Below are 243,793 nucleotides of genomic sequence, written 5' to 3'. Positions count from 1 at the left end.
GGGAGAGGTCATTATCCCAGAGCTGACTAAATTGTGCTGTTTAGTCTGTAAAGCAATTAGGTCTGTGGAATGTAATGTGATACTTTAGGCTGGCTGGACTTTGTGGCCCTTGTCAATCTGTCAGTTATCCATGGGCACCAGCACTGAGCTTTTTGGGCCAGTACCTTGCTCTCCCTGACCCAAACAGATGCTCCAAAATAGACCAGTTTCCTCTTAGGAGTTGGGTAGCTGGGTGTACAAAGGGCCTGGATTTGGATCCTAAGGACTTGGGTTCAAATTTCAGCTTTGCTTCCTTCTTGGTGTTTAATCTGAAGGAGGGCCAGTCGCTGCAGCTTTCCTGAGCGAGTCTCAGTGGCATTAAGTGGGCCTCGTCTTCTCCAACAGACTTAACAGAATTATGCAGGGTTGGCATGGGCCTGGCATGTGGTTAGAGTGCTGTGTGTTCTCCTGAGTCATCCAGATCTCTCCCTGTGCATTGTGGCTCTCTGCTACTTGGTTGGCAGCAACCACGTTCAAAATATCTGCCATTGTTTCTATCTGCTTCTTGAGAATACTGGCTGGCCTGAAGACCTCCATGGATATCTCTTCCCTACCATTTCTATAGGTCTCTTCTCTTGCCTATTCTATACCACAGTATCCTGGCTGTTTCCTACATACCACTTAGCTATGGTTTTCCTTTTACTTGCTTAATTCTTATCTGTCTTCCCCACCTGATTGTAAACCTCGTAAGAGTGTGAACATAGTTGCTTTAGTCACACTATGCCCTATCGCCTAGCATAGTACCTGGTATATAGTAACTACTCAGTAAATATTTTGTAGCATGAATGGATGAAAAATAATACATGCCCAATAGGCAGACAATGGGCAGGTTGAGACAGATGCTCTCCTCTTTGCTGGCCTGATAAAGGCTCAAGGTCAGAATCACGTCCTTGGAAGGTCTGACAGGGCAGCCTCATTCCTGGGTACGCCTGGTTGCATTCTCACCTCCTTTATACCATGCACAGACTTGGACTCTCTACCTCTGGACTTCTTTTACATGAACAAAAAATAATCTTCTATTTCATTTATGCTGCTGTTATTTTGGATTTTCTGCTTTAAGCGGCCAAAATTTATTTAGGTGATACACCAGGGACTATTTTCAAGGGCAGCTCCACTGGGCTAGAGGCTGCTTTGGAAGAGCAAATAAAATAATGAGGGGGCCTTTGTGTACTTGTGAGGAGTGGGGGAGGTTTCACCAGAATCTTGGGTGTGTTTGGGGCAGGAAGGAGTCTCTTTTCCCTAGTGAAAGATAAAGCACTGGGAAGACTCTTCCTACACTGCACACTGAGGCAAGCCTACTTTGCTCTGTATTGACTCCGGCGCACATTTGTTTTAAATTATTCTCTAATTGCTTAAGTGTTTGTGGTGTCTTTGCTCTTAACTTGGGGGCCTGGGGAGTGGAGGGAGGGAATCTCATTGTCCCCATCCTGTTAACCCTAGGGTGGAGACCCTCATGGAAATTCCCCTTACTGGGCCTAGTGTGAGGGCAGTTGGTCAGAAAGCCAAGACCCCTGGATGTGGGGAATGGAATGACCACTGGACATCCCTTCTAATCCTTCAAATTCCAAATCCTAACTTGGTGCTGTGTTGGGAAATCTGGCTGTTTTTCTTTTGTGGCAATGCTAACATATACCTAATTAGTCTGTTTGTCTTAATATCCACCCACTCTTCAAAGGGAAAAGAAAATAGCTGGGGCTTAAAATAGTTCAGTTGTATATGTGGGAGCCATTGCCAGAGCTGTAATAAATACCAAAAACCTCTTTTTGGTCTCTGCTGGACTTGTTTCTGGGGCAAAAAGCTGCAGGGACCTGGATGATGCTCTCTCTGATGGGATCATGGGTGGGCTCTTTCGCTGCAGGGAGGGACACACATCTCACAGTGCTTAGGAGTCGCCACACTGTCACAGACTGTCATAGGTGGGAGAGACAAGGAAATCATAGAGATCAGTCCTACTGTTTACACCTGGGATTACAGAGGCCCAGAGATGGAGAATGACTTGCTCAAGATCTTATAGCTTGGAATGGCAGAGCACTAACTTGAATGTATCTGAGGTTCACTCCTCTTTCTTCATACCTAAAGTCACAGGCATATAGAATCCAACCTCCACATTTAATGGGCAGCCCTCCCATGAGCCTCACCTGTGATCTCTTCTTACCCAAATCCAGTGACTTCTAAATTCTATTCATCTGTAAGAACAGCTAGTCATTTGTTAAACCCTCACTCTGTGCCTCGGTTCTGTGCTTCACATATATGGTTCATCTTATCCTCACAACAACCTCATAAGGTTACATTAGATAACTATTATCACTATTAATAGTTATAACTTGTGGATAACTATTATTATCCCCTCTGAAGCTTGGAGAGGTGGTTACAAGTAACTTGTCCGAACTCACACATCTTGAAGTGATGGGTCTAGGTATTCTTGCAGTCTAACCCCAGAGTCCCTAGTCTTAACTCCTGTACTACACAGCCTTCTAGACTTTTAGTATCTTAGTTTTTCTGTGCAAGGAATCCAGTACTACTCACCAAACATCAAAAGACATGTCCCTGGAGTTCTTTGGTGAAGATAGAGTCACATGGACCTGTTCATAGTTTCTGGTCTGCTCTGCTTGGTGGCCATACTTGTGGCCCATGTTTAATGCATATAACTTACTTAACTTTTTTAAAACTCATACTTGCATGGTTTTAAATGGGACCCAAAATGAGAGAGGGCATTTCAACAGATCCAGGCTGCTGTTAAAGCTGCTTTGCCACGTGGGCTGTATGACCCAGCACATCCAAAGGTGCCTGAAATATCTGTGGCAGATTGGGATGCTTATGTGAAGCCTGTGGCAGACCTTAATTGGTGAATCACAGTGAAGATCATCAGCATTTTGAGCAGATATGTCATCTTATATGGATAACTAGTTTTCTCTGAGGAACAGATTTGGCTTGCTCCTGGGCCCTAGTCGAGGTTAAACACACTTAACTATGGGCCAACAAGTTACCGTGTGACTTCAGAGGCTCATTATGAACTGGGTGTTAGCTGTCTGATATGTTAAACCATCAAGCTGGGCATGCATGCACCATTCCATCATCAAATGGAAGTGTTATACATAAAATTGGGTTCAGACAAGTCTTAAAGCACAAGTAAGGTGCATGTTGCATGAACAAGTAGCCAAGATGCCATGGCCCATACTCCTGTTGAGGGTCAGCTTCATGTGCTTGCAACCTGGGTGTTCTCACAGGGCCCATATTCAGATTGGCCTCACATTTGGCTTAATGTTCTGCTGTCACTGTCTTAACATTCTTTTTTTTTTAATTTTTTTTTTAACGTTTATTTTTGAGACAGAGAGAGACAGAGCATGAACGGGGGAGGGGCAGAGAGAGAGGGAGACACAGAATCGGAAGCAGGCTCCAGGCTCTGAGCCATCAGCCCAGAGCCCGAAGCGGGGCTCAAACTCACGGACCGCGAGAACTTGACCTGAGCTGAAGTCGGACGCTCAACCGACTAAGCCACCCAGGCGCCCCTGTCTTAACATTCTTAATAACTTTTGAAAAAGGGGCTTTTCATATTCATTTTGTTCTGGGCTCCACAAGTTGTGTAGCCAGTCCTGTTCCTGCCACATTGCTTCCTCCCTCTTAACATGCATCTATAATTTCATGGGGGAGTTTTCAATGACCAGTTGACTAAAGAAGAAAAAAATTTGAGTTTGGTTTATGTATGATTCTTGCAAGATGCTGATATTACCTGAAGATAGATGGCTGCAAAACTATAGCCCTATTCCAGAGTGTCCCTGAAGTACAATGATGAACAAATATCGTTTCAGTGGACAGATCATTCATCTTTTCTAGAAGAAGAGATTACCAAAGGTTAGGATCTACACTGATTCATGCAGAGTGGATAATGGTTTGGTAAATGGTCAGGGACTTGGAAAACTGATGACAAGGAGGCCTGGAAAAGAGGTATACAGATATACTTACACATAATATAAAGATATTTGTATCTCTGCCCACCAAAGAATAACCTCAGCAAGAGGAGAAACTTAATAATCTGACAGACAAGATGACTCATTCTAGAGATCAGGCAGCCTCTTTCCCCAGTCACCTTTCCCTGACCAATTGGTTTATGAACAACATGGCCATGTGGCAGGAATAGAGGTTGTACATGGGCTCAGCAACATAGACTTCCCTTTACCAAGGCTAATTTGGCTATAGCCACTGCCGAGTGCCTAATATGCCAATAGTAGAAACTAACAGCGAGCACTTGATAGTACACCATTTCTTATGGGGAAACAACCAACCACTTGATGGTAGGTCAAATATAATAGATTGTTTCCATCATGGAAGGAGGCAGTGCTTTGTTCTTGCTGGAGTAAATACTTTCCTTGGACATAGAGTTGCCTTTCATGCTCACAGTGCTTCTGCCAAACCACTCCACATGGAATTACAGAGTGCCTTATTCACGATCATGGTATTCAATACAGTATTGCTTCTGACCAAGGAAATCATTTCACAGCCAATGAGGTATAGTGATGGGCTTGTGCTCATGGAGTTTCCTGATCTTACCCTGTTCTACATCAGCCTGAAGCAGCTGACCTGATAGAATAATGAAATGTTCTTTTTAAGACATAGTTATGGCACCATCTGGGTGGCAATACCCTTCAGAGCTGGGGCAATGTCCTATAGGATGAGGCATATGATCTAAATCAGTGACTAACATATAGTTGACCCTTGGACAACACAAGGATTCACCTAGGGGTACTGACCCCCACATGTTTGAAAATCTGATCTTTGAATTCTGCTAGACTTAACTGCTAGTAGCCTACTGTTAACTGGAAGCCTTACTGAAAACATAAATAGTTGATTAACCCATATTTCATATATTATATGCATTGTGTACTGTATTCTTACAATAAAGTAAGCTAGAGAAAAGGTTATAAGAAAATCACAAGGAAGAGAAAAATACATATACCGTAATTCACTGTATTTATTGAAGTGGACCAGTGCAATTCAAACTAGGTTGACCAAGGGTCAACTGTATAGTGCTTTTTATTTCATAGTCAGGATTCATGGGTTCTTGAATCAAGAAATGTGTTCTCTAACTATTACCACTAGCGATCTCACTAGTGAAGCTTTTGCTTTTGGTTCCTGAATATTTAGGCTCTTGTCTGCAGGTCTTTGTTTCCAAAAGAAATAGACATCCACCACAGCAATTATTCCATTAAATTGGAAGTTGGGACTGCCTCCTGACCTCTTTAAGTTCTTCATGCTAGGAAATCAACAGGCAAACAAGAACTACTGTGACAGCATAGGTGATTTACCTTATCAAGGGGAAATTTGCTGCTACTACACAATGAGGGTGAGGAGGAACACGCTCATAATGTCTGGAATGCAGGAGATCCCCTGGGGCATGTCTTAGTTCTCCAATGTCCTATGACAAAAATCAATGGTAAAATACAGCAACCTAATACAGGTTGGACTGCTAGTGGTCCAGAACCTTTAAGGATAAAGATTGGGTCACTCCCATTAGGTAAGAAATCTTGACTACCCGCAAATGCTTATTGGGGGCAAAGGGAATATTGAATGGGTAGTAGAAGAAGGTAGTTATACGGACCAGCTACAATCACATGATCAGTTGCAGAAATGGGGACTATAATACAGAAGTTCACTCTTATCTGTGATTTTGCTTTCCACAGTTTCAGTTGCCCACAGTCAACTGCCATCTAGAAGCAGATGATTCTATTGATGTATCATGAGAAGGCCAATAGTAGCCTAACACTGCATCACAGCGCCTATGTCACTCACCTCACTTCATCTCATCATACAGGCATTTTATCATTGCACATCATCACAAGAAGGGTAGGTGCAGTATAATAAGATATTTTGAGAAAGAGAGAGACCACATTCATAAAACCTTTACTACAGTGTGCTGTTGTGATTGCTCTATTTTATTAATGTTCAGTAAGATGCTCATATCTCACTGTGCCTAATTTATACATAACTTTATTATAGGTATGTATGTAGCGGAAAAGACATGGCATATATAGAATTTGGTACCATCTGAGGTTTCAGGCATTCACTGGTGGTCTTGGAACACATCCCCTATGGATAAAAGCAGACCACTGTAGTTATGAATATGTCTTCCTTATTTTTCCATGAATATATTAACCTATTTTCTCCCTTTCTTTCCCTCTCCCATTTATTTGCCTCTAACATAAGATGAGTTAACAGTGTTTAGCTTGCTATTTTAGTATTCAGCTTCTAAGATAGCCCCAGATGAATTTGACTCAGCTACAAGAGAAATGAACATCACCTGAAGGCAAGTAAAATAACTTCATATCTTCTTTTATAGAGAAAGTTACTGTGTTTTTGGTGGTTCTTAAAATAGTTGCACCATGAGGCGAAGTATTATCTTGTTATTGTCTTTATTTGGATGTTAAATGTGATTGAAAAAATAGGTATGGATGCCAAGTTGTCATGGGGTAGACTTTAAGGGCATTGTATTATGTCAATTTAACTAAGCTGAAATTATATTTCACAGAATTCTTTTCTCTGCATAGTTCCAGGGTAGGGTTGGCCACAAGAGAAATGTGCATACAATTTGAAAGGTAGAAGTTAAACTATGGTCATTTTCTTATATTCTGAAGGCTGTTGTAGGGCAGATGGTATTGCAACTCAAGTACCTTGTGATTGATATGCTGGCTTATGTTGTTGGTGAGAAGTAGAAGTGGGGCACATAGTTCTACCAGCTCCTACTGGATCCCTTCCTCCCTTCTCTTAATCCTGAGCTGGGCACATGTGAAGCTGTGTGGTAAAGGTGCCCCTAATCCTGCAGGCTGTTTGGGTCACTGAGAACAGAGGAGGTGAAATACAGACATGGTTCTAGTCTGATCTTCCAAGTTCCAGCTGAACCTTAGTTTTTCCATTTCACATCCATCTTCCCTTTATAACTTCTAGCTCTGCTGACTTTGGGCCCAACACAAGATATAGAAATAACAGCCTTAAACAGGCTGAAATACTGTCCTCCACTCTAGGTATCATTCCCATAATAAATCTCTTATTCTGTATCACTCTTCGTGGTTCATCTTCTCTGAGTGAACCCTGACTGATACACCTAGAATAAGAAGTCCTCTTTCAAATCCTTTTATATTCATTGTCTACTTAATCTTACGGCATCCTCTTGAGGTAGCTATTACTATTGTCATTTTGAAGATAAGAACTTTGAAATCAGAGAGATTAAGAAATATTCCTGAAGTCACATAGCTATTACACAGCCAAGCCAGGACTCCGAATCAGGCCTAATAGATTCTGAGTCCAAAATTCTTCTGTCTCCCACACACTTTGAATCTATAATTTTGAATATAACTTTGAATATATAATCATATATATATATATATATGAATTTGTGTTCTGTCACTCTGTCTCTGATCCTTGTGTCACCAGAGAAGAAACTAAAAATTAGTTTTCATGAAGGTGATCATGAAATCAACTTTACTTTTGTCTCCTGCTACCATTTCACACCTGCAGCTTGGAGGGTTTCCTTTCCCAGCCTCCATGTAAAATCTCAGGCCCAATGACTTTTTCTCTTCACTAGTAGACAATAGAACATTCTACAAACATGTTAGGGGGTAAAACATAGTCTTGTTTTAAAATACCCAATCCTGTATATTAATTGGCAATTCTTATTTATATTTAGAGTAAGACTCTTTTCTCTGACCCCCCCCCCCCATGCCCATCTCCTTCCAGATAAAATTGGCTGCAGTCTAACTGCCTACCTTTGAAGAAAGAATGTGGTTAGCATCCTTCTCTCTTTCTTGTCTGACTCTTCCCTGGCTCATACTCCCGTTAGGATTGGAGCTGGGAGGAGAGAAGAGAGACAGGAAAGTCATTTTTTAAACAGTTTTGCATATCATAGTTTATAAACCATAAAATTAATCTGTTGTAAGTGTGCAACTCAATGATTTTTAGTATATTTGTAGAGATATGCCACCATGTCTACGTTACTCCAAAAACTGTTCTCCACCCACATGCCGTTAAGCCTCATTTCTTTTTTCAGTCCAAGGGAACCACTGATCTGCTTTCTGTTTTTATAAATTTGCCTTTTCTGGATATTTCCTATAAATGGAATAATACACTATGTACTATTTTGTATCTGGATTCTTTCATTTATCATTGATTTTTTGATATTCATCCATATTGTGATACGAATCAGAGATATGTTCCTTTTTATTGCCAAATAGTATTCTATTGTATGGATATATCATGCTCTTTACTCATTCACCAGTTGATGAACATTTGGACTATTTTCAGTTTGGGGCTATTATGAACAATGCTGTTATGAACATTCACATGCATGTCTTTGTGTGGATATTTCTTTTTATCCTATTGGGTTTGCTTCTAGAAAAGGAATTTTTGAGTCTAACGGTAAATTTATATTTAAGTTTATAAGAAACATTCAGACTGTCTTCCAAAGAGGCTGCACCATTTTCCATTCCTATCAGCAATGTCTGATGATTCCAGTCTCTTCACATCCTCGCCAACACTTAGTGTTGTCTTTTTCTTTTGCTTTTAAGTTTTTTTTATTTTAATACTATTATAGTTAACATACAGTGTTATATTAGTTTTGAGTGTATGATATAGTATGTTGTCTTTTTGATTCTAGCCACTCTAGTGGATGTATAGAGGTATCTCACTGTGGTTTTAATTCTCATTTCCCTAATGACCAATGATATTGAGTGTCTCTTCATGTACTTATTAGCTACATATGTAACTCCTCTCCTAAAATATCTGTTCAAATATTTTGTCCATTTTAAAATTGGGTTGTTAGTCTTTTTCTTATTGAATAAAATTTACTTATATTTTTAGATATATGTCCTTTATCAGATACATGATTTGCAAGTAACTTCTCCATATATGGCTTGTCTTTTCATTCCCATGGTGTCTTTTGAAATGCAAAACTTTAAACTTTTGATCAAGTCCAGTTTGTCACTTTTTTTCTCTGATGGATTATACTTCTAGTGTCATATTTAAGTACGCTTTTCTAAATCCAAGGTCACAAAGGTCTTCTCCTATTTTTATTTTAAGAAGTTCTGTAGTTTTAGTTCTCTCACTTAAGTCTGCAATTTGAGTTAAAATTTTTTATGTATATCTCCAATTGCTTGACACTATTTGTTGAAAAAAAAATCCTTTCCCATTGAATTGTAGTTTTATTTTTGGACCTTCAATTCTGTCCCATTGATCTATAATATAGACTGTATGTAGATTCTATATGCCCATTCTTATGCCAACACTACGCTGTCTTGATTATTGTAAATTTCTAATAAATTTTGAGGTCAGGTAATGTAAATCCTCCAACTTTGTTCTTCATTTTCAATTTTCCTCTGGTTCTGGTGCCTTGCATTTTATATGAATTTTAAGATAAGCTTGCCAATTTTTTTTCTTTGCCAAAAACAAGCCCCCAAACTTTGGTAAGATTTTGATAGGGGTGCATTGAATCTATACATCAGTTTGGAGAGAAATGTCATTCAATAATACCGAGTCTTCCAATCCATAAACACTTAGGAGGAGCACAGGAGTGCCCTCTAATCTGTGGTTTCACTTTCCATGATTTCAGTTACCGTGGTCAATGGCAGATAATCCTCCTTCTAACATATTGTCAGAAGGTCAATAGTACCCTGACGTTATGTCATGATGCCTACGTCATTCACCTAACTTTGTTTCATCATAGATATTTTATCACCTCACCTTAGCATAAGAAGGGTGCGTATAGTACAGCCAATATTTTGAGAGAGAAACTACATGCACATAACTTTTATTACAGTAAACGGTTATACTTGTTCTATTTCATTATTAGTTGTTAATCTCTTACTATGCTTAATTTAGAAATTAGATATGTATGTTTAGGAAAAAACATAGTATATAGAGGGTTCAGTACTATTCGTGTTTTCAGGCATCCACTGGGCATCTTGGAACATATCCCTGAAGATAAGGGGGGTAGTACTGTGTGTTGTTTGATTCCCAAATATTTGGGAATTTCCCAGATTTCTTTTTGTTGATGTTTCATTATGTAATTCCTCTGTGGTCAGATATCATACTTGGTATGATTTCAATCCTTTCAAATGTATTGAAATTTATTATGCCCAGTTTATGGTCTTTGCTGTAGAAAGTTCCAGATATGCTCAACAGAAATACTATTAGAGTGGAACATGCTTCATAATGATAAAATTGTCACCCAATGGTTGCAGATTAGCAAGCATACTTGAAATATTCTTCCGGAAAGACCATACGCTAGGCCATAAAATAAGTCTCAATCAATTAAAAAAGATTGAAATTGCACAAAGCATGGTGTTTGACCACAAAGGAATTAAATTATAGTATCAGACAAAGTAGACTTTAAGACACATACACACATGTACATGCACATACATACAGATACGAATTATATCCAAGTTGGTTGATAGAGTTGTTCAAGTCTTCTGTATCCTTGCTGATTTACTGTCTAGTGTTTTGATCACTATTATAATTGAATTTTCTACTTCTTCCTTCAATTTTGTCACTTTTTACTTTATGACTTATGAGGTTCTGTTATTTTTATATCTTCCTGATATAGTGACTGTTTTATCATTAAGAAATATTCTTTGTGGGCGCCTGGGTGGCGCAGTCGGTTAAGCGTCCAACTTCAGCCAGGTCACAATCTCGCAGTCCGTGAGTTTGAGCCCCTCGTTGGGCTCTGGGCTGATGGCTCAGAGCCTGGAGCCTGTTTCCGATTCTGTGTCTCCCTCTCTCTCTGCCCCTCCCCCGTTCATGCTCTGTCTCTCTCTGTCCCAAAAATAAATACACGTTGAAAAAAAAAATTAAAAAAAAAAAGAAATATTCTTTGTTTATAACACTATTTCTGATTTTGAAGTATATGTTGCCTGACATCAATATTGTCACTCCAGATTTTTGTGGATGCTGTTTACACAGTATATTGTTTTTCTAACCTTTTACTTTCAACCTGTTTGTGTCTTTGACTCTAAGGTCTTTTCTTGCTGACAGCATATATTCGATTCTACATGTTCATTCACTATTAATGTGCTTATTTTTATGGTTGGATTTACATTTACCATTTGCTATTTTTTTCCTGTGTTTCCCGTTCCTCCTTGCCAGCTTTTTGTCTGTGTTAAATAAGTTTTTAAGGAGTATCATTTTAATTTCTTTTTACTTTAACTATGCTTGGGGATTATTTTTCCTAATTTTGAAGAACAGTTTTGCTGGATTTAGAATTTATTCATGAAGAATAAGAATATTTTTCTTTCCTCTGTTTAAATGTCATTTAACTGTCTTCCGGCCTCCACTGTTTCAGATGAGAAGTCAGCCATTGTCTTATTGCTACTCCTTATATGTAATGAATATTTTTTCCCCACTTCCTTCAAGATTTTCTCTTTGTCTTGGCTTTGAAGCATTTGACTGTGCTATGTCTAGGTGTGAATTTCTTTGTGTTTATTCAACTTAGATTTTTGAACTTCTTGGATCAGTAGCTTAAGTAGATCAGCAGATTTTCATTAGATTTTGCAACATTTATGCCACCATATATTTAATTAGGGGGGGGTCTGATTCTATCTCTTCTCTCCTGGAACTTCTATTATATGAATATTGGCACAGTTGATGTTTGAGACTTTGTTGGTTTTTCTTCATTTGTTCTCTCTGTTCTTCAGATTGGTAATTTCTATTCCTCTATCCTCAAGTTCACTGATTCTTTCTTCTACCATCTTGGATCTGTTACTGAGCCTTTCAGTGGATTTTTCATTTTAGCTGTATTTTTCAACTTGAGATTTTCATTTGGTTCTTTTTAAAACCATAATATCTATGGTTTTATAGGGACTGAAAATCCCTATTTGTGCATTCATTGTTGTCATTCTTTCTTTTAATTCTTTAAAGATTGCTTTCTTCAGTTCTTTAGATGTGTTTAGAATAGCTGTTTTTAAGTCTTTGCTAAATCCAGCATTTGAAGACACTCAAATGGTTTCTATTGACTGCTTTTATTTCTTGCATATGGGCTAAACTTTACTGTTTCTTTGTGTGCTTTGTAAGATTTTTTTTGTTGAAAATTAGACATTTCATTTTATTTTTTAAAGGTTTGTTTATTTCTGAGAGAGAGAGAGAGAGCTTAAGCAGGGGAGGGGCAGACAGGAGGGGAGGGGGGGCAGAGGATTCAAAATGGGCTCTGGGCTGAAGCAGAGATTCGGGGCTCAAACTCACCAACCATATCATGACCTGAGCCAAAGTCGGATGCTCAACTGTCTGAGCCACCCAGGTGCCCCCAATGTTAGACATTTTAGACAGCCTTTTGTAGCAACTTTGGTTTCTTATCCTCACCCCCTGCACTAAGTTTGCTGTGGCTGTTTTGCATGTTTGTTTTGTAACTTGCCTTGGCTAAATCTGTGAAGCCTGCAGTATACGGACACTGATGTCTTGGCTCAGTTTTGTTTTGAATATTCTTACTTCTATTTATAAAATGGGCATCCCAAATGTTACCCTTGTGTCTTCCTAGTGGTCAGTCAGTGATTTCACACAGCTTCAAGCCAGAACACCAAAGATTCCCATTATTTTTACCCAAAGTTTATCAGTCTTTAAAGTATAAACACCTCTCAGATTGTCATATGCCTTTGGTTGATTTCAGGAGTGCTGAACTAGTTGTTTTTGTCAATTTAATCCAGATTTCTAGTTGCTTTGGGGGAATATGGTATGCTGATCTCCTTCCTCAGCCATGGTTGGAAGTTCCTCCTTTCACAGAGAAGTTTTTACTTGACTGGTATAGTTGTCAAATGGCTTTGCATATATCACATTCTTTTTCCTGTGAGCCCTTGGGTGGGTTCTTCAGAGATTACTCATTGGGGGTCCTGCAACTCCTACGATAGGGTTGTGAATTTTCTTCCTTGATCTGTTTCTCCCCCACTTAGTTTGGTTTTCCAATGGTCCACTCCACATCAACTCTTGATTGTGGCCCCATAATTCTTCCAGGTAGTCCTCTTTGATAAGATCTAAAAAGGCTCCTGGCTCACTTTCTCTCCCATGTGGACCACATATGGTCCTCAGGAAACATCTATTAATCCACGTTCTAGCAAGCTCAGAGAGTGCCAGCCTTCCCAATAAAGCAACTGCTCTTCTTTGATCCACCACGAAATCAATTCATCATCTGTCTCTTGCTTTCTAGATTTCCAGGCTGGAGTCCAACATTGTCCACAATTTCTAGATTTGGGAAGCACTTAGTGAAGTCCTTGAATCATCACCCTCAAGCTATTCTCATCATGGGGTAAAGGGAAGGAATTCTGGTACAGGTCTCTCAAAGAAATCATCCTCAGAACATTCTTTCTCTACTTCCACACTTCCAATGCTTTTTATAGGAAGGGATTTTTAGAGGCATAAAACCAGTACTCAGATATTTCCTTTCAAAAATCTGCTTCTTACTCTGAAACATTATTTTAGAATTTCTTATCTATTGTATCTTGCTGCCTCATTAAAAATTCCAATTCAGCATCCTATTACACTTGTGTTTATTTTTACAGATTTCTTATGGTCCCCTTCAGACTAAACAGTGTTTCTTAAAAGTTATGGAATGTTCATAGATGTTATGTGAAAAATGGGTCCTATGAGGAAATTACTTTGGGGAATACTGTGCTAAGCAAAGAAAAGCAGATTTTTCTGCAGGCCTTCTCAGAACCTTCAATATGCAAATATGCATTGCATACATAATATCTAGTTTTTATCAGACTTTTCTGACCATGAGGAACTCTCCCCCTACCTTTTTGGCAAGCCATTTAAAGGGATTAGCATTCTGTAGAACATATTTTGGAAATATTGGCCTGGAAGATACCCGTAAAAAGGGAAGGTAATTTTTCCTTCATCCAGAGAACTCCCCTAAGGCAGGAAGTGCATTATTGCCTTTTACCTCCTCCTAACCACAACAATTCGGAAAGTTTCATGTGCTTTTATTTTTTAAATAAATGTATTATTTTTTAATGACTGTAGAACTTGATTGTATGGTTTTTCTACTAGACCAAATTCCTTAATGATAGGAATCCCATCTTGTTCACCTTTGCATCTCCAAGGCTTACCACAGCGCTTGGCACCTAACGGGAATGAAAGAGCAAACAGCATTAGAGGAGGATTTCTCCTCCCCCTCCTCCCCTTCCTCCTCCTCCTCTCTTCTTTTCTTCTTCCTTCTTCTCCTTCTCCTTCTTCCTCCCCTCCTCCTTCTCCTCCTCCTCTTTCTTCTCCTTTTCTTTCTTCCTCTCCTCCATCTTCTTCCCTTCCTCCTCCTCCTTTTTCCTCTTCTTTAATGTATATTTATTTTTGAGAGAGACAGAGACAGAGCACAAGCCGGGGAAGGGTAGAGAGAGACAGAGACACAGAATCGGAAGCAGGCTCCAGGCTCTGAGCTGTCAGCACAGATCCTGACGCGGGGCTTGAACTCCCAAACTGCGAGATCATGACCTGAGCTGAAGTCGGACACCCAACCAACTGAGCCACACGGGTGTCCCTCCTTTTCTTTAAAGAAAGTAAGAAAGTCTTCTCACCAGAGTCCCAAACCACATATATACACCGACTGGGCATTTATGACACTCCCCCAGAGTGTGAAAATCTGTGCTTGTGCATATTTACAGGAGAATTCATTAAGTGTGCAAATGTCCTGTACTCTTTCCAAGGGCAACCCAGGTGGGTTTTATCTTTCTATCTGTGTGTGTGTGTGTGTGTGTGTGTGAGAGAGAGAGAGAGAGAGAGAGAGAGAGAGAGAGAGAGTGAGAGAGAGAGAGGTTGTGCGCACACAACTGAAAAGACGAGTTACTGAGAACTTTCCAAAAGAAATGAATGGGATAAAACAGATTGCCAAGTTACTGAGTGGTAATTAAGAACAGATTCCTAACATCATCACTTTGCCATTTTTAAGATATTTTCCTTTAAAAGACAAGACCACCGAATGATGAAACATGTCATGCTTCTCCTGAAGTCACAAGTTCCTGCTCAGTTGAATACACACATATACACCAGCCCGGAGTCACACATGCTTGAAGACTGTAAGCAGTCTCAAATTATTTTTCAATGGAGAAAAGTGTGTGTGTGTGTGTGACCCATTCTCACCCTCAGTAGACATCAGTTGGGAAGATTCCTTTCTCTCACATTTCAAAATACAACTTTACTCTGAAGCTAACTGACACGCTTGGCCCTGAGTGTTATTTTTCACAGGGTTTTGAGCTACTGAAAATGGGACTAGAATGGGAGTTTGTATGCAGTCGTGAGTGTGCAAATATTCTGACTCCAGAAAGAACACGAGAAGCTGTGGCTAGTAGCGAGCGTGGCCTTTCCCAACTTGCGGACCTTAGGCTCTGATCATACCGTGTCTTGGGAGGGTGGGAAGGAATCTCACCCCCTTTCCCACCCACTCGAGCACTGTGCACACTGTGTGATAGTCCATCCTCTATCTGGCCAGGTGCGGTGCCTCACTGGCCCTGCTGGGGGGCCACATACCAGATTAGACACACGCGTGGCCTGCCTCGCCGTGGGGGTGGAGGGCCGCCGCCACGATATCCCGGGATTGTGTGTCTTGTGGTTAAACACTTAGGGTTTTGACGTAGGCAAGGCAGCAGAGCCGACCCTCGAAGCCACTGCAAACAACCTGAGAAGGCTTCTCAAAAAATGTAGTCCTGCGCCTCGGAAGGAGACGGCTTTTGTGGGGCAATTTTCCAATCGCTGCCTATTTGGTGTGGTCATGTCTGATCCAGGGGAAGTTTCTTAACTCTGGGCAAAGAGGCTTGCAGAGGACTGGATGCCAGGAACCTGGTGAATTGTACATTACTGTTAAGTGCATTGTCGGTATTAACTAACGGAGAAGCCGTGTGTCTGTCTGTGTTGGTGGTGCCAGGGGAGGAGACGGGAAGGGACGAAGCGGAGGAAAAGAACAATGGCCATCTGTAAGGTACAGACATTCTGTAATTTGGTTCTCACTCTGCACCATGAGGTTGATACTCCTGTTAAACTGTATTTTTCAGAGAAGATGTTCTTACTCAGCTGTAAAAGCCAGAACTGGGATTAGAAACCAGGTTTTTCTGATACCATATTTGGAGGCCTTTCTACTATACCACAGTGAGGACCTAAGTAAGCCATCTTTGAGCAGTGTGTGCACTATTCATCGTTTCCAGGAAGAAACTGTGGTAGCTCTGGACTTTTTCTGTCTTTAGTTGTATGGTTGGAAGTTATGTCTTGACAACAGGAGGCCAGGAGGCCTGTTCTAAACAATGAAGATTGCATCTCTTATTATCAGTAAGAGAAGCAGGATGGGGCCTATGATCAAAATGCCTGAGGGGTGACATGTCCCTGCTGAACTGGGTCCAGTTTAGAACAAGCTTCTTCTGCCTTCTGGGCACGAACAGTACCCTTGGTACAGAGTCTGGCACTTTGCTGAGCAGAACCTGGGGGTCCGTGGAGTGATTCTGACGAGGGCTTACACGGTGGGATGAGAGAAACCTTTTTTCCTTAATTTGACCATTTCAACAGTGATCTGGGATGGAATAATCTTCATCCTATGTTATTTATTTTTATTTATTTTTGAGAGACAGAGAGAGAGAGAAAGAGACCGCAAGTGTGTGAATAGAGGAGGGGCAAATGGAGAGAAAGAGAGAATCCCAAGGAGGCTCCATGCTCAGAGCAGAGCCCAACAGAGGGCTCGATCCCATGATCATGACCTGAGCTGAGATCAAGAGTCAGACGCTCGACCAACTGAGCCGCCCAGGTGCCCCTACATCCCCTGCTATTGAAGAGAAACATTGTACTAGGGTTCTCCAGAGAAACAAAACCCTCAGGATTTGTGTGTGTGTGTGTGCACACATGTGTGTGTAGGTAGAGAGATACATTTATTTTAAGGAGTTGGCTCATGCAATTGTGGAGGGTTGATAAGTACGAAATCTGATGTGGGGTAGGCTGACAGGCTGGAGACCCAGGGAAGAGTTGCAGTTCAAGTCTGAAGGCCATTTGCTGACAGAATCCTGGAGACCAATCTTTGTTCTATTAAGCCTTCTACTGATTGGATAAGGCCCACCCACATCATGGAGGTTCTCCAATTTAACTGCCAATCTCACCCTAAAATATCATTATAGAACACCTGGAATAATGGCTGACCAAATATCTGGGCACTGGGCTGAGACAAGTTGACAAATAAAATTAACTGTCACAAACACTAAGCTTCAGAAATGCTGAGATCACACAGCACTGAGAAGCAAGGCTGGGGATTTTACTAAGGTCTCTGATTCTAACGAGTTCTCTTCATGATTCTATAGCCCGTGTCAGTAAATCAGGGAAAGGGGTATGTTATACACGGAGAGCCTCATCTCGATTAGATGGTGTATTCACGGGATTCTCATTCAGTCTCCAAAAGGTCTTCAGTGAGTGCTGCCGAGGTCCATGCAGTATAGACCAGGAACTGTACCCCTCGGGAGTGAGCAAGGAGAGACCTTTGTGAAGCCTGCTTCTCCCCATGAATAGGCTGAGCCTTGGAAGTACATGGTCGACTGGAAGCCAGGACAAACTTGGTGAACTATTTGGGGATCTCTCAGTGAAGAAGCAGGCTTTTCTAGATGAGCAGTGTGCTACACAGAGTCTCACTGTGTGATCAGGGGACATGTCTGGAACACGCCAATGACTGACAGATGGAGAGGGAGCCTCCTCCCCAGCAGTCTTGAGAATAGGAGGCGCCTCCCTACATTAGAACCTGTGGGTTGGAGGAAGGGATGTAGAGGGTAAATCACATGACCTGGAAAGGCCTCTCCCACTTTATGGATTCTTCAGGGCTCACTGGCCTCAAAAACATCTTGTTAGCAGTGAAATCCACAGGTTTCCATGAGCTTCTCCTGCTTCCTTTCCCAACGGAACCTGAAAAGCTTACCTGGGCAGGGATGGACTCCCTTCTCACAGACCTGGAATATTCCCTTGCACAGCCTCACTTCCCTTGTTCCTATCCCTTTCATGCTCCCCACACACCACCCCTAAGTCTCTGGCCCTTTCCTACCTCATCTTTAATTCTTTCCTTTCTCTCTCTTTGCCTGGAATGAGTTCATGAGGATATTGTAAATGGAGTTAATTCTAAAAGGAGTTAATGAGGATATTCTATTTCTCATTAGGTCTGCCATTGCATTTCTGTTTGGACTGATGCTGCTAATTTCTTTTTTTTTCTTTTAATGTTTATTCATTTTTGAGAGACAGAGACAGAGCATGAGTAGGGGAGGGGAAGAGAGAGAACGAGACATAGAATTCAAAGCAGGCTCCAGGCTCTGAGCTGTAAGCACAGAGCCAAACGTGGGGCTTGAACCCATGAACTGTGAGATCATGGCCTGAGCTGAAGTCAGACGCTTAACCGACTAAGCCACCCAAATGCCCCTGGATGTTGCTAATTTCTATAAATTACACCATAACTTCTTATGACCATGGACAATTAGATTAGCCTGTGGCATGATTTTCAAAGGAGAATAGTCACATCCTATTTCCCGATAACTAGAAATGAGTCAGTCATGAAATTCTCTTATGCCTTAGTAACTTTCCTGCATCTTTTATTTAAACAATAATAATTAAAAATACATACCATTTATTTAAGGATTGCCACATGCTGGGCAATATAGACAATAAAGAGTTGGAAAAGTGGGATTAAAGTTGAGAGGAAGTGGCGGTTGGCATATACATTTGGTTGTAGAGACAATGGTTGACTTTCCCCAAGAGCTTGTGGTGGAATTCGCGAGAGAAGATGAACTCAAAGGACAGTCCATGACTCTCAGGAGGACAGCCACTGACAGATTCCCTGGGAGCATCAACATGTAGGTGAAGGAAGAACCAAGAAGAGAAACCACACAAGGAGGTTGTAGTGATGGGAAGATGTCCCTGAGAAAGGGGAGCTTCAAGAAAGGGGTGGTGTAAGCATTTTAAAGGATGTGAGAATGAAGAGAGACAAGACCGATTCATACAAAAGGTCACTGACCTTAGAAAGAGCAATTGCAGGGATTCAGGACAGGATGTCAGAGGGTAGCTGGAAGGTCATGCGGATCCCGGGAGACAGAAGACTGGACTTAATTCCCAATTGGACTGCGGCACATTCCGGTTCCAGAATTTATTTGCAAACTGCTTCATCTTGGTTGAAGTAACTAGAATTCACATCCGTTTAGTAGGAATAAAGATTCTTCACTGGATTTTTTTTTTTGTTGTTGTGTTATTAAAAATGTTGCAGAAAATCCACAGAATTGGAGTCAGAGGAACTAGGGTAGCATTCAAGGTAACTTATTTGCTGACTGTGTGATCTTGGGCAGGATATTTACCAAATCTGGCTTCTCTTATATACAGAAAAGGGAAGTTATAGTGATAGCTCCCAAAATTGTGAGGTTCAGAGGAGATATATGCGAATAGGCTTTGAAAACTATAAAGAATTATGCCAACACGAAGTATCACATTAAAAATAATCATGATACCTATAATTTAATGCTCAGGAATTGTCCCAACATTATATCATATCTTGGTGAATTGATTGGGAGTGTGTCGAGTAAGGTTATATTTGGCTGTAAACAACAGAAGACTCAAACAATCATCTAAACACATAGAAATTTATTTTTCTCACCTAAAAAGAAGTCAGGGGAACTCCTATCTTTCTGCTCCATCCTCCTCAAGTGAGTGACTTCTGTTCTCAAGGTTATAGGATGGCTGCTGTCTCTCCAGGCATCATATCCATGTTCCAAAAGAGCAAAAGTGGCAGAAAGAGGAATAGGGAGTGCCAAGGGGTTGAGGGGGCATGCCATCCTGAATCTGACCTTCTCTTAAAGAGTTTTCATGGAAGCTGACCCTTGTCTTCTGCATGCCAGCCTCACTGGCCAGAACCGGGTTTCTTAGCTATCCCTAGCACCAGGGAGCCTGGAGCAGTGAATATCGTAGACTTCAGTTTCCTGAGTTCCTTAGTGTAGACTCCTTAGAGAAGGGGTCCGTCACTGGCTTTTGGAAGCCGATTTTTAATGTCTACTACAGAGCAGGATTCATCCTGCCAGTGGAGCCTTGATGGGAGGAAGGGGATGGAGGGAGGTGGCAGTGAGCTATTATGCTCAGGAGGGCAAACTGACAGTGACCAAACAGCAGGGCTGTGGGCCCTCTGTGGCTTGGACCAAAACATTTTGGCTGTCCCCCACCAAGAGGCCCAGGCCCAAGACTTGGCTCCTTCTGGCAATCAGCCCTAACCAGCTCCTGCCAAAGGGGTAAACACATTCCAACTCCTTGAATCCCTGCTGCACGGTAACTGTGGTTAAGACACCCCCCCCCCCACCTCTACCCCATCTGGGCTAATGGAAAGTTCACTAAAGTTGTGTTTTTTTAGTGATGCTTTGCGGTTATCCGTGCTCCTTTCCGTTTAAGGGGAGTTGGATACCTACACATTTATGTTATCGAACTGCATGAGCAATTACGTTTATTCTCCAATCCTCGGGAATCACGAAGGATAAAGCATTAGACCTCTTTTTCTCCACTCTTGAAAGATGGCCCTTAAGCCAAGCCATTTCCCTAAGCCCCTTTAGCTAGGTGGAGGGACAGACGATCGCTGGTTCCGGGTCTTAAACGCTTAGAAAACTGCATGGGTCATCATCTGGTGTGGGCACCATCAGCCTGCACACTCCTGGGATTGTGGGGGGTGTCAGAGATGGAATGCTCACCCTGAGGATGGTGCCAATCATGGAAGAGACCGTTGCTCTTGACTGAGGCAATTTCCAGTCCCAGTCACAGAGGTGGATCACAATCACATTGAAGAAAAAAAAATTAAAAGCAATTTTTTAAAAGCATGAATAAGAGCTATTGTAAACGGCTCAAACTCTCTATATAAGCAGTAAAGTAAGATGAATTGACTGGCACTGAGTTGGAAAAGCTATACAGAGGCAGGGAGTGTGGAACGTAATTTAATAAAAATAAACTTTTTTTTTTTTTTTTTTTTTTTTAATACGTACACACTCCCAAAGAAGAAATGGAAAAGTTGTTAGGGTGTGGACCAGGGCTTCTAATTAGCTGTACTGGTCTGCCTGATTTATCTCTATCCTGGCCCTAGCACCTTCCTGGGACTCCTTCTCCCACGGGAGCACACTTTGGGGAACAGAGGCATCCCCCAGCACCTGACCCCGCGGCCGGCTCAGACCAGGTCTTCCAGCCCCTTCCCCAGGGGAGGAGCGGGCAGAAACCCCCCCGCTGCCCAGGTCGCCACTCTGGCCTCCTTGACCCTTACTTGTTTCCCAAACAGAGGGAGCCCTGGGAAGGCTTCTTGCCAAAGTTGGAAACAGCTACCCTCATTGTCTGCCTCGCCCTGCCGGCCGCGCTCGCCCTGCCTCCCTCCCCTCCTCTCTGTCTGAAAGTGTGAAAATTACAAATCCCAAGGAACTGCAATCAGAACTCTACCTAGGGAACGTTCAGAGTATCCTTGCCATAAATATCCCGCTCCAAGACGCCTGACGTCAGAGCGGGGCGGGCGGGGGCGCGGGCCGGCCGGGCGGGGAGCCGCGCCGCCCGCTCTCGGAGCCCGGGGGCGCCCAGAGGAGCCGGGGCGAGCGGCGGCCGGCGGCGGCGGCGGCGGCGGCTTCGGGGCTGCGGGGAGCGGCGGCCGCGCCATGGGGTCCTCGGAGTAAGTGCGCGGCCCTGCCTCTGCTCCGCTTCGCGCCGGGCCGGGCGGGGCGGCGGGGCGCTTTCTGCCGGCACCTCCACGCTTCTCCCCCCCTTTGCTTTCTCTGCACCGCCGAGAGGGGACTGCAAAGGCGGCCCCTCCGCGGGCTGCCTGTTGTGTTTCTGCAAAGTGTTTGCGGGAGCCAGCGGCCCTCGAGGGGGCTCCCGGGGCCTGTGTGCGTGTCTGTGTGTGTACGGGGCGTGATTTGCGTGTGTGTCTGTCTGTCGGTCTTGGCACATCTGGACGCAGGAAGTGTCTTTGGAAAACTTTTTTTTTTTTTAAAGAAATGCTTTTTTTGTGTGTGGCTTTGAAATCGGATTCCTTGTTGTCACAAGTGGACCAAGGAACGTTAGCCGGTACCCCCCAAACTGACAACTTTGTGGTGGTGGCTCTTCCCGGGGCTCAGCCTTGTGCCTTTATTCGGGTGATTTAACTCTTCCCAAGCCCCAGCTCCCATTTGCAAACTTGGCCTCTGGCCAGCAGGCAGGGCAGGGGGAGAGGGAGGTTCTTGCTCTCAGCCGCAGTGGGGAACCTTGGGCGAGAGAAGGAGCATCCCAGAAAGGGGGTCCTGACTCCAGGGACCTCGGCACCTGTGGCGGCCGCCCAGCCTCCTGCTGTGGCCCTGACATCAGGCAATGAGACTTTGACTTAACCGAGGAAGGCAGGATCCGGTCTGGAGGCAGGTAATTAATTGTAAGGAGGATGAGGAGGAGGCGGCGGTGGGGCCAGGACACTGCGGTTCTGGGTCGGGTCCTGCCCCGGGAGAGGGATGGATGCATCTGTCACATGTGCCCAAGGTGAGGGACGCGCCTGGTTCTCGGGGAGCGAGCGCCGCGGTGCCCCAAACAAGATGCAAGCTCCTAACATAAAGAGACATGTCTGAACCGTGGGGTGGAGGAAGGGGGGTGGTGGGGGAGAGGGAGAGAGATTTTTATCAAAATTGAACACAGATTGCTGAGGTCTGGGCTTGATTTAACTCTTCTCTCTCTGCCTTGGCTACTTTTCCACAGCTCTGTGGTGGATTTGCAAAGTTCCTGGGAAGGTAGGAAGGCAGATTACGCCTCTCCAGGGAACACTCCCTGGAGGGCTTTCCTTGAAGTCTACAGGGCAAAGAAAGCAACTTCCCATCTTTGGAAAGTTTAGTTTAGTGCTTCTCCCTCTTCCGGGTTTGGTGTCAGTTTCTTGGATTTCTCTGAAAAGTGGGCTACTGGAGGGGATGGATTTTCCCTAGGAAGTAGAGGGAGATTGTGCTCTCAGATAGGAGGCTGGGGTGCAGGCTGTGTGGGTCCACCAGCCCTGAATGGCCCACTGCATATCACTGGATGTCAGTGTTGAGTCCAAGAACCAGTGACCACAATGAGAGACTTTTCAGTTCTGCCCTAGCCTGGTCTCTGGTTTTATATTTTGCAACAGAGCCAGCCTACAACGTTTGGGTGGGAGGAAGGTTGCTGGACCCTCCCTGTGTCCTAGGAAAAAAAAAATGAGAGAAAGTACAGGACAGGGAGGAAATCTAGATGTAAAAACGGACCCGCAGGAAGTTTGAGATTTGGGGTGGATTTTAGAAATTACACAAATTGACCCTTAGGGAAGCAGACAGCAGTGTCGGAAATAGACTCGTTTTCGCTTCAGGAGTTATGTCTTTGCCTTCAATGTGATGAAGAAGAAGGAAACCATCCCAAGGGCCGTGTAAACAAAAGTGCACGTAAACGGGTAGCTGGGTACCGAGGCATGCACGTGCAGGCTCATGTTTATTCGTTTGTCACTGTGCGGGGATGGTCCTGGCCTCTGCCGTGACAGCACACACAGCCCATTTCTCCTCTGTGCTGGGAGCTGCATCCGACTCCCGGTGGTTCTTCCTTTACAAAAAACAACTAGGCTATTATGGTCTTGCTGCCCGCTAGTTGCACGCTCACTCCTGAGTTTTCAGAACTGTTCCTCCACATCCTGGGATGCTGAGTGAATACTCGTGCCCCCATCAGGACAAGAAGAGGAGAGAAACTTGTCCTGGGCGTTAGTTAGAACTCTGAAAAAAGTCAGGAGTTCAGGAAGCGGGAGGCGGAGAGGGCAGGACCAGTAGGGAGGCCTGTGAATGTGTTTTCTTTTGGTGAGTGTGGGGGAGGTGGAAAGCCTACTGCTTTCTGTGGGAACATGTTCTCTCCCGGGTCTGCTTTCCCAACCCCCCGCCCCCGGAGTTTTTGAAACTAAACAGGTTAGACTCTGCCCCTTCCTGAAGAGCCTGGGATCCAGGGGTAAAGGCAAGGGCATGCCTACCTGCAGGTGGCTGGGAGGCAGCAAAATCATTAATGAGGCACAGGCTTCTTTGATTTTAGTGGAGCCAGTGGAAGTACCAATTTTAAACATCGCCACTCATTCCCAATATTTGCAAATAGAAGGCTGGAGACCCAGGGGCAGGGGGGACCCAGAGGAGACAGACTCTCAGAAATACTCTTCTCCCATCAGAAGACTCCTTCAGGCCAGTCGAGGGCTTTCAACTCTTTCATCGCGTGGGGTTTCTCTGGAGCGTTGGTGGGATTCTAACCTTTCTGGGATTGCTGTGGGAGACATTTCAACAACTTCAGACCCAGGTCGAATTCCCAGGCCACTGATCTCCCTGCTTCTTCTGTCAGCTCCAGCTTCTGGCCTGCTCTTGGGTCGTCTCTGAGATGAGAATATTTAGAGAGGATGCATTCTCAGGCTCCCCTGAAGGTCTGAAGGGCAAACACACCTGGCAGGAAGAACAACTTGGGCTTTGATAGCAGAGGAGGTCTCCACAGCCAGAGCCTCTGTGTTTGGGGATCCTGTGCCCTTTGGCGCTGGACTTGAGGTATACCCCGGCAAGATGGAAAGAGTGCAGACCTCAGAGAAAATTGCCCTGGGAGAGAATTAGGAACCTGGCATATAGGTTACTTTTTACTTCTGCGTTTTAGCTTCCTCATCTGTAAAAGGAGGATAATTACCCCTCAAGGTTATTACAAAAATGATATTTATGGAAAAGAACTAAGAACAGAGCTAGTGATGTTGTAGATCCTTGATAAAGGGGATAGCATAATTTTATCTCTTCATTTTTCAGCCATCGGGAGTCTAGGTTTTGGGGAAAGGACCTTTCCCCAGCTCTGGCCACCTGTTTTCCATTATTGAGGGCCAGTGGGTGGCAGTCCTAGGGCCCAGGTTACCCGTATTTCTGCCCTCTAGAGAAGGTGACCAGTAGAGTGAGCATGCGTGAGCATGTGGGAGAAGGTAGCAGGCATCCTGAGTATCTGGTCTGGAAACCACTTCTGTGGTGGAGATCTCTCAGGAGGGAGAAGGTTGTATGTGTGTGGCGGGGGCGGGGCAGGAAGCTCGAGAACCAGGTGAGTCTTGTAGAACCAGCCTGAGGTCGGAGGTTGATTAAGCAGCCAACTCCGATGGGTTGTAAAGTATGGACGTTCAGCTATCCGTAAGCATCTCTGGGGCATATGGGGTGGGGCGGCTGCCCCCGGTTGATACACTGTCTTGGGGAGTTGGCTAGTCCATCGGACAGTACTGGAGAGGGCAGCTGCAGGTTCTCATGGCCCATCGCAGAGCTTCTAAGTTATCCTTCAAGTTGACATTTAAGATGTTGAAGATCACATTTGTTTCTGTTTTGTTCAAGCTCTCTCTTTAACTGTGGCCTGGGATGACTTTTCAGAGGCTTAGCCAGTGGCCAACTTCTCTTGAGATGGCCCAGATCGGGGGATCAGTGAATTCCTCGCTCCTGGCAGTATCTGTTTCTCCAGCTCCCTTCTCACATTTTTTGGTTTGTTTGTTTTTTGTTTCATTATGAGGTTATAAAACTGCACTGTCAAGATGCTGTGCAGAGGGAGATTGCTTTTTCTTTGGATTTGTATGTGTCGTTATGCCAGTAATGTGCAAGGTTTATCAGACTATGGGTGTTAACAGGTGTCGTGGGGTTCTTTCTGGGTCTCCTGTCCACAGAAAAAAAAAAAAGCAGAGCAAAGGGAAAAAAAAAACCTAGAAAAAATAAACTTTAGGCAATTTTCTATCTCTGAGTCCTGGCCAGAGGGGAGCTGAGTTATTTGTAGGATGCCTCGACATGCGGTGGAAGGAGCTTCTGAATCAAGTAGACCCAGGTTTGAGTTCTGGAATCCTCAGGTTCCAAGCGATGCATTGTTTCTGATCCTTTTTCATCTGTCAAATGAAAACAATGACTCTTTTTACTTCCCAGGGTTGTACTGAACATGAAATATATATGGGAAAGATCTAGCCAAGTGCTCGGAGCTTAGCAAAATGTTAGTGCCTTCTCCCTGTCTGGTTCTAAGCTTAAGAAAGTGCATGGCTTTGGACATTTGTCCATGAGTCAAAGCAAATAAGCTACTTATTCAGGGCTTAACATCAGTGCTCAAAGGTCAGCTATCTCAGCCTGGAGATGGAGACCTTTAATACAAAAGTGAGGCGGCACAGATCAGTGTTCCCCATGTCAAACAAATAGCCCCATGTGATCCTCTCCTGGAAGAAAGGAAAGGCCACCAGCTCACTGACCCATGAACCCGGGCTATTAGCGAACCCTCCATACAGCTTGTTTTAGAAATCCCAAACGCTGTCTTGGTTCAAAGAATCAAAGTCAAAACTGGGGAGAGAAGTCGTTGAGGCAGTACCTACCATTAAAACGGAATAATAATGACATGGTAACAATAGTACCTTACATTTATGTAACGGCCTACAGTTTGAAAGGCATGTGGCCTCATTTCATCCTTAGAATAATCCTATGAGATTGGCCTGCACCCTGTTTTACAGCTCAGAATCTGAGAGCTTAAAGGACTCCCCCTCTTTCACACCTTAAGTGAGTGGAAGAAACGGGAAGGCAATAGCTGCCTAAGCAGTTCTGTTGCATCCCTGGCTGCACCTTAGAATCACCTGGGAAGCTTGTAAACATGTCAAAACCTGGGCCCACCCCAAGCCAATTAAATTAGAATCTCTGGGGACTGGGGCCCAGGCATTGACAGTTTTGTAAGCTCCCCAAGTGATCCAAAGTGTGAGTGAGAGAGCCTAAGGTTTAAGGAAAGAGTGAAGGGTCCCAAGGTTAATATTCAGGGTAGCAGGCATGGGTGAACCCCCCCTCCACACACACACACACAGCCAACTCTTTGCTTAGATTACACTTCATGAGGGCAGGCACTTGTGTGGTGTTCCCTGTATCCCCCTAACCTGGGGTCGTGCCGGGTACAAGGTAGACACTCAGTAATTGTTGGCTAATTGAATGAAAGAATGAACAAACTACTGTAGATTAGGAGCCAGGAGTTTCAACAGCCAAATCCAGACTGCTGGCCTTGTTTTATAAGTAAAGTTTTATTGGAATGCAGCCATGACATTTGTTTATGTATTCTCTCTGGCTGCTGTCATGCTAAAAGGGCAAGAGTTGAATGTTGTGAAAGAGACTGTATGGCTTAAAAATATTTACTGTCTGGCCCTTTAACAGAAGAAGTTTGATGGCTCCTGCTCTGAATCTCAGACATGAACAGAGAGTATATCTTAGGGAGGGACATGATGGCATGGTGGTCCAGAATGTGGGTTCTAGAATCAGACAAGCCCGTGCTTGCATCCTGGTGCGGCCCCCTTACCTGTTGTAATACCTTGCATATTATTTACCTCTCTGAGTCTGTTTTCTCACCTGAAAAAGGCGGATGATAATAAATAATACGGCCCTCGCAGGATGGTTGAGAGGATCGTCAGCCCCTGGCCTCGTGGAAGCACTCAACAAATGTTAGCTCTCGCTGTAATGGTTGTAGTTTCTGGCAATTAACCAAATGAAAGGAAACGAACTAGATTAAAGTCAAAATCCGAAGCCAGTATTACAGGCAGAGTAAGGGATGTGGTAGGCAAAGATAATGAGCTGGGGTGATGAAGAAAAACTGGTTTCGGAGGTAACGGGTGTCCTTTTAAGATGGCACAGGTCAGGCCAGGCCCCCCAGGTGTGTTAGTGCGATGCTCCTGAATGTCTGGCTGCTGTGTCGACCAGCAAGTCCCATCATTCCTCCAGGGGATAATTTAGGTTTTATTGCACTTAACCTGGTCTCACAAGCATATCCTACCTCTGTATCCTTGTTCATAGTTCTGTCTACCTGAAAGGACCTTCCTCAGTCCTTGTCTTCCTGGTCCACTTGTCCTGCCAGGCTTGCTCAGGTGTCTGCTTCCCCCTGTGATGCCGTTTGCAAGGCTTTCCCCGCCTGCCCCAATCACTCCTTCTTCCTCACTCCCACAAACATGGCGCACAGCTCTGTCATAACATTTAACACATTGCATTAGCAGGCAAGGAAGAACTGAGTCTCCTTCATGCCTTCTACATGTTTGGAGCTCATAAAAGTCAAATTGCCTTGTTGAATCCACACCTGGTAGCCCAACAATGTCAATTAGACCCTTGGTTCAACTCCGTGATTTCTGAATTAACTCTTGAGGAAAGAGTAGGGCTTTGCCCAGGTACTAATGGGATTGCAAGAACAAATCCCCATAGTCAACCATATAGAACCACCCAGTTTATAGACTATGTGGACCCTTTGTGGACCATCTGTGTACTCTCTGTTGGTTCTTGCCCTCTGGAACACCTCTCCTGAGGAGTAGCCAGGGACAGGGAAAGATGAGAGAAACATAAAACCAAGCCTTTGGCTTCTTGTCGGCAGATGTGGTGAAAAGTTGGGTTTTGGCTTCTCTGGGCTTTCCATGTATATGTGCCAAGATAATTGGGAGTTGGCTTGCTATGGTCAGCATTGCCATTTGACTACAGAACATGTTGCATAATTTTTATAGATTTTAGTGGCAGATTTATTTTGATGGCAGATGCATATTGTGTGTGGAAGAATATTAAGATAAAGTTCTCTTCTAATGATTAAGGGGAGGGCGCAGAAAAATCTCGGCCTTTTGATCAACCCCTAGTGGACAACTAGGAGCTGCCCTGATGGAGGTGAGGGGGAAGAGAAAATGAAATAATACTTTTATATGGGACCCCACTATGCACATGACACGATGCTGATAATTTTAAAAAGCATATTCTTTGATTTTTCCAAATTATGAATAATTTTTACTTAAACAAGTGAATGGGAATCATCTAGAAATACAAAAAGACAAGTGGAAAGTGAATACCCCCTCTCCACACCCTCGCAATTAATGTCGATAGCCTAGGATTATATTTGTCTTTTCCCTTGTTCATACAAATACCTGCAGGTGTGTATTCAGGCATAGCGGCTGTTGTTTGAATGTTTTTCATGAAACTGAGTCTAACTGCACATTACTCTGCAGCATACTTTTCTTCCCCTTGAGCATCTATCAAGGTTATCCCTGCAATGCATCAAACTTCTTTTTATTTTGTCTGATTTCTTTAGGCCGAGACACCCACGGCTCTATATATTTGAGATCATGCCATTCTTGTGGGGTTATTTATTTTAACATCAGTCAGTTATTAAACATGGTTTCATCCTGATGATCACCAGTTTGGGTCCTTGCGTCTGACATATCAAGCATCCATCACCCAGGAAAGCTGCATTCTGGCACTCAGGCTGAGTGATTGATGTACATAGCCCTGGCGACCATCTGGGATATGAGTGCACGTTTTGTGTGGGCCTCGTTTGTCCCCTGGGAAAGCTGTTGGGCATCAGGCCCTGTGGCCGACCCCCCCCCCCACCTTCTCATCAGTTTAGCCTTCCCTGCTTGGTTCTCCTCCATCACTGCCCATGCAGGAAGGCAGTAGAAAATGTCAAAGACTGATCCATTAGATGGGAGAACCGTCCCGATGGAACAAATCAGGCAGTGTAATTTAATGGTCAGGCGTGAAGACTCTACACTCAGATCACCTGGGGCCAAATCTCTGAGTAGCGGGCATATACTGTGCCACCCTGACCCTCGCTCTGGCCTGACCCCAGTGGCAGGTGGCGCTGGCAGTGGTCAGCCCACTGAAGAGAGTTGCCCTGCCTATCATCACTCCTGCCCACACTCCTCTCTTGGGTCACCTGCATCCAATGATTGATGGGCGTGATGAAGGCCTGGCCCCTGTAGACCAATGTGGGAAGATTCTAAAGGGCATCCCAGCTTCAGGGCTCCACATGGGGTTGACTGAGGTTGCGTGGTGAGATGATGACCTCAAGAGCCCTTCCAGAGAACCCCCTGCCTGCTCCAGAAATACTGACTACTTCATATGAACTTGTTTTGGAGCAGCCCATTCTTTTTTCTTTTTTCTTTTCTCTTTCTTTTTTGTATTTTTGTATTTTGCATTTTTTAACGTAAATCCAAGTTAGTTAACATCTAGCGTAATAATGATTTAAGGACTAGAATTTAGTGATTCATCCCCTACATATAACACCCAGTGCTCAACCCAACAAGCATCCTCCTTAATGCCCTTCACCCATTTAGCCCACCCCCCACCCAACACTCCTCCAGTAACCCTCACTTTGTTCTCTGTATTTAAGGGTCTCTTATGGTTTGCCTCCCTCTCTGTTTTTATATTATTTTTGCTTCCCTTCCCTTATGATCATCTGTTTTGTATCTTAAATTCCACATTGGAGCAGTCCATTATTTTCTAGTCCATTATTTCTAGAATATGACACAGTGCATTCTTTTCTTGTGCTCTATTCTGTGTGTTTTCTAGGTGAGACCCAACTAGGTTTCCTTACAAATAAGGTGGTGTCCTAACTGGATAGACTGAGCAAATGTTTTAATTTTTACTGCCAAATTTTCATTTGCCCCTGCCTCCCCATGCTAGGCTGATGGGTGTAGGTGTATCTGTGTAGAAGCTCAACCAGATGGCTTTGTTGCCATCCTGTCTGGAGATGGGGGGCACTAGACAAGTTGACCTTTGGGAATTCCTTTGCATCTTGCCAGTGTTTCTGTAATACTGAGGGGTGCAGTCTCAAGAACCCTGCTGGTCCACTGGGAGGCTGCCTTCCTGCCCCCATATCACATAGGTATTCGCGTCATGCCAGCATGGGTCTCTGCCAGATCTGATTTGCCCTTAGGGAGTGTTTGTTTCTTTCTGCTTTGTCCTAAGCATGGGGGCAACCTTTGGTGCTGTGTTGAATATTCAGCCTTTCGGGTCACAGATACTGATGGCCTGCCCGCGTGCCAAAGCAAAGCTTGCCTGTGTGATGGATGCACCGTGTGCCAGACTCAGGGACCTAGACTCACGGCTCAATGTCTGACCACATTCCTGGAGGGCAGTGTCAACCCTCCCTCACTTCCTCCCAGACACCGCGTTCCCCAGCCTCAAGGTCCCAGGACCAGGTGGCAAGGGAAGGGAGTAAACTCCATGTCAGCAGGAAAATGGGTCAGTATTACCACACCGCCAAAGGTGGCTTTGAAGTTAGCTTGAAGCAAACTCAGAGTTTCTGTGGACTTGGGGCAGTAGTAGGGCCAGGCCATTTTAACCCTTCTTTTCTTTTTAATCTCTGTCAACATATTTATCAGTCTGTCACCTGTCATGTGGCACTGGGCTAGGAGCTGCCCAGAGTTAGGAACTGCCTTTTCTAGACACACAGATGATGATTCCCCATCACTGCTGCCCTGAATGGGTCATGTTATTGATGTCTGTGCCTGTCTAAGTGAAAGCTGGGGCTACCAGAGCTGATAGACCGGATTTATGGGCACAGCCCCTGGGTTCAGATTCATGTTCCAGTTCATGCTAGCTGTGATGCCGTGCATGAGTTACTTTACCTCTCTGGGCCTCAGTTTCCTCATCTGTAAAATAGGTTGTGATAAAGATAAAGTTCATGCATGATTTGGTAAAGAAAAAAAAAAAAAAGAAAGAAGAAAAGAAGCCATGACACCAGGGCTGACTCATAGGGAACACTAAGAAATGTTAGCGATGATGATGATGGAGGACAGCCACCAAGTCTCATTAGCCCTGTTCACCCAGCACCCTGCACGGTGCCCGGCACAGAGCTGTAGGGTTGGGGGGAGCCACACTTATATTATTAAGTAAAATATCTGACTGGCTTTGCTCAGTGTGCTACTTAGTCTGATCTAGTCTGTACCACAAAAAGAAATACATTTTACATTTTAAAGTTTTTAAAACTTTTTGTTGAAGTTCAACATGACTGAAAAATGCAGTTTATACGTATGTAGCCCAATGGATTTTCACCCACTAAGCATACCTGTGTAGCAAGTATCCAGTTCAAGAAATAGCATATTCTTTTTTTAAAAAATTTTTTAGTGTTTATTTATTTTTGAGAGAGACAGAGAGAGAGCATGAGAGGCAGAGGGGCAGAGAGAGAGACACACACAGAATCCGAAGCAGGATCCAGGCTCTGAGCTGTCAGCACAGAGCCCGACGTGGGGCTCGAACTCATGGAGTGGAAGATCATGACCTGAGCCGAAGTCAGCGGCTTAACCAACTGAGCCACCCAGATGCCCCAAGAAACAGAATATTCTAAAGCCCCTGCCTCCCAACTGTCTCTGGGCTAAGAAGCCCCCATGCCTCCTTCTGGCTACTCCCCTTCCATAATCCTGACTTCCAATGCAGTTGATTAGTTTTGCCTGTTCTTCTTTTTTTTAATGTTTATTTTTGAGAAAGACAGAGAGTATGAGCAGGGGAGGGGCAGAGAGAGAGGGAGACACAGAATCCGAAGCAGGCTGCAGTCTCTGAGCTGTCAGCACAGAGCCCGACGCGGGGCTCGAACGCACAAACCATGAGATCATGACCTGAGCTGAAGTCGGACGCTCAACCGACTGAGCCTCCCAGGCGCCCCTTGTTTTGCCTGTTCTTGAACGTCCTATAAATGCAATCATACGGTGTGTACTCATTGGGGTCTGGCTCTTTTTGCTCAGCGCAGTGTTGTTGTGTAGACCACTCATTGTCACTGTCGTGTAGCATTCCGTTATGTGACCGTCACACACTTGATGCATCCACCCTTCTGTTGATGGGCATATATGGCTGGTTGCCAAGTTTGAGGCGATTAGCGGACAGTGTCACTGTGAGCATTTGTGCACTTGTCCTTGGGTCAACCCATGAGTGCATTCCCGTTGGTACGTCCGGGGAGTGGAGATGCTGGATCCCAGGGAATGCGTGTGGTCAGCTTCAGGAGGTACCGTCAGTTTTACGAAGTGGTTGTGCCATGTTTTCCATGTTCTGTAAAGAGGAAGAAGCAGTTCCAACTTGGTAAGGCCGGGGCCTGAGGCCCAGTCATTTACTGGGGTTCCTGAGGTGTTCATTTTATCCGTGCCCTTTATGTCCGAGAGCTCACGTGTTCCAGAAAGTCTGCTGCAGGCAGGTGCGTCCTGTATACGAGGCACTGTGCTGGGTTTTTTCACTCATTCTACTTCCTGCAATAGTCCCATGAGATGAGATGAGTGCTGTTACCCTCTCTTATAGATGAGGAAACTGAGGCTCGGAGGGGTGGAGTGGCTTGTCTAAGATCACACAGGAAGAAATTTTCAGAGCCAGGATATAAGACACATGTTCTTGGACTTAAGGTTCCTACGTTTTGGGATCTGATGGTGAATAGTTTGGGCTTCAGTGTGAACACTGGACAGAGACATGGGCACCGATGCAGGGCCTGTCACCCTTGAGCCTGGGCCAGTTGCAGGGTGGTGGCTGTGAGGAGACACTCTGTAACAAAGGAGCAGAAAGAAGCCAACTCAATGACCTTGAGAAGCCAAATTGTTTTCCTGCCCAGGGGCTGTTGGAAAAGGTCATAAATTTCCTGGAAGGCAAGGACGACCATGTAATTTACTGTCTAAACCAGGGCCTGTTCAAGAGTGAAAGGGTCACTGGAGGGGACACTGGGGAGGCAGGCATCCATTGGCACTGTCTGGGTAAATGTCCCGGGTCAACTGGGACATAGGATCACCCTCTGGGAACCTGAGTGGGCATTGCTCTCCTGATCAGTGGGGCCTACAGGTTCTCTTTAACTCTTTCAGAACACTGTGTGTCTGGAGATTGCCCCCATGCGATGTGCTTCTAGTCTCCTCTGTTGATGCTAAAACAGCGCCTGGCTTTCTTCCCTTCTGCATACCATTCCTTGCTCAGACTAGGCTCTGACAAGGTGAATTTTTTCACAGATCTAGTTACTGCTGAGATGCATGTGGTAACAGACTAGAAACTCCCAGAAGGCTAAGGCTGTGCTTTAGTCACTGCGGTATTTGTGGCACCTAGCTGGGTGACGGGCACAGAGTTAGCACCCAGGGAATACTTATATCATTACTCCATGTGCTCATTCATTCTTTCATTCATTCACAGTTCATGGAACATCTTTTTAAAAAAATCTTTGTTTATTTTGAGAGTGGGGAGGGGCAGAGGGAGAGAGAGAGACACAGAGAGAGAGAGAGAGAGAGAGAGAGAGAATCCCAAGGCTCAGCATGGAGCCTGATGTGGGGCGGGATCTCACGACTGTGAGATCATGACCTGAGCCGAAATCCAGAGTCCGATGCTTAACCGACGGAGCCACCCAGGTGCCCTCTTCCCTCTTTTTTTTTGATCTGACCCCTAGTCCACTGAAGTTAGTTGTGTGTACGGATGTGCATACAGGCAAAGAAGAAAAATAAAAGATACCAACTTAATGAGTAGCAAAAGATGTTGTGTTGTGGGGAGTCTAGGTTTGAATGTCTAATCTATTCTGATAGCATCCACTAATTAGCAGAACTTCCTTAGAGAAGGGATTTAGCAATTTGGCCTTTCTGAGCCTGGGGTTTTCATCATGTGTGAAATGAAAATGCCAGTAATACCTGTGGCACAGGAGTGAAGGGGGTCTGTGGCATAGGGGATACGAGAAGTACAAAGCGCCTGGTGACTCATAGTTATCAGTGGTGGCGGTGGCTCAACAATCATCTGAGAAGCGCTGGTGTAAGTCACCGCGTGCTGAGGGGGTGCTGTGAGCAAGGTTCGCTCGCCGCCGGGGCCTCCGTCTTTTCAAGTGAGGCAGACGGTGCGTGTATGGCAAGCCCATGTGACCTGGAGCTTTCGTTAATAAACAAGGATGGGATCAGCAAATTCTTCAAGGCCTTGGGGATTTGATGTGGGTGTCAGAGATAAGGACGCAAAGGGTAATTAATTTCTCATGAAGTGCACAGCTGCATTTTCACCAAGAACAACAGTGAGAAGCACTGACGCGCTTATGTACGTCTAGCCAGGAGTGGCTTTGGTGTAGCCTAGTGGCTCCTAGTGTAGATTCTGGGGTCAAATTGCTAGCGTCCAAATTTAAATTCCACCACTTCCAGAACTATATCCTCCCTGAGACTCAGCTTCCTCAAAACTGAGTAAAACGGGGACAGTCATAGTATTTACCCCAAAGAAGGACAAAATTAGTACTCGTAAGGTACTTAGAATAGTTCCTGGAACACGGTGTGTACTCTGCCCCTCTTTATTATTGCTGTTTGCCAGATAATTTGCTTTCCATGGGAATACTAGGCACAGTGTGGTACCAATGCAGTCACAGAGGAGGCGGGATTGTTTTGAGGTGGGGGACGTCAGGGAAGGCTTCATGGAGAAGAAGCATCCCAAGGTATTTTCTAGAGTTCTGTGCTCTGAGCAAGAGGGCTTATTTCCATGTTTACTCTGGTCTTCGGGCTTGGAAAAGATTTAGTGTGGAAGAAACGCTTTCCCTTAAGAAACATAATCAAATGCCTTCTGAAACTTTGAAGTTGAATAAGATACAGTCCCTGCCCTCCTGCATTTCCAAACTACTTCATCCGTCCTTGTGCCAGGGACAGGAGGTATTAAGAGGAGTCCTCAACGTACTAACAGTGTTGTCAAGGAAAGATCCAGAAGTGAAGAGTACTATTCCATGACATCAATGCTATGAGAGGGAGGTGTTCAAAGTGGATTAACTCAGATTCCATTTAAGAGTGTTTGGGAATGTCAGGAAGTTGTGAAATCTCCTTCCAGGCCTCTGTTATTAGAGGAGTGATTTGATCTGTTGGGATGGTAAGTACATGGTACTTCCTGCAGCAGAAAGATGGACCGATGGTTCCTCTGGTTCCTTCAGTTCGTTTGTGGTGTCCACCTGGTGTGCCTCTTAGGGGCGAAGGGCACCGTGAAAGCATGCTAAACTTTTCCTGGACAACGTTGACAAGGTCTAAAAAGATGTGTTCTCCAACTTGCCCAGGGATTTCTGGAGTTCTGCTTCATGTGCTTTATCTCTGAAGTTAGGGCTCATTTGAAAAATCCCGGCCTCAAAGCCAGTATGCAAAAGGCAGTCTTCCCTCTGCCTACATCCACAGCTCCTCCTGCCTCTCCCGAGATTTCCAATGAGGAAGTGATGAACTTCAACTTGTTCAAACTTTTATAAATTAAAAGAAAATCTTCTTTGGTTTTTCAAAGCATGCAAGTGTAGTTCTAACAGTACAGTGATGCTATAGAATAATGAGCATAGGAAAAGATGTTCAACCTTGCCGGGAATCAAAGGCCTACCATATACTGAAATCACAGGGAGACATCATTTCACACTTACCAGATCCCCCCCTCCTCCAAATTACACTCTTCGTGTTGGATGTAGAACCAGAGATAACACCCATTCACTAATGGTGGGGGTTACGTTGTTGTGTATACTTTGGAGAGCAATTAGGTACTGTCTAGTAAAATTAAAGATGTACTTGCCCTATGACCCAGAAGTTTCATTCTTAGGTAAATCTAGAGGAAGTCTAATACCTATGAAAAGGAGCTGTGTTCGGGAATATTCTCTACAGCATGGGTTTTTTTTTTTTTAAGTTCTTAGTTTATTAATCCTCTCATGAAAAATCTGCACAATCACAGATAGTTCCTGCAGCCTCTTTACTCCTTCTGTTGTCCAATCTCCAGCTCACTTCTTTTTGCCAGCACCAACATTAGCTTTTGCGGTTCCCCTGACTTTCTTCATTCAGTTCTTGCATTCCTTTCACTTTTTTCTTGACGTCTTTTTCTTCTCAGACAGGCCATGTCTTGCAAGTCTATGTTTGGGTTCATTTTTCTTTGCATCATCCAAGGAATCATAAATCATGCCAAAGCCAGTTGTCTTGCCACCTCCAAAATGGGTTCTGAATCCAGATACAAAGATGACATCTGGTGTGGTCTTGTGCATTTTGGCTAGTTTTCCCCGAATTTCTGTCTTAGGTACTGTTGCCTTTCCGGGGTGAAGAACATCGATGACCATCTGTTTCCGCTGAAGTAGTCGGTTGGTCATGAACTTCCTGGTCTGGATAGTTACTGTGTCATTCATGATGGCGGTCGAGCTTTAGGCAGCCAGGGAGGAAGAGAACACAGCATGGTTTTTAAGAGTTAGAAAGCAACCCAAACTTCTGTCAACCAACTCTTTAGAGTTTGATATGTACATGTAATGGAATACTATGCATTACAGTGAGAAGATGAACGGATGTGCTAGTGACATATAATATTGAGTGGAAGTAATGTTGAATGCAAAGGCAAACTACGGAAGGATGTCATTCATATTGAATTTAATATCATACAAAATAATCTTTTACTTACAAATATTTACATGTATAATTAGGTATAAAAACATGTTTGGTGGGGTGCCTGGGTGGCTCAGTAGGTTAAATGTCCCACTCTTGATTTCCACTTTGATCATGATCTCATGGTTTCTGGGATTGAGACCCGTGTTGGGCTCTGTGCTGACAGCGTAGAGCCTGCTTGGGATATTCTCATTCTCTCTCTCTCTCTCTCTCTCTCTCTGCCCCTGCCCCACTCATGCTCTCTCTTACTCTCAAAATAAATAAATAAACATTAAAAAAAACCCACATGTTTGGAATAACCAGTAAATTCAGAAAAGTGGCTCCCTCCAGGGAAGTCAGACAGGAAGACCAGGGAGGGGTAAGAAGGGGCTCCATTTTTATGTGGAATATTTTCTCTCTTATACTGATAATGGCTACACGAATGTTTATTACTATCTATATCTTTAGATAGCTAAAATATTTTTTAATTAAAAGGGTTAATTTTTTAAAATGGGCACAGACTCCTACCCTGTCTCCTCTGCCTGTTGGCAAATAGACACGTTGAAGAGAGAATAGGAGGGTGCTTCCTGTTTGCTCCAGGTTCTTCTGGGAAATTTTACGTAGACGTGATCATCTTCAAAGGGGCTGTTCTCCGGACATCTACCCTGGGCCCTGTGGTAATCCCTGGTTTTGAGTTACAGATCATGACCTATTTTTTTTTTTCTGATATGTGGCTTTGTTGGGATCATATTTTGATATATTAGTAAAATGCAAAATGGGGTCATGCTAAAAGAAACCAAACATCAACTCTCTGGCTGATTTTCCATATAGAAAATCGCTAGAGCCTTCTCTCATCCCACCCCTTCCTCGAGAGTTCCTGGGATTTCTTACATGTGCTGGCAAGTGGCCACAACTGTCATCCTGACATCCTTGTGATAAGGACATGGGACCAACAGTCTCTAGTATTTCTCATTGCCCCAGGGTGAAAGGATCTGTCTCTCCCATCATAGCTGCCTGGTTTCGGTGAAATTTGCCATCCCTCTGATTTTGGTTAAATACAGCCACTGCTCTGTTCCTCTTGCAAACATCCTTCCCCAAAGTGGGAAAGTGCCCACCGCCAGGAATTGCCTCCCTTTCTTTTACTGGACAATGAAGCCACACTGGCCTCTTCTCTGGGTGCTTATTGAAACCCAGTTGATTCAGCTCTTTTATGTGCCTTGCTCTTTGTTCCAGCCCCCTCTCCCTTGGAATCTGGTCCGAGCCCAATCCAAGTGACACAGACTGTGCTGGCCTTGAGTGCCCTGTCCCGTATTGTGCAGCCCTCTGTCCTTGCCCAGGTTCATGAACCTCGGTGCTCAGTTCTGCAACAGTGAGCCCCTCATCTGGCTGCTGTGGTGCTTGCTATGGACCTAAGGCTGGGGATGGCTTTCTTCCCTGCCTCTTGTTTATTTATACATCGTATAATTCACCTTAATTAAAAGGAAGAAAATCACACAAAATTGGGACTCTTGGGAGCAAGTCCTGGGTAGATGGTGGCTCTGAGAATGTACATGGGAGTCTGTATCAGTCGGGCTCTGGGCAGGAAACAGTTGGCACTCCCAAATTGGTTTAATTGATATGAATGTAATGAGAGGACTATCTTCAGAGAGAGAAGGTCCTAGAGGAGATGATGAGACACCCAGGGATGAGCAACAGCAGGAAGATGTTAACAGTCCTGTGCCTGACGGGGCCAGGGGGAGAAATGTGTTATCAGAGCCCTGTGCCAGCTGAAGCTCAAGGGTTAGGGCCCCTTGACAGTTGTGGCCCTAGAGGAGCACCACCACTGACAGCAGAAAGGGAATACTGGGATAAGCACCCAAGGTCTCCCTCCTTCCACCCTCCAGTCCCCTGCAGTTGCTGTCCGCGGGTCAAATCCCACTGAGCACTGAAGCCCAGGAATCTGGGTGATGCATTCTGGAGAGGTTGGCCCCCTGGGCAGGAGCATGGCAGAGAAGGACAGGGAGTGGAGGTCAAGGGGAAAACCGAGAAGAGACAGAGCTTTGGATGTGTCGTGGGCATTCTTGTGTAACTAGACAGACCAGGAATGATGGGGAGTCCCCTGTGATCCAAGTTTTGGGGCAGTTTGGGCTGTTTTTGGACTGGTCGACTCCAGGAGGCTTATGTGGGTAAGCCAGGAAAGGGGTCTGGGAGGAAAGGAACTGATATTTGTGGTTATGGATCAGGTATTTTATTCTGTGCTGTAAAAAGGATGATGTTTTGAATGAGGCTTGAGGATTGGCTATTTATCATGTTCCAAATACTTTCCAGTCCAGAGAATGGAAGATGTGATTGAGCTTGGTGGTCTCAGGTGGCAGGCTGGGGACTTGAGACCTGGTGTGAACCCAATCCATACGACACACGATACTGGTCTTAAGCACCCTGACGGATACGCATGTGGAACCGAGGATGCACTTAGCTGGAGCTAACCATCCCAGAGTTTGCCTCTTGGTTCCGCCTCCACCTGCGCCATTCATTACCCTCACCCTCAGGCTCACTTGAGTACATCTTACCTCCCATGAAGTCCGTGATAAATGTCAGAGAGGCAGCTTTGACTGGGTGGCCCAGCATGGTGGAGACATGGTCTCAAAATTCTGTGGCAAAGTACAGAGAAAGGAGAAAAGAACATATCCGAGCCCATGGGGGTACAGGGCCTGCCCTTGAGAATTCCCAGTCCGGTCTGTCAATCAGGATGTATGCACCCAAGTCACAGGGACACCTGCAGAAGTATCATGCAGAAGTTCGCAGTATATAAACAAAATGTGTACTTGGCAGAGGAAGGTGGAGGAACTGGAGTCATTGAAGTTGGTGGGCTTTGGGGGTCGAGAGTCTCTGTTCTGTCGGGTAGTAGCTGAGTGACTCCAGATAAACATTTGATATCTCTTGAGAGGCTTTAGGTTTTTCATCTGCAAAGTAGGCAAACTAAAGGTGTTTTTCTCAGTAGGCAATTGTGACGGTTGCATGGGAGCATCCATGTGAAATACGGTGCCTGGTGTGTAATGCTCAATAAATGCTGGCTGTCTCAACATCATTTATTATTATTATTATTATTATTATTATTATTATTATTATTATTCCTGGAGGCAAGTGCTAATCCCTGCTTGGAAAGAGGAATGAGTACTCAAAATTCTAAAAGACTTGTCCTCTCCTTGAGTCTTTTAGTTTATCTATTTCATTGCCCTTTTCCAACCAACTCCACAGGCCTCAATTCTTTGATGAGCACTTATGTCCCATGGAGGGTGAACGCCAAGGCCACTGTGGGGCTGACCATCTACTTGGTCCCCTCCAGGTGGGGAATCATGAAATGTTCAGAAGGAAGGAAATCAGAAGAAGTCATGCAGTCGAGCATTTCCCAAATTGCATTTGACAAAACACCAGATTCTCACACAGTGGCCCTAGGGAGAGAAGTTCTGTGATTCAAGAAATGCAAGCAGTGTTCCTGCATTGTCCCTGCCCTCGCCCACACAGGACCATGCATTCAGAGAAGCAGTGCAGCCAGAAGACAGGTTTCCCATTGTTTAAACTAGTAGTCTCTCAATTTATTTATCTGGAGAAGACTTTTTCCCTGGGATACCCCATAGAACCGGTGTTTTGAAGCATGTATCAGTTAGAATTTGTGTTCAACTACATGGGATAGAAAGCTGACTTAAGTGACTCCATCACTTATTTTTTTTTATACGAGTCCAGCATAGTCCAGAGTTGGCAGAGTGACACCACAGTGTCATCACAGACCCAGGCTCCCTCTATCTCTCTACATCAGCCTTCTTTCGAATGAGACTTTTGTCTTTGTGCTCGTTGCCTCATGGTTATGAGATGGCTGCCTTGCTTCTAGCTTCACATCTGCATTCCAGGCAGGAAGAAAGAGAAAGACAAAGTACAAAAAGTGCATGCGAGCGAATGCCAAGCTCTCTTTAACAAGCTTTTCTGAAAGCTCCCTCCAGAAACTGGCCAAAACTCTGTGAAGTAGTGACCTCAAGCTGCAATGGAGTCTGGGGGGAGCTGAACAATTTTTAATTGGGAATGCTGCTGCCTCAAAAAAAAGCAGGGACCTACTAGTATGGGAGAAGGCGAGAAGAGGTATTAGGTGGGAAGTTCACATTGTGTGCTGCATTGGTCACACCTTTGCTCTCTCTTCCGTAGGATGATTCTTAAAAGCATCCCAAGCAAAAGAAAATAAAACCAGCCAACCACATCAACCTTTGCAATCAATAGAAAATATGACTTCTAAGCAGCAAGGCCCTTGGGCTCACAGACCCTATATAGAAGATGCTGTTGGTGTCCTTCACAGGTCCCCCAGCTGCTGTGGGAGCTCAGCTAATGGCTTGCACCTATGTGGGTTGCCCTTGACTTACTGAACCCCTTTGTGCAGTGGTTCCTACACGAGGAGTTACACCCTGCTTGCCCTGCGCTTCCCCCGAATTCTGTGGCCAATGACTACCAGGGAGAAAGGTACAAAAACCCCATGCCCTCGCCCCCAGGTTGGGGGGGGTCAATGTGGCAGTGGGGTTCCCCTGCAGAGCTCCCCATAGGACAGAGATGAAGCTAGATCTCTCCAAAAACCACATTCGTGCCAGGTCATTCCTCTGCCCTCTTCTCTTTTCCTCCTTCCATTCCTGGTTTCTCCTAAGACCACAGCTTCAATATATGACATACATTACAAGTCTGTCTCAGGCCCTGCTTTTAGGAAACCCTACGCAAGGTGTCCTGGGTCAAGCAGGGTGCTCTTTACTTCCTTCTAAGCAATTCTACCTAACACCCTTTCCCTCAGTCCTGTTTGTGGCTTTGACTTGGTCTTGGGGTTGTGGGGACAGCTCCATGTTCTACTCTGGTGTTGGCTGTTGGATAACTTCCTTCCAAGCCCTGTCGGATATATTTGGGGAGGCCTCAGTGCAAGACACTTAGCAAGGGGGAGTCTAATACTGCATCTTCCCAAGACAGATCGTCTTAGAAACATTGATTTGTGTTCTTGAGCCCATGAACTGTTGGAAGGGACTTGTGTGTGTGTGTGTGTGTGTGTGTGTGTGTGTGTGTGTGTGTGATTTTCCATCTTGTGGCAATGGCAGCCGGGTATTTATAGCTGGATCTACGGGCCATTCTCACGTGGCTAAAGAAAATTAAAACCTCATGTGGATTTTGTTTTGTTTTCCCCCTCTGCCTTTGCCATTGCAGACTCTCCAGTTCTTAAACCCTTGTTGTTGTAACTAGAGCCGCACTGAGCATCGCTCTGATGGTGAGGTTATGTAAATTTACTGTTTCAGGCAAAAATGCCTGTTCTCCAGTCAGTTAGGCCACAGGGTCCGAGGGGGGTTCTTTTGGGGAGAACTTGTGGGGACACTAAATGGCAGCCCTACCCATCACCGCTCTCTCTAGAAAGTCTCCCCAGATTAACCCTGTGGAATGTGGATTCCTTAGATCACCTCATGATCCCTCTGCATATATGAGTTCCTTTGAAAGAAAATTATTTTCTTTCCCCCTTGTTTTTCTGTATTCTTAAGTCTTTTATGTCTGTGTTTTGCCTTCTCAGTTAGACCGAGAACACCCTGGGGGCCTGGTCTGTTTGCCCAGGTTACTGGAGCTCTTGGCAGGGGGTGTGTGGGGAGGTGAGGGTAGGGGGGCAGGAACCCAGGCCACTGTGTTCTTCAGGACGCCTTAAGAACTCATGGAGTTCTCTAGACAGCAAGGTTGGGGTGGTTTGCCCAGTCTTTACTGAGGGGCCAGCGTGCTTCCTGACCGCTTCAAGTTGAGGAGACAAGGGTCGCAGGCCTCCTGTGGACCCTCTACCATTTCATTCTGGTGATCTAGAACACACACATTCACACAGCTAGGGTGTGGAGTAGGGTGGCATGGCCCAAACCTGGCACAACACATGAAGACTCCTGAGGAGCGTGTGAAGGAAGGAACTTAAGTTTAGCTGCCATTATTCCAGGGAGCTATGCCTTCTCACTGCCTGGCCATCCCCAGGGCAGCCAGCCCACTACACAAAGAGCTTTATGAACGTCTACTCTTTAAACTCATAAAATGATACCTACCATTTACTGAAGGCCCACTGTATGGGCCAGGCACTGGGCTCAGCACTTGCACACTTCAGCACAACCCTGTCTCACGGTAGACCTGCAAAGTGGCTGTTACCACATTTTACGGAAGAGAAAAACCAAGGTTCTGAGAGTTTAGGCGCCTTGCCTGAAGTCACATAGCTAGTCAAAAGCACAGAGGGTATTCCAAATAAGGTGTGCCTGAACCTAAGACCCAGGCTGTCTGTACTGCATCCCGATAGGTCGCAACCACCCCCCTCTGTGATGAACTGAGCAACCAACTACCTGACTTCCATTGTGGTATAGCTCATTGAGTTATAGAAATACTGTTCTGTGTCCCGCACGGCCAGCTTGTCTGTGTCAGCCTTCTAGTCACAGAATAGGAGGTGACTTCTGATTTGGGTGTCAGTGGGTAGCTTCGGGAGTGGCTGCAGTGTGGATACTGTGGTCCTATATCTCAGTCCCGCGTCCTCCTCTCAGCTGCAAACACACCCACACCCTCTTTCCCTGCCTCACTCCTTCTCCCCATGCCTGTGAGTTCTAGAGGGTTTCCAAACCTAGGGTAGAGCCAGCAATTCATTAGTCTTTGTCCGGATTCCAAGAATCCCAAATATACAAGAATTCCTCATTGAGAAGTCCAGCATTCTTGGGGAAAGTGTGTGTCACCAAGAGAGAGCAAGGCTCCTCACATTGAGAAATGGGATCCTAGTCCAGTCCGGGGAAGTAAGTTTGGGTTTCAGAGCCAGATGGAAGCTGATTGGCTGTGACACCCCCCTCCCAGCTCCCTACCTCCGCCCCCCACAAGCCACAACTGAGGGAATTGCCTTCCTGGTTCATCTGAGGGCACTAACCGGATGACATGTTCCTCCAGATACAGAAGGAACGCAGAGGCAGATGGGGGTGTGTGAGTATGTGAATGTGTGTGTGCACACAAGTGTGTGTGCGTGCACGTGTATATCCAGTTCTCCTCACCTGCAGGTTTCTTCCTGTGTTGTTCCTCATGGGATAAACCACTTGCTTCATGAAGAACCTTCTAGTGAGCTTGTTGGGGCTGGGAGTGGATCCCAGGACAGGGAATGGCAGGCAGTAAGCCCACTACTCTTCCACGGGAGGAAACATCTCCTTCCACTTTGGGAAAGCTCCATTGACCAGAGGTTCTTGGGCCACTGCGTAGGAAATCTGGTCAAGAATATTGAGCAAGAACCCTCTCAAGTGCAAATTGACAGGCTAGAAATAGAAGATGAGAGCCAAGAGGCAGCATGTGAGCAGAGGGGACAGAATAGCTGTGGAGTGAGTTATAATTAAGAAAAATTTTGGAAGGATATGAAGGTAAAAAACAAAGCAACTTTCCCTCTTTGATTATAAAAGCAATGCAAGTTCATTACAGAAAATGTAGAAAATACGTAAAGCAGGAAAACAAAAATAAAATTAGCCTCTAAATCCATCACTAGAAGGCTGAAAACCTCCTGGAAATGTCTGCCCCTCCACCCTTGTCCCCCAGTTTCCCACCTTGTCACAAACCACACTTGGGGAACTTGCCTTCTAGTTGAGTTAGCATGTTGGTAATTCACGTGTCAGTCTTTCCTCTCTGCGTACAGCTTCAAAGCAAAGTTGAGTCCATATTGTGTGTGCGGACGTTAGGCAGTTTGGTATTTTTATTTTGTCCCCTTTCCTTAGTGTTACCAACTTTGTAAATGAAAGAAGTGTTGAGCGAGACGTTAGACACGGTTTGATAGCAAGCTCAGAAGACGGGGAAGGGCCCTGAAACACCAGATGGTGCTCACTGGGATGGGAGATCTTTTAAACAACGGACGGTGAGGGGGCTCCGAAGTTCAACCTCCCAGCTCCTGCAGGAGCAATGAGCAGCCCAGAGCACGTCTACCTTTGACTGTGGCTGGATTCCCTGGCCACTGATAGAGCTCTAATTGAGGTTTGGTGTAGAGCAAACACTGTAACAAGCATGTTACATACAATCGGTGTTTGCGACTCTGAATTTTAGGTTATTAGTTGCTCTGTTTTACAGATTTGGAAACTAAGGCTTAGAATGGTTAAGAACCTTAAGGAGTGTCCATACCACACAGCCTTACAGCTAGAATTTGAACTTGTTCATCTTTCTTCTAACCCCTGTTCTGCACGGCTTCCCATTCCATGAAAGAGGGTGTCTGCTGGTTACAATTTGCTGCTCAGACTTAATGGATGGACTCACCAAACAACAAAGGGGGCACCCTCCCAGCAGTTATGGGGAACACAGGTAATTGAAATTGATCGAGTTTCCCCTAGGGAGGGACTTCAGATGCTTGAGCCCTGCTTTCTGGAGTGCTTATCAAATCAATAATCCTACTGTTCCTTCTTCTCTCCTCTTGGCTCTTCCTCCAGGAAGTCTTACAGGTTGAAATCTACTTGACACTCACTCTTCCCTTCCCGCCATTCTCTTCAGTAGTAGCCTTCTCCAATTCACAGCTATATTGTGACCAGGCGCCGCGTTGTCTTTGAGATGCAGCCTCAATTAGCCAAATCCAGCCTCCGCAAGTGGAGGAAGCCCCATATCCTTCCAAGGGAACAGAGGTTCTCAAGGAGGGGTTCTTGGGCCAGCAGAATCAGCATCACCTGGAACTTGTTAGGAATGCAAATCCTTGGGCCAGGTAAATCAAACGCTGGGAGGTGTAGCACAGCTGTTGGTGTTTTACCAAGATTGCCAGATGATCCTGGCCACACTCAAGTCTGAGAACCGCTGGTCTAGAGATTCCAAAGTGAGAGGTCGAGGCTCATACATTTCCTGTCACTTCCAGTTCGGAGTCCCTATTCCCATCTAATTAGTTACGATTATTAGCTACTGCGGGTCACAAGCAGAGCACCCCAGAAGTGAAGAGCACGGAATCTGGAGCCAGACCACTTGCTTCTGAGTTCCGTCTCTACTGCTGTTTCGTGGTGCATCTCTGAGTGAGTGGCTTAAATTCCCTGCGCCTCAGACTTCTTACCCCTAATGTGGGGTAACAGCAGTGTCCCCCATTGGGCAGCTGTGGGCATCTGGTGAGACTGCATGTCACGTACTCCCAACACTGCCTGGCACATAGTAGGCCTGAAGCAGATGTTAACTAGACCAACGGCATTCACACCACAACACAAACAATATGAAATTGAAGATTGGACAGCCCTTGTTCTGAAAGAGGTTGATTGCTTGGCCAGAAGTCCTGCTGTTTGACCTTCCTTCTCTCTTCCCTCTTGGTGCTCACAGCAACTCACCCTGTCTGTGATGCTGACTAGTTCAGCTGTCTTTATTCTCCAGCCTCACCCCTAATCTTTGCTCCTTATCTCACTTTGCAGATGTCAGGACAACTTCTAAATAATGGAGCTGCTACTCCAGGAGAGTAGCAGAGGAGGGGAGAGATAGCGTGGAAGTTACTTCCCTACCAGTGTGCACTGTGCTACCTTTCAGATTGCTTCTGTGGTACAGTCAATTTTGGTTTATATATGTATATGAATGTAGATATGGATATGAATATGTATATGTATATCGTCTTTTCCCCACATTGGAGTATTTCACTCTGAAGCATTTCTTTCTCTCTTTGTTCAAAACCTTCACACCCTAATAACGAGGGACTTAGTCTGGGCCAGGGTTTGTCAACCTTCGTATTAGCCTGAGTAATTCTTTGTTGGGGGTGGGGGGCTGTCCTGGGCATTATAGGATATTGAGTAGCACACCTGGTCTCCACCCATTTGATGCCAGTAGTATTGCCTGGTCGTGACAACCAAAAAGCTCTCCGGACGTTGCCAAATGTCCCTGTAAACTGTCCCAGTGGAGAGCCACTGGAATAAGTTAAATTCTTCCTATACTAGTTTAAGTTTGTTATATCTTATTGTGTCCTAGAATTTATCTCTGTAGTGTATTTAAGGTTAGGAAACTGGGTTTATTCATTGAGAAGAAAGATGCAGGGTCCCAGGAGCCTCTAGGTCACCCTTGATTCCTAAGGAGAATCACCAGCACTCTGTAATGGCATTTCCTCAAAGGTTCCACACTTAACTCACCTGCATTGAGCCAAGGACATCCCCCTCCCTTCTAATACCTTCTCTAATGCACTTGACTCTCCCCGTACAGCAGGAAACCTCACAGGAACCAGGGGATGGCCTTTGGGTTTTGGCTTATAAATACTCATGGTCTCATTTTTCTTACTGAGAAAAGGTTTTTTTGTTTTTGTTTTTTTTTTTAATCGTGTTTAACATTCTTGTTGCTGTAGTGGAAACTTTTGTTCCTTGGAGAATTTCCCATTCCAGGCCCAGGGTCAGATTCCTCAGCGGAACTCTGAACATTTTCTAGGGAAGTTTCTTTCACCAGTGAGATTGTACCTTTGATGCGTTTATACAACTGTGTTTGGATTGTGTGGTAAGACGTCCCAGGATCCCAAGATAGACTAAAGGAAGCAGGGGAGGAGCCATGTGTTCTGGGACTCAGTGGCCAGCCAGGATCAAAATCCTTTTATGGTTCCATTACTTTTTGGGATTTCTTTCCTCACACACCAGAACCTCAGATCTAAGACAAACAGCCAGTGCTTCAGTCAGTATAAGTTAAATTATGCTGTGGTAACACATAGTTCCCAAGTTTCAGCGACTTAAAACAAGAGAGGTTTATTTGTTACTCATGCTACTGTTTGTTGTGGGTTAATGCAGACCTCTACTCATTATAGTCACTCGGGAACCCAGGCTGGCAGAACAGGCACCTCATTAAATGTTGATCACAGTGCCAACCAGAAAGGGGGTTGTGTCCTGCCAATTCAATGTTCTAGACCACTAATTACACTTCTATTAGGGTTCTCCCGAGACAGAACCAACAGGATATATGTATGTATGTATGTATGTATGTATTATCGATCTATCTATCATCTGTCTAGTTATCTATCTACCTACCTGCTTATCCATCTTCTATCTTTCTACTTATCTATCTGCCTGCCTGTCTACCTACCTACCTACTTATCTATCTATCTACCTACCTACCTACCCACCTACCTACGTATTTATCTATCTATCCATCTATCTACTTACCTATCTACTTTGTCTGTCTGTCTGTCTGTCTGTCTATCTACCTATCTATCTATCTATCCATCCATCCATCCATCCATCCATCCATCCATCCAATCTAACCTATTTACCTATCTATCCACCTATCTACTTATCATCTATCTTTCTACTTACCATCTGTCTATCCATCTGTCTACTTATCTATCTACTTATCTGTTCTATCTACTTACCTATCTACCTGTCTATCTATTCTATCTGCTTTATCTGTCTGTCTAGATTTGTTTTAAGGAATTAGCTCATTTGGTTGTGGGACTGGCAAGTCCAAAATCTGCAGGGCAGCCCTGCAGGCTGGAGACCCAAGGAAGAGTAGATGTTGCAGCTCAAGTTCAAAGTCAGTCTGGAGGCAGAATTTCCTCTTCCTTGGGGATGCAAGTCTTTTCTTTAAGGCTTTCAAATGATTAGATGCATCCCACCCACATGATGGTGGGTAATCTGCTTTACCCCAAGTCTACTAATTTAAATGTTTATGTCATCTAAAAAATACCTTCACAGTGAAATCAAGTTTGACCAAATATCTGATACCATGGTCTAACCAACTTGACACATAAAATTAACCATCACGATACTCAGCTTCTACTTGCAGCTCACGGGCCAAAATTAGACCTGTGGCTCCACTCAAGTACAAGTGGCCAGGAAGTACAATCTGTTTTGTGCCTGGAGTGAGGGGTGGGGACCAGTGGTATTTGACTGAGTACCAATAGCTGTCACAACTGTAAACAGTGTTACCTGCGGATGAAATAAAGCATCATTCGTGGTATCCCTACTTCAGTGCATTCTGCTAAGTCAATGCAGAAATAGTTTTAGACTTAGACCCAGATGCCCCCTTTGCTCATAAGGGAGGTTATGGAGATGGGTGGGTTAAGACATGGCCTGGTGTCCAGAGGTACTAAATTTTAAGATGGTTACTGAACACTTTCCTCTGTGTTTTCTTTATTAAGTGTTTTCTGTGTGTGCCGTTGCATCCAAGAATCATTTGTGTGGTGTGTGCTTGAAGAACATCCTGCAAAATAATTTGGCCTCTGTGGCTTCCTTTTAGTACGAAGTTGTGTTTTCCTTGGTTGGATCAGAAAGGGCTCAGATGTCAGCCCTCACTTTGCCACCATCTCTCTCTGTGCCTCTGACAAGTCCCTCCCCAGTCTGTGCCCGATTTTCCTGGCTGTCTGGAAGGGGGTTGGGCAAGGGGATCTCTAAGTTTCCTTCTGGCTCTGACATTCTGTGCACACCCTCTCCCAGGGATCCCAGTTGGTGGACTGGCTACGTGGCTGGGTACAGGAGGGCTGCATGACAGAGTTTTTTTCCATAAAACTGTCAAGATCATTCTTGGTTCTCACTTGAAGCTATGGCCTCATTAGTGCCCTGGCCATGCTGCGTTCACTCACCTGGAGAGAATGCATGGTACACACCAGCTGGGAAGCATCATCTCCAGGCCCATGGCCCTCTGGTGTCCCCCTGCCTGGCTGGTGGGGGAGCCTAGGACAAGGAGATGTTGGGATGGAGTACTGGTAAGCTTGCAGAGGGCAGGGCCAGGAGATGGATACAGTCTGGCTGAGCTGAAAGTGAGGCTGAGGGGCCAGGCCAGCCCCTCAAGGCTATCCGGGCAAACCTAACCTCCAAAAGGCAGAGTGTCAAGGACCTCAAGCACTGCACGCTTCCTTCAGTGACCACATTTGACACTTCTAATACCCATCCCAACCAGTTGTTTTGAAGCCAAATGAAATATGTTGGAGGAAGTACCTGGGAAACTGTACATGCCCTTCAAACAAAACAATTATTATTATCATGTACTGCCTTATTCCACAGATATTTTAGAGCTAGGTTCTAGGGAAAGAAAAGTGAACAAAGACACTAACTTAGTTGAATACAGCGTGGTGCCAGCTCTAATAGCATGTTCCGCAGGAGCAAAGCTTGTGAGAGCTCAGAGGAAGATGCAGTCAGTTCTGCTTGTGGGGGTGGAAGGCTCCATAGGAGCGGTGACAAGTGAGCTGGGTCTTGAAGGGTGTCAAAGACTTTACGGGAAAATGAAAAGGAAGTGCTAATCAGAAGGCATTGCATGAGCAAGTCTCAGAGTACTGGATAGGCTTCGGGAAAGCCCTAGAATTCTGGCCTGGCTGCTGGGTGGGGTGGGTGGGACAAAGTGAGGGGAAGCTGAAGAGGGGTGGGGGGGGGTTGGTGATCAAATGAGGAAAGGTCTGGAATAACATGTGAGGTGTTGGTTCTTAACTGAGTTTTGTAAATTACCAGGTTTGAAGAAAAAAAAAAAAACCACTTTTTATTTTTAGTTTCGGCTGAAAGAAAAAGCTATTGCTTTAATCATATCAAAAACCAGCCTATAGATTTGTAATGGGCAAAACTGAACTTCGATTTACTCACGGCATTGCTGCATCATCCTGTTAATTTTGCTGTTCTCCTTTCTTCTAGAATCCATGTAGAATACTTAAGTCATCCTGCTCTATAGAGTCTTGGTCATTTGAAATATTTGAGCAGGAGGTAGGAGGTGGAATCTTTGTTTTCTGTTTATAAAAGGAATAGCTGCTTTCAGAAAGTGTGGAAAATAAAGAAACCCATAAAGGCAAGAACAAGCACAGTGATACCACCCTCCAGACAAATTTGAGGTTACTGTTTGGGTAATTCCTTCCAGGGAGCATTGAGAAGGCAGACACCTTGTCTTTCATGATGCCGTTTCTGTGGCATGAACCTGACTCTGGCAGGGGCTCCACCTGCAATTGATTTTTGTAGTGGTGCTCCCATAGTTCCTTCTAGAGAAAGCTTGGTGATTGAGTGCTAGTAGAACCACTTAAGTTCAAAGCCTGATGTTTCCATTCATTACCTGTGAGACCTCAGTGACTTAGTCTCTCTAGGTCCCGGTTTCCTCCGGGGAAATGGGAGGAATGTAAATGGGAACGATATGTAAATGTAAATGGGACCGGTAACAATACCTACATCCTAAAGTTTGGGGACCAGAGTTCCTTTGGGCAAAGCACTTAGGCAAATGCCTTGCACATAGTGACTATTATTTGTTATTGGTTATTACACTGTTCTATGGGTGAGTTCAGCCCTGAGGGAGGACCTTTTGGGGGGAAGCCTTACCCTGGAGAAGGGTCCTTCTGCCTCGGTGTCCCACACATCAGGAGAGGGGACAAGACTGTCAAGTCGTCAGGATTATGCAAGCACCAAGCCAGGATCCTGGTGCTTGTTCACAGCTTTTCCCTGGAGAAAGCTGGCTGGTCCTTGCTCACTCCTTCCTGTCTAGCTTTTCCCTACAGGCTCTCAGGGGCAGGCTGTCCCTTTAAGAAAGGCAGCCACAAACTATGGGGCCCTGCCTCCCCTTCTGGGTGCCTTGCTGGGCTGCAGCTGGGACCCTCCTGGGTTGGATTTGAGTGCTGGACCCTCTGGAGGAGGGAGACTGCTTTGAATCAAGTGCACATCCCCCAGGAATCCATGCCGGAGAAAGGACTCTCTGTCATCAGCCCCCCATTGTGGCCCCTGCCTCCCACCCCCCAGCCCTGGCTCTGGGACATACAAGAATCATTCTTAAGGACTGAGCTCAGGATCCCTAAAAAGAAAGTTGGAAAAATAGCTGGATAAACTTGGTAAGTGAAAGAAACCCACGTTTCATCCTCCTTGTCTTTGCGGACTGCTGATTTGGGGTTGAGTTTGGTGATTGTTGCCGGATGGAATCTGATGGGCAAATGTGGGAAGGAGGAGGCAGAAGTGGGGCTGGGATTCCTGGTGGGTAGTGAGTCTTGGGTGGGGGATGGCCTCCAGCCTCTCCTCCCACTGTTTGTCACCCTTGAGGTGAGGAACTGAGGGTTGACATCTAGAAGTATCTGGAGCCTGGTCCGGAGAGGGGTGGGTTGGGGTAGTGAAGATCAGGAAGGGGCTGATGTCAGACTTCTCTCTCATTTGGGGAAAACAAAGCGTGGCCAGCCAAGGCTGTATGCAAAGATGCCTGAGGCCAAATGGTACTTGCAGCCTGAGGGTGAATGGAGTGAGTGACCCTGGGATTCTATCTCAGCAGGAGACTCAGGCCAATTCCTCTTCCTCCTGGGCTGAGGGGACACACCAGGCCCTGGGCTTGTTCTCCAGGCCCCAAAGAGGTCTGTGTTGGCCCCTTGGACTGGGGCAGCTGTTGTGAGCAGCAGCAGGCAGTGCCGTAGTGGGAGGAGGCAGGTCTGCCAAGGGCAGGGAAGAATGGAGGCCTGTTGTTCTGGAGCCTGGGAACACCACCCTGGGGGGAGGCTCATGCGGCCCCGGGCTTAGTGCAAGAAGGAATGTGAGGAGAGGTCTGTGCAGCGGGCAGAATGGGTCTGAACTGGCACCCCACCTCTGCAGAGCAAATGACGCCCCTGCCTCGGCATGGGCACAGGTGAGCTCCCTGGCCTTGAATATCAGGTGCAGTTTGGCAAACTGGGGTCTGTGCCCAAGGGTGGCCTCCCAGGGAAGAGGCAGGATATAGTAGCAGCCTCAGTCCCCACACTTCCCCGGGGCCATGAGTGAGTTCTGGATGCCAGAAGCTCTCTGCTGAAGTCTGCTCCAACGGCTCCTTCCTGCTCCCCGGCTTGTGCCAGGCTCTAACTGGGGGGTTATTGATACAAAAATGGAATGACGGAATTGGGAGCCTGTGAGGATCGGGAAAGATGTTTTAAATATGGGATTAAAGCCGCTTTTGAAAAGTAACAAAAACGGTTGCCATTTATTCTGTATCTTGAATGTGCCAATCACTGTGCCAAGGGCTTTATGGGGACCATCTTGTGTAGTTCTTGCTGTAATATTTTGAGTCGTGGACATAGGCATACCTCATTTTATTGCCCCTTGCAGATAATTGCATTTTTCTTTTTTAACAAATGGAAGGTTTGTGGCAATCCTGCGCAGAGCAGATCTATCGGTGCCATTTTCCCAGCAGCATTTGTTCGCTTCGTGTCTCTGTGTCACGTTTGAAAAAATTTCACATTTAATTGTCAACAATGCTTCAGACTTTTATGATTATGTTTGTCATGGTGATCTGCAGGCGGTTATTATGATTCCCTGAAAGCTCAGGTGATGGGTGGCAGTTTTTAGCAATAAAATATTTTTTAATTAAGGTGTGTACATTGTTTTTTTAGACATAATGCTATGGTACATTTAATGGACTACAGTGTAGTGTAAACATAGCTTTCATAGGCGCTGGGAAACCAAGAAACTCATTTGACTCGCTGTATTGTGGTATTTGCTTTGCTGCAGTGGTCTGGTACCCAACCTGCAATACTCTGAGGTATGCCTGTAATTTGGGAGATTTTTACAAATGAGGAAACCAAGGCTCAGCGAGGTGCAGGACCTTGCCTGAGGACACAGGGCTGTAAACTGTGGAACCAGGACTTGAACGTCTTGATTCGATTCAATTCATTCATTCACTCCATTCATTCATTCATTCATTCATTCATTCATTCATGTGTTTTGCTCAACCAGGTTGAGCTAATTGCCTCCTATTTGCCAATTCTTCTGGTGGGACATAAGACTGGGAAAGGTGCCGGCCAACATCACTGCACAACCTGGGTCCTCAACCCCTGCAGAGTCTTTCAGATGGGCCCAGAGACCCTTGACAGGAGAGTGTTGAGAACACTATTTGAGAAACTTCTTGTTCTTAAGAATGGTTCCCTTCTGTTTCCATTTGAATGATAACCTAAAAGCTGAATGCATTCATTCTGAATTGTCTGAATGGCTATCCCATAACCTACGGCTGGCCTGAGAGTTTAGTCCTGAGTTTATGTTTCTGTGCAAGTTGGCACGAAGCAGTTTCCTCAAATGATAGTGTTTAACTTTTAATGCTTTGTTTCTGAAGCTGGGCTCTGCATGGTGAGCTTGGAAGGCCCAAAGTACCAAAGATGAAGAAAGGCTACATTGATCTAGAGTGAAAAGGAAGAGGTGCGGGGGGGGGGGGGGTGACCCAGGAGGAGATGGTTCAGCCATCCCCCTCTCTTCCGGGCAGAGTGAGCCAGACTCCGCCACAGGCAGAGCAGAGTAGGGGTGCCAATCTTCCAGCCCCCCGATGTACAGGATCATTGAGGGCCCAGTGCAGAGACTCAGGATGTGCAAGTCAGGAAAGAGGAAAGACCCTGAATTAGGAGCTGGGACCCCCACTTCCAACACAGTGTCTCTGACCCGAAGCTCAAGGATGCTCCTCTGTCAGCCTCTGCAGATGGGACAAGCGCTAAGGCTGAGAAGGGTGAGTGTGGTGCCTCCTGGGGCCACCATGTGATCTCCTCTCACAGAGGGGTGTTCTCTGGTCTTTGCAGAATTTCAGACCTTTCCCAGGGTCCAGCTGTTAGGTGAGAAAGCTGAAGCAGGGTCCCTGTGACTCAGGGCTTGCTACCCCGACAGCCCATAGGCACACGCCGCTGGCCTGGTGCCTTGGCTCCTGGACGGGGCTGGGTGACAAGCACACTCTGAGGATCACACGTCCCACCAATGCAGGTAGCTGGGGACAAGAGACCCAGGGACCAGGCCTCTTCTTCTTCCATTTCCTCTTCCTCCTACTGCTGAGGTTTGGGGTCTTGCTGTGAGGCAGCCTGCGGTCACACCTACTTTGGATGAGTGACACCACTGTGTATCTTTACTCTCTTGGACCCTGAGCGGCCATCCGTCTTCCTTTCTCTGGAACTCTCTGCCCTGTCATTCTTCTGCATTAGGAGTCGTCAAACATTTTCTGTGAAGGTGCCGAGAGCAAATATTTTGGCTTTGGGGGCCACACGGTCTCTGTTGCAATCACTTAAGCACCAAAGCAGCCTTGGACAATGTATAAATGTGTGGGTGTGCCAAAGAAACCACAGTTACAAAAACTGGCAGTGGGCTAGATTAGGCCACCCCTGCCCCAGATGGAGTTCGTTCCTGCTGAAAAACATTTGCTGGTTCCCCATGTCCTGCCATGTTCCCCCTGACATGATGGGCCTGCCCTGTTCTTCATCTCCAGGGGCATCTTCTGCAGAGTCCTTCTGGTGCCCCCAGAAGCCCCATTCTCTAGCCATCCTGCCCTGCCTGCCCTTCCTCAACATGCTCTCTCTTTATGCCTCCCAGCCTTTCCCCGTGGGTCCCCTCCGCCTCCCTCCACCTCCCCCCTTCATGCATCCTATTGATCCTTAGACTTTGACTCCTTGCGTGGATCAGGTGCTTCTCCTTGTGTCCGGCCATGACCTTCCACCCCCAGCCCTCTACAATATGAGGAGTTGCCCTTCTTTTCTGTGACCCTGTCACTTTGTACTTGCCCTGCTAGAGACCCTCCCTGTGCTACACTTTAGCAATTTGTTCCTGCCTTATCTCTTCAAGGGCAGGAATCAGTAGGACTTGGCTATCTTCACCAGTCCCAGCTCCGTGCTGGCCAGGCAGGCGGCAAGCACTCAGGACACAGCACTGGCATAAACCCCGTGACCTCTCCTTTCTTCCCCCAGAGAGCCTCTGCCTCAGCAGGTGGCTTTTTTGGGGTTTAGCTGAGCCATTTTGGGAAATCAAGATCTCTTCATGAGTTGGACACTGAAGCCGCCTGTAGCTAAATCCGTCACTGGCCCTGAAATCCGATCCTGCTCGTTCCCTGTGCCCCACGATCGGGTGGCCCAGTTTGTTTTGACATCCTGTGCGGGGCATGAGGGGAGATGTGAGGGATCCAGATTTCAAAGCAAGAATTTTCTCCAGCAGCCGCTGAAGGCCAGGCTCCTGCCAGCGCCCGGGCTCCCGTGTTAGCATTTTCAGTTAATTAAGAAAACAAGCCCCAAATCCCTGACAGAGGTGGTTCTGCAGATTCAGGACAGAGGGTTCATGTCCGCACGCAGGAGAGGCCTCCCAGCTCCTGCAGGCAGGATGAGCTGGAAGAGAGGAACGCGTGAGCCAGAGAGGACCCGCTGAGGCCTTCTCAGCAAGAGAAGGTGCCACGGAAGGCGGGTCATGGGGAGCCAGCTCCAGGCAGGGCCCAGACGCACATTTCTCCTACTAGGGCGTTTTCCGAACGGTTGGACTATGGAGGCAGGCCAGCTGGGCGAGAGTAGGAGAGGAAGATAAAAGAAACTGGGATTTGCCAGTCTTTTTCTCCAGAACCAGGTTATTCCACTGCCTGGCCGGTAGGGGGCAGTGGCGAGAGGGGGCCTGGGCATGGCTTCGCGTGGAGCCCAGGTGGCTGACCTGCCAAGGGGAAGTTCTGGTCAGGGATGCTGCTTACCCACGCAGAGCCTCGGTGTGAATTTAAAACGGGCGTTGTTCCTTAGGGGGGGCTGTAGAAGCAGCCAGTTTTCCTCTCCCCTGTCACACTGAGTGTGGCGTCAGCAGATGCTGGACCTACACCAACACCCAGCCCTGACATGGGTGTCATTTGGCATGTGTGGCTGGACTTGGGCCTCTGGGAGTTGCAGGAACATGGGTGCACATAGCGTTGGTGCCGAGTGTCCAGCTGGCACGTTCTCTGACAGGTGTGCGTGCCCCGCAGCCGGGGTGGGTCTGTGCACCCCTTTCATCTCACAGCCGAGCACCATATTCAGCAGTCACGGCCCTTCTTGGGCAGAATGCGGTGAGAGAGAGACCTGGTCTTGCTCTACGGCCACTGAATGGTCCAGGGCAAGTTATTTCTCTTTGCGAACCTCCGGTTTCTAATGGGCTCACATTTTATGTGTGTCCCGAAGGCCTGAGTGTGTTGGCGAATATTGGAGGTGTATACCAGACCTGGCTCAAGGCACCTGGTTTCCTTCCCCCATCAGACATGTGTCTTGATGCAGCTTCTGCCTGCTGGCCAGGTGTCTGGTCAGCAGTGGGAGGAGGTGGTTGTAGGGCCAGCCCTCGGTATCTGGTTATAACTTAGCCAAATAACCAACAGTTGGCACACATGTTTTTTGACTTTTGAGAGCCTTCGTCTTGTGCCCTTGGGAGTTTCTGGGCTCCCTGCCTTCTGTAAGTCATGGCTTCATAACTTACAAGACAGGCCCCGTTCTGTGACAAGTTAGGACCATGTCGGAAAAGCAGGTGCCTCCAAGGGTGAGCATCTCAGTGGAGAGATATCATTTGCGGGGTTGGGGGGAGTTTCAAATCTCTCCGTCTCTTTTTGCATTTCCAACAGAATCCTCAAGTTGTAGAGCTGACATGGCCGATAGCTCTTCCTTCCGGGAGGACATCCAGAAATACCACCCGATCCTCCTAAAATTCCCAAATCCCTGGACACCAGCAGGTTTGTTTGTTTGTTTGTTTGTTTGTTTTTGCCACGGCTGCTGATTTTTCTCACTGGGTCTCAGGAAAGAGCCTACTGATGGCAGGTAGATAGTGATTTTGTCCACACACTCAGTTTCTTAGACCTTCTACTTGGCAGATCAGAACCTTTCTGACTGACGGTTGGAAGCACCTTCTCTTTTTCAAACAGCATTTCTAAGTATTCTCCAGGCATCAGATGGAAAATCTGAGGCAAAGACCAGAAGTTGTGAATTTGTTTCTGGAGTATTAGGGAACATCATCCAAAAACAGAGGTGGTTTAGCCTGAGCCTTTGCAAAACTCACAATATTTAGGGAAATCTTCACTAATGAATCTTAGCTAAGAGTTTTTGGAGGTTTTGTTTTGTTTTAATCACATTTTTTGTAGTTGTCGTTTCTGTCAATACTGCCTTCAGGAGAAAGCACTTACGGGAAACCAAGAACGAAAGCAGGGTGTGTCTGCTGCTGTTCTCTCGCGGGAAAGGAGAGTCTGTGCCGAGAATTTGGGGTTGGGGTTCTAGACGTGGTCTGTCGTCAGTTTGTCCTGGGGCAAGTGGCCTTGCTTCTTGAACCTCAGTTTTCTCCTCTGTAAAATGGTCACGATAAGGATAGCCAGCCCCCACTGCCGGTATCCTGTGCCTCCCAAGAGCAGTGTGGGAGTCCCCTATGGGGCATGTCAGAGGAAGTTGGAGCGGAGTTCGTTCACACACAGACAGCAGGAGTGACATCCCAAGATGGAAGGGTATGGCCATTCTGGAGCAGAGTGGGGTAATCTTCCCCAGAGTCCTATTTTTGCATCTGAGCTTATGGAGTAGCGCACGATTGCTCTGGGGAACAGTGGCCCTGCACCTTGGCTGTCTGCGTGGGGGTCTGTCGAGACACCCCTGTGCCTGATGGCATGTGGGGGTTGCACCTGGGCTGCCCAGCTGCCTCCGTCTCTGTGTGAAGCGTGCTTCCCCTTAACCTCCTTGGTCTGAAAATGGATTCTTTTGATGGACCGAAGGGAAATTTGGAAAATCCTGGTCAATTGCAGAATCCAAGGAGGCTGGTCCCCTTCATGACCAAGCTCTGAACCACATCTGTGCACCCCACCTCTCACAGCCTACGTTTAAGCTCTTGCCCTCCCTCTGCCTGAAGAATGGTACCTGGGGAAAACCTAGTCCTCCTTCAAGACTCAGTTCAAGCACCACCACTTCTGTCATCTCTCTAGCCCCTCTTTCCCCCAGTTTCAGGGAGGTGAGATTCTCCCTCATTGATGGCCCCGAAGACCCACCCCGGATGTAGCATGTAGCACAGTGTTTGAAAACCACTGTTCTCCTTGTCTTTCATTAAACTATGAGCTTCCAGAATGCAGGGACTCAGACAAGGCCCATTGTGCATTCCTAGTTCCAGAGACTGGGTCTAGCGCATAGTAGGCCCTCATTAAGTATTGTCTGAGTGAAAACTGAGGGGAACCTGGGCTCTCTGCAGTCTCCTGCTGAGAAGGAAACAAGAGTGGCTGGTGTTTGGGCAGTTGGCCCAGGGGCCAGCTCCGTGGTAGTATCTGAACCGAGCGCTCTAATCGGTGCCTCCTGTGTGTATGCCTTCCGTGGCAGGGCTGGGGCACAGTGTGTGCATGGGCCAGCAGTGTGCCCATGGCTGGCTGTGGTAGCAGCACCGTGTTTCTCTGCAGAGACCCAGGTGTGGACATTGCTGCCAACTTCCTCTTCTTTCTGGCCTTTGTCCTCATTGGCATGCGATTCTCATCGCCGTGCCCAGGGCTTTTGGAAGGAGTGTGACCTTGTGGGGAAGCTGGTGCCACTTTGGGGGACAGACAGACCTCACTGTCTGTGCCTGGGAAAGACACCTGTGTTGGAGGCTGAGAAGATACCTTAGAGAGTTGTAACATGTGAGAAATTGGGCAAGAGAATTTTCGTGAATGCCAGTGAGATCAGAAGGGAGCATGTGTTCTTTGGGGTCAATAGTGACCTTCCCTTCGGGGAGTTCATATGCTCACTGGAATATTCACATGTGTCCATCATTATTCTAAGTCCTGAGCATGCAGACTGACCATGTCCCTGCCCTTGGAGGGCTTACTTTCTTTTTTTTTTTTTTTTTAATTTTTTTTATGTTTATTTATTTTTTTGAGAGAGACAGAGTGTGAGTGGGGGAGGGGCAGAGAGAGAGAGGAAGACACAGAATCCGAAGTAGGCTCCAGGCTCCGAGCTGTCAGCACAGAGCCTGATGTGGGGCTCAAACTCACGGACTGTGAGATCATGACCTGAGCTGAAGTCAGACGCTTAACTGACTGAGCCACCCAGGTGCCCCGGAGGGCTTACTTTCTAATGAAAATCCCTGAAGACTGACACGATGGGAGTTAAGGCCACCGTCACCCTGGAGACAGCAATCTCCAGGTGAGGGATATCATTTCTCCATTCTTCGGCGCCTGCACTCTCCCCCCAGATGTTGTATTGTCCACAGTGGTATCGCCCTTCCCGGATTCCTGGCTCTGCCTCCTTCCCCAGCCTGTGTTACAGACCCCTCACCTATACGCCCACTGTGCCCTGTGCAGCAATTGCCCAGCACGCTGTCCCTCCCTGACCTTCTCACCAGTTTTCCCCTCTTCCCCGACTGAGAGTAGTTTTAATGAGTGTTTTATTCACCACCACATGCCTACGGCGTGCGGTGCCTGGCTCAGAGTGGAGGTTCTGTACATAACTGTGGAATGAATGAATCCACAGGACAGACACTGGGTCTCACTTACTCATCTTCGCCATCCATGCTAGGCTTGGGTGTCTATCTGTTTTCATCTCTTTCTGGGTCAGTCGTCAGCGGGATGGATGCTAGGGGAAATTGCTGGAAAGCTGGGGAGTTGTGAGAAATTGGAGAAGGAGGAGGAAACTCCTGCTTGGAATCTGCTCTTGACTGTGTCCCCTCTGTGACTTGGCCGCAGGAGGCTCATTTGCCTTTGAACACATTCCCTCCCGCAGGCTGGGAAGGCAGGTGGGCTTCAGGGCTCACAGAGCTGGGCTCTAAATCCCACACCCTCCTTGTGCTGAGGCCAGCGTCTTCCTCCTCGTGTGTGTGGGGACAGGGCAGTGCTGAGGGACAGAGCTGCCCCTACAGCCCTCGGGTTCAGTCAGCACAGCTGGGCCGGCCAGAGAGCAGGCCGCCCGGGAATGGCTGGGAGGCAAGTCCAGGCCTCGGGCCCACCTCCCCCAAGGCCAGGATGTGGCGTGGGACCCAGGCGGGTGGAGGTTCCCACCGCTCGGCTCCTGCGCTCTCTCCCAAATGCTGCAGGCCTAGGCAGTGCCTCTCAGCAGGAGGGGGTGGGGAGAGACTCCAGCTGCCTGGGTCGAGACCCCATATCAGGACCAGGGCAGCCCTGCAGGCACCCACCTCTGACATTTATCCTCTACCTGGACAACTGCCAGTGGTCCTGCGGTCCAGCCTTGCCTTGCGTGGGGGATGGGAAGAGAGTCTGGAATTAACCATTGCAGGCCCTGCCTGAGTCATGCCAAGCCTGGTACGCCCATCCATCCATCGTGTACTGAGGGTTGGAATGGGCTTGTTCACAAACGGTATCGGATTTAATCCTGACATCAATTTGGGGATAGAGGCACAAACCCCATTTTCCAGATGAGTAAACTGAGGCATGTGGCGTTCCATAATCTGCCTAAGGTTGTAAGTTAGTGAAGTTTCGTAGGAATTCATTCTTCATTACAAAGGCCCTCTGTGTGCTAGGGAGTGATTCTAGGCCCTGTGGATACAGCATTGAGTGATGGACAAAGACATCTCAAGGAGAGAGAGAATGCAAAAGTGGATAGTGTCTCATATGGCAGTAAGTCCATGTGGAAAATGGGAGGGAGAGGGGTTGTTTAACATGGTCGTGGAAAATCTCGTTGAGAAAGTGTACAATTGTTAATGTCCATGCCGGGCTTGCTAGGCATGCCCTCGTCACCATATACAAGCCCACTATTTAACCCCCTCCCCCACCCAGTTAACCTTATGTGGCGGATTGCTCTGATTCCCATTCTCAGATGGGGACACTGAGGCACAGGGAGGTAAAGTCACTTGCCAGAGAGGACAGCGGATGGAAGCGGTGCTAGGATCTGTGCTCAGGCAGCCAAACTCCCCAGCTCTGGTTCATAACCATGGCCAGGGAGCCAGTAGGGAGGGCAGGAGCCCAGCAGCCCCCACCTCACAGGCCAGGCAGATGCAGAGGAGCGGACAGGATGAGTTAGCAGCAAACCTGGGTGAAAGGGGAGGCTTTAGAAGCTAAAATTAGAAGCCAAGTTTAGAAGCTAAAATTCTAGCATCTCAACCCCATCCTCTCCCTGAGGTCTTTGCTGCTTCTCAGAAAGGAGTCTCCGGGCCAGGGTTCTTGAGCTAGCACTCAGCGAGATAAAATGTAGCCCCTTGAAGAATTCATTAATAAGAACGGGACAGGGTAAATACTGTGGTAAGGGGTCAAGCCCAAAGGCTGCCCCTCACCCTTCTCCTCCCCTCCCTGCCCCTCGCCTCCAGCCAGCCACCCTCAGCCCTCCTAGGAATCAGCTCCGAAAGAAGTGGGGCTGTTTTTGCTCTAGTCTCCCTCCGTGTCAATCTGAGAGCAGCTTATTTTGTTAACAATGATGAGGATGATAACAGCTAATGTTTACTGAAGCCTTATAGAAATAGGAAGTGAAAATATATCCAACTCCCATGTGCGGGAAAAAACAATTATGTCCTGAATTCGTAACTTGCAAGACAAATCTTAGCTTGATAAATAAAGGTGCTTCAGCCTGTTCTGATACGAGACAATGGCTCCTGATTCAGTGAAGTCCCAATTCAGGCTCCCTGTGAGGGTGTCTTCCCGTGGGGACCTTGGGGCCACAGGGTCCCTGTGATATCCACTGACTTGTTCTGTGTTCCCTCGACTTCTGGAGCCCCTGTGCTAAAATCCACTGAAGGGGCCATGTCTGGTCTTGTCCCAGGGCTTTTGAAGGGAAACCTGGCACCCGCTGCTTTGGTTTGAGGAAGCTTTGGCTTCCTCAGGCCCCTTGGCTCTCCTGGGACACCCACCTGTCCCTGGAGGATTCCGGTGTCCAGCTGTTGTCTGGATGCGAGGACTGTAAATGGGTGGGCCTGAGGGCAGCCCTTGGTGCTTGCTAACCTTCCTGCGGCAGAGCCATGTTTCTCTGAGCCCCGCTGAAGGTGGGGCTTCTCCAAGGGACATGGCATTTCCCTGTTCTGGAATTCTCTAAGTCATTGGGTCATTTCTTTTTTTTTTTTTAATTTTGAGTGAGAGAAAGAGAGCATGAGTGGGGAGGGGCAGAGAGAGAGAGAGAGAGGGAGAAGGAGAGGGAGAGGGAGAGGGAGAGGGAGAGGGAGAGAGAGAGAGAGAGAGAGAGAGAGAATCCCAAGCAGGCTCAGTGCTGTCAGCGCAGAGCCTAATGCAGGGCTTGAACTCACAAACCATGAGATCATGACCTGAGCTGAAACCAAGAATCTGGATGCTTAACTGACTTGAGCCTCCCAGGCATCCATAATTGGGTCATTTCTAATGATGTCTCCCTCCTCAGCCCCCAGGTGGGGAAGGGAGTGAAATCCTGGCCATTTACTTCATTTCCCTCCTAGTCCTAGAAAGGCTTTTTCTTTATTCCTGACTGGAGAAAATAGCGTTACCTCTTTGCGGCCGTTCCTAACTCTGTTGACCTTTGTGTTCCGGGGGTGGGGGTGGGGGGGTCCTCGGTGTTATTTGCCTGGGGAAAATAATGTCATGGCTTTGTTCTGATATTAGAAGGTTCGAGAGAAAGGAAAGGGAAAAAAAATGAAACACTTGGATTTCCCAGGGGCAAAATATATTACAAGATATTTTAAATATTTTCCTTGTACAATACCCTGTATCAGACATACAGTATTATTCCTGAATTATCAGTTACTCCTCATGACTCCATGATGGGGTATGCCCTGTCATATTTTCTTTGTACAGACGAGAAAGGTGAGGCTCAAAGAAGGTAACTTTCCCAAGGTCCTATAGTGAGTCAGAGGCAGAGCCAAGTTCAGAAGCTAAACTTCTAGAGTCTCAACCCCATCCTCTCCCTGAGGTCTTTGCTTCTTCTCAGAAAGGAGTCTCGGGGCCAGGATTCTTGAGCTAGCACTCAGCGAAATAAAATGTAGCCCCTTGAAGAATTCATCAAATCTCCAGAGAAAGCGGGGTTGGCTTCAGTTGGTTCAACCAGGCATAAATATCAGGGCAGACTGCTCATGGCAGAGGAAATCTCAGGTCACATTAGCAAGGGCTAGTAGGGTTTCCAGCTCTCCCCAGCTCCTGTGCACGTGAAAACCTGCATCTTTCTCTTCGCCTTCAGTCTTGACCTGAACAATGATTTTCACGAGCTGTTTGGATGAGCGTGCCGGATGAAAGCATAGTGTGACAACCTCGTCCCCACCCTGCTTCCCGAGGCCCTTGACTCGCAGCTAGGTGCCTTCTTCCGCCTTCTTCGCAGAGCCCGGTGCAGCTCTGTCTCTCTGCTCTCCAGTCTGCTGAAGCCCTGCCCTCTTTGGGGTGCCAGGAGCTATTTTTTCAGCTACCAAGGAGTGGTGGTGCTGCATTTGAAAACTCTACTCTGGCCTTCGTTTGTGGTGGAGTCGAAAGGCCAAGGCGGGTATCTGGGCACCAGCTAAAAATAGCCAGGGGAAATAGCTTCTCGCTTTATAAATTTAGCTTTTATTACATAAGTAGTTATTGGTATTATAACGTTAACTCTAAATAAAAGTAGGGGAAAAAATCCACCTACAGTCACACCACATGCACATGGATTCATTTTTCCAAAAGCCCCAATGTCCTGGGCATTCTGAGATGGAGGGGCAAGGGAGGGAAAGGAGCAAGTCAGCAGGAAGTGATTAAGGTGACCTGGAATGGCAGGCACTAAGCCAACGCACAGGCTCCACTTCAGACTTACTGCTTCTCTTCATTGCCTTCTCCAGGAAGCCTCCCCTGGTATCCTCCTTGTCAACGACTGGGACATATGAGATGCCGCTTTCTGCTCACATCACGATGTCTGGCTTGTGTGTCCCATATTGTATTATGATTATCTGGTTAAGTGCCTGGCTCTCCCGCTAGACTCGGATCTCCAGGATTTAGCAGGAATATCTTATTCTTCTCTGTATCTCCAGTGCCTGGGAGATCCAAGCAAGTCAAAGTTAAGATGCCAAATAGAGAGGGGCTCCTGGGTGGCTCAGTTGGTTAAACTTCTGACCTCGGCTCAGGTCATGGTCTTGCAGTTTGTGGGTTCGGATCCTGCATCGGGCTCTGTGTTGACAGCTCAATGCCTGGAGCCTGCTTTGGATTCTGTGTCTCTCTCTCTCTCTGCCTCTCCCCTACTTGTGCTCTGTCTCTGTCTCTCAAAAATAAATGTAAAAAAAAATTTTTTTTAAAAAGATGTCCGATAGAGGGGTCAAGACAGTCACTGAAGAAGACGTGCGTGCTGATGCTCAAATTCTAAAATCTGCAGAATGGCAAGCGACATGGAACCAACGGAGTGTGTTACCTGCGTCTGATATGGACATGTTTTCTTTGGTGTGTTTTGTGCGTGTGCGAGGGAGAGAGAGAAGGAAGATCTGGTGTATCCCACCAGTGGCTGTGAGGTCTCTTCTCACATTAGAAGAGGGGGTTAAAGAGCATGAGCCAGAACTTGAAGAGCATGACAAGGGGCCTCGTGTTCTCCTTTGCACAGTATGAGCTCCAGATCCTCTGCTTCTTCCTTAGCCCACAGGGGGGGTCAGGGGCTGTGCCTTCTTCATGCTGCAAACCCTGCTGTCTGGCACAGTGCCTAGGCACGGAGTAGGTATGTGGTGAAGGCTCGCGGGATGGATGGATGGGTGTGCACATGGGGGGAGAAACTCTTGTAATCAAGGGAAGTTCAGTTCAGGGAGATGAGCACTGAGTCCAGTTAGGAAACAGGGAAGGGGCCTGGGTTGGCAGAGACAGCAGCTTTGTCGTTGGATGAGGGGAAGCGGGCCGTTGGTGTCCCTGTTGGTTTGGATACTTCTAACCAGATGCTGACTCGGAATGGCCATCTCGTGGGAGAGAGGAGGACCAGGGGGGCTGTGGGAAGTCATGCAAAGACACAGGCATAGAGAGAGCATTTTCCCCCTTTAATTTTGCTTCTTTTTTTCCAGCACAAGAATTGGACACATTGCTCAGATTCCTTGAGTCCCTAGGGCAGGGGTGGGGGTGCCTTGAGGGGGGGCAGTTCTAACAAATGAGCCCGGACAGAGGCATGTGGAATATGGCCCAGAGAGAAGGGGGGCGGGCAGAGTGAGTTGTGAACTTGGGGAGGAGGAAGTTCTATTTTGGGTGCCTTTGAATCCCAGCCCCTCTCTCAGCCAGATCTGCAACAGACCCCCACCCTCTGCCACTTGTGTGCACTGGCTTATGCTCTGTTTCTGGCTCCCCTCCCTGCCTCCTTTAAGGCTTGGCTCATTCTCTCCTTGGTGTTCTGCCTCTGGGTATTCTTGCCTGAATCCAAAACCTCTTCCCAGTCTTTTCAAAGGAGCCATCCCTAGCTAGCAATATCTACAAATGATAATTAACATAGTTTATCCCCATTCCTCTTGTGTGCCACGCACCGCACTAGGAGCTTCGTGTGTCCCCGTCCAGGTCATCCGAAACACATGAGTCATTCCTCCTGTGATCTGGATTTGACAAAGAAGCTGAGCCTCAGAGAGGGTGAGTGAGCCAGGCAAGGTTATCCTGCTAGTAGGTCGCAAAGCCGTGGCTAGAAACCAAATTGGCCTGTCTTCTCTTCCCACGGCTACCCAGCCCTCCCTCTGAATCAGAAACTCTGGGGGTGGGGCTCAGTGAGCCGCATTTCAACAAGCCCCCCACCCAGGAGACTCTAGGACTGCTGCTTTCGCCGATCTGGCTCCAAGCTGGCTGACAACCCACAAGTCCACCAATATTTGGAGAGAGCTGGTCCATTCGCGGCCATTCCTCATCCTTACAAGTCTGTCTGCTGGCTCTGGCCCTGGGGCGAGGTGTTCCTGAGCGCTTGTTTCCCTGCTTGTGAGATAGGAACACTCCAACCCTTAGGGAGGACATCCCTGCCATCCCGTTTTCAGGAGAGGATCTCCCAAGGGTGGTTACTTGATACTGATGGCACCTTAGCATCACTTGGGGAACTTGGACAAAACATCAGTCAGTGTCTGGCTCCCTCCCCAGACCAGGCCAGTGTCGCTGGGGGTGGGGCGAGGCCATGAGTGGCTCTAACATGCGTGGGGAGAAGGTGGGGGACAGCCCAGGCTGTTCACTCTCAGGCCTCATCCTCTCCATCACTTCCTCAAGGGAAGAGGCGAGGCATCTCTAAGCAGTAATTCTAGGAGAAGTAATGAGCTGGGCCTGCCAATACTTCCTCCCCTTTCTGGGATCTGTTGCCTGCAGGGTGGCTGCTTCCGGCCAGTTCTGGGAGATGAGGTCAGGAGCCCACTCCTGTGGGAGGTCCACAGTCACCCTCCTAGGCTGGTGATTAGACACGTGGACGGGCCTCACTGAATGGAATATGAAGCAGTCCGTTTGGCCAGAGACATAAAGCCACGCACTTGGACAGCTTTATCAGAGCGGGGCTGATATTGTGACCTCCATCTGTCAGCTTCATGCATCAGTTCCTCAAATGGTCCTGAGCTCGAGCAGGTCGAGGCAGGTTTTCCCCGACACCATGTGCTTGACAGAGTTAGTATTGAATTTAATGAGCTGGCATGAACAAGCCAGCCGGTTAGTTAGTGGTCAGTAAACATTTGTCGCATCTGCATGAACGCCAAGGCCCCCTCTGATCACCACTACACCTCCCTGGGGTCTGACCCCCCAGCCTCAAACCACCTCCACCACCAAGCCCTTGGTATCTGACAGTTAACTCCTTAAACCCTACTTTACTGGAAACAGTGCCACTCGCTCTTAGTAGGGGTTTGCCAAGGATCTAGCTGTAGTTGAGAGAAGAGCAAATGATTTAGAATTGGCTCCGCCTTTTTATGAACAAGCTCCCAGGTAATGCTGATTGTGCTGGGCTAGGGACACTTTCTGAGATCACCTGACTTAAATGAAAACAAAAGGCAGGTGAACTCTGGCTTTAGGGATTGCCCCGGGGCAGTTGGCTGAGGGGGGGAGAGAGAGTACTTGACCTGGATGTGGTCCAGTGCTTTGCAAGTCTGGCTGCAAATTTGAATCACCTGAGACTATGAACTCCTGCTATTTGCAACAACGTGGATGGAACTAGAGGGTATTATGCTAAGCGAAATAAGTCAGAGAAAGAGATCATCTGATTTTACTCATGTGGAATTTGAGAAACTCAACAGATGAACATGGGGGCAGGGAAGAAAAATAATATCAAAACAGAGAGAGAGGCAAACTCTTAAATACAGAGAACAAATTGAGGGTTGCTGGAGGGAGGTAAGTGGGGGGATGGGTTAAACAGGTGATGGGCAGTAAGGAGGGCACTTTTAGGGATGAGCACTGGGTGTTATATGTAAGAGATGAATCACTGGGTTCTACTCTTGAAGCCAAGACTGTATGTTATGTTATGTTATGTTATGTTATGTTATGTTATGTTATGTTATGTTAACTGTATATTAACTGTATGTTAACTAACTTGAACTAAAAACAAAAAAGAATCACCTGCTGAAACTTAACAACTACCAGAGCCCAATAGGCTCAATACTGGCCCAGGTTTCCCAGGACGGAGAGGTCCCCTGCGATGTGGGACTTTCAGTACTAAAACAGGACAATCTCGGGCAAACCCAGAAGAGCAGCTCACCCTGCTGTCTCCCCCACACTCACCCGGTGATTCTGTTTTCGTTGGTTCTCGCTGGGATTCAGGCATCGACATTTTCCACTGTGCCCTGCACTTCTGCTGTGCGGTGAGGTGTGAGATCCTGAAGGACTTGATCGGGAAAGACGGGGTGAATTGTGAAGAAGCATTTCACAGTGTTCTGTGAAATGAGGGAGCACTGGTTAAAGGCAGAGGGGACAGGATGGAAGGAGGGGATACCCAGAAAGTGCAGTTCCAGGGGGAGGTGGATAAGGGGCCTCCATTACTGGGCCCTGAGGGACGGACGAGGTGCCCTGCTGGGTCCGTAAAGCCGCTTTGGTGAAGAGAATTGGGGCAGAGTTTGCAGGGATGTCCGAGTCAAAGAAAGGTGGTTTAGCAATGGAGAGTCCACACAGAGACTGCTCCCAGGGCTTGTAGCTGGTGGCAGCGCGGCCTGGCTTCTGTAGCCTGAAGTCCTGGAGCCAGGGCCTGGACTCCCTTGGAGGAAACATCCCCTTTCTCCAAGCGCAGAGAGGAAAGCTGTCTCTTACACGGTTTATGCGAGATGCCTTTCGCTTGCAGGAAAGAGGGGAGAAAATAGACCCAAACAGAGATGGAGATGTCCTGTGTTTTGTCTGGGAATGCCGGGATCTGACTGAACTGTGCAGGTTTATAAAGGAGCATGCCTTTGCCTCTCGCTGAATGTCACTTGAGACACCTCTTGAGGGTGTCTGGCCAAGGTCTGGATGCCTTTGACCTCCAGTGGATTCCAGAAGAGAAAAGGTCTAAGTACCTACGTTTTTTGGGTTTGCCATAAAGAGTTACTTCTGGGCGATTAATAACTTTCACCTCTTTTTTCTACCCCACCTCCACCCACTGCCATCAGATGTCTTTTGATCGGGAAGTGAGCTTGCAGTATGCGAGACACTGTGCCATGAACCACTCCTCTGGGTCAGAGTCTAGAGAAAGAAAAAAGTGCATTGGTGTGAAAAATATAAATTAATGCAAGAAATGAAATAGCATGGGGTGCCACAAAGTGGTCTCTGATGAAGTGTCCTGTAGACAGAGCGGACAGAGTGCTCAGAGTGTATTTTGGAGAATTCAGGTGGGTTGGGATGGTCAGGAAGGCCGCCCGGGGAAGGTAGGATCTGCAGAGGGGTAGAGGGAGGGAGAGGAAGCAGAGGTGGGCATGGGGGAAATAATGTGAGCCCAAAGGTGGAACAAGCAGAGTGGGTCTTCACTGTATTTCAAAGATAACACAGTGTCTCGAGTTTGGTATTTATCCAGTCGCAGGATCAACCGTCTTTGCGTATGTGTAATGTAATAGCACACTGATATGTTTTATGATAGGGCCAAGAATTCAGGAAATACTACAATGTATTTAAATTCTGCTGCTCTTATCAAGTTCCTGCTGTGCGTGCTGAAGGAGCCCCATGAGGGGACTTGGGGGTACAAGCGGAAATGTCCGTGTCCTCTGGGAATTTCAATCCCACGAGCAATGTGCATTTAGGGAGGAGGAAGACAATGAGGTTGGAAACCAGGGGACGTGGTGGAGTGGAGGGGTGAGGTGGGATACAGAGGAGAGATGGGGCGGAAAGCAGTCTAGCAGTTACTGAGTTGCCCATCAAGGCCATTTGGGCAGGAAGCCACCCCAGATTAAAGTAACTTGTCTCTGTTCCGTCCTGACCATTCAGGGACTGTGGGTAACATTTTTGGAAACATGCAGGGAGTGGCTGGCTGGGCTGCTCTTCCTGGGAAAGACTCCCTGAGCTGGCTGCCCTAGAAGACGGGCAGGACCAGCTGCATGATTTGCGGGACCCTGTGCAAAATGGAAAAGCAAGGCTCCTTGTTCAAAAATTAGGAAAGATTCAGGACAACGACAGGAGAGCCTTAAGGCAAGCAGAGCTGAGAGTGCCCAGCTCACATGCCCAAGAGGCTGGTCCAGAGGAGGGAACAGCCCGGACCTCTCTGTGACTCTGTGTGTGTGGTAAGATGATGGGCTGGGTTGCTGTCTGTGGCTGGGGTCAAGCTTTCTCTGTACTAGTGCTGGGTTCTCCCCTAAGAGTGGCATGGGTGATGGGGGAAGGGACGGGGTACCACAGGAGGCTGCCATGGCTGTGGGGCACTGACCATTTTACACGATGCTGCCATTGACACCCTGCCATCTCTATGCAGCGGGAAGGCTATGTCTGAGCTTTAGAATTGACCAAACTGAGACTCACATGTTTTATGAACACGGTATTAACTTGGGCAACTTGCTTACATTCTCTAAGCCTTAACTTCCCTATATATAAAAATTCAGATCATAAAATCACAAATGGATGTTAAAGTTTGAGCCCAGCCCAGTTTATAGTAAACGTTAGTATCCTTTCTAGAAATGTATCGAGTATCTATCTTGTAAAAGTGTGGAGCACGCAGTGGTTTGGGGACACATTTCAGATAGCAGAGGGAGAGGGAGTGTATGCCCTATTATAATATATCCCCAGAGAAAACCCAGTTATATCTGCTGGGCACGCATGTATACACAGAGGAACACACACACACGTACACGTGTACACACACATCTGGAGCTGAATTGAAACTGGGTTGGAATGAGGTGGTTTGTATAATAGGAGAGAGCCCCCGTTTGGGTATCCTCCCCTCTTGGCTTTGAACCTCGGCATCCTCCTCAGTCAAAAATCGTGATCTCACTGAGTTGTCTTGAGATTAAATGAGATGATGAATGGGAATGTCCCGTCTCTGGTCCATGGCAGGTGCGAGCATCTTTTGAATGGGTCTCTCCTGCTGGGCCATAAGGTGGTGCTGAAGACAAGACACAGAATTCCCCACAGTAACATTTCCTGACTATTAAGCTCAGGTAGCTCCTTACAAACTATGGGGGCTGATTTTCAGTGACATTCCTGTTTCCTCTGCTTATGTACTTTGGGAGGCGAACTGGGTCTTCTCTCTGCTGAGACTTGAAAGTCAGTAGAATCCTGTGTATTTGCCGACACATATACACACACCAGAAATACACATACACAGATAAAGACACACTATACATATCACACATAACCATCCCACACATCTACCTCTGCATCACAGAGTCAAACCCTCTCACGCATTCATTTCATCTCTTTCTTCTTCGGTCAGTTCTGAGTCTTTCCTATACCTGTTTGTGTAGCGTACAAGGTCAGGTACCCCCCCCCCCCAACTTCCTATCCTGCCCAATTCACATCCCTCCTTATGCCTTGTCCTGAAAACTCCTTGTCATAGCCACTGTTCTCAGCCCCCCTCCCCATCTCTTCTGCCTCTGACAAATTCCAGGACTGTAACCCAGGCTTAGAGAGCCCTATTTTTATCTACCCAGAAGCCCTGGGCTGCTGTCACCCCAGCCCTACCCCCAGAGACTTCCAGATGGAACCAGGTTTGTGACTGTTTATGTTTCACTGGGCTTCCAACCCCCTCCTTACTCTGCTCCTGGCAGCCTCTTAGCTTCTCCCACTTTCGTGGGCTGAGCTCTGAACCTTAGCCACCACTATGAGGAGTCTGGAGCCTGGAGAGGAGGAGGGAATGGAGTTTGAGGGCCTGTGATGTGCTCAGTGCTGTGCTGGCCACCTGATAATGTGCTCACAGTAGCCCTGGGAGGTGGGCTTGGTCATCTGTGTGCCCACAAAGGAAATGAGGCTCTTAGATACTAAATAACCTAGCCACAGGCTAATAAAAACATGTATTCTTTCAGTGTACCAGGAACCTGCCTCCTGGAAGATGAGGCCAGATCAGCTGATTCTTGCCAGGTTTGGGCCCTGGGCCCAGGTAGGAGGGGTAATTCCTTATTCCCATTCCCTACTTCTCAGGTTTTTCCTGGAATCTCTATAGTATTATAATATAATGTAATGTAGGTAATATTATTTATAATATTGGTAACCTTCTAGAGAGTAACCAGCTGCAGTGGCCAGAGTGGCCACTCTCTAATGGCCTTGACGGTTTGATAGTGTGAGGCTATAAATAGACCTGTTTTGTTTTTTTGCTACATTATCGAAGTATAATTGATGTGCAATAAACCATATGTAATTAAGGTACTTAGCTTGATACATTTTAACATAGGTATACACCTCTGAATCCCTACCCCAATCAAGATTGTGAACATGTCCATTATCCCCAAAGTTCCCTTATGTCCTTTCAAAATCCACCCCCTCCCTGCCTACCCTCCCCTGCTTCCACAGGCAACCACCCACCTGGATTTAATCACTATAGGTTAGTTTCATTTTCTCAAGCTTCAGATAAACAGAATTGTGCCATACTAATCATTTTTGCCTCTGGAGTTTTTTTTCTTTAGCATAATTATTTTGAGCTCTGTCCACATGTAGCATGTATTGATAGTTCATTCCTTTTTATTGCTGAATAGTATTCTACTCTGTGGATAACTATACAATTAGATTATTGATTCACCTGTTGATGGGCGTTTGGGTTGCCTCTAGTTTGGAGCTACTCCAGATCAAGCTTCTGTGAACATTCAGGAATAGGACTCTGTATGGGCATGTGCTGGCATTTCTCTTGGATAAATACCTAGGATTGGAACAACCAGATCATACGGAGGTGTGTGTTTGACTTTCTAAGCAATGGCCAAACTGTTTTCCATATTGGAGATGCCATTTTGTGTTCCCAGAGCAGTGCGGGAAGGTTCCATTTCTTCCAGGTCCTCACTGGCATGTAGGATGTAGATCTAATTTCAAGGCTTGGCCGGTATGGAATTTGCGAGCCCCACCAAATGGCCAAACCAAACAATTAAAGCAGGTGGCTCTCCACTGGGACTGGGGACTCTGAGGGATGCTGAACTGAGGGATGCAGAATCACGTGCTCCTAGAGAAATGAGTCAAAAACTGCAGGATGCTGAGAACGGGGAGAAATGAGGGGTCAGCGCTGGTCCCATCATGAGACTGTGTGGGGTTGGACCAGGTCTGGAGCATGGGGTTTGGGAATGAAACCCACGCACCCGAGGCATTTTGGAAAAGTGGTGGCAAGAATTGGTAACAGGATAGGGCATTCAGAATGGAAGAAAAAAGAGCAGTGGAAAGAGACCCTGAGCTTTGGGGACCTAGCTGTGTGAGGGCAGGAGCTGCGCCTGTTCAGTTAGTTGCCTCTATGTCCCCAGCATCAAGAGCAGTGCCAGGCACAGAGGGAGTGCTAACAACAGTGGTGGTTGAATGAATGAGCAAATGAGTGAATGATGAACTAATGGGAGCCCAGGGGATAGGATCCAGTCAACCCGCATCATTTAGCACTTCATGTAGTCTATGGCACAGAGCCTAGTGTCAGGGGCGGGAGAAGCTCTGGAGAGCCTGTGGTTCGCCCTGCTCATTTACCGAGAAGGTTCAAAGAAATTATACTCTCTTGTCCCAGGTAGCCTGCAAAGGTAGAGATGGGATTCAATCCTAAGCCTCCTCATTTGTAGCCTAAAGTTCATCTTCTTTTAAAAATAACATTGGGGCTCCTGCATAGCTCAGTCGGTTAAGTGTTTGACTCTTGGTTTTGGCTCAGGTCATGTTCTCACAGTTCGTGGGTTTGAGCCCCGGGCTCTGCACTGACAGCTGAAAACCTGCTTGGGATTCTTCTCTCCCTCTCTCTCTGCCCCTCCCCTGCGTGTGTTTTCTCCACACACCCCCCCCCCAAATAAATAAACTTTAAAAACACCCTTATTTTTTTCTGATGAAAATAATAAATGCTTGTAATGGGAAATTTGGAAAAATCTAGAAAAGTAAGAAAAATGACCCCAAACTCCAACACAAATAAAATTACTTTAGCCTGCCGTGTGTGTGTGTGTGTGTGTGTGTGTGTATGTGTGCGCGTGCGTGCGTGCTCTTGTGTTTATATATGTTTAATCAATACCTTACATTTTAGTATTTTGGGTGTTTTGGGTCTTTTATGATATTGTGAACCCTGGGATTGACGTCTGGTCCTGGATCTTGGATGGCTGATTATTCCCAGTGCTTATTGTAATATATAGGATGTGCCCGCTAGACCGTGTGTATGAACAGGGTGGAAGAGGACCCCCATTGGGATGGAGCTCCACAAACGTTCCTCACACCCAAACATTTGTACTTCCGTCCTAACCATGTCCACACTTCATTATGTTTATTGGCTTGATTCTTTCCCTTCCGCCACCAAACCGAGCTCTTGTTTTCTATGGTATTTTTCCAGCCCTTAGTGTGGTACTTAGGTGCGCCACAAGCATCTGTTAGAATGAAGGAACAGGTAAAATGGTATAAACAAGAGTGAGGGGCAGGTGAGGGGTCACCTGGGCCTACGTTTCAACCACATTTGCCATCGAGGGGTCTGCTCAGTTCCCCTTCTCCCCTCCCCCAGTCGGTGTCCCCCTGCCACCTGCCCTGGAGAGACGGAATGTGCCTGTGGTCCAGGATTTATGTCCAGCGAAGAAGCCCTGAGGCACAGGCAGGGCCTTTCCTGGTGTGAATGCAGGAGTCTGAGAGGGCCTAGCAGGATGGGAAGGAGGGCACCACGTCTGAGGAAGGCTCTGCCCGGGGTCCAGAGTGTGACCGTGTGCCCAGCCCAGCTGGGGCTCCGGGGCTGGTGGCCCCTACGGCACCTGGGATTCTGCCCTCATGAGTGACAGAATGCTTCTGTCCTGGGGACCCAGGAGAAGAGGAGCAGGAGGAGTGGTCAGCAAGGGCGCTTCCCCCCAGCCCTGGGCTGCCCAGAAGGGTGTGTGCTCTTAGCACGTTGGGCTGCTCTGGAGTGCAGGGGAAGAAGCCATAGGCCGTTTGCCGGGCACCCTTTCAGTAAAGACAGCGTCATCTGTGTTCTGTGTGACCTGGGGGAGGGGCTTGGCTTCCCGGAAGCGGGAGGGGGTGAGGCGCCCCATGTCACGTGTAGGGTGGTTTCCCTTTGGCGCGGAGCCCCAGACCTCTGGCTCTAATGGGTAGCAGAGACTTGGGTGTTGAAATTCCTTCTTCTCTTTTACTTCACAGCTGTTGCCCAAAGAGCTCCCCGCCACTCCCACTCGATCTCTGCCCAAGCCCTTGTTTTCTGTGCCCAGTACATGTGTTGCCAAAGCCCCCTTGCCGGCTCACACACGTGCTGGCGTGCACACCCCTCCGTGACATCTCTGGCATCCATCTCCCTCGTCTCCATTCTTGGGAGTTCAGGGCCTCATTAACTCTTACTCGGAGAGCTGCTGCCTAGATCTCACCTCTTCTTTCCCTGTCCCCTGTCATTCCCTCCACCATCAGGGCCACCAGAATTGCCTGTCTAAATCCCAGCTCCGATCCAAATCTCATCTCAGACTCTCCTCACTATAAGCCAGCCACCTATCCTTCAGCGGATTCCTCTTCTTTAACCTGGCATTCAAAACCTTCCTTTATCTGGCCCCAATCTTGTTTCCCACTGCACCTCTTTAAGTCCTATATTTCGGCCTGGTAATTATAGTTAACCTTGAAACAACATGCGTCAGAACTGTGCAGGTCTGTTTATAGGTGGATGTTTTTCAATAAATATGTTGGAGGGGCACCTGGGTGGCTCAGTCGGTGAAGTGAGGGACTTCCGCTCAGGTCATGATCTCGCAGTTAGTGAGTTCGAGCCCTGCATCGGGCTCTGTGCTGACAGCTCAGGGCCTGGAGGCTGCTTCAGATTCTGTGTCGCCCTCGCTCTCTGCCCCTCCGCCCGCTCACACTCTGTCACTCTGTCTCAAAAATAAATAACATATATATATGTACATATACGTATGTATATGTGTATACACATATATATGTATGTATGTACATTTATGTATGTGTGTGTATATATGTATATATACATATATAAGTATGTACGTATGTATATATACATATATATGTACATGTACATATGTATATATACATTTATATATGTATGTGTGTATACATGGAAATGTTTTGGAGATTTGCAGCAATTTGAAAATAAACGCACATGAACTACATAGTTCACGTATGGAAGTATTGAAAAAATTAAAAAGGTATGTCACAAAGGCACAAAAGTTTTGTAGACGCTAGTCTATTTTATCATATGCTACCATGAAATGTAGCAAATGTATCATAAAAAGTTAAAATTTCTCAAAGCTTGCACCAGCACAGACCATACATTGTGCCATTCGCAATTGAGAGAGAAGTAAACAAACATAAAGATGCCATATTAAATCACAAGTGCCTCACATTCACTGTAGCATGTGTTGTGCTGCTGTGATCGTTTCCGAGCCATCTCTTGTTGCTGTTGGGGTGAGGTCCAGTGTTGTATCCGCTTCGAACGCCCTGTGACACTAATCATCTCCGCGTGAACAGTTTGCCTCTTCAGTAAATTGTGAACAGCAGGAAAAAGTGATCTTGTGGTTCTCACTATTAGTGATTAGGTTCTGGGGAGCCAAAAGTTCTACGTGGATTTTCTACTGGCGGGGGGGTGGTCTATGTCCCTAACACCTGTGTTGTTCAAATGTCTGCTTCTCAAAGGTACTTCTCTTCGCCTCTTGCTCACCTTGGGGTATTTCTGGACACCAGGTCCTCACTCTGGTACACCTTTCGTTGTGAAGGATTTCTTGGACGCCCGTGACATGTGCCAAGCAACATCTTTCCTCCCTCCAACACTCAGCTTCAGTGCTACTTCCTGTGGTGAATATTGCAGATTACCCCAGCTGCAAGTCACTTTTCCCTCCCTCCTGTCCCAGGGCCGGCACCTTCTCCCCTCCCGTGTATCCTGGGTGCTTAAGCACGAGCCTGTTTATGCCTGTACCTTCCCAGCAAGACTGTAAGTGCTGTGAGGCTAGGATTTGATGCTTGGTTCATCTAAAACACCCAGAAAATTGCTTTATCCGTGACAGTTGCTCAGGGCATAGATGGACGAATAAATGAATGCATGCTTGACTGTGACGTTAGGAGAGCTATTATCTCCTTGGCTTCTACCCCCAGGGACACAAAGAAACCTATGTTCTCTTTATCATTTCTCAAAATGAGAAAAAGCTGATTGGAAATTCCGCAACTGCCCCACAACACCCCCAAGTCAGAGAAATGTCCCTTTGGGGAATTTTCAGTTTCACTTTCCCAGAAAGACCCCTCTTTCCCCCTTCCCCTTCCCCTTTTCCCCTGTGTCTGTATCTGCCACCCCTCAGCCTGGGGCTAAGACAATTTACTTTTGCTTTCTTTGCCTTTCCCAGAGCAGAGGGGGAAACGGTAATTTAGGAGGCTGCTAAAAATAGCTCCCCCAGTCCTGGAAAGAGAGCTTGCTTATTTTTGAAAGTGCTCCCCGCCCCCTCCCCAGCCTTGCCTGAGGCTCACACTATAAGTCAGACTGTTCTGTGAGCTGTCCTGAGGCTGGCAGGAAAGTCGCAGGACTGGGGCCCCTTCAGTCCTATAGCCCCGAGCACTGTCTGAGAGATGGACCAGCAGAGGAGTGGGGAGATGAGGGGTCTTCATGGTCTCCATTTTCTGTCCTAATCAGATGGGTCTCACTCCCAGCAGCCTCTCAGGGAGCACCGCGCGGGGACATTGTACCAGAAGCGGGGTCTGGAGACCTGGGTTAAGTCCTAGGCTTGGTGCTTTTCATCTTTCCAAGCCTCAGATTTCCTCATCTATATGGGAGGTGGTGGTGGTGGTGGTGATATTTACCTTGCAGGGGTGTGGTGAAAATCCGAGGTAAACCTTGAACATGGTAGGTCCTCAATAGATGATGACTCTAACTTTGTCATGATTAGAATCACTGGATTTAGAACGCAGCCCTCTGTGTTAATGGGCAAGGCAGCGGGACATGTGATAAGCCTGTACCATCCACTAACTTGAACCGTGTGAAATTGATGATTTTGTAGATGACATAATTGAATGCTGTCACTTGTACACGATTCAGCCTGGTAACACAGAAATCAAATTTTCTGTCAAGGACCAGGTGGTAAATATTTTTGGCTTTGTGGGTCACAGGGTCTCAGTTTCGTACACAACATTTAAATGAATGGGTGTAGCTGTGTTCCAGTAAAACCATTATTTACAAAAAATGGGCTGAATTTGGCCCCTGTAATATTTGCCAACTCCTGTAATAATGTGTCAGACTCATTCTTACACAGAGTAAACTTTTTTGATTCATGCAATCAGTATTCAGCCATCTTCCTAATTATAGCAGCAACTTCTCTGTAGAGTTATTGATGGTGGTTATTATTACTAGACCCTGTTCTTTTTTTTTAAAGTTTGTTTGTTTGTTTGTTTAGGGAGAAAGAGAGGCAAGGGGCAGAGAGAGAGGGAGAGAGAAGAATCCTAAGCAGGTTCCACGCTCCACGCTGGGCCCGATGTGGGGCTTGATCTCACTATTGTGAGATCATGACCTGAGCCAAAATCAAGAGTCAGACACTTAATGGACTGAGCCACCCAGGCACCCCTACTAGACCCTGTTCTAAAATTTTACAGATTTTACTAATTTAATCCTTGTGACAGCCCTCTGCTGTTATTGTTGCCTCATTTTATGGATGAGGAGACTGAGGCTCAGAGAGGGTAAGTAACTTGTGTGAAGTCCCAGAATTAGAGTAGATAGTAACGGAACAAACCCAACTGAGTGTGTAGGGTCAAGTCCGGTGTCAGTAGTTCAGGCGGCTTCAGGTTGGAAGCGGGTGTAGATAGGGTTATCAGGGACTCCAAGCCTGTTTGCTGCCCACAGAGTATGAGGGGATGGTCTTCAGAGCCTTAAAGTGGCAGCAGGCATGCTAGAGGTGGGCATTGAGGAGATGGGTGGGCAGAGGGCCTGAGATGGAAAAGCACAGACTCTTCTTTGGGGAGCGAGGCCCTGGGTCATGGCCCTGTGTCTGGGGCCGTTTCCTAGGTGACCCCTAGTGACACGTGAAGGGTCAGTGTATAGGGAGGAATCTCTGGCCGTGGAGCAGGAAATTGTTTACATTCCTTATGTTCCATGCAGCATCTCTGGGGAGTTCTGGGCCCCATTCCCAGACCTGGGCCCCAGGGGACTTGGTAGAGAAAGGAGGGCAAAGGGGCCGGCTCCCCAGGATGCCTGAGCTCTGCCATCAGACCAAGGCGTTGTATACCTTGTTGATTCCCTTTGCCTGTTAATTTAGCCACTAATTAATATACCACTGGTCAGGACTCTGGCCTCATGCACACCAGGTTTTCTCCTTATGCTGATCCCCTTGCCTGGATAGCCTTTCCTGACCTCTTGTACCTTTCCTTACTTCTCTCACCTCCTTCAATACTGGCTCAGTGTCACCTCCTGGAAGCCTTTTCTGACTTTCATTTCACACCTCAGGCTATGCTAGGTCCCCCTTCCTAGAGCTGCCAAAGTACCTGTCTCCCTAACCCTTCTGGCTTCCCCACCAAAAGGGCACCTCCTCAAGGGAAGGGACCATGCCTTATTTGCTCTTGTGTCCTCACCACCAAGGTGACCCCCAGTGTCCAGCATGGCTTCCAGGGGCTAGAAAGTAGTTAAAAGCATGTTGTTTGACTGTGACATTGCTGTCCTCAAAGGCATGCCTCTTCCTCTACAAGACGTGACCCTTGGGCAAGTTGCCTGTATTTTGGGAGTCTTAATGTGATCATCAGTAAGAAGGGACAGTGATGTGATTGGAGGGGTAGGGCAAATAAATGAGTTAAAGCAGAAAGTTGCCAGCAGAGTGACTGGCTCTTAGGAAGCATTTTGGAAGTGGCCATACCATATCCTTGCCCTGTGCCCCCCATGCGGAGAGGGAAGGGAAAGGGATAGGAGAAGGCAGTTTGAACATTCCAAAGCCACAGCATTGGCCCCAAGGGCTAAAGGTGGGGTTTATGACTCAGCTTTGCTTCTGCAACAAGAGAACTGAGCTTGGGGTCCGTATTTAGTTGTGAGTTCCAGCTCTGCCTCTTAGCAGCAAGGGGCATCATTGACAAACCATGTAACAGCTGTTAAGATTGTTATAAACCTCAGTGTTATTATCTGTAAAGGGGATAATAATAATGACCTCACAAAGTCCTTGTGAGGCTGACATGAGATTGCAGAGCTATGAAAACACTTGGCTCAGCTCCCAGGGAATGCTTGATCATGAATTATGGAGTCTGAATCTATAGAACGCTTGAGAAAGCTCTGAGCAGGGCTCAACTTAGGGTGTTCCTTGGGCATACAGTGTATGGCTCAGTGGTTTACAGCTTTTGAGTCACGCAGTCATGGGTTTGAATCCTAGCTATGCTACCAACCAGCTGTGTGTCCATAGGCAAGTTACTTAACCTTTCTGAACCACAGTTTGTTTTTTTTTAGTAACTTCGTTAAAATGATGCCGCCTCTGGGGCGCCTGGGTGGCTCAGTCGGTTAAGCGTCCGACTTCGGCTCAGGTCATGATCTCATGGTCCGTGAGTTCGAGCCCCGCGTCGGGCTCTGTGCTGACAGCTCAGAGCCTGGAGCCTGCTTCAGATTCTGTGTCTCCCTCTTTCTCTGACCCTCCCCCGTTCATGCTCTGTCTCCCTCTGTCTCAAAAATAAATAAACATTAAAAAAAAATTTAAAATGATGCCGCCTATCTCAGAGAGTTGTTATGGGGATGAAATGTGGCTAGAGCCTGGTCTCTCAAGTATTAATATTATTCTGCCTTTACTTATGACTTAGGAACAAGCACTGTTTGATGTAGGGCTTTTGAAGTCCTAGTTAGTATAAAAACTGGTGTATATAGAGGGCCATGGTTTGGGGCTAAGGACTAGGGTTTCCATCTTTGCAAACCAAAGGGGAGTGCTGCACTCAAGTGATAGGAAGTACTTCTTGGCTTGGGGTGAAATGTGGGAGGAAAACTGAGCACAGATGAGGAGAGTCCTTGGGAAATCTTTGGGAACAGAATGGAGCTAAATAGTATGGCTGACCAGGCCCTTGGATTTTCAGTCAGATCCTGCCATTGCACAGAGAGGAAATCAAGTCTCAGAGATGCTAATACCATGGCCTTTTGACCCATACCTGCAGAGGTGTGATTAGTCTCCTGAGTTAGTTATGTTTTCTCCACTATGTGGAAGGATAGGACAATAAGGAGGAGGCAGAGAATGGGAACTAGGAGCCAGAGGGCTGTTAAGAGACCCATGAGGGGTGCCTTACAGGAGGGCTAGTTCATCATGCTCTGATGGTTTGCTCTTTTAGGCCAGTCGGTCTGTGTTTAGGGACCCAGAGGCATGGGAAGACCTTGATTCCACAGGGAGTAGAGGAGGGGGCAAGGAGACAGGATGTGGAGGGTGTGGAGGTGTTGGTGTTGGACGAATTTCCATGGAGAGAAAGGTGGGTAGTGGTAGGGCAGGTTAAATCCCTCTGCCAGAGTTCAAGTCCATTGGGTTCTGTTCTGTTCTCGTTTCTCCTTTTTCCATATTCTTCAATTGTCCTCTGAGATGGGTACCTCCGTTGCTCTTTGTGAAGTGATCTTGCAGAAAAGAACACTCTGGCCCCCTTCACCTTTCCATTCCCTGCCCAGGCTCAGGGATGAGAGTTTTCCTGTCCAACTAGAGCTATTTTAGAGTATGGAAAAGCCCAGCTCCTCTGGTCCAGACTGCCTAGTGGCCAAAGGCAGTGCTGGGTGGGTTCTTAAATCACGCTGGGCAGATTCCTACAATGCCAGGCGTTGGTGGTCCTGGCTGTGGCTGAATAGGGCTTGTGGTTGCAGGCTCTGGGCAGGGCAAGTGTTGCCTTGCTGGCAACAATGATAATGAAGCCACAGCAGCAGTGCTGGCCTTCTTAGAGAGTGCCCAGTGTGGTCCAGGCATTGTATCTACATCACTGCATTGTCTCTTCACCAAAACCCATTGAGGAAGGTGCTGTGATTATCTTGGTGTTACAGAACCTGAGCTCTGAGAGAGTAAGATCTTATGAAACATGCTTAGGATCATCCAGCTGGGAAGGCAAAGCCAAGAGTCAAATCCCAGTCATGTCACTTGGAAGATTGCTGGAGTGAAGGAAACCTTAGAGTGGGGGAGGGGGGCGAGATGGGGGCAGTGGGAGGTGGGGGATCAGATGGAAGCCTCAGGACTTCCGTAACCCTCTTTTGGCAAAGACATCTTCGGGACTGGAGCTACTTCTAAATGCAGCTGCAGACATTGGTCTTCTCTGGTGGAGAGAAGTTATCTGGGAGCTGGGGCAAGATGGGGAAAGGGGCCGCTGATGTGGGAAGATGAGCTCTGTAGACCGCAGGTTGACCGCTGGTATCTTGGGTTTCAATCCGAGTTCTGTCTCTAGCTGTGTGACCTCAGATAAGACATTTCCTCTTTTTTTTTCTTTTTTAAAATTAATGTTTATTTACTTTTGAGAGAGAGAAAGAGAGACAGAGTGTGAACAGGGGAGGGGCAGAGAGAGGGAGACACAGAATCCAAAGCAGGCTCCAGGCTCTGAGCTGTCAGCACAGAGCCCGATGTGGGGCTCAGACTCATGAATCATGAGATTGTGACCTGAGCCAAAGCCAGATGCTTAACCAACTGAGCCACCCAGGCAACCTAAGACATTTACTTTTTTGACCTCAGTTTTCTGATCTGTACTGGAAAGCTTCATGCATTTCAGCTGAGAGCCTCTGGTTTTAGTCTTGGATGTTCAAGTGGGGACCTGACAGACCTAAGGGGGGGTCATTGGGAGGAGGGCATCCTCAGGAGTATCAGCATAGTATCAGCATCCTCAGGAGTATCAGCATAGTATCAAACAGGCTGCCCCTTAAAAGGGCAAATATGTAGGACTTCCCGGTGCTCACCCCCTTCTCTGTGGGGACAGTACTTCCTGTTTGGAAGGTCATTGTCTCCATCTCCCATCTTCCTCCTGAGGCCATGCTACCTCACTCTCCATACTCAGGGAAACTGTTAAAATATGTATAATGACAAGTATGGCATGACACTGACCAATCAGAGCAGTCATGGCTGTAGATAGCTGGTGTGAGACTATAAAGGGTGTGCCAACTGTATGCCAATCCTGCCCCTACTCCTGATTGTTTCTGTGAAAGTCTGGCTCAGGAGCTGAAGAGCAAAGATAGATAAAGAGGGAGACTCAGGAGCAAACAGTTGAGGAGGTGAAGTCAGGAAGCGAGTTCACAGGTTTCCTAAACATCAGCCTATCCCTCCCTCAAACCCCATCATGCCATCCCCTCAGCCTCACTGTGGCCTCTGGGAATGTCCTTCTCATGCTTTGTGCCCTGAAAGAACAGCTTTTCCACCACCTGCAGCTGCATATTGGAGGCTGATGAAACAAAGGGGACCTGGTCTGTATTCTGCAGCATTATATCAAGCTTGACAGTGGTCAGGTGATCCCCCGGGTGGTTGACCCCAATCTGCCTGCAGAATTGGTGCTTTACTAAGCCTGACAGTCAGAGATCAGGACTTGGTCTTATCCAGTCTTGAGTACTGTCTGCCAAGTCCCATGGAAAACCCCAAAGCCTCCTTTCCTCTTCTGTTTTTCTCAGATGCCAGCTGATTTTGGGTCTTTGCCATCACGTACTATTATTGCTGAGTTATCCCACTGGCTTATTCCCCTATCCCTAGCCTCAGGACTGTCCCCTTATTCCCTATAAGGGTTCCTGATTGCTTATCAACTGCTAGGAGTCAGAGATTTCAATTTATAGTTCTTGGCTATTGATGAGGTCCTGTCTTTTCTATGAGGATAGGCCATTTCCCAACTGACCAAGAAATATTTATTGAGCACCACCGAGTGCAAGGCATTTTATTAGCTATAGAAATGGGGTTATCAAAAGGCAGGAAGCGTGTCCCCTGCCCTTAAGGAGTCTTCACTATAACTGTGGAGAGCCAGTATGTAAACACAGAAAAGATAACCAGTAATACAAGGTAACCTCAGTGTGTTATTTGAGGCTCTCCTGGGTCTGTTGAAAAGCCTGTCACAAAGTTTACAAAGAAAGATAAAACAGCTGGTAAAAAGTTCTAGAATGACAATTAAAATACATCATGATTTACAGGCGAGGCTTGATCAGATTAGGCTGTTACTAGCTGGATTGTTAGGGTTTAGAAAATAAAGCAATGTTCTCCAGAATTTACCTTGGGTTCACTACAAACAAGTTATGACACATTTATCTTTTTTCTGATAAGGTTCTAGAACTTCATTCTAAGGAATGCCTTAGATTTGGCATATCTTGAGTTCCACAAGACCTTAGGAAAAATCTCGTATGGTATCTTTATAGAAAAGAGGGCTAGATAAGATATGGGTTCATGGATTCCGAGCTGGTTGAAGGACTGTCCTCTAAGAGTGTTGATGACTAGTTCTTTGGCATTCCCAGCTGAGGTAGGTCTGTCTACATATTTGTTGTGATCAACATTTTTAGTAGTGGTATGGGTAAAGACCATGAGGATATTCTGATCATTCTGTTGATGACCAAATTGAGGAGAAACAGCTTAATGTCAAGACCCAAAACTATCTTGACCTCTTGTAGGTATGTACTCCAAAGCACTGAAAGCAGGGACATAAACAGATATTTGTACACTCATGTTCACGGTGGCATTGTTCATAATAACCCAGAGGGGTAAGCAACCCACATGTCCATTGACAGGTAAATAAATCAAATGTGGTCTATACATACAGAGGAATGATATTCAGCCTTAAAAAGAAAGCACATTCTGACACATGCTATAGCATGTATGTACCTTGAAGCCATTATTCTAAGTGAAATAAGCCAGTCACAAAAGGACAAATTCTGCATGATTCTACTACTATGGTTCTACTTATACTGCTACTTAGAGTAGTCACATTCATAGAGACAGAAAGTAAAGTGGTGGTCGCAAGGGTCTTGGGGGAGAGGGAAATGAGAAGTTCATGGGGTACAAACTTTCTGTTTTGCAAGATGAAAAATGCATGGAGATGGATGGTGGAGATGGTTGCACAACAATGTGAATGAATGCATTTAATACCACTGAATTGTACACATAAAAATGGTTAAAATGATAAACTTTGTGTTATGTATATTTTGTAAACAAATCCTGCCCCCAGACCTGTAATAACAATAGGAAAAAAGGCAGACTCCTTTTTATATTAAAAAAAAAAAGATATACAAATACTGGATGAGAACATGGCTGGACAGCAGTGTGGTGGGTAAGCTCTCCTGAACCCATCCACGTTATCTGAAAGCGTGTTGAGGAACCAGTAGTGGTCAAGGGTGGTTTTAACCCTTTTGGGAACCCTACGTGCAGCTAGTTGGGCTTAATCTATCTGGAAGCTATATGGCATCAATGACTAGGGCCAGTGTTTCTCCTCAAGCTGGGGCGCCTATGAACTAGGCTTTCCCAGTGGCAGGGTAAAGACTTAACCCTTTCTGTTACAAACACCGCTCCACTGTTGGTTGTTTATAAGTTTGGGTTTCTGGCCAAAGTGGTGTCTTCTATTCTTGGTTGGTATGGAAAACAGATCTGGCCAGATTTCCTTCAGTATCGGCTGAACACCATTCTGATGATCAGCCCTGTTTCCTTACTCCCTGAGTCCTCCAGGTTACCTCTCCTTCTGGATAGATGGATGAACCCATGCCCTGTTGATATTTCACATTTATTAAAACATGACTGGGTACAACAGACTGGGCAGAAAACCCCACAAGTCTCTTAAGCCTTCTATCCCCTACTCCCCAGGAGCCATGCCATATAATTAGCTTTCTTTCTCCCTTGCCAGCCTTCTTGAACCTTTCCCTCCCCACTGGATGAAACCTTTAAACCAGGAATCTGAACACCTTAAAATGAATCTAGTGAGTGAATGAGCTCTGCTAAAAATGGCTCTGCCAAAGGACAGGGAATAGGATACCCATCTGCACAATCACATAGAGGGCAGAATTCGTGTTCTGTGATTACAGCCCTCCTCTGTTCTCTGGGGGCACGGAAGGAGAATCTGAAAGTGTTTGTGGCAGAAAACACTGGAGACCATGATGGGGAGGAAATGCCTCCAGGTGGAAGGAGCTGGAGGGAACAGAAAGAAGCTCTGAGAGAAGGGAGGAAGGCTTGGTTATTGGGTTGAGGGCTTCTAACAGTTGGGCAAAGAAGTTGTGGTGGCACAGCGATCACTGTCCCTGCCTACCTGGCTGCTGTTACCTGACCACTTTGTGGTGTCTGTTCTCCTACCCAGATCACGATGAGGACCTAGGGCATCTGCCTGCTGACTATACCCCTGGCCTGTAGTGACAATGGCCCCCCGCAAGAGGAGTCGCCATGGCCTGGGCTTCTTGTGCTGCTTTGGGGGCAGCGGCCTCCCTGAGATCAACCTCCGGGACAACCACCCTCTGCAGTACATGGAGTTCTCAAGTCCTATCCCGAACCCAGAGGAGCTTAACGTCCGCTTTGCAGAGCTGGTGGTCAGTGAGGGGACAGGGAAGGGAGGGTGTTTACAATGGAGAGGGGCACTCTGGAGCGGACAGAGGGTGGGGGCCCATGTGCTGGGATCTCTAACTATGAAACTCTGCTTGGGGTTGGGGTGGGCCCCCTAGGACACCTCAGCTAGGGAGAAACGAGTCACTGCCTAGTGTGGATACCGTGAACTATGTCCCTGGAAGAATGGACCCACCTCGTATCTCCAAGGGATTCTAGACCTCATGGTACAGCAGTTAGGCTACCATGAAAGGAGCAGGTCCAGGGTTTTGTGAAATAAGGCAGTGAGGAGCTTCAAAGAATACCAGAACACTTGACACCTTTCTCTCTCTTGGTCTCTGAAACTTCCCTGAGATCCTTTCAACTCAGATACAGGAACAAGGGACAGAGTGGGATAAAGCAGGGGATCCCCCTCAAAGCAGGGGATGGTTGACTAGAAATATGAAGTTAGTGATGCCTATCTTGCACCCGGTTCAGACCTGGTTCAGGGCTAGGTGATTCTAACCCATGTCTGGCCTATGGCAGGTGGAGGCTCTGTCTTTCACACTAGTGGTAGCTCTTTCTGACTCTGTGGTACCCGTTCAGACTAGAGCCGCAGTACACCTTTGGGTGAACCACTCACAAAGTGGGTTTGCGAAAATTTATATTCTGACCTCAAAGAGACAGAACAGGAAAAGAAGCATGATTCCTCTTCTTGGAGGTCCAGTGGTGAGATAAAGCCAAGGAGATGCCAAGATCAGGGATGCAGGAGCCATGTCCAAGACTCAGGCCTGAACCCTGTCAGAGAGCAATAAACACATGCTCATCTACCATTAGCTCTTGGTCATTCATTCTTGTGGTTGGCCAGTAGTCAAGCCAGTAGAGAAACAATGCTATGTTATTTGAAGTGGGATTTCATAATTGGATTTGATAATAGGTGTATCTGATTAAGGCAATCTAGGTCTTCAAATAACTGTACCACTATAAGATAAGAATATGCAGGTTACACGAAAAAGTTATCCACCCTCCTCATCAGATCAGAGTCAAGGAAACTCATTGTTGTCCTCATGTATGGCTTTCCTCAGGATGGAGCATAGATGGGAAAGAACAAAGCATTTACTAGAATAGAATGACATTTGGAATCTGATCAGTGTTAGTACTACTAAGATCTGTTTTTGCTTTTGTTTTTATTTTTTTAACTCAGAATACTGCTGACACCAAATGTGTGGGTTTTCCACACCAGGCAATTCCCTAACTCATTGTGGACACCAACTGGTGTCTACAACTTAACTCCATGCTGACGCTAACTACCCAGAGTTAACACAGACCTCACAGATGAAGGGCTCAGATCCACCAGACAGCCCCCCACCCAGACACCAGTTACAATTAATAGATCCCCGTGTTACCCACACTTCTGAGGGACTTGGCTATAAGTTGGAAGTTCCCATGATGCTCTCCTCAGGTTCTATAATTTGCTAGAAGGGCTCACAAAATGCAGGGAAACACTTCACTTACTACTACCAGTTGATTATAAAGGATATTATGAAGAATACAGATGAATAGCCAGATGGAGGGGGTATATCAGGTAAGGCCCAGAAGGGTAAGGAGGGTAAGGCTCCTGTCTGGAGCACAGGTGCATCTGTCTTTGTAGAGTTTGAGTGCACTATCCCTCCAGCATGCGAATGTGGTCACCAGCCCAGAGGCCCTCTGAGCCTCATCATTTAGAAGCTTTAATGGTGGTTTCGTCATGTAGGTCTGATAGGTTTCTAACTTTGCCTTCAGTCTCCCTTCTCTCTCCAGAGTTTGAGAAGTGGGGCCGAAAATTATAGGTTTCTAATCAAGGCTTGATCTTTCTGGTGACCATCCCCTTGAAGGTCTTTAGGGTCCCATCAAGAGTTGCTCCACTAGAAAAACAGAGGTCCCTGCCACCCAGGAAATTCCAAGGGATTTAGGAGTTCTGTGTTAGGAACAAAAGATGCTCATATCAGTTGTATCACTCATAAAATTCCAAGGGGATTTGGGAACTTTATGCTATGAACTGGAACAAAGATAAATATATTTCTTACATTATCACAGCAGGGGCATTTTCCTGAACAGAGCACATGAATTTTGAAAGAAGGATGGGATGAGAGATGTTCATTTCTTTGGCCCTTTTATTCAGCAAGTATTTATTGAGCATCTTCAGCGGGCAGGACTCCTTACAAAGTACTTTGACAAAAGCAAAGATGAGTCATCCAAGTCTTGTCTGCAAGGAGGCTAGCATCAGCAACAAACTGAGCAAACTAGCGTTGAACCAGTTTTGAGTGCTGAGCTAGCATTGAGACTAGCATTGAGCAAACAAATGAAAAATGTTCCTTGAGAGCCTGCTGTGTGCTGGGCCCTATGAAGGCCCCAAGGATTTAGTGATGAACCAGCAGGTACAGTCCCTGCCTCCAAAAAAAATGGGGAAGACTGATCTTGAATAGTAATGGCAAGTGTGGTGAGTGTTTAGAAGGGGAATGTTCATGGGCCCACGGCAATGTCTAGTAGGGAGTTTAATTCTCAACAGGGGGTCACGATGGTCCCCTGAAGCAATGACAGTTACACTGAGATCTGAAAGCAGAGTGATGGCTAGAGAAGTGAATGGGGGTTGCAGAGCAATGACAGAGGGTCATCCCCAACAGAAGAAGCAGCATATGTGAGAATCTCCAGTCAGAAAGGAGCTTGGTCCTTATAACAGGATTCTGAATAACAGGATTTCAGATTCAATCCTAAAGGTGTTAGAAAGCCACTGAGGCAAGATGGCCTTCTAAAAGACCAGAGTACTCTGTTGAGGAAAGGTTATATGGGCAGACCATTAGGAGGGCATTGATGCAACTCAAGCTAGGGAGAATGGTGGTTTAGACTAAAGTGTCATCAGTGAGGATAAAGAGCTATTTCGGAGGAAATATAATAGCACTTGTTGGGCTTGGGGAGTGAGTAGGAATCAGGGAACACCCAAGTTTCTGACATGAGGAACTGGGTGGATGTTGGGGCCCTGTAAAGGACAGGAGATGCCAGAGGAAACTCAAGTTTAGGGGACTGAGATGATGAACTCTGTGCATCAATTTTCCACATCTGTAAAATGGGTTGGTGTAAGTTAATGAGTAAACATTAAGCACTTAGAACAGTGCGTGACATGTAGTGACACTACATAAATGCATGAGGTGCTTGAGGGACATCAAAATAGGCACAGGAGGCAGTTGGGTCCCAGGGGCTGGAGCTCAGGAGACTAGTGGACTGTTTAAGAGAGTTTAGGGTAGTAACAGTCCTTGGGAATGACTGAGAAGTCATCACCTGGGGAAGCATATAGGAAGGAGACCCCAGGATCCAGGATGGTACCCTGAGGGAATTCAACGTTTGATGGCAGGAGAGAAGACAAGTCGTCAAGGGAGCCCAAGACGAACATAGAGCAAAGCAGGAGGGATTGCCAAAGAGTGTGGCTGTCATTGCAGAAACCAGGGGAGATTCAATAAGGAATGAATGGTCTGTAGTCAGTCATAGGCTATCTGGGCTGAGCCAGATCGCCAAGAAATATCCATTGATTTAATTACAGAGACCACTGGCGAAAGAAGACAGGTGTATAAATAACTAGAATCCAAGGCTGAATGTAACTGTTCTGAAGTTCAGGAAGGGAGAGGTGGTCTTACCTGGGAATGGCCATGAAAGGATCGCTGGAAGAGGCTGACCATGAGCCTGGGTAGATTAGACCAGGTCCATGGGGTGGGTGGTCACTGTGTAAGCAAAAGAAGAAATGCAGTTTACACTGGGACGTGTAAGGTGCACATATCTTTACTTTTTCTTTGATTTCTGATTCTGACCATCGAAAGGAAATTCACCGGAAACTTTAAGCAGGACTCTGGGAATCTTGACGGATGTTACTGGGATATGTCGAGAATAATTCTAGGGAAGAACCTTTGTTTAGCATTAGATCTGCCAGAGTCTTTAGTTCCAAAGGCAGGTGAACTGATGGACATTGTCTCAAATTATCTTTGCATGTGCTGCCCAAGATGGCAGCCACTGGTCACTTGGGGCTGCTACGTACTTGAGATGTGGCTGGTCTGAACTGAGAGGATCTAGAATAATGAAATACACACCAGATTTTGATAACTTAGATACTTTATGTTCTTTTTTTTTTTCAAACTCACTGATCATTTTCTATTAATTACATGTTGAAATGATTATATTTTAGATATTTTGGATTAAATGAATTATAATTAAAATTTAACTTCACCTTTTATTTCTTTATCTTTACTGTGACTAGAAAATTTAAAAAATACATGTGGCTCACATTATAATTCTATTGCACAGTTCTGATCTATAGAAAGGAAAGTCTTCAATTGTCTCCCTTGAATAAAAGTATAGGGAAAAGAGATTTTTGATATTTTAGACTCTCATACCTTCTTAGATATTACTTTCACTATTTATCATTTTTGAAAGTATAAAGATTATTAATAGTGTGCTTTATTGTCTTAATGCAAGAATTGCTTTTGATTAAAAAAAAAAACCTCACAATAATTGAGTTGAAAAGCACACTATGTTCCCCATGGACCATTAACTGTTTCTTTGATGAGCTTTGGCATAGCTCATGAATCACAGGAGAAAAATCTTCAATAAGAGAGCTTTTTAGAGGCCCTCTAGCACAACCAAATCTATGGTGTCCTTCTGAAGTACCTATAGAATTGGATGGCATCACCCAAATTTGATGACATCAGAAACTACCCAATTCTACTTCTCAAAAAGTGTGGGCTAGCCTGGCAGAGCTCCCAGCCTTATGTGGGTGGACGGGCTGCCTCCGATAGGCACATGACCACAGGAAGCAGATCAGTGCCTCCCTGGCCATGGCAAAGTCTTACTGCCAGGAGAATTGGTCAGCTTCTTGTCGTCACCAGCTCTCCTCAGCCTGTGCTGGGACCATGCTGAAGTTTGGAGAGCCAGAGAATTTCTGGGGGAGAAACTCAAAGGCCTGAGAGACTTGCAGGATGGGGGCAAAACCCAGACATGTAGACTGACTGCTTTCTTTGTCAGGCTTTGACTTATGATGTTGACAAGTTTAAGAAGGACAAGAGAAGGAAGACCAGAGACCTGGGGCAAGAGGGTTAGGAGCAAGCAGAGCAATGCAGAAAGGAGATGGCAGGGAGCAGGGGGCCTGGAGGAGGAGGACATATTTGTAGAGACAAGTGGGAGTGGACAGGAAGTAAGGGAAGCATGGATAGAAGCAGCCCAGCCTTGGTTGGGTGCAAGGGAATGGGAATGGGGTAGGGCTATAATTCTAGCAGAAGAATTGCCCTATCATACTTTTGCTGTTCTCTGGAGGAAGGTAGTAGGCTGAGGGATAGGTTTGGGGGGAATTGTGATTTCCTGTAGCACTGAATATTCTAATGTCAGCCATCTCAGACCTCTCTCTTGTCTTTTCAGGATGAATTGGATCTCACAGACAAAAACCGGGAGGCTGTGTTCGCACTGCCTCCGGAGAAGAAATGGCAGATCTACTGCAGCAAGAAGAAGGTGCCATGGCTGACCCCTTCCGCTGCCACCTCAGGGTCCCCAGCACGGGGCAGCTCTTGCCCCCATGCTTTGCTCGCTCATTCAACAGATATTATACCCTGGCACCATTCTAGGTGTTGGAGGAACAACCATGAATAAATCAGGATGAAAAATTCCCTGCTCTCATGGAGCTTACACTCCGGGAAATGGGATTCTGTTTTTCAAAAACCCTTGATGCAGGTGTCTACTGGGTTCCAGGAGTGGGGCTGGGTCAAGGAGATGACAGTCTCAGAGATGACAGTATCACTCCCTTCCCATGCCCGCTTGGAGGGCGTGCTGCCTTGTGACATACCCGAGGGACACTTTGTTGTAAGGACTGAGTTGGAGGTGAGGGTGGCCTCTTCTGGATCTTTGCCCCCCCCACCCTGTCCCAGGCTCAGCCTCACAGGGTCACACATCAGTCCCCATTCTCCCCTACCCTCTCCTTGCTCTCTTCTCCTTCACTAAAAGATGCCATTGGTCTCCTGAGTAAGGAGTGCCAGGCTCCAGTCTGGCTTCTTTAGCTCTTATCTCCTCCCCTCTGCTTCCCAGCAGTGGTGCTTTTTTCTCTCTTGGTCTTCCTCCATTTCTCTCTCTTGCTCATCTCTTTCTTTCTCTATCCCTCTTGCCCCCTTTCTATTTTAGTCTTTTTCTTTCATTCTGTTTTTCTTGGCCCATCTTCTTCATCTCCCCTCCACCCTCCCATTTTTCAGACTTGCAGTTGTTCCTTTGATGTCAGAGTATAGGAATTTGGGAGTTAGGACCCAGTTATTCCTGTGCCTGAAGCACAGACCTGCTCCCTCCTGGGAGAAAACAGGCAGGTCTAGGGCAGTTCTGAGCTATTGCCCCTTCGTGTTCCCTGAGCCCATTTGTTCATGGCTCTTATCCTCTTGCCCACGATATTTGTCCCATCTGAGGCTCCATGACCTTATAAAATTGGAGGAATTAGAATGCTACACCATCCTGGAATTGAAAGGAGGTCAGAAACAATTCAGTCTAGTCCTTTCTTCTGCATATGAAGAAAGGACAGCCTAGGGAGGCTGCGTATGAAGAAGGGACAGCCTAGGGAGGCAGTGGACTTGCCCAAAGGTCCCAGCCAGTTATGGCCAGTGGTTGCACCATTGCTAAAATCCAGACTGGCTAGAGTCCAAGAGCCTGTGGCAAGATGTAGAGGCTGTGCACACAGCAGTCTAGTATACTTGATGCACATTTATTAGGCACCTGGATAATACCATATGCTGTGTCCAGGAATCTCATTGTGAGAAAGAAGGTCTTAAAACTCAAGTCATGGGAGGGAAGGAGGGATGGAGGAGAAAATTAACTTCAGGAGTAGCTAATCATGTCTGGTGCTTCTCCACTCTCCAAATTGATTTACCATGAAGTTCCTGTCAGTTGATCTCTTACACAACTAGAATAAAAAAAAAAAATACCGAAATGTAAGGACCTCTTGTTCTACCTTCCAAACCAAATTACAAGTAATCTTCCCCCACACTTTCACACGCCCCTGAAGTGACACTTCCTCTGTCTGTAATACCCTCCCCACCTGCCCTAGGTTTAGTAATCTTTAATAACTCTGTCCTTTTAGAGTCCCCTTCATGAGCCTTCTGTGTTAGATGTCCCCAACCTGGGTTTCCACGACCCACTATAGACAGTTCTACCATAGAGCATTTATCACTCTGCCTCTGGCACTAGACTGACGAATGGAGGGCAGGGACTGACATTTGCTCAGCACTTTAAGGGCTCAGTACAGTGATTGGCATGTAGTAGGTGTTCATTTAATGCATATGGAAGGGTTACATGATGAGCTGGCAAAAGCAAGAAAGTATGTTTTTATGGTACATTTGTTTTTGTTTCTGTGATCCCCTCCCCAAGGTCAGAAGATGGAATTTGGGGGCTTCAGGCATGAAGAGTTAACACATAGCCATGTGAAGTCACAAAGACCAAATCAAGGCAGCTTTCTCACTGGTCTGTAACTTGGATTTTATGAGAGAAAATTGTAAAGCCTGAGTAGATGTAGCTGAGGATGCAGGGTATAGTCCAGGTCAGCTGGCAGACAGGTGGTATATCAGAGAGGTTTTGGAGGAGGAGGTAAGTTTTGGTGCAGATTTGAAAGCAGGAAATTAGCAGAAGGCAGGTGAGGGGGAACGTCCAAATGGGATGGGGATAGGAAGGAGCAGGGTGTGTGTAATGCCCAGAAGCAGATTCTTTGGATAGAGGAGAGGGCTAGATTTTCAATGAGCATTAATATTTATTTAGCTTTCATTGTTCTTGCCCATCCTTGGGGAGAAGTTGAGGCTTTCCCTTGGAACCTGAGGGCTGGGCCAAAGGCCTCTGCCCTGGGTTCTGCCTCACAGCTACACTGACCCTTCCTGAGTCTCTCCCAAATCCAGGGCCTTGGAAACCTCTTTCCTTCTTTTCCTAAACTTGCTATTTACTTAGCACCTACCATGTGCCAGGCACTGCACCAAATGCTTTGTATCTGTGCTTCTCCAATGATCTCAGAGAAAGACCAAGTTTTTAAATTTCCAAACTGTCACAAACCAATACTTTTGTAAAATACAGTAAGAATGATCTTATTAGAACAGTAAAATTTGAAAACCCAGATGTACAAGCTATAAGCACAGATTTTTCTTCGGTTCAACAGACATAAAATTGTATTTTATTAAAAAGAGATAGGGGCACATGGGTGGCTCAGTTGGTTAAGCGTCCGACTTCAGCTCAGGTCATGATCTCATGGTTTATGAGTTTGAGCCTCACGTTGGGCTCTGTGCTGACAGCTCAGAACCTGGAGCCTGCTTTGGATTCTGTGTCTCCCTCTTTCTCTGCCCCTCCCCTGCTCATGCTCTGTCTCTCAAAAATAAATAAATGTTAAAAAAATAAAAAGATCAAATTTAAAAAGAGAACCAATATAAGAAAAAAAGAATGTATTTTTAATTATGTATATGTATATAATACATATGTAATACATATGTAATATATGTATGTAATACACATACACACACACACACACACACACACACATAGTGTTCATTGAAAGTATATACACCTGTGTGGTTTATGCCCATGTCTTTGGCTGGTCACTCCATTCAGTGTTCATTATCTGCACTCTACCAAGGAAGAAATGGAAGCCTGGAGAGATTTTGTAACTTCCTCAAACTTCTCTGCATCTAGGTGGCACTGAAAAATGAATCTGCTGACAGGGAATGAAACTCAGGAACTCAGGCCATGGGCCTGTCTTGCCAGTTGGTCAGACAGTCTTTCTTCTTGTTCCAGGAACAGGAGGACCCCAACAAGCTGGCGACCAGCTGGCCTGACTATTACATCGACCGCATCAACTCCATGGCTGCGGTGAGTAATGGCTCCTCCCTTGCCCTGGACTCCTCCTGGAAAAGCTATGGCGGAGAGTGATCTTCCCAGTTTTCTCCCTGCACTTCACACCCCACTCACTGAGGATCAGCAGCTTTCCAGTTATTCCTGAGATTTTATCATAATCCCTCCCTCTCTTGTGTGACTCTAGAGTCCCCCAACCATTTAAACACCCATTAACCAGGGTGCCAGGATGGCTCAGTCGGTTAAGTGTATGACTCTTGGTTTCAGCTCAGGTCATGATCTCATGGTTTGTGAGATCGAGCCCCACATCAGGCTCTGTGCTGAGAGCACAGAGCCTGCTTGGGATTCTCTCTCTCTCCCCCTCCCTGCTCGCTCTCTCTCTCTCTCTCTCTCTCTCTCTCTCTCACAACACACAATACACACTCTCCCCCTCTCACTCTCTCTCTCTTCTCTCAAAAAAAAACATTAAACAAAAACATCTATTAACCATTTGTATTTCACACAGTCTTGGGAAACAAGCTGAGCCAATAATTCTCCTTATCTCACAGATGAGGAAAGTGAAGTCTAGGACTGTAGCTTGGCTCTTCTCAGAGTCTGGTGTTCTTAGTGAACGAACCATTCCTGGAGGCCCTGCCCTTCCTGAGGCGAGGGTGGCTCCTGTGTCACACCTGGGTGTGGGGGAGTGGGGTGGTTCAGGGAGCTGGGGCTCAGGCAGCCCAGCAGGACCTCTGCCCCCTTCCACCTGCCTCAGATGCAGAGTCTGTACGCTTTTGATGAGGAGGAGACAGAGATGAGGAACCAAGTTGTGGAAGACCTGAAGACGGCTCTCCGGACACAGCCCATGAGGTGACCCATTGTGTTTCCTCTTCCTACTTCCTTTGGTGGTTCCCTTCCCTTGGTGGTTCCCCTCAATTTCCTGAAGCTTCATCCAATGCTCTGCTCCCAACTCAGTCCCCTTACAGGCTCCACCCCTGGGCATCGCCTAGAGTTCCTCCCACTCAGCTGTACTTGCAACCTCCCACTCTTCCTCCCTCTGAGGAGCTGGGAAGCTGCCAGAGGATGGGCATGTGGGGAGCCAGGGCAAAGAGCATGTGAATGTGGCATAAACCTTAGGTCCTGAAGAGCTATCTGAGCAGAAACTTAGGGCAGGTGCTTTTTTGTCTTGGAAAAACAGAATGGGACATAGGGTGGTGGCCTTATGGACAAGGTGTAGAAGAAAGAGCTCTGCGCATGAGTGCCCCAACCTAGGGGGAGATGCGGTGTCTGTGGACAAGAATCCGCCATGTAGAGGAGGTGTGATACAGCCCAGGAAAAGGGAATGATTTCTCAAATGCTAAGAAGAAGGACCCTTTCCCTTTCCAGGACCACACTGTGTAAAGGTCCAAAGTGGGCAAAGAGCCATAGATTCTCTTTGTGCCTGGGAGCTGGCTTGCACCTGCTTGTGGGAGCTGACTGTTAAATTTTCAGCAGTTTTGCAAGCTGTTTGTTAAACGTAACTATAGTTAGAATATAACATATAAACTTACAACTAAATAAATAATGTCAAAAACAAAAGTAATTAAGTACTTGAAACTTATTACTCTGTAATTACCCAGAGATCTTACTACAGTTTAGTTTTATGTATGCTCTTTACTCTTGTATATACTCTTGAGTTTATACCCATTGTATAAGCATGGTTCTGGAAATACTGTTGACCCTGAACAAGGCAGGTATTAGGGGCGCTGACTCCCACACAGTCAAAAATCCACATATAACTTTTGACTCTCACCAAACTCAACTACTAACAGTCTACCATTGACCAGCAGCCTTACCAATAACATAAACAGTTGATCAACACATATTTATAAGTTATATGTATTATATACAGTATTCTTATAATAAGGTAAGCTAGAGAGAAGAAAATATTAAGAAAATCTTAAGGAAAATACATTTATAGTATTGTACTGTGTTTGTTGAAAAAAATTCCCATAGAAGTGGACCTATACTGTTCAAACCCGTGTTATTCAAGGGCCAACAGTACAATAAACATCTCTTGGAAGGCAGGCATCTCTTTCCAACTTCCCAACTCCACATTCAAAGATGTCACATAGATATCTTTGAAATCAGCTATGTTAGCAGTATTTATACCATGGAAATTGGAAAACACTACAATCGGGCCTTTCTTCCTTTCTTCAGAGAGCCAGGTGTTAAATGTTTACCAGTGGGTCTGCCTGAGTGAGTGAGTGAGTGAGTGAGTGAGTGAGTGAATGAGTGAGTGGTCTGGGCTGAGCTTCCTACTTCCGGAGCCTGAAACTAAAGCCTCAGGAGAATGGGAATGCCTTAATCTTTCTGGCTGCTCAGGTGTGGGTGGGAGGCTGGTATGGGAAGGGGACGCAGGAAGGATGAGGACATGGGGAAGGAGAGGGGTTGAGAGAAGGCTTCCAGGTTTGTCTTCCACTTCAATTTATTTTTCTTTCCTTTAATAAAATTCTGATTAAGTTACACACAGTCATGGTGGAAATTCCGTGGTATACAGAAAACATATAATAGAAACAAATATACCCATTTTAACAACTTATTTTGAGAGTATATTCTATTTTGTAGGCATATCTATATAATAATATGGAAGTACAACAAATACACTTGGGATCAAACATATTAATTAGATAAAACGTCTCCCTCAGTTCCATTTATGACCTTTCCTTAGATCATTATTCTTCCACTAAATCAAGTGTTCAAAGCCTCTTGTGTATGTGTGCGTGTGCACACGTGTGCCATGAATGGCTCTGGCACTGGATGAAACCTAATGACTGCTTATCAGAATGATGTTTTTAAATAATAAAGTAGATAAAAATAGATAAGATTAAAAATAAACCTATTAAATGGAAACACAGTTAACCAAATATTAAACATTTGTGAGGTAGCAATATATGTGCTGCTTTATGCCTTCAAGAGCAAGAACTAGCAGCTACCATAATTTCGAAGTGCTGATACTTATAACAATTATAATTTGATATGAAAATAGCCGATTTCTTTGAGTGACAAAGTCACAGATTCTGATAATACCACAGTGTATTGCCTACATTCATCAGCAAAGGAAATGGTACCTTTCAGGTAGAGGTTACCAAAAATAAAAGTCTAACTTTTTTTTTTTCTCCATCCAAGTTTATAGACCCCTGCATGTTAGCCATAGACCCCTTAGGAGGACACAGACTCCAGGTTAAGAACCCCTGAACTAAATGGTTTTTAATGCTTTCTGTTACGGTTCAAGATAACTTAGCTATTTTCTTAAGGATCTCTTGAAGAGCACCTTTCTTAGCCTCGGTCCTGTGACTCAGTGACTCTGATGCATCCCCCACCTGCCCCCATCTGGAAGTCCTCTTTGTCTTCTGACTGTATTTGTGTTAATTCCCATCCTCACTGGAGATGAATTTTCAGGTTTAACAGCCATGATAATTACAGTGATAATTACTACGGTCATTCCCTTCCCGTATACCCCATCGTAGCTATGCAACTGTCAGTTAATGACCTGCAAATTCATGGTATTTAAGGTGCAAATAAGGCATGAGTCTGCTGTGAGGGTGATAGGATTTCAGTGCTTTAGGAAAACTCTATAAATGAACCAAGTGGCTACTGTAGGTAGGACACTGTGGTTGCAGGTAACAGGGTAACTACTGGCAAATGTTACAGAATAATATGCAAATTCAGGATATCGGTTGTGCTGATGGCTCTGGCCTGGACAGGTTTGTGACACGCTTCATTGAACTGGAGGGTTTGACTTGTCTGCTGAATTTCCTCCGGAGCATGGATCACGCTACTTGTGAAAGTCGCATCCACACCTCCCTCATCGGTTGCATCAAGGCTCTGATGAACAACTCCCAGGGGAGGGCACATGTGCTGGCGCAGCCGGAGGCCATCAGCACCATTGCACAGAGCCTGCGCACAGAGAACAGCAAGACCAAGGTGGCTGTGCTGGAGATCCTGGGTGCTGTGTGCTTGGTGCCCGGAGGCCACAAGAAGGTGCTTCAGGCCATGCTACACTACCAGGTGTATGCAGCTGAGCGGACACGCTTTCAGGTGAGGGCCCTAGTGGGGGCTTCCTTAGAAAGACTTAAGGGCCCTTAGTAGATACAGGTTTGGCTGAGAAAATGGACTCCTCACTGGACTGTGGGTTCTTTGAGGCTGGACTATTGGTCTGTGGCTCTACATCTCTGAGCCCCGTGCCTGGCTAATCATAAGGGCTCATCAAAGTTGAACCGAATGCAGTTGCAGGGGCTAAGATTTTAGGTCCTCTGCCTGGGCCAGTGCTTACTGTGGGCACCCCAGGAAGAGTGCTAGAAGCTCATGCCATGCTTTTTTCTTCTCCCTGGCCTGCCCCAGAAAACTAATGAGATAGTAAGTATAAAGTGTCTTATGTAGACTAAGTATCAACAGATCTGAAATGTCACTGTAGTACAAACTCCATGGTTTATCTACCAGTATAGGCTATTTGTTTATTCTGTCATCAAACATTTTTAAGCACCTACTTTGTGCAGAAATTGGGCCCTGACCTTTTGCAGAAGATGCCGAAGATGTAAAAGGCAGTGTCCGTGCTGTCACGAAGCTGGGAAGGAAGATTTATGAACCATAAACAGCTAGAGCTGTAAACAGCTGTAAAGTGCCAAGGCAGCACTTCGGCACTGCCCCCACAATATAAACTAAGCCACGGAGGTGAGTAGAGAGGAGGCAAGGCAGAACTGAGACAGAGGTATGGAGAGGCAAAGGATGGTTCTTGGAAAAGCTGAGCTTTTGGGAAAGTCCGAGGTAAGCTGGATAGATGGGGTAGAGAGAGTGTAGGGGATATGCTAGGCAGCTAGAATGGCGGGGGCGCACATGCAGAGGCAGGACTTGTAAGATCCTGAGCCTGCCTTTCCTCTTCGGTTCTGCCTTTCCATCCAGACACTGCTGAATGAGCTAGACCGAAGTTTGGGCCGGTACCGGGATGAAGTGAATCTGAAAACAGCCATCATGTCCTTCATCAACGCTGTCCTCAATGCTGGAGCTGGAGAGGTGAGGCATCTCTTGCCCTTACTGTTTGTGGACTTTCTGGATCCCGGGGTAGTATGTGCAAGTGCCTCCTGGAGAAGTGGCAGAGAAAAGGGGCCAAGACCGCTGGTTGGTGTGGTTTCTACTATCAGCATTGTCTTCAGATTATCTTTATCAACTCTTGCCTCCTTCACTTGGAGCTGAGAAAGAATAGCTTGTCATGCACCTTACTGTCATGAGGGGTTCTTGGGGAGATTCTTACATGGGTAACATCATGCATTACGTGTAGTCTGGACAAACCTCAAGCTTGGCTGGCTGATGCTGGCTTCTCATTTATGGAAGGAGGGCAAGTGTTGGCTCTTCTTTCTAGAGCTTTCTAAAGACCTACTTCTGGACTCATTTCCGAGTTGGCTTGTCATGCCCTCTGGCACCTTCTTTTAGGGGGTATGGCTCCTGATTTTCCTTCCTTTGGGGTCAGAATGGGATTCTCAGGCCATAAAAACAGCAATAGTTGAAGAAGACCTTGAAAAGCAGGTGAACTCCCCAAATGCTAAGGGGATCAGATACACCGATCAAAGTCAGTTTGTTGAAGGACAAAAAGGGGCAATTTAATGATCTCTACTTTTCCCTCTTTTTTGCTAGCATGCTTTTCTTGCATCCAGTCCTGATGAGCTGAGTTAGGTGAGGTGGGTTGGGGGAATAATCTGTCCCTAAGATGCTGATATCACCTTGGTCAATACTAGCTATTATGACTAACATTTGTTCTGATTAGTTGGTGACCATACTTCGTTAGGTAATTTTTAATGAATATCACCCCTGTAGGTAAGTAGTATCATTCCCATTTTAAAGATGAGGAAACTAAGGCTCTCCCAAAGTGACAAAACTAGTGAGTGTCAGAGCAGGGATTTAAACCAAGATTTATCTGATGTCAAAGTTTATATTCTACATCACTGTACAGTGATGCTCTTTGATGCCAAAGGCTGAGAAAGTTGGTAAGAGACTTACAGAAGTGAAGCAGGAAAGCTAATGGGAGTAAATAACAAGGTCAAAGGTGTCTCCTCCCGCCCTTTCTTGAAACTCTGGGACTAGAAGTAGTTCCAGATGGGTTGTTGCAGGTGGTGTGGAATGATGACTGGAGTAGTGATGAGGGGGCCACTGGGGACTTTTGTGGAAGAGACACAAGCTGATGAGTCTGTTCCTCCCTTGGGGACCCCCAGGATAATCTGGAGTTCCGCCTACATCTACGGTACGAGTTCCTGATGCTGGGAATCCAGCCTGTGATTGACAAACTCCGGCAGCACGAGAATGCCATCCTGGACAAGTAAGGCTCAGCCACCTGTCCCCACTGCAGATGTATGGGAACAGTACCTCAGTTGGGGATGATCAGGACTTTCAAGGAGGCTGACCTTCCCACTGGAGACCACCTGCCATACCCAGTATCAATGCAGAATCAGCTCTGTGGTGGGGGGCGGGGGGAGGAGGTGGACAGCAATCCCACCTCCTTGTCCCAGATCCTACCTGTGTCCCTGCCTCCTCTCTTTGCTGACCCTCTTCCTCAGCTCTGATGTTATAGGCAGGTGAACCCAGTAGTCCTCAACCATGGCAGTACCTCCCTCCCAGGGGGCATTTGGAAACGTGGGGGTGTTCTTTGGTTTTAAGACTGGCTGGTTGGGAGATGCTAACTGGTATTGGCTGTTGGAAACCAGGAGTGCTAAACATCCTGTAGAGCACTCCTGCTTAGCAAGGAAATGCCCCAGCCCAAATAAAAGTCCAGATAAAGGTCCTTGTTGATGAAAGGGTGCAATTAAATTCCTGTATGTTCCCAGTGAACTCTGTCCCCTCTGGTTCTGTCCCATTGATATAGACTATTTTGTTGTCCTGGGTCTTAAGGGAAACAGGATAGATCCTTTTGAATTGGAGTTAGGGAGTGGTTGAGGTAGAAAATGAGAGAGTTTGGCTTTGAGAGCTCATGGGGACAGTATGAGAACACTGGTGATGGCAGGGCAGTGGTCCTTGACTAGGGGCAATTTTACTCCCAGAGGACATTTGGCTATGCCTGGAGACATTTTTGAAGGTGAGGGCTGCTACTGGCGTCTAGGGGGTAGAGATCAGAAATGCTGTTGAACCTTCTACATCTCACAAATAAGCTTCCCACAACCAAGGGTAATCTAGCCACAGATGTCAATAGTGTCCAAACTGAGCAAGATTGATCCTAGGGTAATGGGACCCTGGGCTGGCCTCCCTGAGGAAGGGACATGGGATTCTATTAAAGAGGAGAGTGTTGGCCTACAGAAAGGTGGCTTCTGTCTGGTTTTTCCTTGTCCTCACTGAATGAAGCTTTCAGATTTACTTGGTTGGGGGCTCAATGGGACTTAACCCTCAACCACGAATGTCATGGAGGTAATATCTAGTCTCTCTATCCCCCCATCCTATCTAGGCATTTAGACTTCTTCGAGATGGTCCGGAATGAGGATGACTTGGAACTAGCCAGGAGGTTTGACATGGTGAGGAGCCTGAAGGGATGGGGTGACTGCAGGGTGGGGGGTCCCAGATGACCCCACAAGCATCTTCTCTGGATCCTGTGCTGTGATAGGTCCAGTGTTGGCTGGCTTCCCTGGTGAGTGGCCCCCATGGCTAAGTCCTACTTCTGGAGCCCAGCAGTGTGTTGGCTCTGTGGGGCCTCACCTGGTAGGGCATCTCCCCTGCTGGGAGATCGCAATCCCCAAAGGAAAGAGAGCCAGTTCCTACGCATGATTAGTCTCAAATGCCTCTCCTGGGCTTTTCTCCCTGCCTTCCAGCAACTTCCCTGAGTCACCTTTCCCCATCACTAACCAGATCATGCTTCACCAACCAAACTGACTTTTTATTTAGGCCTCAGTAATCCTGAAAATACACAGTTTGGCTGCTTAAATAATGTATTAGAAAAGCTCTCCCCAAATAGAAACCTACTTCTGGTGGTGCTGCAGTCACCAGGCCCCATCCCGTTATATTGTCACAAAAGCCCTGATTCACAGATAAGCAGACTGAGATTAGCTTGCCTGCTGCCACACAGTGAGAGAGTAGATCTTGGATCTGAACCCCAGTTGTATGCAGCTATTCTACATGGTTCTTGAGTTGTGTATGCCCATTTCTCTTAGTTTAACTAATAGTTCTCAGCCAGGAGTGACTTTGCTCCCTCCTCCCCCTGTGGACATTGGCAACGTCTGGAGACATTTTTCGTTATCGCGACTGGTGTGAGGTGGATGCCACTGGCATTTGATAGGTTTTGGCCAAGAATGTTGCAGAACAGCCTACAGGGAACAGGACAGCTCCCTACAACAAAGAATGATCCAGTTCAAGATGCCAATAGTGCTGACGTTGAGAAATCCTGCTTCATATAATTAGGACATCTTCCTCCTTTTCTCTGAATCTCTCTCTCTCTCTCTTTAATATTTATTTATTTTTGAGAAAGAGAGAGAGAGAGAGAGCAGGAGTGAGCAGAGAGAGAGGGAGACACAGAATCTGAAGCAGGCTCCAGGCTCTGAGCTGTCAGCACAGAGTCTGACACAGGGCTCGAACTCACAAACCATGAGATCGTGACCTGAGCCAAAGTGGGACACTTAACCAACTGAGACACCCAGGTACCCCAGTCCCTCGATTTTTTTTAAGTTTATTTATTTTTGAGAGAGGGGAGCGGGGTGGGGGGACAATCCCAAGTAGGCTCCATGCTACCAGCACAGAGTCTGACAGGGGGCTTGAACCCATGAACCGTGAGATCATGACTTGAGCCAAAATCAAGAGTTGGACACCTGAGCCACCCAGGCACCTCTCTATGCGTCTCTTTTTAAGCCTAGGCCAGAAGCAGGAGAAGGAGCATTGTCCTGGGGAATGGGGTGCAGTGGATAGAAGCAGGGTTTTCTCCCCTCTTCTGCTGCTTGCCCCCTCCCCATTCACTGTTCCCTCCACTCCCTCAGGTCCACATCGACACCAAGAGTGCTTCTCAAATGTTCGAGCTGATCCACAAGAAGCTAAAGCACACGGAGGCCTATCCCTGCTTGCTGTCTGTCCTGCACCACTGCCTGCAGATGCCCTGTGAGTAGCCCACACTTGCCACTTCCTCAGCCGGCCTGAGCCTTGGCCGGAGATAGGTTGAGACAGGGTGTCAGGACCTCCTTGGCTTGGTGAGTCTGCCTGGGTCTCCCTCCGCACATGCCCCTGGGAGGCTTGGCCACAGGACTCAGGCCCTTTCTCTTGCCTCCCTCTTTGAGGTCAGGACATCCTCTGTCACCCAGGGGAGATGCTGGGGTCTTGGCCCTGAGCAATGCTAACGTCCTGGTCTAGCAAGCAGTAGCTTGATCGTTGCAAAATCAAATAGCTCTGGCTGTTAGCTAATGGCAGGTGAGCGGTCAGTCCTTTTGGGGAGCTCCAAAAAAGAAGTTTTGTGGTTGGGGGAGTAACACAGATGTACACTGAGCATGCCTGTTTTCAGGGTTTTATCAGCTCCTCCATCTAGGCATTGTGAGCTCCACTTTATCACACTTGTCCCTGCTTCTCTTTACAAATATCAAATGTCAGCATCTAAGCTTAGCAGATGCTAAGCTCTTAAGATCCAGGGGTGCACAGTGACTTAATAAATCACACACAATCACTAATAGCCACCCCAGCATGAAATTTGAAATGAGCTATAACTGTACCATTTGGTATTTAAGCTCTTCACAAAATTGAATATTTGGAAGGCTAGCATGGCCAAACTTCATGATCTAGGCTGACTCTCCAGTGCTGATGATGCTGGCATTGGTATTCATGGTGATGGTGGCAATAACTACAGCTTACTATGTGCTACCTCTGGGCCATGTGTGATGCGAGGTTCTCTGGCACAGTGTCTCTAAGCCTCAAAATGATTTAAGGAGTGTACATTATTATATCCGATCCACGGTGTATGAACTTGAGGCTGGGTGAGTCTGTACATATGACAGAATTTTTGTTTCTTTGGGGTCATGGCTTTAGATGAAACATGTTCTACTTCTCTGAGCCAGTGACCTGGCTTTACCCTGCTTTCCTGGGTGAAAGACCAATATAAAACTATACCACTTTGCAATTCCTGTGGCAGTGAAGTGATGGAAAGGAAAATGGCCACAGTGGCCTAGACCAGGGAGCTATCCATTGTCCAAAGCTCAGTCGAGAGATCTTTGTGGAAGACATAGGAAGTCCCTGAGAAACCCAACTTCTCACGAGTTTTTGTGTGTGGTGTTCCATGGGCAATGCAGGGGGTCTCTTTTGCCTCCAAATGGGGCTTTGCAGACATGACCTTCTAACTCGTAAGCTTGTGGTTTGACTTTGAGGTCAGGATCATGCTGGTTGATCTCCCTTGGTGGTCAGTTGAGACAAAGTACTTGGGCTCAAGAACTGAGGAAGAGAGGCTTGTGGCTAGCGCATGAAAAGAAAGGCCATGTCCCACCAGATCATGACGACAGGGGATGGGAGTGGGGCCCTGTGAGATCAGGCACCACGTGCAAGCCTTTGCCTTCATAGTTCCGGGTCACCTTCACCAAGAAATCTGCCTGGATTCCATTAGCACTGTTCCAACCCACTCTGTCTCTCAGTGCATGCCTGTAATTAGTTTCCATTCATCTTTCACTGTAGAACAACAGCACAGATAATCCTAAAACCTTTTCTTTTTTTAAATTTCCCTGGAGACTTCATTATTTAGCAGGTAATATTTTGGAGCAGATTTACTTTCTGAAAGGTGCTTTTTTTAGATAATGTAAAAGGCAATTTGCATTCCCAAGGCATAGGCTACTCAGGGTACCTACAGGGAAGGAAGGCAGCCAGGTAGCACTTCAGGGAGTAGAAAAATATGTCTAGAGCATTGACACTTTTATAGTCAGTTGCAGATCATCAAGAAACGACCAGATTTGTGAGTCTCCATCATCAGCATCAGCAGCATCAGTGCCTCCCCCATCAGACTGGGAGCTTGCCAAGGGAGGGAGAGGGCATGCCTCACCAGCCCGGGCCCAGGCAGTGACTCTGGGGCCTGGCCTCAGGGGAGCTCCCAGGCTCAGTAAAGATATGACGCCTATTGTTCCTCAGACAAGCGGAATGGTGGCTACTTCCAGCAGTGGCAGCTCCTGGACCGCATCCTTCAGCAGATTGTACTCCAGGATGAGAGGGGTGTGGACCCTGACCTGGCTCCCTTGGAGAACTTCAACGTCAAGAACATCGTCAACATGTGAGCAGTGACCAGCTCCTACCTGTCTTCCTCCTCCTTCCCCATCTCTTTCCTGCTTGGAGTCTCACCAGTGAAACCTCTACTCCCTCTCTCAAACCACATACCTCCAAATGCTCCTTAAGCAGCATTGTCCAACAGAACTCTCTGAGATAATGGAAATGTTCTATATCTGCACTGTCCAAACATGGCCACTGAGCACTTGCCATGTGGATAGTGTGGCTGAGGAACTGAATTAAAATTTTTATTTCACTTTAATTAAATTCAGATAGCCATATGACATGGTTAGACTATCACATTGAATAGCACAGATTTATAAGGGGTGTGCTCGACTTTTAATGATCCATTGCATGGAGTGGATAGAGGAAGAATTTAAACATATCAACTATGGGGCGCCTGGGTGGCTCAGTCAGTTAAGCGTCCAGCTTCGGCTCAGGTCATGATCTCATGGCTTGTGGGTTTGAATCCCACGTTGGGCTCTGCGCTGACAGCGTGGAGCTTGAAGCCTGCCTCAGATTCTGTGTCTTCTTCTCTGCTTGCCCATCCCCCACTTGTACTCTGTGTCTGTCTCTGTCTTTCAAAAATTAATAAACATTAAAAATGTTTAATAAACAACCATATTAACTATGGTCTATGGGCTAACTCCAATCCTCCTGCTTCCTTCAGTATGACCCATGAGCTAAGAATGGTTTTTACATTTTAAAAGAGTTTTTAAAAACAAACAAGAATATGTGACAGAGACTGTACCTGGTATACAAAACCTAAAATATTTATTCTGATCCTTTAGAGAAAGTTTGCTGACCACTAAGAGCATGGCAATTTAACTAAGGCTATTGGACAAGAATGTCAGAGCCTAAGGTCATCTGGCTTATCTTTGGCGCTGTGTATAGATAAACACAGAGAACCAAGTTTAAAGTCACATCAATTAATAACAGATGTGACGTTAACACAGTTTTTTAATTTTAAACTTTTACTTTCTTTTTTCAAGTGTTTATTTTAATTTCCAGTTAACCTGCAGTGTAATATTCGTTTCAGGTGTGCAATGTAGTGATTCAACACTTCCATACATCACCTGGTGCTTCTCATGACAGGTGAGACAGGTGAGGAGTGACAGGTGCACTCCTTAATCCCCATCACCTGTTTCACACATTCGCCCACCCATCTCCCCTCTGGTAACCATCAGTTTGTACTCTATAGTTAAGAGTCTCTCTTAACTCTCTGTTTTACCTTTTGCTCATTTGCTTTGTTTTTTAAATTTCATATATGAGTGAAATCATCTGGTATTTGTCTTTCTCTGACTTATTTCCTTAGCATGATACTGTCTACCTCCATCCATGTCATTGCAAATGGGAAGATTTCATTCATTTTATGGCTAAGTTGTACAATGGAATATGTGTGTGCATACATATACGTATATATCTCACATCTTTATCCGTTCATCAATCGATGGACCTGGGCTGCTTCTATATCTTGGCTACTGTAGATAATGCTGCTGTAAATGAAAGTCTGAGCCAGTTGCCCTTTAAAGAGATAAACCGGCTCTCAAGGATTCATTATATCACATTCCAAGGCCAGGTGGAAAATGATTTTTGAACTATTCGTGCTACTGTTTTCTTTTGTACAAGTAGTTGGATATTGATGTGGTTAATCCTACCTGGTATGCTGGACAAATGCAACTAGCAAAGTAATCAAAATGTAGCTTTATTCTTATTTTTGTTTTTGTTTTCTATTAATTCTTTACACTATTTAGTGGGGGAAGCTTTTCCTCTGCCAGAGGATGAAAATGCCTCAGCTCCAACAAAGTTTTTGCTTCTTCTTGGGCAGTAGAAGTCCTAAGATCATTTTAAGCCACCAATATAGTCTCCAATCTGCACCTAGAAGAACTGGTCCCAGATGTGAAGAACCATGTGAATTCTAGATTTGATTTAGCCTTTAGCCTTAAACCTCTCTCTTCCTCTCTCTTCCTTCCAGCTGGGGCTGGAAGCTGCAGTGGAAAGGATATGTGTGATGATTGACTTTCTTTCTCTGTTTCTCTTCTAATAACCCTTTCCACACACCACTTTTCTGTTAGCTAACTAGTTTCTAACCCCTATAAGGCAGTGTGGGGGCAGGAAGCAGAAAGGCACAAGGTCTTTCTTGATCAGGTAACTAAGTGAACAGGCTTTCTATTCTCTGGCCTTAGAACATGGGTAAAGACATGAATTATTTCTGGATCTTCTACTTCTTTGCTGCATGCCTCTCACTATAAAACCCTGGTCACTGGCCATTTAAGGTTTTTTGTTTCTTTCTTTTTGCCCCCTGGGGCTGGTTGGTACCATCCCTTCAGTCACCTCCTGATTCACTGGCAATCCAATGCACAATGGCACAGTGTTGAAGTATCCAATTTTCTGCTATATGGACATCTTGGACAGGACTTAAAATGACATCAGCCCAGTTTCCCCATGATGCTCACATCTGGTCCTTGAGGAACCCTCATGCAATCTCTGTACCAAAAAACTCTAGGAGTGCTGGCTGGTCCCAGCACAGCACCACTCTCCTGGTTAATGTTTCCTCATTCTTTGGACCTGCCTGGCACCAAGTCATACCCAAGTCTACCATACCTCCCTCCCAATGTCAGGGAATGTGAGCCCAAACTCTCTGAGTGGGTCCAAAAAAGCCACCGGATGGTGGTGAAGGAGGTAGCACCCCCAAGAAAGACAGCAATGGCTTTCTCCAAAGACATCTCTTCACAAATTATGTCCCTTTTCATACTCTGCCCCCTCTTAGATCTTGATCTGGTGAAGAAAGCCAAGATTCATGATTTTCATATTTTCAGAGTTACAAAAAAAAATGATTATTGGTATCTCACTTTGGGATTTCACCTCTACTACACTTTGGTGTCCAGGTAATAGCTTTAACCCCCGTTACAAGAATTTGACATGAGTGAGGAGCATCTGTGATTTCGATACATCCCTCTTCGCCCTCAGCATATACATCCTGTGTTGCTGGGATGGGCAATTTCTCTTGTTCTTACACATTGGTCTTTGGAAGTCTGGAGCATGGTAAGGCTAACATTTTTATCTATCTCAGTGCAAAAAAATTATTTTTACAAAGAGATACAAGTCATTAGAAAACTAAAGGAAGCCTGAGATTTAGTCCCAGTTCTACCATTAGTCAAGCTATTGTCTTCATATCTGGTCTCAAGAGCTTCAACTGTATCATGAAGTGGTTGAATCATAAGTTATCTAAGGGGCCTTTCAGTTTTCACAATCCATGGAGAGACACATGAGAACTGGGAAAGCTGGGGACCTGGAGAAACATCTGGAGATTCAAAATCCTAGCTTCCTTGATGTGGCTGGACAGACTGGAGATCAGGGAACCAGTGTGGGGAATAGGAAGATGGTATGTCTTCTGGGAACTTGTGAGCCAACAGTCAATAGACCCTTCCCTGTACTCCCCACCAGGCTCATCAATGAGAATGAAGTGAAACAGTGGCGAGATCAGGCAGAAAAGTTCCGGAAAGGTAAGGGGCTCTGCCTAAAGCCACTGCACGCTCCACTGAAACTCTTCCCTGACCAGCCCAGGAGCTGTTAGAGGCAGACACACACATATGCATATTCTCTCTTCCATTTCCTCTCTGGTTCCACCCCCATCCCAGAACACATGGAGCTGGTGAGCAGGCTGGAGAGAAAGGAGCGAGAATGTGAGACAAAGACGTTGGAGAAGGAAGAGATGATGCGGACACTGAACAAGATGAAGGACAAACTGGCCCGAGAGTCCCAGGAGCTGCGCCAGGCTCGAGGACAAGTGGCAGAGCTGGTGGCCCAACTCAGTGAAATCTCAGTATGTAGACATTCTCCTCTCCTTTTACATATTGAGCTGAGGCCTTTAGGATGTTGTGGGAAGAGCAGGTGTGAGGAAGGGCCAAGGATCCCATGATGAAGAAGTGAGAGGAGGACCCTGGGTCAGGACAGAGTAGATCTCTGAGGCTATAAGGGTGGCTACTTTTGCGTTAATTAGAAAAAAAAATGCTTTATCCCCTGGGTGAAAAGAGCATTTCCCCTTTCCTTGTCCCAGGAAGTAGAACGCATAGTGCAGGTACTATTTTGCCCCCACCCCCAACCCGTGCAGCTGGATGCCCCTGTGCAGGCAATAGCCTACACAACTGTATGCATTATTCTTGCTGTTGCATTGTGATAACTATGACTTTTTCCAGTGTCATGTATATGTGTTTTACCTATGTGTGTGTCTGTATTTGTGATGTGTGTGTTGGCTGTTTGGGTCACAGAGAGGAAATGGGGGAGGGCAAAATGTGTGTGGGAGGTGAGAGCAGGATTGGGGTCTCCTATAGATGAAGAATAAGGAGAGGAATAGTGTGGCGGTGACCTGAAAGGCATCATTGCTGATGAATTTGTCCTTTTTATTTTTCTGTTTCCCCACAGACAGGACCTGTATCTTCCCCACCACCCCCTGGGGGTCCACTTACCTTGTCTTCCTCGATGACAACCAGTGACCTGCCTCCACCCCCGCCCCCTCTACCTTTTGCCTGCTGCCCCCCACCGCCACCACCACCTCTTCCACCTGGTGGGCCTCCCACTCCCCCTGGTGCCCCACCTTGCTTCAGCATGGGCCTGCCTCTTCCTCCGGACCCCTGCCCCAGCAGTGATATCCCACTCAGGAAGAAGTGTGTCCCCCAACCTTCTCATCCACTGAAGTCCTTCAACTGGGTCAAGCTTAATGAGGTAAACAACAAAGAAGAGATCAGTAGGCCCATTCTCCCATGGCCAATGCCAGTCAGCCCCATGGATTGCCTTCCCGTTGTTTGTAGATCCCCTGTCCTGGGTTCATTTTTTTGGTGGGGATAAGGGGGTAGTGGATGCAGAAGATGGGATTGCTGATGGCAGTCAGCTTACCATCCACTGGAAAGAACATCTACACTGGTATGAGGAGGCATGAATGTGCTAAGGCTCAGGTTGGTAAAGCCATCTACAGATGGAATTTGTGTGTGCTGAGGCTTAATGGAGTGATATAGATACCAGAGCATGGTCCAACCAGGGTCGCTTTCTAGACAACACAATGGCTGGGCTAGAGTTTTAAGGATAGGGTCTATTTGAGGAAAAGGGTGGAAAGATCTTGGGCGAAGGTCTAGAGATGGTAAAGATCAGGGCAGTGTGTTCAAAGGACTGAAACTGTGAGGCCATGGCAGGGGAAGTGATAGCTCCCTTGCCATGAACAGTTTGATGTCAAGATGTAGCCATTTTGGCATCCTCCTGGGGGAAGGTAAACATACTGAGTACTTTTCTAGACTTCTAAGTAGTGAGAGACCCTCATGAATATTATCCACCAATAATCACCAATCCCAGATCATGTGTGGGAGTTGATTCCTCTGTTGGACTCACATGAGCATGGAGGAGAGGTGCCCTGGTTGCATTAGACAGTTAGTAATTTAAGGCCAGTTCCAGCCTGGGTCAAGCCCTGCCTCTGGTTCTATACTAAGTGCTATTAAGAGGACCTGTGGCTTTGTCCATGAGGTGTAACTGGGCTCAGTTAGCCTGACTTATATGCATACTTCGGCAGCAGCCATGCAGACATCATTTTAGAGCTGGGACAAGTGTATGCCCTCTAGCCTTGTTGTCTCAGCCTTTTGGTCTAACTCTTGGAGAATTCATAACTGTACCTTCCTATGCAAGCTTAAATGAGCTCAGATGGAGACTCAAGTGGGAAGAGATGTGAGATTGTGAAGTAGGTGGCCAGCTATTTGTTAGCTGACTCTCCTAACGGTAGACCAGCTAGCCAGTCAGTCTGAGGACTGCTTTGTGTAAAGCTTTTTGCAGGGGGCTATGATGGATAATAATAAAAGGTGAGACAAAACACTGCCCTATAAGAGCTTTGGACCTGGAAAAGTAGGAATTTTGTTTAAAGAAACACCTAGAGATCCCAGAGAGGGATTGAAGGGGAGGTTCTAACCTCTAAACCAAGTGTGGCTCTAACTAACTGCGACCGGTGTAAATCACTCACTTTGTACCTCAGTTTTGCTTGTCTGTGAGATTTCTAGGATTCCTTTTACCTCTGGTTTTATAATGGAGGTGGAAAGACAAAGCATGAATATAGCCCATTCATAGTCTCCTGGGCCTCTGATAACATCTCCAGTCTAAGCTGGTAAAATTTTAGAGACACCTGTTAGAGTTTTGAAGTCACATGGTTGACGTTTGTGACAACTGTACCGCACAGCTGTGCCCTGTGGGCACTTCTCCATGGTCATGAGGCAGACAAACAGCTCTGAAGAACCAAAGGCCATACACAGGTTGTGTGGAAATGTTCAGTGTTCATGAACAGAAATAATATATATACTTTTTGGGGGGTAAAAAAAATATTTTTTTTTGTTGTTTCCTGTACTTAGAATTATAATTTGAAGGTTTTTTTTTTTTTTTTTTGGCTTCCTTAAAAAAAAAACCTTTTAAATGTTTTAACTGAAGTATAGTTGACACACAATATTACATTAGTTTCAGGTGTCCAATGTAGTGGTTTGACAACTCTGTCCATTATGCTATGGTATGATATATCTATTTTCAATGTTCTCAGGAACCTCCGTACTGGTTCCCACAGTGGCTGTACCAGTTTGCATTCCCACCAACAGTGCAAGAGGGTTCCTTTTTCTCTGCATCCTCACCAGCGCTTGCTTCTTCTTGTCTTTCTGATTCTAACCATTCTGGCAGGTGTGAGGTGATATCTCATTGTAGTTTTGATTTGTGTTTCCCTGATGATCAGTGGGTTTGAGCATCTTTCCATGTGTCTGTTGACCATCTACAGGTCTTCTTTGGAAAAATGTCCATTCAGGTCCTCTGCCCATTTTTTATTTGTATTACTTGCGGAGTTTTTTTTGGTGTTGAGTTGTATAGGTTCTTTATATAGTTTAGATATTAACCCTTTATTGAATGTATCATTTGCAAATTATCTTTTCCCATTCTTTAGGTTCCCTTTTGGTATAATTTTAAGATTTTAGATAAGATTTTATAAGATTATAAATATCTTATAAATAAGATAATTATAAGAGTTTAAAAAGGTAATGAAAAGTTGATTAGGCACCTCAGCCATTAAGGAAGACAGACAAGGCAACTAATATTTTTGCAACATTTTCATCAAGTAGAGCTTTGCACTTAGGATTTTCTCTGGGGTCCAATAATAATAAAGTCTATATAAATTCCTCAGGGGCCCCAAGTAGTCCAGAGTTTTATTCCTAGACTGGAAAGTACAAGTCGGATGGAATAAGGAATAGAAAGGATTTGCAGGAGTTGTCAACATTTCTCAGCAGGGGTGACTGGAGGGGCATTGAACAGTATCTGTGAACCTATTATCCCAGTTCCAAGCTTTTAATCATGTGACCAGGAGTTATTTCATCATTTTGGCTTCAGGTTCCTAATCTGTAAAATGGGAGTAATTATGACATTTATATCAAAGGACTGTTATGAGGATCAATTGATATATAAAGTACTTGGAACAGTGACTGACACATAGAAATTCATAATAATAAAAATAATCTTAGGTTATGAGTGGCACTACCATGCATGCTTTAAGTGTGTTATCTCACTTAATCCTTACTTCAACTCAGTCAGCAAGCATCATTGAGACTGTGCTTCCTTTTATGTGAAATAAAAAGAGGATAGTACCCCTCTACTTTCCAACACTCCTGCATAGTGGTGAGGCTGGGAGTGCAAGCTGGCTTGGTCTGTCTGACCCCAGATGCTCAGTGAGAGAAACACCCTGGAAAGTGTTTTGGAGAAAGATTTCCCTGGCATATAAAGGATGTCTCTAGAAGGGCAGAAGCCCCAGGAACCTAGACTGGAAATGATGAGGTCTTGGCCACAGTGATGCAAAAATTAAAGTCAGGCATTATTCTACACAGTGGGCACATCAGGGCGACTTGGTAAAATGCAGCATGTAGAGAATACTAGGAATTGAGGGACCTCTGTCTGGCTCCAGAGCTCAGCTACCCCTCCATGATGAGCTGCATATGGAGATGGGATGGCATGTGGCAAGAAAGGTGGGAGAGCTGGGTGCTTAGCCTGTTCTCTTAGGGGAAGCTCTTTCCGGGGTTGACCATCCAGCTCTCTCATTCCAGCTGGTTCTTCTTGCCATGGCCTCACCAGGAATAAAGATCAATGGCAAGTTTTACCTGTGTGGGCTTTCCCATGGAGCCCACCCACCTCTACACCAGGCCTAGATTCAGCTGGGGAACCAGTTAGAGGTTTCCCTTCCTTGCTTTCTTGGTTCAATTTCCCCTCCCATCTTCTCTCTGCCTCCCATCTACCCCATTCTGGGGGCCTGGCTCCTTTCCCCAGTCCCCTTCCCTTACCCCACGCATGCTCCTGTGCACGCACACGTGTACACACACACACACACACACACACACACACACACGCAGTGGTTGTTTCTGCCATGAAAAGAATGTGTCTGTGTTGGGTTTGGCCAGTTGCCTGTATCCCTTGCTGCTCCGAGCTTCCCAGCCCGGCATTCCACAAGAGGGTCCCTGGCCTTAGGAAGGCCACAGGAATGTCCCCACCCCCCTGCTCTGGCCTAGCCTCCCCTTTCTAGAGTTTAAGAAAATAAAAGTGAGTGAAAGGTATGTTTCTCTCTCTAAGCCTTGCTGAGGGGGAGATGGAGGGAGGAGGCAGCAGTGGCCTTAGAAAGGTTCCCCAGCTGCCTTCCAGGCAGAGGAAGGTGGGAGATTCCATTTTAAAGGACAGCAAAGCTCGGGATGAGGCGAAGATCCCTGGGAGGACAGAGTCAGAGCACCCTGGGAGGGGCTGTGCTCTCTGCCCTCTGAGCCATTGTCAGGGTGCTATGAGACCACTGGGGCCCTCTCATCTTGGCTGATGGGGCCTCCCCCCAGGGAAGGGATTCAATGCCAGGGTTCTACACAGAATTGGGACATTTCCTAGGTGGAGAGACCTTGGAATGTAAACCCTTGGATGCATTCCAACTGTGAGGGATAGACCACTTTCCTGGGTCTGACCAACAGGAAGTTGTGGCAGAGTCTTGCTGGCCTGAACAGTCGCTATAGGGGCCAGGATGTCTCAGGCTTTGGCATTTGTCCACTTCCTGGGAATCTGGGAAAGTGGGAAGAAGACCCCTGGGAGAGAAAATGACCATCTCAGTTACGAGAAATATAGTGGGCACTGAGGATTTGAGGATCTCAAATATGTGTGGGCACTATTCCGTCCAGTGACTCCAGCCGACACTGACCTTTAGGGAGTGTGTCCTGAGAACACGGGTTTAGTTTGGTTTTTCTGGAAAGAGTTTCATACCCTCTTTCATATTTGCCCACCCATCACTCCACTCCGTTTGATTTCTGGAACATACTTACATGTGGTCCCACAAGAAAAGGAGGATGAGGGGGTTGGCTCTGGCCTCTGCTTTGGAGCAGAGTATTTAAGATTTGGGGGAAGATGAATCAACCCCCTTCTGAAGGCCCGAAAGCCTGGCTATTGTATTTTGTGCAGCTGGGAACAGGGAGGGTTAGGGAGACATTGGACCTCTTCATAATGAAGGAGTTGAGTCAACCACTGGGTCTTCTCCCTGTGCTGAATCTTAGGAACGTGTCCCTGGCACCGTATGGAATGAGGTTGATGACATGCGGGTATTTCGGATTCTGGATCTAGAGGACTTTGAAAAAATGTTTTCAGCTTATCAGAGGCACCAGGTAAGACCCTGCCCTGCCCCCTCAGCTGCTTGGGTCTAACCTTCCAGTCTTGACTTCACCTATGCCTCTTGAACCCAACCCTCGACCCCTCCTCTCTCCCTCCCTTCCTCTCATGTATACTGAATGATTTTACTCCTGATTAGGTACCATTCTTTGCTGGGGGACATGGATCCGAATTAGAGGTGTGAAGTCCAGCAGGGAGAAGCATCCCATTGTATTACAGTTCTGACACACAGTTGCGTGTATTTACACATCAAGTGCTGGAATCGTATTTTGTCCGTTTCTCTCTTTCATCTTGGAGCACTGGAGATGGAGTCACAGGCCCTGACCACTTTTGACCCCTGTTCTTTCTTTGGCCCCAGGATCTAGACACTATACGTAGCAGGCATGATAACTTTCAAATCATTTTCTCCACCGTACTCTCCCAACACCCACCCCCACGAGTCAGTTAGCCACGGGTGTCAGTGTTTCAAGGAAGATGGAGCTTCTCCAGGTCACATTAGGGGGTTAGGGTGGGTCTGGGCAGGGTTGGAGGAGCCCTGCAGACACTGCTTACAGATGGCTGGTCAGTCAGCCTGCTCTTCTAGCAGCAGTAAGAGGGTGGGAGGGTGGATGAATGCAGAGCATCCCTGAAGCAGTGCCAGTTCTCAGACCTCATCCTCACAGGAATGTGAGTCAGGAGGTGTGTCTGGGCCCAGGAATCTGCACTGTAGCTGGCACATCTGGGGGCCCTTCCCCCAAGCCCAGTTTGGATATTCCCAGCCTCAAGGCTTTAGAGTGTGTTCTCTCTGGCCTCCCTTCGAAGGTTGTTGCCTCTCTGTGCTGTGCCACTTTCTCCTGTCTCCTCTGCTGAGCCCAGGGTGCCAGCCCTGAGGACACCCCAGGTGCCAGCGAGTGGGATCTGTGCCCTCCTGGGCCCTGGGGAGCAGCTGCATGTTGTGGCCGGGCTCCCCAGTGCTTTCTGCCAAGTTCAGACCTGTGGACAACCCTTCCTGAGGGCACAGAAGACTCCTCTTAGGGGCCTAGCCAAAGGGATGGAGTAGGGGTGGGGCTCTGGCCTTGACTTGGGGTTCTGGAAAAACCACATAGTTGGTATTTAATTTAAATGTACATGCTCAAGGCATCTGATTCTTTACCCTAATTCCAGGCAGGATTTTTAGCCCCTACCCATATCAGGCTGGCATGGCCTCAGGCAGCAGCTGTGGCTTAGCAGGAGGGGGAAGGGGTTCTTCTGAGCACGTGTGGATTGGTGCTCCTGAGTGGAACAGAGGGAGCATGTGCAAGGGGTGTATCAGGCATGGTCAATCACACAACTCCCCCTAACTGGAGAGTTTTCCTGGTGTCCAGGATTCCATCCTGGCCCATCCGGTTTCCAGGGCCCCTGAGGTCAGGCTAGGATGGGGACCAGTGGGGAGAGAGAGAGATTATGGGAATTAGAAACAACCTGCGTCTGGGGCCTCCCAGTTTGGTGACTGGAGAAGAGTTGTCTTCTGTTTCTTCTCTGAATTCCCTATTTCAGGACTGACCTCACCCAGAGGTTGCCCAGACTTGGGGTGAATTGTCACTTGGTGGTTGCCCAGACTTGGGGTGAATTCACAGCAGCAGAGCTGGAGAGATCCCAGAGGATGCATGGCCCTGGTCCCTAGTGGCCTCCTTTCCCTGTCTTGGGGTCCAGGATGCATGGGCTTGTTGGGGAAGGAGGTCCTATGAGCTGTGGGGTCTTCCCTCTGTGTCTTATTCAGGTCCTGAATTAGTGACTTAAACTCCATCAGGGTCAGTAAGGGAGAACCGGGTGTGGGCCATGTCCCCTCAGCTCCCTTAGAGATCAAAAGACAGACAAAGGGCAAGAGGCAAAATTCAGGGACACCTGCTTTCCTCTGCCTCAATGAATACAACTTTCACATGTTTTTGGCCCCTTCTGGTTGTATCTCCTCTCCTGTTTAGAAAGATGAAGTCATCCAGCAGTGGAGGAATGCTTTCTGCCCTCTGGGCAATGTCCCAGCGGAGGAGAGGAAAAAATAGCAGCCAAGGCCTGGGTTGGGGAGCTTGAGAGCTTGGCCTGGCCCGACTAGGGAGTGGTGGTGTCACTGGGCCCAGGGCAGGCAGAAGACCTGCTCCCCACTTTGTGGCTTCTCTGTGAGTGCATGTCTGCTAGAATCACCTCCTGTCCACAGCTATTTGCCAGTCTCTATCTCCAGCCATATGGGTCGCCTTGGGATTGGGAGGACGGAGTGGATGCTGAGGGGTTCCCATGTCTCTCCTACTGTCCCTGGGTCCCTGAACCTCTTGGCTAACATTGTGCATGTTTAATTCTCTGTTGGCTGTGGCTGCTACCTGCCTAGGAGCTGATAACTAATCCTCAGCAGGTGAGTCACTCTTGGGGCTCTGGACACTCTAACTTCTAACCACTGTCCTGGGCTGCTGGCCTGTACTGGCCCAAACAGAGGGCTTATTCATTCTACCTTCTGCCTTTATTACCCATCCCAACAGGGAAACACGGGAAAGGGCCCCCAAAGAGAAAGCAGAAATGTAGGGGAGGGAAGTAATTCAAGCAGATTCCTACCAGCAATGGAGGTGAATGTCTACTGTAGTAAGGAGAAAACTTCCAGGTCTATTGTATTACCCACCTGGCCCAAGGCGAGGCTATCCTGAAGACTGCACAGGCTGGGCACTGTACAATCCCAAAGCCACAATTCACAAAGATAAAGATGTGAGTGGGGGCCCTTGGAATTATACAACATGAAGCATGTGTTTGGAACAACCTCCCAGAATAAGAACTAGTTTCCTATCTACGTCACCAAGGGCCCAAGAGAAGGAAGGGAATCTGTTTTGGGGGGAGTCTGCCTGCTGGAACTCCAGTGAAGAGAATTCTTCATGGGATTCTGCCTCAGTTTCCCCACTTCTGAACTCGAAACATCCTCTACTCTGGGCACACTGGGCTGTGCTTGAAGTCTTCAGGAGTCTAGGAACTGTGGCCTGTTGGGAACTTGGAACCAGCTTCTCATCATAAGCTTGGGGAAACTGTCTGGGTGGGGTGGTAGAGTAGGGCTGATTCTCTGGGATGCTGTGGATCATATCACATTGCCCAAAGCTGTAGGGGTCCGTCTGGGCTCTAGTTTGCCAGAGAGGGCAATCTTTAAAAAGGAGGGGGGTCTTCATTGCCCCCAACCCATTCTAACCCATGGTAAAGTCCCAGTCTACTTGATTATTAACTACCCTTGTCTCTCTCTCCTGTCTTTTTCTTTCCGTTTTTCTTCCCTTCACACCAGGAGTATCCCCTGGTTGGTGTGGGAGTGGTTCCCGGGGGTGGGCAAGGCAAGGATTGGGGAACATACATACCTCAACCTTTCTACTTGGCTTGTCGGTTTCAGAAAGAGCTGGGCTCCACAGAGGACATCTACCTGGCCTCCCGCAAAGTCAAAGAGTTGTCGGTCATTGACGGCCGGCGGGCACAGAACTGCATCATCCTTCTCTCTAAGTATGTGCTTGCATAGCCTGTTCAGCCCTTGGTGGGAGGGATGAGACCCCAGAAGGCAGGGCCTTGAGAGGGCTAGAGCAAAAGCCGACAGTGGAACTGAATGCCTGGGGACAGGAGCGACAGAGGAATGGTGTGACAGCAGTCTCTGTGCTCCCCTTGCCCCCCGCAGTCCCCTGGGAATGGTAGGGGACCACTGATCTAGAACCCTCCCTGGGAGGGTTCTAGGGAGCCTTTGGGAGCTCATGTTCTGCAGCAGTGTGGGGCTCTGAAGACAGGAAACTGTCCCTGGTCAGCATCTGGCAGCAGAGTTGCTCTAAGCCCATGGAGGGCCCCGCTGGGCTTAGGCCACAGAGCAGCATGATCTCAGCCCCCAAGCATTTCCCGTGGCTACAGAACAAACAAGGCAGTATCTGCACTAACAGCACAGCTTCTGTGCGGGGCCTCCTGCCTGAGCCAGGGTCAGAGGGCAATGCCTCCCATACTATTCTTAGCCCTGCCCCAGCCATCTCTAGGGCATCCATCCCCCTTTCTTCTCATAGACCCCAGGCCTCAGTTTCTCCCTCTTGATGGTGGAGGAGAGTTCTCTATCCCCAGGATTCCCAATGGTATGCATCTGGAAGGATAGGGAAGGGCTCTGTGTGTGTGTGTGTGTGTGTGTGTGTGTGTGTGTGGAGGGGGGTGGCTTGTCCCTCACCCAGACAGCAAGACGTATGGGAGCAGCTGTGTGGGAGCTGAGGCGCTGTCAGAAGACTGAGGGCTCTTCTGTCTTCCGACACTGAAGGAAGCAGGAAACAGCCCCCTTTGTGGCTTGCTGATATTCCCATCCTCCCATGGAGATGCACTAGATATTTTAGGAAGGAGAAGGATCAGAAACCTTTTTTTCCTGTCTCTCTGTCTACACTAAAGATGGCCCTTTTACTCCCAAATGTCCCTATCACTTATGACAGACACTGAAGCAAGACTCAAGTCTATGCTTTGACTAAAACATACCATTATTGAGTTTATAGAGTGAACCATATCAGTTTAGTTAGAGAAGACTTTGCAAAGGTGGTAAAGAGGGAGCACTGTGGAATATACTCCCATGTTGACATGAGGGAGAGAGAGCAGGAGAGGAGAAGGGCTGGGGTCTCCCCTGAGCAGAGGGGCCCGGCCAGGCTTCTCAAGGGGCAGGGTTTCCCTTCAGGCTGAAGCTTTCTAACGAAGAGATCCGGCAGGCCATCTTGAAGATGGACGAGCAGGAGGACCTCGCAAAGGACATGCTGGAGCAGGTGAGGCCTCTAGTGGGGAGGGGATGGGAGCTGAAACTAGGGGGCAGCTGGCCCCCAGAGAGGCCAACACTTTTAGTTAAAGGGGAAATCAGGCTGGAGGACGGAGGATTGGGGGGAGGTTTATAGACACTCCCTAGACCAGCCTTTCTGAGAGGAGGCCAGGAAAGGCAGCATCTTTTCTAGCGGATTGAGGCCCTGAAAGGAGATATGAGGTATGATCCCCCCTGGGCCCAAGACAAAGTCAGAGTGACCTATAGTCATATCTTCCCCAAATCTCTTCTACCTCAATTTATTGGGTCCTTCAAAAGAAACCTAGAAAGCACCAAACAAAACCACCATCAGTTGGACCTCATTAGAATGAAGAACTCTGTTCATCAAAAGGCACCATTGCTAGAGGGAAAAGACAAGCCAGACCTTAGAAAACATTTGCTTTATGGACATCTAGCAAAGATCTCATATTCAGAATAAAGAACGCTACCGATCAGTGAGAAAATGACAAACAGCTCCACTTGAAAATGAGCAGAAGACTTGAACAGGTACTTCAATGAAAGAGAATTTCTGAGTGGCTCAACAGTTGTAGGCATCCAAGAAATACAGTAAACCACAGTGAGGCAGCACCACACCCCCCTACTGGAATAGCTAAAATTGAAAAGATACTGACAATGCCAAATGTTGACAAGGATGTGAAGCGACTGGGATTCCCACTGGCTACAATAATTTGGGGAACAATTTGGCAGTCCACGCAAAGGCTAAATCTATCCTACTGCCCAGCAATCCTGTGGCTAGATGCAGAGAAATGAGTGCAAACATTGACTCTACGAGATAGACGCAAGAATATTTATAACACTTTTATTCATGAAACCCCCAAACTGTCTACAATCCAACTGTCCATCAATGAGAAATTGCATAAATATACTGTGGTATATTCCTACAATAGAATACCGTCCAACACGTATAAAAAGCAAACTACCAATACTTACAGCATGGATGAGTCTCAGACATTGTGTTATGCAAATGAAGCCAGACACCAAAGAAAACACATAGCATGAGTCCATTTATACGAAGTTCAAGACTAGGTAAATGTAATCTAAGGTGATAGAATTCAGTTGAGAGGCTATAAGGTGGAGGTGTGGCTTACTGAAGTGATACGAAAGAACTTTCTGGGGGATGGAAATCTTCTGTATCTTAATCTAGATGGGAGTTCAGTGGGTGATTTTGTCAAAATTCATTGAACTGAACATTTAAGATAGATGCATTTTATGTAAATTATACCTCAATAAACTTGGGTTTAAAAGAAAAAAATCATTGAGCTGTGTACTTAAGAATAGTGTACTTTATATAAATTATATCTCAGTTTTAAAAAGTGAAAAAAGAAAAGTCTAGAGCTGGGTGTCCTGTGGTCCCCTTTGGGCAGATGAAGCGTAAACCTACCATATGAAGATGCCTCTCTCTTTTAAGGACCCCTCCCCATCTTGAGCCTGGGCAGTGTATGGGCATCCATGCATAGCACCCTCATATTAGTTTCTCAGCAGTTTCCTGTGTGACCTCCATCTGCTCTTTGCAGCTCCTCAAGTTCATCCCAGAGAAGAGCGACATTGACCTCCTCGAGGAGCACAAGCATGAGATCGAGCGGATGGCCCGGGCTGACCGCTTCCTCTATGAAATGAGCAGGTCAGGGCAGTGGGCATGGAGGGGGGGCGCTGGGGGTGCACAGGCAAAAGAGGGTCTGGATCTAGCTCCTGGAGCTGGAGGGGCTGCCTCACGATGTGGCTCGCCCCATCCACAGGATCGACCACTACCAGCAGCGACTACAGGCCCTGTTCTTCAAAAAGAAGTTCCAGGAGCGTCTGGCTGAGGCCAAACCCAAAGTGGAAGGTATGTTTGAGGGCATGGGAAGGCCTAGAGTGGAGAGGCATCTGGGAGGGCCAATGGGCAGGAATCCGTGAACTGGGACTGAGGAAAACTTCCTCATTTTCAATCTGCCCCTCCCCCCCACCAAAAAAACCCAAAGCCAAGGACAAAATTTAAAACTACGGTTACTGTAAATATATGCACTTGTTTATATCAGCACATGTGCCAGACATGTGACACATTTCCTGTGCCTCAGCCTGCAAACTCTCCAAGGTGAGGGATCTGTTGATATCTGCGCCAGCTGGGCCAGAAATGCTGACCAGATGATAATAGCAAGCACCTAGAACAGGGCCTGGCATGTATTGAGCTCATCAGTCTTTACCCTCCTCGAGAGCTACTAGGTTCATAGAAGACCTCTGGCATATTATTTTAAGCGTGCCCCGTTCAGAAAAGTAGGAAACTGGTTGGGTAATCCTTGGAGGCATCTAGGTTTTCTAGGTTAGGGAATCCCCCCTACACAGGCCTTTTCCAGATGGGCACTTTGTAATTCAATGGGAACCATGTAGCATGCACCGCATGAAACATTCCTTGTGGATGGCTTCATTGGTCCTCACAATCACTATAGGTGCATCCATTCTCTCATGTCTAAAATGGGGACATGCTGCCTGAGGCCATGTTACCAGTGAGTGGTGGAGCCAGGATTGGAACACAGATGTTCTTCAGAATTCATCTTCACTCTTGTTGGGTAGTACTTCACAGACAATGGCAGAGGATTGTGGTGGGGAGGAGGGGGGACGGGGAGGGGCAGAGAGTTTGGGGAAAAAGTCAGGATGGCCCATGCAGACCCACCAGTGGAGAAGCAGGTGAGGCTGTGAGGCCTACCTGGGGGAAGGACAGGACAGCAGAGTGGAACAGGAGAGCCTAAGTCCAGGATGCTGAGGGGGGGTGGGGCAGGCTGGGGCAGAGCAGAGAGAGCATGGGCCCCCTCTGCTGGACACCAAGGCTGGCAAGCATTCCCCTGATGATGCCGAGTCCAGAGAATGGCCTTTCCTGGAGCTGCGTCAGGGATGTTTGGGGGTGGGGGTAGGTGGGTGTGACAGAGCTAGAGGCATAGACCTTCTGCAATCTGCCCCCTACCATACACACACACACACACACACACACACACACACACACGTGTGCATGCACACACACAAGGGAACTGCAGGCTGGCTGTAATCATAAATAATCATTCTGAGGGAGAAGGATTGAGATCAGCAGTGATTCTGTAGGTCTAAGGTCTGGCAGTCCCTCCTGCCCTGGTGATGAGTAAATCCTTACCTTCAGACTGCCTTCTTTGTCCTGCTGCAGACTGCCTTTGGGGCATGAGGCACAGATAAGGGAATCAGTCCAAGACCTATACTCAACCATTTGTGTGTCTTGGGTCAGTGGAGCAAATGTGAGCAATTACCGTTTGGACTTGTGGAACCAGAGTTATTTAGCCACTGGGTAGGGTTAATCTCAGATAATCTCAGAGCCCACTCCTAAGAGTTAGTCACTGAATGCTCAGGAGAGTCTCCCTTTAATATTAAGCCAAGCTGAGTAAGACATGTTTTGGATGGCAAAACCTGCTGGCAAAGGTAATAATCGCTCTGCGATAGCAATGGCTGCTATTCTAGAATGGTCTGGAGGTCTCTTCCCTGAGAGTTGGGAAGAGGTGGCTGAAGTTGTAGCTTACAGAATCAGGTCAGTGGCTTCACTAGGAGTGGAGACAAGAGGATTGTGCAGGAGTTGGGATTCATATTTTTCCTTCCAGTTCTAGGAAGTATTCCTGGAAAAGCTAAGATTTGGCCAATCCCAGCTGGTGATGAGCTATTGACACCCTACCCACCACTTCCCAACAAGGCCTCTGGGTCAATTTGCCAAAAGCCAATTCACCAAATTTGACAGATTTACCAATTCTTCTATGAATATATTCATGAAACATACTTTTCTTGAATGTATTCTTATGAATATGTTCATTGCTGAATATACCAAAGTTACCGATTCTCATTTTGAATACATTTACTGAATATAGTCAAGATGAATATGGTTTCAAATGTAAACATTCTTATGAATATAGTCACGAGTATATTATTCTTATGAATATATCTAAAATGTCTGCATTGCAATGGATGTTTCCTCATTTACACTGATTTTCTTTGAACTCTTGTCAATTTCTGTTTTGCCAACATTTTAGCATTTTTAGAATTCCTTTGCAAATTTCTCAAATAGTGTATCAGCCCTAGGAAAACTATCCCAACCAATATAAATTGCTAAAAACTTTTATAAGTAGTTTTTTAAAGTAAACTTTTAATTCAAATATGGATACAGAAAAGTACACAAATCATAAGAGTCCGACTTGATGAATTATCATAAAATGAAGTAACCTGTGAAATCAACATCTGTGTTGAGAAATGGAATGGTGCCAGCCCCAAACAGCCCTCCCTTATGTTGCCTTCCCAAACATTACCCCCTGCAACCATTACGCTGTCTTCTCTAAAGGTTTTATCTTTCTTAACTTTAGGTGGATGGTATAATATAATGTGAATAATTTTATGCTGGTCTCTTTTGCTCAGCACTGTGGTTGTAAGTTACTCTGTTGTTACATGTAGCAGTGAGTTATTCATTTTCAGTGCTGCATTTTATTCCATTGTATGAATATCATAATTTGTTTAACCAATCTATTTGTTAAGAATTAAAAAAAAACACAAACTAGAAACCACTCTAATACCCATCAAGAGTAATGCTGCTATTAGGTCATAGAATATGAACATGTTCAAAGGTAGAAGCTACTGACAAACCTTAGTATTCACTTTTATAGTTTTTTTTTTCAATTTAAAGTTATACTTTTGTTGCTAACTTCATGATATGTGTGCACATATAGTTGACACACGTTACATTAGTTTCAGATGTACAATAGAGGTGGGACAAGTGTAGCTACACTGTGTAATGCTATTATACCATTGGCTATATACACTATGCTGTACATTTTGTCTCCACGATTTATTCCATTACAGGAAGCCTGTATCTACCATTTCCCTTCACCCACTTTGCTAACCCCTTACCCTTCTCCCTTCTGGCAGCCATCAGTTCTCTGTATTTATGGGTCTGTGTCTGGTTTTTGTGTATTTTTTAGATTCTACATATAAGTAAAATCACATGGTATTTGTCTTTCTCTAACTTATTTCACTTAGCATAATACCTTTAGGTCCATCCATGTTGTCACAAATGCTAAGATCTCATTCTTTTTTTATGGCTGAATAATATTCCATTGTGTGTATCTTCTTTCTTTGTTGGTGTTTTGAGAATTTTCCCCAGCTTTATTGAGGTATGATTAACAAAAATTGTATATATTTAAAGTGTACAAGTGTATATACTTAAGATTCACAATTGTATATATTTTTATTTTTTAAATTCCAGTATAATTAACATACAGTATTATATTAAGTTTTAGGTGTACAGTATAGGGATTCAATAATTCTATAATTATGTACATTCATAATGCTCATTATAATAAGTATACTATTAATCCCCTTTACCTATTTCACCCATTCCCCCACCCACCTTTTGTTCTTTATATTTAAGAGGGTTTTTTTTTTTTTTTGGTCTCTTTTTTTCCTTTGTTGTATGGTACTGACACATAAACAGACACGTAGATCAATGGAACAGAATAGAGAGCCCAGAAATAAATCTATACTTGTATGGTCAATTAACCTACACAAGGGGGGCAAGAATATACAATGGGGAAAAGATAATCTCTTCAACAAATGGTGCTGGAAAAACTGGACAGCTACATGCAAAAGAATGAAACTTAGCCACTTTCTTACACCATACACAAAAATAAACTCAAAATATATTAAAGACTTAAATGTGAAACCTGACACCATAAAAGTCCTAGAAGAAAACTTAGGCAGTAATGTCTTTGACATCAATCTTAGCAACATTTTTCTGCATAGATCTCCTTGGACAAGGGGATCAAAAGCAAAAATAAACCTTGGGACTACACCAAAATAAAAAGCTTTTGCACAACCATATCTTCTTTATCCATTCAGCCATCAGTGGAAACAAGTTGCTTCCATATCTTGGCTGTTGTAAATAATGTTGCAGTAAACATAGGGGTGCAGATATCTTTTTGAATTCATGTTTCATTTTCTTTGGGTAAATACACAGCAGTGGAATTATTGGATCATGTGGTGTTTCTATTTTTAGTTTTTGAAGGACCTCCATACTGTTTTCCGCAGTGGCTGCACCAATTTCCATTCTATCAACAGTGCACAAGAGTTCCTTTTTTTTTCCAGCTCCTCATCAACACTGCTATCTCTTGTGTTTTTGACTCTAGCCACTCTGAGAGGTGTGAGGTTATCCCTCACTGTGGTTTTGATTTGCATTTCCCTGATGATCAGTGATGTTAAGCATGTTTTTCATGTGTCTGTTAGCTATCTGTATGTTTTCTTTGGAAAAATGTCTAGTCAGCTCCTCTGCCCATTTTTAAATTAGATTGTTTGGGTTTTGTTGGTGTTGAGTTATGTAAGTTCTTTATGTATTTTGGATATTAACCCCTTATCAGATCATTTGCAAATATCTTCTCCCATTCAGTAGGTTGCCCAGTTGTTTTATTGGTTTCTTTTGCTGTGCAAAAGCTTTTTATTTTGGTGTTGTCCCAGTAGTTTATTTTTGCTTTTGTTTCCCTGGCCTGAGGAGACATATGTAGAGAAAAATGTTGCTAAGGTCAATGTCAAAGAGATTACTGCCCATGTTTTCTTCTAGGAGTTTTATGGTTTCAGGTCTCATATTTAGGTCTTTAATCCATTTTGAGTTTATTTTTGTGTATGGTGTAAGGAAGTCATCCAGCTTCTCCAGAACCATTTATTGAAGAACTTTTCTTCTCCCCATTGTAAATTCTTGCCTCCTTTGTCATTGATTAATTGACTATATAATGGTCATCTATTAATGGCATCTTTAATGGCCATCTATAAACTATGTGCCAGTACCATTGATTACTACAGTTTTAGAGTATATTTTGAAATCTGGGGATCTGATATTTCCATCTATGTTCTTCTCAAGATTGTTTTGGCTATTTGGGGTCTTTTGTGGTTCCATTCAAATTTTAGGGTTATTCATTCTAGTTCTGTGAAACATGCTGATGGTATTTTCATAGGGGCAATCTGTATATTGCTTTGGGTAGTATGGAAATTTTAATAATTTTAATTCTTCTAATCCTTGAGTGTGGGATATCTTCCCATTGATTTTATTTTCAATTTCTTTCATCGGTGTTTTCTAATTTTCAGAGTTTATTAAGTTTATTCCTCGGTATTTTATTCTTTTTGGTACAATTATAAATGGAATTATTTTCTTAATTTCTCTTTCTGCTTCATTGTTAGTGTATAGAAAAGCAACCAACTTCTGTGTATTTTGTATTCTGAGCCTTTACTGAATTCATTTACTCTAATAGAATTTTATTGTAGTCTTTAGGGTTTCTCTGTATAGTGTCATGTCATCTGCAAGTAGTGACAGTTTAACTTCTTATCAATTTGGTTACCTCTTCTTTCTTGTCTGATTGCAGTGATTAGGACTTCCACTACTATGTTGAATAAAAGTATTGAGAGTGGACATCCTTGTCTGTTCTTGATCTTAAAGGAAAAACTTTGTTTTTCACCGAGTATGATGATAGTTGTGGGTTTTTCGTATTTATTGTGTTCAGGCATGTTCCCTCTAAATCTGCTTGGTTGAGAGTTTTATCAAGAACAGATGTTGAATTTTGTCAAATGCTTTTTCTGCATCTATTGAAATGGTCCTATAATTTTTATCCTTTCTCTTGCTGATGTGAGGTATCATGTTGATTTGCAAATATTGAACCATCCTTGCATCCCTGAAATTAATCCCACTTGATTGCATTCAATGATACATTAAAAAAATCATCACAGTTTGCTAATATTTTGTTGAGCAGTTTTGCATCTATGTTCATCAGGGATATTGGCCTGTAGGTTTTGGGTTGTTTATTCTGTAGTGTCTTTGGTTTTGGTATCAGAATAATTCTGTCTTCATAGAATGTATTTGGAAGCTTTCCTCCCTATTCTACTTTATGAAGTAACTTGAGAATAGGTATTAACCCTTTTTTAAATGGTTAGTAGAATTCATCTGTAAATCTATCTGCTCCTGGGCTTTTGTTTGTTGAGGAGTTTTTGGATTATTTATGCAGTTTTATTAGTAGTAGTTGGTCTATTTGTATTTTCTGTTTCTTTCTGATTCAATTTTGAAAGATTGTATGTTTCCAGGGATTTATCCCTTTATTTTAGGTTGTCCATTTTTCTTGGCACATAGTTTTTCATAGTAGTCTCATATGCCTTTGTATTTCTGTAGCGACTGTTGTCTCTTCTCTTTCCTTTCTGATTTTATTCACTTTTGCCTCCTTTTTTTTTTTTTTTTTGACGAATATGGCTAAAGGCTTATTGTCTATCTTTTCAAATAACCAGCTCTTGATTTCATTGATTTTTTCCATTGTTTCTTTTAGGCTCGATTTCATTTATTTCTACTTTGACTTTCAATTCCTTCCTTCTATTCACCTTTGGCTTTTTTTCCCCACTAGTTCTTTAGGTATAATGTTAGATTGAGATTTTTCTTATTTCTTGAGGTAGACCTGTATTGCTATAAATTTCCCTCTTTGGACTGCTTTTGCTGAGTCCCAAAGATTTTGGATGATTGTGTTTTCATTTTCACTTGTTTCTATTTTTTTAATGTCATCTCATTTTGTATTGATCTACTGGCTGTTTGGTACATGTTGTTGGCCTTCACATGTTTATGTTTTTTCCAGTTTTTTTCCTTGTGATTGATTTCTAGTTTCATACCATTGTGTTCATAAAAGATGCATGGTATGATTTCAGTCTTTCTGAGTTTGAGACTGTTTTGTGGCCTAACATGTGTTCTGTCCTGGAGACTTTTGCACTGTATCATGTGCACTTGTAAAGTGTATTCTGTTGTTTTTGGATAGAATATTCTGTATATATCTGTCAATATTTATGATGTATCATTGAAAGACACGGTTTCCTTATTGATTTTCTGCCTCACTTACCTATTCATTGATGTAAGTGGGATGTTAAAGTCCCTTGCTATTATTGTATTACTATCAATTTCTCCCCCTTATGTCTGTTGATATTTGCTATGTGTGTTTAGGTGATCCAATGTTGGGTACATAGATATTTGCAATTGTTATATCATCTTGTTGGATTGATCCCTTTATCATTATGTAAAGCCTTTGTCTCTTGTTGCAGTCTTTGTTTTTTAAGGTCATTTCGTCTAAGTATTGCTACCCTGTTTTTTTTCCTTCTATCTGCATGGACTATCTTTTTTTTTTATCTTTTCAATTTTAGTCTGTACGTGTCTTAAGGTCTAAAGTGAATCTTTTATAGGTAGCATATAGATGAGCCTTTTTTTTAAATCCATCATGCCACTCTATGTCTTTTGATTGGAGCATTTAGACCATTAGCAATTAAAGTAATTGTTGATAGGTATGTACTTATTGCCATTTTGTTCATTGTTTTCTGGTTGTTTTTGTAGTTCTTCTCTGTTTCTTTCTTCTATTGCTCTCATTCCTTGTGATCGGTGACTTTCTTTAGTGTTATGCTTGGCTTTATCTTTATTTTTTGTGTTATCTGTTAAAGGTTTTGGGTTTATAGTTACTATGGGGTTCACATATAACATCCTAAGTATATGGATTTCTATATTAAATTAATGTTCACTTAAGTTTGAACACATTCTAAAAGAACTTTTTTTGCTCCACCCTCCACATTTTATGTATATAGTGTCATATTTTACATCTTTTAGTCATAATTTTTTTTTTTTTTACTTCTAATTAAAGCCTTTTCTTTTCTACTTAAAGAAGTCCCTTTAACATTTCTTCTAAGAATGGTTTAGTGGTGATGAACTCTTTTACCTTTTGTTTGCCTGGGAAACTCTTATCTCTCCCTCAATCCTGAGTGATGGTCTTGCTGGGTAAAGTATTCTTAGTTGTAGATTTTTTTCCTTTCAGCACTTTGAATATATCCTGCCATTCTCTTCTGGCCTGCAAAGTTGCTGCTGAAAAATCATCTGACAGTCTTATGGCAGGGGGTTCCCATGTATGTAATTTTCCTTTTTTCTTGGTGCTTTTAAAATTCTCTATCTTTAATTTTTGACATTTTAGTTATTATATGTTATGGTGTAGACCTCCATGGGTTCATCTTATTTGGAACTCTCTGTGCTTCCTGAACCTGGATGTCTGTTTCCTTCTCCAGATTAGGGAAGTTTTCAACTATTATGTCTTCAAGTAAGTTTTGTGCACCCCTTTTTTCTTTTTCTGAGACCCCTATATATGAACATTTGTTCACTTTATGCTATGCAAAAGATCCCTTAACCTGCCCTCATTTAAAAGCTTTTTCTTTTTGCTGTTCAGCTTGGGTGTTTTCCATTACTCCGTATTCCAAATTGTTCTGTTCCTCTTCACCTGCTAATATGTTTATTCCCACTAGTGTAGATATATTCTTCAACTCTGATTTTTTTCATATTTTCTCTTTGTTGTCGTTCTTACTGAGTACTTCCACTCTTCATTCCAGTCTGGTGAGCAACTTTATGATCATTACCTTAAACGCTTCACCAGGCATATTGCTTATCTCCATTTCATTTGGTTCTTTTTCTGAGTTGTTTTGTTTTGTTTGGAGCATATTCCTCTGTCTCCCCATTTTGCTTGACTTTCAGTCTTTATTTCTATGAATAGGCAGAAAAGATACTTCTCTTAAACTTGAAGGAATGGTCTTATGGTCATTCCTTGTGTAGGCTATGCATGTCTGGTGACTTTGGCTGGCTGGAGCTGTGGCTGATATGGGCTGAGTATCCCAGGGTGCTCTATACTAGGGTTGCCCTGGTGGGATGGCTAGGCCTGAAGCGGGAGCGGGCCCAGGTGGTGTCCAGGACACAGAAAGTGTCCTGGAAGGAAGCTGAAGTGGGTACAAGCTGGGAGGTCCTGGGGAATCTCCACAGCTTCTTTTTTACAATTACTTATTTTTAACTGCTTTTGAGGATTTCTGCAGACTTTTAGTCAGATGGTTCTCATTTTATCTCCATAGCAGCATCTTTAGGAATGTTCAGTTTGGCATAAGCTGAAGATCATGTGATGGTTTGGTGTTCCTGTCACCACATTTAATAATCAAAAAGCATATTCCATAACTAGTGGCCAACATTTCAGTGTAGGATTCGTATCCCAGTTTTGCACATCTGCCATAAGTGCATAATAGCTGAGGGTGGGCTAGAGCATCCACATTGGAATGAAATACTGAAGTTTTGGTTACTGTTAACCTTAGTTTGTATTTCTAGGAAATGTATCTTTTAAGGAATTGGGGAGAAATTGTTAAAATGCCTAAAAGTTGGAAAAAATTTCAAATGATATTCAACAAGATGTTAAGTAAACTATTAAATCAAAGACACCACCAACTACAAAGCATGTAGAACAAAAATATGGGAATATTATTGGTGACATGTTATAATTTGACAGGGATCCCCCCACCCCCAAAAAACCTCCAGCATTTCAAAAGCGGCAGAAACAGTCCCATAATATGTAAAATGCTGAAATTTAAAAGTTTAATCACTAAGTTTAAAAAAGTAAAAGTATTATATTCTTATGTGTAACCATATAAAGAATATATTACTAATCTTTAAACATATACAAGAAAAGATAGTCTTAAATATATTAAGAGTTAGCACATTCTGAGAATGGGCTATTTGTTGAAGTCGCTTTTGGCAAATTTACCTGCTTCCCTTGGAAGTGGGCAGGTGGGGAGTAGATCAATCTGTTGTGGTATGGGTATAGCCTCTGCCCCTCTGAGAGTTGAAGACTGGACTTTGTGGTGGCATCATCCTGTGTTTCAAGGGGGCTGCCTAGTCTCTGCAGGACTCTGACCTGTCCCTCCTCCCCCAGCCATCCTGCTGGCCTCCCGGGAGCTGATCCGCAGCAAGCGTCTAATGCGGATGCTAGAGGTCGTCCTGGCCATTGGCAACTTCATGAACAAAGGGCAGCGTGGGGGTGCCTATGGGTTCCGGGTGGCCAGCCTCAACAAGATTGCAGACACCAAGTCCAGCATTGACAGGTGGGACTCTATCTGCTTCCTTATCTTCCATCTCACCACTTTGGCCTTTCTCCATCTCCTCCTCCCATTTCCAACCCAAATTCCTTGCCTTTTGTCCCTGACCTCCCCGCCCCCCCCCCCTCCCCTGGCCCCATCTAGTTTCCTCCTGGCGCTCATTCCTTTACCCCTGATCTTTTATCCACAGAAACATCTCTCTGCTCCATTACCTGATCATGATCCTGGAGAAGCACTTCCCGGACATCCTGAACATGCCCTCAGAGCTACAGCATCTTCCAGAAGCCGCCAAAGTCAAGTGAGGGGCCCTCCCAAGGCTTCTTTCTCCCTGTGATCATAACACTCTTATCTAAATTTCCTTTCATTGCTGCTCTGGGCTGACTAGGAATGGGCAGTGTCTCAGGGTCTTCTTTTAGGAGAACCAAATGAAGACTGGCTACTTGCTCTCAAATCCTTATTTCAGAGATGCTCCTAGGAAACACAGTGGGGAAGTGAGCCTGGGATGGGATGAATACCAATAATGGAAGTATTATTAAGCCAGTTACCCCTGGGGCAATTGGAGCTTAATCCCTCCAGAGAAGTCTAGGAGACAGAATAGGATACTTATTCTACTTATCCCACCCCAAATGGTGAGGGAGCTAGGATATTATACCCCATCTCCTGTCAGTCACTGGCTGATGGTCTCTGGGCAGGTCATAACTCTGGCCACATGTATAGGAAGAGGGAGCTCCGGTCCCCAGAGAAAGCACTCACATCATTGGAAGTCAGGATTGTACACTACAAATGGATGGTTCAAGGGGATATGGATGTGGCACCAATGTTATCTGATATAGGCAAGAAGTCAGACCTGAACAGCCATAGACTGACAGGAGTATCTCAACAGAAGCAGAAATGCAGTGAAAAATGACTAATATGCATCAAATGCTTGCTGCATGCAAGATACCATGTTAAGAGCTTATAAATATTAGCTGGTGGTGTTAAAAATAATTCAAGCCAGAGGCCATGTGTTGGAAACCTTCTAATTTCAGCATAGCATTTCTGATCTGGAAGGATCTTTAGAACATAAGTTTTGACCACTGTTATTTTGTAGAAGCACAGACAGAGCACAGAGGGGAGGTGGTTTGTCAGGGCCACATGTTAGTGGCCAAAGCAGGGCCTGGAGCATGGGTCTACTGATTCCAAGGCCATCATGCTTTGCACTGCTATCTCTCTGACCCATCCTCAGCTCTTCTTCCTTCCTGTGTCTCCCTACAGCCTGGCAGAGTTGGAGAAGGAGGTGGGTAACCTCAGGAGGGGCCTCAGAGCGGTTGAGGTGGTAAGTACATCATCTATGCCTGCCTGGGTTTGAGGGGGTATTTTCAGAGGCAGATCTGCACTGGCTGCCTGTGTCTGTGCTGGAGGCTGTACCTTGTGCCAGTTCCCAGGCAGGAACTTTGGGACACGAAATGCACCAGAGCCTACTGTCTGGGGGTTTACTGCCTGGGGGGGGGGGGGTCCATCATTTGATCAAGTAATAGGTAGCAAAAGAGCTAGCCCTCAGGAAAGGATGACTGATGACTTAAATTTAGACTCTCAAAGAGGGACATCAGACTAGCCATATCACGCCCAGCATATCTATTGGGCAGTGGAGTAGAAAGAACCATAAGTAGGCACTTGCTTAAGTCTGATTCAAGTGGATGTGAAAGAGTATCTGTATCCCTGGGAAGCCAATTAGGGACAGTAGCACATAGTGTGACACCAGGCACAGCAGTCCCTGCCTTCTGTCTCTTCTCCCTTGGCCAGTAGAGGACACAGGGCCTGCATTCTTTTCTGGAGACTCAGGTGTCTAATCATCACCATTCATGCTCTGATGGCTTCTCAGATGATATCATCTCTGGCCCTAGGCTAGGCTGGCCTCATATGGCAATGTCCCCAGTCCTATGTCTTCCACATTTGGGAACTGGAGACCCTATCTTTACTGGGGGAAGGGGTAGTAGGCAGATAAGGGGAGAATGAGCTTAGAGAACGAGAAAGAACTTTTCATTGCTGCTATGGTGGGGACAGGGGGCGATTTCCAATTCATAGCCCTTGATAGTGCTACTCAAAGCATGGCCCATAACCAGCAGCATTCACATCAGCTAGAAGATTTAGAAACACATCTCATACTTGAATCTGCACATGCATCATCTGAGAGTCTTGTTAAAATTCAGATTCTGATTCCATAGGTCTAGGGTAGAGCCTGAGAGTCTGTATTCCTTCAAATTTCTCAGGTGATGGTGCTACTAGTCCCAGACCACATTGGGTAGCAAGGATCTAGAGAAACAAAGATGGCAGTAGTGCATGAGGGAGAACTCTCACAACCTTTGCCACCCTTAGAATTGTGAGACTCGGGGTGTTCCCTCTTCCAAAGGCAGGACCCAGTGGTCTCGTGATTGGAAGAAGGATGGGAGATGTGGTGACCCCCAGAATTCTTGACTTTTATGCTGGCACTTCTCTAACGAGCACTTCACTCTCCCTCTTCAGGAGCTAGAATATCAGAAGCGTCAGGCACGGGAACCAAATGACAAGTTTGTTCCAGTCATGAGTGACTTCATCACGGTCTCCAGCTTTAGTTTCTCAGAGCTGGAAGACCAGCTCAATGAGGCCAGGGACAAGGTAAGTGTGCCCGAAGCCCCAGTCTGACTCCCACCCCACCCCCACTTCTTACCCATTCCTACCACCCATGGCACAGAAGGGACAAACCCAGAGTCAAGAGTTTTCAGGAAAAATAATTTCCTCACTCCTGTAAGAAAAGCAATAGCATCTTTGTTGCAAAGATGATCCATTCAGCAGGTATGGATACCATCTTGTTTTACATGATTTGTCTCATGACCTACCATATGGGCTTGTGGAAAGGTCATTAGCCCATCAGACAAGCATGTACACTGACGTCCAGAGAGGTTAAGGAACTTGTCCAAGGTTTCCCAGCAGTAATGCACAAAGCTGGGTTAGAATCCTAACTCCAGAGCTCAGCTTTGGTCATAGTTGCTATGCCTCTTCCCGGCTTCTCACACTAACATCCACATGGACCCTATCTATGAAGGGTCCTGTTAATAGTGGGCCCTCACTCAGGAGGTCTGGGATGGGCCTGAGATGCCCATGCTGGCCCATGGAGCATACTCTGGTTTGAATTAGAGATGGTAGCTGTCAATAAATATCAGAATCAGTGCCTGATACACATAATTACAGTTAATGCTTTATACCTATTAACTCGCCTCCCCCTCACATTATGAAGTAGGGTCTATTGTCCCCATTTTATACATGAGGAAACTGGGACACAAAGGGGTTAAATTAGCCCAGTAACTCTATGATCTCTGAGGTCCTTTTGAGTTCTGACCAGGCAATTTGTGACCTTAAGAGGTACTTCCCAAGATCTGCAGCTCCTGATCTCATACCTACACCATAAGAGACCCAGTGGTGGCTCTGGGCAGGTGTCAGCCAGCCTGGATCCCCCACCACCCCATGGTGTCAGCCTCAGGCTTTTCCTTCAGCCTTGTCCCTGCCCTGATGATAGAGGGTGTCTCCCCGGGCTGTAGCCCTGCTCCTCTGTGTCAAACGTCCCCAGCCTTGGGCTGGGCTCCGCTCTGGCCTCTGGTGGGAACCCAGCTTACCACGTGGGCTGAGCCCACCGTGCTTGGGAGAGACTCTCACCACCCCTTCTCCCCCTGACAGTTCTCCAAGGCTCTGATGCACTTTGGGGAGCAGGACAGCAAGATGCAGCCGGACGAATTCTTTGGAATCTTTGACACCTTCCTGCAGGCCTTCTCCGAGGCCCGGCAGGACCTGGAGACCATGCGGAGGAGGAAAGAGGAGGAGGAGCGGCGCGCGCGCATGGAAGCCATGGTGAGAGGGCTGGGCTGAGTGGGGTGCTGCTGGGGAGGGCAGAGGGAGGGAGGGAGGTGTCAGGAGGGGGCCGGTGAGGTGCACAGCCACCTGTTTGACGGCCCCTCGCTCTTCCTCATCCTCCAGCTGAAGGAGCAGAGGGAGCGGGAGCGGTGGCAGCGGCAGCGGAAGGTCCACGCGGGCAGCACGCTGGAGGAAGGAGGCGAGTTTGACGACCTGGTGTCCGCCCTGCGCTCGGGAGAAGTTTTTGACAAGGACTTATGCAAGCTCAAGCGCAGCCGCAAGCGGTCGGGGAGCCAGGCCCCGGAAGTCACCCGGGAACGGGCGATCAGCAGGCTAAATTATTGACCCGGGGGACTGGCCACCGCAGGAGGCGGGAGACAGGGATGGACCAAGGGGCTGAGGGCATGCGGCCGTGATCCTTAAACAATTTGGTGCTCGGTTTGAACGAGCCCTGGGCTGGGTCCTGGGGTGGGGGCGGTGTGTGTGGCAGGACCAGGTGTCCTCGCACTTACCTGAAGGGGCTCCTCTCCTGTTCCATTATTCTTTCTGCATCCCGGCCCCCAGGGTCCCTCTGAGGTGGACCTGGACATCCCTGGCAGGCCGGCCTGAAGGAGCCTTGCCCCCCTGTCCCCCAGCAAGGGCACCCACGTGTTGGCACACAAGTGTTCTAGATCTAGACTGGACAGATCCATGGGCCTTGTCCAGATGTCATGTGAGGTAGGGAGTTAATGGACGGGGGGTGCCCTGAGAGCCAGAGTGAGAGAATGCAGGCCCCCATTCCCCAAGGGGAGGCTTCATGGAATCTTGATCTGGGGGAAAACTTTCCTCTTGGATGGAAAAGGAAGAGGCATTATGTAATCTACCTAGGTATGTTTCAGAAAAAGTGTGGGGAGTGTGATGCAGGGACCAAGTCCTCAGGACACAGAGTAGCAGTGCCTGTTGTCTACATCACAAGTCCTTTGGCCCCTCTCTTGCATGTCTTAAGTCTCTCTCCCTTCCTTCCTACTGCAACCTCCATCCTATCTACTAATCCTGAATCTCAGAACCTTTGGGTTCCCATGACTATGGCTATCAGATGCTTGATGAATCTGGTAAGGGAAGGGGTTCAAGAAAGATCCCGTTCATCACCACGCCTCGTGCCTTGGGCATAGGGACCCTGGAACAAAACTCTCCTCACACCTCCTCTGCACAACCCAACCATTGTCTTGAAGTGAAGTGGGACCACACATGGTGTTGGCTGGGAATTCTGATAGCCTCTCACTAGAGGGCAGCACTTGAACACCAAGCTCCACTCTAGTGCTCCCTGGTCTACCACTTAACTGTTCATCAGATCCCAAACTCTTTGTCTAATGTCTGCCTCAGGGCAGAAGCCATGGTGACCCCCACCCCCACCCCGCCCCCACTCCTCTGACCTGTGAAAGACCACTCCAAACCATGTATAGCTGGCTAAGGCTGGCCCTGGGGTGTCTTGTTTCTGAGAAGGTCCGCAGGGCCAGAGCTGCCCTCTGCATTTACCTGTGAGCTCCGAAGCATTCAGACTGGGAGCCAGAGCAGGCAGAGGAAGCTAGGGAGATGGGATATGGAGGAGAAAGGCCAACTTCTCTGGGGGTGTGCTGCCTGAACGAGCCAAGTTTGGAAGGCTGGGTACCAGAGATGCTGGATGGGACCAACCTCTCAATTTAGTTCTTCAGCCTGACTTCAGAGGTCCATACTGGTCCTCCCATCCACTTCCGCCTTCCATTCTGTCCATCTTGAGCTGTCCTGGAGGTGGGGGGCAATTGCTGTGTCGAAACAAAACTTCTGACTTCTAAAAGAAGGGAGGAGAGATCAGCCCCATCAAGGCTTTTATTTCCCATACATTTCTTCCTCCTAGAGTTGAGAGCCTCTGAGACCCTCCATCAACCAGCTCCTTGCCTTTCTGTCTTCCTGCCCTTCCCTTTGTTCTCACCTTCCAACCTACTCCTCCAGCTCAGGGTTATTGCCTGGTGGGCTAGGCCCACTCTTCAGCTGCTTATCTTAGTTTTTCCCTACATCAGATTCCTGTGGCAGGGCCAGAGTAGCTGTCGGCAGGGGGAAGAAACATAGGGTTGGTGAGCCCAGCATGTGTGTTGGTTTGAGGGGAAGGGATCTGAGCAAATGCAAGCCTGGCCAGGACAGACCGGAAGAGGCCATCCTGGAGTCCAGGTGAAGGCAAGATGAAGGCTTCCAGGAAGAGCAGCTGCAGAGGGCTTTGCTAAACCCATCTGTATACCCGGCAGCCCCCCGCCACAAGCAGCTGGCCTTGGCATGATGGGAAGGTTGTGGGCACAGTCTCTGAAGGTCCTCTCCCAAACTGGGCTGAGATCAACCTACCCTGCAGGAACAGGGAACAAGGGAGGGCTCCACTTCTATCCAACAGCATGTCCACATTGTGGCATTCCCACTCACCATGGAAGACTGGATACACACCAGGAAAGACAATACAGGAGCGGTTCAAGACATTGGAGCCACAGAAAAGCACACTTTGGTTTAACTGTTTACAGAGGACACATACCTTGTTCTAGGGCTCAGGCTTCTCACCCCAAAAGAATTTTCCTTCTCTATTTATTATTTTCTAGCTCTGGCCAGTAGAGTAGCCAGATCTCCAACAGTGCCTTGGACCACAGACCATCATAGTTGACTCAGCAAGAAGGGGCTGGTGCCCCATGGAGACGGTTGAGTTGGTCCTTGATATGCTCAACGTTTACGCCTATTTGTTCCTTGGTCTTTCCCCAGTGTCCTTCTCACCCCTTCTGCCACCTTCAGGTACACTTCTCCAGCTGTCTAATTTTGTGTCCAATATAAAATTCAGTTAACCGAATGCAACCTGTCCCCTTCTCAGCAGTAGCACCGGCTCTTCCTCCCCGGTGAGGGAGGTCAGGTGTGCTTAGGGCAGCAGGAGGAAAAAATTCTCCAGGTGGATGGGAAAGGGTCTGGTCCAGGCTCTCCCCACCCCCATCCCATTTTTACCAACTGGGGCACCATGACTGTTCCTCCAGCCTCTACCAAGGATGCCTCCAAGCCATGGCTGCTTTCACCAAGCCGTCTCAGACGAGCGAGGCTAATGTACAAAATCAGCATCCTTTTTACCTGCACCATTTTTATAAGAATATATTGTAATACTAAAAAATATTAAATCCATACCATCCCCATCCAGGCTGCCTTGACACTTGGGCCTTCTTCCGGTGCGGGGACGTGAGGTGTGCGGGAGAGCAGTCGTAGCCAGCGGGGTGTTGGAACCGGCGCGAATCAGCTCTGAGAGCACCAACTGTTATATTTTCAAAAGTTTGGCAAGTCAGTTCACATTGTACGGTAGCTTGAGATCAGCCACGGTCTTTGGCTTTTTCTCTTCCCAAGAGCTGGTTGTCAAACATTCGCCAGCACACCTGAGTGTAGGGTAGAGGGGAGGCAGGCGGGCTGGGGGGCACTGAAGACAGACCCAAAGATGCCTATCTGCATAGGCGAACCCAGCCAACAGTGTTTGGGAATGTGCATACCAGGAACCACGAAGTGTACCCCCTTGATCTCAAATAGCTGGCAAAGCCAGCGATGTGCTTTGGACCACCCCCACCCCACCTGACACTCACCGCAGGGTGTGCAGCTCATGCCGCCCACTCCACTCCTACCTTCTCTCACAGGGAAGACAGAGGCTATACAGAGAACGTGCCCCTTTGGCTTTTCTAACATCCCTCCTGCTCCTCTTCCCTGCTGCCCGGGGTGGGCTTTGGGACAGGGCTGAGGGGTGGGCATGGATTCCTAACAGCTGGGTACCCCCTGCACAGATACTCATTCTCGCACCTCCAAAGTTGGCATCGTGGCTTTATTTTGTGCGCTGTGAGGGTGAAGGCAATCTTCAACTCTCTTCTTTCCCTGATATGTTCCAGAATAAAGGGGTGTGGGTGGTGGGTGGAACAGCAGTGTGCAGGGCCAGGTGTGGGATGTGTGCTCGGTCAGGAGTCCTCAGGGCTGCTACCCGTGTGGGTCCTGTTCTAGGGGGAAGGGGCCCAGGAAAGGGAGCTGGCAGGTCAAGTGCAATTGTTAAGCCCAAACCCTGCAAGTTTGATGGGACAAAGACTGGGGTAAAAGGAGGTGCTAACTGGCCCTTTCAGAGGGGTGACAGGCAAGAAAGGGTGGGGCTGTGGCTCCACAAACTCTGGAAGGCAGAGCCGCTTTGGAGGAGCTATGGAACATTCTTAATGCAAACTGCACTTTTCCCTCCTCAAAGCGGGTTCCCTCTACTTCGTGAGCCCTTATTCTCTCCCCAAGGAAGGAGAAGAAGGGAAAACCCAAAATGAGAAGCGGAAGTCATGGACGGGACTGTCTGAACCTAGATGTGTTATCTGGGGACTATTTCAGATGACGTGATTTTTCTGTTCGTTGGCACTGCTCGTGGTGACCCCCTCCCACGACTGTAGTGTCCAGGAAGGCTGACGGGCCTGCTGGTTTCCTCTCTGAACGTAGAAAACCTTGCAGGTCACTACCCATCATGTAGCAGTAGAGGGGGTAGGCTGACCTCGAGTTCCTACTGGTGAAGGTCAACAGCGACAGGGTTGCAGGATTTGCCCAGAACTGCATCCCATCTCGACCTGGCTGGGCCCGGGGAGGAGGGGCAAGAGCTCTCTAAGTCCGATGGAAGTCCCCCCGCTGCCCCCCAGTCTTGCTAATAAGCTTGATTTCTCCCAACACAATGTCTCTGCTGACAGCCTTACACATGTCGTACAGGGTGAGGGCGGCCACAGCAGCCGCGGTCAAGGCTTCCATCTCCACCCCAGTGGGGCCCCGAGCCCGGCAAGACGCCTGGATCCCCACGGCATGGCGTGTGCTGTCCAGCTCCAGTTGTACCTCGACGTGGCTCAGGGCCACGTGGTGGCACAGAGGAATCAGCTGACTGGTCTGCTTGGCGGCCTGGACTCCGGCCAGCTGGGCCACCACCAGGGCATCTCCCTTCTTTAGCTGGTTCTTCTGGACAAGCTTGAAAGCCACGGGCCCCAGAAGGACCACAGCCGAGGCCACAGCCACCCGCTCCGTGTCCGGCTTCCCACCCACATCTACCATAGCTGCCCGTCCTTCTGCGTCCACATGGGTTAGTTGGTCCGAGGTTGGCGGGGGTCCTGAGGGGGTGGCAGGAGCCCGGGACACTGCACTAAGGCACTTGGGGTTGGTATCTGAGTCTAGGCGGGAACTGCAGTGTCTCTGAGGGGGGCCGGACCCCAGCCACCGCTGGGCAAGGAGAGAGGTCCGGGGGCCCTGGCATCCTTTCCACAAAGTCGCCATCTGGTTGGAGAAACTCACTCTGTGTCCTATACCCTGAACACGAAAGGGGTCCTGGGAGGAAATGCTTGGAATGGCTGGTGGGGAATCTTGGAGCATCAAAAGTAACTCTGGAAGGCAAGAAGGAAAGAGAAGAGAGACTAAGTCCAGAAGGGAAATTTTCTTTTCCCACCTCTTCTCCCAAACCCTGCCCTGCCCCACCTTGAGTTCTCACTTCCACACTGGGAGAGAGGGGTGAAGAGCAAAGAGCACAGTGAGAAAAGGGAAAGTGGGAGGTACGCAGACAGAGGATCCTGGAATATAGGTCTGCAGCCCCTCTCAGCAGGCAGCATGCAGGGTGCAGCCCTCCCCAAAGTCTACAGGCCCACGGTGGTGGTGTGGGCATTCCTGGGCTCCCTTCCACACCAACACTTCCTCATCGCTCAAGTTCTGTTCTGAAACACAAAGTCATGGGGTGCCTGGGTGGCTCAGTTGGTTAAGCATCTGACTCTTGATTTTGGCTCAGGTCATGATCCCAGGGTTGTGGGATTGAGCCCCACATTCCCACATCAGGCTCTGCACTAAGCATAGAGCCTGATTAACATATATTCTCTCTCTCTCTCCTTCTACCCCTCTCCCCCATTCATACTCTAAAAAAAACAAAACAAACAAACAAAAAACACCTAAGATCTGAAGACTACAGCCTATCACATGACCTCTCCATGTCCCTGCATTTTCTAAAAACTACAGCAAGGTTTCAGCCTGAATTACCAACCACAGTTACTCTCATCTTTCCATTCTCTATGAAGAGTTGATAGTAATTATAGAGTTTACACAGGCAAGATACCAAGGGAAATATTTTATCTATTTAAACAATGTCTTTTAAGCCCCCTCAAGGACACCGGAAGTACCCACAAAGTGACAGGGTAATCCAAGTGGTGCCAAGGGCCCTGGGAGCCTTGCAGGCTCTTGTGACAAAGCGTGGTCCAGGGAAGAACTCCAGCCCCGACCTCCCAAATCCAAATCTGAAATGACAAGATCCCCAAGTGGTTCGTGTGCATGAAAGTCAGAGGCCCTATTCTAGGCAACTCTTGGTTTTGTAGAAACCAGACCAGCTTATTTCTCCATGTCCTTGAGAGGAATAATACATTTTATGAAGCAAATGGGCCTCCCAACTTCCAGCTTCCCATCATGTTCTGGGCCCCCACCTTGCCAATGCCCTAGGGAGGCCACCAAGGCATCCCCCACTCCTTGCCATCAAGGTGGTCACCATGGGTCAAAGCCCAACTGTACAACTATGATGCTGGCAGTGACGAAAGAAGAGAGATGGTCAAGTTCTCTTCCCAGTGGAGCACTTTGGCGAGCTGCCCTTCTTTGAGTGGCTGGTAGGGGAGGTCGTCCTTGGGCTGTCTCTGGGCCCTCCAGCCTGCCTTCCTCTGGGCCCCTGCACTCATTCGGCTCCAATCTCTGGAGAAAAGAATCCCTTCCCTTAGTTCTCACTGCTTCCTCTTGCCTAGCAGTACGATTCAGAAGCCCAGGTCTGGCTGTGGCCAAGGGGGCAAGGCCTCCCCTGATCTCGGCTGGGCATTTGCCAGAGGGGTAGCAGCCTCTCTAAAGCTCCTCACAGACCAGCCAGAGAACACATATGACTTTATAAAAACTGGAACTGTCTTGTGCACACAAGTTTCCAGGAGTTAAGGAATTAGGCAGTTGAGATCCTGCTTGCCCCCTCCCTGAAAAGATCAATAGCATTCTTAGCTTGCTGCCTCAAGATCTTCCCAGGTGCCTGTGATGGTATCTAGCTGGGGGATTCTAGAGCCAAGGACAAGGTCTCTGTCTTAGCCAGGAGCTCCATTTTGGGGGGACAAATAACTTAGTGATCATAAGTCTAGAGGACCCCCGCCCCAATTTCTGGTGAGACAATGATGATCTCTGTGGCATGTAGAGGGAGTGGGAGCAATGGATGAGGAAGAGAAGACCCAGTAAAGCTTGAGGGGTGAGAAAAGATGGAGGTCGAACAGGAGAAAAACAAGGATGAGAACATCAGGATGAAATGCAGGACCTGGGGGTGCCTTCTGTATGGCAGGGGCCCCACCCCACAGGATCCCCCAGTGACAAGGGTGAGCGGTTACGTACTGATGGGTCACCCACCGATGAGGATCATGGGCCGGTTCTTCATCTGGGCAATACTGAACATGCCTGGGGTAAGGGAAAGATGGGGAGGGAGAGGAGAGCAGCAAAGGGGGAGGGGAAGGGCGGGGAAAGGAGAGTTCACTGAAACCGAAAGTGGACATAGTGGTAGGACACCCCGGGGTCATGCACTCACCTAGGCACACCTTGACAAACAGCCCCCGCTGTACGCTGCAAGGTCACCCATGACAGAGCCAGAGTAGTCTGTGGATGCCGGACCCCGCCCTCCAGAGAGGTACAGTGACACCCCTCTTCCCCCTTGCCCAATAAGACGGCCCAAGAGAATTCAGGGTAGGGTCTCCTCTGCTGCACAGGCTCTGCTGTGCCAGTGCCCCCGAGGGAGGGGAACCATCACCACACCCCCAGTCTACAGGTGCCACAGGAGGGACTGGAGGCCAGGACAGCACAGAGTCCCACCGGCTCCCTGCCAAGCTCTGCTCTGTCCTCTCAGCCCCTGTCCTGGCCCACTCAGCAGCCAGCCTGGCCTTCTCTGTGCCCACCCCTCACCTGCATGCTGCCGCTTCTTCCTGCCCACAGCGGCCCCGATGATTTGCAGCAACTCTTCCTCGGAGGCCCCCACCCGCAGGTGATCCCGTAGAGACACCTCCGAGTTCCCGAAGAGGCAGACCTGTGGGCAGTCACCATGGGGGTAAGAGAACATGCCTCCCTGGTCCTGGGGCCTCAGCCCCCATCCCTAGAGTCCCCCATGGGCCGAGCGTCAGCACCCAGGCCTCCTGTGGCTGGGTCATACTCCAGGCAGGACTTCCTGCAATGAAGGACAGAAGGTGCTGGATGGTGAAGTCAGAGAGGCTGGAAGGGCAGGAAGTCAGATACCCCAAGGCCTGTACCTGATTGACGGCCATGTTACCTTCAGCTTGTAGAGCGTACTATAAAAAATTAAACAGTGACCAGAGATGGCACACAAAAATGTGACCCAATGTGACCCATACCTTCTCCTGAGATGTTCCATACAATAGCCTCTTTGTTGCCTTGAGAATGGATGCCAATTAGCTAGAGAAGAGTCCTGCCAGTTACCCTGGACGTGGCATGCACATCCCATTTCACCCCTGTCCCTTCCTGGTCCCCATAGTCACAGACACTACCTGCCTGCCCCTGTGCCCACTCCAGGTTGTGATCCTGACTGATGGCTGAATAGCACGGGCCTGGCGGACGTGGCATCCTGAGCCCATTCAGACTCGTTACTCCCCAGCTCCTGAGGGAGGCTGGGTGCTCTGGGGGCTCGGGATGGACGAGGCAGTCCCACAAAGTGAGACGCCTACCACCCTCCCACAAAACCATATCAAGCGCCTACTGCGTGCCGGCTCTGTAGAAAGTGGCACCGTGGACACTGAGGAATGTCCAAGAAGCCTCAGAGGGCGCTGGAGAAGATACAAACAAATTCTAAGTGTAAGGTGCACCCAATTCACCGGGCTGTTCTCATTTCCCACCCCTCGGTCCCCCCACCAGGCCTCAGGTTCCACTCTCTGAAACCATGAGGCCCCCACGGACTCCACCTTCTGGGCTGCCCTCCAGCTGGCTTCTACCTGGGTTGGCCCGTGGGACACTGGAAAGACTGGGCACTTCTTCCCGGCTCTACCATGTCGGGCAGTGACTGCTCCCCTCCACCAGGCCGCAGCTCTGCCTGGGCCCCCATGACACGGCTTCCTCCCCGGGGTGGGAGCAGCTGTTTGCTGACATCTCTGCCAAGCCCCCCTCACCCTGAACCAGGAATAGCCTCTCCATTACATTCTCTTCAGAACCGCACCTCCCATCTCCGGCAGGGGCCCTGACTATACAGATGCAGGTCCATACTTGATGGCCATTCCACATCTCCAGCCCAGAAAAAGAAAAACCCTAACTTTTGAACAAGCACTGGATGGTCCCTTTAGGATGTCAAACTCAGTGCACCTAAACCGCTCTCACCCTCCTCCCCAGTGCTAACCAGGTCCCACAGCCAACCTGGCCCCTGGACGCCCTCCTCTTGGCTCTCCGCGTGTGTTAGCAAGTTCCTTCATTCTCCCTTCCTGTGCTCACCTCATACTCTTACCTACACCGAGAGTGAAGCAGCCATCTGACTAGTCTCCCTATTTCCAAGTTCAACCAGCGGGTGATTCTTCCTCAAACATGAATGGGAGTCATGTCCCCCCTTGTCCAGAACCTGCACGGCACCCCACTGTCAACAGAACACACACTGCACCTCTTTCCCCGGGCATTTGAGCCCTCTACCGTGCAGTGTCTCTCTTCCTGGCATGAATCTGCCCCTGCCATGTTAGCATGAACCCCGGACAAGTGTTCTCCCTTGCCCTCACTTCATCCTTCAAGGCTCACCAGCGTCCATAAGGTGCCTCCTCAAGGTCCACCACCCTATGGCCTGTGTGGCCGCTCATTTGACAAAGAATTACACATTGCCACACATCAGCTCTTTGTTTGCTCTGAGACTTTACCTCTAAAGAGAATGGGTATGTCTATGCCTCTCTGACATTCCCCAGGGCTGAAGGCACAGATGTACTGACTGGATATGAGTAACAGATGATGGTTTCGGAGCTGAGCCCCGGGCCCAGAAAGGGGCCAGTCAGGGTGGGGGGCCGGGGCCCAGTGCACACTGACTCTTCACCTCTCCCCCGTCCACCCCGGTAACACAGAGTCCTGGAAAGTGTCTCCCAATCAACCCAAAGCTACTTTGGGGACCCTAGGAAGCAAGGTCATGAGTTCACTTTCACCTTCTGCCTCCAGGAGCCCCCCCACCATATCTTACACTATTTCCCCAACCACCCCTCGTGCCCTGCTAGTCTCCTCTCCAAATGGGGGCACCAGTGGGAAGCGATATTCACCACACAGAAGTGGCAAGGGGCTCTCGTGGGGGAGGGGGACACTTACCTTGAGGTTCCCGTCTGCTGTGATTCGCAGCCGGTTGCAGGTTCCACAGAAATGCTCAGACATGGACGTGATGAAGCTGACCTGGCCTCGGAAACCAGGGACTTTAAAGGCCTGGGGTGAGGAGGGAAAGAAGGGCAGAGGAGGGCCAGGTCTCACTCCCTGACACCAGAGCCCCCACTCCACAGCCCTCTCCGGAGGTGCCCCAGGAAAGGAGTACCCAAGGCCCCCAGCGGGCAGAAGACTCTGACAGGACAGACGACCCATGAGCTCTTTGCTTGCACCAGGCCTGCCTGAGAGCACACTGCTATGGATTTAGAGGCCTGTGGGCAGCATGGCCAGAGCCCCTCTCTACCACATTACTGGCATGCGGCCTGAGACAAGGTACTGTGGCCACCCCATGCCCAGCCTGCTGCTTTGTCCATGAGGAGGGAGGAGGCTAGGAGGTAATGCCTCCCGCTACGCGGTACCACCCCCACTGCTGCATTCTGACCTGAGGGCTAGCTCTCCCTCCCTACCCTGCCCCACCCTCCTGCCCCCAACCTTGGCTGTGCTGGATTCCTCCTCGGGCAGCTTCTCCAGCTCTGGCCACTGCTGCCGGAGGGTGTCCAGCATCTCCTTGTAGCTGACCATCTTCTTGAAGTTCCACTTGTTGCCTGTATTGGGGTTGGAAGCCATGGAGTCACAGGGTTGTGGGGACCCGGGGTCTTCAGGTCCTTCCTTCCACATCATCCGGGAATTAGTTCTGCCTCTTGGGTGGGAGGTCAGGAGGCCCTGCCTAAAACAGGTGGGTCAAATCAAACCCACCCTTGACTTTGTGATATCTCCGATGCCTCCATCATAGCCCTAGCCCTGGCACCTGCCCAGGCCCCACCCCATCATCCCTGGAGAAATTCCTACACACAGAGCAGGACCCGGGATCAGCAGCACCCACATGGCCGACCAGATCTTGGCCATCCCACTCAACCCTTGCCAGGGTCATCAGTATCCCCCTCCCCCATCTCTCAGCATGGAGCTGGTCCAGCTCTGCCCCCCAGGCCCAACCTCCTCCTCCCTCCTCCTCCCTCCCCACCACAGGTCACTGACCATCGAAGGGCATGTACTCTATGAAGCGCACGTCCAGGGGGAGGCCCTCGGTCAAGGCCACAAAGTCCAGGAGCTCATCCTCATTTAGGCCTCGCATCACCACACAGTTCACCTGGCCAGGGACAAGGGGACCACAGGGCTGTTTCCCCTGCATTCCATCTCAGGGATGACCTTTGGGGGTCTGGCATCTGCCCAGGCTCTCCACTGGGGGGGCCCATTCCTTGTCTCCCCACCCCAGGCCTCAAGTTGGGAATTCCAAGGGGGTCACTGGCTTTTTCCCCTCCCTTGTAGGGGGTCAGGGACAGGCTGGATGCAGCGGGCAAGGAAGTGGTGGGGGACACAGGATAGCTGCACTGGCCACGCCAGAGAGCTGCTAGGGGCCCAGATGCTGGCAGTGGAAGGCCAAGCCAGGGTAGAGGGGCAGATGTCAGAGGTCAAGAGCAGCAGTGGACCCTCACCTTCACAGGACTGTAGCCCAGCTCGATGGCCTTGTGGATGCCCTCCATGACTTTGTGGAAACCTGCAAGGAGGGAGAGAAGGATCCAGGAACTTTCTCCCTCTCGCCTGCCCCCCTTACACCCATGGGGAAGCACCAGAGCTATAAGGAGCCTCAGGGACCACCGAGCCAGGGACCACATAGTAAATGTTTTAGGATCCGAGGCTGAGAGATAAAATTGAGGATATTCTTAGGTATAGCTATAAAGACAGTATTGACTAATACAGTCCGACAGCTGAGCACAATTTTTTGTAACACAGCTCGACAAATATAATGGAGAAATAGAAGTCGTTTTGCTGGGATAATATTTTGCTTAACTGGGGGGGTTCACAGTTCATGTTCCCTATCATTAAGTCGATTACAAACATTATCTGTAAAATCCACTCTTGGCTCCCAGGCTATAAAACAAACAAGCAGGGGGCTGGATTTGGCTGGTGAGCTGTAGTGTGCCAACCCTGATCTAGGTGACCCCTCTCATTGTCTAGATGGGGAAACTGAGGCCCTAAGAGGAGGCAGTGCCCTAAGAGGAGACAGGCCTCACACTGCAGGCTGCAGAATGCAGGTCTCCGGACTCCCTTGTCAGTGTCAGTCTCCCTTGACAGACAACAGTCTGTCCATTCATTCACTGTGTGTATTCTTGCTGAGCACCCACCACACGCAGACGCTGTGCCAGGGCCGGTGAGCGATTGCTGGGCGTGTAGCCTGTGATCCCAGGCTGGCTTCTCCTCCCTGCCCAGCTCACTCGTGCCCCCACACATTTGAGCGCCTACTGCATGCTGGCCCCTCCCCTGCCCAGCCAGGTGATGTGATTCACAGCTGGGCTATCACCCTGGGGAAGGGTAGCCTGGTGATGACCTCCACGGTTTCCCTGCAGCATTTCTGGATGGCCCAGTGAGGGAGGGAATAGGGAAGAAAGTACAACTTCCATACAAAATGCCATTACGATAATCTAGAAGTTTCTTCTGTAAAGCACTGTAGCTCCAAAAGGAGGTGGTGGACACGGGAGTATGAATGGGAAGGCAGATCTGATGTCAGGATCTACTGTCTCCGATCCTCATCCTGGGAAAGGAGATCAGGCGGCAGGGGATACATAGATGTCGGGAAAACCCACAAATACACTTTCCACTTTCCCACCTCAGAGCTCTTGCAGGTTCCCGACTGAGGTTCCCCTTCAGAGTAAGCTCCCTTGATCCAACTCCTCCCCCCCACCTGCCCCCTATTCCTCAAGGCCCAGAGTAAAGGCCTCCTCCATGGAGCCCTCCAGGTCTTCCCTGCTAGGAATTTCCTCTCCTCCTCTGGTAACAATTTAATCGACTCCACAAGACAAGCAAAGGTAGTCTAGTGGCATCACACATTTTGGTCCTTAGCGGCCTGTGAGGCACAGCAATGTCCTGTGTGTCTCAGTCCCCTCCACAGCACCTGAGCAGCTCTTTACAGAGGGCAAGGACTCCACGAGCACTTCCTCAGCAGATGGATGGTGTAAACAGGGAGTCAGGTGCAGCAGGGGAAAGAGAGGGCGGGGCTAGGAGCTGGAAGCTGTTTCCAGAGAAGGGGAAGGACAGCTGTGTCTCTGACTGTGCAGAGAAGTCTCAGTTACGTGCCACCCTCTCAAATCAAACGGCATCCGACGCTGGGTACCTCCCATCCCAAACTGAAGCCCATGGCCCAAGAGACATCGGGTGTCGGCCTAATGCGACCTGGGGCACAGGACTGCTCTACCTCCTCTGCCCTCCCTGATGAAGTCTGGTGGGGGGTGGAGGAGGGACATGGGTGCGCTTCTGCAGGACCCCCACCTGGAAGTGCTGGCCTTGACTCTGGCGTCCCAGGGCAGCTGCTTCTACCCTGGGCTGTCCCACATCTTCCCTCGAGCTCATCACAAGGTAACCAACTTGTCCCGGTCTACCAGGGACTATCTTGGTTTTAAAAATGGAAAGGCCTCACACTAGCAACCTTCTTAGTCCTAGGCAAACTGAAGACAGGGCAGGGGGGAGATGGGTCACCACAGATCCTAACACCTGATCCCCCAAATTTCCCAAGGGTGCGGCTACAGAGACAGAGGACATTTGGTAAGGGTAGGGGATGAAGAATAAAGGAGCAACCAGGCCCCTTGCCTGGCACCAGCCACAGTTCCTCAGCTATGTGGGCCCTGGGAAGGTTACCCTCAACTGCAAACCACACCTGCTCACCTTTCCTGCGGACGATGAACTCAAACTTGGCTGGCACCAGGGTATCCAGGCTGATGTTGATGGCACTGAGCCCAGCTTTCTGAAGTTGAGGCAGCAGCCGGGCAAGGTTGATACCATTGGTGGTGATGCCAATGGTCCTCAGCCCTTCCAGCCGGTGGAGCTGAGCTGCAGAGAGAACGGGAGGGGGCATCAGCCCCCTCATTCCTGGTGAGGCTGGGCAAAAGCCTGGAAGAAGAAACTCTGGGTCCAAATAAGATGGATGGAAAAGGGGTTCGCTGCACTCCTCTATTAACTAGGCTTAGCTTAATAAGAAACAAAAATTAAAACCTTTACAAAAATAACCAAAAGATTAAACACTGAGTGTTCACTCTGCTAGAGGCTCTGCTGAGGACTTGGCATGCCTTAGCTCATTGAAGCCCCACAACAAGGATGATCCCCATTTAACAGATAATCTCTCTAAGCCTCTCTTTCCTTAAGAAAATTGCTCAAAGTCACACAGCTAGTAAGAGCAGTGAAGATTCAAATCCCTGTGTACTTGACTCAAAGACTATGTGAGTTAACCAACTTACAGGTCCTAACGCTCTCGATAAGAGAAACAAAGAAGTGTTTGGATGATGTGTTAAACTGCCTCTTCCATTCCACCCAAAATCCCTAGAAATAATAGAAGGATGAAAAAGAGTCCACAATAACACTGGAAGGCAAGAAAGAATGCTTTTAATGGTCCAGAGAAGTGGAGAAATACTGAAAGACAGAAAGCAGATGAGATTACATGGATTGAGGAAACCACAGCCCCAAGCATATATAGAAGGTTCTGTACAAAGTAGGAGGGGGATTGGGTACCCCAAGCTCAGCACTCACCTACACAGGGAGCAGGAAGGTCACTGGGCATGTCAAGGAGGTGGCCGGTCTAGGGAACTGTATTTGCATGAGCTGGATAAGCTTTCTCCTTCCATCCCTGTGTGCAAGGGGGAGGCTGCAGCTTTTACCCCAAGGCTAGAGTACTGAGGCTAGCTGAAGGGGGTGGGGGCAACCAGCATAAATAGAAACAGCATTGACAGCCAGGTCAACAGAAGCCTTGAGCACCGGGATGAGTACCGAGCCAAGAGTCAGCACACATTTAAGGAGAATGCTGCAAAAGAAAGATGAATTTTACAAATAGAAGGATGAAAGAGGAAGGAAAAATGACAGAGATAACAGAGAATGATTCTTTAAAAAAAATCAAAGTTAGATGAACACAGACGCAAAAAGCCCTCAATAAAATATTACCGAACCACACTCGACAATATATCAAAAGGATTATACATCAATGATCACCTGAAATTCATTCCAGGGATGCAAGGATGGTTCAACATTCACAAAATCTATATGATACAGACCACCAAAACAAAATGAAAGATAAAAATCATATGGCTATCTCAACAGATGCAGGAAAAACATCTGGCAAAATTCAACATCCATTCATGACAAAAAGTCTTTTAAAAAAGTGGGTACAGAAGGAACATTCCTTAACATAATAGAAGCCATACAACAAGCCTACAACTCACATCTTAGTCAATGGTGAAAAGCTAAAAGCTTTTCATCTAAGAACAGGAACAAGGCAAGGATATCTGTTCCTGCCACTTTTATTCAACATGGTATTAGAAGTCTTAGCCAGACCTTAGTGGGGACGGGGGAGGGGAGAGAGAGAAGGCATCAGATTAGAAGGGAAAAAGTAAAACTGTCACTATTTGCAGATGACATATTTTATATGTAGAAAACCACAAAGAATCTACTAAAAAACCGTTAGAATAAACAAATTCAGTATAGTTACAAGATACAAAATCAATATATTAGAGATGTGTTGCATTTCTATATAGTAATAACAAAGACAGTAATAAAAGAAATTGAATAAGAGACAAATAAATGGAAAGACAGTGTTCAATTAATGTTGTTAAAATGTTCATACTACCCAAAGCAATCTATAGATTCAGTGTAATCTCTATCAAAATTCCAACAGCATTTTTCACAGAAATAGAACAATCCTAAAATATGTATAGAACCACAAAAGGCTCTAAACAGACAAAGCAATCTTGAGAAAAAAAGAGCAAAGTTGAAGGCATCATACTCCCTGATTTCAAACTATCTTACAAAGCTATGGTAATCAAAACACTATGATACTGGATAAAAACAGACACATAGATCAATGGAACTGAATAGAGAGCCCATAAGTAAACCCAAGCACACATGGCCAATTAATTTATGACAAAGGAGCCAAGAATATACGGGCAGTCTTTTCAATAAATGGTATTGGGAAAATTGGACAGCCACATGCAAAAGAATGAAAATGGATCACTATCTTACACCATGCACAAAAATTAACTCAAAATGGGTTAAAGACTTGATCTAAAACTACAAAACACCTAGAAGAAAACAGAGGTGGTAAGCTTCTTGACATAAATACTGGTGATGGTTTTTTAGAGCTGACACCAAAAGCAAAGGCAAAACTAAACATTTAAGTAGGAAAACATCAAACTAAAAAGCTTTTGCACCAAACAAACAAACAAGACTTTTGCACTAAAAGGTAAACCATCAACAAAATAAAAAGGCAACATCCTGAATGGGAGAAGATATCTGTAAATCATATAAAGAACTTATACAACTTGACAGCAAAAACCCAACAATCCAATTAAAAAATGGGCAGATGGGGGCAGCTGGGTGGCTCAGTCACTTAAGTGTCAGACTTCACCTCAGGTCATGATCTCGTGGTCTGGGAGTTCAAGCCCCACATTGGGCTCCTCGCTGGTGTGGAGCTTGCTTGGGATTCTCTCTCTCTCCCTCTGTCTCTACCCCTCCCCCACTCTCTCACTCTCTCTCAAATAAACTTTAAAAACATTGAATAAAAAATGGGCAGAGGATCTGAACAGATATATTTCCAAAAAAGATATACAAGATGGCCAACAGGTATATATCAACATCACTAATCATCAGGGAAATGCAAATCAAAACCACAGTGAGATATCACACCACACCTTTTAGAATGCCTATGATCAAAATGACAAAAAATAACAAGTGTTGGTGAGGATGTAGAGAAAAGAGAACCCTTGTACAATATTGGTGGAGATGTAAATATATATAGCCACTTTCCTCAAGTGGTACACTTTCCTCATAAACTTAAAATTAGGACTACCATATGATTCAACAATTCCACTTCTGGGCATTTATCTGGAAAAAAAAAAAAAAAACCCACACCAAAACACTAACTTCAAAAGACAGATGCATCTCCATTGTTCACTGCAACATTATTTACAAAATCCAAGACATGGAAACAACTGAAGTGTCCACCGATGATGAATGGTTAAAAAGTAATGTGGTGTATATATACAATGGAATATTATTTAGCCATAAAAAAGCAAGTCTTACCATCTGTAACAACATGGATAGACCTTGAAGGCATTATGCTACATGGAATAAGTCAAATAGAGAAAGACAAATACCATATGATCTCACTTATGTGTGGAATCTAAAACAACAGAAAACGAAATTTACAGATGAAGAAAACAGACTGATGGTTGCCAGAGGTGAGGGATAGGGAGTGAGCAAAATGGGCGATGGTGGTCAAAAGGTACACACATCAATTATAAAATAAATAAGTCATGGGGGTGGCATGCACAGCATGGTCACTATAGTTAATAATACCATATTGTAGGGGCGCCTGGGTGGTTCAGTTGGTTAAGCCTCCGACTTCGGCTCAGGTCATGATCTCGCGGTTTGTGGGTTCAAGCCCCGCATCAGGCTCTGTGCTGACAGCTCGGAGCCTGGAGCCTGCTTCAGATTCTGTGTCTCCCTCTCTGCCCCTACCCCACTTATGCTCTGTCTCTGTCTCTCAAAAATAAACATTAAAAAAAATAATAATAATACCATATTGTATATATGAAACTTGCTAAGACAGATCACAAAGGTTCTCATAACAAGGAAAATAATTATAATTATGTGTAGTGATGGATGTTAACCAGATTTATTGTGGTATTCATATTATAATACATACAAATTTTGTATAATTGTGTTATACACCTGAAACTAACAAGATTATATGTGAATTATATGTAAAAAAAAAAAAAAAATCAGAGTTAGTATCTTCAGGGACATAAACATTACATCCCGAAAACAAGAAAAAGAATTAATTAGAACTCCTGAAAAAAAAAAAAGTATAGTTACAGAAAGAAACTAGATGGCAAAATGGAATGGACACCTAGGAAGAGTAAAGACTGAATTGAGTAAAAGAGTTCTCCAAGAATTGTATACAAAATAACAAAGGAATGGGACTTATAAAAAAACAAAACAAAACAAAAAACAAAAAAAAACCCAACCACCTTCTTACATTTAAATCTAGAGAACCGATACTGTGTAAAAAATGTCTACAGTAGTTGTCTTTGATCAGGAGGATTATGGGTGATTTTTATATTCACTTATCTAGAGGTAAAATTTCAAACTACCTGAATGCATGAATCTTGGTGAATAATCTGCTCAGCTCTACATGAGTGCAGAAAGCAGAAGTAAATTGCCCAAGTGAAGCTGTATTGAGAAAAAGGTAACAGAAAATCACAAAATTAACACCCAGCTTAGGTAGGGATGTTGATGATGTGAGACTATCATTATATAACTTTTCTGGAGATGAGCTCTGTATCTGGGGATAAGAAGTATGTGGAACTTTATAAAGCCTGTGACCTGAAATTTCCCTTTTAAGAATTTAACCCATGGAGGGGTGCCTGGGTGCCTCAGTCATACAAGCAGCCAACTCTTGGTTTCAGCGCAGGTCATAATCTCATGGTTTGTGAGACTGAGCCCTGCACTGGGCTCCATGCTGACAGCGCTGAGCCTGCTTGGGATACTCTCTCCCCCTCTCTCTGCCCCTCCTCTGCCCAGGCACACATGCGCGTGCTCTCTTTCTCTCTCTCAAAATAAATAAAACTTAAAAAATAAAAAAAAGAATTTAACCTAAGTAAATAATTAAGGACATGAATAATATTTTATCTACAAGAATGTTTATTAGAGAGCAACACATAATAAAGAAAAGAGGGAAATCATTCAGATAGTCAACAACAGAAAACTGGCTAAATTATGCTTTGTCTGGATGGTGGAGTATTATGCAACCAAAAATGACTGTAAAATAATATGATACGGATGTTGGGAAATATACTAAGGTTATATTAAGTCAAGGTTGAAAATAGTAGTCAGAAACTAGATACAAAGAAAAAAACAGGTCACCAAACCAAAATGGTGACACTTGCTGCAAATGGGCAGTAATGATATTCCTTCTGCTTCTTTGAAATAAACATGTATTATTCTCGTAACAAGAAAATAAAAGTTTAATTTTCACACTTTTCCAAACAACAACTTTTATTTTTAATCATGGGCAACCCCACTCACATGAAGGTGGGAGGTTTCTGGCAGGGGGAATTCTCTCTACCACTCAGTCACTTCCAGCTTCCCGACTGGAAGAAGGGACTTGACACTAGCCCTTGGCCCAGTTGGAGAAAGACACACTTTCCTTATCCCTCTGGCAACAGCTCAGCCAATGAGAAGCCATTACACCTAACTCCCTGTTTACTCCAATGGACTCTTCCTTTATAGCAGCCTTCCTGACTTACCCTTTTCTCCATAAAAAGCTTACCTCTCCCTTTTGTTCTCCAGACTGGCCTCCGGTTTGCCACAGCTTGTCTGTCCCAGATTGCAATTCTCTTTTATTCCTGAATAAACCCATTTCTGCTGGTAAAATAACTTGGTCGTTTTTATTTTCAAGGTTAACAAAACAGCTTTACTGTGGGAAAGTAAAACATGGAAATTTAGCAGTAGTTGTTGGCTCCCTCCACCAAATCAACTCTGAAGAAACAAAGAATCCAGAACCTTATGAAATGAAAATCTCAAGGAACAACACTGGAAGAAGCAGAGTTCTTTTGAACTGGTGTTGGGAGGGAGTTTGTAGCCTGGGGTTGAAGGCGACTGGCAGAGAAGGTGAGCAGTTAAAGGGAAACAAGGTAGTTCAAGCTCGAATCTTGCCCTCATCCACTGATGTCTCAGAACAATCATCGTTTGTCCCCTTACTGAAGAAATCAGTAACCCCAGAGCACTAGCTGGGGAATCCACCATAGCCCTGCTGGAAGAGGGGTTGAAGACAACAGCCTTAGACATTCATTCCTCCATCCACCCCCTCCAAAGCCCCAGAACTGGTGGGTTAAAATCAAAGGTAACTGCCTCCTTTCAAATCTTCTTGTCCCTCATGGTTTGAAGGTGAAGACCTGTAAGGTTGCCATATTACATAATGGTAGGAGGTGCCATTCTCTGCATAATCTAAATGAATACAACCTCCTGGAGTTGTGTGGTATACAACTCATGCATGGCGAGGCTGGGTGTTTGGTGGGAAGGTTATAAACATGAGTGAACAACTGTGATATTATCAGCTCGTGAGCCCCCAGGGCCTATCAAAGACTAAGATCTGGCCTTAAATCCTTTCCTAGTAAACAGTCCCATACAGAAGAGCTAATATCCTCAGGGGAACAAATTTACCAGCTAAATTAAGGAGACCCTTTGAGGAAGGGTCTTGAGGAAGACAACTAGAGCTCCCTGCCCGCCCCGCCCCACCAAAAAACCCCAAAAATAAAAAACCCGGTAAAATATATACCAAGAGAAGGAAAATGATTAAAACAGACCAATGTAAGATAAACATGATAAATACAGTAAAATAAATAACGAAGGATATTAAAAACATGAAAGAAAAATTTTCATTATAAAAAAGAACAAGGGGTAAGACATAGGTAGTAAGTAAAAGCATAAAACACAAGAAAGAAGACATATAGTAACATGGTTAAGTTAGAAGATAAGATTTAGGGCTCTCCCAGGAAAAAGAGGAAGAGACTAAGAAATCAAAATGTAATTTAAAAACTGTGGAGGCTCTAAGTAGAAGGGGCAACATCCAGATAAGAGGTCTCAGGAAAAAAATTAAACTGGCGAGAAGGAACTATCTGAAGAAATAATGGAGAGAATTTTTCCCAAATTTAAAACAAATGGCTTCATACTGAAAGGGCAATTTCACTGAATGTCAACAGGACAAAGGAGGAAAAGTCTATCCTGGGGATATTACAGTAAAATTTAAGAAAATCAGCAGCAAAGCAAACACTCTAATAACTTCCAGAGAGAAAGAATGTATCATCTACCAACAGCAAGAACCAGACTGATACCAGCTTTTTTCCAACAGCAAACTGGCCATAAGCAGACAATGTAGGGACATTTTTAACAGAATTAAGGAATGGACCTTGAATTTAAAGTTTTATATGCATTCAAATAACATTAAAACTACCATTCTACTACTTTAAAACATTATAAAAACGGGGTGCCTGGGTGGCACAGTCGGTTAAGCGTCCGACTTCAGCCAGGTCACGATCTCGCGGTCCGTGAGTTCGAGCCCCGCGTCAGGCTCTGGGCTGATGGCTCAGAGCCTGGAGCCTGTTTCCGATTCTGTGTCTCCCTCTCTCTCTGCCCCTCCCCTGTTCATGCTCTGTCTCTCTCTGTCCCAAAAATAAATAAACGTTGAAAAAAAAAATTAAAAAAAAAAACAACAAAAAAAACAAAACAAAAAAACATTATAAAAACTACCTGCCAGATTTAATTAGATTCACCATTAGGCACACATCAAACAACTTTTAGAATACTCAAAATGAGAAAAAAACTCAGGAGATGCAACAAGAATTATGAGAATACGGGGTGATCAAATACCTTGGTGAAGTTTGTTGTTATCTTAAAAGACAGGGAGTGCTTACAAGAGACACAGAGGGGCAGAATAGTTCTAGTAACCCAGAAATACAATGCTAGAAAATACTAACAATACAGAGCACCTGGGAGGGTCAGTCAGTTAAACATCCAACTTCAGCTCAGGTCATGGTCTCTTGATTCGTGGGTTCGAGCCCCGTGTCAGGTTCTGTGCTGACAGCTCAGAGTCTGGAACCTGATTCAGATTCTGTGTCTCCCTCTCTCTCTCTGTAATCCCCTTACGCTCTGTATCTCTCATTCTCAAAAATAAACAAACAAACAAAAAACCCAATAATGGTGGGGGGAGGGTTGAGAAAATCAAGGGCCTACAAGTATGCTCAAGTTCTTGTCTCTTGTTAGAAGAAGGAGGGACCATTTATTTAAAAAGCCAACAGAGAGGAAAAGGAAAAATAAGAAGTAGGACAAAGGATTACAGAAACAAGTGCAAATATTTCAATAATTAAAATAAAGATACCTAGAATAAACTCAGTAAAGTCAGACTGTCAAATTTGATGAGAAAGAAAAGTTAACAGCTATGTGCTGTTATAACAGACATATCTAAAGTATAAGAACATAAAAAGATTTAAAATAAAAAGCTGCAACCAGATACAATGGTCTTACTAAAGCCAAAAGCAAGCTGTTATAATTTTAGTTAAAATAAAATACATAGAGCTTAAAGACCCCAAGTATCATTATGGAGAGAGCCACTACATAGTGATAAGAGATCCAATTTATGAGGAAGATGTAACAATTCTGATCACATATGAACCTAATAAAATCACCTCAGCTATATATAAAATAAAATAAAAAAATAGGACCTCTGGGAGAAATTAACAAATCTACCCACTTATTTATTATTGGCAGGCCAAACAGATAGAAAGCCAGCAAATGGAGATAACCAAAGGTTTGAAGAAGAAAATTAACAAGCTGGATCCAATGAACAAATATAAATGTCTCCATCCAATAATTAAATAACCATTCTCTGCAAGCACACATAGAACATTTATAAAAACTGCCAATATACTAGGTCATAAAGCATGCTTCAATAAATTTTAAAGAATAATTATCATGTAGTTAAGATTCTCTGACCACTATATAACTAAATTATAATAAAATATGAATGCAAAATCCTTATATTTAGAAATTAAAAACAATACATAAATATTTCATAGATAAAACAAAGCAAAATGAAAATTAACAAATACTTATTATAACTAAATTTATGAAAGCAATAAGCTACACCAGGATGGAAGCAGAATAAAATACAGTAAGATTCAACAAATCCAAAAGTCAGTTTCTTGAAGACACAATTGACAAACTTCTGGCGAGATTTAGCAAGGAAAAAAGTTGATGATGTAGAAATAAAACACAGTAAGATTTAAAATAAAATAAAACTTCATGGGGTGCCTGTGTGGCACAGTCGGTTAAGCGTCCGACTTCAGCCAGGTCACGATCTCGCGGTCCGTGAATTCGAGACCTGCATCAGGCTCTGGCCTGATGGCTCAGAGCCTGGAGCCTGTTTCCGATTCTGTGTCTCCTCTCTCCTCCCCCCGTTCATGCTCTGTCTCTCTCTGTCCCAAAAATAAATAAACGTTGAAAAAAAATTAAAAAAAAAATAATAAAAATAAAATAAAATAAAATAAAACTTCAAATAAAATGGATTAAAAAGAAAATATTACTGACAATTTCAAAGCAATAAATTTAAAATCAGAAATAACGACAAATGTCTTAAAAAAAAAAAAAAGAACTATCAAAACTGACTCTAAAAGAAGTCAAGATTTTGAATAGTGCAATAACACAAAGGAACTGAAGATTCAGTGAAAAATCTCTGTGCAAAGAATGTACCAGGCACAATTTTTCAGGTGAGATCTATCAAATTTTCAAAGAAGTTATTACCACAGATTAACACAAACTCGCGCACATGAAAGAATAAGAGGGAACACTATGTGCTACAGTCAAATGTGCCCTGCCTCACTCAAATTCACATGTTGAATCCTAATGCTCAATATTAGAAGGTGTATCCTTTGGGAAGTGATTAGGTCTTGAGGGTGGAGGGATTTGTGCTCTGATAAAAGAGATCCCTCAGAGCTACTTCTGTTATGTGAAGATACAATGAGAAGTCTGTGACCCAGAAGAGAGACCTCACCTGACCATGCTGGCACCTTGATCTTGGATTTTCAGCCTACACAACTGTGAAATGTTTGTTGTTTATAAGCTACCTAACCTATTGTTAGAGCAGCCTGAATGGACTAATACACTACCCAACTCATTCTTTGAAATTGGTATCACAATCAGTTAAGGCAGGCACAAGGATGGCAAATTACATGCCCATTTCACTCATGACTATAAATGCAAAAGGTTAAAATATTAATAAACTGAACCTAACAGTAGATAAAAGCATAGTGTACCATGACGATGTTGGGTGTATTACAGGATTAATGTAAGAAAAGCCATATTGTCATTCAGAGTAATAGCATTCAAAAAAAAAAATCATAAATCATCCTAACATACATAAAAAAGTATATAACTTAAATCTAACAAAAAAACTTTAGTAAGGAAACTTCATTACTTGATAAAGCTACTTGTGAAAAAAATTATAAGAAATATTCTAAATGGAGAAACATCAGGAACATTATCCTATTAGTACTACTATTCCAAATTATACTTGAGGTTTTAGATATTGCAATAGAACAAGAAAAGGAAATTAAAGGCAATAGATAAGTAAAAAAAAAAAATTCCCTTAGTTGCAGATGATATGGTTGCTAGCATAGAAAAATCTAAAGAATCTAAACATATTCTCCTAATCAGTGCTATAATATATCAAAAACAATTAGAAAATGTAATTAAAAAAATGACACTATCACTAAGGAGCCTAGCATACAACAAAATTAATTCTGTTGGTTAAAATAAAAGACTTTAGTGAAAGGACTACTTGCAAAGATATGGGTAGAATTAAGGGCTCCAACAATGAATAACACAGCAACATAGCACTCAGACTAGCACCACTGGGGAGCCATTACCATGCATAGGGCCAAAGGCAAATGGAGAGAAAATTAAGTTAGGTATCCAACTAAGTCACCATGGAGGAGAGGATGCTCTGGGGGGAGGGGGGGGGGCTTAGTCCTGGAGGGAATTCAGTTGCTGTCAAAAACCCAGTGCAGAAACCCAACAGGCAAGAGACCCTGGGTGACCCTAAGGGTCAGCCACCTAGAGCACAGAGAAGAGAAAAGAAAGGAGATGGCTGTGGGAAGATGGGAATATGAATAAAAGTGATGTCAATTCTCCCCAATTTGATATATAAATTTAATGAGATTAAAATCCCAACAGATACACAAACAAGGAGCCCTATGAAAAGAAAATTATAAACATAATTCCATTTATAATATCAAAAAGGATAAAAAAAAAAACCCCAAACTTAGGAATTAACCAAGGAGGGAAAGACTTGTACAATGACAACTATAAAACATTGCTGAAAGAAATGAAAGATAAATGGAAACACATCATGGATTGGGAGATATAATACTGTTAACATGACACTACCCAAAGAAATCTATACACGCAATGCACTCTCTATCAAAATCCAACGACATGTTTTGTAGAAATAGAAAACCCCACCCTAAAATTCACATGGAATCTCAGGGAATCCCAAATAGCCAAACAATTTTGAAAAAGAGGAACAAATGGAGGATTCACACTTGTTTGAATTCACACCTGGTTTCAAAACCTAATATTATGACGCTACAGTAATCAAAACATGGTGTTATTGGCATAGACATATACACCAATGGAAGAGTCCAGAAATAAACCCCTGCATATATGGCCAAATGATTTTAAGGGTGCCTAGACCATTTAATAGGGGAGAGGCAGTCTTTTCAGCAAATGGTGCTAAGAAAATTGGATATTTATACGCAAAAGAATGAAGTTGGACACTTACCAAATACCATGTACAAAAATTAACTTGAAATGGCTTAAGGACCTAAATATAAGCCCTAAAACAATAAAACTTTTAGAAAAAATCATAGCATAAAAGATTTGTGACACTGGATTTGGCATTGGTTTCTTGGATATGACACCAAAGGCATGGGCAACAAAAGAAAAATAGACAAACTGGACGTCGGAAACATTTAAAAATTTTGTGCATCAAAAGATACTATCTACAGAGTAAAAAGGCAAGCCACATAATGGGATAAAATGTTTCTAAATCGCATATCTGATAAAGGGTTAATATCCAGAATATTAGAGGATTCCTATAGTTTATTAACAATAAAACAACCCAATTCAAAAATGGGTAAAGGATTTGAATAGACATTTCTTCAAGGCAGATATATGAATGGCCAATAAGCACCCGAAAAGATGCTCAACATCACTAATCCTCAGGGAAATGCAAAGCAAAATCACAATGATATGACCTCACACACATTAGGATGGCTACTATCAAAAAAACAAAAACAAAAAACCAGAAACAAGTGTTGGAGGGGATATGGAGAAAGTAGAACCCTGTACACCACTGGTGGGAATGTGAAATGGTATCGCTTCTGTGGAAAACAGTATGGGGATTCCCCCCAAAATTAAAAATATAATTACCAGGATGCCTGGGTGGCTCAGTTGGTTGAGTTTCTGACTCTTGGTTTCAGTTCAGATCATGATCTCGCGATTCATGGAATCGAGCCCCATGTGAGGCTCTGCGCTGACAGGGCAGAGCCTGCTTGGGATTCTCTCTCCTGCTGTCTTTGCCCCTCCCTCTGCACACACTCACGCTCTCTCTCTCTCTTAAAATAAATAAATACAAACATTAAAAAATATAGAATTACCATATGACCCAGCAATTCCACTTCCACTATCTTATTAAAAGCAGAGTTTCAAAGAGAGATTTCTACACCCACGTTCATAGCAGCATTATGGTGGAAACAAACCAAGTTGACCAATGAATGGACTACCAAAACATGGTATATAACATATGTGAAATATTATTCAACTTTAAAAAGAAATTCTGCAGGGTGCCTGGGTAGCTCAGTCAATTGAACATCCGACTCTTGGTTTTGGCTCAGGTCATGATCTCAGGGTTGTGGGATCGAGCCCCACATCGGGCTCCATGTTGAGCGTGGAGCCTGCTTAAGATTCTCTCCCCGCCCCCCGCCCCTCTCCCAACTCACTCATTCTCTAAAATAAAAAGAAATTCTGCAAGATGCTATAACATGGATGAACCTTGAGGGGCGTTATGCTAAATGAAATAAGCCAGACACACAAAAAGACAAATATGGCATGATCCCACTTAAATGAAGTTCTTAGGGTAGCCCGGATCATAAAGACAAAGTAAAATGGTGGTTGCCAAGGGCTGAGAGGAGTGGAGAAGAGAGAGTTATTGTTTAATGGATACCAAGTTTCAGACTTACAAGATGAAAAGAGTTCTGGAGATGAATGGTGGGGATGGTGCAGAACAGTGTGAATGTACTTAATGCCATTGAACTGTCCACTTAAAAATGGTTATGATAATACATTTTATGTTATGTGTATTTTCACACACAAAAAAAGGAAAAAAAAAATCCCAACAGAATTCTCCATGGAATTCGCTAAGCTGATTCTAAAATTTCCACGGACAGAAGCATAGCTGAAGCACTGCTGCAGAAAAAAAAAAAAAGAAAAAAAAAAAGAAAAAAAAAAAAAGAACTTTCTCTACCAGATAATGGATGTATTAAGAAGCTACCAGGATTAAGACTGTATGATATTGGCATAAAGGTAGAGATCCTAACCAACAGAACAGCACCCAAAACACACCAGGACGCACATGCTAGATTTCTAGAGGAAGCAGAGGCTTCAACAAAAAAGAACTAGAGAGAATGGTTATCACATGGGAAAAAAATGAAATTGGTTTCCCAAAAATCAACCACAGATGAACTTAGGACTTAAATGCAAAAGACAAAACTTCAACTGTTTTAGTGGAAACAAAGGTATAATTTTTCTGACCTTGGTCAAGGTGTTTTATTAAAAAGACCTAAAAAAAGCGCTAACCATAAAGGACAAAACTGATCCATTTATGAACGCCGATTGATCAACAGAATTGTCACACAAAAAATGTTGTTTATTTTTTCAAGCTGGAAGAAGACATTTGCAACATATGTAATGAACTTTTACCAAACCAATATGAAAACAAACAACCAGACAGAAATATGGGCAGAAGACAAGATGTGGTATTACACAAAAGATATTTTTGGCTGAAAAACATATGAAGAGATGCCTGACCTCATTCTTAAACAGGGAAATACAAACGGAGACCAAATAAAATACCATTTCATCCTCATTCAACTGGCAAAAATCCAGAATAGGCACACTGAGTGCTGAGGAGGATGTGGTTCAAAAGGCTCTCTTAGGTCGAGAGGAAACTGGCATATAATTACTTTGAAAGGTAAGAACAAATTGCTTTCCAAAGTTAACCATTTACCCATTCTAAAAGGCTGCAATCCCACTCCTACAGGAAATACATACCGGGACGCGTGAACGAGAATAAAAATATTTAAAGTAGCACTGTTTAGAACACCAAAACCCTGGAGACAGCCCAAATGCTTACTAACCGGATAAAGTGTGCTATATTCACACAATGGAACAGCAGAGAATAGGAACAAACTGCAACTCAGGATGATGTGTATGAAGTGTGGTTTGCACTGAAAGAGTGTGACCTGAAAGACATGATCTGCAGGATCCTTATAAAGTCCAAAAACACTGTATCTCATTTAGGTGGGATGTCTGGTGGCTCAGCTGGATGAGCGTCTGACTCTTGCTTTGGGCTCAGGTCATGATCTTGAGGTTCGTGATCAAGCCCTGTGTCAGGCTGTGTGGAGCCTGCTTGAGATTCTTCCTCTCTCTCTGCCCCTCCCCTGCTCATGCACTCATTCTCTCTCTCTCTCTCCTAAATAACTAAACAAACTGAAAACAAAATGAGATAGGGAATGATAGATACAAAAATCCCCAACCTTCGCTTTGACATGGTAGCTGCTGGCCACGTGTGGCTATTTCAACTACCTAAAGTGTAATAAAGTTACCAATTCAGTTTCTGAGTCACAAGAGCTTCACGCCAAGGGCCCAAGGCTCCGTGTGAGTACGAGCTACCGCATCACACAACTCTGATTGATATATAACACTTGCATCGTCTGGAGAAGTTCTGTTGGGCAGTACTGCTCACAACAGCTCAGCTGCGAAGAAAGCGTGCGGAACTCGTTCCCACACAAGCCGGGTGGGAGAAGTACCCGGCAGTCCGGGGCTGGCACCGGGGGATCACGGCAATCGCAAATGGGGAGCCGGAGCGGGCTGGGCGGTCTCCCCATGGGGAGTTCTGCAGCACCAGTTCTGCAGGGGTCCGAAGTGGTCAGGACAGCAGCAGGCTCTGACAAACCCGTGACCACTGTCACTCTGCGCCCCTTGATATTCTCGCCTGGTAGCGTGGGGACAAGTGTTGGTGAGCAACCCTGCTCTGATTGCTATTCCCTCCCCTCCCGCAGCCCTGCTTCCCCACCAGCACCCAGTGCTCTGAGGAAGTACCTCTGGGGAAGACCGAAGGAGCTTGGCTGAGAGATGTCAAAGTGTTACCAAGTGCAGCACAAGAGCAATCCGAGGCCTTGCAGCTGCCATATTTTGGAGCACTGTGGGGGGTAAGGAGAGAGCTGTCTTTCCCCGGCCACCCATACCCTTGGGGGTGGGAGGTAAATCCTCCTCAGCAGGGCACTGCAGCCAGGGCCTTGTCCTACCTAGCGTCCATGTGCTGATCAACTCTTACCCACCCCATGCAGGACCAATAACCACGGGCCATTATAGCAGGAAAGACCCCTGAAGTGGTCATTGCACAGATAAGGACACTGAGGCCCAGGGTGGGGAAGGAATCTGCATGAGTTCACAAGGCTGGGCAGTGGCAGAGTGGGAGCAGGGCTTTCAACTTTCCTGGCTTCCATTCTTCCCTCCGCGCAGGTCAGCGGTTTCCATGGAAGGACCTGTGTCCCCATGTCTGTACTCAGTCATCCCTCTCCAACCCGCAGGGATCCCCACCCCCTCTGCTCTCCCACAGGCCCTGGCACGGAACACAGGGGTTTAAGATGGAACCCGTGCCAGAGGGCAGATGATGTGGCCCGAATGAGGGGGCTGGGCCTGGCAGTCAGCTGGGTTCAGCAGGTTCAGTCCTTTCCTGGAACCCAGTCTGTTTTCAGCTCTGAGGAGCCACCTGGAACAGGGGGTCAGCTCCCCTGGGCCAGCTCATCCAGCAGAGGAATGATGGCAGGATCCCAGGTCACGCGACCAGTACAGGCTGAAGTCAACTGGCCATGGGGAAGGAGGGAAGAAAAGGCTGACAGGGGCACCTCCTTTGGGCTTCCACAACTCCTGGGCTCCCCTTGCTCTGTCCTTCTCGGAGAGTTGGCCCCAGTGGCTGTTTCCACCAACGGGTTGTGGGTCCTCAGTGGCAGGGCCTGCAGTTCATTCACCTTTGTGCCCCCAGCACAGTATCGGGCACATAAGGCTCCAGAGAACAGTCACTGAACCAGTGAATAAGGCAGAGAACGGAGGCCTGGGAGACCCGATCCAGAGCAGCAAGAGTGGGGGTGTGGCAATCAAGAACACAGAACCTTATTTTCCTCTGATTTGGTCATCTAGAAGCACATAAGCAAAGATCTCTCTCTGCCTGATGCCGGGGCTTAGAAGTAGCACATGGCAAGAGGGCCTCCAGTGTGACCCCTTTCAGAGTACTTGCCACGCGCTGGGCATTTCCTGCTCACTTCCTCCTCAGGTCAACCTCATCCCCGCCTGGAGGCTTCGAATGGATTTTACAAGCTGCCCAAAGCTATGCTGCTAGTAAGAGGCACAGCCAACACTTACACGCAGGTATGTCCTACTTCAGAGATCATACTCCAAACCAATAAGCGCTGGCCAGCACCAGCTACATGTCAGGCACGTTCCCAGGTGCTAGGCATAAAACCTGCCTCAGTTCCCTGAGAGGTCTCATGTCGGTTAAAGGGAGGGCGAGCCAATACAAAGGAGACATAAACAGACAACGAAGTAACATAACACTGGATGAGACAAATGCTGAGAAGAAAAAATAAGGTAGGATGAGGGGATCGAGTAGGTGTTGCCACACTTTTGCTGCAAAAGGCGTGACAGTAAATATTTCTGGCTTTGCTGGCCACCTGGTCTTCTGTAGCACCTATTCAACTCTGCAAAAGCAGCCCTGGGAGATATGTAAATGAGAAGCTATGTCCCAATAAAACTTTATTAACAAACAGTGAATTTATGATTTCATGTAATTTCCATGTGTCACAAAACGCTATTCTGCTTTTGACTTTTTTTCAAGCACTCAAATATAAAACCCCACTCTCAGCCTGCAGGCCATACATAAACAGGCGGTAGCCCAGATTAGGCCTGTGGGCTCTAGCTTACTGACTTCTGGGACAGAGGGTAGCTGGGGTGTGTATGTGGGGTCATACTTTAGAGACAGTGGTCAAGGAGTCCTCTCCAAGGAGATCCCATGTGAGCAGAGACATGAATGAGGCAAGCAGTGAACGCTGTGCTCCCAAAAAAAGAGCAAGGGCAAAGGCCCAGAGGTGGGAATAGAGGCCAAGGGGTGAGCAAGAAGTCTCAGAGGTCAGCCGGAGCCAGACCACATGGGCCTCAGGGCCCTGGTGAGGACTTCAGTCGAAATGTGACAGCAAGTCACTGGGTTCTGGCACTTACCCACTTGGTAACACTGAGCAAATACTGGACTTCTGTGCCTCATTATCTAAGAAAATAGGAATCATAAAGGTAGCCATCTCAGAAGGTGGTAGGGTTAAGTGAGCATTATGCTTTGAACGGATGTCAGCTGCCGATTATGAATACTGAAGTCCAGCAAGATGAGGCAAGCATTGCAAGAAGTGGTCACAGCTTTGGAAAAACTCACCCACAATGTCCACCACATCCGGCCGAATGAGCGGCTCTCCCCCAGTAAGCCGGATCTTGTCTACGCCTTCTTTCACAAAGAGCCGGGCAAGGGTCAGGATCTCCTCTGTGGTCAGCAGGTCAGCCTTGGGGGTCAGTGGGACGCCCTCCTCAGGCATGCAGTACTGACCTGAGGGGAACGGAGGGGATGTGGAGGTAGGATGTGACCACAGAGGTTGGGCCCACGGTGCCTCCAGACCCCCCACTCCATGACCAGGCCAGAAGTCACTCCTGGATGGTGAGGAGCAACCTTGCCAAATATGAGCTAGTACAGACCCTACAGACTCTCTCTGGGCCTCATGTTTCTTATCTGTAACATGTCAACACCCCCTCTTCCCTCAGAGGAGAAGCTGAGGGTATGGATTAAAGAGGATGAAGCAGGCAGAGAGCAGAGCCCGGCCTGAAGTGGGGGACAACAAGATGACGATTCTCTCAGTGCGTGAGGTGGCTGGGCAGGGTCTGCCTGGAAGGCCAGGGCCCTGGGCCCATTCCTTCTGGTGCTGTTCACCCTCTTTCATTTCATCTGGTTGGGCAGTTACCCCTTCACGTTTGGGTCACGAGGTGAAACAGGCTGGGAGGTACTCTCTGACCTGTTAGAAGTCACTCTCCTCTACAGTGACAGGCATTCACATATCCAGCTTATCTATTTCAGGTTATCAGCCCCATTACACAGGTTGGAAAACTGAGGTACTACTTGTTCAGGGTGAGGTAGCAGGGTCAGGTAAGGGTGCATCATCCCCCATCAGCTCCTGTGGGAGTTTTGTCAAGGATTGGGTCAAGAGCTGTCACAGAATCATTTAGTCAAATTAGTGAAGGGTCCAGAATTGGTCTTTTAAGATAGAACAGAACAGGTAAAGAATATCAGAACATCAGGACTGCATGCAGTGAGTATTGTTTGGTTAAACGCTTACTATACATGTATACACATGTATTTATTGGGCCATGAAATAAAAACATTGGTATTGGGAGCTACCATGGAAAGCAGGAGGGGGGAGAGAGGGAGGGAAGGACAAACAAACTTTGGAAGTCCCCCCAGCAGTGGCCACACCCCCAGAGCACTCCGCAAACTATTATGAAATGAATACTCTGTGTATCCGCCTGGCCCCAGACAACTTCTGTCATGGGACTGGGGTGTCTCTATAGCTGGCAGTGCTGGCCATGGGCACTGCTGTGTACTTCACGTGTTTATGGTGTTCAGGAGCCCCACGCCTGCCCCTGGCCACGTCCTGAACTTCAGGAACATGTGAAACAGGAGGGAAGGGGAAAGAGTCCTGAAGAGTGAGATTTAGGTCCAATCTCAATTATAATTCTGTTCTCAAGTCCAGTCCCAAATAGAAGCCAGCTCCCAGGATCATAAAACTCAACCTTGACCCGACCCCCATCTTGTCCCACAACCCCACCTGGCAAGCAGGGAAGGTGGGTGGGCAGAGAGGCTGGTAAGAGGAATGGGGAGGGTTGAGGAGGATTCTTGGGCCTGGGGAGAGTTCAGAAGCTGCCTCAGCAGGGGACAGGAGCCCAGGAAGATGACTTACATCTGAGGTTGCACTTCTCGGTGAGGGAGATTCGCAGGTAGCTGTGTTGCCGGCCGAAGCTGTCAGTGAGGAAGGCGGAGAAGGGGGCCGCGTGCTCTCTCAGGAACTGTCTCCGTCTGGACAGCTCCTGCAATGCCCGACCAGAGGAAATGTGGGCCTCTGACCGGGCTAGGGGAGAGGGGAGAGGGGAGAGGAGAGCCTGCCTGGGGACAGAAGCCCCCCCTCCCATCAGCCATTCCCTCCCCCACCCTCATCTCTGACATCTGTGTGGGTCCTGCAGTCCTGGGGGCGTGGGGTTTCTCCCCCTCACTCACAGATTGGGAAACAGGCCTGCAGGGAAGGACCTGTCCCCCAGGCTCCAACTCAGCCCTAGGGCACGGGAACTCTATAGGGACAAAACTGCCCTGCCCCCTTTCTCTCCCTGTCACCACCTTACAGCCCATGCCCTCCTTCAAAGGAGGCCCGTCCAGGAACAAACATCCCCAGTATTTCCTGGACAAGCCAGCGGGAGAGAATGAGCCACTCAGTATCCGGCAACTATGCCAACTGGCAAGCATGTCCAGAACGGAGGAGAAGAGGTGGGGAACCAGGAGGGATGGTGGCCTGGGCTGCTGCCACTGCACCGCCTGGGACATGGGGAGCCACTTCTGCAACCCAGACCTCCTATTCCTTACCTCTGCAATGGGAGACAGAAGGAGCTCAAAGCAAACTCATTAACTCTGAGGGGTGGGTGTCACACGAGTTGCTTCTCCATAACCACTCCCCTGTCGGCTGGGCTCCCTGGGGCCTTGCCACTGCCCAGGAGGGCCCAACAGGCCAAGCCACCGGGAGCAGCTGAGGACTACACACAGCTGGAGAGGGGAGGTCTCCCCTCATGCAGAAGGCTTTTGGGGCAAAGACAGCACAACCAAGGAGGCCTGCAGAAGCAATGAGGCCACCAGCCTCTAGGAAGGCACAATGGAGGGGCTGGGATGATCACCCACTAACCCCCTGCAGAGATTACTCCAGTCTTCATCCTCTACCCCACCCACTGCTGGGAGGAACCACTATGCACCCACTGGCTCGGAACTAAGAGGGAGGAGATTGCTAGATGCTCCCTGCAAGGCCCAAATCCTCCTGGAGAGAGAAAGGAGGCAGCCAACCTCACTCTTTTCCCAAGCCTGATTTGGTCTTATCTCCTGCGTTGAAAGCACAACCCTAGGTCATGACAGATGCTGAGGAGATAGCTGCTCCATAGAAGGAACATTTACAAATGATCTCAAAGTGTCCAAAGAACTCTCTCTGCTCAATTCCCACACCTACCCCCACAAGGGATTACTACAACTGAAGTTGGGATGGAGTTCAAGAACAGCATTGGCAGGCCCAGGATTCAAATCCAGGTCGTTTGAGTCCAAGTTCTCAATTCTTCCCTCTGACTGCAAAGGGCGAATCTGGGAAGGCACACAGGACAGTGCACAGGGTGGGGAAAAGTCCTTTCTTTAGAATCTTTACAACAAGGAAATCGTGACCCTGGTGGTTGTTCATGAGGTCTATGGACAGGGATCTGCACTGGGGAGCAAGCACCACTGGTTTCTGGGCCAGGTGTGACCTGACACCCTGAGAAAGCTCCCTAACTTCTCCAAGCCTGTTTTCCCAGTTGTAAAATAAGAACACAGCTATGTGCTCAGGTAAGCGAAGGGAGGGGGGTCAGGTAGCTGACAGATAAATGCCTAGGATTATCACGATCTTGTAACCTAAGACAGCAGAAGGTCTCAGGCCCCCCTGAGGCCCAGGGTAACCATTCGCCTGCACCCAGCAAGAAGGAACATTTACTTCAGTGACCTTCTGGGCCCTGGCTGGCACATTAGAACCACCTGGCAGCTTAAGAAAAAACTTCCACTGGAGACCAACTGAATTTGGATCTCTGAGCACTTGTTTTTAGTCTCTCTAGGTGGTTCTAACATATAGCCAGGGTCAAGGGCCACCAATTCAGGAGATAGAAGGTCAAGGACCACTGACTCACATACTTACACCTGAGTGAAAGTATGCGAGCGTGCTTCCAGGACATTCCTGGGTCTGTAAAAGTGACCTCACTCTGCCCACCCCAAGGCCAGTGTCTCTGCCCCCACCCCCCCGCCGCCCATCCTCCAAGAAACCCTGCTCATGGTCCCATGACAAGCAAGCAATAGTCACTTCTCTGAACTGCTGTTTGCTACAATCCTAACAAGACTTCCTACCTTCCTATTCACCTACTCACTTCCTACTCACCTGCCTTTCCACCAGTAGCCTTGGGGGTGGAGCAGAGGCCACTACAAAGTCAAGAGCCCCAGAGGCCTTGAGTCCAAGAGATCAGATGCCTGGAAGTCTGGCACCCAATTCTTCATCAACAGCTATTTGCAATTCAGAAATCTGTTCGTCAGCCCAGAAGCCACCCCCTCCCTAGTCACCCTCACCCTAATCTTAACATATTGGGGGTTGGTGGCTGGGTGAGGAAAGGAATTGGGAAGCAAGTGAGAGGACCAAGGAGCGTGACTCAGCGGAAACTGGGGAGCAAGCAGAGTCAAGGAGCAGTGGAGGATGGAATCAGGCACTCTGTTGTGGCCCTGGGAGGGGCAGCCAGATTTCACTGCTGAGACCTGGGGTGACTTTATCTAGATTCATTCAGACTCTGTACTGCCAGTACCAACCTCCCTCCCCACCCCCCCCACTCTGCCCCCCACAGTCTCTCACCCAGCCAGGCTTGCAAACTCTTCTTTGATGTTAACAAGCCCCATCCCTGCCTCTTCTCTCCTGCAACACTGCATGTCCTACTTTCAATCTTCTGTTTTTCCCTTTCCTTTAAACCCCCTGGAGGAAAAAACATCAGCACCACTCAGAGGAGCCCTGGACCCAGAGGGCATTACCGGGCAGGGCGGACAGCGATGCCTCTCCCCCAGGACAAGTGAGAAGGAGCAGAAGGCCCTTAGCTGCTCATATTCTCAGGACCCCAGCCTGGACCAGGTTGCTTCCCCAGTGTGGGAAGCCCTCCTGCCTGATTCAGTATCCCAAAGTCTATACAGTAAGCCACTGTGTCGATGAACAAATAGGCTGGTGCTTAATCAGAAGAGAAAGGTGGTGTATGCGAAGCCGGTCACGCTGGGGTCATTGATTTCCAGGCTGGTCTCTACTGTCAAAATGGTTTTTGCCAAGTACAGCAGCTCTCAACTCTGCACATCTAAACAGCCAGGAGTGCTTCTAAGAAGCACGGATGCCAGAGCCCCACTCCAAAGATCCCGACTCAATTGCTCTGAGATGGGGCCCTGGCTTTTCATTTTTTTTCATGTGTCAGCTCTTTGCTCTGTAGCTTGGCTGAGAACCACTGGCCCAGCAACACCAGGATGGAGAGCTATTTTAATCCAGGGGTACTTGCTGGTTCTGAGCAGAGGCTCTGGGAGTAGATAAACCTGAATTACAAGACTGGTTTTATTACTAACGAGCCATAGAGCAAATCACCGAAATTCTTTTGGCCTTACTTTCCTCTCCCATCAAGGGTGCAAAATAATTCTACCTAACTCAGTTGCAGGAGTTCCTGGCACACAGCAGGTATTCAATAAGTGATCGCTACCATTTTCTTAATATAATTCCTACTTACATATATTGACCCATGAAACAAATATTTGTGGAGAAGCACCAGCTGTGTGTGCTGGGACTAGTTTTCTTGTTCTTGTCGGCCTCCCTGGTCCTGCAAGGGTCCACCCTACTTAATGGCAGATGGGCCAAAGCTGGGGTTTCAGACCTGTTGTTCCATCATCCAAAGCAAGGCAAGTGGGGTCTAGGCTCCTCCAGGACCACGGATACAAGTGCAGGTGACCACGCACCAGGCAGCCTGCCATAGGTTGTATCTTGTCCACCTACCCTCTGCAGATTGGGGTGGGGTGGAGAAGGATGGTACAAAGGAGTTAGTTAAGGGACAGAGGCTGCCCTTGAGGTAGTCACTAACTTTGGGCATTTGGTTTGAATGATAAAGGCCAGACCCCAAATAGCTCTAGAATACAATATGCAGGGTTATTCAGGAGAAAAAGAACTCAAATATCAGTGGCGCTGATTTGGGATCCCTGCTATTTGGGATGATGCATACCAGGGGTGCCTCAAAATTCATCTCTATTAAACAAGAAAACCTAGGGGCATCTGGGAGGGGCTCAGTCAGTTAAGCATCCAATTCTCGGTTTCGGCTCAGGTCATGATCTCACGGTTTTGTGGGTTCGAGCCCCAGTAGGGCTCTGTGCTGACAGTAGTATGGAGCCTGCTTGGGATTCTCTGGCTCCCTCTCTCTGCCCCTCCCCCACTCACACTGTCTCTGTCTCTCCCAAAATAAACTTCAAAAATTTTTTTCTAAAAAAAAACCAAAAAAACAACAAAAACCACAAAAATCAAAGAAACAAACAAACAAAAAAACAAACCCAACCCAAAACCAAAACCAAAAAACAAGAAGACCTAGCAAGGTGCCTAGTCCCAGGTCTGGATCCTCCCCCCTCCCTCCATCTCCCCCTTAAGTGTGAGGTTTTTACACCTATGGCTCCTGGCTCAGATAGTCACACTTCATTGAAACAAAGTTTCCGAAGGAAAGACTGGAACTCAAGATAACCCCTTAAAGTTCTTTCCCATCGTGTGCCACTGCCCCAGGCCCTGCTGTCCCCTTCTATATTCTCCTACACCCACTTCCTTCCTGCACAACACCCTCTCCAACATTTGGTCTTTTTTGGCCCTCTGAAAAGCGGGGTGCCTCTGCCTTGCTTCACCCTCTGCCCTGTTTCTGCCCCAAGGCAGCAGGCCCAGGACCTGAGGCAAGCTCTCTGTGGCCCCAATGTCTGCAAGGAGCCTGGGAGGAAGAAAGAGGGGTGGAGTGCTTCCAGGCCAGGGTAAGCCCTGTAGAGAAGGTGGTCCGGGCCACCCCAATCAGGACAGCAGATAGCTCTGTCTCCCCTACCCACCTGCCCACTTTACCCACACTCCACCATCTCCTCTTTCCACCTGTAGATGCTGTTCAATTGACTGTCCTGGGACTAAGATGAAGGCCCACTTTCTGCTGTCCTCCCAGCCAGCTCTCACTGCACACCTCACCCCTCTCTGACACCCACATCCTGGCACACAGACAGCACTCAGTGGCCTTTCCCTCTGTCTTTCCTGGCACCTGTCAGGGTACAGGGAAAGGTGCCCTGCAGGAAGGGACGCAGGGACAGGGATTCCCAATGCCCCACTCCTACCCTTGCCAACTGGCAGCTCTGTGAATAGGCTGATGGTATGTATCTCCAGACTTGCCTCACCTCTGAGATTTTCTTAAAGACATTCTGTGCCCTTCCCCACTGCGTAAAGATGGGCTGCTCCAACCCTCTGTTTTTGTTCTTTTTTTTTTTTTTAATGTTTATTTATTTATTTAGAGAGAGACATAGAGAATCCCAAGCAGGCTCCACGCTGTCAGTGCAGAGCCCAACATGGGCTCAATCCCATGACTGTGAGATCATGGCCTGAGCCGAAATCAAGAGTCGAATGCTTAACTGCCTGAGCCACCCAGGTGCCCCAACGCTCTGGCTTTAAAGACGTGTAGAGAGGGGAAAGGACAACCCCAGAAGCCAAGTGAAATTGGAGGCAGAGTGAAGGTGAAAACCTGGGGCTCCCTGTCCAGTGTTCTACTATTCCACATGTCCCCTCACTAGCTGGGTTTCAAACAGCCAAAAACATCTGACTCTACTGCCTGCAGAGTACTGGGTTAAGCACCATGCAGAAAGGCGGGGGAGTGCCCAACATTTGAGGAGCGACCTGCCTGCTGAGAATAACCCTAGTGGGGAATGTCCAGCATAGGAGGTCTACGACCAAGTAGTGGACAGAATGGCCACCCTGAGTGTCCAGTGGGAGGGGACTAATGGGACACAGCATGAGCCAATGGCAGCAAGGTTAACAATAATTAAAACAAATACGTACCTAACACAACACTTAGGTGTGTCAGGCTTTGTTCTAAGTACACATATTAACTTTTTTAACTATAACCACCCTAGGAAGTAGACCCTTATTCCCATTTTACAAATGATAAGGCTGAGACACTGAGAGGTGAAAGGACCTGCTGAAGTTCAGATACCTACTAAGGGGTAGGGCTGGGATTCCTTCCAGCTCTGGCATTCTGCTCCAGAGTCTGTGTTCTTAACCTAATTCTACCTCCCCTTATAGGGTAAAGGAAAGGGCGGGAGAGCCTCTCACCCTCCCCTCCCTGCAAGGAAGAGGCAAGGGCACAGGTGCTAGAGTTTGAGTTCCTGCTCCCTTACTTTTCAGCTCTGTGACTCCAGGGAAGTTAACTTCAGGGAGCCCTCACCTGAAAATGCAAACTCCTGACCTCACATGGTTTACCGAGAGGACTAAAAGAGACCAACTATGAAGTCACTTAGCATGGGTCCTCTTCTGAGGGGCACCAAGGAAATTAAGGGCAGGAAGGAGAAGAAACTTCCCTTTTCCTGAATTCTTTAAAGGTTTCTCAGCAATCTTTGCTTTCCTCTTCTTCCCTCAGGGAAGCTGGGAGTTCAAGGATACTGAAAAACTTCACTTCCCAGCAAGGAGCCCTGATTCTTTGAGGATTCCAGGAGGGCTCAGACTTGGGGGAAAGCAAGTTAGGCTGGGGCGCTCCCCCTCATAAAGCCACAGGGGCAGTGGTGTGGAGGGACATGAGCTGATGATTCCCAGGACATGAAGCCTCCCGCTAGGGGATGGGAAAAGAATGACTGGATGAGTCCAGAAAAGAGGTTTCACCAAATGAAAAAGACCTGCTTCTCTCCAAAGTATTCCCCGAGCACATGGGCAAAAAAACAACACCGGACTTAAAACTTGTTAGGACATGAATCATTCTGTGGGGTGATGTGAATGACTGCAGGGGCCGCTCCCAAACCTTAAGGAAAACTGGGATTCTCAGCCTGGAAGAGGATCTCGCTCCATTCTGCTCCAGAACGAGGCTGAGCCCTCCTAAGGGACAGGAGGATGAAACTGAAAGAGTCAGTGAAGGACAAGTCCCAGAGCCCTGTGACTACAGAAGTGACAACTGACTACTGGTGGCACCAAGGTGACATTTTTAGCCAGTGTCACACTATGAAGCAGGGTGTCACACAAGAACACCTGAGCGCACGCAGACAACCCCCACTGAGGGGAAGCGAGCAAAACGTTCAAAAAACAGGGTGGGTGAGGCAGGGCTGAGAAGGGCACTCATAACAAGTCAGTGGACGCAGAGCCCTAACTGCCTGCTCCCTCATCTCTGGCTTACCTGGAAGGGGGTTCCATGGCTAGATGGGCAGGGAGGTGGTTAAACAGCACCCCAAGGAGCGCCCCCACCCTGGGGTAGCCGGTGAGACTAGGCAGTTCAGAGAGCATTTCTCCGCTCCTCTCCCCACCCCCAATTAAGCGTTGAGGGGGTCCCTCCCAGAAGCGGCCTCTGCGGCCCAGCCTGGGTGTTTCTCGGGCTAAGGGACAGCTGGCCGGGGCGCCCTCCGCGGGGAAGGTGTGGATGCGGGCGGGCTCACCTCCACCGCAGTTTGGGAGGGCTCCCCCGGGCGGTGCTGCGTCACTGGAGCCCCCGAGCTGCAGCTCCGGACGCTGGACCTCAGCACCCGCTGCAGCATCCGGGACACTGGCCTCGCCGCCATGAAGCCTGCCGGCCGGGCGAGTCTCCACTGGGTAGTAGGCTTCAGAGAGCACTAGCCCTGGGCTCGCTGCCGGGGTCCTCGAGGCAGGGGCGGAGCGGGGGCGGGGCCCACGCAGCCAATCGGCCGAGGGCGCCGCACGGCGCGGCCTCCTGGGAGTTGTAGTCCACTCCTGCGCACCTTTCCTGGCCTGTGCAAGCCTTCTAGGGCTTGGAAAGCGCTAGTTAAAAGTCAGCAGAAGTTCCCGTGTCTTTCTACAGGCTTCTTGGCCTGCGCCAGCCAGTCCAGGACCTAAGCGGTGGTGTGACTAGCACAAACTGCTGTAGGTAGGGCAGGACTAGGGCCAGATGAATGAAGCATTGCCTTGGGCACAAAATTTAAGCACATGCCAAAAAAGTAAGTTATCAAGATAAATAATATTTAATGCAGTATTTTTTAAACGAATCAATGCTAAAAAAAAATTCCATGATGAACAAAATAATATTTTATATAAAAACAAGATCTGACCCTGCACATTTATGATTTATGACTTATCTCAGTCCCTTGAAGGTAGTCTAGGACCTGGTTGAAGGCTGGTCTGCTCTATTTTTTTTTTAAATTTTTTTTTAATGTTTATTTATTTTTGAGACAGAGAGAGACAGAGCATGAACGGGGGAGGGTCAGAGAGAGAGGGAAACACAGAATCGGAAGCAGGCTCCAGGCTCTGAGCCATCAGCCCAGAGCCCAATGTGGGGCTTGGACTCACGGACCGCGAGATCATGACCTGAGCTGAAGTCGGACGCCCAACCCACTGAGCCACCCAGGCGCCCCAGTCTGCTCTCTTTAAAGATACACTTTTCCAGTTGTGCCCCCAAACGACATTAACAATCTTGGCCTCTCTGTTTAAAAAAGAAGAAAAAAAGGAGTATATGGGAAGAAGTCATAGAATGAGCGGATATCAATTTTGGAATGCTTCCTTACACACCATGCACTATTCCAGGCATCATTTAATACTTACAATAATCCTGCAATTAGAATGTGGATTTTGCAACTGAGGAAAGCGAGGCTTAGAGAGGTTAATTTTCCCAAAGGCACACAGTTGATAGGTGGAAAAACTGGGGTTTGACCCAGCACAGTCTCATTCTGAAAGTCAAGATACAATGTACATCAGGAATGGGGCTAGTTGTGGGGGAACCTCTTTCTCTCTCTCAAAAAACAAAGAGCTATAGTCTTAAAAGATTTTGCACGGTAACACACTCAACAATGAACGTATATACTGAGAATGATTATGTTCAAACTAGCCTATCTGTTATATCCAAAACCCCATGGCTATGGAATTTTAAGAATCAAACATCGACTGGAACATTCTAGCTGCCAAGTATATATTAGAAAATGAGGGTCTTAGTCTCCTGGTCTTGAAGAATTGACTGTTGGGGCACCTGGGTGGCTCAGTCGGTTAAACGTCCGACTTCAGATCAGGTCACGATCTCGCGGTCCGTGAGTTCGAGCCCCGCGTCGGGCTCTGGGCTGATGGCTCAGAGCCTGGAGCCTGATTCCGATTCTGTGTCTCCCTCTCTCTCTGACCCTCCCCCGTTCATGCTCTGTCTCTCTCTGTCTCAAAAATAAAGAAAACGTTAAAAAAAATTAAAAAAAAAAGAATTGACTGTTATTTGCACAAATGCATCAAGACTATCAGAAAAGCTGGGATGATTTTAGCCTCAGGCTCAGGGTGAGTTTCTTACGTTATTCAGAATTCAGACAATACATTGCAGGGCTGAGGGGGTGTCTGGGTGTGTTTGAAAGAGACCTGACAGAAGTCTATTTTGCAAAGGGCCTGAGGCCCACCGAGGACTATTCAAGTTCTGTCCCCTGCTAAATTTGATGTGTGGCTTTGTCAGGGGAACTGGGTGTGGAGGTGAGGATGATACTTCCCCCACCCTCTACCCGTATGAGGCCTGAAGAACTTCCAGGAGAGGACTCAACCTTAGGCAAGAGGTCATCTGACATAATGAACTTGATCCAGTAGCAAGTCCTCAGAATTTGGAGGAAGCAGAGATTCTATGTGTTAGTTCTTAATCAGCTCTGTCCCCAGCTTTATTAGTTTCTTATGACTGCTTTGACAAACTACCACATACTTGGTAGCTTAAAGCAAAATGTATTCTCTTATAGTTCTAGATGCCAGTCACTCTCCCTATGGAGGCTCTAGGAATGAATCTGTTCCCTTTGTCTTTTCCAGCATCTAGACCAGTATTTCTTGGCTCGTAGTCCGTTTCTTTATCTTCAAAGCCAGCAGCATAGCATCCTCTGTGACTCTGCTTCCATGCCATGGCCTGTTTCTCTTCTGCCTTAAATTTCCCTCTGCCTCCTTCTTAGAAGGACATGTAGAAGTCACCTGGATAATCCATATGAGTGTTTCATTGTGGATCCTTCTTGGGGCGGGGGAGGGAGTGAGGGACAGAAGACAAGTGGAGAGAGAAGGCTGATAGGACAGGCAGAGAAGTGTTTAGCAGTTGGCCAGAAACCAGATCACTAGAGGTAATTAAATTGAAGGATGTTAAATCTTTTAAGTGAGCCACGAAATATCATCTTGTGTCCTCATACAGTAATCCTACTCTTTCAGCCCATCTGAACTGCCACCAGTTGCATGAAACTTTTCTGGATTTTGCCCTCTTCATCCAAATTGTAGATGACTGTTCCTGTGCTTGGGCCTGGTCACTCTTTATAGAACCTTGGAACTCCAGCACTGTGCAAGATCTTACGGCTTATTCAGTTTAGCCTGCACACTGAAGTCTTCTCTACATAATCAGCAATCTACATGGATACTTCTGCTGGGAAACTTTCTGATTTCCTGACATTGCCTATTTCCCTTAAGAGCCTCTTTGCCTATTAAAATTCTTACTTGTATTGAGCAGAAATGTGCCTCTTTCTGTCGATATACAGTGCTGAAGTGTCATCCAGGCCACACACACTGCTACTCACTGTGGATAAGGAAATACCTCCAGGAGCTCACAGCCTAGAGTATGGCTCTGATCTGGAGAGTCCATGGATGGATTTGGGAGGGACCTCTGAACTTGAGTGTATCATATGGTACATGTGCATATTTTTCTAGGGAGAGGTGGCTTTCATCATGTGCTTAAAGAGACCCGTGACACTAGAAAGATGGAGAATACATGTTTTGAAATCACCCTTCTGGAGATATCTTCCTATTGGCCCTATTTTTAGCCCCTGGGACTATGCATCTACCCTCTCATTTGAGAGCCTTAACTCAAGTTATCCCCTCTTCCAGGTAAACAGCAGCAGTTACTGCCAACCTTTGTGTACAACATCATGTGAGTCATTGTGCAATTTTTAGTTTGTCTTCCCAAATACGATTTGGTTTGTCCAAGTGCTGTCCAATGGCAGATTGTATCTTTGAAAGATAGCTATGATAATATCTCCTGTCTCACATGTTTGTCCACAGCAGTGCTGTCCAACAGGACCTTCTGTAATGATGGAAACATTTCAAGTCCTCACATGGCTATTGAGAACTTGAAATGTGGGTAGTGTGACTGATGAACTGCATTTCTAATTTTAGTTTTCATTAATTTAAGTGTAAACAGCCACGTGTGACTAGTGGCTGCTGTGTTGCTCAGTGTTGTTCTAGAACTTTGCTTTCCTCATCAGGAAGTGGAATTAATTCTCTGCTTGCATCTGGGTAGGTTTGTAATGGTTTTGTAACCAATAGAATATGGCGGAAGTGATGCCACAGAACTTTTTAGGCTAAGTTTGAAAAATAAGATGCAACATCCACTTACAATTTACCTCTAGTGATCAGCTCTCTGCCTGGCTGCGTGATACTTCTTCCCAGCTCCTCTCCTCCTCTCTCTCCACCTGTCTTCCACCCTCCTAGCCCCCCATAGAGATGCAGGACAAAACATGGAAGCAACCAATAAGTCCCTCAGGAGATGAATTGATAAATAAATTGTGGTACATCCAGAGAACGGCATATTATTCAGCACAAAAAAGAAATGAGCTATCAAGCCATGAAAAGACATGGAGGAAACTTAAATGCCTATTACCCTAGTGAAAGAAGCCAATCTGAAAAGGCTACACACTGTGATTCCAACTACATGACTTTCTGGAAAAGACAAAATTATGGAGACAGTAAAGAGATCGGTGTGCTAGGGGTTGGGAGCAGGAGGAATGAAAAGGCAGAGTGCAGAAGATGTTTAGGCCAGTGAAACTATTCTGCATGGTGTTATAATGATGGATACACATCATTATACATTAGAATGAATCATGTTGTAAACTATAGACTTTGGGTGATTATGCATCAGGTTCATCAGTAACAAGTGTACCACTCTGCTGGAGGATGCTGATTGTGGAGAAGGCTTGCATATGTAGGGACAGGAAGTATATGGAAAATCTCTATACCTTCCTGTGTATTTAAGAGCAGTTTTAGGTTCACAGAAAAAATAAGTTTTATTTAACAAAAAATCCAAGATGGGATTTCTTGGCCATATGTCCATTGCCTCTCTTGTAAAAGGAGTCTCAAGTATCCAGACCTCTATATTCCTTCAAATCCCTCCCCTATCCCATCAGTAGCTATGGACCCGCTTTGCTATAGACATTTTAATTAAGCAATGAAATTAAAAGTTTGAGAAAATGTTGTCTAAATGATTGTTACACTTCTTTTGGGGGGGGTTCTTGTTCAGGATATTCTCCATTTGCTTCTCCAGACGCACTCCCTGACACTCCCCACGCTGCTCTGACTACTAGGAGACTGTCCTCTACCTACTGCTTTGATAGCATCACCCACGTACCCTTGTCTCTGGTTTCCAGAAGTATCTGTAGGAGGTACAGGCAGGTTGAAGAGCATAAGGAGAGAGGTCAGAGTATTTGTTCCTATTTGCTGTCTTTCTGTCTGGCGTCATACAGCCCCTATGCCATGAGTCCAGCTCTCACCAGGCCCAGTAACATCATTTCTAACCCTTGTTCCCTCAGGCTTGGTGGTGGAGGGCTGGCTTTCTTGTTGATGGTCATGGGTGCTCAACATCTCTGTTGGCCACTTTAACCCTACACATATCTAACAAATGGTCTCTTTGGTTAAATGTTCCTTCATAAATTCCAGCTAAGTATGCTGCTTCTTGCTGATTCCATGACTTATTCAGGATTCAAGGACTTCTCTTTACCAAAGTACCCTAGATTCACCTTTGTTAACAGTGGCAATTACGGTGGAGTGGCATAGTTTACTTATATCCCTTCTGCACTATGAGCCCTTTGGCGGCTGGTGCCAAATTTAAATCAGCCGTAATCATAGTACCTGGCATAGTGTTTAATGCACAGAAAACTCCCAATAAATGAGCACTAAATGGTACATTCCATATCTTTGACTTGCCTTTCAAGTGAAGTAGCTGTATCAGCCATGATGGGCTAGATTGTGCTGTTATAACAAACAACCCAAACATCTCAGTAGCTGAAAACCACAAATGTTCCTCATTTGCGCTACATGTCCGGCAAGGGTTAGCTGGAGATTGTTCCTCATCAGTGCCGTCCTCACCCTTGGCTCTAGGCTTATGGGGCAGATAATATTCACACATAACACTGGTGATTACCAAGAGGGAAAGAGGGTGGTAAAGGGAACACTCCTACCATTAGAGCTTCTGCCTGGAAATGCTACACATCACTCTGCTTCAAGCAAGTCATGTGGCCACATCTAATTTCAAAGGGAAAAGAAGTTTATCCATCCCACAGAGAACAGTAAAAATCTTACCAAGGAACAAAATTCCCTTGTGCCCTAATGTATCATCCAGGCTTTTCCATTCCTCCTGACAACTCTTCCCTTTATTCATCCCTGTCACTTCCGTTGTATACTGAAGACAGCCATGGTGGCTTTATGTGTCTGCACATGTCATAGTCCCAGAGCCATGAAGTGCTGACTCCAGCACTGTCTTGTTTAGAGCCTGCCATCAACAAAATTAAGAAGAGAAGAATCTGGGGGTGCCTGGGTGGCTCAGTCGGTTGAGCGTCCAACTTCAGCTCAGGTCATGATCTCACAGCTCGTGAGTTCGAGCCCCGCGTCGGGATCTATGCTGACAGCTCAGAGCCTGGAACCTGTTTCAGATTCTGTGCCTCCCTCTCTCTCTGTCCCAACCCACTCACATTCTGTCTCTGTCTCTCTCAAAAATAAATAAACATTAAAAAAATTAAAAAAAAGAAGAGAAGAATTTGTAATAACTTAAAATTTTTTTAATGTTTATTTATTTTTGAGATACAGAGAGACACAGAGGGGCAGAGACAGAGAGAAAGACACAGAATCTGAAGAGGCTCCAGGCTCTGAGCTGTCAGCACAGAGCCCAACGTGGGGCTCGAACTCACAAGCCATGAGATCATGACCTGAGCCCAAATCGGATGCCTAACCGACTGAGCCACCCAGGAGCCCCAGTAAAAACTCTTTAATTCAATGGTTCTCAAAGTATGGATTTCTGAGGTCAGCTATTTTCATAATACTACTAAGATATTATCTGCCATTTCCATTCATTCCATTTGCATTTCTATACCCTATCTGATTGTGATTTCAAATCAGATTGAATACAAAAACAGGAGAATCCTGCATTCTGCTAAGCCCAACATTAAAGAGGTTTACAAAAATGCAACACCATGCCACTTTTCTCCCTAACGTTTTTGAAAATGATTTTATTAAAAACGTTATACTAGTCTATAATACATATTACTGATTTTAAATGAGTTAAATATTTAAAATTTTTGTTTTAATTTCTAATGATAAATATAAATTAAATAAATTGACATGGTGAATATATATTGAAGAGGTATAACATATATAAGTAAAAATTCTTTGGGGTCTTTGATACTTTTTAAGAGTTTAAGTAGTTCCTGGCAAGAAGTCTCAGAATTGCTGCCTTAATATATACTCCCTCATCTTTTGCAGACCCAGAGTCATCCTGGTAGTGCTTTATAATTGCTCTGTGGTCACATCATCTTCCCTAGACCATTGAAAGTAAAATAAACTCATGCCAACTCCCTTATTTCCCTGGGCTCCTAGAATGGGCTACGTGTCTTGCTAAGTGGATAGTGGCAGGATGATGCCTTCAGGGGTCCTAACAGAACAGGTTCAAGGCAGGAGCCCCATGCTGAGAATCAACTCCATGCTTCATGTTTAACCTCTGCCATCTGGTCACTTTCTCTCTGCTGGTTTAGGTTCCTTGTCACTTAGTGATCATAAACTTGTCTTCATTTTTGTTGGGATAATTAAGTCACATAACATGTAAGCAAGTGCTCTGTTATAATATTGTTTGGGAGCAAGGAGCGTCTCACTAGTGTCACTGAAACCATCCTTTTTCCCCACATGAAACACATTGTAGAGATTGATTCCTTTAGGTTTATTAAGCCTCCAGGGGAGTGTTTATTAGAATGAGGTAGACCTTGTAAGGGATTTGTAGGTCCATTATAAGCCATGAATACCTCAAGTCAATTTAGTTTAACTATTTTCCAAGAATGGGTAACCAAGAGCAATTAAAGGAAATGGAGTAGGTATAATAATGAGTTGGGAAGATTGAGAAGGCACAGGGATTGCCAAGAATGATGGATCCTGGCAGGGCCCCAACTCCTAGGGAGCCTGAGACCTCTGGGGTGTGGGGGAAGAGGAGGGCTGGGAGGGCATCAAGAGCCTTCTTCTGAGATCTTCCCAGATCTTCTGTACATGGTCCCTAATCCCTATTCTCCTCTAATCTCCTTCTATCTTCCATCTGAGTGTATGGTGATTTTAAATAGGCCCATAAATTCTTAAATACTCCACACTTCAAAAGACGGAGGCTAGTTCCCTACCCCTTAACTGTGGGCTGAACTTAAAACTCTAGCAAAGGGAATGTGGCAAAAGTGATGGTATGAGCCTTCTTAGGGTAATCAAAGACAATGTGGTTCCCTCCTTGCTTTCTCTCTTGACTCACTCACTCTCAGAGAAGCCAGTTGCCATGTTCTGAACAGCCCATGTGACACGCAACTGAAACATACATCTGATAACCGTGAGGAACTAAGGCCTCCAGCTGACAGCCCTGTGAGGGAGCCATCCTGAAGGCAGCCCCCCCCCCCCATCCCAGGAGAAGCTTCAAATGACTGCACTGTCATGATACCTAAGCCAGAGCTGCCCAGTTGGCCACGGCCAGATTCCTGACCCTCAAAACTGTGTGAGATAATGGATGTTCATTGTTTTAAGCCACTATATTTGAGGTAACTTGTTACACAGTTATGGATAATTCAAACAGTGTGTGAATTCTTCCTATAATTTATTATTTCTTTAAAGATATTGCCTGTCCCCATTACAGGAAAGGGATGCCCTTTGATATCTGGGTTGGTGGAATTCTGGGTTGCTTGTCGTCCATTTGCCCCACTCTTGCTTGGGATCATTTTTCACTTCTCTCTGTCCCACTCTCTGCTCTAAGAGGTTGATTCCATGGCCTCCCTTGCCCTCAGGCTTCCAATCGGTTTCCATCTATGGAAAGCACAGTAGGGGAGCAGAGAGCAGGATGAGAGAGAGAGGTCTGGACATCTACTCCTTTGACTCTCCTTTCCTTCCCACCAGGCCTAGGGAGGCAAAAGATGATCTTACACCTGACTTTATTTTACTCACACCTGTGGAGTTAAAGTTTGCTGTGTTAAGGCCCATGCATTTAGAAGAAAAGCAACTTGCTCTTGGTTCCTCCTTTAAACTAGAAAATAGCCTCTAATTCCCCTAAGACAATCAAATCCACTTATTCAGGCCTGATCCCTCTGCAAGCCAAGTCAAGTTGCACTGTCTGGATTATGTGATTGCTATTTGTTAAATCATCAGGGTGGAGATGTAAAACAAAGAGTATCAAAAGCTAACATTTCTGGAAATATCTCAGACGTTCTTCCTGCTTGAGAATTGGCTGGCCAAGAACACTGTGTGACATGTTCCCCTCCTGCAGGGGTCAGGCAGGGGCAAGCCTCTGTGAATGAGGCAGGTGACAAATTGGAAAGAACCCTAGCTTGACACTGGGGAGGAGATCTGACTGGCAGTCCTCACTTGCCTCAAGTTCACTGCCTGACCTTGGGTATATTACTTAAATTCTCTGGTATCCCCACATGGCAAAGGAAACACTTCACATGATGGTGATTGTGAAAAATCATTTTAATAGGATTTGGCTATATTATTAAAATAGAAGATGAAGCACAAAGAGGTTGAGTGGCAAGCCCAAGGGCACATGACAGGTAAGGGGTAAAGCTGAGATTTGTACTCAGGGAGTCTGACTCTAGAATCTGTGCTGTTAAGTACGAACTTCATTAGTGCCCTTGATGTTGACTAACAGTCCTCAGTCTATTCAGTAAATTCTCTGAGCATCCCTCTAGCTTCTCCTCTCCCTCCTGCTATGATTCTGTACCATAGTCTACTGTCTTCCAAAGTTTTACGTAACATTCAAAAAGGGCAGGGAGATAAACTAATTTTGAGTTAAAAGAACTTTATATCAAAGTCCAAGTAAGGAAAGTCTATTAACTATAAATGAAGAACATAAAATTCCCTCTCTCTTTTCCAAAGAATATTATGGAGCTAAAGTAAATGAGAACACAAGTCCAGGATCTTTCATCTGAAGACCTAGGCGCCAGATAGATTTTGGAATTTAGAAATGTTTCAGAGTTTTGAAGTCATAGACTATATATAAATTATATACACTGTATGGGTATATAGAAGTTTATGGGTATGTTACATAATACAGGATCTAGGGAAGTCTTTAGTAATCAAACAATTGTCCTGCAAGAAAACAGACATTCCTGCTAAGAGGAATAATGGTTATAAAGAGTTCATGTCAGTGGGTTGTGTTTTGCTGACAAAGTATGAAAAAAAAACAAACGTAGTTTCCAGAAGTAGTTTGGATTTTGGAACTATGGATAATGAATTGTGGACATGAGGTAATACAGAATTGGGACAAGAGTAACTTAGTTATCTTAATAATCTTTCTTCAGAGAGAAGAGTACACACTTTCCCCTTCTAATTCTAGTTCCCTCCTTGGGGAAGAGGATAGAGTGCTGCAGCTCCCTTTGTCAAGATCAAAGATATTATTTTTTTCCCCCTTGAGGTTTGGTTGACTGGAGAAGTCCATGTTAATGCAATACTGACCATAAGAAAGAAATGAGATTTTTTGCTTTGGCTGGGGGATACCTTCTTTTTGCACCACCAAACCCCCTTTTCCATCTTCTCCACCTTGCTCTGGGCCTCAGAAGGCTGCTCTATGGGGGTGACACTCACCTTCTGGCATCTGACTGGGTTTTTCCAGTAGGAAGCCCTGGACTAAGGAGATCTTAGTGGGGAGAAGAATGGAGTCTGTGTATTAGTCCCTGAGCTCCTTCCTATGTGACTACCCCCGGAGAATAAGTTGACTCCATGCATGGTCTGTTTTTTTTTTTTTTTTAATTTTTTAATGGCAAAGTATTTTTATTTTTTTATTTTTTAAAAATAAGTTATTGTCACGTTGGCTAACATATAGTGTATACAGTGTAGTCTTGGCTTAGGGAGTAGATTCCTGTGACTCATCACTTACAGACCGTACCCAGTGCTCATCCCAAAAAGTGCCCATCTTAATGTCCATCTCCCATTTTCCCCACCCCTCCAGCCCCCTAACCCCCATCAACCCTCAGTTTGTTCTCTGTATTTAAGAGTCTCTTATGGTTTGCCTCCCTCTTGTAACTTATTTTTCCTTCCCTTCCCCTCTGGTCTTCTGTTAAGTTTTTCAAATTCCACATATGAGTGAAAACATGTGATACTGTCTTTTTCTGACTGGCATATTTCACTTAGCATGATACACTCTGATTCTATCCACATTGCTGCAAATGGCAAGACTTCATTCTTTTTCAGTTTTAAATCCTTTTGGTACAAGGTAGGATAGAGGCATGATGTACAATGAGCCCTACAGTGGTTTAAGGGCTTGTTGGTGGCTCTGGAGACATCTGGGAAACTGACCCTTGTTCTGCTTCAAAAGTTCTTACTGCAGGAAAGTAGTGCTTGGACCAGGCTGTACTGTCATACAGAGCCTGAGTATAGTGCCTTATCTGTACTGTGTCCTTAATAATCATACATACTTTATATCATCCCCCCAAAAATAAGGCACACTTGGCCAGGGGAGGAGGTCTCTAACACATGTACAGATTATAAGTGTGTAAGGGCTAACCTGACCTGGTGTGTGTAAGACTGGCCCTTAGAAGGAACAATTTATTTTTCTAGAAGATCTGAGAAGGCCCTTATTCTTGGCAAGGCTTTGTAGGGACAGGGAGCTTGAGACCCTTCCAAGGTAGAAAGGCAAGGATTATGAGCGTGGGCTCTGGAGCCAGGGTGCCTGGGTCAGATCTTGTTCCTACTGCTTACCAGTTGACTTTGAGCAAATTAGTGGTATATGTCTCCATTTCTTCATAATTAGAAGCAAACAACAGGATGGACCTTCTCTGGGATGTGTGAGGGTCCAATGATTCAATACAGAGAGCTTAGGCTTAGAGGCACTTTGGACACTTAGGATTGTTAGCTACTTTATTGGAATTGGTTGCTGACCTCTCTGGCATATTTTGGCTGCTAGCTCCTTCTAAATTCCCTAAGTAAGTGCTTCTGAGGGTGACCTTTCAGCTACTCCTTTCAGCTATACTTCATGATATCTGTACAACATGCAGCCAGTACATAAGCAGGCTAGTCAGCTGCTTGAGGAAGAGCCCTGAAATTTGTTCCCTGTAGTTATAAAAATGGGCATCTCCCATGTGGGATGCACAAACCAGAAAGAATATTAAAAAAATAATAATATACGGGCACCAGGGTGGCTCATTTGGTTAAGTGTCTGACTTTGGCTCAGGTCATAATCCCACAGTTCGTGGGTTTGGGCCCCGCATTGGACTCTGTGCTCACAGCTTGGAGCCTGGAGCCTGCTTCAGATTCTGTGTCTCCCTCTCTCTCTGCGCCTCCCCGACTTGTGCTCTCTCGCTCTCTCTCAAAAATAAACATTAAAAATAATAATATAGAGACCTCAAAAGAACTTGCAGGGAGGGTAGAGACTGTTCTTCAGTTCTGAAGGACAATGAGTGGAGAGAAGCAACAATGAATTTGCTCTTTACCAACACACAGTTCCCACATTCCTGTCTCATTTTGCTGGCTCATTAAAGAAAATTTCAGAGCTGAGATTTGAGTTTCTTCATGAAGACAGGCAGAGAGCTTGGAAAACTAGAGGGAACAGACACCGTGAGCCTAAACTGAGACTGGAAAAGCTGCAAAATCAATACCTGAGCAAATGGGCAGGGCTGCTCCCTGGAGAAAGGTGAGCCAGAAGGGGGCTTCAACCAGAAGCTTAAGGAAGGAGAGGAGTATGCCCTTGAGCAGCGAGTGGTGCCATCCCAGTCATGGGTGTGAGAGTGTGACAATAAGCAAAATGTCTCCAACTCAAACCATGGAACTTAGTCCTGGCATAATCTTCCACTTTTAAAACAAGTCCACTGTTCAGGAGTCCTAAATGCCCGTGATTCCCCTTTCCTGTTTCCCAGCATGTAAAACTTTGTAAATATGCATGCTTCTTCCCCATGTGTTGTTATCCATGGGGTCTTTTTTTTTTTTTCCCCAGACACAAGAAGAATCCCAGAAATGTGTGAGGGGCAAAGCCACCAAAGGTGATGCCATCCAGAGAAGACCCAAGATTACAGGCGTTCAGTTGTTCAGTTCTTTCCCTTTGGCCAACACGGGGATCACTCTTCCTAAGAGTTTACCCCTGGGTCACCTGGATTTTTATTCTTTGGCTGTTTCCTCTCCCTCCAGGCTGCAGATTCAGGAGGCATGGATGTACCCTCACCATTCTGCCTCTATAATACAATAGAAGGGAGACTTAACACTGTGTAGTTGGAGATTGTTCATGGTGCCCACAACTCTACCAAGCTTTAGCTCAGTTTTAAGCGCTGCCAGTCTCTTCTAGCCCGCTCAGTTTTATTCTTTCCCCAGAACACCTTGCTTTTCTTCCACCCTTTACCTTTGGAGAAAGGGCTGAGAGTGGAGAGGGAGTGGAGTGGGAGTAGTCTTCGCCTGCTGGTTCATCTTACGTCCATTCTTGTTTTGAGACTGCATGGTCACAATCCTGTAGCCAGCCATTTGTTGGCTCAGTCTAAGGTTCATTGCTCACCTTTAAGGCAAACTGTTTCCCCAGGTCCTACCTAGCATATGGTGCATGGTCAGTAATTGTTGAGGAACAATGATGGTACAGATACATGCAAGAAGAGAAAGGTCAAGTCATTGGGCTTTCTATTTTAATATAGAGCTCAGTCACAGAGGAACAATGTAGTAAGATGACCTGACCAGGGGTTGGCTATGTCCCTTCCCACCCTTCTACAACAAAGAATCCAAGGGCAGAAGAACATTGTGATACCATCTCTACCTCTCCCTACTCCTTCCCCTAATTCTGGCCCACATTTCAATAACAGAGCATGGGGCTGAGAAACGTTTTTATCTATAACTCAATCAGACCTCTCAAACCTCTGCAAAGAGTAATATCCTGCTGGCATAGTGAATTTATCATCTTCTCTGTTAGGCTAAGTCTCAACCTCATGCCTTCCTTGAGTTACATTTCAAAAGGCCCCTTTTATTACCTTAGTTAGGTGACTTGGCAAAGGGGTCATGGGTGGGGTTGGTATGGCAGACGATGGGCTGATGTCCCACCCTGCACTCCCTGGACCCTTCAGTGTTCACAGCAGCTGTGGTTTTCAGGTCCAGCACAGTGAATTCTTCCCACCTGGAGTTGGAGGGTTTTCTCAGATGCCATAAGAACTCACTTGGCAAGTGTGAGGGTCTGAGTGTTGGTAGGGAAGAGGCCTCCAGAGGCATTCCTAACAGGGCATGGGAGTCAGTGGATACATGTTCAGGGGAACCATTCTGAGGCCTGGTGCACATCCTTGCCCAATAGTGCCACATTTCCTGCCTTTTCTCCTTTCCTTGTCTCTCTTCCCTTACTTCACTGCACTTGCAGAGTTAATATCCCACGTATGCTATTTGTGCTTAAATACTCATCCAGGGTCTGTTCTCGGAGAAATCTGAACTAAGGCAGTTGGAAAGGGGAAAAACATCATTTTTAGGTGTACTTTCCTCCTCTTACTTCTCATTTACTCTCCTACCCAACTGAAAGCTGGTTTCTGTCCCTCCTGCCACTTTGAAACTCTAGATACTACCAAATCTGGTGATTCTGTCCTATCATATTTGACCTTTTGGTAGCAGTCAGCCAAAAATTTCTTCCTTGGAGCATGCTTCTCTATTGGCTTCTGGAAGCCTTCCATTTTCCTCTTACCATTGAGCATTTACCATGGTCTCATTCAAAGATGGCTTTTCCCACTTCCTCCTTAAGCATCTGTGTCCCCCAAAGCTTTACTTTAATCCTCCTGTTCTTACCCCTCATACTCACTGGGAAATCCCAACAACTTCAGTGGCTTCCACTATAACAAAGGCCAGTGAGACTCCAATCTAGGTCTGCCGCACAGCCCTCTGTGTTGAGCCACCTCTTTGTTCTATGCAAACCTGCCTACTAGGTGGGAACTCTATCCCTATTTAGGCATGCCCCCAAATAGGAGTAAATTTCCCTGCCCGCCCAAGAAACTTGGCAGAGAAGGATAGAAGAGAGGCGGGACATGAAGAGGTGGGGTTGAGAAAGACTATGCCTGTTTTTACATTGGAAAGCACTCTAAACTGGAGGAAAGGCAAGCAGAAGGAACAAGTGGAAAGAAAGAAGGCAAAGATAAGGAGAAGCTGAGTTTCTGAGCAGGTGGAGGGAAACACTAGAAGGAAGGAGGACGGTACATTCAGATTCAGAAACGCTTGCAGGTGACAGGAAAAGAAGTTGATGGCCTTCCTGTGAGTTGGCTTCTGTTGTTTCCTTGAACCAGGAGGCAAGATTATTTGAAGTGAAATGGAGGAGATTTGAAAGTAAAGGTAAAATTTTGGAATGGGACATGAATTAGAAGGAAATAATGAAAAGCTCAACACAAACTGGCTTTAAAAACAATGAGGAGATTTACTGACCGATCGATATAACTTGAGTCTAAAGGCAGACCTGAATGCAGGCATAGTTTGACCCAGACACTCAGGATTCCATCTGGCTCCTGAGATCATCTTGTCTACCCTGCCCCTGTGTTTCAGAAGTTAGAGATACCATATCCACGCTACAACCCACAGACAGGGAAGGTCTCCTTCAGGGCTCCCGCAGAAGGCAGAGAAAGCTTATTTCCCAGAAGCCCCTATGATGGTCTCCTCATGGCCCACTGGCCCACACTGGGTAGTGTGCTCATCTGTGATGAACCAATCACTCTGGAAGGAAGAATAGGAGAGCTGATTAGCTTAAGCTCATCAGAGCCCACTCCTAGAACTGGAAATGAAGTCAAACCCACCCAAACAATATCATTGGGAACGGGGGTAGGGAATTCCCTCAAAGGAAAATCTGGGTGCTTTGGGGAGGAAAAGGGGGAGTGGATGCTGGGAAGTCAACCAATAAATGTCCACCATAGTTTGTTTCTGAGGAAATGTGAGAAGCAGCTGTTGAAAGAAGGTATGTTTGTGCTGAGGTGGGATTCTAAGGAGTGTGGAGCAGAGAAATCTGTAGTGGCTTCAGACCTTGTGGTTTTTTAATTGTCTGCAACAGCTCAGAGTAGGCTGTGGTAGGAGAGGGAGGAGAAAGTGAACAGTGAGATTGATCCAAAATTGGATGCTTGCCAGGTACGTGTAAGGACAAGTGGGCAAGATAGGAGTTGAGGGTAATAGAGTGGTTGAAGTGATGGATGGGGAAAGAAGGGAATTTGGAAGGGAGCTGATAGATTAGGATAAAATGGAGTGCTTCAGGGACTGAATGTTCAGATGAACTCAGAGGGGGAGGGATAGAAGAGTGGAGTGGGGGCGGGGCACAAACAGGAGACAGCAAGCAAGATATGTGAGCCAGAGATAGAAGATAATGAGAAAGGATGAGGGTAAAATATTGACATTTAAAATTCAGAGGGAGAAAGTGATGCGAGGGGTTTCCTGGGTTCTATTTTCTAATTGAACACATCATAATACACATGTAACAAGTTATAGTGAGCTTGATGGCAACACAAGCTAAAAGCCCTCACTAGCCTCAGAAATCAGAAATGTCCTCGAGGTTTCATCTCGTTGGATGTCATGTTCCCTGTCAGCCCAGCTGGGCTCTTTGGGCAGAAGGACAACTGGGGGCTATTGGCCATCTCCTTTGCCTTCAAATCAGAGTCCATACAACTCTGAGACCACTTCACAGTTTTCCTTTAACCAGGGGCTCTGGAATATGGTTTGTTATTTTGTCTTTTATCTCCCAAAGATGGGTTAGGCCACCTTGGCTCTTGGGACAGATAGAATGGAAAGGGAGGATGCTAGGGATCCAGCATATTGTATACCTTTTTTTTTTTTTAAGTCAAACTCTCTGGATAAGGAAATCTGCACAGAATTTCTGTAGAATGAACAAGCAAAAGGACACTTGGATGGAATCTGAAGTCCTAGTTGACCAATTGGCTCAACCATGGACATGTTTTGAATTAAATGGAATTAATTAAATATATAGACCCTAGGTTTCTACATATATACAATGAGTTTAATTATGGCTTCATACCAGGGATCAGCAAACTTTTTCTGTTAAGGGCCAGAGAATAACTATTTTAGGTTTGGTGAGTCATACAGTCTAATACAACTACTAACTCTACCATAGCATGAAAGCAGCTATACAAAATATATCAATGAATAAGTGTCACTGTGTTTCAATACAAATTTATTTACAAAAACAGGTGGTCACACACTGAAGTTTAAAATATAAAACTAAACTCTAGAAGATAACATAGAACAAAACCTAGATGACCTTGGGTATGGCTAAGGTTGCCATGAGGACTTAGATACAACACCAAAGGCATGATCCATGAAGGAAATAATTGATGAGCTAGACTTCATTAAAATTTAAAAACTGCTGCTCTCTAAAAATCAATGTTAAAAGAATGAGAAGAAAAGCCATAGACTGGGAGAAAATATTTGCAAACGAAATATCTAATAAGGAACAGTCATCCAAAATATACAGAGAACTCTTAAAACTCAATTAGAAAACACACACTCCAATTTAAAAATGGCCAAAAATCTTAACAGACACATCCACAAAGAAGATACACAGATGGCAAATAAACATATGAAAAGATGTTCCACATCTAACGTCATCAAATTAGTGCAAATTAAAACTATAGTGAAATATCACTGCACATCTATTATAATGGCCAAAATTTAAAACACTGAACACCAAATGCTGGTGAGGATGTAGAGAAACAAACTCATTCATTGCTGGTAGGAATGCACGAAGATACAGCCACTTTAGAAGGCCATTTGGTAGTTTCTTACAAAACTAAACATATTCTTCCTGCACAATCCAGCCATCATGTTCCTTATCTTACCCAAAGGGGTTGAAAACCTATTTCTACACAAAAACCTGAACGTGAATGTTTATGGCAGCTTTATTCATAATTGTCAAAGCTTAGAAGCAACCAAAAATTTTCAGTATGTGCATGGGTAAACTGTGGTATATCCATACAATGGATTATTATTCACTGCTAAAAATAAATGCATTATCATGCCATGAAAAGATATAGAGGAACCCTAAATAAGTACTATTAAATGAAAGAAGCTCATCTGAGAAGGCTACATATAGTATAATTCTAACTATATGATGTTCTGAAAAAAATCAAAACCATGGGGACAGGAAAAAAATCAGTGGTTGCCAGGAGTTGGGGGAGAGGCAGAGAAGGAGCTGGGGAGGGATGAATAGAGCACAAAAAGAATTTTAAAGCAGTGAAAATACTCTATAGGATACCATAATAATGGATACATATCATTATACATTTGTCTAAATCCATGTAATGTACAACACCAAGAGCGGGCCATAACTTAAACGATGGACTTGGGGTAATTATGATGTGCCCATGCAGGTTCATCAATTATAACAAATGTGCCTCCCTGATGGGAGATGGAAATAGGGAAAGTTGCAGGGGGCATATGGGAAATCTTTGTACCTTCCCTTGCATTGTGCTTTGAACTAAAGCTGCTCTTTAAAAAGGAATCTTAAAACAGGTAGGCAGGATTTGACCTCTGAAGGTTAAAAAGGGCTGTGAAGAAGAACATGTAGCCTGTGTTCCTTGAGTCCCTTTTACCACTAATGGGGACTTGTCACCTCTGAACCAGCCTCCCACTTAGGTATTTCTGGGAGGCCCAATGGATATCACAAAGATGCTAATGCAGCAGACACTAATTTTCCCCTGATCATCTCCCCAACTCCCACCTTCATGATGTTAGTAACCAAGACTTGCTCTGTGATGTGAAAGACCCTTTGCCCTTTAGATGTCCCTACCCTGGTACCCAGTACAACCCTGTACCACTGGACAGTGGTACCATGTGCTGCCCCAAATTACACAATAGCCAGCAGGGTTGAAAGCCTCTCTAATGTTGTTAACACTTAATAGAGGGCTATTTAAGAAATATCAGATAAATTAGTGCCCACTTAGTCCTGATGTAATGGGGAGGGATTTAAGTTGAGGGATTGAAGGAAAGGATGATGTATTTAGCTAGAGTATGTATTGCTAGGTATGATAATTGATAAACTTCTGTTGTCAATACACAAAAAAGTCACTGATTTTTCAGTTATGTCATAGTTTGATGCATATTGGAGCAGGAAGAACAGAATCTCTGCTCTATGTAATTGAGGACCCAAATGACTCCCATTATGTGACTTCACCACCTTTCACCACCACCAGCATTAAATGAGTGCTGGAAGAGGGTGGCAAAAGAGGGGGCATAGAGAATTCTGTGGGGGGATTTTATGGGCCATGTCTGGAGATGGCAACATCATTTCCATCTATGTGTCATTGGCCACTCATTCATAGGGCCATACTTAACTGCAAAGCAAGTTGGGAAATGTAGTCTAACTGTGGGTCTAGACAAAGAAGAAAGGTTTGCTGAACATATGGGAAGCTAGGGACAAACAGCTAGAGACAAACTAAGTGGAAGCATTACCCTCTACTCAAATACTTTTCCCAGTTGACAATTGAGACTGAATTACTGTTGGGACACAATTCTCTCTAGGTTACGTCTTCTGAGCAGAGGCACTGACAACACTCTGAGCTATTTTCTCACTGATGTCTCGCAAATATCCTTGGAAGAGGGGAATAGTATCTCCCTCCAGAGTAGAGCACACATTTGTTTGGTGTCTAGGATAATAAAAATAATGTCTCCTTTTAAGGCAAAGATTCAACAATTTTGCTTGCAGCTGAAGTTGAAGACTGAAGTTCCCTAAGTTTGGGGTTTAATGGAGGTGGGAGGGTAACACAAATCTATTTTGGGCTCAGCATTCACCTGGGCCCAGCCCTGCATTGTCCCATGGCACTTGGTGGGCAAGGAGAACCAAGGCAAACACGGGGCTCTTGTGCTATGAGTAATAAAGTCTCTTGTCCAAGAATTCTGTGCCTTCTGGAAGCATCCATCAAACTGTGCCAGACTAATTTGTTAGCTTGCAAGTAAGGTAAAATCTCAGACCCTTCACAGTTTTTGAGAGTTACCTGATCAAATGTATCACGGTTAACACCTAGTAGATGCATTCTGCTCATCAACCATCTGTAGCCTTAAGAAACACTAAGTAGTAGACCGGGCTCAGGCTTAAGATGAGCACCCTATTCTCAGTTAAATGAAATGGTATCAGAAGAATATAAACTATGAAGCCCCTAGGCACATGTAACCTAATATCAGGGCCTCAACATTGTGCAACTCCAAGGCACTATTGACATCATAGTCTATGAATATGCAATATGGCTGCTGTATTACAAAATTTCATTGTATCTAACATCATCTGTGGTAAAATACACCATCATATTAGGTGACATTGCACAGCAAAATGCTGCCAATTAAACCATGACAAAATGCTCTCATTTAAAATTTTCTACTGTATTTATCAAAAGAACTTGTATATACATAGAGAGGAAAATCACTATTCCTATTCAACATTGCACTGGAGGGTCTGGCCAGTGCAATAAGGCAAGAAAGAAATAAAAGATATAAAAATTAGAAGGGAAGAATTATAAGACTATTTGTAGACACCATTGTTGTTTATATAGAAAACCCCAAAGAATCTAAAAACAAGTTACAAGTGCATGTATCCTGGTTTGAAGATACAAAGTGAATACACAAAAATCAATTTTATTTCCATATACTACCATTGAACTAGAAATTTAAAAAGATGTCATTTATAATAGCACCAAAGAGACACCTGAGTGGCTCAGTCAGTTAAGCGTCTGACTTCAGCTGAGGTCATGATCTTGTGTTTGTGGGTTTGAGCCCCACATCAGGTTCTGTGCTGACAGCACAGAGCCTGGAGCCTGCTTCAGATTCTGTGTCTCCCTCTCTCTCTCTGCCCCTAACCCACTCTCGCTCTCTCTCAAAAGTACATAAACCTTTAAAAATATTTATAATAGCACCAAAAACTCATGAAATATTTAGAGATAGATCAAATATATGCAAGGTTTATTCTTAAAACGAAGACAGCAGGGAAAGAAATAAAAAGATGACATAAATAAAATGGAGGGAAATACTGTGTTCATGGATTGGAAGATTATTGTTACAGATCAATTTGAGGAGAATTGATATCTTAAGGTCAACACAATTTCCCAATCCCAAAATTTTAGATTTTTATAGAAATTGAAATGCTGAGGCTACAATTTATAAAGAACAAAGTGACAGTAGCCAAAATAATTTTTGAAAAAAGAACAAAGGACTTAAAACATTTGATTTCAAGATTTACTATAAGCTACAACCATCAGGATAGTTTGGAATTGACAAAAGGATAGACAAATAAATCAGTGGAACAGAACAGAAAATAGACTCATACGTTCAATTTATTTTCAATAAAAGTTGAAAAGCAATTAAATGGAGAAAGTTTTCCTGGAAATATAATTAAACAATTGGGCATTAATCCATGCCTTGAACCATATACAAAAGCTAACCTGAAATAGACTATCTACTAGTAAAAATCTAAAACCTATAAAACTTCTACAGGAAAACCAGAGAAAATCTTTGTGACCTTGGGTTTGGCAAAGATTTCCTAGGATACAAAAAGCATGAGCCACAAAGGAAAAATACTTGACAAATTGGACTTCATAAATATTAAATAGTCTTCTCTTTGAAAGACACTGTAAGAAAATGAAGACAGGCCACGGACTAAGATGATATTTACAAAACACATATCTGATAAAGGGTGCCTAGAATACACAAAGGACACTCATAACCCAATAAGAATATGATCCAATTAAAATGATTTGAACAGGCACTTTTATCAAAGGAGATATATAGACAGCAAATAGGCCTATGAACGGATGCCCAACACCATTAGGGAAATGCAAATTAAAACCATAGTGAGAGACCACTACAAACTTATACAATGACTACAGTTTTAGACAGCTAATCATTCTAGGAGCTGGTGAGGTTGCAGTTTAACTAGCCCTTTCATTCACTGCTGGTGGGAATATATGTATAATGGTGCAGACATTTTGGAAAACAATTGATCAGCTTGTTATAAAGTTAAACATGTACTTACCAGATGACCAGCAACCCTACTCCTAAGGTTTTTACCTATGAGAGATGATACTACATATCCATACCAAAGCCGATACCTGAACATTTATAACTTTATTCATAATTGCCAAACACTAGAAACAATCCAGATATTCTTCTGTGAATGGATAAACTAACTATGGTATAATCAGACAATGGAATACTTACTACCCAGCAATAAAAAGGAATCAACTACTGATAAATGCAAAAACAGTCATCTAAGTGAAAGAAGCCTCCAGGACTAGAGGTATGGGTGAAGGATTTACTATGAAGAGGCATAAGAAACTTTCAAAATTTTCTATCTCTTGATTTTAGTGGTAGTTATAGGACATACATTTTTAATCAATGCATGGAACTGTACACCTAAAAAGTGTAAATTTTGGGGTGCCTGGGTGGCTCAGTTGATTAAGCGTCTGACTTTGGCTCAGGTCATGGTCTTGTGGTCAGTGGGTTCGAGCCCCACATCAGGCTCTGTGCTAACTGCTCAGAGCTTGGAGCCTGTTTTTGGATTCTATGTCTCCCTCTCTCTTTGCCCCTCCCCTGCTCACACACACTCTCTCTCAAAAATAAACATTAAAAAAATTCAAAAAGTTTAAATTTTACTGTATGTAAATTTTACCTCAATAAATCTGACAAAGTTTTAACAATTGGGTAAAGTATCATTAAATTATATTTTCCCTAGAATCCAAGTCCTCTGAATTACTTTCAATGGAGAGTTGATGTCAGAGTTTTTCCACACTTTGTCAGCCACTGGGTGACCAGGAGCCTTAGTAATATTTTTAAGAGTGCTCCAGTATTGTCTCTGGGATTTTTTTCCCCAAGTTGCTGGTGTTCATTCTGTGTTTTGATGCTGACATTTTTTTAAATCTTACTGAAAGAGGTCAACAAAAGGTTTGCGGAGAACAGACAGGTCTCCTTTTTGGTGGCCTCTTGGACCACTGCAATGCTTCTCCATTTTAGTCAACAAACCATTTAATGACAATTTGAATGAGGGCTGACATCTAAGTTTGTGCATGGGCAGACAACAATGTCATGGCTGCCACCTGGATGACAGCAATCATAAGAATCTGTCAGCTTCAGAAGTATTAAAATGTGAAAAATGTTCATCCTCAAATTGGTAAGGCACATTATTACTGGAAAAAGTGTACATAGAGAAGTTGGGCTCCAAAAGTCCTTTTGGTGGGAATGCAAACTGGTACAGCCACTCTGGAAAACAGTATAGAGGTTCCTCAAAAAATTAAAAATAGAACTGCCCTATGGCCCCACAATTGCACTGTGGGGTATTTATCCAAGGGATACAGGAGTGGTGTTTCAAAGGGGCACATGCACCCCAATGTTTATAGCAGCGCTATCAATAATAGTCAATGTATGGAAAAAGCCCAAGTGTCCATGGACTGATGAATGGATAAAGAAGATGTGGTTTATATATACAATGGAATACTACTTGGCAATGAGAAAGAATGAAATCTTGCCATTTGTAACAATATGAATGGAACTAGAGTATATTATGCTAAGTGAAATAAGTCAGAAAAAGAAATCATATGACTTAACTCATATGTGGAATTTAAGATACAAAACAGATGAACATAAAGGAGGGGAAGCAAAAATAATATAAAAAAGAGGGAGACAAACCATAAGAGACTCTTAAATACAGAGAATGAAATGAGGTTTGCTGGTGGGTGTTGGGTGGGGGGAAGGGCTAAAGGGGTGAGGGGCAGTAAGGAGGGCACTTGTTGGGATGAGCACTGGGTGTTATATGTAAGTGATGAATCACTATATTCCTGAAATCATTATTATGTTAACTAACTTGGATTTAAATTTAAAAAGAAAAAAAGTCTTCGAAAATCTTGTGGAGGATAGTGACATGATGGAATATTTTAAATTAATCTTTACTTTTTTTTCCCCAGAGAACCACACTCTGAGTTATATTATTGTGAACCACAATTACTTTAGGTAATGTGTATATAGGATACAAAATCCAAAATGCAAAATAGAATACAGTAAAAAGTAAGTTTCCCTCCAATGTCTGGCCCTCAGACACCAAGTTCCCCACCTAAGAGAGAACCATTATTAGGGCCCCTTATGTCAGAACTGTTTGAGGAAGGTCACTCTGGCAACAAGGCAGAGCCAGGAGAAGTAGGAGGAACAAAATGTCGTTTGTCAACTAAAATCAAGGACAATAGTCGAGGGTCAATAAAGTCATGTATTGAGTACATACCTATGAAGGTATATCATTGAGTATTGTATTTAGTTACAAATATAAGCAATCTGAAAAACAGTGACCTAAGACAAAGGTTTATATTTTTCTAATATAAAACAAGATCTGGGGTGGGCATTTCAGGGCTGATTGTAGTTGTTCCATGTTATTAATGCTCAGGCCTCTTCCATATTTCTGTTCTAGTATCCTTGGAAGGTTGCTTCTATCTTCAAGGTTGCTTTAAAGTTGCAAAATGGCCAGTGCTGCTCCAGCCATCACATGCATATACCAAAGGAGAAGAAAAAAGGAAGGGCAAAAGTGCATATGCTTGCGTTTGCCCATATATTCTAATTCATATCGACTCTCTGCTCTTTTCCTGCTTGATCTACTCTGTTTCAGCAGGCTGGCTTATTATGTGGTCTATGTCAGAGACCACCTTGTCCTTGGCTTCCTAAATGGGTCCAGCCAACAGGGATCCATGACAGGAGATAGAGTATGAGAAGAGAATGAGCTCAGGATATTTTCCTCTGACTCCCTTCCTACAGTCACATCTGGCTGGCTGTATCTCTCTACCTTAAGGTCATTGTTTTCAGGGAAGTCTGCCCTACCTCTCTCCTTACCAGTTCAGAGATGATAGCAGCTCAGTTTATTCTAATCTCATACTCCTATGCTGTTCATGATTTCCATACATTCTGCCAACACCTTTAGCAATAGTCCCGATCCATAGAAAACCTCCCCAAGTTATTCTAATTCCAGGATACCATCTGTTTCTTTGTTGGGACCCTGAATGATATAAATCACAGGTCAGCTGAGTTAGCCCCTTTTAAGAAGACTTCTTGAAAAGTTCACCCAACAATTTTTACTTACAATTAGAAATTAGTCAGATGGCCATAGTGACATAGGGAGGTAGGGATATACAGGTAGCTTACTGTTGGCTTGGGGGAGGGCAATAATTAGTAATGAAGAAGGAAGATTGGATACTGAGTGGGCAGCTAGAGGTCTCTGTCACAGGAGGAAATATAAGGAAAAATAAAGATGTCTTGTGAGAAACAATATTAATTTGTAACGAACCAGACTAAGGAGAGAAATATATCAACTGTCATTGGATTTCTAGGAATAGTCACATTTAAAATTTCACTGTCAAATTCATAAGCCTCTGCCTTTGAAGTTCCCAACTGCTGAAAGTTTTATTTTTGTTTTGTTTTGTTTTGAAAGAGTGAACACGTGAGCTGGGGAGAGGGGCAGAGGGAGAATATGTTAGGCAGGTTCCATGATCAGTGCAGAGCCTGATTCCACGACTGTGGGATCGTGACCTGAGCTGAAAACAAGAGACCGGCACCCAAATGACTGAGCCAACCAGGCACCCCTGAAGGTTTTTGTTTTATTATTATTTTAGTTTAGTTTTTAAAATGTTTATTTTTGAAACAGAGAGAGTGAGCTGGGGAGGGGGCAGAGAGAGAGGAGACATAGAATCCTAAGCAGGCTCCACATTGTCAGCACAGAGCCCAATGCAGGGCTCAAACTCATAGACTGTGAGATCATGACCTGAGCCAAAATCAAGAGTCAGATACTTAACCAACTGAGCCACCCAGGTGCCCCTAAGTAGGTTTCCAACCCATGTCATAGAGTCCCTTGTAGAATTTGATTAAAAACAGAACTTTTTCTCTGAAAATATGTGCATAAATTATAAGCACAATTATTTAACCCTTTTTTTTCTGTATGTAGATCCCATGTAATAAACTCTTTCTTGCTCTACCCCTCTCTATATATGCAGCTTAGTCATGTCCTACAGCTAAACTCCCTAAGTTTGAATCCTGGTTCCACTATGTGCCAGCTGTGTGTCCTTGTGCAAGTTAGCTGTTAGCTAGCCTCTTTGTTTCCTCCTCCATAAAGAGGGTGTGGTGGTCATGAAAATACACCTGGCAGACCTTCTAGTCCCTGGAGTATGACTGGCTGAGGGCCCCAGCTGCTGCACTTTGGAATCTATCATGGCATCTGTTATAAAGCCATATCTCTCATGGCCTTCTCTCTAGCAATGACTGAAAAATGGCAGGAACAGTAAGTGGATCCATTCCTGGGAGATTTGGGACTTCTTTTTCAGCCAGTATCAGCTCAAAGACACCCCCAACAGCTTTGCTAAACCTTACAAAGACTTCTGTGAAGTCTAAGACCCTTTGGCCCACCTTCCCTCTTTCTTTTTCACCCAAGGTTAGACTTGGACTATGGTTTAATGACTCTCCCAGGCTTTACCAGCTCTATCCCACCCCACCCCTATTTTGTTTTACACAGGCATTTTCTTAAAAGAATTCTTGCACATTTATTCTGGTCCTGGCATCTTCTTCTTGGTGGACACAAACTGGGAAGAACAGTACCTACCTCATCTAGTTGTTGAGAAGATGAATAAGTTAATTCATTTAATGTGTTTATAACAGTGCTTGACAAATAGTAATAACTCACTGCATTTTAGTTACTATGTTAAAGACAGACCACACCTTACATTTCTAGCAGTATAGCAAATTAGCTAAGTCCCAAAAACCTTCCATTATAAAATCCCATAAAAGTATTATGAAATATAGAAAATAGTCTTCTAAATGCTTATAAATGAGCTTATAATAAAATAATATAAACCCTAGGGGCAAAAACGAAGGAATGTAAACACCAGACCAGTGGCCTTGAGTTCACACTGCATCTGTCCCCAGAGGGCTTGATGAAGCTTTTGCATGTAAAGCTGAGAACTGTCAAAGAGCTACTAAACCTTCAGAAAAAGGATGGAAACTAAAAACACAGTCAAACCATCAACAAAGAGGGATATCAAGGAAGTTTATCTGTCTTCACTTGTATCTGGATAAGGGGGGAAAGATCTCCCAAGGCCCCTGCAATCCCTAACAGCAGAGTTTGGCATTTATACGACCCTCATGACTGAGAACTCCCAACCTGATAATATCTGTGACAAAATTAATACAAGTCCTCTCCAGAGGGACAAACCCTCCAGAGGTAAGGGTTCTCAGGGTGCCGTTCAATATAGCCCTAAGATAAACTCACTATCCAAAAATCGCAGAACAAGGAAATAATCCACCATGAGTTGCAATATGAAGAGCAGAATTCTATTCAAAACAATTTAATACACTTATTTTAAACATATTTTATAATCTCTGGCTGTTAGATATATTAATAATAAAGAGACTTTTTAAAAGCATGAGGAAATATTGGGATTCTCGAAAAGAACCAAAAGTTTTAAAGATTCTCTTAGCTGAGGTTTTCTAGAAAGCAATACCTGAGGCAAGGATTCGGGTGCTGAAGATAAAGCCCACTGAGGTGAAGGCAAGAAATAAAAGAGGAAGCAGGGTCAAGAAACATGTGAAGCAATGTGATATAATGCAGCACAGGGCTGGCCACTGTTTTTTGAGAAGCCATGAAGAGACGGTCACTTGGCAGACGCTTTGCTGTGTATCCTTGTGCAAGGACTTTTCTGGAGAGTTTCCAAAAAGAAACACCACCTCAGGTTGGAAGGAAAGATTTTATCTGACCAGCTCCTTCCTATTTCCTATTTCCCATTGCTCAAATTCCTCCCCACGGAGAGCTAACCCACAAGTGTTGCATCATTCATTCATTCTTTTTTTTTTAAGATTATATTTTTAAGCCATCCCTACACCCAACGTGGGGTTCAAACTCACAACCACAAGATCAAGAGTCACATGCTCCACTGAGTGAACCAGCCAGGTGTACCAGAATTATTCATCCTTTGATGCCACTCAGGAAACTAGATCCTCTGTCTAGAAGTAGAGGGGCAACTTGGTGCAGATACCACTGGTATGTGCAATGTGAGGGACATGTAATCCCAAGCCTCTGGCCAGCCCAGGGAGTTTAGCAAAGGTAGCAGAATGCCTGTGCACTCCAGTGACTTACTGGTAGTTGGAAGAACTTTGAAAGCAAGTGAGGCAGTGCGACTCTAAGGTGGTGAACAGGTTTGTGTCTGATGTGGAATGAGAAATAGAGTCATTGAAATTAAACACTTCCCAATGGATAAAGAGCATGTTAGATCCAGACGAAGCTAAAATTGTAGATTTTAGAAAGAGATAATCTAAAAAGTTACATTTGTGCTATATTCTGGATAAAGAAGCCAAAGAGATAGAGAAGGCGGAAAAGGGAGAGAGACTTGGAGGACAAAGTAAAAGGTCCGATTACTACCCGATAGGAATTTTGCAAGGTGCCATTAGAGAGAAGGAGCAAGGATTACATTAAGAAGGTGAATCCTTGAATTCAGTTTCAATGTGAGATTTTTGATGTCTAAGGATAGCTTTTACATACAGAAAAGGTTATTTTCATTTATTTGGGTTTGATTTTTAAAACCTATTAAAATTGTAAATTTAAAAGCCTAGTTTGTCTAACCCCCTGAATTTAGCTTATACATTTTATTAAACTATTTTAAATCTGGTAAGCTTCATATAAAATAGAAGTACTTTTCATGGAAACTTGAACTTAAACTGGACAGAGTACTTAAGGGAATTTGATTTTGATTAATGTTAAGTAAACTTGAGTTTAACAGACTGATTACCTTTAAATACTTTAAATAATATTTATAAATTTTATATGTTCATTTTCTTTAAGAACTTAGAATGCCTGCACTCAACAAACCCATGACCCACTAGGTTAATCTTTCCCACATTATTAAGCAACGCTTTAATACATGTTCTCTTAACCACTCCACACTGTTTATAAATGGAGTCACTTCCTCTTATGCCATTCAACTTCAATCAAGCATTTAATTTGGAATCACAGGCCAATTTGTCATATACGTTAGTATGCCAGATTCAATTATAGTTTACAAGTATTTTAAATACCAGATTATTTTGTTGAAATGTAACACAAAATAATTAATGCCATGAGTTTGATATACTTTATAGTTTCTATAGTTATAATTTCTGCACATTTCTGGAGTTATGAGACACAATCCACTAAGCTTTACAGTGACTTTAGATTCATGATGAGAATAATGGTCACCTGAGGTAAGTTGGAGTTACTTATTGGACAGACACATTTGGTACAGGGATGCCAAGCTTGGAGCTACCTATGCCCAGTGTGATTCTTCCTGCATCACAGATTGACATACTGAGTCCAGTTTTAGTAACCATGAAATTAAAGGAGACCTTCAGTCTATATCCTTCAGGTTGGATTGTTACCTCATGTTTCAAATACACAATCATACAACATTTTTTGTAAACTTTCCATTTTAATTACCTGATTTGATCATCTAAATTCCAGAACCTCCAACCAGGCTGCAGATGATTTTGTTCACTCATCTCGTTACTATCTAACTAAACTCTGTATTTTCATTTTTTTTTCCTATGCCTTTGGGGCACAAGGTTTTGGTAGAGTCCAGGCATGTTCTGCTTATTTGGCTCTATGATCACAACAATCTCAAAAGGCATAAATAAAGTACATACAGATGTAGACACATTGAGGTGCAGAAGAACAACACAAAGAGAACATCTCAGAACAACCAGAGATTTCTGAGCCAATAGAATTCCTGTAAATATGGTGAATGTTCCTAAAACACACTGGACTTTCTGCAAGAAGTGTGGCAAGAATCAACCCCACAGTGACATGGTACAAGATGAGCAGGGTTCTCCATATGCCCAGAGAAAGCAGCATTATGAAAGGAACAGAGTGGCTATGGTGGGCAGACTAAGGCCATTTTCCAGAAACAAGTGAAAGCCACAAAGAAAATTATGCTGAGGTTTGAATACATTAAGCCCAACTGCAGGTCTAAGATAATTCTGCTACTAAGAGATGCAAGGATTTTGAAATAAGAAGATTTAAGAAGAGAAAGGGTCAGGGCACCTGAGTGGCTCAGTCGGTTGAGCGTCCAACTCTTAATTTTGGCTCAAGTCATGGTCGCTGGGTCATGTCATGGGATTGAGCACTGCATCAGGTTCTGCATTGAGGTGCTGAGCATGGAGCCTGCTTGAGATTCTCTCCCTCTGTCCTTCCCCTTCCCTACTTGCACACTCTCTCTCAAAAACAAAAAAACAAAACAAAACAAAAAAAAAAAGAAGGGCAAGAGGTCAGGCCTAAGCTCTTTTTTATTGTGAAGATAAAAAAAAAAATCTTGAGATTATGTTAAAAAAGCAATGGAAAAATAACATTACTAAAGTAGAATGATAGGTTTCTAATCAACATCACTTGAATATTATCTTTGCTCAAAGTAATAATGCTGAAAGTAATAATGAACCTATAATTTTATACGAGTCTGAATTTTATTCAGAAATGGGGAAATCAAAGTCATTTTTAGAAAGAAAAAACTAAATTCAATTATGGAAAAACATTGCTGAACTACTCTGTGAAATCTCTTGCTATTTGCTATCTAAAACTCAGGAATAAAAAAGATTTGCATAACAGTATACTTTTCAATTTCAATATCCAAATTTATTTTCCAAATCTAGGAACCTAAAGATTCAGATGGTGAAGAAAATTTATACTAAAGGAAGAAGACATTAATCCACAAAGAAGTGAGGCTCAAGAACAAATGATGGTTGAGGAAATTGATAAATATATGGGTAAATTGAAGTAATCATTGGTTGTATAAAGTAATAATTATTTTTAGAGGTATACAAAAGTGTAACTAGAATATATACTGAGAATATGTAAAGTAGGCTAGATGATGGGAATGGAAAAGTTCAAGGTTGCTGCAGAAAGCAGGAGTTTAGGAATACTGATTGATATTCCACCCATATCCTCTCTGCCTACCCAAGTTCATGGATAGCTGTTGGAGACCATTTTTAAGCACATCTCTTTTCTATGCCTGATGTCTTTATCCTGCACCACAGACCTTTCTCTGACTTAAGCAGGTATTAATCTGGAAGTTCAGAGATAACTTTCAACCAGTGAGGGAGTCGGTAGATAAATTTTTATCTCCTAGCAGGATAATTCTAAGTTTCATTTGGTTGTTCAGAGGGTTTGAGCTCCTCTTACCCACAAAAATAACCTTTTTGTGAGTATTTTCCCCATACTGTCTTTTCTCTTTTCCTGCCTCACTTTCCATTCCCTCTTTTGTCTTCCTCATGTCACTTCCCAAATGCCTGTAGCCCAAGTTCTGTTCTCAAGGGCAACTTTTAGGAGAATCCAACCTAAGATGTTGGTTAGCTTTAGAATGTATGCTTGTTACATTTTAAGAGAAATTACAGAAATGATACAAATAGAATGTGTAACTTCCAAACAAATGTAGGTGAAAAAAAGGAAATTTAAAAACACTTTTAATAAGTTGATAAAGATAGAAAAGGGATGGGGGTGGGGAGAGAAACAGGATATAAAAGAGAAAATATCATTTCTTAGAATCTAAGCTGACATAACCTGTAAAATACACCTAGGTTTTACATGCTGCTAAGAAATAAAAAAAAGCTGCTAATTACAACATCAATTGAGAGTATTCTAATTTCAAAGATGTTAAAATATGGGGAAAATGTGTGTTTTATAATTGATGAAATCTGGTAGTGCAAAACTACCACAAGATGAAAGGGCTAAAACCATTTAAAAGATCATATTGTCTAATTAGATATTTTTAAAAATTAGCTGTAGGCAGTGGATAAGAGACCTACTTCAGGCATAAATACAAAGGTCACACCAAAAATAACTGAAAAAGATAATACCAGGAAAATACTAGCCAAAACAAAGCTGGTATAGGTATCTCAAAATGAGACAAAGACTATATCTCTAAAAAACGCCCTTTGCTTTGAGGGTCACTTTATAATGATCAAATTTCAATTCATGAGGAAGATAGGATGTTCCCAAATATTATATACCTGAAACATAGGCTCAAAATATGCAATGCAAAAAATTTAGAGAACTACAAGGAAAAATATCATCTACAATAGAAGGGGATTTTTCATATAACATAGTTTTGACAGATTAAGAAAAGTTAATAAATGTTCAGAAGATGTTAAAAATGTAACAACTGTGATATAATGAGCATATATTGAGCCCTATCCCCCAAATTAATAAAAATTTTACTCAAACTCAAATGGAACATTTATGAAAATTAGTCACATAGTAGGCCACAAATCTCCAAAAGCTAAAAGAATCAATATCATATAGATTACACTATCTGACTATAGTACAATTAGGTTACAAAGGAATAACAAAAAGACTATATAAAAATATTTGGAAGCTTAAAACCATGCTGTGAAGCAGTTTGGGCCAAAGACAATATTTTAAGGGGGGTTAGGAAATATTTCAGCTGAATAATAATGAAAATCTACATATCAAAACTCATGGAGTACAGCTAAAGCAGTACCTTTAGAGAAACTTCGTCTCATATTCTTAAAGAAGTCTGATAATTTGAGTTAATCATCCAACTCAAGAAATTAGAGAACAGAGTCCATAGTAATTAAATGGGGGTTAATAAAGATAAGACCAGCAATTAGTTATGCTAGATTGAATTATTGGTTGGGATTATATATCCACACCCTTTACACACAACGGGAGAATACTACAACATTACCAGGCAGAATATACTTCTTTGCCCCCATTGAAAAGGGGCTTCATCATCAATTTGCTTTAGCCAAAGGAATGTTAGTAAATTTGACACAACATTTTCCCCTATTCTTAAACATGTTTGCCCAACTTAGTTTTATTGCTTGTATGCCTGCCATTCACCATGAGAAGAACATGCCCAGGCAGCTTCTGGTCCAAGGAGAAGACTTGAATAGAACCTGCAACTTGGAGACTGAATTGCAGTCTAGTCCAAGTTTGTGCAGCTGACTCATACACTCTTTAGTAAGAAATAAATGCTTGTTTTTTAAAAGCTGAGTTTTGTTTGTTATGAAGGACTATTGCAGCAATAAGTAATTCACTTATAAAACAAAAGATACAGCAGAGCATTATCAAACCTAAAATATGATCTTCTGAAAAGACAACTATCCCAAGCTTTTGCCAAACATAATGGAAGGTTGAGGGTGGGGAATGAGATGGGGACAGGGGGAAAGAGAGGAAGGAACAAATGATCAAAATGATGAATAGAAAAGGAAATGTAACCACAGATATATCAGAGAAGTTTGAAATGAAAGAATACCATGAACAATTTCATGCCAACAAGTTTGAAGGCTTAGACAACGCCCTAGAAAAGCAATTCGTCCATATCAACTAAAAGAAAACATAATACCTGAAGCTAACATAACATTGTATGTTAACTAACTTGGATGGGGGGAAGAGTATGGGGAAGAGGGGGGGAAAGAGAGGAAGAAACAAAAGAGAGAGGGAGAGAAGAGGGGGAAGAGAGAGGGAAGGAGGGAGAGAAAGGGAAGGAAGAATAGAAAATCTGAATAGACTTATAACTACTCTCTAAATGAACCAGTAATTTAGACTTCTGATGGAGTAGATGATGGGGTAAATACATTTTCCCCTATTCTTAAAATACAACTAAAAACCCTGAACATTAAATATAAAGCAAACGTAAGACTCTGAAAGGTGAAAGAGAAGGAATGCATGTGTGTATTTGTGTGTGTGTGCGTGTGCACGCATCTCTCCCAGATTTGAAGCTAAGTACTCTAGAAACCAAAAAACCAATGGGTACAGACAAAAAGAAAAAGAGTCCCAATATCATGCCTTCTGTAGCCACAGAACCAGGAAAGGGGCAGCCTAGCAAGAAGAACTTTTAGTCAATAATCACTCTACCCCAGCCAAACATTACAGAAAAAACTGTGGCCTCACCGCACCCATGCTAGCAAAACCTGAATGGGGAGTGTTTCCAGTCATAAAAAATCCCCCTCCCTACCATATTGTTGTCAGGAGAGGCTTAGTGGAGAGTTGGGGCTTTCAACACTGCTCAATAGTAATGAAGCCACCCTTTACCCCATGGGGTCAGTGGAGACCATTTGGGAAACACCCATAAAGCAATCAGGGAGGGGCGCCTAGGTGGCTCAGTGGGTTGGGCATCTGATTGCAGCTCAGGTCATGATCTCACAGTTTGTGAGTTTGAGCCCCACGTCAGGCTCTGTGCTGACAGCTCAAAGCCTGAAGCCTGCTTCAGATTCGGTGTCTCCCTCTCTCTCTGCCCCTCCCCCACTCACACTCTGTCTCTCACAAATAAACATTAAAAAAAAAAAAGCAATCAGGGAGACCTGATAGGGAGCCAGAACTCCCATCTCTGCCTAACAGTACAAGGAACCCTCTCTCTCAAGTGTTAATGGAGGCCAAATGGGAAACCTGGACTTCTACCCCCACCTGGCAGTAAAAAGATGGCATTCCCCTTCCCCTACAAGAGCATTTTCAGAGGGAAACCAGCTAGAACAGAAGGTCTGAACAAGATCCAGATTCTGACCCAAAACCCAGTATGTCAAAGTTACAGTAAAAAAACCACTCATATCAAGAACCAAGATCTCAAACTCAATGAAAAAAGACAATAAATGTGATGCCAGAATGACAGAGTTGTTAGAGTTCTTGACAATCTTAAAATAGTCATTGTAAAGATGAATCATCAAAAACAAAAAGAAAAACAAAACAACCTGGTTAAAAAATGTACAAAAGGCTTGAATAGACATTTCTCCAAAGAAGATATATGAATGGCCAAAAGCACATGAAAAAGATGCTCCACATCACTAATCATTAGAGAAATGTAAATCAAAACCACAGTGAGATATCACCTCAAACCCACTAGGATGGTTACTATAAAAAACACACACACACACAAAAACCAAGTTGCAAGGTGTGAAAATATTAGGATCCTTGTGCACTGTTGACAGAAACACAAAATAGTACAACTGCTATTGAAAACATTATGGTGGTTCTTCAAAAAAAATTAAAGATAGAATTACCATATGATCCAGCAATTCTACTTTCATGTTTCAAAGAATTGAAAGCAGGATCTCAAAGATATATTTGTACACCCAGGTTTATAGCAGCATTATTCATAACTGCCAAGAAGTGTAAGCAACCCAAGTGTCCATTGACAGATGAATGGATAAGCAAAAGGTGATAAACACACACAACAGATTATTATCCAGCCTTAAAAAGGAAGGAAATTCTGACACACGCTCTAACAGATGAAACTTGTGGACATTATGCTATGTGAAATCAGCCAGTAACAACAACAAAACAAGTTCTATATGCTTCCACTTACATGAGGTATCTAGAGTTGTCAAAATCATAGACACAGAAATTAGAATGGTGGTTGCCTGGAACTAGGGGAGGGGGTAAGGGAGAGTTAGTCTTTAATGAGTAGAAAACTTCAGTTTTGCAAGATAAAAAGTGTTCTGGAGATGAATGGTAGTGATATTTGTATAAAAATATGAATGTACTTAATACTACTGAAGTGTACACTTAAAAATAGTTAACATGGGGGCGCCTGGGTGGCTCAGTCGGTTAAGCGTCTGACTTTGGCTCAGGTCATGATCTCACAGCTTGTGAGTTCGAGCCCCTGTGTTGACATCAAGCTCTGTGCTGACAGCTCAGAGCCTGGAGCGTGCTATGGATTCTGTGTCCCTCTCGCTCAGCTCCTCACCCGCTCATGCTCTGTCTCTCTAAGAATAAGTAAAACATTAAAAAATAAAAAAATGTTAACATGGTATATTTTATGCTTTATGTACGTTACCAAAATGAAAAATGAGAAAAGCCAGAAGAAGAAAAAAGGGTCAATGAACAATCATGAATATCTCTGAAACAAATGGAAAAAGTTTTGGCAAAGAAATAGAAGATACAAAGAAAAATCAAATGGAAATTTTAGAACTGAAAAATAAAGAAGTTAAATAAAAAATTCAAGAAGTGGGCCTGAGAGCAAAATAGGGGAAGGGGGGGATTAAGGAAAAAATCATGAACTTTAAGGTAGAATAATAAAATTATGCAATCTGAACAGAGAATAGACTCAAACTAATGAACAGTGCCTCAGACTTGTGGGACTATGCAAAAAAAAAAAATATAATATATATATATATATATATATATATAACATTTATATCACTGGTGTCCCAAAAGGAGAGGATAAAATGAGGCTAGAAACATGTGAAAAAATATTGGCTAAAAAAATCTCCAAATTTGGCAAAAGACATAAAGCTACAGATTCAAAAAATTGAGCAAACTTAAACAGACAAACCCAAATGGACAGAAATCCACACCAAGACAACTAAAAGAAAACTAAAGACAAGAAAAAATAAAGAGAAAGAAAAAAAAAAAACTTTGAAAGCAGCAAGAGAGAAAGATACTTACCTATAGGGGAAGAACAATTTGAATGATACATTCTCATTAACAACTATGGAAGCCAGCAGGAAGTAGCACAATATTTTTCAAGTATAAAAAAAACAAACAGTTAATAGGAATCCTATATCCAGCAAGAATATTTTTCAGGAGGGGAAATCAAGACATCCTTAAATGAAGGAAATTAAGTTTGTCATCAAACAGATCTACCCAAAAGAATAGCTAAAGGAAGTTTTCTAAACAGAAAGCAAATGGTAAAAGAAGAAATATTGGAGCATCAGAAAGGAGGAAAAAACAATAAAAATGTGAATAAATATAATACATTCTCCCTCGATTTTTCTAAATTATTTGAAGTAAAAATAACAACATTGTTTGATAGAGTTCTAAATGTATATAGAAAAAATATTTAAGACAATTTGTTATAGGGGCACCTGGGTGGCTCTGTTGGTTAAGCGTCCAACTTCGGCTCAGGTCATGATCTCATGGTTCATGGGTTCGAGCCCCACATCAGGCTCTGTGCTGACAGCTCAGAGCCTGGAGCCTGCTTCAGATTCCATGTCTCCCTCTCTCTCTGCCTCTCCTCTGCTCATGTTCTCTTGCTCTCTCAAAAATAAATAGACATTAAAAATTTTTTTAATAAAAAAAGATAATTATAAATGGGGAAGATTAAAGGATATAAAAGGTGCTAAGGTTTTCATATTTTTTATGAACACTCTCAGAAAAATAGGAAACAAAAGGAACATTCTCAACCTCAACAATATCTATGGGGAAAAAACCCAAACCAATAGCTAAGGTTTTTATTGGTGAAAGAGTGATTTTTTCTGCACGATCAAAACCAAGGCAAAATGTCCTCTCCCACTACTCTTATTTAGTATAGTGTTTATAGTTCTAGTCAGTGAAATAAAGAAAAGGAAATCAAATGCATACAGATATGAAAGGAACAAATAAAACTGTGCCTATTTATATATGACATGATGGTCTATGTAGAAAATACTAAGGAGTCTAAAAGAAAAACTCCTGGAATAAGTGAGTTTAGCAATGTTATATAATATAAGACAAACATGAAAAATTCAATTGTATTTCTGCATAATAGCAATGAACATGTGATAAGAATTAAAAAAATCATTGCTTCAAAAGGTGAAATAGCCATTAATCTAACAAACCATGTATAGGACTTGTTTGCTGAAAACTAAGAAAACAGTGATGAAAACAAAAATCAAAGGAGATTTGAGTAAATGGAGGGATATACTATGTTCATGGATTGGAAGTAAGGATGCCAATATTAAAGAGAAAGAGAGCCTCTCTATCTTTTATACCCTTAGATAACTGACAGCAATATCCACTCCATATAGTTTGATCATGTCTCTATCCCCAAGACAAAGTAATATTAGAAACTCCTGCAATGTTCTCTAACAACACTGGACTTGGAACCTCAGTCCAGGGATCAACTTTGGCTTTCACCTGTGATTATTTGTAGGCTTTGCTGACTGCATGAGATAAAGACATGCCTTCTGATCCTTTAGGCTATTTTCTGTGTGTGTATTCCAGGAATTGCCTGTAGGAAATCATAAACAAACCTTTCAAGAACAGTTGAGAGGCAGATAACTTATTCATGAATAGTTAATTATACTAAGTATACAGTCTAGAAAAAGTTAAACCCAACCAACAATACTAAACAGACCACTTACCATCTGACTTAGCCTAAAATTTTTGCACTTAGAAAAAAAAAAAATAGAAGTCACTGTTAACCTAAGAATGATAGATGAGTTGTAACTAAAGGTTCTGTTCTTAAACTTTTTCTCAAATAAGAGGGATTTTTTTTTATCTAGAGGGTCCTTTAAATACTTAAAATCTTAAAATGATTTAAAGTCATCCATGTGTATAGCCCAAGCAATATAGAGTGACATAAAACAAATTAAAATCTCCCCCCTTGTCTTGTTTCCCAAAAGAACCACTTAAACTTCTGATATTACCTCTGATACTTGCCTATAAGTCATCTTAAGTAATAAAGTATTGCTGGCTGCTCACATTTAGACATACTTATGTTATGAAAGGTGAGAAAATGAGTGAGCTTACACTTCTTTCTACTTCCCTTCTCCCCTCCCCCCGCCTTTGACTTGCTATGATCCTTTTCACTTTGTCAAGGTTCACAACATTTTTGTTCTGTCTTTTAATTAAAATTACTCCTTCTGTGCTCTGACTGGGATTCAGTTTTCAGAAATCAATTTATTTATATAATTATGGTCACTTAGATTTTATTTGTAGCAGAATCCCACGTAGTGTATTAAGCCCTTAGTAAAAGGGAAGTGCAATGTTTTATCATCTGGATTACTGAAAGGATACTGGACCAGGCACTGAGGTTACATGGCTTTCTTTTCATAATTATCCAGCTCAGCTTCCTTTGCTGGTTCTGGGATGTACTCAGCTCCTACTATTTCTCAGATTTTACTTCTTTTTGGATTCCTTTTTGTAAAATATATCCTTCATTTTTAACATACAGGGTGAGTGGGTGGCAAGCTTTTGTAACCCTTGCTCGTTGGGAACATACCTACGGCTGCTGTGTGTGTGTGTGCGCGCGCGCGCGCGCACTCCTTGCATTTCTGATTGTAAAGAGTGGCACTGAGTTGCAGCCCCTGCTGCAGCCTGTGAGATCCATTGCAAGTTCATGGTGTATCTTCTCAGAGGCTGCCTCTAGACAAAGATGAACAGGGAGACCAGGGACTCTGCTTGGGCTTGAGGACTTCCTCAAAGCTCTTTGAACTCTTCTAAATTTGAATTGAAGTCTAAGACACTCCCATCTACTCTTTCTTCCCTCCCTCTTTCTGGAGTCAGATTAGCCTCACCCACCCTCTCAGTCTCTCTGGTCTCTTACAAGTATTTGCCCTAATACATTTCTTGTACACACAATACCATTTTGTCATGTTTCTCACAGGGCCTGGACTTGCACTCTATTTTTCCTCACATTTGATTTGGTATTTTGCACCTAGAATTCTATACCCAGGCATTTTCTTTCTGATTTTTGAGGGCATTGAGCTCCATTGTACGTTAGCATCCAGAATTGCTGACAAGGTCTTTTTTTTTTTTTTAATTCTTGCTCTTTATAAAAATATTTTTTTTTCATCCCTGAAAGCTTTTGAAATTCTCTCTTCATCCTTGAGATACAGAAATGTCACTAGTACATACCTAGGTATGTGTATTTTTAGAATTTTTTCCTGCTTAATACTTGATGGGCTCTTTCAATGTAAAGACATTCTTAGATATTATTTTCTTAGTTATTTCCTTTCCTCTTGTCTTACCCTCAGTTTCTCTGTTTTTCTGAGACTCCTATTAAAACTCTTACCTCAGTTTTAAACTCCTGAGAACTGTGTGTTTTGGAGAAAGATCTAAGTTATTATTAATTTGTGTGTGTGTGTGTGGTGGTTGGTTGTAGGAATATGAGAAGCCCAGGCCAAGTTGTAGAACCAGAACAGGATTTTCCTGAGGGGGGGAATCCCTAAGAGAACCACAGGAAAGCAGATACCAGGCCAGGTGTGTGTAACTTTGGGTTCTCACCAGGTAAGACTGTGAAATTGAAAACACACTAAAGCCCTTTGTGGTTATAGGTTATTTGTTTCAGAAAAAAGTTACCTTTTATAAGTGTACAGAGATGAGAAAATGTAATTGTGCAATGAGGGAAATTCACTGTATTTGAAACCCACCATGCCCACCCCTTTTCAGGACCTAGTGAGCTGGAGATTTGAGAGATGTTCTAGAAAACATTGAAAGTGATGATGATTGAATTCACATCTGAAGACTTCATGGTAAAATTCAGGTGTAGGAGTTAACTTGGCTGGTGGTCAAGAAAGTACATGGTAGTTTGGGGGAGGATTATTTTCCCCTTATGTAATGGGGCATTCATGCACAGCAGGAGATAAGGCTGAGATGGAGGACTGGGGGGTCAGACTGCAGCAGAGCCTTACCCGAACACCCCGTATTAAATGTGGACTTTCTTCTGAAGGACCCTCTAAAGGTTTCTGAACAGAGGAATATTATACCTGAGTTTTAAGGATGCTGGTGTAGAAGGTAAATTTAGAGCGAGGAATATAGGAGACTGTCCACATTTGAGGTAGACCAGTATTTCTATTTCCAAGGCTGGGACTGGGCAGCTGGTTGAGGACAAGGGGGTACTCTGTCCAGGATTTTACTAAACAGGGAGACTGAGAATCAAGGATCAAGGTGGCAAATGGGGAAAGACGAAGAGAAAAAAAAACTAGGAAAACGCCAATATGTTCTTCTGACAGAAAAGGGGAAAGAAGTGAAGGAAACTGGGTGATCTTCCTTTCTACTGAAGGAACAGACTGTCTGCAGGATGTGAAGGGTTGAGTATGGGCAAAGTGGAAGGAATTTGTGGCCTGGTCAAGAACACTACCCAGTGAGGAGTAAGGGGAGAACTCACGAGTGTTATGGCCCGCTTGAAGAAGGAAAATCCCAATATGTGGGACAAGCAATCTCCCGGGCTCTGTGAATTGATATATGATCTATATGTGGCTGGCAAGTGGGTGTACAGAAAATTAGTTTTCCTTTCTGACATGCTTCTTCTTTGCTTCCAGGACATTGGGTTCATCTGATTTTCCTTCTACTTCTCTGGCTACCTCTCTCATCTTCTTAGTTGGTTCTTCCACTCTTCCAGCCCTCTAAATATCAGGGTATCTCTAGGACTCAGTCCTTGGATCTCTTCTCTATGTACACCCACTCCTTAGATGATCTCACCCAGCATCTTGGCTTTAAACATTGGTAATCTGATGATTTCATATTTATAATGTCTGTCAAACTGCCTACTTAATATCTTTACTTGGATATCTAATAGACATCTCAAACATGTAAAAAGAACTTTTCATTCCCTCTTCACCCTCTGCCAACCCACACTTTCTCCTGTAATTCCCTATCTCATTCAATGACAACTCTTTTCACCTGGAGTCATCTCCAAGTCTGTCTTGTTACCATTTCCTAATGAGTCATGTCCAGCCCGTCAGTGAATCTTGTCAGTTCTACCTATGAATCTATTTCCTGCACCTGAGTACTTATCATTTCTAATTAGTGCCACCATCCTGGTATAAGCCACCAATGCTTTTCCCCAGGATTCCTGCAATAGCACCTGGCTAGCTCTGTTCTTCTCCACCGATTCTGTCACTGTCCTACTCAAACATTCCCTCAATGGTTTCCTATCACATTTAGAATAGGAGTCCAACATGACCTCCAAAGCCTTATCTGAGCTGGCCCCTGGCTTCTACTTCCTACCACTCTTCCTATCAATCATCTCAACCAGCCACGAACATTTTGCTGTCTCTTGCGCACATTCTTCATGTTTCCCACCTCAGGGCCTCTTTGAGGAATGTTCTTATCCAAGATAATGTCCTGGCTCCTCACTGTCACTTCATTCAGGTCAAAGAGTTTCCCTGACCACCCTTATTACTGTGTGTATGTGTGTGTGTAGCCCTTATCACTATATGACATTATACATTTACTTTTTATTATATAGTTATTCCTTATGTGAAAATAAAACTAAAAACCAAGCCCCATGAGGAATTGTGTTCCTTACTAATATATCCTCAAAATCTAGGAAACTGTCTAGAAAAGTTTCTGGCCCCAGGTAGGTGGTTAATGACCTTAATGAGCATTTATTCAAAAGATAGAGGAAGATTCCCCCCCCCCTCTCCCCTCCCCTCTCAAAATAAATGAATTAACTTTAAAAAATGGGGCACCTGTGTGGCTCAGCTGGTTAAGCATCCAACTCTTGATTTCAGCTCAGATCATTAGCTCACGGTTTGTGAGTTTGAGCCCCGCATCGAGCTCCATGCAGGCAGTGTGGAGCCTGCTTGAGATTCTGTCTCAAAATAAACTTAAAAAAAAAAAAAATGGAAGGAAGCAAGAGTTGTATCAAAACTAGAAACTAGCAGAGTAATCAAAAGCCAAGGGTACTAGGGATTTGAGGGTGTTGGTGAGAATGGATCCCAAGGCAGATACAGCGCTAAAAGGGGTCTGGAGGTTGAGTGAACTGTGGGGGTGGTTAGACGTTAATGAGTGGGTGCATTGGGAGGACTGGAAGAAAGATGCTCTAGTCAAAAAAGGGATGCTGGAGTTGGATATTCTGGAAAAACAAAGCATGACTATATTGAATAATTATGAAATCTTTAAGAATAGGAGCTGCATTTTACTCATTTTTATCTTATGTTCTCAGTACAAAGTTTAGTATATACCAGGCACTCAATCCATTGGTGAATGAGGGGACCCAATTTCCAGACTCTGCAAATGCACACTTTTATTCTGGTTCCTTGTATTGTCCAAATTGTACAATGAGAATATTTTTATGCCATGTTTGTCTTACAATAACTAATTCCTTCATTGCCATGTGGGCTCTTCCCTTCTTACAGCAACTTGGGGCAATGCAAATCAGGCCATTTGAGTTAGAGGCAGAAAAACTTGTCTGACATTGCTCAGAAACTGGTGTCAGAATCAAGACTCAGCTACCTCATTGGCAGTGAGCTTCCCCGTATTCTGTTTCCAACACTGTAGGATTTCAGACTCACATTAGTTTTAAATGCATCTGAAGTACTTCCTTTTTTTGAATTTGTCCTTCCAACTTCTGCTGTTTTAGTCCACCTCTCCTCTCAACTACCAAATAGCTTCCTCCTTTATTGTTCCTATGGTCTTGTATATTGTATCCAGATTAATTTTTAGGTATTTCTCCATAACCATGACATTCTCTGATAAATTGTAGATTCCTTGCATGCCAACACATGCCCTGCCATACCGTAGGGATGCAATGAGAGTTTGCTAAATGGAATTGAACAGTATTCAACACCAGGATGGCAATTCAAGAGAAGAGCTAGAGCCAGGCCTTCTGTTCCATGTACCTGAGCCATTTGCCTCCTCTCAGGACAGTTCAAGTTCCATCTCTGGAAAGTCTTTCAGCCTTCCCTCTCCTCCCTCCAGATTCTTTCCCACGTGATGAAGACAGGCCCAGCTTCACAGAGTAGTAGGGTAGAATCTTGAGCTGACATAAGAGAATAAACAATCCTTGGAATTTACTCTGACAACAGCAAACTTGCAAAACACACTACCAAAAATAGATACAAAACAAAAACACCCTTTCCCTCTGTTTCACCCTTGGCAGAGTTGAATAGAGACCAAGTCAGTAAACAATTTTAATTCTACATTACATGAAAGAAATGGGAGTCATACTAAAAGATACGAAATGACCAGAAAATGTGGACACTTTCTACTTTTCTTTTCATGGAGTTTTGATTATATCCTCTTTATCTCTTTCTCCCTTCTGTCAACTCCTCTCTCCCCTCCTCCTTCAACTGGGATCCAGGTTGAAATAGATGTTGTTCAAGGAATTTCCTAGTTGTAGAAATCCATAAATAATGGCTCCAGGAGTCCATATCAGTGAGGAACAGGGCCACTAAGGCATGGCCCTCCAGTTGTTCTCCTACTCAGTCTCTAACCTTGTTCCAATTTAAGTTTTGGGGAATGAAAAAAATCACAACTTACTTTGGTGGAACTGTGCCCCGGGTTGCTAACAGAAGTATTGCTATTCTGGTCCCAGTGTTGAAAAGAAGGGAGAAGTTGGGGTACAGAAACAAATAGAACTGAAAATAAGCATAGTTTTCTCCATTAGGACTGTTTTGCCAAAATTCTGGCTGTAGAGCAAGAACATTGTCTTCTGAGGTCTTTAGAACATTGGTTGTACAGAGTTCCATTGATGACAACAGCTGTGGTGGGGAGACAAGGAAAGGGTGTTGTCCTGGTAATAGCCACTTTGGCATAGCCATATCCCTGACAATGGCACTAGTAGCCCAGTTGTTAGGGGACATCTGGTGATGGTGTTCTTTTCAGCATAGATACCAGTGCCCCCAAGATCTCATATGGCTTTGGTATCTCATTAAGCATAGGGCGGGATAGGCTATTCATGAATGAACTGCAAAGGACACATCAGCCAAGTAAGTGAGAATAGAGTTTTATTTCTTTTCTTTTCTTTCTTTCTTTTCTTTTCTTTTTTTTTTTTTTAAGCAAACATGGTAGATATTACAATCACCAAGATGACAGGAGTTGTCAACTGGCATTGACAATTTCCAAAATCTTTGGGAAGAATATGAGAGGGCTGGAAGTTATTCAAGACAGACAATGAGGGATCCAGGGAAGTGCCATTATTTGACAGTGTTGCCATTCTATGTTTCTCAGTGCTGTTTTTAAGGAAGTTCTACACAGCCTGGTGAGTATAGCTTGTAGGGTGTAAGGCCATATTCCCATGAAGGCAGTTGTGTTCATTTGCATGGTAGTAGAAAGATCAGGGGCAAAGAGCCTGAATTTGAGAGAGACAATCCCTGAGGGACCAGGAAGAGAGGATGGGGTGCTCTGCCTCCAGGGTTGAGGAGTTACACTAGCAGTAGGGGGTGATCCTGTGAGAAGATTTCCAAAGGTGCCCACTAGATGGCGGTGCCAGTCAGCACATGAGTCTACAAAGGTTTCTCAGATCAGAGCCTGGGCTGAATGGAGAATGTCATTTCACAGATGAGAAGATGGAGGATCAGAGAGGCAGGGCAACTTGGTCCAAGAACACTAACAACTAGCATTGTTCCATTCTCCTTGTCTCACGCTTCTAGGAACAATGCAGTGATTATCTCAGGTTCTGCTTCTGGGCTTTTCTGTTTTTAATATCTAACCTCTACTCTTTATTTACCACCTAACAAAAGAAATGCTTTGAATAAGCGAGGTTGGGGGTCTTGGATGGCAGCTACACTGTGGCTCCTCCTGGCCTGTGGAATAAAGTTCAAGTGCTATAGCCTGGCTTGTAAGATATTCCCCCTACTACAGAACCTCCTCACTTTTACTACAATGTCTATGTTACTTGAAGCTCCTTAAAATCTGCATAGCACTTTTTGTGTTCTGAAACCTACGCCTTTAACAGCTGTTGAATTGCTTCTTTGGGAAGCATCTCCTGGCCCACTTAGGAGATCTGATCACTGTTGACTTTGTGCTTTTACTTTACCTAATCTGTAGTGTTAAGCTTATAGGCTGGAGGTCATATAATGACCAGGAACCCAGAAATGTTCCCACATCCTCCCCCAGTAATCCCCTACTAAATCAGTCAGGACTTGATTGGATTTCTGTCACAACCAAGAAAGTTCTAACCTAGACAAAAAAAAAAAAAAAAATTGGATTCACAAAGGGTGCAGGTGTAGCTTGGGAAGATTGGGAGAAGGGTTTACATTCTCTCTAGAATATTCTTGCTTTCTCTGTTGCTTCAAATGTCAAATTTGTTCTTTTCTGTGGAATACTGACTTTCTCCCACTGGTGGAGGACATGGATCCTAACTGCTTTATGCTATCTCTTGCCAACCTCACTACCAGAAAGGAAAATGCTCTTCTTAACCAAGGTTCAGTTAAACAACAAGGAATGATGCTTGCAAAAATGAGCATATGATCAAAGCAGGGCCAATCATTACTGTCATCAAGGGGTCAGAAGCCCTGATTGGTCCTTCTTGGGTCATGTGCCCACCCTTGGTTTATGACTGACAGCCTCCTGCTCCATCTGCATGATTGGGGCAAGAGTAAACTGAAAGTGGCTTTATTACCAGCCAGGTCAGTGACATGTAGCCCTCAACACAGAGGTCTGAATTATGCACAAGGCTTGAGTTTGAGATTAAAGCAGGGCTTGCTACCTATCCCCTAAACTCAGAAGTCATATATCAGTAGTCACCATGCTTAGGAAAAGGGAGGGAGGTATTTGGTAAAGTCACCCACACAATAAAGACCATGAAGATTGCTGGAATCTTTTCTCATTCCAGAGGACAGAATCTAGAACCTGCAGGAATCCTAGCTGTGCCCCAAATAGTAAATGAGATCCAATCAAAATCTCAGCAATCTGGATAGATAACAGGTCATCCCTGGGTGGTGGGTAAGAATTAGGAAGGGGTGGGTTGATTGATAGAAATGGTAGAAATCTTTCTTGCCCTGCGTTCACCCACTTAGTGTTCTGTTGGCTCAGTGAGCTCAAGGTTATGGTCCTCACTCAAGTCTATGGTCAACTAGGAATGAGATAACGCCCTTCAGTGGGAGACACCAGCAGTCATCAAGGGAAACCTCTAGGGCTGCTCCCAGCATTTACTACTACTTTTTATATGGACCAGAGAAATGGGCAGTTCTGCTGTTGACTCTAGTAATTTCTAAGTGGATAGAATAAGACATTTAGCCCAAGGACGTAGATTCACCAAACAATGACCTCCGGCTTTAGTTCTCAACTTAAATAATTCCTAGCCTTATAGAAAAATCTGGTTCACAGGAACACTACACCCCTGAGCAGCACAGTAGCATGCATAGCACCCACAATATAAAAAATATCCCCAATTGAAACTATAGGAATCCCCTTCCCTTATTAAATTCCCTCAGAGATATTTAAGTTCTAGTAACAAACTCTCCCTTTCTTTGTTGCCATGGAGAAAATAAAATCTCTTTTCCTTTGGGGAAATTACAGTCCCAAAGAAATTAGAGGCCAGGAGTCTCGTAATTCCTTTATTTTGTCCAATTCCAGCTAGAGACAGCCTCATTGTGTTGATTGTTTACTCCCCTGCTTGCCCCCCTCCCATCCCTCACCTTCCTCCAATATTTTCCTTTCCTTCTCTCTATCCAGAAGGCTGGTGCCTGGGAACTGCATCATTGGAGCTCCCTTGCTAGCTAGCTTCTGATCAGGTTTAGCCAACAACAGACATTAATAGGAGATTGGCATGTGGGAAGAGAATGGTTGTGATATTTCTTTTAGCTTCCTCCTTGCTTTGGGACACATTTCTGGCAATGATTGTGTGCTTGAACAACTACAGATTCTGTCCAGTAACTCTTTCTTTGCAGTTCTAGCACTCACTGGGCTAAGTTTTTCTACTTCTTTCTTATTAAGGGTATTAACAGGTTGCTATTGCCAGTCTTGGGCTCCTCAACAACTCTGTTGATGCCCTGAATTCTGTCCATACCTCTGACAGTCCTTTAATTAAGGTCTCTTCCTTTGAGCCACTGGACTCACATCTGGTTTCCTGCTGTGACCTTGACTTCTCACTTAAATATGTGGCACAAGGCAGCCTGGGTAGGGTGGGCCCTTCTCCAATAGCAGCATTCTGGGATGTCTTCCACCAGCATGAATGGAGTCATTTCAGCACCTGCACTGTTGAAATAATTCCAACTTGAAGTCTCATCTGTTCCACTTTTCCAAAGTTCCAAAGGATAAGAGGATGTACCAATGTCATAACACCAATTCTAGACCATACTATTTAGTTACAACAATAGCATTTCCTAAACAAGTGTGATGTTTCCAGAACACAGTGCTTATTGCAGTCTCTAGACCCACATTGCTGTTGCCAGCTGTCAACATTAACACCGGCAAAGTTCTATCTGGGGGAATTAAGGTAGACAAGAAAGCAAAAGAGAAAATCTGGGTTTCAGCTTCACTGGAATACCAGTTGTGGTCATCAATAATGCTGTTCATCAAATTCTCACCCATCTTCCCTATTCCAGGCACAGAAAAGGGCTGTTCTTCCTGGTCTCTTATCATTGAGTGGGGTTGTAGACTAATTCAACCAATAAATTATGATTGGAAATGACTGGAAATGACGTGTGTCTATTTGTGGCTGAGCGTTTAATACCTGGAGCGACACTTATTAGAGCACTCATTCCTTCTAGCATTATGACCTGCTGAGCTCAAAATGGTGGATGCTTCACCAGCCTAGGTCCCTGAGTGACTGTAATAAGCAGAACACCCAGGTTAACCCATTATGAGCATGAAGAGAAAAATCTTTGAGCCACAAAATTTGGAGAGGTGTGTTAATACAGTACAATCTAGCTTTTCCTGATGGTTACAAAATATTTTATCAAAGAAGCCCAGTGAACTCAATGACCTTTACCACTTGCTTCTTTCCTAAGCCTTGTAGCAGCCCAACTTGAACAATTACAGAAACTGTCCCTAGCATATAGTTCAGAAACCAAAATCAAATACATTAGGGCCTTTGCCCCTGACTCTCTAAAATCTTGACTTTTTTTAGCCTTTGGATCACCAAGGCCTTGGCTGATTATTTCAAAGGCAGCCCCTGAATCTCTTTCCTCTACCAGTTGGCCTACAGCATCAGTTTCTCTGGGAAAGGAAAAACTTTCAGCAGCATTTGAGAATGAGTTTTTTTTAGATGAGGAAGGAGGAGTTGTAATAGCAAAAACTATTCTAGTCACCAGAGATTAAAGGGCTTGTTTTGAATTGCATTTACTCTGGCCGAGGCAAGAGCCCTGCCCTCTACACTTGGAGTGGGGTTAGCCAGCAGAGACTTATTACATTGCAGCTACTTCCACAATCTAATGGGCTCCAAGTGAGTCTCCCTTGACCCGAGGAAAGACATTTCTAATGTAGGCAAAGAAAAGACCCAAACTTATTCAAGATCTTGAACCAGCTATATACCAGAGACTTCAACCTTCTAACAGAGTGATTAAGTCTCAAATTATGTGAATGTACCCATTTGAACTGTCATGATTACCTAAGTGCTATAAATAAAGGAGGAGGAACTTAATAGCATTAGATGGTATTTCCATGGGATTTCAGAATGGAAGTCATCCCTCCAGTTCACAACATGTCTTAGAAAAGCACAAGGAAAAGGAGCTGAACTGAAAGGCAAATACTGGTTGTTAGCTGAACTAGGACCTTTCTTCTCATACTTATTCTTTGAAAAAGCTAGTAAGATGTCTAAGATGGCATGGTAGCCAGCTTCAAACATGGCCTACAAAGATCCTCACCTAGTGGTATCTATACCCTTGTGCAGTATCCTCCCTCTGTGTATCTGGATAGTTCTGCGTGACCAATAGCATGCAGAAGTGATGGCCTGCCACTTCTAAAATTAGATTTTAAGATACCGGTAGGTTTTTTTGTTTTCTTTTTTGTTTGGCAAGGGCAGGGGGAGTTCTTCCCACTCTTGGGTTTCTTGAATCTCCCTTTTGACTGAGAGAAGCCAGTTGTCATGTGTTCTGAACACTCAGGGAGTCCTGTGGAAAGGCCCATGAGGCCCTCATCCCACCAGCCTGGGAGGAATCAAGGCCTGCCAATACCCATGTGAGCAAGCTTGGGAGTGGATTTTTCAGCCCCAGATGCCTTGTTCCCTAGACAAAGCTTGACTGCACATTCGTGAGCAAGAACCACCAAGCAAAGTCCTGAATGCCTGACCCTTAAAACCATGAACCAACGTTTGTTCTTTTATCTGATTTTGGAGTAATTTGTTACATATCGATAGACAACTAGCAAAAAATAAAAGATCAATGACTCTGAATCATAGGACCCTCCCAAACTTCTGGTGGCCTGCTTTGTACTGGAACTTGAAGCAACATTTAGCCTCTTGGTTATGCATTTTGGGGTTGAGGGACATGGCCCTAGGCACTAGTAAACCTGGCTTACCTTTTAACTCTTTATTCTTTTGAGAACAGAGGGGCAAGGGAATAGGAAGGGAATGGGTATATAAACACCTGGAGAAAGGAGGTTGGAGATTTTATTTTTACTCATACCTATACTGATGCTTTTCTTATCTGTTTAATTTCTTATTGTTAGCTGAACTGGGCCTTGCTCATTGTTCAGGCAACACCTATACTCCCTCTCGGCCAAATGTACCTGACTGTGTGCATAGATGCAAGATGAGAGATTTTGCTTTGGAATTTGGAGAAGCAGTTTTGGTTGGAGAAAGCCTAATGACAAAGGTTGTAGAGGTCTGAATTTAGTCTAGCCCCAACAGAATGAGGCTCTGGGCCCATGGAGTATCAGTCACTCTGGAGTTGGAAGGGATGCTTTTCTCCCTCTTCCTGCTATAACTTAGGAATTCAGGTATCTCTAGGTTGGAAAACCCAGGATGCATGCCCTTTATGCACACCTCAGGCAGTATCCTTCACAGAGATAGGGTCAGGCTGGATTAAATCACTAAAAACAAACAGCTGAGACTCACCTTGACTTAAGTCCCCCCTTTTGAAATACTTGGAATAGTTTCCATTTTCTTAACTGGAACTTTACTAACACAGGCTCTATAGCCTAGGAAATCATAAGAGGGAAAAAACAGAACAAACATGGGTATCTCATTTTTTTTTCACACCAATTCTGATATCAGTTAGGTGTTCAACAATTTAATTCTGGCACTAAGAGCCAAATGGAAGAGATGCATAGGGCAAGGTATGGGGTGGGGGTGGTCTAGAACTTCCATGCCTTCTCTAGGTTTGCCACCTTCCTAGCACCTCAATGTGTTCACCAACCTAAAAGTTCCTTGAACTTCATCATTTAGGGGTTTTTATGGTGGTTCTGTTATGTAGGCATGATTGATTAGATTATTGGCCATCACTGATTGAATTTGATCTCCAGCCCCTCACCCATCCCTGGAGGTTGAGGAGTGGGACTAAAATCTTTAACTTTCTAATTATGTGGTTTTTTGTGGCAACCAGTCCCATCCAAAAGCTATGTAGTGACCCAGCCCCTAATTTAGGAGTCATTTCATTAGCATACAAAAACAAAACAAAAAACCCAGCAAATTCCAAGGGTTTTAGGAGTTCTGAGCCAGGGATCTGTGACAATCAAATGTTTGTTATACCACACTTTGAGACTGTAGAATAGAGTGGAAAAGCATTGGGGCAACTTTTGAACCTCACCAGGAATACATACACAGGCTATAGTGCTGGGACTCCAGTCCACTGTTTTAAGACTCTAAAATGGGCTATTCTAGGTTATAGGATATATCCCACATATCAACTCTCATCTCATGGAAGAGTGAGGGAATGGGAAATGTTTTTAGAAAGGAGTCGCTTTAGGCATTGCTGAACACTTTAAAAAATTTCTTGTACTCCCTGCTTAGGGATTATTTCAAATAATGTCCCAGGTGACAGTTTCCTTTGTGCTAGGCTAAACCTAGGGTAGGGCAAAAACAGATTCTATTACCTAGAATATTTAATATTTTCACAGTCTTGAAGCATAAAGAAAAAAAGAAAGAATGTGTAACACATGAAGCAAATGATTCTTGGCCCCAAGAAAAATCAGACTAGCCATACTTTGATTTCAGTGTAACTGAATTACCTTTATAATTTAGAAAGTACCCCTATAGGAAACCTATAATTTTCATTTTAAAAGGTGGTTTTATTTCCCCCTCATATATTTATATATGCATATATTGAAATCTTAAGTTGAAAGCTCTATTACTAATACCAAAACCCGTTTATGGTTCCTCAGTACATTTGATTGGATGAAACAGATTTAATTGGGATTCTCACGTGCATATATAGTACGTCTAAAGAACCAAGTTTGTGTTGGCTGTAGGGAAGAGTTGGTCTCATCCTTCCCTAGGAGTGGGACTGTCTTCATTTGAAAATGATGTAAGGTGTGCTGAAGTGAAGGGAAACATTGAACATTTCACTTAGTGTTTTTCTGCAAGGCAAAATGTCACGGAAACAAAACAGTTCTTGAGATTTGCCCTGTGGTGTTCCACCTCACATGAGCTGCTCAAAAATTAAAATAAACCAATAAACTGGAGTTACTTCTTTATTTCCATATGGGAGAAAATGTACAAAACTTTGGTTATATATATATATTCACAAGTCCCAAAATGCACGTTTTACAGTTGGTAATGTGTTCATACACTTGAGAATGTTGAGATTAAAAGTCAAAAGTATTTCAATCTTCTACTATTCGTGTGTATGCAAAGTTTTGCATGTGATTCTCTTACTCATGATTAAAAGACTGTGGCTTTTAATATGTGGTTTGGGGGCGCCTGGGTGGCTTAGTCGGTTGAGCATCCAACTTTGGCTCAGATCATGATCTCGCAGTTACTGGGTTCGAGCCCTGCGTCGGGTCCTGTGCTGACAGCTCAGAGCCTGGAGCCTGTTTCTGATTCTGTGTCTCCCTCTCTCTCTGCCCCTCCCCTGCTCATGCTCTGTCTCTCTCACTCTCAAAAATGAATAAGTGTTAAAAAATTTTTAAAAAATATGTGGTTTGGAGGACACTTAATTCTTGTTTGAAGATACACATGAACAGACATTTTTTACCTCCAAAACTTGCTTTTATTCTTGCTCCTTTTATGAAGAGGCTGGTCAGGACATTGAAATATTGAAATGTTTTTAGAAATTAAGGAAATAAGCCTAGTAAGTTCATATAAAAAAATTTATGTCAGGCAACAGGGTGCCTAGTATATGTGGGTCACATATCTGATTTCTCATCAGATGGTTTCTCAAATGCTGATTGGGTATTGGTACTAAATATTCAAGAATGTTTATTTTATTGAAGAGAAAGAAATGTAAATTCAATCAGATGTTTGGCCACCAAAGTTTCACCTTTTAGGACTCCGTTCCCTCATTTGTGAATTGAGTCTCAGATCAGAAGAGACGGTTTTTAAAAACTCTTTAAAGATGAGAGCTTCCAGTTTCTCATTTAACCATTGAACAGTTAAATCTCCATTAGCTATAGATCAGTTCATGGTTCTCAAAAGTTGCTGCACACTGGAATTAGCTGGAAAGTTTTAAATCATGTCATGCTCAGATCTTACTCCTGGACTCTGGATTTCACTGGTTTTGGGTGTGGCTTGAGCACTGGGAGGATGGGAAGTGGGTGGGGTGTGGAGGTGAGGTGCTCCCCAGGTGATTCTAATGTGTAGCTGTAGGTTATGTCAAGAAGCAACCCAACTATTCCTAATAAGGTATAAGATAGCTATGCTCAGGCCAAGAGATTCAGATTCAGTGGGTGTAGGATGAAGTCCAGAAAGTTTTTTTTTTTTTAACTTTCATTGATATCTATAAGTCTATATTTGCATATGGTTGACATGATTATTACATTATTTTCAGGTATACAACAGTGACTCAACAACTCTATTATATGTTACGCTATGTTCACCACAAGTGTGGCTACCACCTGTCACCATGCAATGCTATTACAATACCTTTTTAACAAGTTCCTCCAGTGCTTGATGCAGGGGTTCTGAGTCACACTTTGAGAAGCACTGCTTTAGATGATAATTCTTGGGTGCACTCTTATGGTTTAAATAAGTGGGACTAACCTCAAAGAACGGCTCCTCCAAACTGGATTCTAGCTTTGGGAAATTGGGGGAGGGTGAGAATACTGGGCAAAGGGTCCTTCTTTGCAATTATTATACATTGAAATTTACTTTAGGAAAATTAGGGACATTGTTAAGGCAATATGCCAAGAGTAGGAAAATCCCTCCAACTACAAGAAATCTTCTGTGAAAACAAAAGGTCCAGATCTGAACAGTTAAGACATGGCCACAGGAGACCACACCATAGGCTAGAGTATCTGGGGCTCCAGACATCCCTACTTTTTCACAAAGAACTACTCATTTCTGGATTTTCAAAGTTTTAGACATAAGTGCTCAGGAACATCCTGCAGTAAACTATGGCACAACATCATATTCCTTGATTGGGTAGACTCATATCAGGAAAATTAACAAGCTGTATTTTCGTGATCTGGTCAGCATAATCACCAGTGCCCTACTCAGTCATCTGGGACACTCGATCCATCTGGGCTGCCCAAATAATGGTAGAAAGGACCGAAGGTGCTTGGTTGGGTATAACAGATGCTTTCGGTGCCCTGCCCAGGTCCCTTTATCCCCTTCCTTTTCAATGTATGCTGGCCTGACTTTCATCTCCCAGACCCCTTCTCTACCTGATGACCATTACTCTTGTTCTATCCTCAAACAGTAACATGCACACATAGTCCTTAGCTAATGACTGATGGGAGTAGGTGTTAGCCCCCTTGCCTTGTAAGTAGGATGATTCTGAGATACATTTACTGCAATGGGTCCCAGCATTCCTCACCTGAATTAAAATTCAGGGCCTACAGTGGCAAGAAACACACCTTTTATCGGCTGTTTCCTTTCCTTGTTTCACTTCCCTCCTCATTCCATGTTTCCTGGGATCACATCCAAAATAAACTACTTGCACTCAAATCTTCCTTTGGGTTCCTCCATAAACAGATGCTGAGACAAAGACATTGGGATTGCCCGCTTCTTGTAACTAATCCCCCACATCTATAGCTCAACTACTTCTGCATATTTAAATGTGATGTTCACAGATAGAAATACGTATTATCTTCAGTTACAGAGAGGGTTTTGGTGCTCAAATATCTGAACTAAACACCTTTAATCGTCTAGAATACTCAAGGGGTTGTTGAACTTTAGCCTTTATATAAAGACAAGAGAATGGTTTTATAAATTGCAAATATTTTATGATATGCATAGTCACTCAATCATTTTTGGAATAAGCAGGCATGAATAAATCTAAAGTGGCTGGTAGGCTAATTAAGCTTAGTTTACAACATATATATATATATTATATTGTATATATACATATAGTGTATGTATATACACTATATATATATAGTATATATATGTATATTGTATATTATATATATATATATATTGCTGATCCTTTGTGCTAGGAAATTGATGAATCCCATCCAGGTCCTCTCCCTTGCCACTCTGGTCTGCATTATTTGCAGATTCTCTTCTGCATCCCATGCTCTTCCATACCCCATACAGGTCTAAGTTATATGCTACTGCAGTGAAGGTAAGGTAAACTTTGCACATACAAGTGGTTATTTATATGCCCCTACATATACACAATACGTAATTGTTCAGAGCATTCATCCACTATACTCTTATAATTCTAGTCTATCCATAATTTGCTACCACAGACCCCTGTGATTTAGAATATATCTCCCTTCAATATACTTTGTAAGATGAGGGAGAACCACCAGTGATGGTGTTGCTCTACTGTGGCTCTCCTTTTTGGGTAGAAAGACAACTTACTACTATCTAAAAGTTCTCCTTGATATGCAGGACATTTGCTGGTTGAATGGTGAACCTCTAGCAGGTTCAGTCAGAAGTCCATGTTACTGGCAGCATGTGTGAACCAGGAGGCTGCCTCTATAGACTGCACACCCAGGTTCCCATACCATCTGTGTTCTGGTTAGGTTAGGCTGCCAGGAATCATGGGCTGAGGTGATAGGGGTTAGGGTCTCCCCTTCTCCCTACTTACTGGGCATGATTTTGGCAATGGTTGCACTCCTCTAAGGCCACAGCTTCTGTTCCATGGCCCCTCTCCCATGGTTCTGGACCTTCTCCAGGACCCTATGGGATTGATGTGGCAAAGGCTCTCTCACCCTTGCTAATCCTCAAATTTGTCCTTTTTGAGTTGCCTTAATCTGCCCACACCTCTGTAAATAACCCTTCATTAGACTTTCTTCAATAAAACCCTGTGAGTGTGCCATATGTTTCCTGCGGGAACCCTGATACAGCCTCTAAAGGATCTCCCTGTAGTAGGCCCTGTAATCCATTCTGCACATTCTTTGAGAATGCAAATAGGCTGTCACTCCCCTGATTAACATACTCCAAATGACTAATTGCCCTCAGGTCAAAGTCCAAACTCCTCCCAGTCCCCCCCCCCCCAATCTCTTTATTCTTACATTTCCTCTTCTCATTCTCCTTGTTGCTCTTTTCATTCCAGACTGAACTTTATAGTTGCTCAAAGCCTCCTTCCCTTGACCATTTACATGTACTACTTTCTGCCTGAAACATACCTCTTCCTCCTTTATCTTCCACCCCTGATTCCCACAACTCCAACCTTTTACCTGGATAGATCCTGCTTATACCTTAGGCATCAGCTTGGAGGTCACCTCTTCCCTTATCGACAGCCTACACTAGGACTGGTACCTTTTTATTTGCATACGTATCCCAGCAAATTATGATTTCCCTGTTTTCCAGAATGCTCTTGTGCACCATTCTATCCTCTGTTCTGGAAACCATGCCTGGCACAGGAATAGGAACAAATGAGGAAGATGGCCAACAGGTCAGTGGCCATGACATTTGTTCATCATTCTTGTTTTTTGCACAAATTATCTCCTTTTCAGTTTTTAACTGTGGTATATAACTAAGAACTTTATAGGCAAAGAAATATGATAGATACATGAACTCTCAGGCTGATTGGGATCCTATCAAAAAGAAAAGAAAAATGATCCTTTTGTCCTACATCATCCTACTTACAGGGCTTACTGATGATGGATGGTGCACAACCATATTTTAACTTAACTCTGCTGGGTGACCAAGAATTCCTCCACATGTATAGCCCTTTTTTCATAAAAGTAGGGAGAATAGAATCATTTATCATGTTTTTTAAAAATCTCAGGTGTATAGAATCAGATTATGAATTAGTGACTATGGTTTATAAAGCATTATCAATTCATGAATAATCTGCCATAATTTAGCTATCCTTTTTTTTTTTAAGTTTATTTTGAGAGAGAGTATGAGTCAGGGAGGGGCAGAGAGAGAGGGAGAGAATCCCAAGGAGGCTCCAGGATGTCAGTGCAAAACCCCATGCAGCTCTTGATCCCACGCACTGTGAGATCATGACCTGAGCTGAAATCAAGAGTAAGACACTTAACCAACTGAGCCACCAAGGCGCCCCTTATTCTTAACACTTATGTTCTTCACTTTCCATCCCCCCTCCCAAAATTAGGATCTTGACAATAGCCTACATCTAACAATGCAGTTTCCTCCATCCCATGCTCCTGGCTCTTCCTGCTTCAGGTAACCACCATCCTGAATCCTGTGGTTTTTACTTTCCTGTTTTCCTCTTTAGAAAATTTTGTATACCCATGTTTTTAAGGAGCATTTGTTTACATTTTAGTTTTTAATTTTATGGGAAAGTCATCTTGATATAATTACATATGTTATAAATCTTTTGGATTTACTTTTCACTTTATTTACATTGGTAAAGCTTATACGTATTGTTATAGGTCAATGTAGTTATTTTGCTCTCATTGAATAACCTCCCATTTAGTAAATATACCACAATTTGCTCATTCTTCTTCCAGGGACAGGCATCTGGGTTGATTTCCAAGGCCATTGTGAATAGTGTGTTATGAAAATCTTTTTCATGTCTCCTGTCGTACATGTATCAGTCAGAATAAAATAATCTGCTGCAGTAACAGTCTTCAAATTCTCAGTTCAAAACTGCAAAAGTTTGTCATTCATGCTGTATGTCCTTTGCAATCAGTTGAAGAAGGTTCTGCTTATTATAGTCACTCAAGGATCTAGTCCAACAAAATAGTCACCATCTCAAATGTCAACAGTAGCTGTGCCAGAGGGAAATAAAGAGCCTTGAAAGATCTGGTATCAGCATTTCAGTGCTCTGGCATAGAAGTGACATGTATCACTTCCACTCATAACTCATTGGCCAAAAACTAAACCTATGGCCCCAACCAACCACAATAGGCCAAAATGTACATTTCCATAGAAGAGGGGAGACCAGATATATTTGAAGAGTTTGAATATTCGGTTTTAAGAGATAGTGCCAAATACTTTACAGCCCAGCAATTCCTTCCCTGTACGTATATGCAAAGAATTTTGCATTGTGGAATTTATCAATGCTATATTCCAATGATTGTACCAATTTATACTTCTACCTGCAAGATAAAAGAAATCTTGTGGACACCATAGCTTTTCCAACTCTTACTATTGTCAGAATTTAATTTTTTTGCCAATTGAATGAGTACAAAATGGAATCTCATTATGATCATTAATGATAAGTATTTCTCCCTATTTTATTGATTACATAGGTTTTACCTACTGTGAGATGCCCATTTATGTCTTTGCCTTTTTTTCTGTTTATTTACTTATAGGTGTTCTTTTCTATAGTTTGAATACTAATCTTTTAAATTAGTATGTATTCCAGAAATCTTTTCAACTTATAACTTATATTTTTTGTTAAAATTAAGAATTGTCATTCAATAAGAATCAAGTTTATAAGCTCTTTCATGGTTGATGCTTTTTGTGTCTTAAACTTTTCCAAACTTCCAGGTTTAAAAAATAAAACTAAATGCAGTACAAAATAGGAGTCACTTTAGTTCATGCAAAGTTATTGGATATATGTATGTATGTGCATGTGTGAGTTGTGTGATAAAATTTTAACTGCTATCATTAAAATTTTCTAATATAACTGTTGAAAAATTTTTTTCCACCCATGACATAACTTCCACCATGATGTTCTGTTTTGGGGGCTCCCTATTCTATTCCATTTGCCAATTCGTCAATTCTGTCAATGTCATGCTTTTTAAAATAGCATATTTAATAGTTAAACCTTTTTTTGTTTTTGGAAAATATTCTTGGCCATTTATTATTCCATGTAAGATTTATAATCATCTTGAGTTCTATAAAATCCCATAATTAAACAGTAAACATGCTGTAATTCATTTGTTTAGATCTTTAAAAATATGTCTTAAAGTTTATTTTGCCTATAAAGATTTTTCATATTTTAGGTTTATTAAATCTTTAATATTCTGATACTGCTGTAAATGGTATTTTCTCTTCAGTGACATACTGCTGGTTTATGGAAATACAACAAATTTAAGTGTACCATTCTTATACCCAGATACCCTAATACATGTTATTTGTAGTAACTTGTCTATATTCTTTTAGGTTTATCTTATACAGACAATGACAGCTTCCTCCTTTCTGATCCTTACGACTGTTTTCCCTCTTCTTGCACTGGCTAGGACCTTCAATATCATATTGAATAAATTAGTTATGGTGAAAATTCTTTCATTTGAAAGAATTTTAAAATGAATGCTTCTAATGTTTCTCCATTCAAGAGTTTTATCATAAATGGTTGCAAAATATTATCACCTGCTTTATTGTGATGTTTTGAAATAATTGTCAAGAACTGTGAAGAGTTCCAGATTTTACCTTCCTTGCAAACTAGTAAGTTAGCTTGCCAGTTTTAACTTTTTAAATGCTTATTTTTGAGAGAGGACAGAGATGGAGTGTGAGAGGGAGAGGGGTAGAGAGAGAGGAAGACACAGAATCTGAAGCAGGCTCCAGGCTCTAAGCTGTCAGCACAGAGCCCAACACAGGACTCGAACCCACAAACTGCAAGATCATGACTCGAGAAGTCAGGTGCTTAACCAACTGAGCCATCCAAGTGTCCCAGCCTGCCATACATAGTTTTATAGATTCTGGCAGAAGACAGGAGACTCTTGGGTAAGAAGTAAAGGATTATTACTTATGCTGTACATACAGTATGATCTTCCTGTTCACATCAGTTCCCCTTGCCCCTCTAAAGCCCCATGGGAGCAACACAGGGCAGCCCAGGTGGATACTGTACATACAGCTGATTTGCATTATAGCTGAAAAAAACTGAATCTTTTAAAATGGGCTATAGGCAGACTTGTCCAACATTTTCCCTGAAGTATTATACTGGACAGTAAAAAACTTGCCATCTACTTTAGAAAGTGGCACAATATCTTTCAAGCCTATTTTCTATACAATAATCTTTAAGAATATAGTCTAGAACAAAGGTCATGGGAGCTTTTCACAAAATATGCAGAAACCTACGAGACCCATGGAGAACGGTCTCTCAAAAATGTTTTGTTGAGTTGATGTGGCAGAGTATATTTGAGTTTTCTAATATTAAACTGTCTTTGTATACACCCAACTTGAACATAGTATCTTTTTATACACTGAGTTTACTAATTTTTTTTTTTTAGGATTTTTGGTATCATGCTTATAAGGGTAATGTGCTTGTAATTTTTTTCATAACATCTTCACTAGGTTTGGCACAGAAGCTGGCCTCTTAGGAGGAGCTTGGAAATGCTACCTCATTTTCTATTGTGTTTAATATTAAGTAAATTACATCAGAATGTCAAGGAACAGATCATTCTATCTGTAAATCATCCATTGGTGGTCTTGTCTTTGGATAGCTATTTTGAATAATTGTTCAATTTCTTGGATAGGACCATTTGAGACTTTTAGTTCTTAAGTCCCTTCTGGTTAGACAAAATGAAATTTTTAAAAAAAATTTTCTTAATGTTTATTTTTGAGAAAGAGAGAGCACACACTCGAGTGGGGGAGAGGCAGAGAGAGAGGGAGACACAATCTGCAGCAGGCTCCAGGCTCTGAGCCATCAGCACAGAGCCCGACGCGGGGCTTGAACTCATGAGCAGTGAGATCATGACCTGAGCCGAAGTCAGACGCTCAACTGGCCGAGCCACCCAGGCACCCCCAAAATGAAAATTCTTAAAACATACAATTAGGTTTTTTAAAATTCTTGGCATATAATTGATGGTATTTTATTATTTTTTGAGTGTCTACTTTATCTGTAGCTATGTCCCCCATTTTATGTATATTATTGTATATTATTGGTGTCTTTCCTCATCTTTATCATTCATAGCACAGGTGTGTACTGTGTTATTTCAACAATTCCATTTTGGCTTTCTTGGATTATCTTATTGAAGGTTTTCTATTTTACTCATTTCTGTTTTTAAATATATTTTTAATTGTTGTGTTTATCATTTTCCAACTTCTTGACTCATTGCTTTTGAACATCCCCTTTTAAAAAGGTATTTATAAATATTAGCTTCAATCTCATGTTGTAATATGTAGTTTTATCACTAGTTCTAGCTATTAAAGTTTTTATTTCTTGCTTAAGTTTTTAGTATTTTTAACTTCAAATGTGCAGAAATATTTTAAATTAGCCTCTAACTTGTTATGGTCAGACACCATGATCTCCATAAAAAACAGCTCAACAAAATTTTTTAATATTTTTGAGAGAGGGATAGAGCACGAGCAGGGAAGAGAGGGAGACAGAATCCAAAGTATAAACTGGAAGTTTATACCTCTTAATCTCCTTCATTTTTCCCATCCTGCTACCCAATCGGTAGTTTTCTCTGTTTTAGAGTTTTTATTTTTTTTTAGGTTCCATGTGTAAGTGAAATAATTGTATGTTATTTGTCTTTCCCTTAACTTTGCATAATACTCTGTCCCATGTTGTGATGAATCAGGTCTTTTTTTAATGGCTGATATTCCATCGTGTGTGTGTATACATACACATATATACACACATGTATATATATACGTACACACACACCCATCTTTAACCATTCATCTATTGATGTACAGATACTTGGGTTGTTTCCGTATCTTGGCTATCATAAATAATGCTGCAGTTTAATCCTTTAGGGCTATGTAGAACTTTTTCTATCCTTAATTACACATTTTGTCTATTTTGCTACCAATTAAGCTATAGCAGTTTTTTGCTTGACCCATTTCTTCAATCTTTCAAGTCTTTATTCTTAGGTATTAGATGTATCTCTGGTAAATAACTTACGCCTGGATTTTGTTATTTTTTTAATCCTGTCAATATTTCCCTTGGCTGGTGAATTTTGTACATTATTTTGTAATTGATACTTATGCCGATTTCTACCATTTTGTATTATTTCTTCCATCTTTTTTCAGTATCTTTTATATCCCAACTTTTATGTAATTAATCTACGTCTTCTTTATAACATGACAGCTGTAGTATGATCTTATGTCCCTTGTTTCTCCCCCTCTTCACACAATCTGTATCATTTTAATGTCATAAAGACTTAATTCTGGGTTAAATATTTTATTAAAAAAATTTTTTTTAATGTTTGAGAAACACAGAGACAGACAGACAGAAAGGCAGGCAGAAACAGAGGGAGACACAGAATCCAAAGCAGGCTCCAGGCTCTGAGCTGTCAGCATAGAGCCTGATGTGAGGCTTGAACTCCCTAGCTGTGAAATCATGACCTGAGCTGAAGTCAGACGTTTAACCAACTGAGCCACTCAGACACTCCAAAATGTTTTCTCCTTTGTAAGGCTATTATCTTAATTAAAAAAAAAAAAATCTAAGACCAAAGGCAACTGATAATTTTATTTTTTCCTGCAATTCCTAGTTTCATCTTTTATATAAGTGCTTTGTCCAAAACTGTTTTCAGTGGATTTTTATGTTTCAGTGGTTTTCAATTGCCTGAGAATGTTTGAATGTTTGACTGAAATATGTTTCTAGAATACAAATTATTTTCTTTTAATATTTTGACATCTAATATTTTAACAAATTTTTCAACAAATACAAGAGATTTCTGTAAACTTTAGAATCTTCTATTGTCTCTTAAAGCCTTGTATTTCATTATAATGGGTCTGGATATGCCTTTTCCCTCCTCTCTTCTCTTTGGCACTGTATAGACCTTTCCATCTGAGAGGTCTCATGGAGAAATTTATCTCTTATTTCTTCAAATATTTTCCCCACTGTCCTTTTCATTGAGTTCTTTCTGGAATGTTATTTCTATTTTCCAAAAGAATTTGAGAATTGTATTTCTCATGTTTTCTTAATATGTTCTTCCAATTTACTAAATAATTTCTCAATTCTACCCATAATGCTCTTATCTATTCTGTTATGTGTGTTTATTATCTCATTTATATTTTTCAGAACCATCATTGCCTGCTCTTTTGGGCATTTTCTTGTTCTGCTTTCAAATTGTGAAATCTCTTATTAGGTTTATTAGGCTAATTTTAATTCCTGGCTTATCTTTAATTTTTCTGCTTTAAAAATTTTCTTATTCTTTATTTTTGACAGAGACAGTGAGTGCGAGTGGGGGAGGAATGGAGAGAGGGAGACACAGAATCCAAAGCGGGATCCAGGCTCTGAGCTGTCAGCATGGAGCCCATGATGGGGCTTGAACTCACGAATTGTGAGATCAGGACCTGAGCTTAATGAGCTTAATGAGCTTCTGATGCTTAAGTGACTGAGCCACCCAGGCACCCCTAATTTTTCTGCTCTTGGTAAAACTTGTAATCCTGTGTGTGTTTCAATAGTTGGCCCCCCAAACTTATTTTAACCTATGAACTTTTCTTCTGGAACTTTCATCTCTTGTGATAGTCATGCTTATAAGAAAGGCCAAACTCCAGTCCATGTTGGCCCCAAAGAGTTCTGGGGTCATAGAGGGAACACCTCTCCTGTGGAGTGTTCCAGGTACCCGCAAACCACAGTTAACTTTTGCCCTGTGCTTCTCAGAGCAAAGCAGAATGAGAAAATACTCTTTATAGTCACCCAGTCCTGGTAGTTAGGTCAGTATCCTTCCCGAGTGCCTTGTACCTCCCCTCACTTTGCAAAGAGCCCCCATACAAATAAACCTTCCAATCTAATAGGAGTGAGCCATCTGTTTCAGTTGGAACTTTGATGTTTGTAACCTCCAAAGTTTATAATTCTATAAACATACTTTTGTGTTTAAGTTATACACAGTTATCTTATAAATTTGATTTACTATTTTATTACTATGATTATAAAATATTTCTTCTGAAAAATAACATATTAGGGCATGCATAATCAGGCATAGCATTTGGGAGAAAGAAGATGAAAAATCAATTGGCCTTTTATAGGGTGCTAACCCCACCCCGGGGACAAACAGCCCTGTTTCTTGGGTGGTGAGCAGCAGTGTTATCATCTTGCCCCAAAACCCACAGAGCACAGGGCTGAGTGCCTGCAGTTTCTCTGCTTTGATGGAGGAGCTGGGCACCTGCTGGGGCATATGGCCCATCACCTGGCCAGAAAAACACAGGCAGCCTACATACGCTCTCCTCTGTGGCAAGTTTGCTGAGCAGCAGCCCCCACCCAGGTAACTGGCTCTGAGTGCTTGGTCATTTGGGCATGTGAAAGAGAAGAGCAGGCCTGTTTGGATTGTGGACTGTACAGGCCCTAGGCAGGTTCCTTCCCTCTGAGGTTTCATCTGCGGGGGACCATTGCTACCCAAATGGTGCTGTTATCTTTGTTAAAAGGTTTAAACTTCATTTGCAGGGTCAGGAGGGAAGCTACACTTCACAAGAGAAGATACGGGAAGAACTAGCTCTATTCAGAAGTGTCTGGGGTACTGTGTACTCCCTTCCATAGTGCAGCATCTTCCAGAGCCTCTGGTTTCCCCCTCAGACTGGACCTACTGCTAGCTTGGGAAGGGGAACTGGCTGCAGGATGTGCTCTTGGGCCTGATGGAGATGGGATGAGGGAAGGGGAAGGGCCATGTACTAGAGGAAGGCAGCCAAGAAAGGGCATTGTTTGCAGGTGGAGGATGGAGGTGGAGATATGGAAAGACAGGTTTTTGTATTCAGGCTGATTGTACAGAATTGGGGATATAGTAGTTGATGTCTATTAGTGTTTTTCAGTTTAAAAAACACTTTTACCTTCATTTGTACTGGATCCTCAACAGGCCTGTAAGGTCAGGTTATTAATTACACATCAAATGAGAGTTTTGAGAGCATTTCTCCAAAGTCTCAGAGCTGGTACTCCAAGTCTGAGGATACTTCTTAGACCATGACCCGGGACCCTCTGCCTCATTCTCCTGGCCCACCTCAGACTCCAGCCACTGCTCAACTGTCATCATTCGTGCCAAGGTTTCTCCAACTCCTGACTCCTCCATGCACAGCTGGAAGCATGGGCACTGAGCAGTTAATGTCCAAAGGGAGAATTTGACTGATGGAGGAAGGAGCCAGGAGATATATGCTCTCTTCTTTTGCCCCATGGATGGGTAATCCTGGGAGGCCCTGGAAGCTCCTGATAGGGTTTTAGAGTGGTGGGGTCCAGAGCTGATGGCCAAGAGAGACATTTTTCGTGCAAAAAGGTGATTTTACTTAAGTCTGGGGACAGGAGCCTCGGGCAGAAAGAGCTTCACTGGGGTTGTAAAGAGTGGCTAGTTATACCGTGGAGTTGGGAGAGGTAAAGGCAAAAGGGAGGTCTCCAGAAGGACTTTCATATGCTCAAGAAGACTCAAGATACTGAAGGCCTTGCTATTGTCAAGATAAGTTTGTTTTCCCTCCACTAAGGCATTAACATTAAGACAGTAGGGAGTTCCTGGAGAAAGGTTATACTCTGTATTTGTCTCTAGTAAAACCTTGGTCTGCGAGCATAATTCATTCTGGAAAAATGCATGTAATCCAAAGCACTTGTATATCAAAGCGAATTTCCCTATAATAATGGAAACTCAGATGATTTGTTCCACAACCCAAAAATATTCATACAAAAAGGATTACAATACTGTAATATAATACAAAATAAAGACAAAATATAAAGAAAAATAAGTTAACCTGCACTTACCTTCATAGCTGGTGTGTGAGGGAGACAAGAGAAGGGTTATTTTGTAGGATGACTTTCACCATCACTAACGGAATCGCTGTTGTCTATTGGCTCAATGGAATCTTTCTTTTCATGCAACTTTAACAAGGAACCTATCCAATGACACTTGCTTTGCCTCCTTTTGAGGATTTCGCAGAAATGTGACATTGCATTGTCCTTAAACATATTTGTCACTCGCACTGCTACAGTCTTATTCGGGTGGTGCTTTTCTACAAATAATGCACTCTTTCCCACATTTTACACATCTTCCTAATCTCATTTAAAGCGAAAGATTCTTCCACCTTTTTCTCCTCTTCCTCTGTGATGAAGTTTTGGGGTGATGGGCAGGAAGTCCAGACCTAATGGCCAAGAATTCTTGAAGACGTCTTTGGTGCAAAAAGGTGATTTTATTAAAGCATGGGGACAGGAAGAGCTGCACTGGGGTTGTGATGGGTAACTGATTATATACCCTCAGATTGGGAGGGGGTTAGAGATAGAGTAAGTCTCCAAGGTATTTTGGAAGCAAGTTTTCCAGGATCTTTAGGGGGCTATTGTTAAGAGCCATTTACTACCATTTAATAAAACCTCAGTCATGAGACCCTTCAGATGTAGATCAGGGGGGATTAAGCTTGGAGTATGGTTGCCAGCATGTATCTTGGGGGAGTTGAGATAAAGTTTCTAAAGGAATTTTTATAGACTTATAGAATCCTTGGGGATCAGAATAATGGTAATTCAAGATTCCCTTTTGTCCCCTAGCAAAGTGTCATCATTGAGGCATCTGAGCTCCTTTACTGAGGTCACTCTGCCAACCTCAAGGACTTGTCAATGGGCTGTAGGCAGTAAGGGAATTTTTCATTTGCCTTAGTTTCTCACATCACCATGGCAAGCACTTAAACCCCTTTCCTTTCTTCTTGGGTAGCCAGGAGTGTCTGAGGAATATAACACATATTCCACCTGGGGTGGGGGTGGGATGCTGTTAGCCTGTACTTTCCCCTCAGCTTGCCTTATGCTCCCTCAT

At 44.8% G+C, this 243,793-nt stretch overlaps 3 protein-coding genes across 11 annotated transcripts; 1 reads left to right on the top strand and 2 right to left on the bottom strand.

The window, feature by feature from the left end:
- Positions 1-21,529: 21,529 nt before the first annotated feature.
- DAAM2 (dishevelled associated activator of morphogenesis 2) lies at positions 21,530-139,961 on the top strand. Of its 6 annotated transcripts, XM_027057816.2 has the most exons (27): positions 21,564-21,679; positions 57,308-57,415; positions 86,216-86,441; positions 91,870-91,959; positions 95,251-95,325; positions 96,059-96,153; positions 99,030-99,363; positions 100,225-100,335; positions 101,529-101,632; positions 102,749-102,815; positions 104,265-104,382; positions 106,381-106,519; positions 109,960-110,018; positions 110,154-110,338; positions 110,938-111,237; positions 116,088-116,195; positions 118,538-118,561; positions 119,567-119,673; positions 120,857-120,941; positions 122,506-122,612; positions 122,728-122,816; positions 132,760-132,928; positions 133,113-133,220; positions 134,177-134,237; positions 135,425-135,556; positions 136,613-136,783; positions 136,910-139,961. In XM_027057816.2, exons 3-27 carry the CDS (start codon positions 86,274-86,276, stop codon positions 137,129-137,131), a joined length of 3,228 nt encoding a protein of 1,075 aa, XP_026913617.1. In that variant the 5' UTR covers positions 21,564-21,679; positions 57,308-57,415; positions 86,216-86,273; the 3' UTR covers positions 137,132-139,961. The 6 variants fall into 6 exon arrangements, with proteins under 6 accessions (XP_026913619.1, XP_053078824.1, XP_026913617.1 ...); XM_027057818.2 differs by lacking the exon at positions 57,308-57,415 and having other exon boundaries at positions 21,530-21,679; XM_027057819.2 differs by lacking the exons at positions 21,564-21,679; positions 57,308-57,415 and adding an exon at positions 21,869-22,401.
- LOC106972779 (40S ribosomal protein S24-like) lies at positions 36,365-36,905 on the bottom strand. Its single transcript, XM_053222850.1, has one exon. It carries the CDS (start codon positions 36,865-36,867, stop codon positions 36,547-36,549), a length of 321 nt encoding a protein of 106 aa, XP_053078825.1. The 5' UTR covers positions 36,868-36,905; the 3' UTR covers positions 36,365-36,546.
- Positions 139,962-140,603: 642 nt separating the features above from the next.
- MOCS1 (molybdenum cofactor synthesis 1) lies at positions 140,604-177,886 on the bottom strand. 4 transcript variants are annotated; one of them, XM_027057823.2, is made up of 12 exons: positions 177,666-177,782; positions 172,861-172,977; positions 170,152-170,278; positions 168,582-168,749; positions 150,887-151,051; positions 148,663-148,724; positions 148,205-148,316; positions 147,662-147,774; positions 147,122-147,232; positions 144,752-144,872; positions 144,206-144,253; positions 140,604-142,185 (listed from the first exon to the last, which is right to left on the bottom strand). In XM_027057823.2, the coding sequence occupies exons 4-12, from the start codon at positions 168,736-168,738 to the stop codon at positions 141,425-141,427; spliced, it is 1,650 nt and encodes a 549-aa protein (XP_026913624.1). In that variant the 5' UTR covers positions 168,739-168,749; positions 170,152-170,278; positions 172,861-172,977; positions 177,666-177,782; the 3' UTR covers positions 140,604-141,424. The 4 variants fall into 4 exon arrangements, with proteins under 4 accessions (XP_026913624.1, XP_014925264.2, XP_014925265.2 ...); XM_015069778.3 differs by lacking the exon at positions 172,861-172,977 and having other exon boundaries at positions 177,666-177,886; XM_015069780.3 differs by lacking the exon at positions 172,861-172,977 and having other exon boundaries at positions 142,045-142,185; positions 144,191-144,253; positions 177,666-177,886.
- Between the last annotated feature and the right edge of the window lie 65,907 nt (positions 177,887-243,793).

This window comes from Acinonyx jubatus, chromosome B2 (assembly GCF_027475565.1).
Source record: "Acinonyx jubatus isolate Ajub_Pintada_27869175 chromosome B2, VMU_Ajub_asm_v1.0, whole genome shotgun sequence".
Taxonomy (NCBI): Eukaryota; Metazoa; Chordata; class Mammalia; order Carnivora; family Felidae; genus Acinonyx; species Acinonyx jubatus.
Note: the sequence above shows the minus strand (reverse complement) of the source record. Positions and strands in the feature narration are given on the sequence as shown.

What these genes read in the sequence shown, in the direction of transcription:
- LOC106972779 (XM_053222850.1), bottom strand. Translation starts at nt 36,867, where the DNA reads ATGAATGACACAGTAACTATCCAGACCAGGAAGTTCATGACCAACCGA.
- DAAM2 (XM_027057818.2), top strand. Translation starts at nt 86,274, where the DNA reads ATGGCCCCCCGCAAGAGGAGTCGCCATGGCCTGGGCTTCTTGTGCTGC. An exon ending in GGCCAAACCCAAAGTGGAAG is followed by an intron (nt 122,817 to 132,759) that starts GTATGTTTGAGG and finishes CTCCTCCCCCAG; the next exon opens with CCATCCTGCTGGCCTCCCGG. An exon ending in GCGCGCGCATGGAAGCCATG is followed by an intron (nt 136,784 to 136,909) that starts GTGAGAGGGCTG and finishes CTCATCCTCCAG; the next exon opens with CTGAAGGAGCAGAGGGAGCG.
- MOCS1 (XM_015069778.3), bottom strand. Translation starts at nt 177,788, where the DNA reads ATGGCGGCGAGGCCAGTGTCCCGGATGCTGCAGCGGGTGCTGAGGTCC. An exon ending in GGATGTGGTGGACATTGTGG is followed by an intron (nt 151,052 to 168,581) that starts GTGAGTTTTTCC and finishes TTCTCTCTGCAG; the next exon opens with CTCAGCTCCACCGGCTGGAA. An exon ending in CCGGCCCATGATCCTCATCG is followed by an intron (nt 142,186 to 144,205) that starts GTGGGTGACCCA and finishes CTTGCCTTCCAG; the next exon opens with AGTTACTTTTGATGCTCCAA.